Source organism: Erpetoichthys calabaricus, chromosome 15 (assembly GCF_900747795.2).
Source record: "Erpetoichthys calabaricus chromosome 15, fErpCal1.3, whole genome shotgun sequence".
Classification (NCBI taxonomy): Eukaryota; Metazoa; Chordata; class Cladistia; order Polypteriformes; family Polypteridae; genus Erpetoichthys; species Erpetoichthys calabaricus.
In genome coordinates, this window is record NC_041408.2 from 33,052,203 (window position 1) to 33,340,560 (window position 288,358).

A 288,358-nucleotide genomic window follows, 5' to 3' on the forward strand; every position below is an offset into this window, starting at 1 on the left:
TTTTTTAAGCAATTATATTCAACCATAACCTCATTTATTTAGAACTTAAAACATCCACATATCCAAAGAGCAACCCTACAAAGACCTAAGGCAGACGGTGGCATGGCTCTGCCTAACTTTCAGTTTTACTACTGGGCAGCAAACATACAAGCTATAAAAAACTGTACTCAAATAGATGAACATACACAGGCTTGGTCCACAATAGAAATAAAATCCTGCAGTACTTCTTTACATTCCCTGCTTTGTGCCCCTATAAATTCAAGTTATCGCCAATATACTAATAACCCAATTGTGCTTCACTCACTCAGAATATGGAACCAATGTAAAAAGCATTTTAAGATGGAGAATCTTTTATCTGTGGCACCTCTGCACGAGAACCACCTTTTTCAACCCCCACAAACATATGCAGTTTTTAATATCTGGAAAACATTTGGGATTAAATTGCTTACAGATCTTTATATAGACAACGTCTTTGCATCCTATGAACAATTACATTCCAAATTTAACTTTCCAGCAACACATTTCTTTCACTATCTGCAAATTAGAAACTATTAAACAGAACCTGTCAGATTTTCCTCATCTCCTACCTTCCTCCATGCTGGAAAAATATTGCTCAGTTTCGACAACTCAGACAGCATTTCTGCAATATATAAAATTATTTTACAGTCCCTCCCTTTCAAAGATCCAAGAGGTCAATGGGAAAAGGATCTCTCACTTAACATATCAGAAAAGGAGTGGAAGGTAGCAATGCAGAGAATTCACTCGAGCTCCATATGGGCAAAGCATACAATTATTCAACTCAAAAGTATATATCGAGCACATCTGTCTCGCTTAAAACTGTCCAAAATGTTTCCAGGGCAAGATCCAACCTGCAAATGCTGCAATCAAGTTCCAGCCTTACTGGGGCACATGTTTTGGGCCTGCACTAAACTAACATCATTCTGGACCAAAATTTTTAAGTGCCTTTCAGAAAGCCGTGGTGTCACAATCCCTTCTAACCCATTAACAGCTGTGTTTGGTGTTCTTCCAGATGGCCTTAAAGTGGAGAAGGACAAACAACTGTGATTGCCTTCACTACACTATTGGCACGCAGACTTATCTTGCTCAACTGGAAGAATCCTGACTCTCCTCTTTTAAGTCAGTGGGTAACTAATGTTTTATACTATTTGAAATTCGAAAAAAAAATTATCACTTAGAGGATCTTTGCAGAACTTTTTCAAAACCTGGCAGGATCTAATCAATAAAATTTTAGATTAAGCTCTTAAAGCACTGAGGAAGCAGATTCTCTTCCCATTTCTTTTACTTTTCCATTTATCTTTATCTGCTTATTAAACTCATCAATTTACTTATTTTTACAAGTTTTAAGTTTTACTCTGTTGGCCATGCTCTCTTTCTCAGGGGTGGGGGTTGATTTGTTTTCAATCCTATTTTTTGTAAAAATTGATCTATTTGTATGGAATGATTACAATAAAATCAATAAAATTAAAAAAGTAGAATGATTTTCAGGTACTGAGGTTGGATTAGATTAGATTAGATTAGATAGTTAGACTAGTTATTAATCCCATGGGGAAAATGTAAAACTTTTTAAATTTAAAAATTTTCTTAGGTCTCAAATATTGTGTGTGTTAGCTTAATTACTGACTCTAAATTAACTCCTCATGAGTGAGTGTAGGTGTACCCTGCAAATACCCCAACCCTCGAAATGACAGCAGAAATGCTAAATCCAGAACTGATTGTTTCAGCACATCGAGTTTCACCTGACAAAGGACAGCCTTGTCTGCCTTTTTACTGCATTTCAAATCGCTTGTCTGCACAGTGTTTTTACTTGTGGGGCCCCTGACCGTAAAACATAAATGGCTTATAATAAAATATATCTTTGGAAGAAAATGATCTGTTTAGCACAACCTGCTTGTTGTTGCTTATTCACCTAACATTTCCAATATATCATTGTGTTAAAATTTGAAGAATCATAACGTTCTACTTTCAGCTGTCCATCCATTCATCCATTCATTCATCCATCCAATTGTCCACCGCTTATCTGAAATCGGGTCGCGGGGGCAGCAGCCTAAGCAGGAAAGCCCAGACCTCCCTCTCCCCAGTCACCTCCTCCAGCTCCTCTGGGAGGACCCCAAGGCATTCCTGGGCCAGCTGGGAGATGTAATCCCTCCAGCATGTCCTGGGTTTGCTCCGTGGCCTTCTCCCAGTGGGACATGCCTAGAACACCCCCCCTATGGAAGCATCCAGGGGGCATCCTGACCAGATGCCCGAACCATCTCAACTGACTCCTCTCAATGCGGAGGAGCAGTGACTCTACTCCGAGTCTCTCCCAGATAACTGAACTCCTCACCCTATCTCTAAGGGAAAGTCCAGCGACCCTGTGAAGAAAACTAATTTCGGCCACTTGTATCCACAATCTTGATCTTGCTCTGTTTGGGTCTGCCTGATCTGTCCGGCAGCCTTTCCCGCCATCTGATCCAACTTACCACCAGGTGGTGATCAGTTGACAGCTCAGCCCCTCTCTTCGACCGAGTGTCCAAGACATAAGGTCGCAGATTCAATGACATGATTACAAAGTTGATCATTGAGCTGCGACCTTGGGCATCCTGGCACCAAATGCACTTATGGACACCCTTATGCTCAAACATGGTGTTCGTTATGGACAATCCATGGCCAGCACAGAAGTCCAACAACTGAATACCGCTCGAGTTTAGATCGGGGAGGCCGTTCCTCCCAATCACGCCTCTCCAGGTTTCACTATCATTGCCGATGTGAGCGTTTAAAGTCTCCTAGCGGGACGATATAGTCCCCAGGAGCTGCACTTTGCATTGCTTCCTCCAGGGACTCCAAGAAGGCTGGGTACTGTGAACTGCCGTTCAGCACATAAGCGCAAATAACAGTCAGAGTCCTTCCCCCAACTAGAATGTTCAGGAAAGCAACCGTCTCGTCCAACGGGGAGAACCGCAATGTGCAGGCCTCGAGCTGGGGGGCCAGAAACAGCCCACTCCTGCCCGATGCCTTTCACCCACAGCAACTCCAGAGTGGAACAAAGTCCAGCCTCTCTCAAGAGGAATGGTTCCAGAGCCCAGACCGTGTGTAGAGGTGAGCCTGACTATATCTAGCCGGTACCTCTCAACCTCTCGCACCAGTTCAGGCTCCTTCCCAGCCAGAGAGGTAACATTCCATGTCCCAAGAGCCAGTTTCAGTAACCGAGGGTCGGAACGCCAGGGCTCCCACCTTCGGTCACCACCCATATCACATTGCACCCGACCCCTATGGCCTCTCTTGCAGGTGGTGGGCCCACAAGAGAGTGGAACCACATTGCTCCTTCGGGCAGAGCCTGGCTGGGCTCCGTGGTCAAAGGTCTAGCCGGTACCTGGCCTGGCTCCAGGGTGGGGTGGCCATGAGTACCCTTTTCCGGGAAAGGGAAATGCCGATCCTTGATTTAAATCCATGTGGGGTCTCAGGATCTATCACTTGGAAATATATCCCATGGCCCTGTACTGACTGCACTGGGTGACACCATGTTTTAGAGAAAAAGGAATCAGGTGATCGGTCATAACATAAAATAAGCCAAAGTCAAAATGGGTGAACTAGAGTGTGCTATCAAACCCAAAATGTGATTTTAAATAGCCAGGATGTGGGCCTCTTTGGAATGCAACCTCTGCTCCTTAGATAAACTAGTCAATCAAAGGCCAAGCAAAAGCCCAGAGATGTCTTCTTGTGGGACCAGTTGCAGCATTCGGCTTGAACAGAGAGACATAAATCAACAATTGGCAACCTTGATGGTCAAAACTTTGCACTGAACTTGCTTATGTGCATCTAGAAAACCAATGGCAAGACATGTACTCCTTCCTTTAAAAGCATTACATACACACCGGATTTGTTCTTTCTATTAAACTCACCACTTCGCTGGGCCATAACCCTCATTGCAAAGGCTAGAGTGATCCCTTTTACTACGAAGAAAAAATCAGTGCTGGAATGGAATGGTAAAAGACTTGTCTGTACTGGAGTCGTAAACGGAAGCCATGTCCAACCTTGCTAAAGCATAGCAAGTGCACAAGCAAGACAGAGACCTACATAAAAGCTATGCATTCATCTTCCTAAAGATAGAAGATGACTGTTCAACCAGTTGCCCAGCAGATGTAAGCATTCTGCTAACCATATGGGGACACTTTGTAAAAACCTGAAAGAGAAACTGCAGTACTGCTCCTATCAGAAACTGTGACCAAGGTGAAGAAGAAGAACAGCTTCTGAACAAAGAACGAAATGCAAGCGTAAACTTCCTTCACACATGCCAAAGAAAGCTGACCAGAAAAGGAACAAAGCATTGCCCACACCAAACCATAAGTATACCTTCTTTGGTTCTGAGAACTATTAATTATAACTTAACAGTTAGGATAAAGCTAGCTAATACATTTTGATTTTAGTATCACAATAACTCAAAAATAATAACCTCTGTAAAGGGAAAGTTTTTAGCTGTAATAAGTTTCTTCCTAAATCCAGGAGGAAATTTCAGAGCAGTATCTCTGAACTTAAAATGCATATACACACATGCTATGATGTAGGCAATACACACTTGATAGCTAGGGAAAGATCTTATCCCTCTTGACCACATGAAGTGAAAGACCATAATTTGCAAGTTATGTGCCAAAACGTTCAACTGTTGTTTTTTTATTGTGCTTCATCTATAAATATAAATATAGGTATAGATCTATATGTATTGTAGCAGTAGAGGCTCTTATCGACCTCTTGAACCCTCAGGTACCACTCCAAACACCAGGTAAAAGTCCAAGACTTATTTATTTTATAATAATACAGTGCACAAAGCACCCTCCACTCCACACTACTCATATAATCAATAAACACAATTCTCTACAATCACAATACCAATCCTCCTCTCCCAGACACTTCGCCACCCTTCCTCCCAGCTCAGCTCAATGTCTAGGCTTTCCCAGCGTCCTTTTATATCCCCTGACCCGGAAGTGGTTCCTGTCCCATAATCCACAAGTCCTCATTCCTTCCGGGTCAGGGTAAAAGTCCTTCTCTTCAACCTGGAAGCACGTCGTTTCTCCTGTTCATGTGACCAGGACGTACTTCCAGGTTATAGGGCACATAACAGTTTGTCAGCCTCCCTACAGCGACTCCCGGTGGCCCCCATGGTATCCAGCAGGGCTGTGCATACAAACTACAAGGTCCATGAGGCCCTGCTGGAATTCGGGGAACCTCCATGCTGTCGGGAGAGCTCCACCTGGCAGCCTGGGGGTGAGGGCTGGAATAGTTAACCGGCCATCCATCACAGTATATAGATATAGATGTAGCACAATAACATAGTATATATAGTAACTAAAGACAAAAGAGATCATGAAGAACTGGGACTCCAAATGGCGAACCTCATATCATTATTCGCAAAACAACAAACATGAATTCAAAATAATCATGAGAATGTCTTCATAGATGTGAGTCCTGTGGTAGAAATGTAACATCTTATTAAAGAAAGAAACGTCCTCTAACAGGAGAAATCAGTAATCAGGCAGGAGAAATGATGTTCATTGTATCTTTTAATTACTCCTCATCAAAATGCCTTGGAAGGAGCATTCTTCAAAAGCAGTCTGTTACAGCATGGTCAGAATGAGAAACAAAGAATAGAGGTTCATTTTATTAACTACTGAATTTACATCCAGTGTCAATCAATGCATACATTTCACTCTGGTTGGTTCATTGGTTTACACCCAAATGATATAAAATTCTGTTATATTATATTTTGGTTCTTCTTGTACCTTTGAGTTGCACCATCACCCTTGAAATTTCTGTGCATATGACAACTGTCCATTCTGGTTCTTTACAGGACATCTGCTGATTTCTTCTTCATTTTTCAGTACATTTTGTTGTTCACTTAACCTTTATCTGGTTTCCTGATATTCCTGCAAAGGTTTCTGACATTTATTAACCCTTTATGATATTTCTTTAACATGAAAGCTATGTTACCCTAAAATTATTCTTCCACAGTCCAAGTATGAACTGATTCAAGGTGTCGGATCTTGCGGTTTTAAGTCTTTCTGGCAGGAAGAGGCAAGTCCAGGTAGATGGACACTGGTAGTAACGTCAGTGGTGTTACAGCCATCAATCATCCAGTCTGCAGAGGGATGAAGAGAAAAGGCATTAGGACTCAGCGCAAACCAATGGAACGGCAGGGAATTCCTATCACTAGTGCCTTTAAGTTGTCCCTTCTGCGCCATGAGTGACAATATACTGTATATAAATATGTAATGTATAATATTGTATATATTGTCAGAGGCGTGAGCATGGGGCATGTCTTCTGGGTAGGGGATTAAGTAGAAACAGAGGGAAGACTTTGAATTAAAAACAACACTAAAATGGTTTCTGTCTGCATTGGTGTGGAGGAGAACTATCCCGAAGGCCCATGATTTCACTTCTGGCTGGAGCCACCATTGTCCCTCCTCTTCTGCCTCCGCTGGCTCAAATATCACTTGACCCATGGCAAACTTATTGTTAACCTGATATTGAAGATTGCAAAGTCTGCTGAAAGAGCAACCCTTTCACATCACAAGCGACATCAATTCAGTTTTGCATGCCTTGTTTTTTTATGCACAATAACCTGGACATCGGGGAACACTACCTGGCTCCCCAACACTTCTATTTGTCTCTTACAATAATTTTAGAATACAGGTGCATCACAATAAATTAGAATATCATTGAAAAGTAAATTTATTTCAGTAATTCAATTCAAAGAGTGAAACTCATATATTATATAGATTCATTACACACAGAGTGATATATTTCAAGCATTTATGTCTTTTCATTTTGTTGATTATGGCTTATAGGTAATGATAATTCAAAATTCAGTATCTCAGAAAATTAGAATATTACATAAGACCAATAAAAAAAAAAGATTTTTAATACAGAAATGTTGGCCTATTGAAAAGTACAACTATGAGGTGTGATCAAAAAGTACAGTGAATGTTGATGCAGAGCACCATCCAAGAGCAATGCAAAACAATTCAATGCAGGCTCTGACAAGTCCATCCTAGAGCCTAGATTGTGACAAGGTTTGACTTGTTTGATCCTGTCAGGGGCGGCACGGTGGTGCAGTGGGTAGCGCTGCTGCCTCGCAGTTGGGAGACCTGGGTTCGCTTCCCGGGTCCTCCCTGCATGGAGTTTGCATGTTCTCCCCGTGTCTGCGTGGGTTTCCTCCGGGCGCTCCGGTTTCCTCCCACAGTCCAAAGACATGCAGGTTAGGTGGACTGGCGATTCTAAATTGGCCCGGGATTGGTTCCTGCCTTGTGCCCTGTGTTGGCTGGGATTGGCTCCAGCAGACCCCTGTGACCCTGTGTTCGGATTCAGCGGGTTGGAAAATGGATGGATGGATGGATCCTGTCAGTCGTTTGTGAGCCACTGTTGAGTTCAAGTGTATTTTTCAAGTTTGTCGTTAATAATGGATATCGAGCAACACATTAACATGAAATTTTGTTTCAAATTGCAAAAAGCTCAGGAAACCAATCAGATGTTAAAATCGGTTTATGGTGACACTGCACCGACATTTAAGACTGTTTACAAGTGGTTTGATTGATTTCGTAATGGATCTGACTCGGTTGAAGACAATAAAAGATCAGGACATCCTTCAACATCAATAACCGAGGAAAATGTTTAAACGGTTTCATTCTTCATCATGATTATGCTCCTTGCCACACATCCCTTCTAGTACGACGATTTCTGTCAAAGAAAACCATTACGCTGTGTCTGCATCCACCTTATTCGCCAGACCTGGCACTGTGCAACTTCTGGCTGTTCCCTAAATTGAAAATGACCATGAAAGGCAAAAATTTCAATCCATTAAGGATATCCAGGCAACCACGACAGCCCAACTAAAGACACTCTCAAAAGAAAACTTCCAGAACTGCTTCACAAAGTGGCAGGAGCGTTGGGATAAGTGCATTTGAAGTGGAGCAGAGTATTTTGAGGGTGACTAGTAGTTGTAAATCTTTTAGTGCAATAAACGTTTCTTTTTGAAAACATTCACCATATTTTTTGATCACACCTCGTATGTATGCACTCAATACTTGGTCGGTGCTCCTTTTGCATGAATTACTGCATCAGCGTGGTGTGGCATGGAGGCAATCAGCCTGTGGGACTGCTGAGGTGTTATGGAAGCCCAGAATGCTTTGATGGTGGCCTTCAGCTCGTCTGCATTGTTGTGTCTGGTGTCTCTCATCTTCCTCTTGATAATACCAACATTGAACTATAGCAGGAAACTCACTTTAGGGGGATTGATGTTAGACAGGTCAAAAAAAAAGGTATTATTGGATTGCGGACTCCTCCTGAGATCTTACTTAAAAATACTACTCTGTATCAAGATACTCTGTATCTTTCCTACCTCATCTACACTCTCAGTTGCTCAGTTTTCATGGCTTTGACTTGTGTGTAGGCATTGATGCAAACGTGGTGTACAAGAATAGACAGACTATGATAAAGAGTTGGGGTACCACCCTGGTGACCCTGTATGACTGGAATGTTGGATGTGAGTTCTCAATTGAACTGCCTCAAGATGGCGCATCTTCCAAGGTTAGGTTCTTCCTATTGGAAGAGGGGAGTCCAGATGGACAGACACCAGAAGTGACGTTATTGGCGTTATAGTCATCAATCTTTTGAGCTGCAGAGAGAGGAAGGGACACAGTGAAATTGCAGGGAAATTACAGTCATCAGAGACTTTAAACTGCCCCCTGTGTGCATGTGAGAGACGGGGATTATGGATCCACCTAGTGACAAGTCCTCTCCTCCAGCTTAGGTGTGTCTTGCTGATGGTCCATTTTTAAATTCTGTGAAGACCTCAGTGTGGTAGCAAGCTTTTGTCTTTTACATCCACCTGCCAGAGAATACTTTTTTTCACTATGCAATAAACGCCAGTTATGGTTTGATTATTAACTTCATGAAACTTGGTCCCCCTTCTCCTAGATATCTGTCATTTGTCCTCCTCATTCTCTGATCATGAGTGTTTGTCTTAAATTTCATCATCCTAATTTGCAACCCCATGCCAGCAGATGGAAATTTAATACATTGCTCTTAAATAATAAACAAGTTTGTGATTAGTTAGAGGACTTCTTGTAGATTAATACTGGCTCAGTGAAGGATTCAGGAATCCTCTAAGAAGCTACCAAGGGCTGTATGCGAAACTTTTCTGCTTCTTTTTAATCACATCTTAATCATTACAAAATTGACTTTCTTAATCGGAAAGATCTCTCCTCCACTCACTAGATAAAAACCTAAAAATTAAAATATCTACTGTTAGCTCTGTGCTAAATGCACTCAGGCAGAATTTCAGATCCATCAGCCTAAGACTTGTCAGTATGTCTCTGGGGCCAAATCTAGTAAGCCTCTGGTCCTCTGCCTTTGCTGTAATGTTTTTTTTGTTACCATCTCTTCTATCAGGACTTAATCTGGTGCAAATAACAATGATCTCAATCTTTTTGGAACAATTTTCTTTACCTCTTTTCCAAATGCTGAATGCAGCAATTTCCTCACAGAATGTAAATCCAAAAGTCAAAACTGCAGTCATCACTCTTGTACTAAAACAAGGCAAAGACCCAATTTAGTGTCAGAATTACAGGTTATTACCATTAATTAATTGTGTTGTCAAACTATTTGCGAAAGTCCTAATGCACAGATTTCAATCTGTTACCTATTAACTAATTCACCAAAATCTAGCAGGTTTTATCCACTTCCACTTTGCTTCAGATAATCTTAGAAGACTCCTTCAAATAATGGATGCAGTTCCATCCTTTCCTTTTCCTGCAGCTTTACTCTACTTGAATGGTGAAAAGGCATTCGATCGATTAAACTGGGCATTTCTTTGGCAGGTCCTGGACAAAATGGGATTTAGTGCCGAGTTTGTGGACATGATAAAAACAAGATACTTTACTCCGTCCGCTATGCTATTCACAAACGCAAAGATATTGTCTTCTTTCCTTATTATCCAGACATGGTTGTCCTCTCTCCCCACTTCTCTTTTATTTACCATTAGAGCCACTGGCTAGGGCAATTCGTACATCTAAGTTACTTACTCTTATTTTATTACATCATTAGTTCTTAAACTTTTTTTCTCACAACTCACTTTTGCCTTTTGTGTGTTTTGAGACCCACAATCAAGGGGAAAAAATCCAGGGGATTCAACCCCTTTGTGGAATTGCCTCCAATCATCACTGTCCTTATGTGTCGGTGTTCCCCCTTTGACAATTATCAACATCATCACCCTTCCCCCTTTGAGAATCGCCCATATCATCTTCTTGTGGTATGGATTCCCCCTTGGAGAATTGCCTCCAATCGCAATCCATCCCCCTTTGACAATCGATCACGTCATCGTCTGGGAGAATTGTTTTCTCCTTGCAAGCAATGTGTGGTATAGCTGGTCCGCGGCTACAACAAAATGGCCAGGTTTGAAATCCATAAAGCTGTGTCACTCTCTGTGGGTGCGATTGCACGACTGCGGGGAGTTAATGAGATAGTTGGGGTGAGTCGCACCTGCAAGTGCGGGGGCGATCGTTCTCAATTGCTTCATTGGCTTCCTGCAGCATGTGATTAAGGCACTGCACCCACAGAGACAGGTGTGTATATATATGGACCGGCACAGAGGGATGAAAGGACATAAAAGTGAGAAAATAATAGAAGGAGGTTAAAGAATGGAAAAGGCAGTCATAGGAGATGATCAAACACCAGGGGCCTCATATATAACGCCATGAGTTGAACTCACACTATAACATGGCGTAAGCACAAAAGCGGGAATGTGCGTACGCACAGAAAAATCCAGATGCAGGAATCTGTGCGTACGCAAACTTCCACGTTCTTCCACTACATAAATCCCGATCAACATGAAAAGTAACGCATGTGCACGCGCCTTCTGTCCTGCCCCAACTTCTCCCAGAATTACGCCTCTTTGAATGTGCAAATCAATATAAATAGCCCTTAAGCTCAGCCTTCTGGGAAAAGCACGGGGGAAAATATAAGAATTTCAGTGAATACCAAGTGGAGGCAAGGAAAAACTTACTATTTGTTGGTTTAAACAGTGGTATAATCAACAAAAGGAAGTTGATCGAGTGACATAGTGTCGGAGAAACTCGAAAGCTCAAGTTCACAAAGTCGCGCAGTGAATAAAAAAGAAGCTGTCACATATCAAAGTCGGCATGAAAAGGCGACTCATAGCCCACTCTCTGAGTGTCATCCATCCATCCATCCATTTTCCAACCTGCTGAATCCAAACACAGGGTCACGGGGGTCTGCTGGAGCCAATTCCAGACAACACAGGGCACAAGGCAGGAACCAATCCCGGGCAGGGTGCCAACCCACCGCAGGTCTGAGTGTCATATGAAAGCTTATTAGGGTACAGAGAAAAAAAATAGGCACACAGTGTGAAAAAAGCACGAAATGCTCAACTTTAATCTCGAAATTTCCACTTTAATCACGTAGTTTATTTTATCATTAAAGTAGAACATCATAAACTTCATCTTAAAATAGTTTATTTTACTAGTTTCTCAATCCCATCGTAACTAAAGTAGCACAATGCTTTGTTCTGTGTTTGATCTTCTATGTGCTCTATGTGTGTGAATCACTACATGCTTCCGTTCTTTCTCTTTCTCCGACAGGACACAGAATCCATTACATTCGTGATATTACAGCTCTCTGAATAATTAAAATACTGAGATGTATACGTGATATCTTTTTCATGATGATAGGAATGAAAGCATGTTATTAAACATGGGAACACGGTGGCGCAGTGATTGTTCATATCTCACGCAAGAGGCTTGCTGCGCCATGTGCGACCTTCAATGAAATAATTTATTACAGAAATACTGTCTCTTTCAAACGTACTAACCTTCAATTCCTGTCCTTACATTTCTTTCTCCAAATACCCAATCGCCACACAATCAGCTCTGTAATAGACGTTAAGCCATCTGTAAGCTTAGAACGCTGATTCTTTAAAACGTTTAAGGAACATTGAAATATCTTCGTAGTACATGTTTAATTATTCTATCCCTCTATCCTTCCAGTGTCACGTCAGCACCAGCAAGAATACAGCGCAAGGCAGGAGCAATCCGTGAACTAGCTAGTTCTGCGGTACCGTGTCCTCACATGTTTAATTATTAACGATACAGATTATTTAAATGAAGTTAAAGTTTTATCTATATACAATAATCAACATATTTTGCTGCATTTCATCTTAAAAATGATATCGTCATCATACGCGCTTTATAAAGCGGCGCAGGTTGTGCGATTTTATAACTGTAGTGCAAGTTTACAGTGGGGTAATTGTACTTATAAATACAAACAGTTCTACAAGGAGCACTTGATTGAGTGCGTTATAGTTCTTGGGATAAAACTGTTTCTGAACCGCGACTTCTGTACAGGAAAGGCTTTGAACAGTTTTGCCGTGGCTGAGGCAGCGTGCTTGATACTGTATACCGGTAATTCTCTTTCCGATCAGCTGCTGCTGTGATTCCCCACTCAGATACAGTGATATAAATACTCCGAGTGGTGCAGTGAGAGTAATATGGAAAAAGATGATCCGCTGTGGCAACCCTTAACAGGAGCAGCTGAAAGAAGAAGAAGATGCAGTGAGCGTAACAACGCTAAAGCAGTTATGGTATTTGGAATACTATGGCTATTCCCTGGACCATTATATTGCTGCATCTTAATTACAATCAGATGCATTCCACTAATAAACAATATGCAGTTAATTTCAGTGTATTTATAAAGCCGTGTCAGGAATGTGGGTCTAAGAAAGAAAGGGTGTCCACACAGGAAAAGTAGCACTGCTTTGATGCTGGGTGCCGCCAGTCTGCAAAACTGAGTGGAGAAATTCCGTACGCCAGGGTATGAGGTACTGTGGAAATGTGCATGGCTTTATGCCAAGTTTAGGTTTTATACATCGTGATTTGAGCGTGGAAACGTTCGTATGCAAGATTTTTGTGCGTACGCACCGTTTATACATGAGGCCCCTGGAAGGAGAAGGCAGCTTGAGCTGGGGCTCTATGAAGGAGCGTAGGTTGAGGTGCTCTAGGGGCTGGTTCGCCTCACTGACTAAGCGTGTAGAGTGGGGCAAGCGAGACATAAGACCTCCCAGTGGATCCGAGGAGCGACTGCGTGAGTGTGAAGGAAGATGGAAGTTGTGCCGACCTCAGACAGTCTGGCTGCGCAGTGTGGCGTCGGCAGAATGGAGTTCGTGCTGCAGAGTCTCTGCCGGCAATGCCTGTGATGGGTAAGCCAGGGAGACAGAAGGTGGTGGGCTGCGATCAAGTGATGAGAGACTGCGTTTTAACCTTTTTTAATGGATTCATTTATTGATTTTATCTCCACGTTTCACCAATTTTATGGATTTGGTTTTTTTGAACACTGCACAATGGACACTTTTGGTTTTACTGTTGTGTTGGATTTTTATTTTTTTTATTTTTTTTTTAATAAAAGCACCTGACCATTTTACAACATCCCCTGGCGTCAATGAGATTTGTCCTCATTTGTCCGCTCATCTCGGTCAAAACTATCAACGGTGTTGGTTCAGCAGACTCCCATGTGGGAAGAGGGAGTCTGTAGGGGACTGGCATCGTCACACAGTGACCCATCTCAAGACTTTCAGCAAACCGTTCTCATCCCCTTCCCATTCAGTACTGTTGTAATTCAGGACTTAGCACTACCCAAATTCAGACATCAAGTGACATGACTCATAGTTTAAGAAACATTGCATCACATAATACTGATCATATAATTTCATTTTATGCTGGTGACATCCTCCTGTATCAAGGGAATGCTCATAAGATCTCCCACATATTTTAGACCTTTTCAAATCTTTTGAAACTTTGTCATGGTATAAAATTAATTGGGTGAAATCTTCCCTTCTACCTCTTATCACCTCTGCCCGTTCTGAATCTTACTGCAAATTTGCCCCCATTATTGACCAGTTCAAGTGTTTGGGCATGAAACTGCTATCTCAAACTATTGTTTCTGTCTTTGCAGATAGTAAATTATTAATTCAGTCATAGTCAAAAATAACAATGTCTCTTCAGACATGGCTAGCCACTGTGAAGATGAATGTTGACACTAGCATCCTCACAGGTGGCGCAGTGGTAGTGCTGCTGCTTTGCCGTAAGGAGATTTTGGGTTTGCTTCCCGGGTCCTCCCTGTGTGGAGAGCGCTTTGAGTAGTGAGAAAAGCGCTATATAAATGTAAAGAATTATTATTATTATCACCTCTTCCTCCTTCGTTTTGGTCCAAGTTCATTTTCTGCTCTCCAGTTTCATTTGGAACAACAGGAGACCCAGATTGAAGCTTGCTATTTTAATCTGAGTAGGTCTGATGCGGGAGTTTCACTGCCTAATTTAGAATTTTATCACTGGGCTTGTTACATTCAGTTCGGTATTGGATAAGCCCATTAATTTCTTTAGCATGGCTTTCCCTTGAGTTGGCAATTTTACTCCACTGCAAATTAAATTTAATTGTATTTAAAAGTCAGGACTTCCAGACTTCACCTAGAGCCCATTAAAACTATACAATGATGCAATAAACACTTGGTGTAAAACTGAAAAGAAGGTAGGCAGCATCCTCAAATGGCATATGCACTCATCTGTCTCTAATAATCACAGATTACTGCCAGCTTGGAGGCAGTGTGGTATAAGTGTGTTGAGTGATCTTTTGGAGGATACCACCCTTGAATCATTCTCAAATCTTCAGTTTAGCTTTGAAATTTGTTCTTCCACTTTTTTATGCTACCTGTAGTTTTGTTCAGTGCTTAGGGTGTTTGGTGTCTCCCTCACATCTCCTTTATTCATATCACCCTTTTTTCTGTCTTGCTAGATCCTTTGCTCCCCTCATTTCTTTAATTCATGCTATGTAAGGCTTTTTATAAACCCCTACCTCTCAGGTCTCAGTGGACACAGGACCCCATATTATTCTCCTTTCATTGTTCGGGTACAGTTTTCAAAAATCTAACATTTTCATCAAGAAATCCAAACCATCAATTTATTCTGGTTACCGGTAAGTCTATAAACACGTTATGTTTTGCTCCTTTACAAGCTACAGTACATTTGATGCCCCTTATCCCCGTCATGTTTGCCCCTGTAAAGCCCCAGAGACATTTATGCACATATATTGGTTTTGTCCTTCGGCTCTGGCTTTCTGGCCTCTAATCTCTTGCTCGCTCTCCTTAATGCTATTAGTTCCTATACTTCTACTGACACATATTCTTGTACTCTTTGAGTTTTCAGACCTTATTCTGTCAGTGCACCAGGGCAAATTCTTATGTCTGGACACTTTAAGTGCTAAACTTTTTCTTGCCTGCAGGTAGAAGACCCCTAAATTAATTAAGCAAAGAACTGGCTGTCCACCTTTTACAACCTGATCATTCTGGAACTGTCTCCATCTCTGTTTAATGGAGTATCCTGTGAATTCATTCATAACTAGGAGTCTGCTGCTTCCACAGCTAAGTCTTGTATTGTATGTGGCAGAGACTTGATGTGATGTAGTCACTCCATGGATTGTGTATGGTGATGCATCTCAGTTGGCACTGCCACGATTCCTGGTGATACAGCACAAGACATGGGAGTGGGTAGGAGGGGAGGGTGAGGGATACCATGTGAGCTTATTTCACATGCTGATTGTTTTTTATTTTGACTTATTGATTTCTTTTTAACTTTGTTAAAAGCATTAAAAACAAACATCATATCATGACATAACCCCTGTGCAAAACTGAGCCTCAACTACCTTCCATCTGTGTCCTTGTGCTGGCATCTACATTTAATAATGTCCCTTTGGATTTCTGGTTGTTAAGCTAAAAATATTTAACTCCTTCTGTCTTTCCTCATAGCTCACTCCAGCAGCCTTTGAATTCGTATAGTAGCTCTTCTCCAGATTTTCTTTGGTGTTGTTAAACATATGTGTATGTGTGTATATAGCTATATATCTTACATATAATTCACCAGCCTACTCTCTCACTCACTCACTCACATCTGTCCGAAGCCGAATGCGCAGTCGCCTTCTGCGCACGTCCGAAAAACCTTACGAGACCGACATCACGGCAGGCGACGGATGTACAGCCGCGAAAATTCAAAGAGAAGGGCGACTTCGATTAAAGTTCTAGAGGCCTGAAAGGCGATTTCGACTACAGCTTGAGGTCTAATTACTAATTCATTCAATACACCTATATCAGGTTTCTGGTGCTTATACTTATTACTATTCCACTCGTGCCCGTTTCATCTTACGGGCTCTTTGTCTAGTTTATATATATTATGCAAAGCTGACTGACGAACTCATGCACTCACTCATTAACAATAACATTATATCTCATTTAGTACCTTCTTCTTCTTGCGGCTGCTCCCATTAGGGGTTGCCACAGTGGATCATCTTCTTCCATATCTTTCTGTCTTCTGCATCTTGCTCTGTTACACCCATCACCTGCATGTCCTCTCTCACCACATCCATAAACCTTCTCTTAAGCCTTCCTCTTTTTCTCTTCCCTGGCAGCTCTATCCTTAGCATCCTTCTCCCAATATACTCAGCATCTCTCCTCTGCAGATGTCCAAACCAACGCAATCTCGCCTGTCTGAGTTTGTCTCCAAACCGTCCAACCTGAGCTGACCCTCTAATGTACTCGTTCCTAATCCTATCCATCCTCGTCACAAAGCGCATCCTCACCATTCCAGTGACCTCCCTCTCATTTACACACATGTATTCTGTCTTGTTCTTACTAACCTTCGTTCCTCTCCTCTCTAGAGCAAACCTCCAACTCTCCAGGGTCTCCTCGACCTGCTCCCTTACTATTGCTACAGATCACAATGTCATCAGGAAACATCATAGTTCACGGGGACTCCTGTCTAATCTCGTCTGTCAACCTGTCCATCACCATTGCAAATAATAAAGGGCTCAGAGCTGATCCCTGATATAATCCCACTTCCACGTAGAATGCATCCGTCACTCCTACTGCAGACCTCACCATGGTCACACTTCCCTTGTACATATCCTGTACAACTCTTACATACTTTCTGCCACTCCCGACTTCCTCATACAATACCACAACTCCTCTCGAGGCACCCTGTCATATGCTTTCTCCAGGTCCACAAAGACACAATGCAACTCCTTCTAGCCTTCTCTATACTTCTCCATCAACACCCTCAGAGCAAAAATCGCATCTGTGGTGGTCTTTCTTGGCATGAAACCATACTGCTGCTCACTAATCATCACCTCACTTCTTAACCTAGCTTCCACTACTCTTTCCCATAACTTCATGCTGTGGCTCATCAACTTTATCCCCCTGTAGTTACTACAGTCCTGCACATCCCCTTTATTCTTAAAAATCAGCACCAGTACACTTTTTCTCCACTCCTCAGGCATCCTCTCACTTTCTAAGATTCCATTAAACAAACTGGTTAAGAACTCAACTGCCATCTCTCCTAAACACCTCCATGCTTCCACAGGTATGTCATCTGGACCAACGGCTTTTCCATTCTTCATCCTTTTCATAGTTGTCCTTACTTCCTCCTTGCTAATCCGTTGCACTTCCTGATTCACTATCTCCACATCATCCAACCTTTTCTCTCTCTCGTTTTCTTCATTCATCAGCCTCTCAAAGTATTCTTTCCATCTGCTCAACGCACCCTCCTCTCTTGTGAGTATATTTCCATCTTTATCTTTTATTACCCTAACCTGCTACACATCTTTCCCAGCTTGGTCCCTCTGTCTAGCCAATCAGTACAGGTCCTTTTCTCACTCCTTAGTGTCCAACCTCTCATACAACTCATACACTTTTTCTTTAGCCTTTGCCATCTCTCTCTTCACCTTGCGCCTTATCTCCTTTTACTCTTGTCTTTTTTCTGCATCTCTCTGACTATCCCACTTCTTTGTCATCCTCTTCTTCTGTATACTCTCCCGTACTTCCCCATTCCACCACCAGGTTTCCTTTTCCTCCTTCCTCTTTCCAGATGTCACGCCAAGCACACTTCTTGCTGTCACTCTTACTACTTCTGCTGCAGTTGCCCAGCTCTCTGGCAACTCTTCACTGCCACCCAGTGCCTGTCTCACCTTCTCCCTAAACTCAACCTTGCAGTCTTCCTTTTTCAGCTTCCATCATTTCCTTTGCTCTGCCCTCCCTCTCCTCCTCTTGTTCTTCTTGATCTCCAACGTCATCCTACTGACCACCGTACTGCCAACATTCAAAGTTCCTACCCTCAGTTCCACTCTCTTTGCCTTCCTCCTGTCCTTCTGCCTCCGGACACGTCGCTCCCCTTTTCTTCTCCTTCTTTGGCCAACAGTAGCCCAATTTCCACCAGCACCCTGTTGGCTAACAGTACTGCTGGCGGTCATTGTCAACCCGGGCCTCGACTGATCCTGTATGGAAATTTGTATCTTGTCCGCATATTGATCTGGCAAAATTTTACAATGGATGCCCTTCCTAATGTAACCTTCCCCATTTATCCAGGCTTGGGACTGGCACGAAGAAACACACTGGTTTGTGCATCCCCTGTGGCTGGGTTATTATTTCCCATTTAGTATAAAAGCTGAAATTTGGCAGGACAGTACATCTATGGAAGTAGGTATCCTCTAAGAAAGGACATTTCAATATGCCAATGTTTTGGAGTAACTCCCCCACACACAATAAAAAATCAAAATATACCAAAATCTCAAAAATGTCTTGACAGATTTGATTGAAATTTTCCATTTTCCAACCATTTTGACATTTTCCAACCCACTATATCCTAACACAGGGTCATGGGGGTCTGCTGGAGCCAATCCCAGCCAGCACAGGGTGCAAGGTAGGAAGAAATCCCGTGCAGGGCACCAGCCCACCGCAGGGCACACACATACCCACACACCAAGGACACACTAGGGACAATTTAGGATCACCAATGCACCTAACCTGCATGTCTTTGGACTGTGAGAGGAAACCAGAGCACCCGGAGAAAACCCACGCAGACACGGGAAGAACCCAGAAGCGAACCCAGGTCTCCTTACTGCGAGGCAGCAGCGCTACCACTGCACGATATATGTCCTAGGTTCAAACACAAGGTTTATTTGTACAAATATCTTGCAAAATGCTTCTTTGTAATAATAAATGGCAGTAAAATTATTTTCTTCTTGCTATTCCTTCTCCTTCTACTCTTCCAGGTGAGCTTTGTCCTCTTCCAACTGACTCACCCAGATGAAGTCAAGCAGCCAGGTAAGGGAAGGGAGTGCATCGTGGCAGGGATGCCAGTCCCTGCATGCCATCTATTGCAGTGTATAGAAGAAAGAAAATTAGCCAATATGTGTTTTTATTTGTTGGTAATTTTTTTATTTGTCAATATTTATTAATATTATGCTAACTTACATGCTCGGTACTGTTTGGAGAGTGTAATTTATGCAAATGAAGGATGCAGCAGAAGTGACATAGCACCACTAAACAGTAGGACATATAGAGGACTGAAGATGGGGCAGTGTTCTGGATAGGAAAAAAAGACATGGTCACTTTAATTATAATTTAATAATTCATTACATTTACATAGCACTTTTTAAGATCCTCAAAGCACTTTACACCGTATGTGAGGAGCCAATTGAACCACCACTAATGTGCAGCATCCTCTGGGATGATGTGATGGCAGGCAATTTATGGCAGTATACTCACCACACATGAGCTGTTAGGTGATGAAGGAGTGAGAGACATTGAGCCAATCAGAGACAGGGGATGATTATGGGGCCAGAATGACCAGGCTGTGGTGGGAAATTTAGCCAGGACGTCAGGATACACCCTACTCTTTATGAAGGATGCCCAGGGACCTTTAATGACCACACAGAGTCAGGACCTCGGTTTCCCATCTCATTCGAAGAACAGCGCCATTTTTGCAGCACACTGTCCTGGTCACTGCACTGGGGCATTGAGATCCACATTCAGACCACATGGTAAGTGCCCCCTGCTGGCCTCACCAACACGTCTGACAGCAGCAACCCAAGCTTTCTCCTGGTTGGTCTCCCATCCAAGTACTGGCCGGGCCAGAACAAGCTTATCTTCAGGTGGAAAACCAGTTCTGAAATGCATGTGGTATGGCTACTGATATGGTGCATTGTGAATAGAAAGAACAAGTTAAGTGAAGCTCAGGGAAGATGCCAACCTCAATGGTTAGCAAGTGCTGTTTTTTGCCTTCTTAGACGTACACCAGGTCTCATCTTGGTTATCTGTTTCATTTCGTTGACCTCTAATATCACTCATACTGCATGTAAAATGGTGGCCGAAGAAGCTGATATTCGGGCAGACTCAGATACAGTAAATCAGACAAAAACGCAAATCAAGGCTAAAACCGCATTCCAAAATTGTACAGTTAATGCCCAGCATTAGAAAGTGGTGCTTAAATTTTTAATTGGGAAATGCTCTACACTCCTTGCTTTTTAGATAAATACATCAGTGTAACACATAGGGTACCTGCACTTAAGTACAGTATATCCACTTCAAGCACTGCTTTGTATATCCATTCACATCTGTGGTCTTTAAAAGGGGATTACAAAGAATTGATGAATGAAAATGAATTAAATGAAAACTGTAAACATCTAATAATGATAATAATATACTCAGATGTCAGATTATTCCTACTGATTATCAGTTTCCATTCAAAAGGACACACTTTCCTGTAGAGTTGTCTTTCACAGTGGCCATCAAGAAAAGCCAAGTCACTAGGAAAAGCAAGAATTGATCTAATGCAAGAATGTTTTATGTGCAATTGTGTATAGCATGTTCATGAGTAAAGAACTTCAGTGAAGCAATAATATTATTATTACTTGACTGATGCCTTTATTCAAGGTGAATTACATTTTATATACAATTGATTACATTTCTTTTGTTTTTCCAGTTGGATCACAGGTAAGAAAAGCGACTTGCTTATAATCACACAGTGCCAACAACAGGATTTAAACCCACAACCTTAAGGTTTCAAGTCCAAAGCCTTAACATCTACTCCACACTTTCTGCAAATAATATTAGCCTTGGTTAAAAAGTAAATAAATACATTTAAAAATCTACAAATACTTTATACATAAAACACTTAGTTATGTAGTACTTCTGATACACCGATTAACTGACACCCATTGCCTTTCAAAATTTCCCAGGTGATGTTGGGTAACACAGCTTCCAGATACATACACAACTTAATTCTATCCGCTCTTCACTTGTACCCCACACAGCATTGGTTGTATATAATCCAACATACAGTATTCAGTACCTTTTTAATGAGATTTTTTTGCTGTCTAGTTATTGAAAAAGACAAGCCAGCTTTCATTCCCAAGATGTGCTTCCCTCGCCAACCCCCGGGCAGGCACTACACGCTAGTCACTTCGCGGATCTTCCACTCGCCTATGGGGAGGCGGATGTACAATTTAAACAGATTGTTACTTTCATAGGAATTGTTACATATGCATAATAGAACTAACTATTTTACATTACACTGAGTAATAAACCATAGTAAAAAATAGTAAAACGTAAGAAATTGAAAGAAAATTATGTTTCATGTTGCATTAGAGGAATTTGTTGTGTTATACGTTTTCATTCTGGTTGGCTTTGAAATTAACACACAAATACTTTATAAACATACACTTTTACTGTAAACCTTCAGTAAAAACTATTTTTTGAATTAATTTTTCGTCAATATCGCATTGAATTTTGATTCCGTGTTTGGACTTACATCGTGACAACACAACGTATAACTGCCCGTGAGTGAATATCGTTTCTATCTCTCTAATACATAAACCAACTTTTTCGAATGTTTGTCCCTGTGATTTGTTAATTGTCATAGCAAAAGCTATTCTAACAAGAAACTGTAAATGTTTTAATACGAATGGCAGATCAAGATCTTTCTTGTCGCCTGTTAAAATTTTACATGTCAGAATTGTTCGACCAATTTTGAATACAACTAATCTTGTCCTATTGCATAGCCCTCAGACATAAATTATGCAATAACATTACGATACACAACTTCTTTCAACAGTAATTCGGCCAGTGGAAGACTAGATGGTGTTAACGGTTGTAGATATTCTACGGGATATTGTAAGTTGATGTTTTCATCTTCCGCATAATCACCACCAACTGTTTCAGCATAGTCTATTGATACACATTTAACCAATTTTCTGTGTAACCGACCAACAAATGTCACATTAATTTGTTTGACTTTATCGTTTCTCAGTGATAGGATTGCCCATGTACTCATTTCTTCTGTTGATAACCGTTTGGGAAGAAATTCTTTAATAAGATTTGGACATAATAAGTCTTCTTTTATTGGGAACTTAAAGTGAGGAAAACGTAAAAATTTATAAGAGCTGAGAGCACAGGAACTGTGTCTGACAAAAGCATTCACACGAATGAGAGGTGAGAAGACCGTGGGCATGGGCCGTTAACTGTAAATAGTGGAGAGGAGGGTGGGACTTGATAAAATCTCTTAGCAATAGTCTCATCTCAAGATTTTCTTTTATACTAGAGAGATACTGCCATTAGAGGACTCTTTTAGGGCCCTTTGGAACTTTAAACCACACGGGGCTTTCCTCACTTCATAATGTTATCTGCTTAACCAAAAAGGCCTCTTGATTCACTCTGTCTCTTTGTGAGATCATTCCACAGCTAATAAAAAGCAAATTGAATCCAAAATGTCTAGTGTATTAGCAAGGCAATGTAACACAGGAACCAAATTTATAGGTGGACTCTAAGCAAGGTGTAGAAACATCTCGGTGATGGTCAACAGAATAGAATGCACCTGAGCCAGATTTCAAGTGTCACAGTGAAGGATCCAAATACTCATGTCACTGTGATATTACCATTGTTAATTCAAATTAAATTTTCAAAAAATTGTGATATTCTGTTTTTGCTTTGTCATTCTGGGTTAATGAGTACTGTTTGATGAGCAGAAAAAAATTAATCGAAATGATTTTAGCACAAAATTTGAAAAAAGTGAAGGGTTTGAATACTGTCTGAACCCATTGTAGCACCATACATGTAAAGATTACGCGGATCACCTCAGGAAAGAACACCTACAACCGCTGTAGAAAAAACTGTTTAAAATGTTGGCTTTCCAAAATCATTTGAAAGACTCAACAAAGTCAATTTTTTACCCTGCACGGAAGTGCTTTTCACTTTTTCCGGAAAAATACACAAAAGGGCCTATTGGAAAAATGTTTTAGTGTGGATTATGCAAAGTTACACAATGATACTTTACAGAACCAAATGTGCTGTTATGAATTTTAGTCATGGCTCATAGGAAGTTGGTGTGGCTTGTTGTTGCTTTGCTAACAGAGAGGGCAGAAGGTCCTGGGCTATTGATTTCATCAGTAGTTTTGCTGCAGTATGCTGAAGCTCTCGTCTATATTACTAAACCACAGTTTTAATTTATGCATGGATGCACTGATACGCATGCGCATTGCGCCGCGGCGCCCCAGAGTCAAACGCAGCGGCTTCCCAGAGTCAGTAGGTGGCGCCCAAACACCACAACCCACAGTCAAACGCAGCGGCCTCCCAGAGTCAGTAGTATGTATGTGCCAGCAGTCTGTGTGGCATGTTTGAATCACATAACGGTAATTCAGTAACAGAGAAACAAAAACGAGACCGCATGGATACAAACAATAAACGGAGGCACCTACCACGCGCTTCACAAACACCACAAGCGAAGAAGTCATGGCTCCAAAACGAAACACCTCAAGTAACGGAAATACAAAAACGAGCCCGTATGGATAAACAAAATGAACGAAGGCGCCTACAACGCGCCTCTGAAACAGCAGAAGCAAAGGAGTCACGGCTCCAACAACACAGAGCTCAAGGGCGCCTACAACGCATTTCTGAAACACTACATGCAAGAGAGGCACAGATCCAAAACAAATAATCCACTGTGCCACCAGTCAGTGTGTATAGGTTGGAGTATGCTTCCTAACAGTAAACGACTTCTACCTAACGACACAGCCACAGAACAACAAAGACGAGACCGCATAGGCAAAGACGTCACGGCTCCACAATGAAAGAGCTCAACTAAAAACAAACACAAGCCCGTATGGCTACGACCTGTAAACGAGCCCGTATGGATAAAAAGAATGAATGAAGGCGCCCACACAAAGAAACCGCTTTAGTACAAATATGTTTATTTAATAAAATGAAAACATTACCATGGCTACGACCTGTAAACTAAACCTGAGATACAGCGTGCACGCCAGGTTGTACAGCTGCCCGAACGCGACCGCCCACACCACCGCATATACCATGTTCGTTTAGTAATGTAGCCCTCCATGCCCGGATCCGCAGCCATGGCCACTTCAGCACGCGAATCCGCTGCCGTCAGCAAACGACTTCTCGCTGACAACACAGTCATAGAAAAACAAAAACGAGACTGCATGGCTAAAAACAGTAAATGAAGGCACCTACAACGCGCTTCTGAAACACCAGAACCAGATGAGTCACAGCTCCAAAAACAAACCGCTTTAGTACAAATATGTTTATTTAATTAAATGAACTTTCCCAGGACGCACCCACCCTCCATGATATTTCATCCCTCCAAGTATCGGAGGGAACAGAAAGTGATTGCCATTCCTGGATTTGCGATTCTTTCGAGAATTGCGGGCTTGCTGGTAGTATTAGAAGATAAAGCACAAAATAAATCATTGCAATAAATACTTGTGGAAATATGAAGAAATGAACTAGCTTGGCTAATGCCAAATGAAAAGGTGCATTATGAAACATTTAAATCATGAGCCTCGACTGCACAGCAGTTTGTAATCTCTTTACCACAAATGATATGTGGTGCTTCAGCTCCAACTGAGGACCTTCTCACAGAATATGTGATTCATCCACAGGCCTACAGTGCTCATTCAATTTGCTATTTCATTCATACAATCAAATAAAATTAATCTTGGTATAAAAAAATATGCTATCAGCATAAAAATTAAAATTTATCATTTAACCAATGAACTCCCACAGACTAATGACAGTAATGCAATATCAACAACAAACAAAAAGAGACAAAGACTATACCACTGTATTATCACGGGTTCTGTTGGACTTCCCAAGTCTGTTACTAGGTTGTTGTACTCTCGCACCTTAAGATTATCTCACATACACATACACATAAGGATCCTGAAGACAAAGTCTCAGGTGAAACCCTAACTATCAGTCACCCCGCAATATTCTACTTAGGACCCCCTCATATTCATTCATAACTATCCATAAATAGACAACGGAGCCTTAATATACTTCACAATATTCTATAGGAGTCTCTACTTAAGAACTCACTTATCGCCATCACTGACAAACATAAGGGTGTCATTGTGACTCTTCTGGTTATGCCACTTGCCAACCAAACAGTACGCACTGCTTCTTCTGCAGTTGTCTTTTCTTTCAAGGAGTGACCTCTTAGCCTTGATAAACCCTATGGGCGGGTAATGTAGCTTCTGTAGATACAGGTGTCTTAGTTTTTAATTTATTATTTCAATCATTTTAGATATAAAGACAAAGTATAACAATTTAAAAACAACATGGTATTCATTAAAGAATAACAATACTAGTAGAAGAAAGTAAAAATGTCTCCACTTTCTCAATCAGTCATTCAACAATTTTAAATGGAGAAGAGTAGTCACCCTGCTGTTTGGTATCATTGTGTGTTCCACACTGAACACGGACCAGAGAAAGCAAAGGAGAGAGTTGTCTGAGGAGAACAAAAAAAAATATATAATCAAGCATTTTAAAGGCAAAGGCTATCAGACCATCTCCAAGCAGCTTGATGTTCCAATGACAACAGCTGAAAATATTAAGAAGTTTAAGGTCCATGGGACAACCTCCCTGGACTTGGCTGCAAGAGGAAAACTGACTTCACAATGGTTAGAAGGATAGTGAGAATGGTAGACAAAAAGCCAAGGACAACTTCCAAAGAAGCTGAACTCCAAAGCCAAAGTCCATGAGTGTCTGAACACACCATCTGTCACTTTTTGAATGACAGTGAGATCAATCGAAGAAGACCCAGTAGGGCTCCTCTGTTGAAATAAAACATAAAAAAGCCAGACTGGAATTTGTTAAAATGAATATTGGTCAGCCATAATACATCTGGGAGAATGTACTTTGGACAGATGAGACAAACTGGTGCTTTTTGGCAAGTCCCATCAGCTCCATGTCCACAGACAACGAAAATGAAGCTTTCAAAGAAAAGAACACCATACCTGCTGTGAAACATGGAGGAGGTTTGGTTATGCTTTGGGGCTGTTTTCCTGTGTCTGGTACGAGGTGCCTTGTTCTCAAGACTATTCGGACATTCTGGAGTGATACAAAATGTGAAATGTCAGAAAGCTGTGTTTCAGTCGCAGGTCAAAGATCTTCCAACAGGATAAAGATCCAAAACACACAGCTAAAAGCACCCAAGAATGGCTAAGAACACAACATTGGACTATTCTGAAGTGGCCTTTGTGAAAGCCAACCTGGACACAGACAGGCAGGAGACAGGTTTGCCACACTGCAAGCGTTTATTTACAATAAAGTGCACAAATCACCACACACCAAGACACAAGGCTCACTGCCCAATACAGTCCCTTCCTGCTGCCAGTCCTTCTCCCTCTACTCCTCCTCAGGCTTTGTCCTCTTCCTCCCGAATCAGGCCTAAGAATGGTGGGGACTGGCCCCTTTTTATAGGGCACCTGGACTACTCCAGGTGCCCAATGAGCTTCTTCCAGCCACAAATTCAGGTGCGGCGGAAGTGTGGCCAAATAAGGCCACGGATTCCAACAGGGTTGAGCTCCCATGCTCATGACCCATGGCCCTGCTGGAAACCAAGGGGGCTGCCCTCTGTCGGAAATTTTCCTGAAAATAATCCAACCCCATGCTCCGGGCGTCCCGGCTGGGTAAAGGTTCTAGCTCCTTTCACACCTTCTATGAGCCCTGACTTGAATCCTATTGAACATCAATGGGAAGAACTGAAACAGACCAAAAAACCTGTGGACAGCTTCAGAAGTCTCACAGAGAGCTGCAGGAATCGCTTGTTTGCAGTGAGCGACTTTAAAGGTTGTGCAACAAAATATTAGGTGAAGGGTCTCATCATTTTTGTCCATGGCATTTTCCTTTGTATAAATATTCTGCTGAATCAAAACACTAAAGCAAAGTCTGTTTTTTGTTAACTACAGCATAAACAATGACGGGTGCCAATTACTTTTATCAGTTTCAAATTGTGGATTCCTCTTTTTTTCATGGAGGGGGCCCCACAAGTTTGTTCACATTTGCCGACAGATAATAAGCCTGCATTTGTCAGTATGAATGATCTTCTTGATAAAAACTCCCCTTGATTCCACGGGCGCATGTGCTAATGGTCTTGTACTGTTCACAGGAATGGAGGACAGACAAATGTGACTGTGCAAAAATTCAGCCACACCGCTGCCACATATAGAGTACATTTAAAAAAAATAAAGAGGCCATCACTGAGTCGCGAGGGACTCCTCACATTATTATGTGCTGTTGTTAAAGAGCTAAAATCACACAAAGAAAATTGGGTCTTTTTTTTTATAGATTTTGCAGATTTTTAAAGTTGCTTGGCCAGCTGAAGCCAGGAAGGTGGCCTTGGGGCCTGGCTGAAGTCAAGGTTGCTTCTGCTGGGCAGATAAGATTGACTTCTGGCCTGCTTTCTTTTTGGAAGCCTAACTTTATTTTGCTTTGGAGGAAAGTCTATTTTTGAAAAGCAAGGGCCTAGAAATAAAGCTATCTATACAAAAGATTTTAAATATGTACTTTATATGCACTGACAAATAATCTAATACCATAATAACATTTTTATACTACAAGTTCCTTGACGTTACCGAAACGATCACGTGATACACCCTCTACGTGTCATGTAGACAACACAAAATAAAACTTCAAAACAAATCAAAACTCAAATTAGACTCCAGAGGCAGAATCCTGATAATAAAACCTGTAAAGGGACCAAAATATGCATTTAAAATACACTGTAATCACACAATATTTAGCCACTACACCAGAATTAAGACTTTCCCTTTTTGAATATTGCACTGCCTCAGTGTGCAGAGAAGCCCTGATGAAACCCATTAAGGCAAGGGAGGCATTAGGGATGAAACATCATTTAATCGAGGAGGACAGGCACAGTTCAGCTTTAAGGCCTCTTTAGCATCTGTAACAGACACTTTCAAAGGTCCAACCACGTGCAAGATAATCATCTAAAATGCCAGCTAAAGTCTGGTTCTTGGGATGGACAAGGCTTTAGCTGAATTCAAAGCAATCTTGTCAGAGTGTGTTGTGCAGAATGTCATCTTTCGGTCTCAACTTACAGTACATATAATTCAAGTTCATTTTCTGCTGTTTAGATGCTTGCTGCCTCTTGCCACTAATTGAAAACAGCATCTCCTCACATTTAGACAACATTTTCTCCTTAAGGTCATTCCTTTGTAAGAAGAGCAACTGGAAATCACTTGCTTGCCAACTCCGCTCAGCTCAGGGCTCTCCATTGCCTGCAAGCTGCTGGGTCCGAGATGATGGGAGGCAGGACTAAATCAGAAGTGTGAGAAGGGTGATGCTCTGCCATTTCCAGGTAGTTAGAAGGCCCTGTGGAAGAGAAGGTTGCTGCTTAATGGATGAAAGCCTTGTTGTAAATTAAGCAGGATCAGCGCAGGATGGTAGTGCATGTATTGATGCTGCTCTGCACAGCTCCAGACTGGCCCAGTCACTCGTACTCAACTGTGTGGATTTCTCAAGTCAAAGTTATTTCTTAACAATCATAATATACAGTATGTTATAGTGGTGTTCTATAGTGAAGCATAATTTAAAAATTAAAAAAAAAAAATTAGCCTCTTCTTGGGGTTTACAATGGAATTCATGAAGCAGGGGTCCACACGTGAAAACAAAGGCCTTAAAACGTATTTAATTTGTCCACTGTGACGCAGCAAAGGTTTTGATTTAAGAAAATGGGCCTTCCATGTTTCAGAGGCATACTTGTGACAAGGATGGATAGGATTAGAAATAAAGACATTAGAGGGTCAGCTCAAGTTGTACAGTTGGGAGACAAAGTAAAAAGAGGTGAGATTGTGTTGGTTTGGACATGTGCAGAGGAAAGATGCTGGGTATATTGGGAGAAGGATGCTAAGGATAGAGCTTCCAGGGAAGAGAAAAAGAGGAAGGCCTAAGAGAAGGTTTATGGATGTGGTGAGAGAGGACATGCAGGTGATGGGTGTAACAGAACAAGATGCAGAGGACAGAAAGGTGTGGAAGAAGATGATCCGCTGTGGTGACCACTAATGGGAGCAGCCGAAAGAAGAAGAAGACTTGTGACAACAAGTGTAAACTGGTAGTGATGGATGGAGTTTATCACAGAATCTTGATACCATTTCCATAAGGTAAGGATGCGGTTTCTGTTTGCTTGTTCGCCTTGCAGCAGCCATCATGGGCAGAGTTCTAACAAATGTCAGTAGCTTCATGCTGCATATTAACCTTCCTTTATCTGAGCAATTCTGTTTCTTCAGGAGTTATGTTCTGCCATGGCTTGTAACAAATGATGCTTGTCATAAAAGTGTGGCAAGTGTCTAATTTAGAGGCAGACCGCTCAGTGTGCATGCGTGATTCACAACAGCCACAAGCACCGGTGGAACGTGTATTCAATTGTATTATTTTCTTATGCCATGAACTGTACACTCAGTTCATAATTTTCAATTGGCACATATGCTGCATTACATGAAGATACAGCGGTTAAATGACACTTCATTTGTATGATTATCTATATTACTAAAGGACAGTTTAATTTATGCATGGACAGCGGACACATCGCATGCGCACTGCGCCTCAGAGTCAAACCCAGCAGCTTCCCAGAGTCAGTAGGTGGCGCCCAAACAACACAACCTGTAAACTAAACTTGCTCTAATCCACTGTGCCAGCGGTCTGTATCAGCAGAGGCAAAGGAGTCACGGCTCCAAATGGAAAGAGCTCAACGATTTGTAATACAAAACCGAGCCCGTAGTTCCCAGAGTCAGTGCATGGCGCCCAAACACCACAACCTGTAAACTACACCTGCTCTAATCCACTGTGCCAGCAGTCAGCGTGTGTAAGTTGGAGTATGCTTCCTAACAGTAAACAACTTCTACCTAATGACACAGCCACAGAACAACAAAGACGAGACCGCATGAGTAAAAACAATACACAGAGGCTCCTACAACGCGCTTCAGACACACCAGAAGCAAAGACGTCACGGCTCCACAAAGAAAGAGCTCAACTAACGGAAATACAAAACGAGCCCGTATGGATAAACACAATGAACGAATGTGCCCACAATGCGCTTCTGACACAGCAGAGGCAAAGGAGTCACGGCTCCAAATGGACAATGAACGAAGGCGCCCACACAAAGAAACCGCTTTAGTACAAATATGTTTATTTAATTAAATGAAAACTTTACCATGGCTACGACCTGTGAACTAAACCTGAGGTATAGCATGCACGCCAGGTTGTACAGCCGCCCGAACGCGACCGCCCACACCACCGCATATACCACGTTCGTTTAGTAATGTAGCCCTCCATGCCCGGATACGCCGCCATGGCCACTTCAGCACGCGAATCCGCCGCCGTTAGCAAACGACTTCTCGCTGACGACACAGCCATACAAAAACAAAAAAGAGACTGCATGGATAAAAACAATAAACAAAGGCGCGTACAACGCACTTATGAAACACCAGAACCAGATGAGTCACAGCTCCAAAAAGAAACCGCTTTAGTACAAATATGTTTATTTAATTAAATGAACTTTCCCAGGACGCGCCCACCCTCCATGATATTTCATCCCTCCAAGTATCGGAGGGAACAGAAAGTGATTGCCATTCGTGGATTTGCGATTCTTTTGAGAATCGCGGGCTTGTTGGTTTTCTCCTAAACAGTGCTTACTTTTAACCGATTACATTCTGTGCTGTTATTTTACTTGGCCCACAGAGCAGGATTCCGGTGGTACATGTTATTGAAGCATACATACAAGAGTTTCATTGTACTCTGTATACATAGCAATAAAGTTGAACTAAACGTCACTTTTTATAGAAGCCTTAGACTTTAGAACGAGCTAAAAGCACCTGCAGGCACATCTTAATACTAAGTCCACAATGACAAACAACTGTCAACACTGAGCACTTTCTGTGGCAAGTCCTGAATTTGAAAAAATAGTGAAAAAACGAAAAAGGCAATTTATGCGACAATAAAACAGACTGAAATGTCACAAACTAATTATTGACTTTTGTAGTGGATGCGGAGGATAAGGTAATAAAAGGACTGAGGATGATATTGAGGGAGAACACATCATGAAAGATACTGTAGTTACTCAAGCACTTTAGTTGATGAGGTGGTGCTTAGTTGCGATTTGTGGCCATTTTAAATTATCTTTTAACTCTTATTATCACACGTGTTGAAAGACCGTGTGATTGGTGTGACATTTGTCAGTGATTATTGCCTAGTTGTCTACAGAACAGACACAGCATTTCCCATCTGGGAATCAACATTGAATATGAGAGCTTGGCTGAATCTTACAAAAAATGTTTGTTTTTTCCCTAAAATTGCATATATACGTGTATGCTGTTTTGCAAAACGTGTGCAATCTCAAGACATGCATCAATACTTGATAACAGTCTTGACTTCAAAAAATTAATGTAATTTTAAGGATTGAGGTAGTTTTAAGGCTATTGTTGCTACGTTTGGACCAGCTGCCCCATGGCTTCCACTTTAAAATGCAGGAACAGGCTAAGTATCTTTAAAAATTTGTTTTCGATCCTATTTTTGTAAAAATTGATCTACTGGTATGGAATGTTGTGTGATTTCAATAAAATCAATAAAATTAAAAAATTAATTTGTATAAAATGAAAATATTAATATATACCATGATTGTGAACAAATAACTTTGACTTGAAAAATACCAAACTTATCACCTAAGGCTTTCTGGATTTTTTTTCCTGCATCCCAAAGATATCAGTTTAATATTTTTTACTCTTGGCATAGTCTCCAGCTCCCAGTGACCAAACCCTGCAAAAAAAAAAAAAGAAACACATACTATAGGTATAGGTAAGTGAATGGGCTTAGTCATTTGTACAACATGTAATCAGAGGTCTTCATAATATGGCTTTTCAAAAAATGAAAGGTTTCTTTCTTTCTTTTTTTATTGATTTTATTGAAATCACACAACATTCCATACAAATACATCAATTTTACAAGAATAGGATTGAAACCAAATCAACCCCCACCTGTGAGAAAGAGAGCATGGCCAGCAGACTAAAACTTAAACCTAGTAAAAATAAGCAAATAGATAAATTAATAAGTGAATATAGATAAATGGAGAAGACAAAAAAAAGAAGAAAAAAAAAGAATAGGGAGAGAATCTGCTTCCTCAGTGCTTTAAAAACTTACAATAAAATGTTATTCATTAGATCCTGCCAGGTTTGGAAACATTTCTGCTCAGATCCTCTAAGTGAGAATTTTATTTTTTCCAATTTCAAATAATATAAAACATCAGTTACCCATTGACTTAAAAGGGGAGAGTTAGGATTCTTCCAGTTGAGCAAGATAAGTCTGCGTGCCAATAGTGTAGTGAAGGCAATCAGTTTGTTTGTCCTTGTCCACTTTAAGCCCATCTGGAAGAACATCAAACACACCTGTTAATGCGTTAGAAGGGATTGTGACAGCAACGCTGTCTGAAAGGCACTTAAAAATGTTTGTCCAGAATGATGTTAGTTTAGTGCAGGTCCAAAACATGTGACCCAGTGAGGCTGGAACTTGATTGCAGCATTTGCAGGTTGGATCTTGCCCTGGAAACATTTTGGACAGTTTTAAGTGAGACAGATGTGCTTGAGATATAATTTTTAGTTGAATAATTGTATGCTTTGCACATATGGAGCTTGAATGAATTCTCTGCATTGCTACCTTCCACTCCTTTTCTGATATGTTAAGTGAGAGATCCTTTCCCCATTGTCCTCTTGGATCTTTGAAAGGGAGGGACTGTAAAATGGTTTCATATATTGCAGAGATGCTGTCTAAGTCCTTGAAGCTGATGAATATATTTTTTCCAGCATAGAGGGAGGTGGGAGATGAGGGAAATTGGGCAGGTTCTGTTTAACAAAGTTTTTAATTTGAAGATAGTTTAAGAAATGTGTTGCTGGAAAGTTAAATTTAGAATTTAATTGTTCATAGGATACAAAGATGTTGTCTATGTACAGATCTCTAAGTGATTTAATCCCAAATGTTTTCCAGACATTAAAAACTGCATATGTTTGCGATGGTTGAAAAATTTGGTTCTCGTGCAGTGGTGCCACTGATAAAAGATTCTCCGTCTTAAAATGTTTCCTACATTGGTTCCAAATTCTGAGTGAGTGAAGCACTATTGGGTTATTAGTATATTGGCAATAATTTGCATTTGTTGGGGCGCAAAGCAAGGAATATAAAGATGAACTGCATGATTCTATTTGTATTGCAGACCAAGCCTGCATATGTTCATCTATTTGTGTTCCTGTCCAGGTTTTAATATGTTGTATGTTTGCTGCCCAGTAGTAAAATTGAAAGTTAGGTAGAGCCATGCCACCTTCTGCCTTTGGTCTTTGTAGAGTCACTCTTTGGATACGTGGATGTTTTGAATTCCAAATAAATGAGGTTATGGTTGAATCTAATTTCTTAAAGAACGATTTATTGATGTATATTGGAATATTTTGAAATAAAAACAGACGCTAAGGGAGGATATTCATCTTAACGTTAATTCTTCCAGCTAAAGTGAGATGAAGGGTTAACCATCTATGAAAGTCTTGCTTGATTGTTTCCATACAGACAGCAAAATTTTGTTGATAAAGAGCTTTATGTTTAATTGTGATGTTTACCCCTAGATATTTGAACTGATCTGCGATGATAAAAGGGAAGGCGTCTAATCTGATATTGTTTGCTTGAGAATTCACTGGAAAGAGCACACTTTTAATCAAATTTATTCTGAGACCAGAAATCTTTTGAAATTCTGTTAGTGCTGTTAAGCCTGGAGGCACAGTATTTTGTGGGTCTGATATATACAGTACCGTATCATCTGCATATAAAGAAATTTTCTGTTCAAGTCCTTCTCTGAAAATCCCCTTTATCTGATAAGCACTTCGAAAGTGAACTGCCAGTGGCTCAATGGCGATTGCAAAAAGTAGTGGTGACAAGGGGCATCCTTGTCTGGTACCACATTCCAGTTTAAAGTAGTCTGAATTAATGTTGTTAATACAAACTGAACCTTCTGGACTGGTATACTGTAGTTTAATCCATGCACAAATGTTCAGGCCAAACCCAAACTTCTCTAATGTAGTGAAAGGGTAGTACCATTCAATCATATGAAAGGTTTCTGAGGGCTAAGGGAGATGGCGCCTCACTGCAGGACACTGCTTGTCTGGGTAAACCACTCTTCCCAAATTCCTTATCCTGTGGTAGTCTCGCTTTAGCCAGACGTATAATACAGTAGATAGGTCTGGAGACAACCATGAGTTCATTTTGCTTAAAACTGGATGGGAACAATTATCCAGCCCACTGAGTGTCCCATTTTTAACCCAATCCAATGCCTCAGGAAGGCGATGCTCAAAGTAGGGGTGATGATTTCAAAATGCAAAGATCAGAGGTGCTCTTGTTACTCTGGTCCGACAGACAGTAAGCTTCTGGATTATGTCTACAATCAAAAACTATCCTAAAAAAGCCCTATTAGACATAATTGTGTGTCAAGTATTCAGAGAGCGTATTACACATTCTTGATATTTAACATAACATGATGCAAGGGAAAAATCTTTTCTGGAACATCAGATTATGCACTGGCATTACAAAACATCAATGGATGAATTGTAAACATGAAGGATATGTTGTTGCAGGCGCTGTGTGTGCTCTCTGTTGTTCGGTGCTACAATGAAAGTGTAGGAGTCAATGTGCACTTGAAAGAACTAGCAGCTCTATTCATGAAAATAGTACATGATGTGTCACACCTCATCAAAAGGACTGTTGTTAAGAGAGCTGATAACAAAGAGGCATAGGAGATGCAGATTTCAGTATTCAAAACACCCGAATGAACAAATCTGCCAAACGATGCCAGTAGATACACAGATCAGGAAGCAGAGCATCCACTTTCTGACAACACATCTAAACAAACAACTAAAGAAATTTAAGATTACTGTATAAATTGGAAATGCAAACACGCCGTGGCAAAATAGCCGCAGCGTTTTAACACATCATGTATTAGTAGACCACAATTCTTATCTAAACTCTACTTGCTGTTGTTATGTCATATAATGATGCAATATTTAAAATTTTTCTTTCTGCTGCTCCCATTAGGGGTTGCCAGAGCGGATCATCTTGTTCCATATCTTCCTGTACTCTACATCTTGTTCTGTTACACCGATCACCTTCATGTCCTCTCTCACCACATCCATAAACCTTCTCTTAGGCCTTCCTCTTTTTCTCTTCCCTGGCAGCTCTATCCTTAGCATCCTTCTCCCAATATACTCAGCGTCTCTCCTCTACACATGTCCAAACCAATGCAATCTCGCCTCTCTGACTTTGTCTCCCAACCATCCAACTTGAGCTGACCCTCTAATGTCCTCATTTCTAATCCTGTTCATCCTTGTCACACCCAATGCAAATCTTAGCATCTTTAACTCTGCCACCTCCAGCTCTGTCTCCTGCTTTCTGGTCAGTGCCATCGTCTCCAACTCATATAACATAGCTGGTCTCACTACCATCCTGTAGACCTTCCCTTTCACTCTTGCTGATAACTGTCTGTCACAAATTACTCCTAACATTCTTCTCCACCCATTCCACCCTGCCAACACTTTCTTTTTCACCTCTCTTCCACAATCCCCATTACTCTGTACTGTTGATCCCAAGTATTTAAACTCATCCACCTTCGCCAACTCTACTCCTTGCATCCTCACCATTCCACTGACCTCCCTCTCATTCACACACATATTCGGTCTTGTTCCACAAAAGGTTCATTGGACACAACATGGTCTTTCAAATGTGCCGCAACAGTTAATTCTAGAAACAGAAGATTAGAAATGGTCTTCAGGGTCAAGTCCAGGTTTTTTAACAACAGCCATCTTAAGGCTGGAAGAAACCAATCCAGTGTTAATAATCCTGGCCATAAAAAGGAGAAGAAAAGGCAAAGTTGCCTCAACCAGAAAAAAAGGTATGGGTTCCAAGATACAGGCTGTGGGCCTAGCAGTCATGATATGCTTATGGACCGCAGGATTGTCCAACAATGGAATTGAATCTTTTGGAGACTCTTAATAAATCGGATCAATCTTCTTATTAAAAAGACTAATTCCACACAGAAGTCAGACGAAGCAATCAAAGGAATATCAATTACAGGTTTTACAAGCTCATTAACAGTAGAAAAAATCATTCTGATGTCATAGTGACCACATTGAATACTATTTGTATACAAAGAAGCCATAGCCCTCTGTAATACCTGTTTATAGAGGGCAACATGTTCTTTGTAGCCAGTCGCATAAGCAACCGAGAATGTTATTCTACTAAGGCAAGAAATTTAACTCGGTTAACTGATTATCAGTTTTGTCTTTGGCAATGCCAAAAATCACTTAAATAAATCAGTAAGGCTCCAAACCTTAGATTTCTCTGCTGAAGTAGGTGGTCTCTGGCCATTGGACTTGTATCAAGTTAACTCAAGCACATGTGTTTTAAGAAGTAGAAAAATACAATTTACTGATAAAACACAAAGATTACAGAAATATAACTGCATATATATCGACATATAAGACGGACAAGACAAAAATGGAACATAGGACTATTTGGAGTTCTAATTTATCTTAGCACAGATAGTTTTATGATACTAAGTTTTTAAAGATGATGTCCGAAGTCATGTAGAGTTGTTGCACTGGGTTCAAGTGGAAGATTCTTCTTGCGTTGGAGTGCACGCGTTCTCCTTGTGATGTGGTTCTTTGTTCAGGTGTTCTGTGCTTCTCTCAATTAAACTTTATAACTTTATAGGGAAAAGCATTACAGTAATCTCTTGTGATTCATGGGAGTTAGGGGTGCTGGACCCTCATACATGCAAAAACCCACAAATACATTTTGGGCCCTGATTACAGTTGTCACACACACATAATTTGGGGACAGCCAGTGGGCCAAATGGAGTGGGAAAGAAAATGAGACAGAGAAATAAAACATTGTTTTAATGCCATTCTCTCTTCCTCATCAAAAAACAAGAAGAATAAAAACCTGTATCATGTCCGAAAACGCGAGAGAGGACTCCACCTCCGCTGTCCCGAGATGACCTCACTTACGGTCCTCTTCCGTTTTCCTCATCTCCAGTCTCCAAGAATGATGTCACCTCCGTCCCTTACTCCCCTCATCACCATAATTTCCTTTGTTTGTCTACTTCTGCCCAATGATAGAAATTGTGTTTGTCAACTGTTTATTTTGAACTTTTTGACCTTGGGAGCAGTCATGATGGAAAGCTCGACTCCACCACATTATACGGGGACGGTTCCCCAACCTTTAATCTGTCGTTTTGTCTTGTTTCTTCACACAGTATACTGCGGTAAATAAGATGCAAACAAGAAACAAGATAGAGTCATCACTGTGCAACCAAATCATGTGTGTAAGACTGGCCACCAAGACAGCATAGCAGCCCCAAAGTGAGTAGTTCAGCAGTTCATTAGTGAACTGTAACTTTTTACAAAATTTAACTTGTCATAATAAATTTATGAAAAAATGATTAATTACAAGCACAAAAAAAAAAAAAATCCAACAAAACACAAGCACAAAATGATAAAACACTACAAAGTTCAGTATCACAAATTCTACTGATGGTTATTGTAGTTACGAAATGAAGTCCTTGTTATGTTTAGTCCTACTGTGATGCTGATGTATGTGACGATTTGTAGTTGAGAGCACTAACAGAATAAATAATTTTCCAAGCCAGGTGAAATCACAAAAAGTAAGCAGGCAGAGCAAAAACATAAATCCAGGGAAAACTCTAGTCTGACGGGTGTGATTGTAATCCAATTGTACAATGAAGCATTGAAATGAGAAGACAGCATCAACTTCTATCCTGTGGGCTTGCTAGGGTTCATTTTTAAAAATAGTGCCCTCCATCTTTAACCCAACAGCCCTCGCTGAAACTTCCCAATGACACAATACTCTATGAGCTGCTTTGATTTTCAGTCCTTTTAAGTAGTTGGGCTACAGCACAGTCTGCAGTTTTCCCACGATAGGTCACAAAACTCACCAAGTAACTCCCACTTAATTATCAATGACAAACCCATGAATAGGCAGATCTACGAGCTGTAAACCCACGAATTGCAAGGGCCGACCTGTACCCTTTTCTGCACAATTCCCTTCTTTAACTAATGCCTGCTTCTCAGTCTTCTCAATCTGTTGGCCTAGTTAAGTGGCACAGCTTGGCTTGGTAAAGGGAGTTCAGCTTTCAGGTCCACAGAGAGAACAGATTGTCAGTTTTCAGCTCCCCAGACAAGGAGTGGCTCATCAGCTTTTTGGTTTCAGAGAGTACAAGAGGACGTTTTGGAGAGTGAAAGCAGAACCCCAATGGGAGATCCCACAAAATTCCCTTGAGGGCCCAGAAAGGTTCGTTTCTGATGAAATGCATAACCTCTCATGACTTGATTAAAGTCACTTTCAGTTACAAAACCAGGGTCTGCTCATAGGCATATTATTTTAACCATTACAGCTATCATTTGCTGAATTATAGCTCTTTGTTGTCTACTTGGCACCTTTTGGCCTGATACAATCTAGAGTGGCACCTCTGCAAAGATGACAGTATGTTACGGCCGACTCACTCTCCCTAACTGGCAGCTACACCACCAAGACCCATGGCCTGGCAAGCTGAGGACATTAGACCCGACAAGCCGTACTTCTTCCAAATAAACTTCCCCAATCGATGATCATAAATAAGCCAAAAAAAAAACAGTAGGTAAAATAATAAAGTGAGTATATATTGATAAAAATGAAATGAACAAACTCCAAACAATATATATATCATACCTCAACCAACCCTGACATAACATTCAACCCTAAAAGTGTCCGGCGGACAGTAATAATAAAAAGAAAAAGTGCAGCACAAAGTTAATATACAATACAAACCCTCCCTTGACCCCACACTGAACACGAACTCAACAAGACACACAGAAAGCACGAAAAGCATGTCAAAGTCCAGAAGATTTAACGGAAAATGGATGCTGCTTGTGGACCTGGTTCAGCTGGACAAATGGTCCTATGGAAAGTACACGGATGACAATGATGGTTTGCTTCTTTCCCCAAACAACAAAACAGTCTCACCATGCTTATCCTCGCTACGTGGTGTAATCCAGAACCCTGGGGTTTTGCGGTGTAAAGATGTTGTTGCTATCCACTGAAAGTGGCAGGTAGACAAAGGGGCAAATGATTTGGATCGGTGCTTTCTCCTGACTCTGTAGTGAATTGGCAGTCTAGTAGAATGGGCGGTTTTCTTGTCTTTTTGTTCATCTGTTTAAATAGCAAATGACCGGTTGCAGGTGATGGGATTGACAGGACCAATTTTCATGAGGGTCCACGGTTCCACAGTGTTATCCTTCCCCTTTTGTTTCCAGGGGAGCATATTTACATACACACAGACCATGTAAACAGGACAACACAACAAAAGATGGGACTCAGCACAAAATACACTTACGACGACATTAATCATGTAGCACCACTACAAGTTCAACTCTAAATTACACTTTTGTTATCAGATGAGAGGCTGGTGCTGGGACAAAGAGTTTGGACACTTACTTTGGATTGTAAGTGGGGCTTCAATGAAGCTGAATTTCTTCATCTTTGTTAAATTTGCTGTCTTAACACACCTGACATGCCACTGTATCCTAGCAGGATGGGTAATACCATAACAAGAGACATTAAACCTGACCACAAACTTTCACATTAGGCCTGTCCAAACTGTCCTCCAGGAAGATATGAATAGTGGAGAGCGAGAATATTTTCAACATTGTTCCCTGTGCTCCTGGTGTAATTTGTGGTTCATTATTCATCTTCTGAACGTGCTAATGTCCACAGGAAACTGTGCACTGAATGTAATCAATGATTATTTTATAAGACAGATTCCACACTAATCACTACCATGTGGAACAAAGATGTTATAAACAACAACAATTTACTTCTTGTACAGCCCAAAATCACACAAGAAATGTTTCAATGGGCTTTAACAGACCTTGTTTTTTGACAGCCCCACAGCCTCGACTCCCTGAGGAGACAAGAAAAAACTCCCCAAAAAAAGACCTTTGTAGGAGAAATAAATAAAACTGGGAACGGCAATTCAGAGAGAGACCCACTTCCAGGTAAGTTGGGTGTGTAAAAGGTGTCAAAAAATGGGACAAACGCAATACAGAGAACACAAAAACACTGCAGCTTAGGACAAATCTGACAAAAGATTGCTAACGGCTTTTTAATGGCGCTCACTGTGAACACTTTTGTGTAAAAACTTCTCGATTATTATTATTATTATAAATACTAATGATAGTGACTAATATTCTACTTGAAATCTCATTGCTGTTTTGTAGTTAGAAATATTATTATCCCAAGAATCAAAAATGTAAATAATAAATTGTAAAAGATGAAATGACATTCACAAAGCTAGAAATAACTGTATTGGTGTGGAGGAGTCTTATTTACACAACAGTACAAAAGTGCAAAACGTACATTTTATGATGGAATATCACTGTGTCCTATAAAACATACAATAAAATAAATGAGGCCTAAGAAGTGACTAAATCTTGTATTGCTTGTGGCAAGCAGACACTGTTTAAATCCTCTTCTTCTTCAGCATGTTTAATCTATTTGAAATGTCAAATGGGGGGCTCAGAATTTCTCTTTGCTGGCTCTTTTTTAAGATAAAAGGTGTTTACAGGTAGACGGTTCAAGTAAATTCTTTACCACAGCACGATACCTTGCAGTCTGATTCCACACTCAAATGTATAAATAAATGCTGCAATGTGCACCATTTGAAAAAGTTATTTAAGAGCTGCTCATAATGACTACCAAACTGGTGACAGTGCTGTATATCCTTTGTGTGTGCAAGAGATAAATTGTGGCTTTATATACTGTAGTACAGTGCTTTATTTTTCTATATGAAATGGTTCCCCAAATTATTGTCTTCTATACACTTGTTTCAGAATCAGTCCGTTGCAGTCTCTTCAGGAATTTTCTGTAACCCCAGGAAGAAGTTGCTCATATTGTGCATCTCCTCTTAGAACTCAAATGTTACAATAAACACACGATCATGCTCTGTAACGTTTAACATCAAGTTACCAGTATGGGTCAGATATCCTGGCAGTACCTTCTTCGCTTATCTTGGTATCAGTGGTTATTGTTATCCTTACCCAAATTCTCATTGCTTTTCTAGTATTTTTGCAAACTGTTTGCAAAGATGATCTTGGCTAATGTAAAGAACAGGTTAGATGCTAAATTGGTAACTGGGTGTGAAGTTGAACATCTTCTCTTCCATTATGCCAGAAAGCGTAAGGAAATTCAACTGAAGAAGCTGCTCCAACATCACCCTGTATGAAAAGGTAAAAACAAAAGGTCAGCTTTACAAGGAATTGAGCAAATTAGCAAGCCTTTGTTAATCTCCTTGTCAGCATCTTCATCTCCCATCAATTCATTATCAAATTGCTCATACAGTTTAGAGTTGCAGAGGATGAAGCCTTTAATGGCAGCTTCAGGCATATGGCAGGACCCAACATCTTGAAAGGATACCCACTTATTTACATTTACCTGTTTGGCTGATGCCTTTGTCCAAGGCAAATTACAACATTATGATACACTTGGCTACATTTCTTTTGGTTTTCCAACTGGAGCACAGGCAGATCAAGTGACTTGCTCAATGTCACAACACAGTGTCCGTAGCGGGATGTGAACACACAACCTCAGGATTTGAAGACAAAAGTCTTAACCACTACACCACACTTCCCACTCAGTCATATAAGGAAAATTTAATGTTACCAATTTCACTTAATACATCTTTAGAATGTGAAGACCTGGAAAATAACCCACACAATCCCTAGTGAAATAATGGTAAAGAATTGCAGATAAATATCAAAAAAAGCTAGGTGACCAGTCACATACAGTCATATGAAAAAGTTTGGGAACCCCTCTCAGCCTGCATAATAACTTACTCTCCTTTCAACAAAAAAGATAACAGTGGCATGTCTTTTTCATTTCCTAGTAATGGGGTGTTTTCCGAACAAAGATTTTTAGTGAAGAAGTATTTGGTTTTATGAAATTAAATCAAATATGAAAAACTGGCTGTGCAAAAATTTGGGTCCCCTTGTAATTTTGCTGATTTCAATGCATGTCACTGCTCAATGCTGATTACTTGCAACACCAAATTGGTTGGATTAGCTCGTTAAGCCTTGAAGTTCATAGACAGGTGTGTCCAATCATGAGATATAAAGGTATTTAAGGTGGTCAATTGCAAGTTGTGCTTCCCTTTGACTCTTCTCTGAAGAGTGACAGCATGGGATTCTCAAAGCAACTCTCAAAAGATCTGAAAACAAAGATTGTTGAGTCTCATGGCTTAGGGGAAGGCTACAAAAAGCTATCTCTGAGGTTTAAACTGTCAGTTTCAACTGTAAGGAATGTGATCAGGAAATGGAAGGCCACAGGCACAGTTGCTGTTAAACCCAGGTCTGGCAGGCCAAGAAAAATACAGGAGCAGCATATGAGCAGGATTGTGAGAATGGTTACCGACAACCCACAGATCTCCTCCAAAGACCTGCAAGAACATCTTGCTGCAGATGGTGTATCTGTACATCGTTCTACAATTCAGAGCAATTTGCACAAAGAACATCTGTAAGGCAGGGTGATGAGAAAGAAGCCCTTTTTGTACTCACGCCACAAACAGAGTCGCTTGTTGTATGTAAATGCTCATTTAGACAAGCCAGATTCATTTTGGAACAAAGTACTTTGGACTGATGAGACAAAAATTGTTATTTGGTCATAACAAAAAGTGCTTTGCAAGGCGGAAGAAGAACACCACATTCCAAGAAAAACACCTGCTACCTACTGTCAAATTAGGTGGAGGTTCCATCATGCTGTGGGGCTAGTTCAGGGACTCGGGCCCTTGTTAAAGTCGAGGGTCAGATGAATCCAACCCAATATCAACAAATTCTTCAGGATAATGTTCAAGCATCAGTCACAAAGTTGAAGTTACGCAGGGTTGGATATTCCACCAAGGCAATGACCCAAAACACAGTTCGAAATTTACAAAGACATTCATGCAGAGGGAGAAGTACAATGTTCTGGAATGGCCGTCACAGTCCCCTGACTTGAATATCATCGAAAATCTATAGGATGATTTGAAGCAGGCTGTCCATGCTCGGAAGCCATCAAATTTAACTGAATTGGAGAGATTTTGTATGGAAGAATGGTCAAAAATACCTCCATCCAGAATCCAGACACTCATCAAAGGCTATAGGAGGTGTCTAGAGGCTGTTAGATTTGAAAAGGAGGCTCAACTAATTATTGATGTCATATCTCTGTTGGGGTGCCCAAATTTATGCACCTGTATAATTTTGTTATGATGCATAGTGCATATTTTCTGTTAAGCCAATAAACTTAATGTCACTGCTGAAATACTACTGTTTCCATAAGGCATGTAATATATTAAAAGGAAGTTGCTACTTTGAAAGCTCAGCCAATGATAAACAAAAATCCAAAGAATTAAGAGGGGTTCACAAACTTTTTCATATGACTGTAGCTCTGTACAGACAGAGATAAATAGTAGTTTGTCAACTTTGATCAAAGACCAATTAATTTGGAAATAAGTATTTATACTCAGAATCAGATGATGTGCTGCTGCACAATATCACCATCTCATTTTTCAAAACAAACCTCCTACTTACTTCCTTTGCTGCTTTAATGAAGAAAAATGACACCCACTGCTCCTTAAATCAGATGGCAGCCATCTTTTTTATAAGACTTTTACCATTCATTGGTTGAGAGCAATCTACTTAAATGAACAGCTTCTTCTATTAAACATAGAAAGATCTCATATTAACATTACCTAGGGACATTCAATAACAATATATAATGGAAAGCACACCCATCTTATATGTGGTGCTGCTACACAGTCATGGGTATGGCCAATCTTGTTGCCAAATGTTAACACTATATATAGAATATATAAACTAAAACATACTTAATGGAATGCAGAATACAGCAAGCTGGCTTTGTAATTTTTAGGAGGGAATAAGAGATTTAAATAAAGGAGGCTGTGAAGGAAGAGAAGACAATAAATCACCACAGATCTTAAAAGCTGACCTCAACTGGAGGTAAAAGGTAGAAGAAGTTGTAGTAAGAGCTGGAGACTTGCATCTGACTGACTGGAATTTCTACAGCCCAGAGAATATCTCCAAGATTGCTAACACCCAAACAAGTCCAAGGGTGGAAATGAGATAATGGATTCACCAATTCCAAAGGCCTCAATATGCAAAACAGTGGTATAAAAGAGTCACTACAAAAAGGTAAAAGGGTGAACTGAAAAAGAACAGACATAAATAAATCTAAGTTTGATTAGGAGTCTTCAGCTAACCCAATGGTGGGTTTACATCAGGAGCAATCCAACTACAGAACACATTGAGGGTGCAAGCCCAGTGGTATAATTCTAAAACCATTAAGGACACTTTTCAATATCTGAAAATTTTTCATTGTAATACATAGCTAAATAAGAATGGAAAGATGTGAGGGAGGGGTTGCGCAGTGGGTAGCTCTGCTGCCTCGCAGTTGGGAGACCTGGGGACCTGGGTTCGCTTCCCGGGTCCTCCCTGCATGGAGTTTGCATGTTCTCCCCGTGTCTGCGTGGGTTTCCTCCGGGCGCTCCGGTTTCCTCCCACAGTCCAAAGACATGCAGGTTAGGTGGATTGGCGATTCTAAATTGGCCCTAGTGTGTGCTTGGTGTGTGGGTGTGTTTGTGTGTGTCCTGCGGTGGGTTGGCACCCTGCCCGGGATTGGTTCCTGCCTTGTGCTCTGTGTTGGCTGGGATTGGCTCCAGCAGACCCCCGTGACCCTGTGTTCAGATTCAGCGGGTTGGAAAATGGATGGATGGAAGATGTGAGGGGGAGATCAAGAGAAAAGAAATTATGTTACACTCTTACAGGTAGTAGGGGAGAACATTGTCCCAAACTAATACGGAAATGTCTATACCAAGATATCTACATAGATTTGTCAATGGAATGAATGGTGGGAGAAGGACATTTAACATTTATTTATGTGGCAGACTCCTTTATCTAAGGCAACTTATAACATTTATGATACAAATGGTTACATTTCTTTTGGTCTTCCAATTGGAGCACACACGGGTCAAATGACTTCTCAGAGTCACACAGTATCAGTAGCAGGAGCTGAACCCACAACCTCAGGGTTTGAAGTCCAAAGACTTAACCACTATACCACACTGCTGGCAAAGTTCATTTTAGGGGAGATGTGCAAATATGGAACAATTCATTTTATAACTAGACATGGATTCACAGTAACAAATCAAATTAAGGATGTGGGAGAGATTATTACCAAGAAAAGTCAGGATGTCATCAGTATACAAAGAGATTTTTGGGGGGCAGTCTGTACATAAATAAGGGAGATAAAAATACAACTTACAAAGGGCAACAGCTATAAACTCAAGTGAAACATTAAAAAATAAGAGAGGTACTATAAAGGACAGCCTGGCCTGGCACCCTTATAAATGTGAAATGGTTGGGAGATATTGGAATTGGCAAATATATTAGCTAAAAGGAATACATAAAGAGTCTTAGTCCTTTTAATTAATTCCTTCCCAAACCTAGAAATTGCAATACAAAGGCCTAATTCCCATGGTCAAAAGGCTTCACTGCATCTAGTGAGAAAAGGCCAGTCTACGACTGTGAAGTTGTAGTTACATCGATAATATAAGGAAAATGATGTGTGTTAACTACTCCTTGTCAGATCCAAGTAAGTGTAAATTCATTTGCGGATGACAGTTTGTAAACGCAGGGTACGATATTTTCCAGCAGCTGGTAGAGTTCAAAGAACACTTTAGGTAATCTGGCTTTAAATCCACCTACAAAGAAGCGTATTAAGCACCAGGTATTTGTGTAATTAACATTTTCATTTTGCTCATATGGATTTATTCTGGGAAAATCTGGGGTTTTCCTACATATTAAACATGGCACCCTAGTCAGGAATCGAATAAGACCTAAGCATCATAAGATGAAAGCAATATTTCTGAATCACCACATCAACTACATAGTGTGCTTACAGTACCTTAATATTCATTGCAATTAATCCAATTTCAAACATATCTTTAGTTCCAATTCTTTCTTGAATATCATTTAACACAGCCTGGCAGGCATCAGCAGGACATACCCCCTTAAAGAAAAATAAATAGGTTTGTTATAAAAAATTTACTTTTATTATGGATATTACACTTTTTCCATTTCAGACAAAGCCTGATGACAGCCATTTAAACTGCTTTGTAGAAAGAGGCTGATATGGTGAGCCAGTATAGAAAAATGGAGACAGTGTGACCCCAACATAGGGAGAGAAAGAGAGAGGTTTTAAGTCCTGGTTCTGAAGTAAGTATCCTAGTGGCCACTGACTTTCTTTCCAGACGATTCGGTCTCTGAATTTGGAACTACATACCAGTGATTTATGTCTCTAACAATAGGGAATGACTACTAAATAAGGAAATTATTTCCTTTCTACGCATTTTTACAGGACCATGGTTGAAAACAACAAAATACAATGAAATTACCTGCTTCATCAGATGAACAACATGAAAGCTTGGACAAAAACACATTATCTTGTCTCCATCGCCAGTTGCTAGTAAAAAGCAAAAAAAAAAAAAAAAAAAGTGAAATACCCATAAGATTGCAGAAATGCTGTGACTATGCTACAAAGGTTTCTGCACAAGTTTAAAATACCAGCACATCCCTGGAAAAAAACACACAGACATATTAAATATGTAACAGTCAATTGATATTACACCAAATGGTGATTGGTGATAAAACACTTTTGCACTGTAGTTTATAGGTTTATATTATTTACAATAATAGTGTTCCTTTAACATAGAAGCAGTGGATCTTCTTGTAAGGTGAGGTTATCAGAGTCAAAAGATAAGCAGTCCCTTATAATGTATATTCAGCAATTTTTAAACTTAATCTACTCCATTGGAGACAAGATTTAAACATATTACTAATTTATACTATTAACAGGATAATTTCACAAGAAGTTCTTATATGTTCAGCAATTTAGTATCATCTTAAAATATGTAAATAAAAGAGGAAATTGCACTGGCTGGTACAAATGGTGTTATCTTTAGCATTCCAATACAAGCAAATGTCTGACTAACATCAGTACAGTATTAAGTAGAACAGCTTCTTATTCAAAACTTGATAAAAAAAAACTGAATAAGCTAGGAGAAAGTAATAATTAATGGAAAAATGTAATGATGTTTGCCTAAATTACTTCACTGTGCATTTGATTTTCAAAATCTGTGTATTTATATTAATAGACCTTTTCTAACTCATTTTATTTCAGTATTACTGTATACAGTTATTATACTGGAGAATCAGTCAAAAATAGGCTATTTAATTTGCCCATAAATCTGTAAACACTGTCAGGAAATGAGAGGAATGTATGATACAGTGGGGCAAAAAAGTATTTAGTCAGCCACCAATTGTGCAAGTTCTCCCACTTAAAAAGATGAGAGAGGCCTGTAATTTTCATCATAGGTATACCTCAACTATGAGAGACAAAATGAGAAAAAAAAATCCAGAAAATCACATTGTCTGATTTTTAAAGAATTTATTTGCAAATTATGGTGAAAAATAAGTATTTGGTCACCTAGAAACAAGCAAGATTTCTGGCTCTCACAGACCTGTAACTTCTTCTGCAAGAGGCTCCTCTGTCCTCCACTCGTTACCTGTATTAATGGCACCTGTTTGAACTCGTTATCAATATAAAAGACACCTGTCCACAACCTCAAACAGTCACACTCCAAACTCCACTATGGCCAAGACCAAAGAGCTGTCAAAGGACACCAGAAACAAAATTGTAGACCTGCACCAGGCTGGGAAGACTGAATCTGCAATAGGTAAGCAGCTTGGTGTGAAGAAATCAACTGTGGGAGCAATTATTAGAAAATGGAAGACATACAAGACCACTGATAATCTCTCTCGATTAGGGGTCCACGCAAGATCTCACCACGTGGGGTCAAAATGATTACAAGAACGGTGAGCAAAAATCCCAGAACCACACGGGGGGACCTAGTGAATGACCTGCAGAGAGCTGGGACCAAAGTAACAAAGGCTACCATCAGTAACACACTACGCCGCCAGGGACTCAATTCCTGCTTAAGCCAGTACATGTGCAGGCCCGTCTGAAGTTTGCTAGAGAGCATTTGGATGATCCAGAAGAGGATTGGGAGAATGTCATATGGTCAGATGAAACCAAAATAGAACTTTTTGGTAAAAACTCTACTCGTCGTGTTTGGAGGATAAAGAATGCTGAGTTGTATCCAAAGAACACCATACTTACTGTAAAGCATGGGGGTGGAAACATCATGCTTTGGGGCTGTTTTTCTGCAAAGGGACCAGGACGACTGATCTGTGTAAAGGAAAGAAAGAATGGGGCCATGTATCGTCAGATTTTGAGTGAAAACCTGCTTCCATCAGCAAGGGCATTGAAGATGAAACGTGGCTGGGTCTTTCAGCATGACAATGATCCCAAACACACCGCCCGGGTAATGAAGGAGTGGCTTCGTAAGAAGCATTTCAAGGTCCTGGAGTGGCCTAGCCAGTCTCCAGATCTCAACCCCACAGAAAATCTTTGGAGGGAGTTGAAAGTCCGTGTTGCCCAGCGACAGCCCCAAAACATCACTGCTCTAGAGGAGATCTGCATGGAGGAATGAGCCAAAATACCAGCAATAGTGTGTGAAAACCTTGTGAAGACTTACAGAAAGCGTTTGACCTCTGTCATTGCCAACAAAGGGTATATAACAAAGTATTGAGATGAACTTTTGTTATTGACCAAATACTTTTTTTCCACCATAATTTGCAAATAAATTCTTCAAAAATCAGACAATGTGATTTTCTGGATTTTTTTTTCTCATTTTGTCTCTCATAGTTGAGGTATACCTATGATGAAAATGACAGGCCTCTCTCATCTTTTTAAGTGGGAGAACTTGCACAATTGGTGTCTGACTAAATACTTTTTTGCCCCACTGTATATTTTAAGCACATGCTTAGATTATATGTATAAAGTAGTAAAATGATGTACAAACTTGCCAGTTAAACGTGCATGTGAGGTCACTGCCTAGAAGAGGATGTTCCAAGATTTTATTTGTATTATTTGATATTTCAGAAAATGCTCAGCTGGAATGAGAATAAAGAATGAAATAGGCTGCACTTCTCTCATAACCAAATTTGCCCACATATTATAATGTTAATATACAACTGGAATTATATTCATTGGAACAAAGAAAAGTTTGCAAAGTCAGTTTTTAACAATTTAATACAATTTTAAAATTATACTACTTAGAACCTCATAACTGCCATGATATTGGGGTGTTGTGCTTTGGCAGCTGTGTTTTGTACTGTTGTGATGCTTATGGCCAGGAGTGCAAATAGGCGGCATGTAGAGTTTGCATTCCAAATGCGTAGGCATCGTCACTGGGGATCAAAGGGACAACTAGCCCCAAGTCCCGGAGTGATGCTACAAAAAAGTCTCAATAATAAAAATGAGTTGAAAGGTCCATTTCGGCTACATTTCATCTTATATGTCCCAGGCCACTTAGGCTACATTCAGAAAACAGTTAAAAGGGACTTAGTTATTACCTATGGATCATATCCAATATTTTTGTTTGATGGTTCCAATTAAACTTGCAAATCTAATATGACTATGCAATGGTATCTATCCTGAATCTACAAAATTAATAAAAACTAATCAGGCTGAAGCAATCCGATAGACAGAAATGAAAACCAGCTATATGATTATTGCTGACACACGGACTTCAAATTGTTTATATTACTGGATGTTTGAGAATTTGACAGTACAGTAATCCCTCGCTATATCGCGCTTCGCCTTTCGTGGCTTCACTCCATCGCGGATTTTATATGTAAGCATATTTAAATATATATCGCGGATTTTCTGCTGGTTCGCGGATTTCTGCGGACAATGGGTCTTTTAATTTCTGGTACATGCTTCCTCAGTTGGTTTGCCCAGTTGATTTCATACAAGGGACGCTATTGGCAGATGGCTGAGAAGCTACCCAACTTACTTTTCTCTCTCTCTTACGCTGACTTTCTCTGATCCTGACGTAGGGGGATTGAGCAGGGGGGCTGTTTGCACACCTAGACGATACGGACACTCGTCTAAAAATGCTGAAAGATTATCTTCACGTTGCTACCTTCTGTGCAGCTGCTTCCTGAAGCGACATGCTGCACCGTGCTTCACATACTTAAAAGCTCGAAGGGCACGTATTGATTTTTGATTGAAAAACAAACTCTGTCTCTCTCTCTCTCTCTCTCTTTCTCTGCTCCTGACGGAGGGGGTGTGAGATGCTGCCTTCAACAGCTTTGTGCCGCGGTGCTTCGCATACTTAAAAGCCAAACAGCCCTATTGATTTGTTTGCTTTTCTCTATCTCTCTGACATGGTCTGCTCCTGACGCGCACTCGTTTGAAAAGGAAGATATGTTTGCATTCTTTTAATTGTGAGACGGAACTGTCATCTCTGTCTTATCATGGAGCACAGTTTAAACTTTTGAAAAAGAGACAAATGTTTGTTTGCAGTGTTTGAATAACGTTCCTGTCTCTCTACAACCTCCTGTGTTTCTGCGCAAATCTGTGACCCAAGCATGACAATATAAAAATAACCATATAAACATATGGTTTCTACTTCGCGGATTTTATTTCGCGGGTGGCTCTGGAACGCAACCCCCGCGATGGAGGAGGGATTACTGTACTTAAAGGTGGTTTGAGTAGGAATGTCTGTACACAGAAACCCGAGGATACAAGAGACGAACCAGAACTGGTGGGAACAAGATGTGGAAGGGTTTAATGCAAAATAGCAGTATGACAATTTCAGAATGTTGAGGGGAACATTCAAGTATTGCATGTGACAGATTTAAGAAGGATGCAGAAATATATTTGCACCTCCACCTGCATTCCAGAATGAATTGTTGAACTGCTGCTAACACTCTGGGCAACCAATGGGCATTCATTTTAGGCTTTTGAGCGCAAAATAAACTTGCGTATTTGAGATGGACAACATAACGAACCTATATGCAGACACTGAATTTGTAACTATAAGGGACTTTAATCCAATCATCAGAGATTACATATTCCTTTAAAACTGGCTGCATTCACTTCTTCTTCCTCTCTGGGGGACTGATGGCGGAGGATCTCTTTTCTTTGGGAAGCCAACAAGCAGACAATCCACTCTCCTTTGAGGAGCTGAATGCTGACAATTTGTTATGTTAGTGAACTGAAAGCTACTGAGCATTTTGGTGGTGAGAAGCCATCCAATCTCTGCAGAGCAAAGAGCTCACAAACTTTTTTTGACCTGGAAGCTGCTCTCCATACAGCCCTGCAGGTGGACCCCTTGAACTAGCTCAAAGATCCACTATCCCAAACTAGCCAGTGACTGAACTCTGTCTGAGAAGACTGAAAAAGAAGTTGCAGAGGACACTGCAAAGAGCTTAACAACTGAGAAAGGCAGCATCACAGCACACAAAAAACAGGAGCAAGAGAAAGGGTGCACTGCAACACAAGAAAAGTCCTTCACTTGAACCTGGAATAATAAAAGTAACAACTCCACACAACAGTGGACATCATCCTTAATTACTTGGTATCATAAAACTGGTTATCTCTGCCAAGATAAATTAGGACTCTAAATAGCTAGTAAACTGCCAGTTCATTCTGTATTATAGGTTTATTTGTCTGTTTTGCATTCTATCTTCAATGTCAATATACAGTATAAGCAGTTATGTTTCTATAATCCTTGTGTTTTCAATAAATTATATTCTGTTTCTTAAAATGAGTGTGCTTCAGTATCCTTGACATAAGTCTAACAACCAGAGATCCTCCTACAGACAAATGTAAGGAAAAGTGGAAGCCTTACCAAACTTTATCAGTTTTGCCTTTGGCAAAGCCGTTAATTAATTAATTAACCAAGTAAAATTCTCTTCTTTTCTTACAATGAATATTGGCAAGAGAAGCTGGCTATTTAATTCAACATTCTAAACATTAGTTTAAGCTGATAATGAACAGATACTGTAATCATGCAGCTCCATGAATGATAAAAATATAAATTAGATTAAGGTATCTGAAATAAAGTGACTCTTATAATATAATCACAAAACCAAAGTATAATGATTACTTTTAAACATTTACACATGATTCCTATTTGCTGATCGGCAACATATGAAAATAATGCAATATCACCATCCAAAACCAGTGCACAACCTCAGAGAGTTTATTTTTTCAGACAGGGACTGGATCTGGAGAGCTTTATTAGTGAGCCAGGTGCAAAGAGTGTAATCAGTTAAGTCACAGATGGTGATAAACAACAGAGAACAATATTTTTTGGAGTTTAACCAAAAGTGTTACTGTAAGCCCATTTAACAGATGCTTTTATTTTGAATTAAATCAGCCTTAAGCAATGCAGTCAAACAGAAGTTGGTTAGCGGCTCTGAACATTGTTTTATCTTGATTTTGAATTTGTCCATTTAACAAGATGAAATACAAAAGGAATATTCAGTACAACACTGCTAATGACAGTGTTAAAACATTGCCACTCAATACAACATTTTCAATAATTCAACTGAACACATTAGTGACAGTCTTGACTCTCTGCAATAACTGCCAGTCTTACCTCCTTGCCAACGCAGCTGCTAACTCACAATCTAAGTAGAATCCCGTTTAGTGCTGCAAATTACAATCAGCAGCTGTCTCCTTGTATGTTATCTATGCTGTCTGAGTACAACCACTCAGCAATATCCTACTCTTGGGTCGTGTCTGTGCAATATGCCCCATTTGTCTGTCAATGCAGCTAGCTAATCGGCTGCTTACTTATTTTTAATAAACTTCTTAACATATACCTTGTTTTTAATCATAGTTTTTTAGATGCATGATCTTTACACTTAAATTTAACATCAGAGACCCAGTGATATAAAAGGTTAAAAAAAAAAAAAAGTGTGTATATTTTTTACACCTGGCTGAATCATGATAATAAAATAGAATCACATTAATAACAAAAAATAATTTTTCTTTGACATACCTGCAGCAGCACCAACCTGCAAAAACATGAAATGAATCATATAAAAATCTCTCCTTAACTATATGGTAACAGCTACAGGTAACAAACACTATAACAGTATAAGAAGCTTTCAGAAAATATTCCTATATTTTCCAATCCCATTTATTTTAATATATAATCATGGAATCTTGGAGACTACTCTGTCTGAACAGAATGCAAAGCAGGAAACAATTCCAGGCAAAACACAAGTAACACCACAAAGAACACATGAGCAGGGACAACAGTTCATTGTAGAGCACTCATCTAGTCATATTAAAATAAAGTACATAATTACGCATTGTGGCACAAAATGAAAGACCACAAGATTCTGAATTATGAATTATTATATTTTAAAAATTGTAGAAATTATTTTATATGCCATTGTATGTATAATTGGTGTCATATAGTTTCCTGGATTCACAGAACCTCCTATTAAATAATTTAGTTAACATTTTATAGTAATTTCAGCATATGGTAAGGGAATTGTAAATTTTAAAGATTATACCTGACTTAAACCAGTATCCAAGATAGTATATATTAATTGTATAATATGAAAATGAATCCACTTAAAATTAACTCTTAATCAGGTCTGTATCAGAGTAGGTTCAGTAGCTTCTTCTATGCTTCTATGACATCCTACTAAGGAATGTAATTCTGTCTTCTAGAAAAAAAGTAGAAGGCATTGTGACTGAACTTGACTTATATTATTGTGATATTAATGTAATGTTTCACTTATATGAAACAAAGAGAGGGTACTTAAAAGTGTTTTTAGAGACTTGTTTTATAATATTGACACAATAATTTAATGTCATTCATACAAGCAGAATTTGCTCTGTTCTTTTTTAGGTACATCAGACATATTGTAAATGAAATGCTGCTCTGACATTTTTGAGAAATTCATTTCCATTAGCATTTTAATGGCAGAAAAAAGTTTACAAAATGTTTTAATAAGCTATATTGTGCAAACACAAATTAGAATCACTTTTATTTGCCAGTATTTAATGTACAGGAATTTTGACTTGGTAGTTTCAGAGCTGCTTATAACATAACACATCATCACAAACAAATAACAAATAGCATAAGTTTTAAAAAAAAAAAAAAGTGCTATAGCAGCAGCAGTGGTTAATCATTTAATTTAACTTATATTTAGCAATGTCATAGCTTTAATGGCAAACCAACCGGAAGTAGTGTTAGGCTATTTGGGGCCCTAAACTGAAATATTTTCAAGGCCTATCCCCAAATACAAATACACAAGAAAAGGTAATAGTCTTTCTACATTGAAAAACTCAGTATTACATGACTAAAAATGAACCTCTTTGTAATATCTAATTGTATATATAGCAGTAGTTCAAGAGATTATAGTCTACTACAAGATGAGCATTTCCTGTCAAAAGCACAAATAGTCACTTGGTCAGAAGTTCTCATTTGGCTATATTAGCTATATTAGCTTCAGCAGTTGTTTTTTTAACAGATGTCAAGACCTGAGTTCTTCCAAGAAGAACTTGCAGTATGGGTACTGCCCCACTAAAAGAGCATAAACAAACACTTTTTATTTTATGTAACACCTTTCTATGGCAAACACCATCCAAAAAGAAATTAACAAGTAACAGAGGTATAGTACTGTTTGCATTTATTTTTTAAAAGTTGTAGCACAGAATGATAAAGTGTGATCAGAGGTGCGAATTAAAATGTCAAACTTGTGTTTTAGATCCCAGTTATTTAACAGCTACTGTAAATGTAACTCTTACAGGCCTAGCTAACATGAAACTTGCATAGCATAGGAAAGCACTTATGCAATAAGGCTCCAAGGATATGGATATGAATGTCATCCCAGTCACAGTCTGTGTAAGTTTTGAATTTTCCCTACATGGGTTTTCTGGATACTTCAGTTGCTAAATCCCAAAGACCCGTACAGTATATTACAGTATATTAAATAATGATATACTACTGACTACATGGCATGCCAAAAAATGCAAATCTGTTTATCTGAGCCTAAATAAATAAAAAAAAATAAATAGCAAGTAAATAACCCGCCTCTTCTGTGTTTAATGTTAGTCTCATCTGTCTTGCATCCTGTCTATGTTGATATACTGTATATGCATTTTCATATTTCTATAATCTTTGTGCTGATCAATAAATTATATTATTCTGTTTCTTAAGCAAGTGTGCTTCAGTTAACCTGATACAAGTCTAAAGGATGGAAAGCTCTCATACAAAGGAAAGTGAGGAATATAATGTGGGAACCTCACCAATTTAATTAAATACTGGCATTGTGAAAGGCAAAACTGATAATTAACTGATTGACATCAATCAATTATTTATCTCACATCCATACACCATTGTCTACATTTATTTAGTGTCCCTGCGTAGGCCTGAGTCAAAACCTTTCATTTTCCTACACTGTGCACATGACAATAGTGATCTTATAAACTTATATTGTATGTTATTTATGACAATATTGATCCTATGAACCTATATTAACTTTTGAAATTATGTTATGAGTAAGTCTGCCCAGTCCAAGGATGGTTCCTGATTGTGCTCCATAATGTTGGGTGTGGTTCCCAGTAACTAAAGCTTGGAAAAATTGTTTTCTGAAAATGGACTATTAGATACTATGAAACTTGCCCTGCTGTCAGCATAAAGTCCACATCCAGGTAGTGGAGAATCTCCGACTCTCCCAGATGATTTAAAGGGAATTCCAGAAGAAGATACACCTAAAGTAACAGGAGATAAAGTCATATTTGTGATGTAAAATAACAGTTTACAAAGTGAGAAGTCAAACATAGTCTTGAATGAGTCCTGCTTAAGAACCAAATATTTAATGAGAAAAAGTCTACCAGTATACTTTCAAAGTGCTGCAATAGCAAGTATTTACTTCATTTAGCTAATATACAAAACCATGTTAAACCAAATACACAGTATTCCAGTATCTTAAAACAGTCAAAAACACATATATAATAAAAATTAAGTTTGAAAACACAATTTAACAAACTATTGGTGAAGTACAAAGACTTAACTTACCCACAGCAATATTTCCATCTAAATCAAGTGCAATCAACCCTAAATACAGAAGGCATTTATTAATTCTTTATGTTAATGGAAATTGCGAAATGCAATAGTATACTAATAGGCACTGAAATGTAGTCAGTATGTGGAAAGAATGCACAACGGACAACTCCTGAATAAAATAGAATGTGTTGAGACAAAGCCTTTATTTTGAAAGGTTTACACCTGTCAATATACAGTCAAATGAAAAAGTTTGGGAACCCCTCTCAGCCTGCATAATAATTTACCTTCAACAAAAAAGGTAACAGTGATGTGTCTTTCATTTCCTAGGAACATCTGAGTACTGGGGTGTTTTCCGAACAAAGATTTTTAGTGAAGCAGTATTTAGTTGTATGAAATTAAATCAAATGTGAAAAAAATGGCTGTGCAAAAATGTGGGTCCCCTTGTAATTTTGCTGATTTGAATGCATGTAACTGCTCAATGCTGATTACTTACAACACCAAATTGGTTGGATTAGCTTGTCAAGCCTCGAACTTCATAGACAGGTGTGTCCAATCATGAGAAAAGGTATTTAAGGTGGTCAATTGCAAGTTGTGCTTCCCTTTGACTCTCCTCTGAAGAGTGACAGCATGGAATCCACAAAGCAACTCTCAAAAGATCTGAAAACAAAGATTATTGAGTATCATAGTTTAGGGGAAGGCTACAAAAATCTATCTCAGAGGTTTAAACTGTCAGTTTCAACTGTAAGGAATGTAATCAGGAAATGGAAGGCCACAGGCACAGTTGCTGTTAAACCCAGGCCTGGCAGGCCAAGAAAAATACAGGAGTGGCATATGTGCAGGATTGTGAGAATGTTTACAGACAACCCACAGATCACCTTCAAAGACCTGCAAGAACATTTTGCTGCAGATGGTATATCTGTACATCGTTCTACAATTCAGTGCAATTTGCACAAATAACATCTGTATGGCAGAGTGATGAGAAAGAAGCCCTTTCTGCACTCACACCACAAACACAGTCGCTTGTTGTATGCAAATGCTCATTTAGACAAGCCAGATTCATTTTGGAACAAAGTGCTTTGGACTGATGAGACAAAAATTGAGGTATTTGGTCATAACAAAAAGCGCTTTGCACGGTGGAAGAAGAACACCGCATTCCAAGAAAAACACCTGCTATCTACTGTCAAATTTGGTGGACGTTCCATCATGCTGTGGAGCTATGTGGCTAGTTCAGGGATTGGGGCCCTTGTTAAAGTCGAGGGTCGGATGAATTCAACCCAATATCAACAAATTCTTCCGGATAATGTTCAAGCATCAATCACAAAGCTGAAGTTACGGAGGGGTTGGATATTCCAACAAGAAAATGAATCGAAACGCAGTTCAAAATCTACAAAGAAATTCATGCGGAAGGAGAAGTACAATTTTCTGGAATGGCCGTCACAGTCCCCTGACTTGAATATCATCGAAAATCTATGGGATGATTTGAAGCAGGCTGTCCATGCTCAGCAGCCATCAAATTTAACAGGACAGATTTTGTATGGAAGAATGGTCAAAAATACCTCTATCCAGAATCCAGACACTCATCAAGGGCTACAGGAGGCGTCTAGAGGTTGTTATATTTGCAAAAGGAGGCTCAACTAAGTACTGATGTAACATCTCTGTCGGAGTGCCCAAATTTATTCACCTGTCTAATTTTGTTATGATGCATATTGCATATTTTCTGTTAATCCAATAAACTTAATGTCACTGCTGAAATACTACTGCTTCCATAAGGCATGTCATACAGTATATTAAAGGAAGTTGCTACTTTGAAAGCTCAGCCAATGATAAACAAAAATCCAAAGAATCAAGAGGGGTTCCCAAACTTTTTCATATGACTGTATGAAATAATACAATAAATAAATTAATGTACTGTATATGGCACATTTCATACACTGAATGCAGTTCAAGACACTAGTAATATATATATATAAATAAAATTTTGGTACCCTAACAAAATAATAAGAACTCACCCTGCTGCCCCCATTTATAACAGGGGCCAGGGACCATCACTCCTATCTGCCAATTGCTTTGACCTCAGCTAAAGAAATGGATCTAACTTTTAACCAAACCTTCTGTTGCTGTTTCCTCCATGGAGGTATGTCCAATGTTCTTAGTAAATCCTCAAAAAGCTCCATCACTCACTCAATGATACACTCAGTTGAGATGAACATCTACCTATTCTTGATTTATCCTTCTACATGGCTGAATGATCTACCAAAACCTTTCGAGGTTGCTAAAAACAAAATCCTTCCACATGTAGGCTTTGTTTTGTTCATTGCTGTTCTCCTGGGGCCTCATTTATAACTTTAATATCATTTCAGGCTCAAAATCACACAAAGGCAAAAAAAGGAAAATGTGTACGAGAAAAAAAAAAAAAAAAGATAAAACCTGGCATATGCAGTTTATCCTTTATAAATCATAATCAGCTTGTAAATGTGCATTTGTCAACACGCCTCATATCCCACATGGTTCCACCCTATAACAACCATTAATTAATTAATTAGCCATACTAATTAAACTCATACATATGCAGTCACGATGCTGCAGACCTTCATTGGCTGGTAGAACAGCCCCCTACATGATGCATCCAGTAGTGCAAGAAACAAGTTCATGTCTCTAAGTTAGTGGCCTGAAAAGAAGTGAGGGTGTCAGAAAGAAGCACAAATATATTGAATGGCAACTTGTTACTGCTGCTGTAAGTGCTATGAGCTCCAGCTGCACCATGCCTGGCAGAGTGTGCGCGCAACACGAGAAGGGAGGAGAAAAAAAAAAACAAAAAAAAAACACATCTACGCTCTCGGATTTCAATATATGAAAGGCACCTGTAATTGGAGAATTATTTTATGTGGCATTGTGTCACAGCAGCTCTGACGATTGTCAGTCTCATCTTGGCATCACAGCTGACTTGTATGTTAATAGAATGTAACTACTTACAGTTAACAAAAGCGGTTTCATCCTCGCTAGGTGCCCTTATAGCAATATGAGCGCACTGAAGTGCTCTGATTACATTAGGAGAACTGAACACTGCTGCAGATTATCCTGTCATGGTGGTAACATGTTATGTCATACAGTATGTAAATGCACTCACACAATATGAAAACTGGATGTAGCACTTTATTGGTTGGTTAAAGGCTTCCAGCACAGGGGGCATGATAGAGTGAAGCCTTGGACAAAATATTCCAGACCTGTTGGCCAGTTCTCTGAGGAGTGACAACAGGTAGTCTAAACTGAGGGAAAAAACAAAAAAATAAATAAAAAGAGTTCAAATAGCATTGGCCCTCTTCAAAGGGAACTAAAATACAGTCTGTACAGCATATTCACCTAATTTGAGCTTTGATATGTTTGTCACTTCAATGTACATTATAACAGCCCAGTGATATGAATTATTACAAATGTGAGTTATCATTTAGCTGGTTCACCTATATTTCCCAGTTTCTCCAAAATGTTGAGTACACATGGGTCAGAGATGCCATAAACATACCCCCGTCAGGTTTTCTTTCATAAATCCTAACATTTGCGTGGGACATTGTGTACACACATTTCTATCTGCTTTTGACCATACCCAAGCTTTATAAATGAGGCCCCTGTGCTGTGCAAGAGGTCTTGGATTCATTCAGAATACATCTTAAATATCTCCCGATGAGACGGAATAGTATCTACTACTGTACTTTTTTTTGTATGCCCTGACTAATTCTTTGGGTCTTCTGGCTCTGTCAAGAAGGTACTCCATCCATGAGAGTTCAAAATCATTTATCAAGAATATAACACTTTAGATCAGATAACACAGTTGCAATGTAAAGCACTGTCATTTGCGTCAAAGTTTACTGAAGAGCATATTTGCATTCAAAGATGGTGTTTGCAATGGTCAATAAATGACAATTCAGAAGATGATTTCAGATTGGGCTGGCTGCACCCTCTCCTAATTGCACCACTGCATAAATACAACGTAACTGTCATTTTCTAAATGAGCAAAGAAGTCTCGCAGTAAGAGTGCAGAGTCAGTAAGTTGTATCCTTTCAAGCACTGAATCCACTGTCTGAAAAAGTTTGTACACTTCAGTACATTTTAAATTCCAGGAACTTTTGATTTTTCCAGTACCCAGAACACAGATTAACTTAATAAAAGAGGCCTATTTTAAAATGCTGATCGGTTACAAAAACTGACAATGAAATTTCACATTATTTACCCAGAGTAATGGCACAGTTAAACACTACTTATGCAATTCCAGGTGGGGCCACTACATTTTAAAAACTAACATTTTCTGGACAACGAATGTGACATTATACATGTGGTGTACAAAGAGACTGCTTGTGCCAATACTTTGGTGTGTGCAAACAAAAGATACAGTACAAAGAATTCATGACAAAAAGCATGTTTTGTTCAAGAACTGTTTACTAACACAACAATAATTTAAAGTGCACATAAAAATACAGAAACTTTATTGTAATGATCATAAAAACAATTTTGTCATATTTTAGGTAGTAAATTATTGCAGATGAAGAGTTTATGAGGTATGCCATGGGAAGGGTGTCCACTCACACAGTATGACTCTCTATGATCTCACTATCAGGAAACACTTCATGAGAAAGGTTATCCACATCTTTGCATGACTTGAATAATACTTTTACATCACATTCAACACCTACATGATTTCAGATTTACTTTCTGTCACATATGAAGACAAAGATGATGGTTGATATAGTAGAAATAATCACTAGCCTGATTAGAGCTCTCACTAACCACACAAAAGGTGTAAAAAAATTCTTAATGGAATTACTGCAATTGCAATAAAACTGAACTCCTGCAAATTGGGACTAAAATGCAACTTAATAAAATGAGCTCCTTCCCAGTCCATCTTGGCAGTGATCTCATCAGACCTGCCTCTACTGTAAAAAATCTTGGTGTCATTTTTGATTCCTCCCTCACTTATTCTGCCCACATAAATCACATTAAGAAACTTTCTTACTTTCACCTCCGTAACATATCCCGTGTTCGCTCCTTCCTCTCCTTCTCTAATGCTGAGAAACTTGTCCATGCTTTTATCACATCCCGCATCGATTATTGTAATTCCCTACTGGCAGGTGCCCCTTCTAATCTTATATCACAGCTCCAGCTTATTCAAAACTCAGCTGCGAGAGTCCTTTCTCGAACCAGCAGCACCGAGCACATCACACCCATCCTGCTCCGTCTTCACTGGCTCCCTGTGTCCTACAGAAACGAATATAAAATCCTACTAATAACCTACAAAGCTTTAAATAACCTCGCACCAAACTACATCAGTGACCTTCTCCATCACTATGTGCCTGCGCCGCCCACTAAGGTCCTCTGATTCTGGTAATCTTGTTGTGCCCCTCACTAATCTACACTCCATGGGTGACAGGGCCTTCAGCTGTATAGCGCCCAGACTCTGGAATGACCTACCAAAATTAATCAGGTCAGCTGACTCCATGAATTCTTTTAAAAAAACAACTCAAAACTCATCTGTTCAGGAAGGCTTTTAGCTCTACTTGACTTTATTACCTTTCTCTCAGTTTACTTCTCTGTCAAGATGCTAATGTAACCTGTATGTGTGTGCTAGACCATCAATTATGTTGTCTGTTTTTTTTTTTCAGAATTTACTGTCTTAATCTTCTTTATTTATTTATCTGGTTTGTACAATGCTATATACTGTATATTCTGCCATTCTTTATTTATTCTGTAAGTGCCTTGAGCATGGGAAAGGCGCTATATAAATAAAATGTATTATTATTTATTATTATTACTGGTTCCCTTGTTCTTCTTCAGTTCAAAATGTTTACTTCCTTTCGTAAGGTTTTTAAAGTGTACTCATTCATATTCCTAATGTCAAACTTCTTCATACGGTAACAGCACCTAGCCACACACTTATTTGATTTGTCTTGTTTAAGCCAATCTTTGTAGTCATCACTTTTTAACCATTTGAAGTTAAACATGCACCTTCCTAGCTTTTAACCGTGACATGTCTAATATGCAGTGTAATTTACCTTGCTAACTATAGCTGCATTTAACCAAAATAACCAAAGTTCAGCAGCTCTAGTTTGTTTCATGGGATTCTGTCAAAAGCTTGACGCGTTGAAATGATTCCACAGACAAAATATCTTCGTTTTAAAAACTTTAGTAAAATTTTAGAGTAAAACAGTTCACACAAAAACAGAGAAAAAATTGCTATGGCAAGAAAATAAAAGTTCTGTTTAAGGCTTACAGTGCATCCGGAAAGTATTCACAGCGCATCACTTTTTCCACATTTTGTTATGTTACAGCCTTATTCCAAAATGGATTAAATTCATTTTTTTCCTCAGACTTCTACACACAACACCCCATAATGACAACGTGAAAAAAGTTTGAGGTTTTTGCAAATCTATACATATTAATAAAAGGCAAAGCCCTCACTGACTCACTGACTGACTGACTGACTCACTCATCACTAATTCTCCAACTTCCCGTGTAGGTGGAAGGCTGAAATTTGGCAGGCTCATTCCTTACAGCTTACTTACAAAAGTTAGGCAGGTTTCATTTCGAAATTCTACGCGTAATGGTCATAACTGGAACATATTTTTTGTCCATATACTGTAATGGAGGAGGCGGAGTCACGTATCGCGTCATCACGCCTCCTACGTAATCACGTGAACTAAAAACAAGGAAGAGATTTACAGCACGAGTCAAACACGGGAACGAAGGTAAATGACGTTAATTTTTGACTGTCTTTTAATACTGTGTAAGCATACATATTAACACATGTGCAATTAAATATGTGCATTTACGGGGTGATTTCTCAGGCTTAAAAGCTCGCCTTTTATCAAACGCGGGAACAAAGGTAACTGACGTTGTTCACTGTCTTTTAATACTGTGTAACCATACATATTAACACATGTGCAATTAAACGTGTGCATTTACGGGGTGATTTCTCAGGCTTAAAAGCTCGCCTTTTACTAAAAAGGTAAATGCAAAACTATTTTCAATCAGTTTATTGAAACGTTCCCGTTAAGGATTGCAATAACATATTCGCGAGATAAAAGAACGAAGTAGGGGGAAATGAAGGAAGAGCCGCAAACAGCGAAGAGCAAAAAATTCATTAAACAATTGAGAAGGGAGCGAGTGAAGCATACAAACATGTTCATAAGGGAAACAAAGCACGGTGTAAAACGTAAGTTTAAATTAAGTTTATAGAAACGCTCCCGCTGCGGATTGCAATGACATATTCGCGAGATAAAAGTTTAATGAGAAGACACGCGGTATAAACGAACCACACGCCGTGGCGCAACGTTAGGGGCAACAGTTTCAACCATTCTATGATCTGCTTCTCGCAACTGAAAGACGGCACATGGCGGATGTTAGCCGACTTGCTGACCGCAACGTTAGGGGCTTCAACTCTGGCGCTGACGATAGAGATTCGATTCACGAGAGGGGATGCAGTGAGTGTGTATGCCTGATGAGCCCAGAATTAGGGAGAAACACGTGTCGCATACTCTTTGCATTATTTGAAAGTAAACTATTAAAACCATTCTATGATCAGCTTCTGGAAACAGAAAGAGGGCACGTGACGGATGTAAGGCGACTTCCTGACCAACCACAAGCGTAACCTGGCAGGTAACCACCCATACAGTCAGATTGTGATTCAGAAAACGAATGCCATGAATGTAATTACCACGATCTACAAACTGTCAAATAAACGAAACACACGCCGTAGCGCGACAGCTGTGAAAAGCGAGGTTCAGAAAAAAACATCCTTAACAAATTGTTATTGGTATATTTTCGATCCGTTTAAAAAGGTTTTCTTTTCTTATTAAAAAATTAAAAGCAGTACTTCGCCGCAACGAACCGCGAGAATTTGGCTATATATATCTGCTTCTCGCAATTAAAAGAGGGCACGTGGCGGATTTTAGACGACTTCGTGACCAAACATAAGTGTTACCTGCCAGGTGGGGTTACCACTTTTAATACAAAAAAATAAGGGACGCATACTGCAGCGGGTGCCACATCTCAGTGCCAACAGTTTGCAGACTCTACTTAAAAGACCCGCCCTCCTCACTGGACAGTTAAAAAGACCAATCAAACTAACGATGACATCAAGTATTACCCAATCAAAAGTAGGAAAGGAGGCATCTTCATAAAATGCGTGTGGGATGATTTGCATGAGACGCTGCTTTAAAAAAAATGATAAAAAAAAAATACGGGACAAATCCCGTCCCGTATTGATTCAAAACGGGACGCGCAATTTCATTCTCAAATGCGGCACGATTCCGTATTTTAAAGGACGGGTGGCAACCCTACAGTGCCAGGTAACCACCCATACAATCAGATTGTGATTCAGACTAGGAATGCAATGAATGTAATTACCCCGATCTACATACAAAGCGAAAGTCTTGCAACATTCAAAGATGATGGTTTGGGATAAGTACACCATACAACATAAAAGAGCTTATGAAGCCTTGAACCGAAATAAGCAAGATCTCAGAGATCGTAAAAAAAAAATTGGAGGTAATGTCGTTTTACTCGCTGTAGATTTTAGTCAAACATTACCAGTTATTCCACGAGGGAGACCAGCAGATGAACTCAACGCATGTTTAAAATCCATGCTTCTCCCACGCTCGGTTATATGTCGCGTGTTCTCGGGTAGGTACACCAAAAAATGTATACATTTAAGCATGTAATGGGCAAACAAAAAATGAGGTATACCCGAAGGCGCTGCAGTAGTACTTAATGTAACTTTACTTCTTAAATGTTAATGTTTTACTGTTTAATAATTTATACGCTTCTTATATGTTGTTCAAATTCTTTTATCAAAATACCAGTGACAGTGCAATGCACGATAACATGGAGTGAATACACCATACGCATCCGCCCACGGCCGCCCTGGTGTGCGCAGATAGGAGTTGATTCTATAATAAAATAAAGATAAAAAGAGTAATACAATCATCACCCATAAAGCGGATAGTAAACGTGACGTACTATATGTGTACCAGATTTCAAGTCAATAGGTGAAACGGTTTGCGAGCTACAGGTGATTTAAAATCCTGGACAGACACACAAATTGCCACGGTAGCAAATTACTGAAGAAGATTTTACTGTTTAATAATTTATATTTATATGAAATGTGCTTCTTATATATTACTTCATATTCTCATATGATAATGATGTTAATGTTTATATTGATTTCTATGTTATTGAAACTGCATGTATGTGTGTATATGTATGTATATATATATATATATATATATATATATATATATATATATATATACACTAGCAAAATACCCGCGCTTCGCAGCGGAGAAGTAGTGTGTTAAAGAGGTTATGAAAAAAAAGGAAACATTTTAAAAATAACGTAACATGATTGTCAATGTAATTGTGTTGTCATTGTTATAAGTGTTGCTGTCTTTTATATATATATATATATATATATATATATTATATATATATATATATATATATATATATATATAATATACACACACACATAAACATTTATATACATATACATATATATACATATCTACATATACACATATCTACATATATATACACACATACATAAACACACACATAAGACTTATTGACTGAAACGGGCTTTCACGAAAAAAGTTAGGGCTTTGCTACAGGATACACCCTCCACAAGTTAAGCAAGTAAAAATAAAATATATATTTCTGTTTTATTTAAACCTTTTAAGTTCATATGCATAGCCCCATTTGGCTGTTTAATTTTTTTTTTTCTTTCTTCAGTAATATTTAATCTCCTTAAAGAAAAAGAACATATCCATTTTACTTTTTTTGTATCTCTTTAGTAATATTTTACTGTAAAAGGATAACCAGTATTTAAACCTTTTATGTTACTTTATACATTTATTTTACACAATGTTGAAAAATTAATAAGAAAGCTACATATTTTGGCAGCTGCTGCTTTCATTTTCAATGAAATGAAAAAAGCTCTCCAAGAGAAAACGTCAATGAAGAAGAAACAGTTTGCACTATCTAAAAATCAGAAACCCTCATTTATAAAAGTTTGCTGCAGATGACTTAACTGAAAATAAATGAATAGTTCCTATGTGTATAATACATCTATTATCTATTTTTTTTTTTTTTTTCATAACCTCTTTAACACACTACTTCTCCGCTGCGAAGCGCAGGTATTTTGCTATATATATATATATATATATATATATCTGTATGTGTATATATATATATATATATATATATATATATATATATATGTATGTGTGTGTGTGTGTATGTATGTGTATACAGTGGTGTGAAAAACTATTTGCCCCCTTCCTGATTTCTTATTCTTTTGCATGTTTGTCACACAAAATGTTTCTGATCATCAAACACATTTAACCATTAGTCAAATATAACACAAGTAAACACAAAATGCAGTTTTTAAATGATGGTTTTTATTATTTAGGGAGAAAAAAAATCCAAACCTACATGGCCCTGTGTGAAAAAGTAATTGCCCCCTTGTTAAAAAATAACCTAACTGTGGTGTATCACACCTGAGTTCAATTTCCGTAGCCACCCCCAGGCCTGATTACTGCCACACCTGTTTCAATCAAGAAATCACTTAAATAGGAGCTGCCTGACACAGAGAAGTAGACCAAAAGCACCTCAAAAGCTAGACATCATGCCAAGATCCAAAGAAATTCAGGAACAAATGAGAACAGAAGTAATTGAGATCTATCAGTCTGGTAAAGGTTATAAAGCCATTTCTAAAGCTTTGGGACTCCAGCGAACCACAGTGAGAGCCATTATCCATAAATGGCAAAAACATGGAACAGTGGTGAACCTTCCCAGGAGTGACCGGCCGACCAAAATTACCCCAAGAGCGCAGAGACGACTCATCCGAGAGGTCACAAAAGACCCCAGGACAACATCTAAAGAACTGCAGGCCTCACTTGCCTCAATTAAGGTCAGTGTTCACGACTCCACCATAAGAAAGAGACTGGGCAAAAACGGCCTGCATGGCAGATGTCCAAGACGCAAACCACTGTTAAGCAAAAAGAACATTAGGGCTCATCTCAATTTCGCTAAGAAACATTTCAATGATTGCCAAGACTTTTGGGAAAAAACCTTGTGGACTGATGAGACAAAAGTTGAACTTTTTGGAAGGCAAATGTCCCGTTACATCTGGCGTAAAAGGAACACAGCATTTCAGAAAAAGAACATCATACCAACAGTAAAATATGGTGGTGGTAGTGTGATGGTCTGGGGTTGTTTTGCTGCTTCAGGACCTGGAAGGCTTGCTGTGATAGATGGAACCATGAATTCTACTGTCTACCAAAAAATCCTGAAGGAGAATGTCCGGCCATCTGTTCGTCAACTCAAGCTGAAGCGATCTTGGGTGCTGCAACAGGACAATGACCCAAAACACACCAGCAAATCCACCTCTGAATGGCTGAAGAAAAACAAAATGAAGACTTTGGAGTGGCCTAGTCAAAGTCCTGACCTGAATCCAATTGAGATGCTATGGCATGACCTTAAAAAGGCGGTTCATGCTAGAAAACCCTCAAATAAAGCTGAATTACAACAATTTTGCAAAGATGAGTGGGCCAAAATTCCTGCAGAGCGCTGTAAAAGACTCATTGCAAGTTATCACAAACGCTTGATTGCAGTTATTGCTGCTAAGGGTGGCCCAACCAGTTATTAGGTTCAGGGGGCAATTACTTTTTCACACAGGGCCATGTAGGTTTGGATTTTTTTTTCTCCCTAAATAATAAAAACCACCATTTTCAAACTGCATTTTGTGTTTACTTGTGTTATATTTGACTAATGGTTAAATGTGTTTGATGATCAGAAACATTTTGTGTGACAAACATGCAAAAGAATAAGAAATCAGGAAGGGGGCAAATAGTTTTTCACACCACTGTATATATATGTTGATATGTGGATGTGTATATATATATATATATGTAGATATGTATATATATGTATATGTTTATATGTGTGTGTGTGTATATTATATATATATATATATATATATATAAAAGACAGCAACACTCATAACAATGACAACACAATTACATTGACAATCATGTTACGTTATTTTTAAAATGTTTCCTTTTCTTTTTCATAACCTCTTTAACACACTACTTCTCCGCTGTGAAGTGCGGGTATTTTGCTATTTATCTATATATATAAAGGAGAGTTGGGATCCGAGAGACTGTGTTTGTGGAGGGATGGAGAGTTAAGGCGGGTGTTGGAGTCACGTGATCATCTCCCCTCCCATTCACCTCATTTCATTCACATCATTTCGCTCCGAGCTAAGCTCCGCAGCTGGCGCGGTCTTGCTGTTCTTGATTTGCTTTTCACATGGCCAAGTATACGTTGCATGCTCAAGAGTAAGCTTAGCGCACAACTTGGTCATATTACAACCGGAGGGGCGAACTGACAACATGGTATACAAAGAGATCCTTAACAAATAATTATTGGTATAATTTCCCTCAGTTTATTATTTAAAATTTTAAAGCAGTACTTCGCCGCTGCGAAGCGCGGGTATTTTGCTATTTATATCTATATATCTATCTATCTATATATATATATATATATCTATATATATATATATATATATGTATATTTGTATATGTATATATATATATATATATATGTATATATATATATATATATATATATATATATATATATATATATATATATATATATATATATATACAGTCTTTTTCCGAAAATAAGACACTGTCTTACTTTCTTTTTTGGTCCAAAATACGCACTAGGGCTTATTTTCGGGGGAGGACAAAAATAAAAGTATATTTATATATTTTTATTTAATATTTATTTATTTTACACAGAATACAGAAATTAAAATTGATTCAATTACAGTCATGTCATCTTCTTCTGGAACATCGTCATAAATCAAGATTTACACCCCTGGAGTCTTCCACAATTCCCTTTTTGTACTCGACGGAATAGCTCTTTCGTTTTGTACTCATTTTAACTGCGGTTAAAAATTATTCACTTTATAAAAAATAAAATTACGTATGAGGAAATAATCAGACTTACAAGACTGAAATGAACAAACACTGTATCTGCACTGTCGCTCAATGTAGACTGCTGCCTTAACGAACAATTATTTATAGTGTGCGCCAACGACGCGTTCCGTCGCATTCCGCATATGCATGCCCCCCTCCACCCCCTCCCCACCTCATTCGACCATACTCTGCGATACGCGCGACGCAGTACAACACAGCAGAGCAGAGCGGACACAATATTTATGTATTCATGCTGCCTTATGTTGTATTTTTAAGATAAATTCCAAGAATTAATTTGAAACGAACTGTAGAGGTAAACAATGAATTTCTCGGAATATTTTATTTCAAACATTTCTCTGAAATACGAGTATTAGGGAAGCTAAACATACTTAATAAATCAACAGCATTTTTTAACGAATTCTTTTTTTCACATTATTTTAACTAGGGCTTATTTTCGGGGGAGGGCTTATATTACAAAAAGTTCCGAAAATCTCGATAGGGCTTATTTTCGGGGGATGTCTTAATTTCGGAAAAAGACAGTATATATATGTATATGTGGATGTGTATATGTATATATATGTATATGTAGATATGTGTATATGTAGATATGTATATATGTTTATGTATATATATGGTTACATAACCTCTTTAACACACTACTTCTCCGCTGCGAAGCGCGGGTATTTTGCTAGTTTATTATAAATAAAAAAACTGAGAAATCACATTTACATAAGTATTCACAGTCTTTGCTCAATACTTTGTCGATGCACCTTTAGCAGCAATTACAGCCTCAAGTCTTGTTGAATATGATGCCACAAGCTTGGCACACCTATCCTTGGCCAGTTTCGCCCATTCCTCTTTGCAGCACCTCTCAAGCACCATCAGGTTGGATGGGAAGCGTCGGTGCACAGCCATTTTAAGATCTCTCCAGAGATGTTCAATCGGATTCAAGTCTGGGCTCTGGCTGGGCCACTCAAGGACATTCACAGAGTTGTCCTGAAGCCACTCCTTTGATATCTTGGCTGTGTGCTTAGGGTCGTTGTCCTGCTGAAAGATGAACCGTCGCCCCAGTCTGAGGTCAAGAGCGCTGTGGAGCAGGTTTTCATCCAGGATGTCTCTGTACATTGCTGCAGTCATCTTTCCCTTTATCCTGACTAGTCTCCCAGTCCCTGCCGCTAAAAAACAACCCCACAGCATGATGCTGCCACCACCCTGCTTCACTGTAGGGATGGTATTGGCCTGGTGATGAGCGGTGCCTGGTTTCCTCCAAACGTGACGCCTGGCATTCACACCAAAGAGTTCAATCTTTGTCTCATCAGACCAGAGAATTTTCTTTCTCATGGTCTGAGAGTCCTTCAGTTGCCTTTTGGCAAACTCCAGGTGGGCTGCCATGTGCCTTTTACTAAGGAGTGGCTTCCGTCTGGCCATTCTACCATACAGGCCTGATTGATGGATTGCTGCAGAGATGGTTGTCCTTCTGGAAGGTTCTCCTCTCTCCACAGAGGACCTCTGGAGCTCTGACAGAGTGACCATCGGGTTCTTGTTCACCTCCCTGACTAAGGCCCTTCTCCCCCGATCGCTCAGTTTAGATGGCCGGCCAGCTCTAGGAAGAGTCCTGGTGGTTTCGAACTTCTTCCACTTATGGATGATGGAGGCCACTGTGCTCATTGGGAACTTCAAAGCAGCAGAACTTTTTCTGTAACCTTCCCCAGATTTGTGCCTCGAGACAATCCTGTCTCGGATGTCTACAGACAATTCCTTTGACTTCATGCTTGGTTTGTGCTCTGACATGAACTGTCAACTGTGGGACCTTATATAGACAGGTGTGTGCCTTTCCAAATCATGTCCAATCAACTGAATTTACCACAGGTGGACTCCAATTAAGCTGCAGAAATATCTCAAGGATGATCAGGGGATACAGGATGCACCTGAGCTCAAGTTTGAGCTTCATGGCAAAGGCTGTGAATACTTATGTACATGTGCTTTCTCAATTTTTTTTTATTTTTAATAAATTTTCAAAAATCTCAAGTAAAACTTTTTTCACATTGTCATTATGGGGTGTTGTGTATAGAATTCTGAGGAAAAAAATGAATTTAATCCATTTTGGAATAAGGCTGTAACATAACAAAATGTGGAAAAAGTGATGCGCTGTGAATACTTTCTGGATGCACTATATATCTTGTGTGTTCTCTCATACAGCTGAACCATTTTTAAATGGTCAGAAAACTGTATGCCTAACGCATTTTCAAGCTGTAAATGGGTCTTTCAGTTCCTGCTAGCACTGGGACCTACAACCGACTCAATTAGCACACTGTATCTTAGTTACAGTAAGAAAGTTCTATCATTCATTAACTTACAGGGGGTAAAAGGCTATACCATTGTCTATGGCTATGAAAGAAAATTATATTGTATTCAAATTAAGCAAACACTAATATAAGTTTAAGCATTAACTTTCTAAGATTGACTCTTATTTACCACTTAATGCTAACTCAACACTAATAACTATATGCACAGGCTAGCAGCTAATACCGGTCTATAAAAGTTTGCACATGCACTCACACACAGAACACAATGCAAGGCGATATTAATCTGTGAGGTTATTAACTTTGGTATTAAAGTGAGATGTAGGTATTTTGTTGGCAAAAAAAATCAGAAGTTTTTTCTCATATGTGATTATTGGAATTCACTTAATTTTCCATGACTTTTAAGAACTGCTTAAATTTATATTTTTAGAATTTCAAGGGCTTTTCAGTACTAGGTTTTGGCTTGTTAACTTTTCATGACTTTCCAAGCGTTCAGGACCCATACATAACAATTTCTGTCCCTTCTGTTAAGGCCAGTTATTCATTGGTAACCCTGCTAGGGACATAGATTAGATTCAACTTTATTGTCATTGCACACATACAATGTAATGCAGTTTAGCATTTAACCAGAAAGTGCAAGCAGTAGAGTAGTATATATTGTAAAGGTTTCTAAACTCTTTTGGGGCTCCCCCCCAATGGGATGACATGCAGAGCGTAGCAAAGTGCGATTGCCGCGTCTATGAAAGATAGCCTGTTGGTTGCCAGGGCACCACTGTGGCAGCTGCTGCAAAAACAAATCAGAAAAGATTGCGGTCATGCTATGAACACCTGCCGTCGATGGGTGATGCAAGGAACAGTATTACTTGGCCATTAACCTGGACACCACCCTGCCTGATTGCTGTGTCTGGGTATAGGATAGTGGTAGATCCTGCTACAGTAAATAACCCTGCTGTTCCTGTTTCAAGTTGAATAATGCTGGTTCTGCTAAAGTACTGAAACCCTCCCGAAATGCTTGATGATTATGACTACCAGAAACAACAGATCCTCCTCTGCATGGCTGTGAGCCCGGTGGTCAAAGGCTGCCAGTTTCGGCTGTGGCATATTGATCCACATCACCCTGTATGAGGACAGATCCAAGGCTTAGAGGACCCAATTCAAAGCTGGATCCGCAGAGACCCTTTTGAGTGCATTGTGGAGAAGCTTGGTATTGATGCAGTCCTGTCAGGGATAGACAAGAGCATTTCTGATGAAATGCTATGGAACGAAGTCCACTCGCTGCTGGATTTGACCCACAGACTAGAGGGTGCACAAGCCACCTGGAAACAACGGGGCTACCCAGGCTTGACCCCGATTTTCGATCCAGCCCGTACAGACCTTCAGGGTTGCCAGCGCCACAGGTGGAAAATGCCATAGTGTGAACACCATAGTATGAACTGAATGCAGCTGCATTCGCTGTGATCAACTGGGACATCTGGCTCGGGAGTGCCATCTCCCATCTGCGCAAACAATGGCTATTGGTCTGGCCCAGGTATGCAGCTCACATGCTTCCCCAAAGATGATAAGAGAGGTCAATTTTAAAGGTCTCTATTACGTTGGCCAGATGGGAATTCTCGGCACTGTTGGACTCTGAGAGCAACCTTCTGCATAGTCTGCCATGACTTGCTCTGGCAGACCCCTTATAAGACCACAGACAAAGTGAACTTCTGCTGCGTCCATGGGGATATTAAAACATATGAGACTATATTACTGCCTCTGAAATGTAAAGGGAAGAACTTTAAGGTGTGGACTGCCATATCAGACACCCCACCCTGGCCACTCCTAAAAGGAAAGCCCTCTTCCCATGGGTCTTAACCACCTGCAGAGTGCCTTCCCCCATAATGGATAGAGAGGGCTCGCCACAGACAATGTCATTCAAGGAAACGGCTTTGAAATTGAACCAGAGTTGTCGAGTGAGGTGGGGGATGAATCTTCAAGTAAAGACCCGGGACAGCTGGCAAACCTTTCCACGCCGTTGCACACACCAGCAGCCTCCCAAAACCAGAGACTCAATATGGACCCAGACAACAACGAAGTAGCAGTGGGAGGTGAGAGCAATGCTGAATCGGACAAGGTAGCATTGGAAGGTGAGTGTGATTCCGCATCGAACATGAAGGAAGCAGAGATTGCCATCCAGATGGAGTTTGCTCGCCTACAACGAGCCAATAACAACTTAGATTTTGCATTCAGACAAGCCCACATCACAAATTACTCTTATTATATGGAGAGAGAGGATCCTAATTTTAAAACATCACATTTTACTTAAGGATGGTTTTCTGTTTCATGTGATTTCTGATTGCATGGGTGATGGACGTATCGAGCAGTTGGTAGTACCAAGTGAGCATTGGGAGAAGGTTTTAAAAATTGCTGACAGGTCACATTTTGGGGGGGTCATCTTGGCGCAGAAAAGACGAGAGAACACATTTCAAAATGCTTTTATTGGGTGAATGTGAGCTGGGATGTGGAGCAATTTTGTAAGGCCTGCCCTGACTGTCAAATAGCTTCCAATCATAGACGCGGCAGGGCACCACTTGTAGCGATGCCTATTTTGGACGTCCCCTTTGAGAGGGTGGGATTAGGTATTGTTGGCCTGCAGCCCAGGAGTAAAAGTGGCTTCCAGTAAATGCTCGTGTTAATCATTTATGCCACAAGATACCCAGAAGTAGCTGTGCTGTGGCATGCTGACGCCTGGATTATTGCAAAAGCACTTATATGTTCACACATATGGTTATCCCTCACAAGATTCTCACTGATCAAGGGCACACCCTTTATGTCTCGTATCATGAATCAGCTATGTGAAAGTTTCAGATTTAAGCAGTTACACTTAACAGTTTTTCATTCGCAGACGAATGGCCTGACTGAACGGTTTAATAAAACCCTAAAACAGATGATTCGGTTGGTGGCCTATGACAATCCAACCTCCTGGGATACGGTAGTGCTCTTCCTTCTGTTTGCTGTCCAGAAGGCCCCGCAAGCATCCATTGGGATGAGCCATTTTGAACTATTATTTGAAAATGGACGAGGACTCGCGAGACAACCTCCGGGAGGAGGTTAATTGACTGAATTGCTTTGCTGCAAGAGCAGATTTCCAGATTGTCCTCTATTGCAGTAGAACATCAGCAGCATAAGCAGGAGGCACAAAAACTAATTATGACAAGACAAGTAAACTCTGCGCGTTTTTGAAGGGGGATCGTGTGCTGGTTTTGATCCCGTCCAATCCACATAAATTTTGTGAAGAATGGCAAGGGCTGGTAGTGATAGAAGAGCGCATGTCCCCAGTTAATTATAAAGTCAGAATTCCCGGGCAACGGAAACCCTACAAATTTTGCATATTAATCTTTTAAAAGCAGTGGCATGACCATCACAAATTCCTGGTCATGGCCATAGTGATCCCCCAGACCGAGGTTGCCATTGGGGATGATTTAAATGACACCCAGAAAGTGGAATTTCTATTGCTGATCGAGGGGAACTCGAATAACTTTTCAGCAGTGCCTGGCCTGATGACAATTGCAAAACACAAAATTGTCACTCTGCCTGGTGTTACTATACAGGTGCCCCCGTATTGCCTACCAGAGGCAACAAGGAAAGTGATACACGAGGAAGTCCAACAGATGCTCCATTTGGGCATTATTCGTCTGAGCAAAAGTTAATGGTGAAGTCCAATTGTACTCGTCTCAAAGCCGGATGGTTCGGTTTGGTTCTGTATTGAGTTTAGGTGCTTGAATAAGATTTCCAAGTTTGATGCACACCTGATGCAGCGTGTGGACGCGCTGTAGGTAGGCTTCATATATCTCCACCCTAGACCTCACAAAGGGTTATTGGCTGGTCCGCTTTGAGGACTCTAGTTGCGAGAAGACCACGTTCGCTATTTCAGATGGGTTGCTAGAATTTACAGCACCCCCTTTTGGTCTCCATGGTGCAGAGTCAGGAGAAGGTGGACAAAGAAGAGAGAGAAGAGAAAGGAAGAAGAAAAAGAGAAGAGAGGACTGGGTAGTTATTGTGCATGTGCACTGTGGGGAACGAGAAAAAATGTTTTCTCACGTATAATAAATGTGTGTTGTGTGCTGGACTTGGGCTCTGTGTCTGTTGTGTCAGGGGTTTGGGGAGCTGTATGCCCCCAGTGGTCATATATATTTGAATTTACAGATAGTAGCATATACAAGGAAGAGTATATAGATACACTATGAATACTGATCAGTAAGTAAAGATACTGTACATGATATAAATAGATACTAGGGGGTTCCCCCCTGCTCACTTCGCTCACCAGCCATTTCACATTGTGAAGAGGGGGCTGAACATACCCCAAGGAGACGTGGTCGCTCCTCCGAAACCCCCTCTTAAACGTTGATACAATGGGAAACAAAGTTTTTTTTTTTTTTACCTCTTCTTTGCTCGATCAGCTGCTGCTGCTCAGTGTGATCTGCATGTATCTCACACGGCGCTTTGAACATTTAAAAGCCTGTACAGCAGCTGTCCTACTCTTTCTCTTTTATTTCCGGCCCTGGGCATGGTTAAATCTCTTGGCACAAATTCTTGTCTCGCGGGATGTCAGTTCTTGATATTTTTAGTTTATAATTTAAAAACCAAATAAGAATCTGAAAATATAACAACATTACAATAAAGTGTGATAAACTCTGAAAAGAATGATACCAAACATAGATATGTACTTTTTAAAATAAGTCCGATATAAAATGTGACAAAAAACATGACATAAAAACGTCACCGTTGCACTTTTAGCCTTAGGATAGATTATATGTATAGTAGACATAAAATACTTTTATGCACAGAATAGATTTATATAAATGGGTGCAAATAGACTTGCAGTACACAGTCAGAAGTTATTGATATAGGTCTAAATACCGAAGTTACAAAATTTTCAGATTAAAAAAATACTTGTTTGGTCCGAACAAATGTTCATACAACATCCTGTTGTGTATTTTGTTTTAAGAAAATGTCAATTTCAGTATAACAAATGTTTTTTCGACCAAAAATGGCCACAAAGATAATCATGCAATACAAAAATGCTTAATACTTCACCTACACTTTCCACACAGAGTCTAGGGAACCCTGCAACACGGTGTCTCAAAGAAAGAGATGGTCTGTTGCAAGATTTACAGATTCAGGCAGTGTCAGCGAGGCTGAGCGAGAGCATAGGCGCAACATTATACATGTAGCAGATTTCTGAGTCAGTGCTCCACCTAGCGTCCACGTGGGTAGTAGTGTGGTGTGCAGATACTGTACTGTTCAAGTTTCAAAGCGGTTCTCAGAGATTTCTTTCAGATTAACAAAAAAGTGAGAAACGGTGACAGATTACGCTGAGAGAAAGATGGAAATAGTTGATTCCAGAATGAAGAAAAATGATGCTGCGAAAACATTCAAAATCACTTCTTCATCTAACTTCTCACCTTCTTTCTATATTTTAATACCTGTATTTCTATTAAAAAAGTTACATCCAACATCATGTTTTTATTCTGTTCATACCTCTATTTCTATAAAAAAAAAAAAAGTTATGTCTAATGTCTCATTTTCATAGTGCAGTTTTTTTTTTTTTTTTTATACAGGCATTGTCAAGCTTCTGCATGACTGACAGGAAGGCAAGTCCAGGTTTTCAAGGAAAATACAGGTACTACATTACTTTATAGAGAAGACACATACAGTCTCAAAGATTTCATTCATGTTACTTCAGCACTCAAGCACACGAGACAGGAGCCACAACATGGCCTAGCATCCTCCTTTAGCTCCTATCTTCAGATTAGAAGAACACCAATAGTTCAGAATCACCGCTGTGGCAGAGGCGGTCTGGAGAAGAGAGATCAGAAGAATGCAAGGAAGAGCAGGTCAAAGCCTTGTTGCTAAATGTTCTAAACATTGTGCAACAAGCTCGTTACGTGATAAGCCTGATCCTGCAGAGAACAACCAATTACTTTGCCCTTGGCCCTCCTTCTCCAGATGCAGCAGAGCAGCAACGGAGTTGTCCCGTGATGGGAGAAAGATAAATGGTCCATGGTTGGGGTGTAAGGCCAGGCATCTCAAACATGCGGCCCGCAACAGAAATCTGTGCGGCCCGCATGACAGATCCTAGTTAGCACTAAACTTGTACAAAATGATTACTATCGCTTGTGATTGAATCATTCAGCATCTTCTGCGTTACTTATTGACTTTTCTTACTTCCGCCTTCTGACAAAAGCGCATTTTCCAGTGCATTACGGTACCGGAAACATCATCTGCTAGTATAGTTGCAGCTGCGGCGTCAGCTCCTTGATACTCTAGGTGTGACATTGCCCCCCGCCCTCTCATGAGCCTTGACCAAAGTTAATGAGCTGCAACATTGCAACTGAAGTGCTAGGCTGCAGCAGCCTGGCAGGCTACACTATTGGCTGGGCTGCTGAGACTGGCCACTGGGCAGAACTGACCATCACGAGTAGTAATAGCTCACATATTTTCATGTTTTTTTGCTCTAGTTTTATGTAATTTTGTGCTAGTATTGTAACGAACAGTTAGCGCAGACTACAGCTGAAGATCTGAAGTGGGCGCCAGAACTTGGTGAGTTGTTTATTAACATATTTTTGTGATTTTGATTTTTGGAGGATTTGTTTTCCAACTTGAATTAATGAGCAATGAATTCAGTAAGCATTTTCGTGATTTCAGTTCACACGAACAGGACTTTGCGCTGTTTACGTCACCATACTCTTACAATGTTGAGAATGTGCCCGAGAATATCCAAATGGAATTGATTGAACTGCAATTGTATTCTATTCTGAAGGCAAAATACAATGAAGTTGGTGTGCCAGGCTTGTATGCTTACCTGCCACCCTCGTATGTGCAGATCCGTAAGTTGGCATCGAGAGTACTGTCTATGCTCGGCAGCACTTACCTTTGTAAGCAATTGTTTTCATTAATGAAAGCTACCAAAACCCCACATCGCTCAAGACTTACTGTCGAGCACCTTTCATCCCTCATAAAAGTTGCAGCTGCACAAGATTTAAAGCCTGATATTGACAAACTGGTTACTAACAAGAGATGCCAAGTGTCGGGACAAAAGAAATAGATCTCAGACTGTAAGACTCCTATGGTAGTGAGTTTGACATGCCTGGTATAAGGAATCTTTGATGATTCTGCGAGTCTTTTGCAGACACCAAGTATGCTGAAGGTCAACAATAGTTGGCTGTGGGATGCTAAGGATGTGTTGAGCAGTTTTGACCACCCATTGCAGGGCCTTCCTCTCAGCTATAGCGTAGTTGCCATACCGCACCATAATGCAGTTAGTCAATATGCTCTGAATAGTGAAACAGTAAAAGTTCAACAGAATCTGAAAAGACAGAAGGCTTTCTTTAGCCTCCAGATAAAGTACAGTTGCTGTTGCACTTTTTTAAAAATCAGACTGTGTTTATTGTCCAGGAAAGGCCCTCAGAGATGTGGACACACAGGAATTTGAAGCTGGAAACATACCGAACCTAAGCCATATGGATGGGATCGTGTCTGCTGCCTTTAGTTTTCTGGTAATCCACAATGAGCTCTTTGGTCTTCTTGGTGTTGAGGTCGAGGTTACTGTTAGCATACCATGTTGCTAGGTGCTAAACCTCCCCTCTGTAGGCTGACTCGTTGTTGTCACTGATCAGCCCTATTATCATGGTTTCGTCTGTGAACTTTATGATGGAGTTGGAGCCATATAAATGAATGCAGTCTTGGGTGGAGAGGGAGTAGAAGATTGGGCTGAGAACACAACCCTGTGGAATGGTAGTATTCAGGATCACGGTTGAGGATGTTAGTGAGAACATCCAGTGTCCAATTTACAAAGACAGGTGCTGATGCAAAAGTTGCCGAGTTTATTTAAGAAATTGGAGGGGATGATGGTGTTAAATGTGGAGCCAAAAAAAAAATAAAAAAATCAACAAATAATTTTCTGATGTAGAAGTTGTTATCCAGGTGTGTCAGGGCAGAGTGAAGGATATGGCACCCTCTGTTGACCTACTGGGATGATAGACAAACTGGTAGTGATCTAGTGTGGGAGGTAGACTGGACTTGAGGTTGGCTAAAACCAGTCTCTCAAAGCACTTGGGGATGATGGGGGTGAGTGAGGCAGCAGTCATTCAGGCTCCCTGGAGAGGATAGTTTAGGGACCAGTAAAATGGTTGTAGATTTAAGGCATACAGGGATGACAGCCTGGGCCAAAGACAGATTGAAGATGTTAAGTACATGCCTAGGTATGCTATCAGGACCAGCTAACAGCAGTATACAGTCATCCCTCACCTATCGCGGGGGTTACGTTCCAGAGCCCCCCACGATAGGTGAAAATCCGCGAAGTAGTGACCTATATTAATTTTATTATTTATACATATTTTAAGGCTTTATAAACCCTTCCCACACTCTTATAAACCTTTCTCACTCTCTTGTTAACCTTTCCCACACTCTTATAAACACTTCCTATGCTCTTAAACACTTTCTACATTCTTAAATACCGCAGACCAACACTGCACACTGCACGCAGCGATCAGACGTAGATGTGTCTGCACTCGCTTTGTGAAGGGGGGCAGCTGAACTCACGCTGAGCACTAATGGACTTTGTACTGCTTCTGCCAAAATGCCTGCTTGTCGCTCTGCGCGTTCAGAAGGAGGAGGAGTAGTGGGGGTGTGTGAGGGCTGAACTCATGTTCGCTCAAACCCCCCTCCCCGGAGGTGCAGTACGCTCCTGCCACTTCACATTGTCAAGGGGGTGGGGAGCTGAATGAACGCTAAGGAGAAGTGGACTTTGTGCTGGCTTTGTGCTGCTTGTCGCTCTGCGTGTCAGTAATTTAAAAGCCTATACAGCACCTAGTTTCCTGTCTCACTGTCTTGTCTTGCGTGAAGTTAAAATGTTTTATAATAGTGAGATGTTACTCATATCCTTAGCCCGACATCCACATATCATATATGTTAACAAAGTGTGTTTTATAAGTTTACATGTGTTTAAAGAATGTGGGATGGGTATTTTAAGGCTTAAACTATAAAAATGTTTATTTATATGGTCTTTCTATATTGCGGATTTTCTCCTGTTGCTGATGGGTCTGGAACATAACTTCCGCGATAGGCGGGCAATCACTTGTATTTAAAAACCTGCGAAGTCGTGAATCCGCGAAAAGTGAACCGCGAAGTAGCGAGGGACTACTGTACAGCTCTTTCTTTGCAAGATTAGCACTGGCATCCCATGGTGCATACACGGCAGTGATAATAATAGACACAAATTCCCAGGGTAAATAAAAATGTCTACATTTAATTATCAGATACTCCGGATCAGCAGAGCAATCACAACAACTTCTAAGGATCATTGAGTAAAACAAGTCTTATCTACAATTGCCTAGTTGGTGACTATGAAACACGCTAAACAAATAATAAGTAGTAACAGAAATGACTATACATTATTAGGCAGTATTTAACTTTAAAGCTGTATAAAAAGACAAAAAAAAATACATTAATTTCTAATTTAAACACTTTATGTCAAAGTTGCTACTGCATATATTTCTTACTGATGCCTTATAAATTTTATAATGTCTTATGCAATAGAAAAAAAAAATATATTGGAATAAAGCTGCTCTTCTCCTACATTCCTTGAAGTGTACTGTTAAAAGTCTTACCCAAGGTGTCATGACCCTTACATTCCTTCTTCTTTTCCATGAAGTCCTAAGGATTCAAATATTAATAAACTTTAAAAAAAGTGAATTTGTCATTTACTACATTCTAGAATATAAGGCGTATGACAAATACTTGTAAAAAAGACCACACAGTTCATTAAGCTTATATGGCCAAAAGCTAAGGTGTCCTAAAATGTCACCCAGACACGTTGATCTTCAACCTCCCCCAAAGCCACTTTTTAAAAACTTGTCAAGATAGCTACTTTAACTACATCGTTGGGAAATTGCTTCAACATTCCCATGATTTTCTATTTAAAATAGCATTTCCCAACTTCAGCCTTAAATGCATTTTTCATTAATTGCCATGTGATTCATGATTTACCTGTAACAAAGTTTTTAAAAGATACACATAAAGCTGTTGCTTTTGAATTAACACCTGGATTAGGTCTCCACATAGCCTTTTCTGCTAATAACTAAAAAGGTTTAATATTAGGTTGCAAGAGGCTGGGGGCCAGACCCAGCCGGGACGCCTGGAAATACCGGGAGGTGGTCTATATGTCCTCCAGGCCATGAGGGGGCAAACGCCCTGGATGATGAGGGGACTACAGGGACAGAGCAAGGAGGTTCAAACCCACTGGGACCTGTTGCCCCCGCCAGGGTGCACTCCACGTGTCATGGAGCCCAGGAGATCGACACTTCCGCCACACCTGGAAAGGTGGAGGAAGGACCTTCCAGGGACTCCCAGAGTGCTTCCAGGTGCTAGTGCAGCACTTCCGCCACACCAGGAAGTGCCGCTGGAAGGTCATCAGCAAGCACCTGGAGCACATTTGGGTGGATATAAAAGGGACCGCCTTCCTACAGTCGGGGAGCTTGAGTCGGGAGCTGGAGCAGGACGAAGCTCCAGTGACAGGAGAGAGAAAGGCAGCCTGAAGAGGACATTGGGAGAGGCCCATGTTGGGAGAGATTGGTGCGGAAGCACTGTGTGTTGTGTGGACTTTATTAGTGTAATAAACATGTGTTTTGTAAAGTGCTGGCGATTGTCTGATGGTGTTCGGACCCGCTCTCACAATTGCTATGAAAATAATAGTTTACTCAATGGTTAGCGGTCAACAGCAAGAAAGTCAAAAAAAGACCAAATAACCAAAACATTAACCAAAATGTCATTGTCAAAAAGGAAGCAAAGTCCTGTTTCCCTTGGAAGACATATTCATTAGCTAGCACCACAAAAGATTATGTTCACAATGCAAAATATTGGATTCCAAGAGTTGTGTGGCACCATTTTAAAAATGCACTGGAGAGAATTTCATGTTGTTCCACTTCTGAGTATCACATGGTAGCAACAAAACAGTATTCCAATATGGATGTAAATCCCAAAAACTAACCAAAATGGTAGAGCCCACAAGGAACAAAAACAATAAAAAATAACTTAAAAATTACAAAAGAAGTCCAAAAAAGATGCAAAAATGATAACTACAACAAAGAAATCCCAAATTCATTACAAACCCTGTCAATCCTGTGGAAGAATAATTTTAGGGTAACACAGCATTAATCTTAAATAAATTGCATAAAGGGGTTAAAACATGTCAGAAACTTGTTCAGGCATATCAGGAAACCAGATAAAGGTCAAGTGAACAACCGAGACAAAAAATGAATGCGCAAACTGTACTGAGGGACGACTAAGAGATCAGATGGACAGATGTCACATACACAGATTTCAAGAGTGACATCTTAACGAAGAGATATTGAAGAACAAGGATATAATGGAAAAATACTTTTTATTTGGGTTGACTGTGCTCAATGCTAAACACTTTATGTATTTAACCAATCAGAGTATGATACAGTATGTAAGCATTAATCAGCACTGTTATTTAAATTTGGTTTTCAAGAAGTATGAGGTTCTGCTTTCATTCTGTGATCATTCTGGCCATGTTGTAACAGACTGCTTTTGAAGAATGCTCCCTCTAAAAGCATTTTACTGAAGAGTAATAAAAAGATAAGATGAACAGCTTTTATTCTGCCTGATTACTGATTTGTTCTGTTAAGAGTAGGTTTCTTTCTTGAATTAAGATGTTGATTTCTACCACAATTCATTTTAGAGTTTGTTTCCTTTTGGACAGTTTCATCCACCTTGCATTCATAAGTGATGTACCCTTTTCACTTTTGATACACTTGGCACTTCTCTCTGTTAAACTGCATCTTCTAAGTGTAGGCCCATTGTTAAGATTATCAAGATCTTTTTGAATTGTTCTTGCTGTCTCCTCACTATTTGCTGTTCCTCTAATATAAGTGTCATCTATGAGTTTCACAAGTTTAGCAACTATCAGAATTAGAATAACTAAAAAATGGTAATGGCCTAAGTACAGGCCACTGAGGAACTCCACTGATGACATCATACCACGTGTAACATTCTTCAGCCAATTCTTCTTCATTCAATTAATCAGCACGAACTTCAGATTTGTATGTTAAGAATTAATCGTATTAAAGGTCTGCTGAATATGTAAGTCAATTTGAGTTGTATGTTTTGCTTTTGTCTACTGCTACTGATGCCTGTTGATGAAAAGTTTAACAGATGGGATTGGAAAGATTTTTCTCACATTAACAAATGTTAGCACTTAATTTAGAATATTATATTCATATCAGAAAAAAAAATTTCAGAAATCAGTTTTCATAATTTTACAGGAGACAAAAGTAAGGCTTATTAGTGTATTATTAGTATGATCCATGATTTCAGTCTTCTTGTGGATTGAAATCACATTGTCTGCTTTGCAGTCAGCAAGTATTTTTCCAATATGTATAATTTTCTGGAATATGCCTAACACGTTTATAAATTATGCCTGCATTTCTTTCAAACCTACTGGTAGAATCCCATTACACCCGAGGGTTTTAGTAGTTTTTGATTAAGAAGTACAACTCCATTCCCTGATAGTTAGGTCATTCATTCTCTTGCCACATTTTTGTAGTCCTCCACAATGATTGGATTGTTTCATAACACAGTTAAGAGACAAAAAGAGCAAGACCACCACCAAAGAAGGATTAACAACCTAATACAGGTATCCACTTTTAGACATAGGCAGACCCCTTTCTCTAATTATGTATATAATTCACAGAAACATCTAAATAATTGATTTACCAATGACAGGTACCAAAGACAGTTTTTTTTTTCTTCAAACAAATCTGACTGTTTGGGACATCTCTAGCGCCTTCAACACAATCCAACCTCTGCTCCTTAGGGACAAGCTGACAGAGATGGGAGTAGATTCATACCTAGTGACATGGATCGTGGACTATCTTAAAGACAGACCTCAGTATGTGCGTCTTGGAACTGTACGTCTGACATTGTGGTCAGCAACACAGGAGCGCCACAAGGTACTGTACTTTCTCCGGTCCTGTTCAGCCTATATACATCGGACTTCCAATACAACTCGGAGTCCTGCTACGTGCAAAAGTTCGCTGATGACACTGCTATCGTGGGCTGCATTAGGAATGGGCTGGAAGAGGAGTATAGGTACCTAATCAATGACTTTGTTAAATGGTGCGACTCAAACCACCTACAAATGAACACCAGCAAAACCAAGGAGCTGGTGGTGGATTTTAGGAGGCCCAGACCCCTCATGGACCCCGTGATCATCAAAGGTGACTGTGTACAGATGGTGCAGACCTATAAATATCTGGGAGTGCAGCTGGATGATAAATTAGACTGGACTGCCAATACTAATGCTCTGTGCAAGAAAGGACAGAGCCGACTATACTTCCTTAGAAGGCTGGCGTCCTTCAACATCTGCAATAAGATGCTGCAGATGTTCTATCAGACAGTTGTGGCGAGCGCCCTCTTCTACGCGGTGGTGTGCTGGGGAGGCAGCATTAAGAAGACGCACGCCTCATGCCTGGACAAACTGGTGAGGAAGGCAGGCTCTATTGTTGGCATGGAGCTGGACAGTTTAACATCTGTGGCAGAGCAAATGGCGCTCAGCAGGCTCCTATCAATTATGGAGAATCCACTGCATCCACTAAATAGTATCATCTCCAGACAGAAGAGCAGCTTCAGCGACAGACTGCTGTCACTGTCCTGCTCCACTGACAGATTCAGAAGATCGTTCCTCCCCCAAACTATGCGACTCTTCAGTTCCACCCGGGGGGGGGGGGGGGGGTAAACATTAACATTTAACATTATACAAAGTTATTGTCTGTTTTTCACCTGCATTATTATTATCAATCTTTAATTTAATATTATATATTGTATCATTATGCTTCTGCTGGATAATGTGAATTTCCCATTGGGATTAATTAATTAATTAATTAATTAATAGATAGAGATAGATAGATAGATAGATAGATAGATAGATAGATAGATAGATAGATAGATAGATAGATACTTTACCAAAATGCTTACAATTGTTTTTCAGTATACAATAGAAACATGTAAAAACATAATCTGAAAATGCTGAAGCGTATTTTGCAAAAGTCAACATTTGTATCACTGCCAAAACTTTTGTCCAGTACTGCACAAAGCCCTTCCAAAGAATATTTTTTGGGTTGGAGAATGTTTCTTTATAAAGTGGATCTAGACTGCATGCATAAGTTGGTGTACAAAAACATATGGAAAAAAATATTTTTTCCCCTATGTTAGAGTACCTAAGAACAGCAAGGCTATATTGGGCCTAAACCAAGTATTTAAAAAAATCATTAAGAAAATGAGCTTACCAAAATTCCTACAGCTGAACAGTAAAAGAAATGCCAGTAGGCATTTCCAAAGGGGAATGTTTTTAAGACATAAACCTTAAAGCACTTTTTCACAGAAGGCTTGAACCAATTAAAAACTACTCAGACCGAGCAGTCTTCCCTTGTCCATAAAAATTAGAAGTAATTGGTCAAAACAGTTGCATATCCAGAGGTGAGTAACATTAACGGAATGGCAGTCACTCTCCCTAGGCTTATTAAAAATGACAAGTGAAGATTATAGGGTTTAACCTATTAGTGAAGGTTAAAAAAGGGAGTCAGAGTCAAAAGCAGAGTAGGGCAACTCTCACCTGGAGTGGAGACAAAGGGCAGGAGCTTGCCTGTTAAACTTTAATGCAAGAGCCTGTAAAAGGGCATTTTTGTTTAATAAAATGCTTAAACGAACCCAGGACAGTTGTAGTGAAGTTGTGTCTGGGGTTTTAGGATCTAAGACACTCCCTACAGGCCATACAGATTATATTAACTGGAGAATCTAAACTAACCAGGCGTGAATGTGCTGTGTGAAAAAGTGGTACTCGGAATGGCACTCTTAATTTATAATGCTTAGAAAAATAAGTATAGCAAATAATAACAGCATTGATCTACACAATATCAAATATTTTGCATACACTAAAGCCAGCAATTTTGATGTCACTATTACAGGGCTTAAGAACTTTACAATAGACATATACTTAAGGCATTCAGGGATGGGACAAACAATGTGTTTTAGATGAATTATGTACATTGGACAAATTTCACCTAGGTGAATTATTTTTATATTTTAAACATACAAAAATTTTGCTTTGTTCAACAGACTGAGCAACTATAAGCCATTACCATGATTCCATTATACACTGTGACAGTGATATTACAATAGAAAGAGAAGGATGGGGGAACAATTATGATTTGGCAGCTAAATGCAGTCTTAAAATAAATACTGACAGTTTAGCAAGATTCTATTTGCCAGTTTTTCATTTTTTATTATACCTGATAGGCTGTTGCACTTTCTGATGACAGCATTCTTTTGTTATCTTCCACTTTGAATCCCTGATCCTTGGCAAAAGCTAGAGCTCCTTCTCCTACCAGCATGCTATGGTTACTTTTCTCCATAATCTGTCGAGCCACAGAAACAGGAGTACCAATGCTTCACCCATTTCCAAAAAAAAAGAAGTGGAAAAAAAAAAAAAAAAAAAAAAAAAAAAAAAAAAAGAGGAAAATCAAGCTGTTTAACTGCTCAAAGACATACTGTCATTATATTGTGTATACTGTTATTATAAAACAAATGAATAAATTAAAAAAAATACCGGTTCCACAATATTTGATTTATTTTGCATTATAAAATGATTAAAATTAGGACTGGGAACCAATTAAAAAAAAATAAATAAATGTATGCAATTAATTGTGGTTAATTGCATCAAACATTAAAACATGTAATTAAAAAAATAATACGTAAGTCATTAAGTAAATACACATTTAATCACAAAATTAAATTTACAATCAACACAAAGGAATTAAAATAAAATCAATGGCATAGTTTAAACTTAAACAATGACTTTAAATCTGAACTTTAACAAAATACTACTTTTAAATTCAGCAAGTACACCCTGAATTTGAATGCCTTCTTAAAAGGCAATTTGAAAAGAAGGCAATAAGAAAATAAGGCCAATGTATTAATTCTCAAACTGGCATACCATATGAGACACAGGCATATCAAGGTAAAAAACGATCTAAATAACTGTTGACTCTGAATGCACCGCTGAAGACTGATTTAATTGAAAGAATACACATCTCTTAAATGGGCATATATTGAAACGTTTTAAAACTCCTTAAATACTTCCCTGAATTGTTAATCACCATCAATCACTTGATAATTATATTCTATACAAGTGTTTTTCAACTGGTGCACCGTGGAAAAAAACAGTGTAGTACCCCTGGGTCTTGAACTGAGAAAGAGACACTCCTCAGGTGGTCAAGACTTATCTGAGGAGAACGAGACTACCTGGAGAAGTGGACATAAAAGCAGCTCTGTGATCACCATTTTGCAGACACAGCACTTAGGGAGCACTTTAGCTGCCAGGAGACATGTTAGGGATCTATCTGCCTGTGTGCATGTTTGCCAGCGACTCTAGCAGAGCTGAGAGGCAGTGAGCATACGAGTTGCCTCTGACCCCTGATTTAATGCTTTTTTGGGTTGGTAGAATTATGGTTTTCCTTGGGATTTTTTGAGTTACAAAAATGTGTGCCACCACAGAAAAAAGGTGGGAAAACACTGCTCTATCTATAACCTAAAAAAGATCTCCGTAGCTGCTGCCTTGCTTAAAAAACGAGACCATGCATTACTTGGATGGTTAAGTTGTGTTCTTTGCATAATTTAGGAAAGATACTGCAAACTGGAATAATAGGTAGGGATAATCATTACACTTCAGTTTCATAGAATTTTGTCATTATATTAGGGTAGTCAGCATTGTAAGCTGCCTGGCAGACTTATTTTGGTTTTACTGTATTGTCATTTAAAGATAACTTATTTGGCACTTGTGTGATATGACATTGATTTGATCTTCTTACAGGAAATAAAATAAAAAGCAGAATTTTTATCTTCGCAACTTTTCTCTATTGCACCAGAACATTCATAAACTCCCTGTCCCCACCTCCTTTCTTCCCATCTATGTAAATATGTACAAATCAAGAAAATGAACACCAGTGCTGCATACTGCCATGTTTAATTTATTTAATAAAAATTTTAACGGTAGTATATAAATACAGTACTCGATGTCTATGTAGTTCTTTAGGTACAGTACATACTTATTTGTATTATTGTTTCGAAATGTTAAAACACGAAAATGCTACCCTGAACAAAGCACTGCCTGAGGCATTTGCCCGGGATGCAACAATATATTTTTTTTTTTAACTCAAACAGGCCATGCTAATCGCAAAAATTAATGCATTAACTTTTCCAGGCCTAATTAAAATTATTATACTTATTTTGAAAATAGGTTGTCTTCATCACATGATTTTCCTTACCTAAAGGTGTATATGTTTGTAGTGATATTGTAGGCCAATCTACATAATTATATGCATTGAAATGAAAGAATCTTTTTTGAAGGAAAAAAATGAATATTATCATTCAGCTGTGCTGCAGTTGGGGTATAAACGTATGCACAAAACCTAAAACTATTACAACTGAAGAGCAAAATTTATTGGCACAATATTAACAAAGATCTATAGGTTTCTAGCATTTTACAATGGCAACAACTGTGGCAAATTTAACTATTTAAGAAATTCATTTTGGAGTTATCCACAGTTATGCGTCCTAACAAAGACACAGCCATCATTCTGAAAGTGGTAAAATTATATTCAAGGATATCTAAAACTTGTAAATCTGATGACAACTCAAAGCTCAGCATTCACAAGGTCCATGCATACTAGAGTACTGTATATCTTGACAAAGGAAACTGCCTCTTTTGATGCAGAAGGTAATATCACTGGTGGGGAAAGTACCACAGCTTTTCAGGAGACTGAAAAAATAAGGTTAGAATTATGGTTGTCATATAGTTTGTGTTTGATACAGTAGACAAGAGGATCTCAACTTCAACCAATAACAAAGAAAACTTTGATTGTTGATGGTGCTTATGTTCCAAACAACCAGCCAAACCATGTGGTCTTTTTTTCTACAGATGCTGGGTTCACTGCATGAAAGAGTAAAATCTACGGACTATGTAGTTTTAGGCTGGGTTTATACTTAACGTGAGGCATGCACCTGTGGATGCTACTGCTACGCAAGTGTTGTACTATTTATACTTGCAAGTGTACTTTACATAAATCTGGAAGATTCCACCAGGTGGCAGTGCGAGATATCATCACGGTGAGAACAGGTTTGGCTTCGCTGTGTTGTGAATTGCCTGAAACGCCCATTTAATTCCAAGAACACCTTGCCACAATATCTCTGAAAAGGATGGATATTTAATGATTAAATCCATCATCGAGGGATGCACCCATTCCAGCTAGCATTGGGCATGAGGCAGAAACAAACCCTGAAAGAGGGAATCAGCTCATCAAAGGTGAATACAAGCACTCAAATACATTAGTGTCACTTTAGCATCACCATATCCCCAAACCTGCATATCTTTGGAAGGAAACTGGAACACACCGTGGAAACCAACAAGGAAAACATGCACACTCAAGGCAGGGGACACCAGGGACGTGACTCCCTGCGAGACAGCATTGCTACCGCTCCACTACCATGTCGACCCGACATGTGTAATTATTAACAGCATTCATTATTTAAATGAAGTTAATGATTTATCTGTAAAAATGTCATATACATAGTTTAATGCATTTCAGCATGAAAGTGATATGAAGTATAAATCTAAGGATTCTAAATATGCAGTGAACTAGAATATCATAAATTTAATGTGTTCTGTGTGGTAATTGCTGCTTGCCACTGCTGTCAATGCAGGAGGAAGCCCCAGAAGCATGCAAACATTAACAGCTGGGTCGGTTTTAAGATGTACTTTATTTTACCATTGAAGTAAATGTCAAGACTAGACTAAAATGGACATTTCAAGATTTAAACTGAAATTTATATGTTAACAAGAATGGCAATCACCTCATGGAGGGTGGGTGCGTCCTGGGAAATGTCATTTAATTAAATAAACATATTTGTACTAAAGTGGTTTCTTTTTGGAGCTGTGACTCATGTGGTTGTGGTGTTTCAGAAGCGCGTTGTAGGCGCCTTGTTTCCATCAGGACGTAAATGCATGACAATATCGCGGCGAAACGGAGGCTCGCCATCATCACTTTGAAACACAATTGGCACTTCATTAACGATGGGAACATTGTATCATCTCGGATCCTGTTCTTTGTCCTTTATTAGCACTAAGGCAATTGCAGTTGGTGCCACACCGTCCACCTCTGCTTTTGTATTGGCTTCTCTTTCAACCTCATGTACCATTTTTATAGAGTTTGCTAATGGGTGATTGTTTATGACTTCAGTTACGTTTCTCATTATTAGCTCTGTGGTTGATATACTGCGGCATCTAGATGTAACACGTACATTTGGGCACATTTGCAGTGGTGATTTGGCTCAGGGTGCACTGTTCCAATCCGATGCAATATTTGTCAACACACGCGAAAGCAGTATGGGCCATTCCCAGGGGGGAAGCTGGTGCGTGATGAAATATCATGGAGGGTGGGTGCGTCCTGGGACAGTTCATTTCAACGCGCTTCTGTTATTGTTTTTCTTCATGCAGTCTCGTTTTTGTTTTTTTATGGCTGTGTAGTCGTATATGCGGTGGTGTTGCCGGTCGTGTCCGGGCAGCTATACAACCTGGCGTGCACGCTTTACCTCAGGTTTAGTTCACAGGTCGTAGGCATGGTAAAGTTTCCATTTAATTCAATAACCTCATTTGAACTAAAGCGGTTTCTTTGTGTGGGCGCCTTCGTTCATTGTTTTTATCCATGTTGTTTGGGTGCCACCTACGGACTCTGGGAAGCCGCTGCGTTTGACTCTGGGGCGCCGCGACGCACTGCGCATGTGTATCGATGCATCCGTGCATAAGTTAAAACTGTGGTTTAGTAATATAGATAACAAAAAACACCTTTTTACTGTTGCTCTAATTTTTTTCTGTATGGCTCAACCACGCTGCTGTACATTCTGGTGCTATTGTGAAGGTGCGTGGAAAAAAAAAAAAGATGGTATGTGAGACTTTTAAAATGTATCATGTCATTATGTTGGGGAATATGCGACGCTTGAATATAAAAACACCACGAATGCATTTGTATGTTGACATTTTGCTTCACCACATCGAACCTTTCATCAAACGTTGAAATGCAAATCGATCCTGTACGATCTGTAAAGTGGCTTCCTGTCACATGTAGATGTGCGCCACCACCATCTACCCAAAGCACCATGATGTTCCAACAATGATGGATGGATTAAAAGCCAGAAGTCTGTATGACCATCAGCATCAATTGACTCCGTGAAAAACCCGAACTACAAAGAGGACTATTTCATTTATGTTAGGTAGAATGCCCAGAGGGGACTGGGTGGCCTCGTAGCCTGGAACCCCTACAGATTTTATTTTTTTCTCCAGCCTTCTGGAGTTTTTTTTTTGTTTTTTCTGTCCACCCTGGCCATCGGACCTTACTCCTTTCTATGTTAACTAATGTTGTCTTATTTTAATTTCTTATTTTGTCTTTTATTTTTCTTCTCTTCATTATGTAAAGCACTTTGAGCTACTTTTTGTATGAAAATGTGCTATATAAATAAATGTTGTTGTTGTTGTTGTAAACATAGACTCTGACTCCACGTTCCGACTTAATCACACTGCGCCCCCTGACTTTTTGCTTGTATTGCAACTTGTGCATGCGTTGTGTTAATTCTGAGGATGTGCTCAAAGGATGTGTCAAATGAATGCTGGGAACGCGTGGTATAAACCGGCCCTTACTTTGAGATTTCTAACATTCACATGAGGAATAACAGAGATACCTAGGGTAGTATGACTGGAAGGAATGGCTTGCCTAATTGGAACCCACATAATGAATTGTTACTAGATCACTGAACTAGTCACAGATTGTTTATAATGAACAACATGCTTGAACACAAGGATGCCCCTAAGTGTATTGTGGCCAGAAAGTTTTTAGTGCCTATGTTATTAAGTTAAAGGAGGAGAACTTTTGTGCAATTTTAGAAGAATCTTGAGATCTGACTCAGGAGTACTGGTGTACCAGCAAGATAGAAGCTACAGCAATGGTGGAAGCAAAATGCTGTGTAGGGGTGCAGTTTGATTAAGCAGTACAGAATGACTTTTAAATAGTTTTTGGAAACCATCTGATGGCTCAGAAAAGGTTAGTGGTTTGTTACTTGTGCAATTCTCAGCAAATAAATGAGATTTTCAGTTGGGAATATTGTCAAAATATAAAAGGAGCACTTTGAGAAAATATTAGACCCTCTGAATTCACCCACCTTGACAAGGCAAATACTGCAAATGGCAGAAATATTGCCATTGAAAACCTTTGTTGTGGAACATGATTCACTGATGTAAGGAAAAATAAAACACAAATTGGACATAATTGCCCATGCACTGAAATAACCGAGTACATATAAGTTTTAAATTATGTAAGTGTACCTTACTGAAATTTTATCACACGGAGATGGGTGCTTTATATCAATATATTAAACTGAATTTCAAACACATGCAGGATCATTCTTTGTTGACACTAATGGAAAATCAGTTGCTGAAATGAAACCAGTACCTATATTATTGGAAAAATAAACCTACAGTATGAGTTTGTTCAAACAATTCTACATACAATAAATTGGTAGAAATTTAAAATAAAAAAAAAAAAAAAAAAAGGTGTTACAGAAATTTCTCTGCAAACTGTATAATTTATTTTCATACAGAGAAAAGCCAAGCAAAATGACACCTTTTATTGGCTAACTAGAAAGATTACAATATGCAAGCTTTCTAGGCAACTCAGGCCCCTTCTTCAGGCCTGAGTTGCATCGAAAGCTTGCATATTGTAATCTTTCTAGTTAGCCAATAAAAGGTGTCATTTTGCTTGGCTTTTCTCTACATTCATAATGGCTAACACGGTACAACACCCTAGTACTTTTCATACAGAAAAATAGTAAATTAAAAAGTTAAAAATAAAACCTATTTAAAGATAACTAATGTGTAATTTAAGTATTTATAAAAAAATATTGCTATATATGGGCAGAATTATAAAGATGTGAATCTGCCAACACAATAACTTAAGAATGTCATCACTTAATGAGAATGAAGGTTAGCCCAATTATTAGAATTGTAAAATGCTTACCGATTTTGAGCAAAACCATTCCTAGTAGGTCTTTTATACAGTGGTAACTAAATGTATCATAGATATATCTACTGTATATGGCTAAGCATTGTGAAGCTCCAGATGGCTTTTCATACTGAGCTCAACTTGGGTTTTATGAGTCACCTGGCAGCCAGAAAATCATGGGTGAACTTTACACTCAGGCCTTGCACCAGGAGTGTCTCTCATTACTCCCGGATTTGGGCGAGTTTGTTTGAATAATTCGAGATGACAACTTGGGTCATTAATTAATTTTTCTTTGTCTGGTCTCTTTTCTTTGACCAATTTAACATGGTTTACCTCTGTCAGGTGCACACAATTCCAGACAACATTGTTCTAAATATCAGCAGGGTGCTAGGATGGCATCTGTAAAACAGCATGCAAGTGATAGATTCATGCCATAACATGATCTCCATTTTGTGGACCAAAACGCATTCCAATGCATTTAGTACAACTAGAACTTCCATGATAGGGTCTTACTATGAACCAAGAATCTGTTTTATTCTCAAGCAGAATAAAAAATAAATACATATAGTTTCCCTTCAGGAAGTATTCAGGCTCCTTAATTTTTTTTATGTTACAACCTCCTGCTAAAATCATTTACATTTTTTTCCTCATCAGACCAGAATGACAAAGCAAAAATAGAATTTTAGGAATTTTTGCAAATACATTAAAAATAAAACAAGTGAAATATCAAAATAACACAAGTATTCAAACCCTTTGCTATAACAATTAAAATAAGCCTCAGATGAATCCCATTCTGTTGTTAATTGTTGAGAAATGTCTACACCTTCTTGGAAGTCCAACTTTGTCAATTAAATTGACTGGATATCACTAGGAATGTCACACACCTGTATATAAAAAGGTCCCTCAGATAAAACTGTATCAGAGCAAAAAGCAAGCCATGAGGCCTAAGGAACTGCCTGCAGAATGTAGAGACACGAGTACATAAATCTGGGGCAGATCTGGGATAGGCTACAAAAATGTTCGGCAGCACAATTCTTAACAACACAGTGGCCGTCATAATTCTTGAATGGAAGAAGTTTGGAACAACCACATCTCCTCCTACAGCAGAATGCCTGGTCAAACTGAGCGTCTGGGGGGCTGGGTTGGACCTCAGAACCTCAGACTGGGCCACAGGTTCGCCTTTCAACAAGACAACAACCCTAAGCACATTGTTCACAAAAAGCTATAAGTTTTGAAACTGAAGAAAAAAAACAAACACACATACACACACATAAACTATATCATTAAACCTACCAGCTCAAGGCTGCAACAGCTCCAAATCGACCTGGTCTTCCCTCCATGATAGCTGCATCGCACTGAACTTGGCCATCTCTATTTGGGTAACCACCTCTACCAACAATGTACTTCCCTGTTTCCAGATTATCTTCAACTTCTGTAACAGGAAAAGAGTAAACTAAAGTTTATTTCAAATGTCTTGGAGATAGGTGTAATGACCATATAATAATACACAGACACAGAATATGCTGGATTAATATTAAAAAAAAAAAAAAAAAAAAAGGAAACAGAACAATGCAGACAGAATCAGTGTCTCGCCATTTCCTGCGCAGCATTTTTATTTACACATGAACCAGCCTAAGATAACATGCAGAAGTAACTGGATACTGAGCGAGTCAAAGTCATAAGAAAGCAGAAAAAAACATCTCTGATGAATGGGCAGAACAAAGTTTATTTGAAAAGCAGTTGGTAATGCAAAGCCAAAAGAAGCAGAGAACAGTTAATAAAAAAAAAAAGAAAAAGTAGACATGTATCCATTCTCAAACCCCCTGAATGGGAAATAATCAAATATCTACACCTTTTAGCAAGTAATACTACATTGAAATATGATTTTGTTAGGTTATATGGTAGTTGGGCGGCACGGTGGCGCAGTGGGTAGCGCTGCTGCCTCGCAGTTGGGTGACCTGGGGACCCGGGTTCGCTTCCCGGGTCCTCCCTGCGTGGAGTTTGCATGTTCTCCCCGTGTCTGCGTGGGTTTCCTCCCACAGTCCAAAGACATGCAGGTTAGGTGGATTGGCGATTCTAAATTGGCCCTAGTGTGTGGGTGTGTTTGTGTGTGTCCTGCGGTGGGTTGGCACCCTGTCCGGGATTGGTTCCTGCCTTGTGCCCTGTGTTGGCTGGGATTGGATCCAGCAGACCCCCGTAACCCTGTGTTCAGATTCAGCGGGTTGGAAAATGGATGGATATGGTAGTTTGTTATATTTGACATGATGACAATATATTAAGAATTGTATTATCCAGATGTTCAACTTGCTGTACTGTCACCCATCTCTTAACTTGCTTGTCCAGTTTAGTATTGTAAGGAGCCACAGCCCTGCACAAGACAGCTTACCAAACACCTACTTATAACATACTAAACACTTACATGCTACCATAAATTCCACTGCAAAACATATTGATTTTAAGGCTCTGATTATGAATGTGCAAATGCTCCTATGTGCTGTAAATTGGATAAAGTATTTCTGTTTTGTTTTACTAGGGGCAAAGAGTATAAATGATTTTTTTTCTTTGATCAAAGACAATATTTTAAGAAACTATCTTGGGCTTATAAATGAGCTTGTGCAACTGAGGTTTGATCACAATTGTCAAATAAACAAAACTTGCAATTTTATACATACATGTTTGTGCTTACAAAACACATTTTGGGGGTAGTGCCTCTTCTTTATCAGTTCATTAAGTATCATGCATAATAAAAACTGGCAAGATGGTTTGATGAGAAACAATGCAGTTTAATTGCATGAAGTATTTATGTACTTGAAATAGTAACCAAAAAAAAAACCCAGCAATACAAAAAACCTAGTTTTTTTATATTTCTATAGTATTTATGAAATAAAATTAAAAAAAAATGAATTTAACTGTGGGATGTAATTCCAGTAACAAATATTTCTGACCTTGAGGATTTTAATAATAATAAAAACATCCTCACACCATCAAATACTCAAACACTGTACAAGGTATAAGAAGAAACTTTCATTAAAACAGTCAAAAGAAAACTGTATGCTCTTAGCTACCCCCATACCTAAGGCAGGAAGTCACAGATATTCGCCCACATGTTCCGTGTGCTCTTAACCTTTAGCTGTCCACGTCATGCTGTGGTACAGTGCAAAATAAGGCTAAGACAAGTGACTGACAGAAAAATTAGTGTGGATGAGCTGACAGATAGTAAGTGAATTTGCAAACTGGAATGCATCTCACAATTTTAGTGCTGCGGATATAGAACTAAATATTGTACAGCAGTGCATATCAAATTCTTTCATTAACAAAGACCTCAAAATAAAGGAAGATGTTAAAATTGTCCAAAATCCAGAAAAAAAGTATTTGTGCAATAAATAACAAAATGCAGGTTTAACCTTTCACACCACCAGTGTTGTATTTTAAATGCAGCAAACTGAAAAACTAACACAAAAAGAAAGTAATAGACACCAGCAACTTTGATACATGACCCCTCTTATGGTGACAGTTTGTGTTCAATAGTAGAATTCTGTCACTTAAAAGGTTTCCTTTGCTATGGTGCTAGGTGCTTTACCTTAATGTACTTTAATAAATAATAAAAAAAAAAAAGTACTTGTGACTGTCTGGAGCTTTAAAAATCAAATTGAAAATGACTGTACATGTTTATAAGATCCACATGGAGGAAGAAGTCGAGGAGGGAATGGAAAAAAAACAGTGCCATTATGAACAATGCTGCATATTCTCTAACACAATAACACAGAATACGTACAGCCAAGTAATTATTCAGCGTGTGTCAAAAATGCTATTGGGGCTCCTTTATACCAACAGCAATACACATGTATAATGCCTCACTGTGTCGGTAACTGCAAAGTCTGAAGTTTTCATTCTCTGGAGTCATTCTGATGTGTTCACACTATAGTATGTAGGTAAATATATTTATTTATTTAATGAGCGTATTGAATTTACAAATGTATTTAATGAAAAAGACCAATTTGTCACAGGTACAATAAAGTTCTATGTATCTCTAGGATACACACAATGTAAAAATGCCTTTACTGAATGTTTTTTTTATGATGACCAAAAAACATGTATAGGAATCTCTGTCTTGCAACTTGGGTTTGTATTTTATACTAGCAATGCCCCGTGGCTCTGCTCACGTAGAAATGAAACAGGAAAACGAGGAGAGCCCTGCCTGGCTCCCTACTCATAACATCATGCTTCCCCCTCCCCTTTGGATTTTATTTATAAACTGTTCAAAAAAATTAAAGAAACACTTTAAGACATCAGATTTCAATGGGAAAAAAAATCATGCTTGATATCTATACTGATATTTACTGGGTAATGTGTTAGGAATGAAAGGATGCCACATTGTTTGATGGAAATGAAAATTATCAACGTACAGAGGGTTAAATTCAAAAACTCCCCAAAAATCAAACTGAAAAAATGATGCGGCAGGCTAGTCCATTCTACCGAAATTTTATTGCAGCAACTCAATATCGTACACAACAGTTTGTATGGCCTCCACGCACTTGCATGCATGCCTAACAACGTCGGGGCATACTCCTAAATGAGACGACGGATGGTGTCCTGGGGATCTCCTCCCAGATCTGGACCAGGGCATCACTGAGCTCCTGGACAGTCTGAGGTGCAACCTGGCGGCGTCGGTTTGAAACATTAAGTCCCAGAGGTGTTCTATTGGATTTAGGTCAGGCAAGCATGGAGGCCAGTCAATGGTATCAATTCCTTCATCCTCCAGGAACTGCCTGCATACTCTCGGCACATGAGGCTGGGCACTGTCGTGCAGCAGGAGGAACCCAGGACCCACTGCACCAGCATAGGGTTTGACAATGGGTCCAAGGATTTCATCCCGATACCTAATGGCAGTCAAGGCACCATTGTCTAGCCTGTAGAGGTCTGTGCGTCCCTCCATGGATATGTCTTCCCAGACCATCAATGACACACTAACAAACTGGTCATGCTGAACGATGTTACAGGCAGCATAACATTCTCCACAGCTTCTCCAAACCCTTTCACATCTGTCACATGTGCTCAGGGTGAACCTGCTCTTATCTGTGAAAAGCACAGGGCATCAGTTGGTGGACCTGCCAATTCTGGTATTCTATGGCAAATGCCAATCGATCTCCACGGTGGCGAGCAGTGAGCACAGGGCCCACTGAGGATGTCGGGCTCTCAGGCCACCCTTACGAAGTCTGTTTAGGATTTTTTGGTCAGAGACATTCACACCATTGGTCTACTGGAGGTCATTTTGAAGGGCTCTGGCAGTACTCATCCTGTTCCTCCTTGCCAAAAAGAGCAGATACCAGTCCTGCTGATGGGTTAAAGACCTTCTGCAGTAACTGCCTGTCTCCTGGAATATCCTCCAAGACCTGAGACTGTGCTGGGAGACACAGCAAACCTTCTGGCAATGGCAAGGAATGAGGTGCCATCCTAAAGAAGTTGGACTACCTGTGCAACCTCTGTAGGGTCCGGGTATTGCCTCAGGCTACCAGTAGTGACACTGACCATAGCCAAATGCAAAACTAGTGAAAAAAACAGTTTAAATAAGAGTCAAGACACGCATAAAGGTTTGGGGTTTCCGGCCCCATATACTGTCAAAACTATAACTCAAAATATCATACGCTCAAACATGCGTCCAACCAAGAACGTCATCCCTTCGCAGAGGGGAACATAAATAAGGTGGGACCGGAAGCTGGTGACTGGAATGCTGGGAGGAACCGAGGCGTTTTATGGGTAGATGATGTCATCAAGTCAGGCCAGAGGAAGGGACGGAAATGCGGAAGTGGCTACGGGTGGATTAAATGGCGTCCTGAGAACGTTTAAGGCAGCGCTGCGTCTGGCTTTCTGCAGGAATAAGAGAAAGAAAAGTTAGTGCCCAGTCTCCATCCCCTGGCAGACTGTTGTACGCTGCTCATCGGGTCTTTCCGCGGCCCCCTAGACGCGCGTGCGTGATGTGACCCCCCCTTCAACCCAGATCCGTCGGGTCAGGCGGCCCGAACCGAGAGGTCGTGGACCCGGGAGAAAGCATCAGCATTGGCCTGCAGGTTACCCCGACGATAAGTGACGGTAAGCTTGTAAGGCTGAAGGTCCAAAAACCACCTAGTGACCTGGGGGTTCGTTTTCTTGTGGACAGCTATCCACTGGAGGGCGGCATGGTCCGTCACCAGGGTGAACTCCCGACCCAACAGATAGTACCTCAGGTGAGTTACCGCCCACTTGATGGCCAAGGCTTCCTGCTCCACCGCAGCATATCCCGTCTCCCGGCCCAACAGTTTCCGGCTCAGGTAAATTGCAGGGTGCTCGACACTGTCGATGCTTTGGCTCAGCACAGCGCCAAGACCTGTGTCCGAAGCATCAGTCTGAAGGACAAAAGGGAGAGAAAAGTCAGGGGTTCTCAATACTGGTGCCGTGGTCAGGGCCAACTTTAGGTCACTAAATGCTTGTTCTGTTAGGTGATCCCATACCACATGCAAAGGGGCCCTCTTCTTTGTCAAATTGATCAAGGGTGCGGCCCTCTCGGAGAAACGAGGTACAAACCGGTGGTAGTAGCTCGCTAACCCCAAGAAAGCTTGCACCTGTTTCTTGATAGTCGGACGGGGCCATTCTAGGATGGTCTTAATTTAAGAGCATTGTGGTTTTACCACTCCTCCGCCCACCATGTATCCTAAATATTTGGCCTCAGTTAATCCGAAGTAACACTTGCGCGGATTAATGAGGAGGCCGGCTTTCGCTAGCGTTAAGAGAACGGCATAAACTTGCAGGATATGTTCCTCCCAAGTGCCAGAATAGATGACTACATCATCCAGGTAGGCAGCACAATAGGACTGGTGGACTCTTAGCAGTCTGTCTACCAGATGTTGGAAGGTCGCTGGCACTCCGTGCAGCCCAAATGGGAGAACTTTATACTGCCAATGCCCACTAGGGGTGCTGAAGGCTGTCTTTTCCTTGAAAGAATACTGGCAAATCCCCTTGACGGACATCTGCCGTCATGTCAAGGGTAGTCAAATACTGAGCCGTACCCAGGTGCTCAATTAGCTCATCTACACGAGGCATGGGGTAGGCATCAAACTTGGAGATCTGGTTCAGACGTCTCAAGTCATTACAGAACCTCCATGAGCCGTCGGGCTTAGAAACGAGGACGATGGGACTGGACCAGGGGCTGTGACTTTCCTCAATTACATCCAACGCAAGCATTTTTTGGATCTCCAGCTCCACCTTGGCTCGTTTTGCTTCCGGGAGTCTATAGGGGCGTTCCCGCACTACCCTCCCCGGGTCAGTCACGATATCGTGCTCAATCAGCGAGGTGCGTCCTGGTGTCTCACTGACTACTTCCGGAATGGAGAGGATGACTGACTCTAGCTCCGGTCTTTGGGTGGCCGTCAAATCGGGTCTGAGGTTAAGGTCTACTTTTTGTGAGAAAAGGGAGAGGGAGTTCCCTGGGAGAGGATAGTCTTCCCGGTCTCTCCAGGGTTTCAGTAAGTTTACATGGTATATCCTCTCGCTCGGCCAACGATTTGGTTGTTTCACCAGATAGTCGACGAGCCCTTATCTATCTTTCACCTCGTAAGGGCCCAACCAATGAGCCAACAATTTAGAGTGGGAAGTAGGCACCAGTACCATTACACGATCCCCTGGCTGGAACTCCTGGAGGGTGGCGTTTCGTTTATAATGACGCGCCTGCGCTGCTTGAGCCTTTGACACGTGTTCTTTTAAAAGAGGCCGAACCTTCTCTAATCATTCGCGCAGTTGCGCAACGTATTCCAAAATATTGGGGGAGGGAAGTGCCTCTCCTTCCCATCCTTCTTTAAGTAAATCTAATATTCCCCGGGGTTGGCGGCCATATAACAACTCAAAGGGGGAAAACCCCGTAGAGGCTTGTGGCACCTCCCGGTAAGCAAACAGGACCAGAGGTAAAAGTTGATCCCAGTTCCTACCGTCCGCGTCGACTACCTTGCGGAACATCTCTTTGAGGGTCTGGTTAAATCGTTCCACTAACCCATCCGTCTGAGGATGATACACAGGATGTTTTTAGATGCTTAATACGGAGTAACTTGGCAACCTCCCTGAACGTATCCGAAGTAAACTGTGTACCTTGGTCCGTGAGGACTTCTTTAGGTATACCTACTTGGGAGAAAAGAGCTACCAATTCCTGTGCGACATTTTTCGTATTCGCAGAGCGCAATGGAACTGCTTCTGGGTACCGAGTCGCGTAATCTACCATGACTAATATGTATTTATAGCCACGGGTTGAAGGCAGCAGGGGCCTAACAAGATCGACTCCGATCCTTTCAAACGGGTTGTCAATAAGAGGAATCTGAACGAGAGGAGCACAGTTCCTTCGGGGAATCTGACGTAGCTGACAATCCGGACAAGATTGACAGAAACGACGGACCTCCTCATTAATTCCAGGCCAATAAAACCGGAGTTTAATCCTCTCCAGTGTTTTGTCGGCCCCGAGGTGGACGCCAAGGAGGTGGGCGTGTGCCAGTTCACAAACCTCCCGCCGGTAGGTTTGTGGCACTAGCAACAACTTCCGTACCTCGCCTTCATGATCCGCGACACGATACAACAGATCGTTTTCTAAAACAAAGTAGGATCCCGATGGTATGGGAACAAGCGGCGTGTTGCCGTCAACCGAAACAATAACATTCCGGGCAAACTTTAGAGAGTCATCATTCCACTGCTCTCGTTTAAATGAGGCTGGAGTGGCTTTAAACCGATTATCCACCCAGCACATCGGATCCAGGGGGCCGACGCTGACCTGCTGTGCCTGAACTTCCGGGCCAGGGTCCGTCATCAAAATATCTCCCCCCCTAGAGTCTACGTCATCAGTAGTTGCCGTAGTGCACGGTGTGAGAGCCGCGGGGACAGCAGCCTGCCCGTCCATAATAAGACCCAATTCGGCGGTGGGAGTGGTGATGTTCTTACCGCAGTTGTTTTCAGACCAGTCTTGCCCTAATATAACTGGAAAGGAGGGATCAGGAAGCACGGCAACTCGGAGCCGTCTCGGTTCGCCCTTCCAGGTAATAAAACAGTTATCGGACCTGTATGACTTGGTCTTTCCATGCACACATGTAACTTTCACATATCGGGATATCCACTGTCGTGGTAAGACAAAACGGCGAGCAACAATGGTAATGTTACTCCCGGAATCGAACAGTGCCACCACCGAGTGCCCATTAATCAATACCACTCCCGTGTTTGGAACAGCCAAGGGATTAGACAGAGCACAATACCTTTCTCCTTTGACCCAGGTGAAGTCCATGGGCTCCACATTTTGAGGACAGGCAGACAAGGTATGCCCGGCTTCACCACACTTGAAACAGCGGGGCAAAGCCGGGGGTCTCTCTTTTTGCTTACCTGGAGGCTCCGCATTGCGACGGAAGGGCTCAGGGGTAGCGACGCGTCCCTGTCGGGCACCACGAGCAGGCATCTCCACCGCCCCGCCTCGGTTCACCGCCAGCTGACGCTCCAAGACATCGAGGAGGCTTTTCATGTCACTGAATGGGTGTCGCGGGACCTGCTGGGCGAGATAATCTGGCATGCCGTTAATAAAGCCCTCACGGGCTACTTGCTCGAATACGTGTTGGGCCTGATTGACGTCTGGCCGTAGCCAGCGTCCCATTTTGCTCCAAAACTCGAAGCCTTGGGCTTGGCCTGGGCGATCGGGGTCATACCACCACTGCCTCCATTCACTCGCCTGCTGGTCCGACGTTATGCCGTATCGGCTTAGTATTTCAGCCTTTAGGAGGTCATACTGGGCGGCTTCCTCGACAGGTAGGCCATGATAAGCCTTCTGCGTGATCCCCTTCAGGTACGGCGCCAGTATGGACGCCCATTCCACGCGCAGCCACTGGTTACAAGAGGCAGTACTCTCGAACGTAGAGAGATATGCCCTATGTCATCTGCGTCCGTAAGAGGCACAATAGGAGGAGGGGGAGGCCGCACGGGCTCCGGTCTAGCTGCTTCGGCTGCTGTGAGTCGGGTCTGGGTAACTGCCAGCTCCTGCTCGGTGGCGGCTTGTTTCTGCTGCAGGGCATGCAGCTGGTTCGCCAGGTTGGTCAGCACGCTATTGAGGTCCTGTCCTTCACTCATTTTCGGACTTCTGTATCCTGCTGGCTACGCCACTGTAAATAAGAGTCAAGACACGCATAAAGGTTTGGGGTTTCCGGCCCCATATACTGTCAAAACTATAACTCAAAATATTATATGCTCAAACATGCGTCCAACCAAGAACATCATCCCTTCGCAGAGGGGAACATAAATAAGGTGGGACCGGAAGCTGGTGACTGGAATGCTGGGAGGAACCGAGGTGTTTTATGGGTAGATGATGTCATCAAGTCAGGCCAGAGGAAGGGATGGAAATGCGGAAGTGGCTAAGGGTGGATTAAATGGCGTCCTGAGAACGTTTAAGGCAGCGCTGCGTCTGGCTTTCTGCAGGAACAAGAGAAAGAAAGGCTAGTGCTCCGTCTCCATCCCCTGGCAGACTGTTGTACGCTGCTCATCGGGTCTTTCTGCGGCCCCCTAGGCGTGCATGCGTGACAACAGTCAGAAAAGATTAGGAGGGAAAAATGTCAGTGGCCTCCACCTGTTAAACCATTCATGTTTTGGGGGTTGTCTCATTGTTGCCCCCCTAATGCACCTGTTAATTTCAGCTGCTTTGCTGTTAATGAAAGTGATTAACAACCCCCTCTACTACTTAACTGACCAGATCAATATACCAGACGTTTCATTGACTTGATACTATACTCTGATTAAAAAGTGTTCCTTTAACAGCCCAAAATGTTCATCTTGCCACGGGTACATTTAATAATAACAAATACATCTGCGATATACGCCTTTGTAGGAATATTTTGGACTTTTTTTAAAATAAATGGAGCAATGTGACAATGAATAAAAAACAATTGTATCAGAGCATAAATAATTAAATGCCACAAAAATGCTTATATTTTGTTACTGTATTTCTTTATGTATTAATTTATTTACGATTTATTTATTTAATTGACAACCTATGCAGCATAAAATACACCTTGAAGGGTTTAGTGATTGGTTTAGCATTTCTGAGACACCCATTTTTAGTAGCTGCAGAAAAAAAAAACTGAGTGATGAGCAAAGTGCAGTAACCAGTTAAGTGTTTGGAATAACTACTGTTATGATCATACTCAAACTTGTGTGGTGTCCGTTGCGGTCACAAATTTAGATACATGGAGAAGATACTTTAAGAAGTTTTGAATTTGTCATCCGTTCTAGAATCTGCATCTGGAAGTCAGCTGTAAATGTAGAACTTGATGGCAAAACGTCTATGTAGATTCTACAGTTGTACTTTACTCTTTGTACTCCTGGTAGACAATGCAGCAACCAAAAAAACAATAGTTTCCACAGCTTACTCTGATGGGTGAAAGTAAAATTTTAAACAGCAAGGCTTATGTTGGGTGTGGTGTCATGGAAAAAATTATTAAAGAAAAATGTTACTACATACAAACATGTCATGGCACATTTACTTTTTATACATACAGTTGTGCTTGAAAGTTTGTGAACCCTTTGGAATTTTCTATTTTTTCTGCATAAATATGACCTAAAACAATCTTCAGATTTTCACTCAAGTCCTAAAAGTAGATAAAGAGAAACCAGTTAAACAAATGAGACAAAAATATTATACTTGGTCATTTATTTAAGAAAATGATCAAATATTACATATTTGTGAGTGGCAAAAGTATGTGAACCTTTGCTTTCAGTATCTGGTGTGATCCCCCTTTGCAGCAATAACTGCAACTAAATGTTTCCGGTAACTGTTGATCAGTCCTGCACGCTGGCTTGGAGGAATTTTAGCCCATTCCTCTGTACAGAACAGCTTCAACTCTGGGATGTTGGTGGGTTTCCTCACATTAACTGCTCGTTTCAGGTCCTTCCACAACATTTCGATTGGATTAAGGTCAGGAATTTGACTTGTCCATTCCAAAACATTAACTTTATTCTTCTTTAACCACTCTTTGGTAGAACGACTTGTGTGCTTAGGGTCGTTGTCTTGCTGCATGACCCACCTTCTCTTGAGATTCAGTTCATGGACAGATGTCCCGACATTTTCCTGTAGAATTCTCTGATATAATTCAGAATGCATTGTTCCATCAATGAAGGCAAGCAGTCCTGGCCCAGATGCAGCAAAACAGGCCCAAACCATGATACTACCACCACCATGTTTCACAGATGGCATAAGGTTCTTATGCTGGAATGCAGTGTTTTCCTTTCTCCAAACATAATGCTTTTCATTTAAACCAAGAAGTTCTATTTTGGTCTCCTCTGTCCACAAAACATTCTTCCAATAGTCTTCTGGTTTGTCCACATGATCTTTAGCAAACTGCAGACGAGCAGCAATGTTTTTTTTTGGAGAGCAATGGCTTTCTCCTTGCAACCCTGCCATGCACGCCATTGTTGTTCAGTGTTCTCCTGATGGTGGACTCATGAACATGAACATTAGCCAATGTGGAAGAAGCCTTCCATTGCTTAGAAGTTACCCTGGGGTCCTTTGTGACCTCGCCGACTATTACACGCCTTGCTCTTGGAGTGATCTTTGTTGGTCGACCACTTCTGGGGAGGGTAACAATGGTCTTGAATTTCCTCCATTTGTACACAATCTGTCTGACTGTGGATTGGTGGAGTCCAAACTCTTTACAGATGGTTTTGTAACCTTTTCCAGCCTGATGAGCATCAACAACTCTTTTTCTGAGGTCCTCAGAAATCTCCTTTGTTCATGCCATGATACACTTCCACAAACATGTGTTGTGAAGAGCAGACTTTGATAGATCCCTGTTCTTTAAATAACACAGGGTGCCTACTCACACCTGATTGTCATCCCATTGATTGAAAACACCTGACTCGAATTTCACCTTCAAACTAACTGCTAATCCTAGAGGTTAGCATACTTTTGCCACTCACAAATATGTAATATTCGATCACTTTCCTCAATAAATAAATGACCAAGTATAATATTTTTGTCTTATTTGTTTAACTGGTTTCTCTTTATCTACTTTTAGGACTTGAGTGAAAATCTGATGAGGTTTTAGGTCATATTTATGCAGAAATACAGAAAATTCTAAAGGGTTCACAAACTTTAAAGCACAACTGTATACACTCAGTATTATTTATTGCCACTTTGCACAATAGTTATGTATTTGTATATTTATTTTTAAAAATCTAGAGAAAAGCCAAGCAAAATGACACCTTTTATTGGCTAACTAAAAAGATTACAATATGCAAGCTTTCGTAATTACATGATGTAATTTTTTTAAAAACCTGAAATATTTATTCATAAATAAGCTATTGTGCGCACATTCCAGTGTCTGTCATTTGTATTTGAATTAATGTATAAGTAACACGCCGAGTTCTTGCTTAGAATAGAAAAAACACTTGGAACTGGGCGATTGGTTTTATTTTTGTTTCTGGTGCTTGTGAAATTAGATTAGGCAGTTCGTCGTCTACCTTTGCCTATATTGAGGATGGGTGGAAAAAAAACTCCAAGATCCAGGAAATCTATTTGCATGGTTACTTATTTAATCATCTGAAATGCTCATTAAACATGGCAGCAATACCATTTTGTGATGCAAATATGGACGTTTTTCCAATTTTATACCGACATTTTGACGCCGGGGGAATCGTACTCAATACAAATATGGAACATGCATCTTTGAAATTACGTAACATTTAAAGGCAAATATCAACATATACATTTTAAAACACTGCATCTTTAGGGGGGTATGAAACATCCTGTGTGATCGGTATGGAGATAGCAAGCAGTTAGCAATGTGAATACCTTCAGTCTTTAATATCTATCCATCCGTTGCATCCCATAAACAGGTATTCCACAGCTAGAACCCGAAGAATACAACCTAGAATTAATCACCCGCATCATCCTATCTAAAAGTAAACGGACTTCTAACAGCATCTAAAGTTGAATTGAAACGCTCCCAATTTTGAAAATATGAGTGATAAACTTAAATGGTAAAATGCTTTCCGTTAAGTCAGGTAAATTCGCTATAGTCTCCCAGAGTCTTACCCGATTACATAAAAGCCAACAAATGCGTCCTTAAGACTCGAAATGCAGCATTAGTCACCTGCTAAGGATTCCTCTACGCAGTCTGTGGCCGGTTTCTGCTGCAGAAGGTGAAGCTTCATTTTCTTCACAACCGGATATGAGAAAGCCCAGGTACCTATAGCGGCCATAATTACAAGGTTATGTAAACCTGTGGGGGTTAAGCGATGATAGAGAAACCAATAAAAAAGTTACAAATTACGATATGTAAATATATACATTTAAGAACGGTCTGAAACTTTGAAATCATATATTAACTTTAAGGATAATACAACACTATCGGTACTTTTTCAAAACGTCATTTCTCCACTCACTATACAGGGAGCTCAAATTACGACCCTTGGTTTACTTGAACTTTTAACCATGCTTTAAGCGCTGAATTTCTATTGGTGAGACACCACCAGTAAATTAATGTCTCGTCGAATAACAACGAAGCACGAGCGAACTCCTCGTGTTATTGGACGACTGTCTGTGTACGTTTGACGCGTCGTTCTGACCTGACGTTCGCTTATCACGTGCCTTACATACCGGAAGAAGCCCTTTCCTGTAGCCGGGGCGTTGAGTGATTTCCGGCTTTGCAGAAGAAAGTTGAGCAGGAGAGAAGCTGTACTCGGTTTCCTGGATTTGGAATCATGGACAGTCAGGGCAGGAAAGTGGTTGTTTGCGACAACGGAACCGGGGTAGGTGTTAAGGCTATTTTCTTCCTTGGGTTACGCCAACAAGAGGATGCGTTTTTCTGAGTGACTTTTTTGAATGGGAGAAGTGGGAGAAATGGAAAAAGGGACCGATTGCAACAGGAAGTGAAGGAGTAGACTGGGTGGGCAGACTAAGGAATGTGTGTCACTTTGTCATTACCGTTTTTGTAGAGAAAACAAATACTTTTAAAATTGTGTCCATTTCCTTACAGCAAGCCGTGTTATTTTCGCACCCGGCCGGTGCCGCCAAGAGGCCTTTCTTCTGCCTTTTTGCCCGTAGGCTACCTTGAGCCGCCGTTATATGTCCAAACTGTACATAGAATGTGGCATGTGCATCAGTCTTGTCAGAGTTAGTGACACGGTAATAAAGATAAATGCCTGTGATTTTCGAAAACAAAACTGGTCATACTCTATGCATCTATCGCTTAATGACACAATGTTTTCGACTTTGCTTTTAAACTTGAAAAATGTTATTTTAAATGTTCGTCTTGTTTTATTTGCCATATTTCAGTAAGATTGGTTTAGAATTTTCTTGTGTGTTACCTTTCTGGTTTCCGACTTTATATCTGAACCTGCTGCAATCGTTAAGGTATATCTGGGTGGTGTCTCATGCCAATTTCCTTTTATAGCTGATTAAAATGCCAAACGTGGTTGCCTGAAATTTAACCCTCACAAGACTCGACATTACCTTTAATCCTACCTCCTGTTGATTAGTGTAAATTGTATCTAAGGTTAAATGTGTTTACATATGGTGCATGACACTTGCTGATATTGGTTCAATGCCTTATAGCGTAAAGGCAGCACCTTACTTTTATTGTTTGGGCGATTCTTATTTACGTTAAGCCTTAACCAAAGATTCGGATGTGTGTGAAGTGGCAAACATTTTGAGTAATTTAAAGAAAACTTAAGTTCATTTTAGGTTCATGGCTTCAGTGGGGATAGCACAGTGTTTGGAAGAATGTTGCTTACCAAAATGGAATGCTGGTCTAGACTATTTATCCTGGTTATTTAGCGATTACGTCTTAAGAATCATTAATTGTGTGGGTGGTATAGAATTTATTAAAAGAAAAAATCATTTTTAAGTTATTTTTGTGGCTATGAAACTTTGGACCTTTCTCCAGGATTATTTTATACTGAAAATTTTACAAGCATAGTTTCTCTCCCGATACTGTGCCAGTATGGAAAAAAGGTATATTTTAGTTTAAGGAAGTCCTTCATTTTGCAACAAATAATGTGACTTTGAGTATTTATTATTAAATATTATCATTATATTATATTTTATTATATGATATTATTTGGATAGGAGTATAAATACTGTATCATGCTGGTTAAATTTACAAATGATACCAAGCTAGGTAAATTATTTGACAAATAATCTAGAGTCTGTTAAATTATTACACAATCTGTTCTTGTCAAAATTTCTCTGTTCTTATTAAAATAGTGGTCATTAGGAAAGCATAATCTAAAAAAACAACTGTAGTAATAAACTTATTTTGATATCTCTGAGTAATTAATTTTATCCAGGAAAGTGTAAAAGATTATTAGCAGATTAAAACAAAAATGTTACCATTAAAATTCAAACAGTTTCTTCTCCTAACCTAGGAAAGGTACATTTTAAAATTTGAATTCTATCTATCTATCTATCTATCTATCTATCTATCTATCTATCTATCTATCTATCTATATATATATATATATATATATATATATATCTATATCCTTGTAATGAGTTTGTAAGGTTGCAATTTAATTAAGATTGCAATAAGTAGTTTATTGTATTGATCTTGAAACTACACATCATATATTCTTCCACTGTTAAGTGGTCGAATGTTTTTGGGGTTCTGAAAAACAAAAGGCTTTGTGCAAAAAATGATATCCAACTTAAATTTCACTTGGAAGGTATTAAATGTGGCCTGTTTATCAAGGACTAGAGAGTTGATTATTTGATCAACAATATTCTAATTTTACCTAAGAACTCTATTCAGATCTGTAGGTTTCTAAAATCCCCTGCAATCATATTTTAAGGATAATTAACTGTCTTTTAACTTCTTAAAATTTCTGAAATCTAATCGTGCCCTTAAAATTATCCTGTTAATTTGAAGTTTTTAATTTAAATGAAATGAATACTCCACCCAAAATGTGATTTACCAGTAGTTTTTTTTTTATATATATTTGTTACTTACCCTTTTGTACATTGTAATGCTGGATGAGAAAAATTTTTTACTCGTGTGTTCATGCTGAATGGAGAGAAAGAAGGTCATTGCATAACATAATCATATTACTGTATTGCATATTCTGTTAAGCAGCAAACAATTATTTTTAAATGCTACTTACCCCATGTAGTCTGTAGTGGTGGCAGAGAAAAATAATCGATGCTGGGTAGTGCCAAAAGGATATGAAAAACATCCATGGGGGAAAAAAAGGGAAAAAAAATGAATCTCCCATAACTCATGTTGTGTAATCCACATGTCTGGTATACATTTGTATGGTCAAAATGTAGTTCCAGCATTGTGAGAATGATGTCTTGTGTGTTTACATTTAATGTGGCCTTCTTCAGGAAGTAAATATTAATAATCTTAGAAAACATGCACAGATTTTGTGTGTTGTGTCCATACACATGACTACTGTATATTTGGAATATGAGACATGAATTACGTGAACATATTTTTTTCTTTTTCTCTATGGATGTTTTTCACAATCTTTAGCACTGTGCAGCATGGATCATTTATTGGTGCCATTGAGTTTTAAATACTCAATATTTAAATTCTTTACAAAAGCATGAGATTAAAATTTTTTCTCAGCCCCCTCTACAGACTAAATGGAGTAAGTAACATTTAAAAAAATATCTTTTGTGTGTAGTATTCCTTTAAATATGTTCCCATTAATATCCTTAGTAAGCAACAGTTAATGTCCTATTAAAAAGACCAAGCCAGAGCTACTACAATATAAAACTTTTGCAAACACATTTTTAAAGGATGCAAAATATTGGTCTACGTATTATCAACAAAATCCCAGAAAATATAGAGTTATTTCTTTTTTTTTTTTTTCTTTTTTTCTTCTTCTAAGCAAATTCTTACGGAATCCAACTGTGGTTCATGTAGTGAACAGAAGAGTAGCTACTGCCTTTTTCAGATTCCTCTTTACGTTTTTAAAAGGGTTAATTTCTTTATTTTACTAAGCAAATGAACGATTTGACGTCTACTTCACACACAAAGAAGATTAACGTTTGATTAATTAAAAAAAAACAATTTTCGTGTATCCAATTTTGTATATTCCGAAATATACAATTTTTGTATGTGTCACCAATCACAGGGTTGAACAGCTGTTTTAGAGTTGCATGTCAATCCAACAGCACTTCTTTGGACTGTGGTAGAACTGAAATTTCAGAAAATTTGGATTTTTTAAGATGAACAAATATGCTTGCTGTGTAAATTTAGGTGTTCATCAGTTATTGTGTATAATTTGATTCAGTCTTAAAATGGTTTGTTGTTTTGTATGGCACACTTGATTTATAAACAACATAATAAAATCTTTTATGTTAAATAACGCTGCTTTGTTTGTTCTGTGCACTTCCCAAGTTAAAATACCTTATTAATAAAACAATGTGTGAAGTAAAACATTTTAGTCAGTTCTTGTGTTTTTTAGATATGCAAGATTTTATAGTTTATTTGCAAGGTAGGTAATGTTTTTGTTTACTGTGTCTGTTTATAGACTTTCAGAGACATTGTTTAAGCCAGAACCACATTTGTTTGAAGTGTAATTTTGTACCTAGTTACCATGCTACCTATAAAGGAAATGCATTAGAAAATCTCAAGACTTTATCTGTTGAGATTATAGATTTGTTGGTGGTATTTAGGAACATTGTCTGATGCATGATCCAGTTCTGCTAAGCTGTAACTGTCAGACAGATGGCGTGTCATTTTCCTCTACAGTTTTCCAGTACACAGTGATTTTGAAATGTCCATGTCCTTTGGCTACATTACACTCTGAAATACTGGATAATCATCTTGCCAACATTGTGCTTGATGGTTCATATGAGGTCCTTGTGTTAATATTTGTAGTTGTTGTTGTTTTCTGTTTTTTTTTTTTCTTTTTTTCTTAAAAACTATACATGCCTCTGTGCATAACTTCCATGTTTGTCTACTTTTGTCTTTGCAGTTTGTTCATAAGCAAGTTTTGGAGGCCTGAGTAATGCTACCATGTTCTTTCAGGAATAAAGTGGCCTTTTTCTGGCTGCCCTCCCTAGAACACCAAAGTTGTTCTCCTAGTACACAGATGTCGAACTCCAGTCCTGAAGGGCCACAGTGGTTGCAGGTTTTCATTCTAACCATCTTCTTCATTAGTGACCAGTTTTTGCTGCTAATTAACTTATTTTGCCTTAGCTTTAATTAACACTGACTCAGGCCCCTTAGATGTCTTTCTTTAATTAGCAGCCAAACAATAATGAGGCACAAAGCAAGTACCACTTGACCAGCTCACCTGTGCCCATCGCACAATATTTGGAAATAAAGGTGAAGGTCTCAGTAAGGTTGATCTGTCAGGTCACCAAAACATTTTGATGGTGTTCTTAGAAAAAACTGAAAAATCAATAGTTTTGGAAATGTCTTCTGTGGCAGAATGAGAGCAGCCACTAGCCATGGAATTAAATAACGGGTTTAAATAAAAGCAAGAATCAGTTTCTCATTAAGAGATTGGTTGGAGTAAAATTGGTTGGAGTTTGATGTTCCAATTTAGCTGGTCATCTTTTGGCTCATTTCACATCTCATTTCTGTTTGGCTGTCATTTAATGAAAAAAGAATCAATTCAGAGGATTGAATCCTTAAAAACAGGGCTATTAAAATGAAAGGAAAATAAGTTAATTAGCAGTGAAAACCTGTCGCCGATTAGGAAAAGGGTTAGAATGAAAAAACGGCCACTGTGGCCCGTCAGGCCTGGAGTTCGACACCTCTGTCCTAGCAGAAGAATATGGTAGTTCATGACAACATTAGAACTACATTTTCCATATTCTCAATGTCTTTATAGATCTCTGGATATGGCTTTTTGAAATTTTCCACACTTTCTAACAGCATCATTTGGTCTGATCATTGAGTGCATTTCACTGAATGCTCACTCATAGGGCCTGCTTACACTTCACGCTCAGAACATGTTACGTGCACGCATCATGGCTGCCATGCGTTCCCAGCGTTCATTTGACGTGTCCTTTGAGGACAATCCTGATAAATTAACGTAACACGTGTGGAAGTTGCAGTACCAGCAAAAAATCTTGTGATGGGATTCCGGTGTGTTCAAGGTGGAGCGTGATGTCACAGTCTTTGTTTACTATCAACACATGACAGCAAGCCGCTTTGCAGATTCAACAGGATCAATGCGAGTGCTTTGATGTTTGATGAATGGTTTCATGTGGTGAAGCAAATCATCAAACTTAAATGCTGACATACAAATTTATTCATGGTGCTTTTCTTAATCTATTTCTCACATAGGCAATAAAAGCGTTACGTATTCTCCATCGTAATGATGCAATACATGTAAATCATTCCATCAGAATGTATGGAAGCATATTTGAGCCACAGAGAAAAAAATTAGGGACACAGGGAAGAAAAAAGGTCTATTAAAGTGGAAATTTTGAGTTTATTCTCAGAATTTGCACTTTAATCTCGTATTTTATTTTGTCACTAAAGTAGAGCATCGTAAATGACCCCTTAAAGCCGACCCTGTTGTAAATCGCTACGTGCTTCTGGGGCTTCCTGCTGCACTGACAGCAGCGGCAGGCAGCGATTACCACATAGAATACAGTAATCCCTCACTTATCGCGGGAGATAGGTTCCAAGGCTGACCGCGATAACTGAATTTTCGCGAAGTAGGGACACTATATTTATTTAATTATTTAACGTGTATTTGGACGTTTTTAAACCCTCCCTGTATTATTTACAACCCACCATTTACTCTATTAAAAACAGGGACAACTGCTAAGCAATATGAAATCGGTAGATAAGTTTACACTTACTGTATAGCGAAGTACATGTAGCAGCTTGTAGGCGGTCATGACGTCGTCGACCTTGTTGCAAAGATTCCTAAAGCAGATTCCATCCAGATTCCACTTGCAACTCGTTTTGCACCCTGGTTAAAGGACACTGTGGCTGTAGATCTTATATGCTTTCCCTCCTTTTTAAATAAAAAGAATCGATGTCCTGCAGCAGTGTAGCTGTTCCCTTCCTTCAACATATCCAAAACTTTTACCTTTTCTGCAATCATTTGCATCTTCTGTTGGTGCTTGGACACGGCCCTTGAAGCATTAGCACATTAATGATGAATGAGTGAGATGAGACTTCCTGGTTAATGCAGCACTCCGTCGCTGAGCCAATCAGCAGCACACAGGAACTTAACTGCGTGCTCTGATTGGGTAGCTTCTCAGCCATCCGCCAATAGCATCTCTTGTATGAAATCAACTGGGCAAACCAACTGAGGAAGCAAGTAAAAAGACCCATTGTCCGCAGAAACCCACGAAGCAGCGAAAAATCCACGTTATGTATTTAAATATGCTTACATATAAAATCCGCAAAGTCGTGAATCAGCGAAAAGTGAACCGCGAAGTAGCAAGGGATTACTGTACATTAAATTTATGATATTCCAGCTCTCTTCACATTTAGAATCCTAAGATTTATACTTGATATCACTTTCATGATGAAATGTGTTAAAGCATGTATGTCACATTTTACAGATAAATTGTTAACTTTATTTAAATAATTAATATTCTTAATAGATACGTGTGGGGGCAGCACGGTGGTGGAGCGGTAACGCTGCTGCCACACAGAAGGGAGTCATTTCCCTGGTGTTCCCTGCCTGGAGTTTGCATGCTTTCCTGGTGAGTTTCCCCAGTGTGCCCTGGTTTCTTTCCAAGGACATGCAAGTTTGGGGATTTGATGATGCTAAAATGACCCTAGTGTATATGTGTGCTTGTGTTCACCTTGCGATGAGCTGATGCCCCATCCAGGGATGTAATCATTAAACATCCATCCTTTTCAGAGATATTGTGGCAAGGTGTCCTGGGAATTTAATGGATATTTCTCGCAATTCACAACACAGCAAAGCCAAATTTTTTTCACCATGCTAATATCTTGCACTGCCACCTGGTAGAATCCTCCAGATTTATATAAAGCACATGTGCATGTATAAACAGTACATTGCTTGCATAGTAACATGTTGTGTGATGTATAAAGCTGGCCTTAGAAGGATTTACAACTATGATATTCTTTTTTTTTTTTTTTTTCCCCCCGATCTTCTTGGTGACGGAGGGCCCTATTCTATTTTTTTTTTCTTTGGTTTTCACCGTTTTGTTTTTCCTTGATTTAGAGTTTTTTTTTTTTTTTTTTTACTGTAAGTAGCTACAGCAAAACAAACAATAATGATATGGCACTTTACATTACTTTTAATGAAACGGTCCACTAGCATAACTGAACCTTATTTTGCAGTTCCATCCAGCAGGTATGAGCCCAGATCCTCCATGTTGCTATATGGTGAGACTGCAGTAGGACAGTGAGTGCTCTCCAGAATTGTAATAGCTGTTACTAGTTTGATACATCCTTCTGAGATGAAGGTTAACTTCACTTTTAGGGTCTTGGATATTTGTTACAGCCTGAGCTGATATGTTCTCATCCAAAAAACTTTTTGTTGAGGTGAATATGGACCCTAGTGATTCAAACCAGGTATTCCACCTGGTGTTCCCTGTCTCCGTGGTTCCTGGCAGGCTTCTTGAAGAAGGTAGACTATACCCACTGCACTAGTGATGCAGCCTCACTAAAGTATTTATAGTGCTGCCAGGTCTCGCCCACCAAACTGATGACAGCAGGTTGAATGTACTCTATTAGGCATAACCCCTTTTAAAACTTTCTGGTATGCTTTCAGACAGTATGATGCATTGTCTGTAACCACTGCTAAAATGCCATTAAAATTCAGCTGGTTGTTGCGAATGGACTGAAGTACTGCCTGTGTAAAGGTGGAAAATTTGCAGCTCTCCATAAAGATATCTGCCAAAAAGCACAGGTCTTCAGTACTTGTAATTGTAATTATGTAAATTATTTCTTTTGATTCTTAAACCTTAAATATTTACAGTTTGAAAACATGCATCATTACAACTGTAGCTTCATCCACTGCATATCTTAAAATAATTAATTACAAAGCAAAAGCAGACTAATCTGCAAGACACTAAATCCGGAAATTAAACAAAAAAAAAAAAAAGAGAGACCCATTTTTAAGGGCTTGTTGCATCTGAAGAGAAGCCTGCTCTTCTGCCCAGGTTTGCAGAGTTTATAACGGAAGAGTCAAATGTGTACCTTGCTTGCCTCGTCACCATGAGGCAAAACATTTATTAAATCCAGAAACGTTGTCGTTAATTTTTAAAAGGGAACCCGTTAACAACCAGTGCCGTTCACTAATACATTTTTCTACAGGAAAGACTGTTAAGACTGGTTAAATATAATTTCATGTACAATTAGAACTGCTTGCATGAAACAATTACCAAGCAGCCAAATGTTTACTCACCTATCACTATGTATAGAATTGTGTGGTCTTGGCTATCGGTGGTTTCATCAACTACAACATAAATTTTATTGCAACAAATTTTTTCAAGAACGGAGTCCATATGTTGTTCAAAGAGTTTGACGAAGGCTGCTTCTGTCATTTTCTGGAAGAGTGCCTCCTTGTTTACAATGCTGCTTAAAGGATGCATCTTTGTAATTTTTTCGAGCAGCATGTCTGACTCGCATGGCCACAAAGACCTCTGCAAACTGGCACCTTGCATCTGACAATTTTATTATTTCCTCTATTGTTACCTGAAAGGGATCACTTTTTGATCTTAATCTCTCCTTGTTCTTTACATGGGTTTTAGATTTGATGTGGTCATTGCAAGTATTTTTTTTTTGTGTTCAGTCTATGGCATGCTGGCAGAACTTGTAGAAAAGTTGTTGTCCAGATTCGTAAAAGTTGCTAGGATATTGTTGTGCCCTCACTTTTGCTGTTAAGCTCATGTTTCTTTTTTTCTACGTAGTTAGGGTATCTGATACTGCTCGCTTCAACATTTCTATCTCTTGCAGTTAGCTAATTCGCATGCCTTTAACGAGAAAACATACAGGAAAAAAGAGCACAGATAGAGGCACGACTGAATTTCTACGAAGAATTGCGTTAGCTTGAAAAATAACAAGCTAAAAAATAGTATCTGAGTGATGGAACTTTGGATTCTTCAATCGTTTATTGGGAAGTTTTGTAACAGTCACCCCTTCAGTCTCTAAATTCCGCACATTTCCGTTTTTAAATCTAAAATCCGTTTTTATGTGTTAATTCCATGATTCCGTCTGTGTTTTGCAGAAATCATAGGGCCCTAGTGACGGTTGCTTCTCTGAGGTCATTGGAGATGTCTTTTATCTTGAATGGTTTTCCAAAAACCTGAATGCTTCACAGAAAACTTGCAGAGGTTCTAATTTTAAATGTAGTCTGTAGAACTTCCTGATCATCAGCATCTAATCAATTGCCCTTGATTAGCAGCAACAGACTGTAGTTGCCTTCTTAACTGACATGGATATAGTGAGTGTATACTGTTCTTTCCAGATATGACGTCTGCATGTTGGATGATAATATCGAATAAAATGATGACAAAGTAAACATGCGATTGCCAGTTGATGTTAGATTTAGGACTTGGGGAGGACGAGATTTGTGTTCTTTACTTTTTAATATGGAAAACCATTTAAAATCGTGCCAATCTACAGCCGAATGAGTTGGGGCCATTTGTACATAAATGTGAGGGCCATAGGAAAACAATAGGTTAATAGTGTTGTAGAAATTGCCAAAAGCAGCAGCATTAATAAATGTTTCATTATTATTTATTTTCCAGAGAGTCTTCTATGTTTTCTGACTCTCTGAGGGCCCTTTCAAGGTTTGTTTTGATCTGCGCTGCTCCACTTTGCTAATTCTTAGGCATTCAGCCAGCATCACCTTTCATTACACCATTGTTTTTCAGGTTTTATGGTCAAGCAACCCAGTTTTGCCATTTTAAATTCATTGCTGACCCATTAGCAGGAATTGCAAATCACCCCTTTTGGTGGAGCAAGTGCGATTGGGTGTCCCATTGGTCAAGCAAACTCACTTAGAAATGGACCAATGTATAACACAAAATCAGTTTGTGCTACTGTGTAGCAGCAGTTGAATTATGTGTACCTGTGTCACACACCACATTCACAGTGCCCAAATTGCAACAACCTGTGTACTTTGTTTCCAACATATGGCTGGACCCCAGTGGAGCCATAAGTCAACACATGATTGTAATTGAAATGGGTGTACTTTTTTTCAATCACTATATATGTGTGCATATAGCCGAATGTAGCAGGTATTTGCCCCTGCTTGGCTTTTTTGTAGCCTTAAGCAGCTCTGACTAGAATGCATAAAGTGTAAGTGGCTATGAAATTGCTGGTGTTAACCTAAAGACCACAAGTTGTTACATTTTCCAATTTTCTACCAGTTATTTGGTGGCCAGTGTAATGGAAGGATCTTTGGTTACCTGCACTAATCTGTACCAGAAAGCGGTTATATAACGTGCAATAAAGTTAACAAAAACACTTGCAAATGCTTTAAAATGTTTTGCTATATAACAAATTTTTACTTTATATATTATTTTAAGAATATTCATCTACTGCAGACGCTTCTATTTGTCATGCACTGTAATAGGGTACAGCATAAACATAAAATTTTCTAAACATTTTTGTTTAAAATCTCCCGTTCAAAGTTTCTTTTTAACCTGTACCTTGGAAGGTTTGATCTGATGGCCTGTGTGAACTTTTCAACGTTTCATCTAAAATAAAAGGTGGAAGAATCTGTTTCATTGTAAAATGGTACAACTTCATTTCCCCCAATGACAAAACAGTCTTTTCATAGTAATTTGATCTAATCTGACTGAAGTATTAGTCGGTGCACTGCAAAATTGTATTTGCAAACTTGTAACATGCTGCTTTTTTTACCTGTTGATCTATATAAGGATGTGTGTGTTATGACATGATTGTTGCATTAATGAAAGACATAAATTTAGTAATTATGTAACTTAAAGCTTATCCATGAACATTAAATACAAAATAACAATGCCATATACTTTCACTGCTGAGTTAATCCCATAACTTCTGGCTGTTACAGGTGCATCTCAGTAAATTCAGTATCTCAGAAAATTAGAATACAGTACACCCCCAAAATTTTCGGGGGTTACGTTCCTAGAGCACCCGCGAATTGTGAAAAAATGTGACTTTTGGATGTGGTTAAAAAATGCCCTTTAAATTCCTATTTTTATAGTTTAAACCCTAAATACAGTATGCCCCCAAAGCACTCTAATTTCGTTGCAAACTCAGCTTAATGCACAAATACATTACCTAAAAAATTACCTTAATACTTTACCTAAAAACAGAATGTAAAGTTAAACCCGTATACTGTACAGGTACAGTGCTAGAATGTAAAATACCAGTGTTACTGCTATACATACTGTAATTCATGCAAGCGCATTTTCTTTGGTATAAGTAAATACATAATTAATTTAATTAAAATACAGTAAAATGTACGAGTACTCACCAATGATGAATGATATTGATGATGATGATGAAGTAGCTGTGCAGTACGATGCAGAGGATTTAAAACTCCTCGGGTGGCGCCTCTTCTTCAGGCGCTTCAGAAGGAGTCGTATCTTTGGACGGGTCTTCTTCTGGTGGGGTTTCGTGCTGGCTTTTCATTATAGGTTTCAGGAACATTGTGATGGGAAGTTGCTACTTTGTCTCCTGTAGCGAACTACTGGTACAATTTCCATTTTTTTTTCACTTACCAGTGTTTATGAATAGATAGATACTGTACAACTTTATAGTAGAATCAAATGAAAAATATGCTTTTAACCTGTTTTTTTTTTCTTAAGCTTAACCAAGCATGTTTTTATTAACACCCTCCTTTGAAAGGGAGTAGAGGAATTATAGTACAGTAGTCATAAATTAGCATATGTTGTTAATGAATTGTTCAATAAAAAAAGCATTTATTATTGATAAATATTGTTTCAGAAACCAAACTGATGATTTAACAGTGGAAAATTGCCAATAATATATTGTGCATCTGTTTAAGTAACCTGTGTCTTGTAAATGTTGACTTGTAAGAGGAAGTGAGATATCTCTGGAAACCACAGGGCTATTTGTGAGAAAACCATATTTTATACATGATGCTCAACTTTTAACTTGTATTTGACAAAGAATAAAATAGATTCTGCTCATAATGAAGAGGGCACTAACATCTTTACACACTATTCTTAGCATTATGTGGTAAATCACCATAAATCTTATTTGAAAAGTATTTTGAAGATTTTTTATTATTATTATTAGGCTCATAAATATATCTAAGAAATTCTTCACATTTCATCTGATCAGTTTGTAGGCAGTTACATTGTTGATTGAAGGAGTTTTTATATGTCTGCTTTATTCGGTGTTTTATTTAATGTATTGTACTTAGTAAGAATCGTTCACATTTAGTTACTGTTTCCGCTGAATGCTCAGGTTAAGACAAGTTTCTGTCATTCCTCAACTCATTCAAGGGTGTAATTTTCTTGAGATGCATTACTCTATTGCCTTTACATGTTTCATGATATTCTTTTTCAAAATATACAGCTTTTTACTGTAAAGTGTGTGTATATGTACTGTATATATACAGTGTCTGTCTGTGTGTGTGTGTGTGTTTGTGTGTGTATATATATGTGTATATATGTGTGTGTATATAGTTAACAAAGGTGATGTAAAGTTGACTGATTCAAAGATAAAAACCTCTTAAAAATCTTGATTTTTCCATTTGCATCAAAACCTAAAGTGAATACTGCCTCAGTATACAGTGGATATTATTAAATGTCTACCTGCAAAAAAAAAAATTACTAATTAAACTGTGCTTTTTTTATCAAGAGGACTCCCTCTGCTCTTCTAATCATGCTCGATTGTTGAAAGGTGGAAAATGCCACTTTCTTCAATTGCTATCTGTGGGTTGTCAATGAACTTAAATAGGTAAAATTGGTCCCCATGGCCACTAAGTTTGAGAAATGCTTAAGGACACTGCTGTTACGCAAGCAGTGTACTGTCAATACTTACATGCTTATCTTAAGTAAATCTGGAAGATTCCACCAGGTGGCAGTGTGAGAAATCATCACAGTGAGAAAAACACTGTTCTGTTTCACTGTGTTAAGAGTTGAGAGAAGAAATATATTAAATAAAAATTCCTTGCATTCTGATGTTGTGAAGATGAGTTATTAAAAAACAAAAAACAAAAAAAAAAAAACAAAACTGCAGTAGCAGATGGTATGTGAGACCTTTATTATGACAGAGAATATGTGATGCTTGTATTGCCCATGTGAGAAATAGATGGAGGAGAAAAAAGCACCATGAGTACATTTCGCATATCAGCATTTAAGTTTGATGCTTTGCTTCATCTCATCAAGCCATTCGTCAAACATTGAAGCACGCAGATTTCCTGTTGGAGCGTCATTGCAACTTGCCTTCACATGTTGATAGTAAACAACAATGCTAACATCGCATACCAAAACTTGAACACACACCCCACCCATATTTTTGCTGGTACTACAACACACACGTGGTTCGTGTTAATTTCTGATGATATGCTCAAAAGATGTGTGAAAAAAATGCTGAGAATGTGTGGCAGCCATGATGCATGCGCGTGCATATTCTGAATGTGAAGAAAGGCTGTAATCCGTTGCGACAGTAGAATTGGTATCCCAAATTAGTTGAGGGGAAAAATAAATGCAGCAGTCGCTACATGGCGCTTTTACAGATGCTCATGTTTTAAACTTTTTGAGCTCTGATGAAATATTATTTGAAATTACAATTAGTTACATTTCTTTTGTTTTTCTAATTGAACCTCTGGTATGTTCATTGTCACACTGTGCCGGTAGTGGGATTTGAACCCACAACTTTAGGGTCTAAAGTCCTACATCCAAACCCTTATACCACAGTGCCTGCCAATAATAGAAATTAGTTTAAAAAAAATAAAAAAAAAATAAAAAAAAAGTATTCTATAAGAAAGTTACTTATTTAGTTACATAGTACTTCTTAAGCATTTGATTTGGCAATTGCTCAATAACTGACGCCCATTGTCTTATGACATTTTGTAACGTAGCTAGCATTTGAATAAAATGTGCCAAATTTTATTCTTGAATTGTACAGCTTCACTCTCAACACATGTTGGCACCATAAGGCCTCCCTACTGAAAACTCATGGTACTTGTTGCATCTGTTCTTGGAGTGCACTTTACTCATAAAGTCATTCACAGTTTCTGTTTCATACTAAAATATTTTTAACTACACCACGTTCCAGTTTTATGGGTTCTGGTGTCTCCTCTCTTATTGGACTTCTGTTTCCTTCAGCTGTAGTAAAAGTACTCCTGATTTGGTATAAAACTTAGAAACTGAACATTGGCTATTAACACTAGAATTACCAGAGCCAATGAAAAAACTTGTAAATCTGGCCCACCTTAAATCCCATCGCACCTCTCCGTCAGCGTCTTTTGTCTTCTAAACGTGTTGATTAACAAAAGCAGCAAGCAGCTTGCTATACCATCCCCACCACCACCTCAGAACGGGCAAGAAGTTCTCCCAGTTCCTGTCTTGATTGATTATCTGAGAGTGAGCTGCCCAGAATTGTAAGGGGAAATAATTTAATGTGTGTTTTTTGTGTCTACAACAATCTGTGTAAACACATCGTTAAAACAGAAATGTTGTCCATGTTTTAGTAATAAATAACAAAATGTAGACATGAACTGTATAATGTGTGAAGACTGAAGTCCAAATATCAAATTAACACTTTCACAAAAGGTGCCAATACAGTACGATAGCCTCAGTGATGTAGTGGTAATATCTGTGGTTGTAAGTTCGAGACCGGCTGCCTGGCAAACTTACCGTTTTGAGTAGTGAGCTACTCTTGTGTGTTTTTATTGTACAGTATAATATTAACAACATTTCATTTGTGTCTGTAACAGCCAGTATAAATTTTATAGTACTTGTAAAAGCGTTTTTTTTTTTTTTTTTTTCCCACTTTTCTTCTCTGTCACGATCACGATACAGCATCTCCCCTCCCCAGATCTGACAGGGTTACTTTTTTTCTGAAACTGGGAATAACTGTAGATGTGAGTGGTGTTTTGAGGCAATGGAACTGGAAATTCTCTGATCTGGAGGGGTAAAAGCTGACACACAAACACTGGTTAATCTGCCTTCTTCGTATGTCACTGCCACTTGAATATTTTTTTTAATTCAGTTTTATTGAGTGCTCCTGCTCACGCTGAATTAGTATGCACTTTATGGTTCATGACGTCAAAGCCGAACTGATAAAAAAAAAAAATAGGTATATATGATATTTGGAATAACTCATTTTATGACCGGCATAGTACATTTCGGAAAACATTGTGGCACTGATGCAACATTATTCATATTATTCATATTCAATTGCATAACATCTTGTGGTTGTAATCAGTGACTGCGGGTTTTTTTTTTTTTTTCTTCTTTTCGATCTTGCCAGTGTCCACTTTTGGGAGCACGTTACTGTTTCTTTTGTACTCCAGGACATGCAGAGGAAAGAAAAGTACAGAGAGGTCAGTTCCGCGCTAGAGGCAATCATCAGATTCAAATGTTAACCGCTCCCACACACCCAAGGGCCGTCCTTCCTACATTTACGACATGTGTACCTGTTGCAATGTGCACACTTCTCTCTGTGCTGTGGTTACTATTACACTTAAGGGGCTGGGGCAGCGGCAGTCTTGGAATAGAAGCTTGTCGATGTTGCATCCTCTTTTGCTTTATCCATCGCCTTTTCTTTGTAAGAAGTGACAACGAAGCTCGTTTGCAAGGTGAGCAAAGAACACTCTTCTTTTCTCAGCGGCCCCCATGCATGCCTTGTACAGTACATGTGTGGTGTTCGCCACCAAGTCAAGAGTGTTAATGCACACGGCAACCAGCCTCCTGCGTGCTCCTTCTCGCACTGAATAAGCTGACGCCTTCTGGTGCACGATGTCAACGCAGCACTGAAAAAAAGAGAGAGACAAATATATGTGACACTTTGGTACTATTCAGGTCATAAAATGATTTCTTCAATCAGAAAACATAGTCACACTAATGCAATATTATTTGAAACCAAACAGCGTTATTCCCAGTTTCAAATAAAAAGTAGCTCACTCCCAGATAATCAATCAAGGCATGAGCTGGGAGAACTTTGTGCATGTTCTGTGGCGGTGGGGGGGATGGTATAGCAGGCTGCGTGCTGCTTATCTTTATCGGCACAATTGTAAGACAAAAGACGCTGACGGGGTTGGCGTGAAGGGATTTAAGGTGGGCCGGATTTACAAGTTTTTTCGCTGGCTATGGTAATTTTAGTGTTAAGCAGATATCACTAGGCTTTTATTTCTCTCTCTCTCTCTCTCTCTCTCGTGATGGTGAAATTAAAGGTTATATCCCCTGTTATGCTTGTAACAGAATGTGCATGTAAATGTATTTACTGATAAAACATATGTCACAGTTGTAGCATTACCTCACAGCAAAAGGAGACTAGGTTTAGATTGTGTCTTGCCTTTTCTGTATGTAATTTTATCATTTCTATTTTGTGTATAAGTTCTGTATAGAATAATGCTAATGGAATGTTTTAGTTTTCAATATTCACTTGTTTTCACATTTTAATTTGTTTTTGAGACCTCTTTAACTAGATTATGCATCTTAATTGAAAGTGATTTAAAGCAGATGGTATTGTTATAAGGAAATTAACTAACTAGTATTTGTTTTTTTTTGTTTTTTTTTTTTTTTTTGCATTATACAGTTTGTAAAATGTGGTTATGCTGGCTCCAACTTCCCAGAGCACATATTTCCAGCCTTGGTAGGGAGGCCAATCATTAGATCTACTGCCAAAGTGGGAAACATAGAAATCAAGGTAATGGCTTTTTTTAAATGTACAACATTGTTACTTAAATATAAGTTTAAACACTTTAATTTATAAAGTGTTTTATTGCTTATATCTCACTGCCTATAAAATGGTGTAATTTCTAAAGTATCATACACCTTTAATTTGCATTAACTGCTAAAGTCTTGATAGGTGAATTATAAAAGTCTTTTCTATAAGCAGCAATTTATCAATAGTAACAGAAAAGTTACTTGTTGGCATTTTAAAATGTAACTGAAACAGTAATTTTACTAATTAATCAATGTTTGGTCTTCACAGGTCCTAATGTTTTTGTATATATTAGTAAAGTTCCTGTGCAAAGTGTAAAAGTCTAATCTGTCTCTATATTTTTATATGAAATGTTGGTAAGAGAGCTCTATTAAAGGGAGTGCTTTTTTACTTTATGCATAGTTCATGAATTTGTCTCTGGTTGAATCCATATTTGTGTGTTTTTTGTGTATCATTATATTAATTTTTTGTTTACTCCCTGCTTTTTATGTTACTTTTGTTTTGGGCAGAATAAAAATTTTTGTAATTAATCCATTACCATGTATAACCAGCGTATTCTCTAATCTTGGTAATGTATACTTAACTTTTAGGTTCCGGGTAGTCCTGAGGGACCAAACATGATTCTTGAGTAATACATGGTCAGGGGGACAACTTGCTAAATATTTGAAGTGAATAGCGACAAAATCCGCCACTGAAAAGGCTTAGCCACAGAGTTTCTTCTAAATATCCACCCCCAATTTCCCCCAAAAAATAAAAAAATAAATAAAAATATATATACAGTATATATAATTGACTATTAAGCTGAGAGAAAATAAAATATTAAATTGCTGTTCTCCATTCTAAAGCTTGGTAACACAAGGTAACTGAAGCTTAATGCCTAAATTATGACCATGAATGTGGTGACAGAAGAGAATACATTAGTGATCAAAATTAGAGAGTGAATTATATTTTTGTAATTTACAAAGTCACTGCTTATCTGAGTTGAATGTTATCTCAATATGAATAGAAGGAGACCTATTGTAATCATATTTCATCAGTGAAGACTATCCAACATCACAAAATAAACAATTTATAAACAACATAACTGCAGAAGTTTGGTAACTTAAATTAGTGAACAAGTTGTACTAGTTAACCGCTGGTTCTAATCTGCTCATGTCTTGAAATACCAGGCAATACCAGCTGATTAGTCAATATTGACAGGTATTGTGGAATATGGTGAGCTGCTCTAGGGTAACTGAAATACTGTGAGATTGTTCAGGTGAAGGCTGGTGTGATGACCCACTCAGCCATTGGTAGAGCAGTTGGTTGTTCCAGGAGCATAATTTCTTGAATACTGAAGCTGTACAAAGAATCCAAGTCCTGAAAAAAAGGCTGTTCGCCCTTGTAAGACAAATGCATAAAAATTGGGATGATATGGAGACAGTCTGTGGGGATTGGTTTAACATCACCGCAGCAATTGCTTGCCAATTTATTGCTGAACAGGTCAAGAATTTGTCTCGACATACGGGGTCTAGCCAACTAAGAGAATTGGGACTAAAGGCTCACTTTGTAGTGACCAAGCCTCTCATCCCCAAGAAGAATAAAAAAAAAACCACACTAGCCTTTACTGAGGAGTATGTTATGTGGACTAAGTAGAACTGGACCAACATTCGTTTCAGTGACGAAAGCAAATTTAATTTAGTTGGTTTTAGGTTGGAAAACATTTGGTGTCTGAAAAGTAGCATTGGATATTTGGGTCCATAATAATGTTCATTGAAGATTAAATGTTGAGCATCCTTAATTTAATATTTGAAATTTGGAGCTAAAACATTTAAAATAAGCTTGGTTAATAATTTGTAATATTTTAATGGTAGTGTAACATAGTGCTGCAGTGCTTAGGATTGATACCTCATAGGTCTAGAGTCGGTCTTGGCTACTGGGTACATGCAGTTTGGTCATTGCCTGAAAATCTATTTAGGGTTTTTCTTTTCTTTTTTCCTTCTTTCTCTTCACTGTAGGCAACATAGATTAACCAAGCATACTAGGGTAATTCGAAACCCTAAATTGGCTCTGTATTAGTAAGTGTAACTCTGTATTTATTGTGCCCCCCAATGTGTTGGCTGATTAACGTGCTGGCTTAGATCAAGAGAGTGCAGGAGTTTCATGGATTCTTTTGCCTTCGAGTCACACTGATTATCGATATGAAAAAGTTGCCAACCATTACGAACCTGTCATAGTTTAGTTATTATAATTGACACTAAGTCTGAGAATTCCTCAAAGAAAGATGTATTATATTTAGGTCTGTACACAGACAATACTAGAGACCGAGAAACTCCTTGAATAACAACGACAAGATACTCAAAAAACGCAAACATACCAAAGCCAACATCTTTACACTTTAACAGACTCAAATAAATATTGGCTAAACTGACGCCTTTCTTGACTTGGCAAACTGCATGAGTAAAGCTGTAATTTGGAGGTGCATGAAAAGCTGTCTTGTTGGTAAACACTCTTAACATTTTAATAAGGGCAATTTTAAGGTCTTGGTAGAGCAGAGCTGAACTGGTGGAGCGTTACAGCTGTTCAAAATGGTGATTCGTATTAATACTGCTTTGTGCAGATTTTATTTAAACTACCAGCAAGCCCACGATTCTCGTAAATCCAAGAATGGGAATCACTTTCTGTTCCCTCCGATACTTGGTGGGATGAAATATCATGGAGGGTGGGTGCGTCCTGGGAAAGTTCATTTAATTAAATAAACATATTTGTACTAAAGCGGTTTCTTTTTGGAGCTGTGACTCAGTTGTAGGCGCCTTCGTTTATTGTTTTTAGCCATGCAGTCTCGTTTTTGTGTTTCTATGGCTGTGTCGTCTGCGAGACGTCGTCTGCTGATGGCGGCGGATTCGCGTGCTGAAATGGCCATGGCGGCGGATCCGGGCATGGAGGGCTACATTACTAAACGAACGTGGTATATGCGGTGGTGTGGGCGGTCGCGTTCAGGCGGCTGTACAACCTGGCATGCACGCTTTACCTCAGGTTTAGTTTACAGGTCGTAGCCATGGTAAAGTTTTCATTTAATTAAATAAACATATTTGTACTAAAGAAGTTTCTTTGACTGGGCACCTTCGTTCATTCGTTTTATCCATGCTGGCTCGTTTACAGGTCGTAGCCATACAGGCTTGTGTTTGTATTTAGTTGAGCTCTTTCAATGTGGAGCCATGACGTCTTTGCCTATGCGGTCTCGTCTTTGTTGTTCTGTGGCTGTGTCGTTAGGTAGAAGTTGTTTACAGTTAGGAAGCATACTCCAACCTATACACACTGACTGGTGGCACAGTGGATTATTCGTTTTGGATCTGTGCCTCTCTTGCATGTAGTGTTTCAGAAACGCGTTGTAGGCGCCTTTGAGCTCTGTGTTGTTGGAGCCGTAGCATACTCCAACCTATACACACTGACTGGTGGCACAGTGGATTATTTGTTTTGGATCTGTGCCTCTCTTGCATGTAGTGTTTCAGAAACGAGTTGTAGGCGCCTTTGAGCTCTGTGTTGTTGGAGCCGTGACTCCTTTGCATCTGCTGTTTCAGAGGCGCGTTGTAGGCGCCTTCGTTCATTTTGTTTATCCATACGGGCTCGTTTTTGTATTTCCGTTACTTGAGGTGTTTCGTTTTGGAGCCGTGACTTCTTCGCTTGTGGTGTTTGTGAAGCGCGTGGTAGGTGCCTCCGTTTATTGTTTGTATCGCGTTTGACTGTGGGTTGTGGTGTTTGGGCGGTGTTTGGGCGCCACCTACTGACTCTGGGAAGTCATTGCGTTTGACTCTGGGGCGCCGCGGCGCACTGCGCATGCGTATCGGTGCATCCGTGCATAAATTAAAACTGTGGTTTAGTAATATAGATAGTCTGTTAATAGTTTTAATACAGTCCACATCTAGAGGTGAAATGTTAATTAAATTATTTGCATTTTTGCCACATTGTCTAGATTTTTTTTTTTACTTAGACTGAGGTTGGTTATTCTGCTATTAATGCAGTGCACATTTGAGGAAGAGCTTGCTATAGAGTTATCATTTCCTAGCAAGGCATTATGGAAAGGATTTGGATTAAAAGTAAATAGTCAAGAGAGACGAATTACCTTACAGATGTTTTTGGAGAGGACCCGGGTGCCGAATCTATTAGGATTCCGACAATCTCGCCTGAAGAAACGTGGCCTCTCCCAGAAGAGATCCCAATTGTCCACAAACGCGATGTTTTGTCCCTTGCAGAAGCCTTTCAATCTGTTGTTTAATGCCAGCAGACGACTGTAGTATTCATTCGATCTTCTAGCCAATTGGTAAGAGACCCAAAATGAAGATTCTCACAGCCAGGGTCCTCTCCTTCATGGCATTAATAAGCACTTTGAAATCCGCCTTAATCTCTGACTGTTTATATTGCACGTTGTTTACCCCAGCTTATATTACGATGGTCCCCACAGCCCATTTCATGTGCCTCTCGAAGACTGTCGGCACTCTTCGCATAACATCTCGTGCATGAGCACCGGGATAGCAAGAAACAAAAGATTTCTGTTTAGCGCAAGAAATATCAAGGTTTTATACAATAGAAACTCCAATAACAAATACATTACCTGGGGTTGCTGACACGGTGGGGGAGCAGAGAGGGCTGAACCAGTTCTGGATGGAGATGCTTGCCTGGGCTAATGGAGGTAATCTAGCCTTAAACCCCCATCTGTTAACTGAAAAAGGCAGATTCCTTCATCATCGCTCCAAAGGGGTGTGGGGGTAAATCTTGCTTGACCCTGGAAGTTGCCAAATCGCAATGAGCTGTGAAAGTTTCAGCTGTCGGGGAGGACTCTTTCAGCAGGTGAGCCTTCAGTTCCCTCGGGTGCCTCCATCTGGAAAGGAGTTGCTGAGTCTGGTTCTCAAGGGTCCAGAGTTCTTCAACAACACACTGCATATCACCATCGGCCATTGTCCACATTCACTTTCGCTTTGTGTCCTAGGAAAGAGAGAACATATACAGTCATGGCCGAAATTATCGGCACCCCTGGAATTTTCCCAGAAAATGCACCATTTCTCCCAGAAAATTATTGCAATTACAAATGTTATTGTATATACATGTTTATTTCCTTTATGTGCATTGGAACAACACAAAAAAACAGAAAAAAAGCCAAATCTGACATAATGTCACACAGAACTCCAAAAATGGGCCGGACAAAATTATTGGCACCCTTTCAAAATTGTGGGTAAATGGTTTTATTTCAAGTGTATGATGCTCATTTGTACTCACCTGTGGCAAGAAACGATATAGCAATATAGCAATCACACCTGAAGCCAGTTAAAATGGAGAAAAGTTGACTCAACCTTTCTGTTGTGTCCGAGTGTGCCACACTAAGCATGGAGAACAAAAAGAAGAGCAGAGAATTGTCTGAGGACTTGAGAACAAAAATTGTGGAAAAATATCAACAATCTCAGGGCTACAAGTCCATCTCCAGAGATCTTCGTGTTCCTTTGTCCACTGTGCGCAACATAATCAAGAAGTTCACAACACATGGCACTGTAGCTAATCTCCCTGGACGTGGACGGAAGAGAAAAATTGATAAAAGACTGCAACGAAGGATAGTCCGAATGGTAGATAAACAACCCCAATCAACTTCAAAACATATTCAAGCTGTTCTGCAGACTCAGGGTGCAACAGTGTCAGCTCGAACTATCTGTCGACATCTGAACGAAATGAAACGCTATGGCAGGAGAGCCAGGAGGACCCCACTGCTGACACAGAAACATAAAAAAGCCAGACTGGAATTTGCCAAAATGTACTTGAGGAAGCCAAAATCCTTCTGGGCGAACGTCTTGTGGACAGATGAGACCAAGGTAGAGCTTTTTGGTAAAGCTCATCATTCTACCGTTTACAGAAAACGGAATGAGGCCTACGAAGAAAAGAACACAGTACCTACAGTCAAACATGGTGGAGGTTCTAAGATGTTTTGGGGATGTTTCGCTGCCTCTGGCACTGGATGCCTTGACTGTGTGCAAGGCATCATGAAATCTGAAGACTACCAAAAGATATTGGGGCACAATGTAGGGCCCAGTGTCAGAAAGCTGGGTCTGTGTCAGAGGTCATGGGTGTTCCAGCAGGACAATGACCCCAAACATGCCTCTAAAAGCACTCAGAAATGGTTGAAGACAAAGCGCTGGAGAGTTCTGAAGTGGCCAGCAATGAGTCTGGATCTAAATCCGATTGAACACTTATGGAGAGATCTCAAAATTGCTGTTGGGAGAAGGCGCCCTTCAAATCTGAGAAACCTTGAGCAGTTTGCAAAAGAAGAGTGGTCGGAAATTCCAGTTGAGAGGTGTAACAAGCTTGTTGATGGTTATAGGAAGCACTTGATTTCAGTTATTTTTTCCAAAGGGCGTGCAACCAAATATTAAGTAGAGGGTGCCAATAATTTTGTCCAGCCCGGTTTTTGAGTTTTGTGTGAAATTATGTCAGCTTTGGCTTTTTTTCTGTTTTTTTGTGTTGTTCCAATGCACATAAAGGAGATAAACATGTATATACCAAAACATTTGTAATTGCAACAATTTTCTGGGAGAAATGGCGCATTTTCAAGGAAAATTCCAGGGGTGCTGATAATTTCGGCCATGACTGTAAATATATACATTTAATCCAGAGTTATGAAAGAAAGTAAAGGTTATTCCAGTGCTGAAAAAAGTCTTTAACCTTTTTTTATCCTCCGTGGTAAGTACTTTTTCATTTTACTGGTGTATCCTAAAGCATCCCTTCATTAACACGACAAATGTGTTTATTGTATATGTTATGACGTGTGAGTCACTGTCTTGTACCCCAGAACACAAGGCTGAGTCTCAGTACTTTAGGAAAACCAGCTTTATTCAACTTGAAACAGGAACAACAGGGTTATTTATTGCAGCGGGAGCTACAACTCTCCTATACACAGACCCAGCAAACGGGCATAGTTGGGGCTTACTGTTCCCTGCATTTATAATGTCCCCTACATCACCTGTCTGTGACAGCTGTGTATAGCACAATCTTGATCGACTTGTAGTTGTTTCCACATCACTCTGATGCTGCACTGCGAACCTGTGGTTGCCTTAGCAACAGGCAAGCAGTCCTCCACAAGCACGCTTTGGCATGCCATCCAATTGGGGGGGGGGGGGGGTTCTTAGAGTGCAGAAACCTCACAGTAGCTATGTAAGTTATATTCTATAAGGTTTCAGTCTGAACTTCATTTTACAAAATGGATGGTGTAAAATTTTGCTATCTTTGCCATAAATCTTCTTATCTAATACGCTACCGTGGCTGTCCGTTTGTCTGTCCAGGATTTTAAATCCCCTGTAGCTGGCAGACTGTTTGACCTACACATATGGTACACATATACTACGTGACTTCTATTGTCCGATTTCGGGGTGATGATTTTTATTACTCATTTTATTTTTATTTTATTGTAGAATCAACTCTCGGCAGTTGGGCGGCTGTGCAGCGCGTGCGTACGGGTGCAGTTCTCATCTCTACCACCTTCACCGTCACTTCCTCTAACTCTTCATAACTTAAATCATTCTTGAGGCAGATTGAACACTTAAGTACCAGCTTAACTGAAAAATTAAGACAAACGTACTAAGTAATTGCAACACAAAAACTGACATAATCAGTTTTAACATGACAAGATGCAGATGAAAGAAGAGAAGAAGTGGGCCACTAGAGTGGAGAAAACGAGCTGCTCAGGAAGCAGCAAGTGCATCAACCCCTGAGCAAACAAATGCTAAATGTACAGCGAAACTAAGTCAAGTGTATTCACTGCACGTTATTGTGCAGTCCGTCGTTAGTGGTTAATAATAATCTGGAAAATGTTGCAGAGGAAAGAAATTAAGAATTTTAATATCCTGACATTATATACTCAAATTTAATTTTATGCCTTGCATACAGTGCCCTCCATAATGTTTGGGTCAAAAGCACATATTTCCATGGTTTACCCCCGACCCACAGTTTAATCACATTTGAATTGTTTGATTTATAATTTTAAAGAGCCCATTACAGACTTTATTTGCTCACGTTTTAGTCTCCCCGTGTAGAAGTGACAATGACATGGTTTCGCAATTTCAGGGCACCATAATGTTTGGGACAATTGGTGACACAGGTGTTTGTGATTACTGAGGTGTGTTGCATTGCATTATTAGTGCAGCTGTAAGATACCTAGGCTTGCTTCTACATCAGACTACCATTTGAAGTCTGTAGTTGCCATTGTTCAACATGAGGATAAAAGCTGTGTCAGTGAAAGTCAAAGAAACCATTATGAGTTTGAAAACCAAGAACAAGACCATTAGAGACGTTGGTAATACCTTATGTTTACCTAAATCAACTGTCCAGAATATCATTAAGGGTATGGTATTTTCACAGGAGTGTGTTTTACAGTTAACATTTATTTAACCTGTTGATATATTATCAAAATTTAACACTAATAATTGGCATGCAGTTTCACTTGAACCTTACCAGTACATTTTCATAATCCTCTTTCAGTCTCGCTCACTCTTGATTTGACTTCCTCTTTATGAACAGAGGAGGTGCCAGACAAATTGTAGAGGAGGAAGCAGAGTATTTGAAAGGTTAGCATATTTTATGTACTGAAAATTTAAAAGCTGCTGGATGTATCAGAAAAAGCAAGTTATAATTTTTTTTTTTAACTGCCTGAATCATTAGAAGTTTAATAAGCTCAGCTTATGGGCTGAAAAAAATACAGCTTCATACAGTATTTTTGCAGATATCTGCCTGTATGAACTTTGAGAGCATGACTGCAACAGTATACTGTTTTAAAAAATAAAATAGTTATCAAATTTAGTTATAAAAATCAAATACCCTAGAATGTGTTATTAATGCGCAAGTGAGTGGGTCATTCTAATGCACTATTTGCCAATTTGGTGAAGATCAAAGAATTTGTTTTAGCAAGTTCCTGTCAGTCATGGTGGTTTTGAGTGTACAGTAATCCCTCCTCCATCGCGGGGGTTGCGTTCCAAAGCCACCCGCGAAATAAGAAAATCCGCGAAGTAGAAACCATATGTTTATATGGTTATTTTTATATTGTCATGCTCGGGTCACAGATTTGCACAGAAACACAGGAGGTTGTAGAGAGACAGGAACGTTATTCAAACACTGCAAACAAACATTTGTCTCTTTTTCAAAAGTTTAAACTGTGCTCCGTGACAAGACAGAGATGACAGTTCCATCTCACAATTAAAAGAATGCAAACATATCTTCCTCTTCAAAGGAGTGCGTGTCAGGAGCAGTGACTGTCAACAGAGAGAGAGAGAAAAGCAAACAAATCAATAGGGCTGTTTGGCTTTTAAGTATGCGAAGCACCGCGGCACAAAGCTGTTGAAGGCGGCAGCTCACACCCCCTCCGTCAGGAGCAGAGAAAGAGAGAGAGAGAGAGAGACAGAGTTTGTTTTTCAATCAAAAATCAATACGTGCCCTTCAAGCTTTTAAGTATGTAAAGCACCGTGCAGCATGTCGTTTCAGGAAGCAGCTGCACAAAAGATAGCAACGTGAAGATAATCTTTCAGCATTTTTAGACGAGCGTCTGTATCGTCTAGGTGTGCGAACAGCCCCCCTGCTCAATCCCCATACGTCAGGATCAGAGAAAGTCAGCGCAAGAGAGACAGAGAAAAGTACGTTGGGTAGCTTCTCAGCCATCTGCCAATAGCGTCCCTTGTATGAAATCAACTGGGCAAACCAACTGAGGAAGCATGTACCAGAAATTAAAAGACCCATTGTCCTCAGAAATCCGCGAACCAGCAAAAAATCCGCGATATATATTTAAATATGCTTACATATAAAATCCGCGATAGAGTGAAGCCACGAAAGGCGAAGCGCGATATAGCGAGGGATCACTGTATAACATATTAATGGTGCTTTGCTTTTAACAATTTCAACATTTTGGACAAGTGGAGAGCTAATATATGCCGATTTATAGGCACCCTGATATATCTGTCAGATCCCAATCTTGAGTAAGGAAAGAGAGAACCAATTCAGCAGCAAAATGACTGTGGCAAATCAAACAAGATCAGTTACATCAACTGCAATAAACATGTCCTATTAAATGTGCTCTTTAGTTTTTAAAAACAATGTAAAACTGGCAAAGTAAGGTGAAGTTGAAGTTGCACTGAGATGAAGAAGTTTTAAAATGCCTTTTCCTTATTGGTAGTGCACAGTCAATGCAGAAAAAATGAATTACATGAATAAAAAATGAAAACATCTGCATGAGCATTGTGAAAGCAGCTTTGTGTACTTTTAAAATTTTGGTTGAGGACAAACTGACTTTGATACAGATATTCAGACAAATTGATTAGTTTGCAAATGACAACACAGAAACTCTGCTTCTGGGGATCACAGAGGTGGCATAATGTGTCTGTACATTTATCAAAGACAAACTAAGTGGAAGTTTGTAAGTGTAATAGCCTCACCTTTATAGAACATGTGCTCTTTGAATATTAATCTACTCAGTGTTAGATAGTCCATACTATTATAAGATTTAGATTGTGAACTTAATCAGGTCTTTGCTGTAGTAGTTTTGTTCCACTGCATGAAGATAAAATGATTTGTGAAAGCATACAAAAACCTGAAACCAAATCCGCTAACTCATTCAGAATTTTAATAAGCAAATTCAGGTTTAGCTGTGTTGGTGTTACCACACTTCCATTTCTAAATTAATATTAATACTAGAGGGATAACTTTATTTATTGCTAACTACTAAGTGACATTGAGTCTGCCTTTTAAAGATGAGTATGAATTTGCTTACTGTTCAAACAAAAGTGTAGAGGACACATTGTTTTCTTACACAATCTGCTGTTTTTATGATTAGTAGAATAATGCGCTATTTCTTGATTTTTCTTCAGTGTTTGATACTATTAAATTTCACATAATGAGTGGGAAATTTAACAATATTTAAATCCATATATGCCATTATGAATTCAAAATGTTTGATTAAATTGTTACAATATTTAGTGTAGTGAAAACTTCAAGAGGTCATTCATTCAAACATCAGATACTCCTCAAGGTTGTGCTTTGATGTTCTTGCAAGCAATTTCATGTTTCATAGGTAGGAATGTTTTATTCTGAAGCTTATCTGAAAATAGATATATAATATAGTGCCTTTTTTGATTTATAATATTGCTGCCTTTGTCATGTAACATTTTCTTACAAATATTAACATTACCTCCTAGATTAATTTGGTACCCATTGTAAATGACTTGGTTTATATTTAAAAAAAAAAAAAAAAAAAAAAAGTTCTTAAAAATGCTTGTAGTAAATTGGTAAAATTTCTTTCAAGAGTAGAAATAATAATAAGATAGAAATTGATTGACCACATGGTTAATTTAATCAACACTTCTAGCTTAGAATATCTGTTTTCCAGCAGGGATTTTACAACAAGTTAGGGGTTTTTTTTCCTTTTGCTTTTAGTACTTTTCTGGAGTGAATTTCACTCAAGCTTTTTTCCCTGTCCCTTTGCTTCTCTCTTCTTCGTTCTTGACCTGTTGAAGTAGAATAACAAAAAAATGGTAAGTGAGGTTAAGTGTGTGCTGTGTCTGTTTCTTCCACCACATGCTTGGCTATAGGAAAGGTTTGCTGTGCTTGATTTCCTTCCACTGCCTCTTTACTTTGCTGCAGTTTTCTAAATCTTTTTTTTTTCTGGTTTGTTTTTTGCTTTTATTTGCTTGGTTAAAGAATTTAATTCTTCATAACTTATTTCTGTTTTAGTTAACTTACATTAAATGCAGGAGTGATCTGCAGTTTATTATAAACTTTAAAGTGACATTAAATTATTTTTATTTTACAAACTACTGGATTGCAATTAAATATTTAAAGGTGCCATTCAATTTAATTTCTGTTTTATGGTTTGTAACATTAACTTCAAATCACATATACCTTGCGTATTTTGACCCATAACTACAGAAGGTAGTAGAGGGATATATGGTATGTGTAAGGGAAAAGTAAAATAAGAGACAGAAAAAAATGGACTTGACTATATTAGTTACCAAAGACGACCCCCGTTCAGTTTTCTTTAAACCAGTGATTTATACACAGTATTTACATGCATTATGGTATGCTTTCCATAATTATTTACACCTTCTGTTTGTCTTGTGCATTTTTCCTTTTTGCTCGTTATGCAACATTAGGAACATAATATGCAAGATGCTTTCTGCATGCCAACTGATGGTGCTTTGACTTAAGTTAGTGCAGCATTCAAATTTAAAGCATGGTATTTTACTCATAATTATAATTACACACAAAATCTTGCATATACAGTATTGCTTTGAGGTTGGGCTAGAAGTAGATTTCAACTATAGAACTGTTATAGAATTGAAATAATTGAGAATGCATGGTGGTCATGTCAGCATGAAGTTTTTGATTTTTTTTTCTTAATTTATTAATTATATAGGGATTGTTACTTCCCCACTTTGAAATCCTACTGTTTGTAGAATAAAAGGATCCTTGAAATATTTGTTGTTGCACATTTCTGTTTTACGTCAAGTTTATTATCAACTGTGTCAGGTTGTCTTTATTATTGCAATCTCTAAGCATTAATGGTAAAAGCATTATACTGCTGGTGTTCAAGATTTTAATTTTTTATTCTTGAATTATTTGTTGTTAGCAAATGTCTATTCGTTTTTTTTTAACCTGTACACTTTTTGTTCTAGAGTAATTCTTTTGCAAGAAAAAGAGTTTGCACTATGCTGTTTTAAAGGATCTTTTAAGTGTATCGAATGTGTTTCAAAATTACTTTTAAAACATTTTTTTATGAATTATTGTTAAGTTTAATTTGTTAGACATACATTTTGTAGTATTTGGACATCAAAGTATATAAGAAACAATGAATAGAGTGCTACAAAATCCCTCTGACTGACTTGAATTTTATTTTAACAATTAATCATTAAAAGATTGACAATTATGTTTTGATTTGTTGCAGCTGTTTGGACCACTTATAGCATGGTGTTTTACACTGATTCACTGTTTCCCATTTACTCCAGCTTTTAACTTTTGAAGTTTGTTTCTTTCATCTTACAATATTGTGAAGTTTAAACATGAAGAAAATGTTCTGCTTTTAAATTAGTTTCCAATACCTCTTTAGGATCTGATGGTGGGAGATGAAGCCAGTGAGTTACGCTCAATGCTGGAAGTGAATTATCCTATGGAAAATGGTATTGTCAGAAACTGGGATGACATGAAGCACTTGTGGGATTATACCTTTGGTCCCGAAAAACTCAACATTGACTCCAGAAATTGTAAAATCCTGCTTACAGAGCCGCCAATGAACCCTACAAAAAACAGGGAAAAGATCATTGAGGTAAGCATAAAACAAATAACCTAACTTCGAGTGATACAAGGTCACACAATGAAGTACAGCAGGTATAAAGCACATGAGGCTGGGCGAAACTCAATTTCATTTTTAATTAATAAGCCTCTAATGTTTGAGAATACTGATTAACATACAGTGCAATCAAAGGTATCCTCACTTAAGCAACACTGGTGTATATATAGCCATTTATGCTTTTTAGAAGGCGAGGGGAAAATATCCACCAAAAAAGAAAGTACACGCAATCTTCTTCCTAATATGTGAGATGTGACAGAAAAGACCAAGTGTGATCCTCATGGATAATAAAAAGGTAGCAAAAGTCAAATACAGACACAGCAAGCTATTTTATAATAACCATAATGTATTCTTGCCAGGTTTAGAAAAAAATCTTGATAATTTTTCCAATTTGAAAAACACAATCACATTCATGTTGAACTATGAAAGATAATTGGAAGAAGCCTAAACTAAGACAAGTCTTCATGCAAGCAATATAGTGTAGAAAATTAAAATAGAATTTCTCTTAAGTAATGTTCCATCTGGTTTTACCCCAAATATTGCTGGCTGAATGTTCTAAAAGTTTTTTACTTCTGTCTAGACAAGAACAGGCCATTCAGCCCAACAAAGCTCTCCTGTTCTATCATTTTAATTCTTCAAGTTTAGTTTTAAAAGTCCTAATGTCTGCCACACTACTACAACTATGTGCCTGTGTTCTTGATGAAGTCATTCTAAAATTACAGTCTTGATCCACTGTACTAGTTACCTTTCCCTTTATAATCTTGAACATTCGAGTCATAATTTAATATATAATTATATATAATTTTGAACATTTCATCACCTCCTTTAATCTTTCCTCATAATTCATACCCTGTAGCCTTGGAATCAGTCTAGTTGCTCTTCTCTGGACTTTTTCCATTGCTGCTATGCCCGTTTCATATCCTGGAGACCAAAACTGCACACAGTACTCCAGATGAGGCCTCACCAATGCATTATAAATCCGAGCATAACCTCCTTGGACTTGGACTTTACACCTTGTGCTATAAAAACCTAACATTCTGTTAGCCTTCTTAATGATTTCTGAACACTGTCTGGCAGGTAATAGTGTGGACTCCTAAATCCATCTCATAAGGTGTACTTTCGATTTTCAGACCTCCCATGGTGTACTGTATTCAAAAATAGCATTTTTACTTCTTGCATGTAATACTTTACTTTTGCTTACATTAAATTTCATCTTCAACAAATCTACCCAAGCTTGCATGCTGTCCAATTCCTTCTAGAATGATTCAGTGGATACTAGATTATCTGCCAATACACTTGGCTTGGTATCATCTGCAAACTTAACCAGCTTGTTGCTTCTATTCCTATCCAAATCACAATTAAAAATAGTAGTGACTCAAGTACTGACCCTGGAACACCACTTGTAACATCATCCAATTCTAATAGGGCTCCTTGAATCTTAAGCCTCTGCTTCCTTTGAGACAATTTTGCATCCATCTACAAACACTGCTTTTAGTTTGATGGTTCTCTTTGATCATGTCATTTTTTTGCTTCCTCATAGAATTTCAGCATGTTGGTAAAACATAACTTCCTTCTTCGGAGTCCATGATGACTTTTAAGTAAAACACCTGTTCTTGTCAAGTGTTGTTCAGTCTTTCTTTTAATTTACCTGTGATGCCCATTAGGCTTACTGGCATATAGAAGCTTGGAATCGCACAGTCACCCTTTTTATATAATGGGATAATATTTTCCAGTCCTTCAGAATTTCCCCAGTATGCAGTGACTTCCTAGAAATAATGCGTCAGTTATTTATGTATGCACTTTTGCTAACCTCCTTAACTCTTTTAGGGCTAATTTTTTTTTTGTTTCTTTTCTCCCAGGGCTGAATATTTTTCCAAAAACTAACATTTTTTAAAAAAGAACACAAAGCAATTGTTTAACATATCAAATCAACAAAAAATATTTACTTTTGACAAATGTTACTGTCTTGCATGTTGTATGAGCCTGCATACTCTATGATTTCACATACATATCACATACATTTTACACAGCAAAGTCTGATCTCGCTCAAAGCAGCCAATTTCAGTCATTGCCACATTGCACTCCTTACAATATGTGTTGCTTTGGTGCCTATTTTTCAATTGTCTGTTGCTGCATTTTCTCACATATATTGTTAGTGTGTACTGTAGAGAGACAAGTCACCCATTTGCCATCGTGCCATGCCACTGCCACCAAGTTTTCTGCCTGCATGAAAACCGTATTGTCACCTCTTCATCTTCTGAAACTTTATGTATGGCATTATAGCCTGGCTCACCCCATGGGATTTGCTTCTGTTTATTACAGAAGTGAATAAAACTTTGCAGCAGCACGTACCTAAGCCACCAGGGGACAAAACACGTTTGGACCAATGCTCCCTGAAGTTATATCACCAGTTCTGTCCCATCTCTATTTGTAATGCCACAGCATGCTTCATCTCGTCTTTCGTTGTGGATTTCCACTTTGAAAAACGAGAATGCGATGCAAACGCAGCCCGCGATTCAAAAAAAATCTCTGCCTACCTGTTTGTCTCGTCTGACAGTAGCTGAAAAGCAGCATCAGGAGAGAGCAGCCTGAAGTACAGCAGCTGGTGATCTGTCGTGTCCAACAGCAAGCCATGCCGTCTTGTAAACTCCGGTAGCCAGATCGGCTCTCAACGGATCCCATGCGAACCTTGCCGTAGATGCATCGGCTGCGCGAAGGCACTCAACTGGCAGCAGATCCGCTGGCGCGGCATCGGCTGGTGTCTGATCAGCTGATGCCTGCTTCTCACTCTCTTGCTCGATCTCCTGATCACTGCCAATAAAATCCGATTCTGAAAAATCAAGAGTCCGACTCCGCAATAATGCGCAAAACATTGTCTGCCGAGTGTTTTCTTTTCTGCACTTGCTTCGCTGCCTTTTCACATGTCGGTACCATCTTGCCTTTGTTTACATTTCGCAACTCACGCACACGCAAGGTTTAGTTGCCGAGTCAACGAGTCTAGCATTCCTCCAAGCACAGAGGGAATGCCTGTGACGTGACAGTGAGATTTGTCACCATTAACAGCTGATTGTCGCCCCCTATCCCTGGATGTCGACTTTTGTCGACATTAGCCTTCAACCCCTCTTGTCGACAAAAGTCGACATCCGCCCTAAAAGAGTTAAGAACTCAAGGATAAACACAGTATTGTCTGGTCCTGGTAATTTGTTTGATTCAGTTATTTCCTCACAATTATAGTATATATTCGTTTGCTACACACAATCGTGTTCTAAAGTGACATGTGTATATGTATGTATATACAGGTCAAATTCCGTTACAATGAAATTTTCATTACAATGAAGTATTTTTATGGTCCTGACAGTTTCCCCATATGACAGTCTATAGAAATCTCGTTACTGTGACATACTGTACATTCGGCAGATACTTTCATTCAGGCATTTCAAGGTCTTTTGGGCACTTCATTGTAATGAATCATCCACAGAGCAGTTAGTTCCGTGGTCACAGCTCAGTTGTGCACAAAGATCCCCGAATAGAAACATTATAAATTTTTTCTCTTTCTTCGAACTTTCCTCAAAGTGTTTTTTGATGTCTTTGTGTTCTGTGGTTTTCAGTGAAACCTTTTGCTTATTGCTCGTCAACATTTGAAAAACATCCATTGGAATTTAACTCATTGTCACCCTCTTATAGAAATGGAAGACACAGAAAAACGGCAACAATTCACATTAGAAAAAAAAAGTTTAAAATTTTGCGGCTCTTGATTTCGGCAAAAAGAAAAAAGACGTTTCCAGTGAATTTTGAAATTTCACCAGCGACGGGGCCTCGGCACAAACGTATGCGAACTGCTGCATTTGAAGATGTTGAAAAAGCAATTTTTATGTGGTTCCACTTATTCAAGAAAAAGCAAAGTCACTGTTGTGAGGTTTCTTTTGGGACCTCCCCAAAAGGGACGACACACCGAAGAGCTTCCTGAAGCACGATCACCATGTCTGAGGAAGACTGTTTATCCGTTGCCGGGGCAACAGCAGGCTTACACTGCTGCAGTGGCTTGCCGCCAAAGCAACTCTGAAAAGATCTTGATGGGTGATGCAAGGAACATTATAAATACAGGGAGCAGTATTACTTGGCCACTAACCTGCTCATGACACTGCCTGATTGCAGTGTCGGTGTATAGGAGAGTGGTAGATCCTGCTACAATAAATAACCATGCTGTCCCTGTTTCAAGCTGAAAAAAAGCCTGTTTTGCTAAAGTACTGAGTCTTAGCCTTGTGTTTTGGGGAGGAAGACAGGGACTTCTAGCATGACTGCAATCTTTTCAGATTTGCTTCCACTGCAGCTCTGGGAGCCTGTGGTTGCTCCGCCCTGGCAATGGACAAACAATCTTCTGCAGATGCAGCAATTGCACTTAGGGACGCACTTTGGCATGACCTTCCCTTTGTGGTGGGGTGGGGGGAGGGTTAGGGGGTCCCAAAAGAGTCCAGTAACCTCACAATGTGAAGAAGAAGAAAAGGAAGATTCTGCTTATGATTGATAACTGTACTGCCCACAGCATGCTTCCACATTTAGATAATGTTTGTGTTGAATTCCTCCTACCCAATTGCACAGCAGTGCTTCAGCCATTGAATTTGGGCATTATTCACACCCTGAAAGTGTATTATCACAAGGAAATGCTGAGAAAAATTCTCACCAGCATAACTTGTAGACCGGAGAAGATGAAAATTAACGTGAAAGAAGCTATTGAAATGATTACAAACGCCTGGACGCAAGTTAAAAGAGCACTATAGCGACAAATACAGAATCTCATTACAATGAAATACTTTTTTACGTCCATTGCACTTCGTTGTTACAAAATTTGACCTGTATGTTAAAAATAAAATACAAAGTTGACTGACTTACTGAGTTGCTCATCAACAAAAATGTTATTTCCTCTTTAGTTGAAAAGCTGAAATTTGGCAGGTGATGCATCAAGGGCACTCGGTATCCAATAAAAAAGGGTGTTTCGATACATCCTGTACAACTAAGATATGAAATACCACAAAAGTGCTTTGTCTAATTTAACTGAAATTTGGAGACATACTAGAAAGAAAGAAATTAGTTAGCCCGTTTTTTTAACTTTTGCATTTGTCAATATTTGCTGATGGTAATGTTGTAGTAGTGTGTGTGTGTGTGTGTGTGTGTAAGTACGAAAGGCTAAACTCGTAGATAATGAGTTTAGCAAGTTGCGTCCTTGGATGCACACAGTACTTATTCAGTCAGCTTCTTTTTTTTAATCCTCACGATGCCGCATTAAATGTATACAAATTTGATAGGAGTTAGTATTGGTTCACCCCCATGGATTTTCAAGCAGAAATAGGCATATACTTCAGACAACATGGTGGATGATGAAGGTCCTTAGTGGTACATGCAATATTGCAGAAAACTGGTTGTTATGCTCCAGTTTGCAAAGCAGAATACCCAGTAAAGTGCCGGTATAGCCTACTGGCCCACTTCAAGCCACACGTACAATAAAAGCCAGAAGTGACAACACGGCTTGGTCAGTTTAAATGCTTCGACAGTAAAGGTGTCTCCTGCAGACAGAACATAGATGAGGTAGACATTGTACTTAGGACATTGTTTTCTTTTCTGTACAGTGTATATTGCATTCCATTCACTGCTTATGCCACATAAATATGCAGCCAGCAAACGTCAATGCTGTGTGTAATAAGTTAAGGTAAACCACGGTTTACTGCAAATGCTTTTGATCTAAACCCCCCAAACCTTTGAAACAGTACAAGATTACTGATACAAGCATTACATTCAAGTCACATTGAAGCTACCATTTTTGCAAGATGTGCTTACTGGTGCAATTATATGCATTTCCAAAATTCCCATTATTTCTGCTAATTACTTTTTCCAGTTTGAAAGAATTCAGTTTCCTGTAAAGCCATGGTCAGTTGCTAGGAAAAGTAAAAATTAATATAGGGCAGGAATGGCCAGTTATACCTAGCATATTCCAGATTAAGGCACTCCAGTGAACTAATATTATCATTCTCTGGTTTTTAATAAATAATTTGCCCAGTCTTGTGCTTTATAATGGTCCTAAATGGTACGAGTTCTCATGTGATGAAAGCCTGAAATATGCTAATTTTTAAAGCCAAAACTGTTGGATATTGACTCGTGTCTTGTGATTACACACACATTGCAAAACAACATTTCATTTTATGAAGGATAAAAAGCAGTAAGCAACCATTGTTGTAAGATTTAATCATTTTAGAAGGAGACCATCTGTGTGCCACACTTTGCGAAGTTTATTTCCCGAGTGGCAGTGTGGCAGCCTTCAAGTTGAGAGGAGTAAATTCACCCCAAAGTTATCGGCAAGCACTGTTATTAACAGTGATAGTTGATGCCGAGATGAAAATTGCTGTCTCAGTCTTGTAGACAACTAGACAATACTTGCTATGTTCTTTCATTATACATAAGCTTTTTTTTCTTTACTTCACAAAGATGCACCTGCTACCACTGGACTGTGAAAGGACACGTGTGCTTCAGTGACGGAGAAAATGAAGTAGGCATGTAGTTCTAAATTAAGTCTGCATGTTCTCTCTATGTATTTATGGATTATTCCATTTATTACTCCACCATCTCCAAGATCATGGATTTAAAGAAAAAAAAAACATTAACTGGTTTGTGGCGTTTCGTCTGCTATATTGCACACTCGGCTCTTTTCAGTTTTTTTGTGTGTGTGTATGCAGAAGGCATGTCACAAATAATTTGGTTCGGCTCTTTTGAAAATCGTAAGGTTTTCATTATAAATAGAACGCTGTAGAATCCATTTAGTTCAGATATATTATGTGTATTATGTTGTCATAACTCCATTCAAGAATGCCACAACAAGCACATAAATAAGCAAGAAATGTATGCTTACCTTAAAAAAAAAAAAAAAAAAAAAGCTAAAGAATCTAACAGTGGATAAAATTATTTTTAGTTTCCTTACATTATCACAACAGTGCCTCATAACTGTGTTCTTAACTCGAAGACTTCGCTACTTTAAAACAAATGTATTTCATAAGTTTTCGGGCTTTTTCATTCACTTTAGAACCTAGTACTCTAAAACCTCATTGTAAACTGCAAGAAAAACCATATTTTTAATTTAATTAAAAAAGCTTCACTTTAGAGAGGTTTCGTGTGACATGATTGTGAAGAAAATGCTTCAATTTAAAAAATACAGAACTTATCCTTTAATATAAGTAAGCTCACAATTATTAAATGTCTGTCTAAATAAAATGTAATTTACATGCTGAATATGTCTGCTTAAAAATCAAACCAGGGTCTTACAAATAATCTACACTGTTGCACAGTGGGTAGCATTGCTGATTACCACTGTAGTCCTCACGGTTTAAATAGAGAGAGGGGTCACCTTGTTTATGCTTCTCAGCATGTCTGGGGAACTCTTCTCCGCACACTTCACTTTCCCCCCACTACATTTACATTACATTTACATTTACATCATTTAGCAGACGCTCTTATCCAGAGCGACTTACAACAGTGTTTGTTAGTTTTTTCGCATACCCCTTGGGGTCAGAGCGCAGGGTCAGCCATTGTACAGTGCCCCCTGGAGCAATTACAGGTTAAGGGCCTTTGCTCAAGGGCCCAGCAGAGTAGGATCTCTTTTGGCAGTGACGGGGATTCGAACCGGCAACCTTCGGGACACCAGCGCAGATCCTTAGCCTCAGAGCCACCACTCCGCCACTACCCAAAAAAAGCACACATTAGGTGAATTGGCAATTCCAAATTAATTCCATTTCAGTTTGCTGTTCGATGTGCTGATGTCCTGTGTATTGTTGCTTCTTGCTTTGCATTTAATTGCTTTTCTCTGTGTGACAACATTCAGATTTTACTTTGTTGTTAGATTTTTGATCAAAATTGTGAGGGCTTTTCCATTTTCATTTGAGCCTTTATAGCTTTTGGTACACCAACAGCAAAACATCAAAGGAACTTTTATCACAGCCAGGAGTGCAACTTTTTTCTGCCAAAGTCCTTACCTTCAATTTTATTTTAGTTGCAGGCTTGCTTGCACTATTGCAAGTTGAATGTTCTTCTTCTTCTTTCGGCTGCTCCTGTTAGGGGTTGCCACAGTGGACCATCTTCTTCCATATCTTTCTGTCCTCTGCATCTTGTTCTGTCACACCCATCACCTGCATGTCCTCTCTCACCACATCCATAAACCTTCACTAGGCCTTCTTCTTTTCCTCTTCCCTGGCAGCTCTATCCTTAGCATCCTTCTCCCAATATACTCCGTATCTCTCCTCTGCACATGTCCAAACCAGTGCAATCTCGCCTCTCTGACTTTGTCTCCCAACCGTCCAACCTGAGCTGATCCTCGAATGTACTGATTTCTATATCCTATCCATCCTTGTCACACCCAGTGCAAATCTTAGCATTCTTAACTCTGCTACCTCCAGCTCTTTCTCCTGCTTTCTGGTCAGTGCCATCGTCTCCAACCCATATAACATAGCTGGTCTCACTACCATCCTCTAGACCTTCCTTTTCACTCTTGCTGATACCAGTCTGTCACAAATTACTTCTGACACTCTTCTCCACCCATTCCACCCTGCCTGCACTCTTTTTCACCTCTCCTCCACAATCCCCAGTACTCTGTACTATTGATCCCAAGTATTTTAACTCATCGACCTTTGACAAATTTACTCCATGCATCCTCACCATTCCACTGACCTCCCTCTCATTTATACACATGTATTCTGTCTTGTTCCTACTGACCTTCATTCCAAGTTGAATGTTACAATTTAAATATAATGTATTATAAAAAAATCTTACTTGTAGGTAAAATTCTGACATTCAAATATAAAAGAACAGTTGTTTGCTTCACCTCCTACTAATGTTGGCATTGTGTCACACCAGACACACTATGCTTGTATATTGCTATTTTTACAGATCTGTTTTTACACATCACCTTCCATAATCAGCCTTCTTTTTCTCAAGCATTCCCCTTCACCTTTTAGGACAGATTTTCTTTGTCACTGCATTGCTCTTTCATTTAGAGTTCCATTACGAACTCTTCTCTGACATGATGAAAGTGTAGTTCTTTTGCTGTTACTGTACCAAATCTTTTTTGAACCGGAAAAACCTGTAGTTACTGCTGTTGTATGATCGAACTGTTATGCCTCCATCACATCTAGCAAAATGTGATTTCTTTTATCAGTAATAAGGAAAATTACTTCCATATTTCTGATTTTGTTTTTAACAGCCTTAAAATCACCATTGTAAAGTCATTTCAGTGACAGTAATGCTCATTTAGCTCCCTCTCCTAATGTGGTTTTTCACCTGCAGCCTGAATTGGCTGCTGACTTGACATTAAAACTAGTAATGATAGAACTGAATTAATTATTACCAAAAAATACCTAAAAAAGATGAGTAATTGTTGGAATACCTATATATTATATACAAACCACAGGCTTAATCTTAAATAAGCATTAAAGAATTCTCTAACAAAAATCTTCCTTAAATTTTTCCTTTGACCAGTGTCTATTTACTATTGGGCTTTACTGCTCCAGTCACTTTTAAAAATACATTTTTTATTGATTTTATTGAAATCACACACCATTCCACACAAATACATCAATTTTACAAGAATAGGATTGAAAACAAATCAATCCCCATCCATGAGAAAGAGAGCATGGCCAGCAGACTAAAACTTAAACATAGTAAAAATAAGCAAATAGATAAATTAATAAGTGAATATAGATAAATGGAGAAGACAAAAAAAAAAAAAAAAGAATAGGGAGAGAATCTGCTTCCTCAGTGCTTTAAAAGCTTATTCTAAAATGTTATTGATTAAATCCTGCCAGGTTTGGAAAGATTTCTGCACAGATCCTCTAAGTGAGAATTTTATTTTTTCTAATTTCAAATCTATAACATCAATTACCCATTGACTTGAAAGGGGAGAATTAGGATTCTTCCAGTTGAGCAAGATAAGTCTATGTGCCAATAGTGTAGTGAATGCAATCAGTTTGTTTGACCTTCTCCACTTTAAGCCCATCTGGAAGTACACCAAACACAGCTGTTAGTGGATTTGGAGGGATTGTGACACCAGGACTGTCTGAAATTCATTTAAAAATCTTGGTCCAAAATGATGTTAGTTTGGTGCAGGCCCAAAACTAGCAGCGTTCGCAGGTTGGATCTTACCCTGGAAACATTTTGGACAATTTTAAGTGAGACAGATGTGCTCAATATATAATTTTTAGTTGAATAATTGTATGCTTTGCACATATGGAGCTCAAGTGAATTCCCTGCATTGCTACCTTCCACTCCTTTTCTGATATGTTAAGTGAAGAGATCTTTTTCCCAATGTCCTCTTGGATCTTTGAAAGGGAGAGACTGTAAAATGGTTTTTTATATTGCAGAGATGCTGTCTAAGTCCTTGAAACTGATGAATATATTTTCCAGCATAGAGGGATGTGGGAGATGAGGGATGATTGGGCAGGTTCTGTTTAACAAAGTTTCTAATTTGAAGATAGTTTAAGAAATGTGTTGCTGGAAAGTTAAATTTAGAATGTAATTGTTCATAGGATGCAAAGATGTTGTCTATGTACAGATCTCTAAGTGATTTAATCCCAAATATTTTCCAGACATTAAAAACTGCATATGGTTGCGAAAAAGGTGGTTCTCGTGCAGTGGTGCCACCGATTAAAAGATACTCTATCTTAAAATGTTTCCTACATTGGTTCCATATTCTGAGTGAGTGAAGCACTATTGGGTTATTAGTATATTGGCAATAATTTGCATTTGTTGGGGCACAAAGCAAGGAATATAAAGATGAACTGCATGATTCTATTTGTATTGCAGACCAAGCCTGCATATGTTCATCTATTTGTGTTCCTGTCCAGGTTTTAATATGTTGTATGTTTGCTGCCCAGTAGTAAAATTGAAAGTTAGGTAGAGCCATGCCACCTTCTGCCTTTGGCCTTTGTAGGGTCGCTCTTTGGATACGTGGATGTTTTGAATTCCACATAAATGTAGTTAAGGTTGATTGTAATTCCTTAAAGAACGATTTATTGATATATTATAAAAAATTTTTGTATCCTCTGGAGAGTTGCCTGTGTGGGAGCCTCTATTTAAAAAAAATGCTTTAAGCTTATATGGGAGCAGTAGTTAATATTTTCCTGCAGTTGCAGTGAACAAACCCAGAAAGATGTGTATCCTGCTGTTTTCAAAAACATTTTTTTTTAAATACAGTCCATAGAGAACAATAACTGGATAGGCAACATACATTTTCAATAGGTAACTATTGTCCAGAATTTTAACAAAAATCTCCATCCTTGACTCTTTCTATTAAGCTAATAGAAGAGAGAAATTGTCAATTGTCTGTCTTCAGAGTCTGCTACTTTGTACTAAAGTATTTTGTATTTGCTTACTGAAGGAGCAACTGATTCCACTATTTTCAGCTCGCTGTTCAGTATGGGCTGTCCAGATATTTTTAACATCATTTAGCTAATTACTATGTTCCTTCATTCTGCTGTGCATTGTTCATCCTAACCAGTTTTTGTTATAACCGTTTACTTAGGTGAGTTACCTCACCTTTCACACCTTGATTTTTGTATCAGGTCAGTTTGCCACACCCACCATATAAAGAAACAGCTCAGCATTCTGGTTGGCAACTCCCCCAGGCAGACACATGGTCCAGTCCCACCCTCTGGAAATGAACCTCTATTTGCTGCACCCAAGTGTTATGTGGGCGTTCCCTTAGCCAGGTCCAGCCACTCTGGTCTTCAACAATGAGAATCCTGCAACCCGGATCACTCTCACGGAATCACGCCACATGGCCATAATGCCATAACTGATGCTCATGGAGTCCTGAATGAGGCGCATTACCTGCATTGTAAGGGAGCTAGTGCTCATTTGACACAAAGTCAAACCAGAGGTACCCAAGGATTCTCCAAAGAGACACAGTACCGAAGGAGTCCAGTCTTCGTCTCGGACGCTATCCAGTGACCCATGTCTTGTAACCATATAGCAAGACAGGAAGCATCAGGACTCTAAAGACTTGGACCTTTGTCCCCTTTCCAGCAACCTCATGACCCCCCCAACTTCATAGGAAGAGTCACCAGAGACATGAATGTCACTTCTGAAGTAAGTAAACCTCTCGATACTCTCTCCGCAGACAGACACACTGCTGATGGCTGTGCCTAAGAGGCCATTAAAGGCCTGGATCTTTGTGTTAATCCAGGGCATTCGCCAGCCCATACACTCAGACTTCTCATTCAGTCTCTCAAGAGCCCTGATCAGAGCCTCCATTGCTGATTATGCTGTGATCTTTATGGAGTCAAAGTCCACATCAGTGAATCTTTCTTTGCAAATAGATGCTCCACAGCCGCTGGACCCCACAACCTTGCCCAACACCCAGTCCATGCAAGCACTGAACAAAGTAGGAGTAAGAACACACTGATGAACCCCAGAGTCAATTGGGGAAAAACAGAGGTTCTTCCTCCACTCTGCACAGCACTCACAGTACCAGTGTACAGGCTGGCCATGATATCCAGCAACCTTAAGGGGGTCCCACGAAGTCTTAAGATGTCCCACAGGGCAGCTTGATCAACTGAGTCAAACGCTTTACAAAAACCGACAAAGGCTTCAAAGAAACTCTGCTGATATTCATGTTTGCACTCCATGAGATCCCTCAGTCCCAGGATACAGTTGAAGGTGGACTTCTTAGGCAAAAAAACAGATTGTTGTGGTCGCTTGTAGGTAAGTAAATGATCTCAGATCTGATTGAGGATGACCCTAGCAAGGACCTTACCTGGCACAGAGAGCAGTGTTATCCCCCGTAGTTGCTGCAATTCAGGCGATCATCCTTCCCTTTCCAAAGAGAGACCACAAGTCCCATTTTCCAGTCAGTTGGGATGATGCCAGTGTCCCAAGTGAGAGCAAAGATTGCTTGCAATGCCTGGAGAAGTTCATTCCGGATACCACGGATCCCTGCAGCTTTCCCTACCCTGAGGTGGTTCACCACCTGTGCAATCTCAGTGAGATTGCATGGTTCACAGCTAATTGTAGGATCAACCTCAAGAACTGTGAACCTAGAGATACCCAACGTCCTAGCCTGAAGATCATCTTTAAACAGGTGCTCAAAGTAGCCAGCCTAGTGGGTCACAACTGTAATGTCATCCATAAGGACCATATTCTTGTATTCATTTTTTCTCTTTCCTACATATTCACCCTCAAATTAATTGTCACCATTTTAAGATTGGAGAGATTGTGTATATGACAAAAGGGTAGATAAGTCCCTAGTTTTTTTGTTTTTTTTTTTGTTTAGAAGGGATAAGACTTGGGTCCTGGCTTCAATTCCAGTATCGCTTCAGGCCTTGCTGGACTTTTGCCTACCACTGCATACACAGGTGTGTAGGCCTGGACCTCGCTGCACTTGAAACATCCGGGGCTAGCCTCAGGTAGGGAACCCAGTTTCTCATTTTTGGGTGAGGTTACTGGTTCCTTAATTCTTCTCACAAAGTTTATGCAAACCACACTTAGTTTGCTTCCTCACTCAAGACTAATTTGTCTTGGATGACCTCACCAGGTACAACTGCCCCAGATAACATAGCCCCCAGAATCATTGGAACACTCAAACCCTTCCACCAAGATAAGGTGTCAATTATTTTATTGTGAAGCCTGAACCTCGATATGTATTGTCTTGTGGGATAAGGATATTGTCTCATGCCTAGTTTTTATTATTTCTCACTTCACTAGAAAAGTTTAATATCCATCTGAAAACGTGGTCTTGCTTAGAATGTCTGAATAAATGCTTCAAAACAAAAGAGGTAGTAAAATGAAATGCTGGATAAACTCGATAGAGAGTAAACTAATTTAAATCATCAGCCATGTTAAAAAAATCTGCAAGTATAGACACATTTGAGATAATATTAAAGACCAGATTAGAAGCTTCATAATTTTATTCCTAAAGCATTATTTGTAGTCTGATTAGTTGCCCATTTCTAATAGCAAAGAGTTTGGCAGCAGTAGTGATTTTTCTTATAGTTTAAGTTATTCAAGGTAACCCACATTTATCTATCCAGATAAATTTTTAGAAAAGCACAGAGTGCATGATGTACAAAAAAACAAAATGAACAGAAAGAATTGTAGAAATGAAGAGGCCCAAGTGAGCAACATGGGGTTATTCTCCAGTGGGCTGTCAGGAGGAGTCATAAGGGTCTGTTGCATTGTGGTTTGGGTGGCAGTCAAAGGCAGGTGACTTGGCAAACTGATTCCCAGCTGCTAAAACTGACCCTACGGACAAAGAATGTGACCTATTTGGCAGGCAAGGAACCCAAGCTAGTTTGGGAGGTGAAAGGGTACAGACTAGATATAGTCAGGCTCAACTCACCGCACAGCAAGGGCTCTAGAACCAAACCCAGAGAGCTGCCAGGCTATTTTTTTCCACTCTGGACTTGCCCAGAGCAATATTCTCATGAAATATTCATAAAGGAAATGTACTGTATGTTTGGTGTTACGTATTAGACATTCATAAATCAAAACATTGCAAACTTCAAGTGTGCATGTGTACAACTTTTAATGTATGTTTTCTAAGCTTTTTCTTTTGTATTAACATACAGTGGAACCTCGGTTTGTGAGTAACTTGGTTTACGAGTGTTTTGCAAGACGAGCAAAAATTTTTAAGAAATTTTGATTTGATAAACGAGCGAGGTCTTGCAGTACGAGTAGTATGTATACTCTTTGTCTGCTGAGCTTCATGTGATCACAACTGAGCTGATGGTTCTTCTCTCTCTCGCTGCGGGATTGTGGGCAATCGTCTCCTAATCTCCGTCTGAGTCGGCATGCCTCACTCATAGTAAACATCCGTACGAGCGTATACTGTTTACTACAGCATTAGCATTGTGACTGTGTGTGTGCGCGTGCTTGTGTGTGTATGTGTGTGCCCGCTCATGCGCATGTGTGTGTATGTGAGTGTGTGCTGTGACGTGCGAGTCCCCGTCTTGCACACTAAAACACAAAGTTGAGTCTCAGTACTTTAGCAACACCAGCTTTATTCAGCTTGAAACAGACACAGCACTCAGGCAGGGCCCTGCGCATTTATAATGTTCCTTGTATCACCCATCGATGGCAAGCGCTTATAGCATGTCCGTGATCTTTTCGGATTCGCTTTTATGGCGAACTGCTATAGCACTGGGAGACTGCGATTGCTTTGGGACACTCTTCCCCGTGTCGTCCCGTTGGGTGCAATCCCACAAGAGTTTAGAAACTCACTCACACCAGCCATGATTCGTTTCAAAGGTAAAGTCCAGGTTAATTTTGTTTTATGTATTTTTACTTTATATTTTGTATTAATCATGTTTTATATGAATAGTTTTGGGTTGTGGAACAAATCATCCGAGTTTCCATTATTTCTTATGGGGAAATTCACTTTGATATACAAGTGCTTTGGACTACGAGCACGTTTCCAGAACGAATTATGCTCACAAACCTAGGTTCCACTGTATTTGCACTGCAGTAGCATTATCACACGAAAGTAAGAACCTTGCTATACTCTGTACACATGGTAATAATGACCATTTTAACAAATATAAAGTACATTGCAAAAACTTTTAAATGTAAATTTTGTTTTGTTTACTGAATTAACATCAAACTTGCTCCAGCAATTGCTGTCCTTTTATTTCCTGCTTCAATGCCTTAATGATCCATTACCTATGAGTCCTGATTGGACCCGTGAAGAAGTTCCATTTCATCCATTTTCTTAACAGATTTGTCCAGGTTAAGGTTGTGGAGCATCTCTCTCTGTCTCTCTCTCTCCACCATGCTAGAGGGCTGATGTTGAAAGCAATACACGCTGTACTGCTGTATAATTTCTGAATCGGTATCACACGAGAAAGTTTATGTAAACATTTTATTTTCAGTCAGCTTGTTTCAGTATGGGACCTGAAAAGACAAGTGTATTGGGCATTCCATTTCTGGGACCAAGAACTGTAGAAGAATTAAGATTGGACACCACAGCAGTAAAACATTCAAGTGGGTTTCATTTAATGCCTTCAGAGAGCACAGCACATTATAGGAAGCAATCCAAGGCTGCAGAATTAAGGCACTAGTATTTATATAGTGCGGAACTCAGGGATATTATTCGTTTGACTGATGAAAGCTTTTTATTGCTTAGTATACTGATCAAAGTGCTTAACAAACCTTAGGGAGAAATACAGAAATTATGAAAGATTCCAATTTTCCTTGCATCATTATCTCACAATACATTAATACTACTTGTAGTCACTCTTTTTATAGTCTATAAATATCATAGAAATGATTTCACCTTCCACAATAATCTTTGGCAATTCAAACAAAAGTTTGTGTTTTATAAAAAAAAAAAAAAAAGTCACATGTATGTATGGAAAATGTTTGCAGTATATAGATAAAGGTAAGGGGCATCATACTGCTATGGTAAAAAGACCAGTGTTTGACTATTGGCTTAGTATTAATCTCCCTCAGTTTTTGCAACTTTTTTCATTTTTTCACATGTCACATTTACCAGCTGAGCGCTAATCTTCTAGCACAGTCATACTTGTGCATTTTTCTTATAGCCAGTAGCATGCTGCCTGATAGAACCAGCGATGTGCGAAGGTTAAACTGCTGCAGTGAATTCAGTGGCAATCTGTGTCCCCATTTTTTTTGTATAGTACATAAAACACCAAACGTTCGATATAGATGAGCTTCTCAGAAAAACAGGTATGTTCCTTATTCCACCTACATTCTATACATTGTAATTCTGGCTGAATGCTCATTAGTTTTCAACTCTCGCATGTGAAGTCCGTGCCCCTCATACTAAAGACAAAATCAAACCGGTTTGATTTTATCCTAGGCAATCACAGACTAGTTGGTCTTGTTTGTTGGGTGTGTCTCATTAGACGGTCACAGCAGTAGGGCTGCACGATAACAGAAAAAATGATTATCACGATTATTTTGCTCAAAATTTTTATCACGATTAATAATGACGATTATTCCTTTGGTAAATGAAGTCTGTGACCAAAGCAGTGTAGCCTCGGCCAGTTATTCACAGATGCTGCCCTAATCATATTAGCTGCATTGTCCGTTGTGATGCACACAAGTCTTTCTTCCACCAAGCCCCAAGCGGACATCGCTTCTTTGAGGCCCACTGCAATAAACTCCGCTGTATGGTCTTGTGGGAAAAACGAAGTTTGCAAAAGCTTGCTTTTCATCTCAAACTCGCTGTCAATAAAATGAACTGTCAAGCTCAAATACGGTTCCGCAGTTCTGCTTGACCATAAGTCGGTCGTGGCAGCAAAATATTCAAGGCTGAGCCTGAGAATTTCTCTTTCTATTTCTTTTCGGCATTTCGCATACAGCGAGGGCAGCGCAACATTGGAAAAATGGTTGCGTGAGGGAATGCTATATCTTTTTATCAAGTGTTGCGATCATTTTGTTAAACCCCTCACTGCTCACGGTGGTTATTGGACACATATCCTGTTATTTCCCGGTGTCTTTGCGAGCTAGGCAGATATGGTATTGCGTTGAACAATGTCCCTGATATTGTTGTCTGTGTTGTGGATGGCTGGTAATTTTTTGTTGTTGCTGTTTGTGCCTTCAGTCGTTGAAATTCTTGATAGTGTACTTTGTGGTGGCTTTTAAGGTGGTTGATGAGGTTTGTTGTGTTACCGTGGGACGTTTGGACGGAACAGGAGCAAAGTTTGTACAAGACTCGTACCTGATTAACATCACATTCCTCGAAATCAAAATAGTTCCAGAAATCTGAGTATGACCCCTTTTTAGGAACTAACGATTGCACTTCTGCACGTTGCTCCGCCATCATATGTTTATTCTGACTGACTGTTATTGCTGCTATTGACTTCTACTGCTTCAGAAAGCGCTTGCAATCTATACGCAGTAACGTCATAGTGACGCAGTCCAATCCGTAAACTCAGCCCATAAAAAACAGTTTGGTCTTTATACTGTAAAATCGCGACGATATTTATTAACTGATCGTGGGTCGTAAATATCGTTATCATGAGAAAAAAAAGATTAATCGTGCAGCCCTACACAGCAGTGTGATTCTGACTGCCTCAGACTGACTACGTGAAGGCTACTACTGAAAATCCATGTGGCTTAGTCTTTACCAGATCCAACTAGATATGAGGTTGAACGTGTACAAGGATGTGACTTGAGCTGGGTTTATCCATCCCAGAATTTATTTCTGCCAGCATTCCAGTGTTTTAACAATTAATTGAATATGTAGATTCTGAAAACTGATTCATACAGTTTCCACTTATTTAGAGAACTTTGCATTCATCAATGGTAATCATGTACGCGCTCACATGCATGGAACAGTACCTACGTTAGTATAATTTTTATTGAGCTGCTACATTTATTGGCTACAATAAATTTGCCAACATCTGTCATTTAATAAATAAAATATAGTACATGAATCATCAAGTTCTACTTTTATTTGCAGTACTTAAGTCACAAAGAAAAAAAAGTATCCTATTTGTCAGAATTGGTCACATGCTTATGTTTTTAACTTCCTCAAAACTTTAGATAATACAGAGAAAATTTTGAAAAGTGAACTTTATATAAATATTTTTGATTATTAGAATTTATTGTCACATACAAATTACCATTTTAAACTTGCCTTAAAGATGATCATGCTGTACAACTTAGTATTTTTTCATAAGAATAAATTTTACATCCTACATTTGTATAGTATTTATAAATCATTGTATTTTTTCATAATAATCCCTAATCTAAGTTGCTTGCGGCAGCAATTTTGTGTAGGCTGTGTTTGTTTTATTAATTTATGTAATTTTGTTTTTTTAGGTAATGTTCGAAACATATCAGTTTTCTGGAGTGTATATAGCAATTCAAGCTGTGCTAACATTGTATGCGCAAGGTGAGTTATTCATAGAAATCCTCTTTTAATATAATTAAGTATGTGGTGTATAAAACTATTGTATAAAAATCATTTTTAATCTCTGCTTTCACTTTTATTCAGTGCTTTCAAAATTAGGAGAGCATAAATTAAGGTTTATTTCAAAATTTATTTATACAAAATCTGGTATAAAGTATGTACCATGTATTTAAACCTGAGAGTGACAAAATAGTAGAATGATTAGAGTGTCTGTTAATGGTCAGAAAGTAAGAAAAGATGTCAAAGTAGGTTTATAATTTGAACTAGCTGTTTGTAAACACATTCCTGGGGTTAAATGGGAATTGTCATGTATATTGATTTGGACACCCAGATTTAATTTCACAATGACATTAAAAAATGCTTTGGATAACTTGGCATTTGTTCATTGTGCATACTCAAGAGAAAAATCAGTACATAACAAACATTCTCTTCTTCGAATTGCACAAATTGGGTTGGTTGCAAGTTTTTTGCTTTAAGTCTGAGCTACAGGCTGATTGTGAGATGCTTTTTTCTTTTGTTTATTCTATCTAACAAAACATAGGATATATAATATAAAAAATAGGCACAGTCGGCGGTTTTGTGGATGTGCAAGGTTCTCTATCATTTGTCTTTCCTCGGCGGTTTCACTTTTTTAAAAAAACATATATGTAATATTACACACGCATACATGAACACACAGTGGCATGCAAAAGTTTGGACACGCATGCTTAAAATGTCTATTATTTTATCTGCCTTTCTACCAGTCCAACGAGCAGTTTGTTCAGAAGGTTTTTTTGGCCTTCTAGCCCTCAACTTGACTTCTGGCGTTGCTATTCGCTACCATTTCTTAATGTTATGAACTGAGGGAACAGCTACCGGAAAAGGCTTTCCTGTCTTCTTATAGCATTCTTCTGCTTTGTGAGCATCAATTATTCTTTTTTTCCAGAATGTCAGGCAGCTGTTTAGAAGAACACATGGCTTCTGATTGTTGAAATAACATTTGGGGAGTCAAAGAATTTGCATAGCTTTGCAATTTACATCACCTAGGGGTTACTACAGATTGCTGTGAACAAGCCATAGCCCTAACAAGCTAACTAAGGTCAGAGACCTTTGTAAAAGTTATCTAAGACATCAGTAATATTGGAGTGTCCAAACTTTTGTATGATGCTCCCTTTTTTTTTCACTGTATAATTGTACAAAACAAAACAATACAGTAATCTTGCATAAAATGCTGGAAAGAAATGTGTCATCTTTATGACTTTTGGTGATCAGTTCATCTTCTTCTCACTTAACTGTATATACTGTGTTTGTGTTTGTGTGTGTGTGTGTGTGTGTGTGTGTGTGTGTGTGTGTGTGTGTGTGTGTTATAGCCTGTACAGAGCATCTCACATCTTAAAATCATAAACACAACTATGTTATAAAAACGATCCCAGGTTCAAGTAACCCTACCTGCCTTCCTTTCTTCTTTTACTTCAACTCCAAACTCTGCCATCCTTGGCTGAGGAGGACATGCTTCTTTTAAAGTGGTATCCAGAAGTATTTCTGTTCCATCACCAGTATATCCTGGAAGCACTTCCAGGTCAGTCAGATTGAGGACTGGTAAGATGCCTCCAAAGAGCTACCTCCAGGAGTCCCAGCCAGGGCAGCATGGTCCAGTTTCATTTTTCTGCAGCCCTATGGGAATCTAGATTGGAGAAGCACCAGCAGTGGGTTGGCATCCAGGAAGTAAGTCCAAGAAGAATAGTACCACCCACCACGTCACCTATCCATCCAGGAGTTCCTTCACTAAATGTACATATGTGTGTTTATACGTATATACTCTGTGTATATGTGTTTGCGCCCATCCTATTACTCATGTAGCAGATCAGGTCAGCCAGTAATGGAGCTTGGTAACTTAATTGGCATCAGCAGAAATGACGCTAGGTAGGCAATGACATTTTGAGTGGCGAAGCTCATTAAAATGTGCAGGATTCAGCACACAGAAGTGGAGTGATCCCCAAAGTGGAGATAAGCATATTTGTTCTAAGGAAATAAATAATACATACTGTACACAATGCCAGAGTGAAAAGATTTATTTCTAAGCCTAACTAGGATCTAGTTCACTATAGACAGCAAACTTTCAGTGTTTTAACTTTTTTCTTTACACATCTGCAGTTACATTTCTAAAAAGCAGTTATGCCACAGATAATGAATGTAGATGCTTAGTGTATACAGTATGTGTCTTTATCTTTGAATGAATGCATGACAACATAGTTTTAGTGGCTGCAGTCTGTTAGGACAACCCAAGTAGGTTTTGTAAACAAACTGAATGGGCTATGTAAATATTAAAAAATTTGACAAAACTCTTTGGTTCATTGGAGAGTGTTTAGACTCTGTGAACCATTAGAGCGTATTTCTCTTCCAATAAAGAAAGAACCTATTGCTATTAAGACTGGCTATATTAAAGACTGTCTAATTATGCAGACATTAGGTTTTGAATACACATTTTTAAAATAATTGAATATGAAAATACTTCCACATGAAAATTTGTACTTATTTTACCTTCTTATGCACCATTATAGTTAGTATTTTTGAATATTTTGCTCATACTGCATCTCATGATAATGTAGTTTTTATGACTTATGCACTAATTCTTCATTAACTCTTCATTTGCATTTTCTGCGTGTGGAAAGTGACATGATCAAAGAGAAATATGAAACCTGGACACTTCTCATGCCTGTAATGCCAATATGAAGCACATAAATACTCATTCATGATTACTCAATACACTAAATGCACTATTTACTTTAGTCCCTGTCACCCTGCCCTCTCCTATAGCCCTTGGCTGCACCATGTGCCTTTCTTGTGAAAGATAGATCAAGTGTGCAGAGCAGCCTGGTTTGATATATTTTTACAGCAGGATTCTGGTCGAGTGCTGTGGCTAGGGAGCAGTGGTCAAAGGATAACATGAAGGATTAAACTAAATGGATTGTTTCCCCCCTTTACAGATTCAACACATGTAACTTTAATACTTACAATATTTTTCATTACGTTTTTGTTTTAGGAATTGTGTCAAACCTGCAGTCTCCAAGAAACGCATGTTGAGTGATGTAGCGAAATGAAATCCTGAAAAAAATGCCCTTTAAAATTGTAATTTTGAAAGTCATTATTATAATACAATGAAAAATTGAAAATGTCAGTTATTTCCCATTATACTTAACAAGAAAGAAAAACAGTTTTTGTTTTCTACAATGAATGCTTAACGGTTTTAATACAACAACATCAGCAATCACAGGTACAGGGGTGAAACAGAGCAGGATCAGGAGCAGCACAGTACTTTTAGATGGCTAGAGAAGTGTTTCAAATCTGTTGTTGGTACACAAATTAGCCAAAAAGCAGAGCATGCAGTAGATGATGATAGGGCAGGGCAATATGGCCAAAAATATTTATCACGATATATATTTGAACATTTGCGATAACGATATAACTGATGAAATGATTGATGCGAGACAAAATACTTTACAACTTCACAACTTTATTAGTGCAAAAAAAAAACCTTCAATTTATTTTCACTTAAACAAGCAGCTGTTTTTATGTGCATTAAAGCTATATACAAATTTAACAGTGCAAATGCAAATTCCTTGCTGACAGTTTAACCAAAAGGCATTTCCAGTGGAAATGGGCTGACATATCCTGAGCATAACCATGTATAATATCCACAAAACTTAAAAAGAGTTGCTTTGCAACATAAAACTGCAGTGTGCCAAATAAATAAGTCAAATAATAAAATTTCACAAACTCTTGAGTAAAAACAAAACAAACAAACAAAAAACATGGATAAATTATTGCTACTGCTCATGGAAGTTTTCTACTGTACATTTCAAGTTTTAAGATTCTTTGTCAGAAACACTAACATGTTCACAGATGTGGGCTTAAGGGAGGACCTTTGACAAGTTACAACGTTTCCACCTGTGCTGAACAACCTTTCAGATGCAGAGCTAGTTCCTGGAATGCAGAGGTATTTCCTAGGTAATCTGCTAATGTGGGGAAAGTTTTTACTGTGTGAACTTTCCACCACAAAAGAGGATCACACTCACTGTCTGCTGGTGGACTATTCACATAACTGCTCAGTTCAGATAGTAACCTTTCTGCAGTTACGTCTGTCTTGCCACTAACTGGTCCCTTCAAAAAGCTCCTGAGACTCTTCTTTGGCTTTTTAACAGCTCGCTGACTTGTTTGGTCTCCACAAGATGTAGGAAGTGTTTCTGAAAAACCTGTGGCTGTGCTACCCTGGTGTGACACAAGATGCTCTAGTTCACTCATGACTTGAACTTTGATGGCTTCACTCTCACTCTCACTGAAATATTCTGTATGAAAACGTGGATCAAGGAGAGAAGCCATGTTAACAAGCCTCTCTGTGACACTGTCTTTGTAGCTTTTGTTCATGTAGTCAAGTATTGCTGTTTTGATGTCTTTGGTCAGCTGAGTGTCACTCTCTTTTACTTTTAACATGTCATTGTTAAACATCTGAAGAACAGGCTTAACACATGAAATGGTCACATACTCTTCAGCAGAAAAAGCATCTGTAAACTCTAGAAGTGGACTCAATGCAGTGCTGACCGAGTCAAGCACCTCAATGTCTTGCCATGTCAACATGTATATGTATATGTATATATTATATAATACAGTAATCTCTCGCTATATCGCGCTTCGCCTTTCGCGGCTTCACTCCATCGCGGATTTTATATGTAAGCATATTTAAATATATATCGCGGATTTTTTGCTGCTTCGCGGATTTCTGCGGACAATGGGTCTTTTAATTTCTGGTACATGCTTCCTCAGTTGGTTTGCCCAGTTGATTTCATACAAGGGACGCTATTGGCAGATGGCTGAGAAGCTACCCAACTTACTTCTCTCTCTCTCTTGCGCTGACTTTCTCTGATCCTGACGTAGGGGGATTGAGCAGGGGGGCTGTTTGCACACCTAGACGATACGGACGCTTGTCTAAAATGCTGAAAGATTATCTTCACGTTGCTACCTTCTGTGCAGCTGCTTCCTGAAGCGACATGCTGCACGGTGCTTAGCATACTTAAAAGCTCGAAGGGCACGTATTGATTTTTGATTGAAAAACAAACTCTGTCTCTCTCAATCTCTCTCTCTCTTTCTCTGCTCCTGACGGAGGGGGTGTGAGCTGCTGCCTTCAACAGCTTTGTGCCGCACAGTTTAAACTTTTGAAAAAGAGACAAATGTTTGTTTGCAGTGTTTGAATAACGTTCCTGTCTCTCTACAACCTCCTGTGTTTCTGTGCAAATCTGTGACCCAAGCATGACAATATAAAAATAACCATATAAACATATGGTTTCTACTTCGCGGATTTTCTTATTTCACGGGTGGCTCTGGAACGCAACCCCCGCGATGGAGGAGGGATTACTGTATATCTTGCAGCACAACTGCCCACATCCAGCCTGCCTGTTCATTTTTAAAGACTAGGGGGCTTCGCTCGCCAACCCCCGTATTTGGTTTTCCGTATACACACTTTTAAGATTGTTTTTTCTTTGAATTGTTGCTATTTCATTAGTTTCACTTTTATTTCAGAACTTCTGTAAAAACAATATTTGTAATCTTGCGAGTCCCAATATGCTGAATCTTTTTAATGAGGCCAGGATAGGTTTCTCTGTTTAGAATTTCAGCACAGACAAAACTATCTACATCATCAGCATTTAATTATTTATTTTATTTTTTTTACAAAGTAACAAAGTAAGTAGAGTTCTGCATTGGACTCCTGTCTGTAAAGTTGTGCTATTTTCCTCTAACAGTTCCAAACGTACATGGGTTTACCAAGGTGATACCCCAACTTTTGTCTAGGTTTTTGTACAAGGGCTAGACAGAACGTTTTTGACTCCTGGGGTAAATTTGTGTTTTTAAATAAGCAGACCGATAAATATATATATATATATATATATTAACAAAGTAACCAATAAATGCATGTGCGGTAAACTCCGTTTTTGAAATTCTCAAGATTCTTTATTTGTCACATGCATAGTTATACAGGACAACATGCAGTGAAATGTATCCTGATCCGCTTATCAAAAACTGTGCAAAGTTAGAAGAATATCAGTTAGATTAACAAAAAGTCATAGATGGAAAGATAACAGTATAGTAGAACATAATAAATAAGTAAAATTACATGAATAAAGTAGAATTAAGTGTTAAGGTGCAATAGTGTAGTAATTATTGTGCAAAACCAAAGTTAGACTGGTGCATAGTTAAATGAGGCAGTTTGTTTGTTTGTGCTACTGCGATCTTTACTTTTTATATTTTCTAATTTTCCTACTTTCATATCCTTTAACTTTCTCCACGTGTATAGCGCCGCTTTTTTTTTTTTTTTTTTTGAGCCTTTCTAATTTCCCTGGTTTCATAATCTCTAACCTGCTCTGCATGTGTTTAGCGCCAACGTTTGTAAACATCTCTATGACGTTCTACTTTGTCATTTTACTCACTGTCATTTATTTAAGAGCCGGATTGGACATGCTTTTTTTTCAGTTCCTCTTGTTCCGGGCTGATAATTACTTTCCTTATTTTCTGAATTTGCACCTCGATTATTCTTTTTTGCTCTTTTTTCTGTCCAACGCATTTGAGTCTCTTTTCTCAGCGCTTTTCTTTCTTCTTCGTTTAATTGTCGATGTTTCATTTCTACCCTATTAATTTCATTTCTACCGTATTGACCTTATACACTTTATATGCACTGAGCCCTGGAAACTTGTTTCAAGGCACTTGTTTTGTAGCTTCCAGTCTTGTCCACGTAGTGTATTGTGAGGCTCATGTAGGGGTCTGATGTTCGGCTTGACCTCATGTCCGTGGTGGACGCAAAAAACTCCACCGAAGATAATGTATTTGACACCTCAGTACGGACCTCTTCATATAAAGCAGGCAAGGCGACTTTATAGAAGTATTTCTTGGTGGGCAGCTTGTAGCGTGGATCGAACTTTTTAAGCATCTTTGTGAAACCTTCTCTTTCCACACTCTGAATGGGCATCATATCCCTGGCTAAACAATGCGTCACTGCATTAGTTAGTTCCCCCCAGCGTTTGCTACTTTTGTCATAAGGCGTGCAGCTATTTAAAGCTACGCCGATTATTTGTTGAGTCAGCTTCTTTGGTCTCACCACCACGCTAGTTGAAGCGGACGCCTCTTCACGTGCTTTAACAGCTTTGTTGTACTCCAACAAGTGCTTCTGCTTCAAATGATGAAATAGGTTTGTGGTGTTTCCTCCCTTCGCCACGACGGCCCGCTTGCATGTTCTACAAAAAATTGTGCTTTGTTGGGTATCTGACGGGCGAAAACCAAACCAGTTCCACACCACTGAAGCTGCACCATTTTTACAAACCAATTCTGGTTCCTCTGTTTCATTCAACGATCCGCTTTCGCCCTTCTCATTCTCCGTCGCCGCCATGCTTTTTCCGCCATGTGCGTATGAAAACAAAGGCACTGCGCATGCGCGTTTTACCCATATTCTATCACGATATTTCATTTTCTTATCATTGCCTAACATTGTACTGGTATTACCATGAAAGGTATAATATGGCCCAGCCCTAGATGATGATACAAACTAACAATTAAAAATTTTAAAAACTGATCATAGAAGTAGTGTGCAGGACACATACAAAATACGAAAGCTTTCTAGTATAGCATATTTGGAATAACACAATGCCAAAATTAGTGCAAGGTAAAATAAAGAACCTTTCTCTTACAATTGAATGTTAGCATTTGCCTGCAAATAATTCTTTCATATAGATTGTAATTTTATTGAAATAGTAATATTTAATCTGATAACCCTAGTCTATATAGGGTTTGTCAACAAATGATTCATACCTCAAAAATACGTTTACCAGTGACGCATTAAGTCGACACCTGATGTAAGTATACAATCATTATCAGCAGAGTTGACGTTACATGTATGCATTAGGTTTAATCAGTTTATTGGTACTGATGCTTCAGCATGTGCGGTGTCATAGAACAACTTCCTGTCATGATATTGAGATTAACTTCTCTTTAATAAATATTCCATCAAATCAAATGACCAAAATGTAATAATCTTAATACATTTAGAATGCTGCAATATTGCAAAGTTTTTAACAGGGTATGGTGGTGTTACCAGGTTGTGGTTGAGGGGCCATCAGCATTGTGAAGTCTGGTGTCTGCCATCCCACTGTGAGGTTATTTTAAAAAGAGTAATGTAGCAAATGTTGAAAAACTCTTATCTAAAATTGCTGTGCTTAACATACAGTTTGTCAGTGGTTGTAGCTGCTGGTGACTAAGGCAGGATCAAGCACAAGTCAAACACATACCGATAGAAATCTTAGTCCTAATGTTCGTTTTAAAAGGTTTAGTGAAAATTCAAGGCAAACAGTCCACACAAGAATAAAGAAAAGGTTGTTACACACACAGAATAAAAAGCAAAAAAAAGGGAAAAATTGTTTCTTCTCCAAGCTTAACTTTACTTGTCTAACTTCATTTGTTTCGTAAACTTAAAAGTATTTTACTTCGCCTTCAGTATGCTCAAAACATACGGCACTGCAAGTTCAATAAAGCATGTTGCGTTATTTACAATTGGGCATGTTAAATCATGGTTTAAAACTGTGTGCCCTCCTTTCCTTATACACGGCAGGGCAGGTCACGAACTGAGTCTAATCTATAATCAGTGAGACAAGAAATATAATTTACCAATTCAATTCAGCTTGTGGAGGTTATAAGAACCTCCCATAGACTATGCACTAATATGTAAATTATATAGACCTACCTGCATTGCAGACTGCAGTCTTGCAGTTGCAAAAACGATTAATCAAAAAAACAAAACACAACTTGAGTCTGCATCCCTAAATGAGGCAACTGTTGAGTGTTTTCTTTGCAGTGGCATGAAGATCTGACTGGGATTGTTAGATCAGAACTGAATAGCAACCGAATAACTAGTGATTGGTTTGCTGTTTGGCTGTAAAACTGAGAGAAAAATCTGCTGTTATCCTATTCATTCTTCCTTATGACTGTTGGTGATTGAAACATCTACATTTATATTCCTTCAAATAATCATACACAAATTGTTACTATATACAGGTGCTGGTCATAAAATTAGAATATCATGACAAAGTTGATTTATTTCAGTAATTCCATTCAAAAAGTGAAACTTGTATATTAGATTCATTCATTACACACAGACTGATGTATTTCAAATGTTTATTTCTTTTAATGTTTAAAGTTTCACTTTTTGAATGGAATTACTGAAATCAACTTTGTCATGATATTCTAATTTTATGACCAGCACCTGTAAAATATATATATATATATAATAATATAATATAATATCTCTATATACACACAGTCATATGAAAAAGTTTGGGAACCCCTCTCAGCCTGCATAATAATTTACTTACAACAAAAAAAATAACAGTGGTATGTCTTTCATTTCCTAGGAACATCTGAGTACTGCAGTGTTTTCCAAACAAAGATTTTTAGTGAAGAAGTATTTAGTTGTATGAAATTAAATCAAATGTGAAAAACTGGCTGTGCAAAAAATTTGGGTACCCTTGTAATTTTGCTGATTTGAATGCATGTAACTGATTACTTGCAACACCAAATTGGTTGGATTAGCTCGTTAAGCCTTGAACTTCATAGACAGGTGTTGTCCAATCATGAGAAAAGGAATTTAAGGTGGTCAATTGCAAGTTGTGCTTCCCTTTGACTCTCCTCTGAAGAGGTGACAGCATGGGATCCTCAAAGCAACTCTCAAAAGATCTGAAAACAAAGATTGTTCAGTATCATGGTTTAGGGGAAGGCTACAAAAAGCTATCTGAGGTTTAAGCTGTCAGTTTCAACTGTAAGGAATGTACCCTAAGTTCTTGTCTATAAGCCGCGGCTTATCTAAGGAAAAAAGTTGTGAAAATGAAAAAGTAGAATATCGGCTTATACATAAGTCCGGCTTATACAGTAATCCCTCCTCCATCGTGGGGGTTGCGTTCCAGAGCCACCTGAGAAATAAGAAAATCCGCGAAGTAGAAACCATATGTTAATATGGTTATTTTTATATTGTCATGCTTGGGTCACAGATTTGCGCAGAAACACAGGAGGTTGTAGAGAGACAGGAACGTTATTCAAACACTGCAAACAAACATTTGTCTCTTTTTCAAAAGTTTAAACTGTGCTCCATGACAAGACAGAGATGACAGTTCTGTCTCACAATTAAAAGAGTGCAAACATATCTTCCTCTTCAAAGGTGTGTGTGTCAGGACCACAGAATGTCACATAGATAGAGAAAACAATCTCTAGCAAACAATTCAATGGTGCTGTTTGGCTTTTAGGTATGCGAAGCACCACGGCACAAAGCTGTTGAAGGCGGCATCTCACACCCCCTCCGTCAGGAGCAGGAAGAGAGAGACAGAGACAAGAGTTTGTTTTTCAGTCAAAAATCAATACGTGCCCTTCGAGCTTTTAAGTATGCGAAGCACTGTGCAGCATGTCTTTTCAGGAATCAGCTTTACAAAAGATAGCAACGTGAAGATAATCTTTCAGCATTTTTAGACGAGCGTCCGTATCGTCTAGGTGTACGAACAGCCCCCCTGCTCAATCCCCATACGTCAGGATCACAGATAGTCAGCGCAAGAGTGAGAGAAAAGTAAGCAATCTAGCTTCTCAGCCATCTGCCAATAGCGTCCCTTGTATGAAATCAACTGGGCAAACCAACTGAGGAAGCATGTACCAGAAATTAAAAGACCCATTGTCCGCAGAAATCCGCGAACCAGCAAAAAATCCGCGATATATATTTAAATATGCTTACATATAAAATCACAATTTAAATGACTGCTACGCGCGCGTGTTGACTCGGCGACGCCCAGAGCAGAAAGAACGCGCTCTGGCCGCTCCAACCGCGCCATGCGGGGAGTGAGAGAGACGCCAATATCTCACACTCTCTCCCCCCTTAAAGAAATTAAATGGGTGCGAGTGAGACCACTGACCTCCCTCCCTTCTATTAGTTATAGGTTATAGTACGTTCAGCTTATCCATGAGTCCGGCTTATCTATGATACGATTTTATTTTAAAAATTCGTATGATTTTTGGTCTCCGGCTTATACATGAGTCCGGCTTATAGACAAGAACCTAGGGTAATCAGGAAATGGAAGGCCATAGGCACAGTTGCTGTTAAACCTAGGTCTGGCAGGCCAAGAAAAACACAGGAGTGGCATATGCGCAGGATTGTGAGAATGGTTACAGACAACCCACAGATCATCTCCGAAGACTTGCAAGAACATCTTGCTGCAGATGGTGTATCTGTACATTATTCTACAATTCAGTGCAATTTGCACAAAGAACATTTGTTTAGCAGGGTGATGAGAAAGAAGCCCTTTCTGCACTCAGACCACAAACTGTCGATTGTTGTATGCAAATGCTCATTTAGACAAGCCAGATTCATTTTAGAACAATGTGCTTTGGACTGATGAGACAAAAATGGAGTTATTTGGTCATAACAAAAAGCGCTTTGCATGGTGGAAGAACAACACCACATTCCAAGAAAAACACTGGCTACCTACTGTCAAATTTGGTGGAGGTTCCATAATGCTGTGTGGCTAGTTCAGGGACTGGGGCCCTTGTTAAAGTCGAGGGTCGAATGAATTCCACCCAATCTCAACAAATTCTTCTGGATAATGTTCAAGCATCAGTCACAAAGCTGAAGTTACACAGCGGTTATATATTACAAGAAGACAATGACCCAAAACACAGTTCGAAATGTACAAAGGCATTCATGCAGAGGGAGTAGGCCTGACTTGAGTATCATCGAAAATCTATGGGATGATTTGAAGCAGGCTGTCCTTGCTCGGCAGCTATCACATTTAACTGAACTGGAGAGATTTTGTATGGAAGAATAGTCAAAAATAATTACATCCAGAATCCAGACACTCATCAAAGGCTATAGGATGCGTCTAGAGGCTGTTATATTTGCAAAAGGAGGCTCAAATAAGAATTAAGAGGGGTTCAGAAACTTTTTCATATGACTGTGTATATACAGTATATCTATGTATGTATGTGTGTATGTGTGTGTGTGTGTGTACAGTGCATCCAGAAAGTATTCACAGCGCATCACTTTTTACACATTTTGTTATGTTACAGCCTTATTCTAAAATGGATTAAATTCATTTTTTTCCTCAGAATTCTGCACACAACACCCCATAATGACAAAGTGAAAAAAGTTTACTTGAGGTTTTTACAAATTTATTAAAAATAAAAAAACTGAGAAATCACATGTACATAAGTATTCACAGCCTTTGCTCAATAATTTGTCGATGTACCTTTGGCAGCAATTACAGCCTCAAGTCTTTTTGAATATGATGCCACAAGCTTGGCATACCTATCCTTGGCCAATTTCGCCCATTCCTCTTTGCAGCACCTCTCAAGCTCCATCAGGTTGGATGGGAAGCGTCGGTGCACAGCCATTTTAAGATCTCTCCAGAGATGTTCAATCGGATTCAAGTCTGGGCTCTGGCTGGGCCACTCAAGGACATTCACAGAGTTGTCCTGAAGCCACTCCTTTGATATCTTGGCTGTGTGCTTAGGGTCGTTGTCCTGCTGAAAGATGAACCGTCGCCCCAGTCTGAGGTCAAGAGCGCTCTGGAGCAGGTTTTCATCCAGGATGTCTTTGTACATTGCTGCAGTGATCTTTCCCTTTATCCTGACTAGTCTCCCAGTTCCTGCTGCTGAAAAACATCCCCACAGCATGATGCTGCCACCACCATGCTTCACTGTAGGGATGGTATTGGCCTGGTGATGAGCAGTTCCTGGTTTCCTCCAAACATGACGCCTGGCATTCACACCAAAGAGTTCAATCTTTGTCTCATCAGACCAGAGAATTTTCTTTCTCATGGTCTGAGAGTCCTTCAGGTGCCTTGTGGCAAAATTCCAGGCTAGCTGCCATGTGCCTTTTACTAAGGAGTGGCTTCCGTCTGGCCACTCTACCATACAGGCCTGATTGATAGATTGCTGCAGAGATGGTTGTCCTTCTGGAAGGTTCTCCTCTCTCCACAGAGGACCTCTGGAGCTCTGACAGAGTGACCGTCAGGTTCTTGGTCACCTCTCTGACTAAGGCCCTTCTCCCCCGATCGCTCAGTTTAGATGGCCGGTCAGCTCTAAAAAGAGTCCTGGTGGTTTCGAACTTCTTCCACTTACGGATGATGGATGCCACTGTGCTCATTGGGACCTTCAAAGCAGCAGAAATTTTTTCTGTAACCTTCCCCAGATATGTGCCTCGAGACAATCCTGTCTCGGAGGTCTACAGACAATTCCTTTTGACTTCATGCTTGGTTTGTGCTCTGACATGAACTGCCAACTGTGGGACCTTATATAGACAGGTGTGTGTCTTTCCAAATCATGTCCAGTCAACTGAATTTACCACAGGTGGACTCCAATGAAGCTGCAGAAACATCTCAAGGATGATTAGGGGAAACAGGATGCACCTGAGCTCAATTTCGAGCTTCACGGCAAAGGCTGTGAATACTTATGTACATGTGCTTTCTCAATTTTTTTATTTTTAATAAATTTGCAAAAATCTCAAGTAAACTTTTTTCACGTTGTCATTATGGGGTGTTGTGTGTAGAATTCTGAGGAAAAAAATGAATTTAATCCATTTTGGAATAAGGCTGTAACATATCAAAATGTGGAAAAAGTGATGCGCTGTTTATATATGTATGTATGTGTGTGTGTGTGTGTGTGTGTGTGTGTGTGTGTGTATGTATATATATATATATATATATATATATATATATATATATATATATAGTAGAAGGGTACAGCCCGGACACAGACAGGCAGACACATTGCAGTCCATCACCACACGTTTATTTACCCTATTATTATACACAAGTCACTAAGTGCACCGCCACCAACAAACCCCAACAGTCTCCCCAAAGTCCTGGCTTCTCCTCCAAGCCGTCTCTTCACTACACACACACTCGGGGCCTCTCCTTGCCGCCTCCTCTGACCTCGTCCACCTCCTCACCCGACTCCAGCCTTGATTGCAGGGCGGCGGCTCCTTAAATAGGCGGCTGATTGAGGGCCGCACCCGGCCACCTGCCACATGACTCCCCCGCTAGCTGAGACCTCCTGGGACCAGCGAACCATTCCGGGAGGACGGGAACCCCTCGGCGGCAAGCCAACACACTGTAGCCTAGGGCCCGATCCTGCAAATCCAAAAGAAAAACAAGGGCAGAGGCGTTGCCCTGACGCAGCCCCTCGGCTCGTCCTCAGCTGGGCCAACGCTCTCGGCCCCGATCGGCGCCCTGATGCTCCCTTTCTCGGCTTCCCAGCCCGAGCAGTCCGTGCTCCCCGCCACGGAATCACCAGTGGGATCACGCTCTGTTTCCACCTCTCCAGCTGCGGGATTCTCCTCTGCCTCTGCAGAGGACGGCCCTTTGCGGGACACGCGTACCCAGCAGCATGTCCTCGCTTATCGGAGGAACTGGCTTCCCCAAGCCGCTTCCTCCGTTTACTTTGGGACGCCGCAACGGTTCGGATCTGCCCATTGTAAGAGGGCAGACCCAGCCTCGCTGGCGTCCGGAGCTTAACGGGGTCGGTCTCCCTTACCTTCCCCGCTGTGCCTCTCCGTCCAGGAGCTCCTGCAGTGCGTCGATCCTCCTGCCTCTGTGGCTCTCGCTCGCACGCCACTGCCATCCCTCCTGACACCTGCGTCTCCGCCCAGAGGGCACATCGCTCGGCCGGCAGCGATAGCACGCGCTGGATCTCATGCTGCAACTCCTGCAGTATCGCTGCCAAAGAGGAAGAGACAGTCGGCGGTGTGCTTACCTTCCGGGCGGCGTCACTCGCCGACTGCTCTCCGTGGGCTCTTCCCTGCAGCCCACTCGGGTTTCTTCGCGACACGAGACGGACATTCCCAGCTCCCGCCTCTGACCAATCGTTGGCGGGAGGACAGGACACGCTGCCCGATCCCATGCCTGATATGAGGAGGGACCTTCGGTCTGCGGCCTCCTTGCCCTCATTCCACACTCGAGGGCGAGGTTCTGGGCAGCTCCGTGGCTGCAGCATCTCCTTCCAGGCAGCTCTCCTAGCTGCCGCCACGCTCCCAAGCTGCCCCTGAAACACAAAGTCTGAAAGCAGACCGCTCATGGTCTGCGACTCCACATTTCTCTGCGGGGTTTGGTGCACGCCGCCCCTGCGGCACGTGGGTGAGTTCGCCTGCTGTGCCGGGCCTTCCACAGACAATTCAATATATGCAGGTCCGCACCTTGTGCCAGGTGCAGCATCCTGCCGACTGCGCCACTGTAGAAGGGTACAGCCCGGACACAGACAGGCAGACACGTTGCAGTCCATCACCACACGTTTATTTACCCTATTATTATACACAAGTCACTAAGTGCACCGCCACCAACAAACCCCAACAGTCTCCCCAAAGTCCTGGCTTCTCCTCCAAGCCATCTCTTCACTACACACACACTCAGGGCCTCTCCTTGTCACCTCCTCTGACCTCGTCCACCTCCTCACCCGACTCCAGCCTTGATTGCAGGGCGGCGGCTCCTTAAATAGGCGGCTGATTGAGGGCCGCACCCGGCCACCTGCCACAATATATATATATATGTATATATATATATATGTATATGTATATATAATATATGTATATATAATATATATATATATATGTATATATAATATGTGTACTCTTTGCATTTATTTGACAGTAAACTATTTCAACCATTCTATGATCTGCTCCTCACAAACTGAGGGCACCGTGGCAGATTGCTGGCCAACCACAAGCGTTACCTGGTAGGTAACCACCCATACAATCAGATTGTGACACAGACTACGAATGCCGTGAATGTAATTACCCCGATCTACATGCTGTCAAATAAGCGAACCACACGCCGTGGCGCAACGTTGGGGGCATCGCCTCTGTCGCTGACGTCCGAGGTTCGATTCCCAAAAGGGAGTGCAGTGGAGTGTGTACACCTGATGAGCCCAGAATGAGGGCGAAACACGTGTCGTGTACTCTTTGCATTTATTTGACAGTAAACTATTTCAACCATACATATATATATATATATATATATATATATATATATATATATATATATATATATATATATATATATATATATATATATATATATACAATGGCCACTAGACAAACATCTTCTTAAATGAGTGGGTTTAAGATACTAGTACTGTTTTATGCAGTTAAACATTCCAGAATTTCTTCAGGCTTGTAGATTGGAAACATAATTTTTTTTTTCTCCAAATATTGTCATTTTTGCAAGACAAGGCAAATATTTTACTTTTTTGCTTTTATACAGAGACAGGCTAAATATTTATTTTAAACTAGACAATTGCCATCAAATATATTGGCTTTAAAAAAGACGAAATATTTACAACTCTGTCATACCTTTTTCTACCTGAAAACTATTTAATGCACAAACTATGTATCTGGCTTAAGACTGTTACAAATAATTTGTATCCTCAGGTTTACTCACAGGTGTGGTGGTTGACTCTGGGGATGGTGTAACACACATCTGTCCAGTATATGAAGGATTTTCATTGCCTCATCTTACAAGGAGATTAGATATTGCAGGCAGAGACATAACTCGCTACCTCATCAAGGTAAAAGCACCATTCTTCAAAAAGAAACATTTTTTGTTATTTAACCTTTTTCTGTGGTATGTATGTAAACATAAGATAATTGCTATACTAAAACATATCAGTTGTAAGTATCTCTTGATATTAAAACTAATGTATCATAGAAGCCTGCAATAATGAACCTTGGGTATCTTCATTTTTTTTGGCTTAATAAATTATTAATTTAATGTAATTCCTTCTCTATGAAGATTTCATCTGTTTACTGTGCTTAATTTGAAAGTAGACATGTTCAGAGCTTTTGGATTGTTATGAATTCCTAAAAGGCTCTTTAAATAAATTGATTTACATATACTCAATATATTGTGGCAGACTAAATTGTTTTTTTGCAATAATTTAAATAGACTAGCTTAGAAGTTTTACTTTATTACTCATGAGTTTACTTATTTTCTACTACTGTAGCTTGTATCTACATTAAATTTTTTGTAACCATGCACGGAGCATTTATTCAGGATGCCACTGCATTGTTTTTCATATGTTCGGTGAGTTCAGCATGAAATGTTAATTTATTTTTGATCCTAAAATGAAAAGCCAGTGAGTGTCAAATGTAAATGTAGAATTCTTGGAAAAAATAATCTTTTTTAAGGCAGTAACATCTCTCATCTCAGGAGAATGTTGTCTAATTATTGTGAATAATATTCTGCAAACCATGTTTTATGAAAGGTAGAATAGAAATGAGATAAAATTTTATATTAACTCTAACTTTTTATTTTTGCTTTAGTTGCTTTTGTTGAGAGGTTATGCCTTTAATCATTCTGCTGACTTCGAGACTGTTCGCATGATGAAAGAAAAACTGTGCTATGTGGGTTACAATGTTGAGCAGGAGCAGAAATTAGCTATTGAGACCACTGTGCTAGTAGAATCCTACACGGTGAGTGTCATGTTTTTTGTTTTACTAATGGTTAAATGTAAGGACAAATTTTTTTTTGTAAAGTTTTAGTGAATTTAGATGGAAAATGTTTTTAATTTAAAAACAAAATCCTGATGTACCAATTTATTTAATGTATTTAATGTTTTTTTTTCTAAAATACATTTTGTGTGCCTTAGTAAATCTAAAAAAGCAAATATATTCAGAATCAGATTTTCTAACACTACCCTATAGAAAATAATTTGTATAAATTGTCAGACACAAAGTTCAAAATTCCAAACTTAAAACTGTCTTTGTAGTGTTTAATCATAGCATTTCGCTAAGAACGGAACTGCTCCCTACTCCCTCTACAAGCACTCTTTCAATAAATGGACAGTACAAGACTGAAATCACAATATAATTCACTGCTACACCGTCACCTTCCAAAGTTTGTGACCATGATAAAGCAAAAAACAAAGGCATAGCGATTCAAGATAGTGTTAAATAAACAGAACAGGTACTCTAGCACCCCCACTTGGAGTCAGACCTGGGACTGATGTTTGCTGGAAAGTGTGTGTTAATCTGCAAGAATTTGTCGAGTCATATGACCTCACAACAACCATAAAGAAGAAGAAATCAAAATAAGTTGCATTTTTTGCACAATTGAAGTTCCACTACCTTTAAAATAAGAATTTCTGTCTAACATCTTGAGAAACCCTTTGCACAGATGTTAAGAATGCATTTTTTCTATGGAAATTGTCTCTGCTTTGTACATTTTTTTTTACACGAAAACAACAAATTTCTTAGCCCCCCCCCCCCCCCCCCAGAAATATTTATGTAAAAGAGGAAGCATAATATGTAAATGGTAAAACTGTAATTCACTGCAATATATTATAATATCAGTTTACCTGAAACTTGGATTTAAAAAAAAAAAAAAAATTTAATACTGCAAGAAGGTGCATATGGAGCTGGTTGTTAATTGTAATTCGGGAACTTGGATCCATCAGGGATGAAGCTGCCATACCACAGTATTAGATTTTTCTCTGATTAGAGCATTTTGTGTACCAGGCTTCATTTGTTGTTTAACCCATTTTAAGGGGTCCTCTCCATAATCTCTGTTCAATTCCGTGGAAGAAATGCCAAATTTAATGAATTATTCCATTATTTCTTTAACTAAAACTTTAATAGCGATTCTAACTTTGAACGTTCCAGAGTTCAAGCACTAAATTTGAGAGAAATGTGATCTGGAGTTTGCACAGTTTGAACATAGAAGCATCGTCCATACAATGAAGAAAATGCAGCAAAAAGATAGCGCTTACACAGTGAGCATAAACATCATCGGTTGTGTACAGTCTTAGTGTTAGTTCACCAGCTGTTGTTGACATTCAGGCATGATTCCCAATACCCCCTGCCCTACTTCCAAGTACTGTTTACAATATATTGATGTATTGATATTTTGAATACAGCACTAGTATCCAGAGAATAAGTGTTTGCCCAGCAGGTATCTCTGATACCTCAGTCATCATAATAAGATGATTATGGATCATTCAGTGTTTGTCCAGGTGTCTACTTCATTCATTGTTAATTGTCACTATTATAGTAAAACTAAAGGAGAATTAGTTGGAAAATGACAAAAGTTAAGAACTTAAGGCTGTTCCAAAATGCAAAATTTACAAATTTCTCATGAGCCTAAATCTCAGGTGATTGATCTTTTATCTTTTCTAGTTACAGAATAAGTGAAAGGAAAAAAAAAGTTTATTAAAAAATTTGATTAATTAGAAGGTAACTGACTCACTGAGTGTGAAACTGGTTAACACAAAAACCTATAGCTACATGGGGTCTTTCGGGAACAGAATCGTAAACCACTGCTTTCTGTAATAAAGTGTGCAGTTTGTTTCGGTTCGTAGTGTTTGTCATGCTTTTGTGATTTCTTATTTTAATTGTGATACCCTAGGTTAATGGAAATTTGCAACAGTTGTTAAAGAATATATCAGTTTTTAGTCTGAATATGATTTTATTTATTTTTTTAGCTCCCTGATGGTAGAGTTATCAAGGTTGGTGGAGAACGGTTTGAAGCTCCTGAAGCATTATTTCAACCTCATCTTATCAATGTGGAAGGTGTTGGTGTAGCTGAGTTACTGTTTAATACAATTCAAGCTGCTGATATTGATACCAGGTTTGTTTTTTTTCCCCACAAATTGACAAGTAACTGGAAATTCAGTATCTGTTCTTTTTATGTTTGTGAAGGAATTTTAGACTCAGTTGTTCCATCTGTAAACATTAATATCCCAGGACTGAAATATAGAAATCTTATTTTTAATTTAGAAAAATAGCAATCAATGTATAGTTGTGGTTTAAAAAAAAAAAAAGTTTGTGATCTCCTTGAAATTTTATGGATTCTTGCATAATTAGCACCTTAAATGTAATTTAATTTTATCAAAATTAAAATTGAATATTTAAAAGGTATGACATTGTATTTTTTGAATGCCACTATTTTAATCAGTCTTTATGTTCCAAGTCAGTGATGGGAAAAGTAGGCAAACCTTTAAGTTTAGTAACAGTTAGAATCTCCTTTAATAGCAATACCCTCAATAAAATGTTTACTGTTGTAGCTGATTAGACTCATGTTGAGAATAGGAAGTTTTGCTATATCTTTAAATATGAATAACAGCTGGCTACTTTTGGACTTCCTTATAAGACAAGCTCCAATAACATAGTGGTCATTTTTCAGCCTATGTTCCACTAGTGTAAAAAAAAAAAAAATCCAACGTCTTATGACATACAACAATAAACCACCAAGTAATAACTTTAGAATGATGGATCTTGGACTTCATTGTTACCTCTTACTCCAGTCTGCCCAGATACTGAGTCAAACATCACTCCACACCATGCGGTAAACCACCATATTTAACAGAATTTAGGATATGCTCTAGTACAGTTTGTTTACTCATCCCCTACATTTTTAGGAAATTAGGAGATGAAAATGTGCTAGATGAAAAAGGAGCTGAGCCGTAAGGCAAAGCTCTCAATTTACCAGTCGATCTATGTTCCTACCCTCACCTATGGTCATGAGCTATGGGTAGTGACCGAAAGAACGAGATTGCGAATACAAGCGGCTGAAATGAGTTTCCTCCGCAGGGTGTCTGGGCTCCCCCTTTAAGATAGGGTGAGAAGCTCAGTCATCCGGGAGGGGCACAGAGTAGAGCCGCTGCTCCTCTGCATCGAGAGGAGTCAGATGAGGTGGCTCGTGCATCTGATCAGGATGCCTCCCTGGTGAGGTGTTCCGGGCACGTCCAACTGGGAGGAGGCCCCGGGGAAGACCCAGGAAACGTTGGAGGGACTATGTCTCCCGGCTGGCCTGGGAACGCCTCGGGGATTCTCCCGGAAGAGCTAGAAGTGGCCAGGGAGAGGGAAGTCTGGGTATCTCTGCTCAAGCTGCTGCCCCCGCGACTCGAACTCGGATAAGCGGAAGAGGATGGATGGATAGAAAATGTGGTAGTGGTGCAAATTTCACTTGTGATGCATGTTTTCCCTTGCTGCAAATTTAACTTTGCTGTACTCACTTTGGTCGCCACTAATAATGAGAAGAATATTTGTGCAAGGCGGCACGGTGGCACAGTGGGTAGCGCTGCTGCCTCGCAGTTGGGAGACCTGGGGACCTGGGTTCGCTTCCCGGGTCCTCCCTGCGTGGAGTTTGCATGTTCTCCCCGTGTCTGCATGGGTTTCCTCTGGGCGCTCCGGTTTCCTCCCACAGTCCAAAGACATGCTGGTTAGGTGGATTGGCGATTCTAAATTGGCCCTAGTGTGTGCTTGGTGTGTTTGTGTGTGTCCTGTGGTGGGTTGGCACCCTGCCCGGGATTGGTTCCTGCCTTATGCCCTGTTTTGGCTGGGATTGGCTCCAGCAGACCCCCGTGGCCCTGTGTTCAGATTCAGTGGGTTGGGTAATGGATGGATGTATATTTGTGCAAAGTAGTTTATCTTAAGAAGAATTAAAGCAGAAGTGACCTGTTTTAGTTCTGATTCCTGGTGGGTTACAAAGACTGGGTTTGAATTCTTACCTTCTGTCTATGTGGCTTTGCGTATTCTTCCAGTGTATAGGTTTCCTCTGTGTTATGTGATATCAGGTCTTTAGGATACAGAAGGATATGTTGCATTAAACTAGCATCTATAATTAAAAGTGAGGGTTTGGACTAATTTGCACTGAAAAAGACAGTTGCCTCACCCTTGCTTGCTTCCTCTCTTGTACACAGTGGTAGTAGGATCACCTTTTGTGTGTTCAAATGGATTAAGTGACTTCAAGTAAATGGATGGGGAATAAATCTAAAATATAAATTTGAAAGTAATCAATAAATGTTTAAATTGTTATATGGCAATTTTTCTAGTGAGCAGGCTAGAACTACAACATTACAGGTTACAGTACAGCACATAATGGCATATAATCTCATGTTACAGAGATGTAGATGCTGAAAAGGCTTTTGAAGTCCTTTCAGTCTTTCAAGTGTATCTGTATCTTGAATGTATTTTTGGCTTTGGCTGATCTGTAATTGAAATTTCATAACCTCCTGTTCACGTTATCTTACAGCTATGCAGTATGTCTGATTGGAAACTCTAAATTTTCGTGATGTGAATTTATTTGACAAGTGTAGTGGATCAGTGTCTAGACTGTGGGTTGTTGTTGCTCCCATTGCTGCCCAGACACATTCTGGCTTCCTGTGACATATTCCGGAGAATGTTTTGAAAATGTATGAATCTATCCAAAATGTCTGTACAAAAGATTACATTACTTAATTTTTAAGACAAAAAAGTCATGTTGTCATGTTGAGAATATGTGGGTGTCGATTGTAATTGTTAAATCTTGTTAAATAAACTTTTCTTAAGTAGTAATGCCCCATCAAGTATTACTCCACAGAGCTGTTAGAGGATTAGAGATTATTTTGGTACCAATACTTGTAAATTGTACATATACTTTTTTCAGTAGAGCCTAAGTAGAGATCATTCCCAGACCTATGACCCTATATCTCTTACAGCAAGGGTCTTGACCTGTGTGCATTGAGTTGTTGAGCAAATTTTTGTGCAAGGCATAACAATGTTTTTAAAGCTGCTGAGTATTAAAACATGTAATTACAGTAATCCCTCCTCCATCGCGGGGGTTGCGTTCCAGAGCCACCCGCGAAATAAGAAAATCCGCGAAGTAGAAACCATATGTTTATATGGTTATTTTTATATTGTCATGCTTGGGTCACAGATTTGCGCAGAAACACAGGAGGTTGTAGAGAGACAGGAACATTATTCAAACACTGCAAACAAACATTTGTCTCTTTTTCAAAAGTTTACACTGTGCTCCATGACAAGACAGAGATGACAGTTCCGTCTCACAATTAAAAGAATGCAAACATATCTTCCTCTTCAAAGGAGTGCATGTCAGGAGCACAGGCTGTCAGAGAGATAGAGAAAAAAGCAAACAAATCAATAGGGCTGTTTGGCTTTTAAGTATGCGAAGCACCGCGGCACAAAGCTGTTGAAGGCGGCAGCTCACAACCCCTCCGTCAGGAGCAGACAAAGAGAGAGAGACAGAGTTTGTTTTTCAATCAAAAATCAATACGTGCCCTTCGAGCTTTTAAGTATGCGAAGCACCGTGCAGCATGTCGTTTCAGGAAGCAGCTGCACAAAAGATAGCAACGTGAAGATAATCTTTCAGCATTTTTAGACGAGCGTCCGTATCGTCTAGGTGTGCGAACAGCCCCCCTGCTCAATCCCCCTACGTCAGGATCAGAGAAAGTCAGTGCAAGAGAAAGAGAAAAGTAAGCTGGGTAGCTTCTCAGCCATCTGCCAATAGCGTCCCTTGTATGAAATCAACTGGGCAAACCAACTGAGGAAGCATGTACCAGAAATTAAAAGACCCATTGTCCGCAGAAACCTGCGAAGCAGCGAAAAATCCGCGATATATATTTAAATATGCTTACATATAAAATCCGCGATGGAGTGAAGCCGCGAAGCGCGATATAGCGAGGGATTACTGTACCCCGAATGGTATAAAACAGCAGTCAGTTTTCCTGTCAGCTGAACAGAGATGGCCCTTGCTTCCTCTAATTCAAATTGTAAATGCATTTCCCCAATTTAGAAATTTAGGAATACCCACATAGCCACCTAGGTCTTGGCATGTATGGCAACTCCAGAGCAAGAGAATGACCACTTGTGATTAAGAAGTTTGGTTCTAAAGCTAGTTCTGTTAATATGGACAAGCTGAGGTGTTGTTGGTGTTTTTAAATTCTTAACATGCACTCTGACTCATTTCCCACCAGCAGAGTAATATTTCTTGTTCCAAGAGTGTTTTTTATCACTAAGGACTTGCGTGTCAGATTTGTCACCTGGCCTCCAATACACAGTGTGGGTCAACCGAATACCAGGTCCATACAGGCAGAACCTGCTCCTAAGGAAGTGATTCCGGGTATTTTTGTGATAGTATAAGTAAATGTTTGATTAGATTTACTGTGAAATGTATACCTTTTTTTTACTGGCTCTTCTTAAGCCCATCCTGAATGCATAAAGCACCTAGTCTCATCCACTAATATCTTGAATAAGGATGTTTATTTTTCTTACTTCAGCTTTACATTTAGAAATGCTCTAAAAACCCACTCAATTCAATTCAGAGTCACAAGGTGACGGGAACCTACCACTGCAACATTAGAGGCAAGACAGAAGCCGACCATGAATAGTTAATCACAGAAGACACTCTTACACACATGCGAGTACAGAGTTTCCAGCTAACCTCTCACACACCACCTTGTCCCCCTTTGCTTTTAATAATAGTTATTTTATGTTTGGCTAGTGCCTTTATCTAAGGTGACTTACTTACAGGGCAAGGTTTTGTTACAACTGTTTACAGATCTTTTGCATTTGAAGCTCTGGCAAGTTTATTAACTTCAACAGGGTCACACAGTAAAGCTCAATTGCCACAATTTTGTATTGGGTATATTGCCTTAATTTCATTTTTGCTTTTCCTCAGTTATTTCAAAACCATCATTTTACAAGTAACTTAAAGCACAAAAGAATTCATTAGACTGTTGGTGATACTAGAATACTCAATGTAATACATAAATAAAAAAAAAAAATAACAAAAGCTAATTAATAGTCCGTAAGTAGCATTTTTGAAAAATATTTTACGTGAAGTTTGAACATTCCGTCTCTGAGTTTGTTTCTCAGCTTTTCTCTCTCGTCCTAAAGACTTGCAGAACACCTTGATTGGTGGTTCATTATTAACCCTATATGAATCAGTGTTGGTTTATGTGCGAGTTTGCCTTGCTATATGGTAACAACCTTTTCAGTGATATTTATTATCTTGATATTTATGATCTTGAGACCTGGCTGCCTTCAGCTCTGATTTGTTTTGAGTAGATCCAGTAAATTAATGGGATAGTTACTAAAATCCAGTATTTTACAAAATTAAAAAATAATTCATTTTCATTGCATCTTTCACAGTTTTGTATGTATCCTTAAAATTTAAATCTTCTAAAATAATCAGTTTTATGTGCATATCATTTTTGTTTCTATGAATCTTACTTGAATCTATTCATTTTCTTTTGTCTTCTCTTTTCATAGGGCTGAATTCTACAAACACATAGTTCTATCTGGAGGATCCACAATGTATCCAGGTCTACCATCACGGCTTGAACGGGAACTGAAACAGCTTTACCTTGAACGTGTGCTAAAGGGAGATGTGGAAAAACTTTCGGTAAGCTGTTGATTTTTAGCTAATGAATGCACACTGTTGGGGCTTACTAATAACAAAAAAAAATGTCTTGTTTTTATATTTGAAGTGTTGTTTTGTTTTTTGTTTTATTACATGCACATTTTTCTCATTTGTTCCAAAAAATTATCAGTTGAATCTCAGAAAATGATGTACAGAAGCAACGCTTTGACTATACCCTCAAATGCACGATGGTGTTTGCCACCAGAGTTGCAGGACACAGCAAGCAGTGCTCCCTCCTCAGACACGTGGCCTTCCCTCCACTGTTTCTAAAGCAGTCCAAGGCTGCATATATGTAACTTCCACATCTGTCTTGTCTGTGTAGTGAAGCTCAGGCATAGTATGTGATTTATAACCAAACTTCAGAATACACACAAATTACTTGTCAAACATCATCCATTTTATGAAAGATACATTTATCTTTATTTCCAGTTAGATTATTCTGCTTCTTGCATTGGATAAATCGATTGTGAGTAGATTGTCACAGTTGCCATTCGTGATTGCTTCATTGCTAAGCTGAAACATATAAAGTATGACTTTGAATCTGTAAGAGGCAAATCCATGTCTTGTCTTTTAAATTGTCTTTTAAAGTCAAAGAATATTTCTTTCATGTTACCAACTGTTAAATTCCCCAATCATATTATGTATTATGCAAGTACAAAACATTTGTGTAACAAAGTATTTTAAATTATATTGACCTTGAAGTCATTGTATGAAGCAGATTAAGTTGATTAAAGAATATTATGTTAAATACTTTGTGATATTCTTGAAGCTGAGATGATGGCCTTAGAACATCATTGTCTGACTATGATTAACTTAGAAATTAGAAGTTTCAAATAAGAAGATAAATTTGGTTAATTTGATTAGTGAACGAGAAAGTGCTAACTGTAACAAGAAATATGATGGGCAATTTTTTTTTTTTTTTTTTTGTTCTTTATTTCGTCTTATACGATTTCTTGTATTAGAAATTTGTTAGTTTTCGCATACCCCTTGGGGTTAGAGAACAGGGTCAGCCATTGTACAGCGCCCCTGGAGCAATTACAGGTTAAGGGTCTTGCTCAAGGGCCCAACAGAGTAGGATCTCTTTTGGCAGTGATGGGGATTCGAACTGGCAACCTTCAGGATACCAGCGCAGATCCTTAGCCTCAGAGCCACCACTCCACCCCAATATGGAAAGATACTCCTTTCTGTGATGGAACAAGGATTGCCAGAAAATTATTTGACAGTAGGCAAAAAAATCCACTTCCAAAAATGTTTGAATCTGTTTTGTTTTGTGTAATTCTAGATTTTTTACAGAGTGGAGATGCAGAACACTGGATAGCAAATGTAGTCTAAAGTGCTTGCTGCAGTTTGATCTGATTACAGGCTGATTTGAATGCAGTAAACTTTGATCCATAATGAGAACTTTTAAAAGTAGATATCAAGTAGCCTGACAGAAGTTGTTTCAGGTGCTGAATTAAATAGTGTGGAAGGAATAAATTACAAAAAAAATATTAAACAGTAGCAAAAATACATGATTGGTGCCTTAGTAACTTCTAGCAATAGAAATCCTTCATTCAGAAAGAGGCTTCTTAAAGGGATGAGCTCCAGTGTTGATGAATGAGGCTTATCAGAATGCACCACCTGTCACACTTTATTGTGTATGCAGTATGCCAACCATTTGTTCCATTCCTATTGTTAAAAGACCGCATTGTTGCAGTGAAGCTCTGATAGTTAAACACTGGGAAATATTGCCTGGTACGATGAACTGGAGTTCTTGCTCATGGTAAGACCTGATTATGATGAATATTCCTAGTCAATGAAATAAATAAGTCATGCTTTAATGTCAGAAGTGCTGACTTGCGATGTTGAGAGTAAAATAGTGTAAGTTTTTGTGGTACATATTGTGCCTATTTATATGATTATAGCAGTTTTTGAATACCAAAAGATGTCCCTTTCAGTGCAGCATTTTATCAGACTAGGAATCCAGTTCAGCATCTGTGGGATAAGATGGGTGAACTATTTAAAGTATAAATACTTCAACTGTTAATTTACAAAAAAATGTTCGTAACTTGATGTAGATGTGGTCTGCACTTGGGACCTTTTTCATTCAGGCTGTTCTAAGGGAAAATGCAAGATATGTTACTATTAGACAGTTGTGCATGAAAATTGACAACTGAATGCATTTTTGGCATAATTATTTATATTGCGTGATGATAATTATTTTGCAACACGTGAACAAAATGGAGGGGGCTTCATAAAATGTACAAGGTTTTGTTTCATTTTGCATGCACAGTAATGAAAACTACCATCAGATGGCAGCAGAGAGTTCTTGCTGCTTATTTGTGTCAACCTCATTCATCTATTCAGCTTTCCTTTTGTTTAGCTAAAAGTCCACATCAGATATTTCATCACCACTTGTGGTTCTTTAAATACTAGCTGTTTGTGTGGTGTTGGTTTTTAAATATTTAACCAAAGACGACTTTGATGGAACAATATTTTTATCCAGGTTGGTAAAACTATAAAGGCCATTCATGTAGTACTAGGGTGTTGTACTGTGTTAGCCATTATGAATGTAGAGAAAAGTCAAGCAAAATAACACCTTTTTATTGGCTAACTAAAAAGATTACTCACATCTTGCCTGAGTTGCCTCGAAAGCTTGCATATTGTAATCTTTCTTAATGTAAGGCCATTCATGAGAGTATATTTTATAAGTGTAATATGTATGCTAAGAGGCTAGATCAAATGAGAAAAGCCAAATGCTCTTATACATATTGGAAAGTTTTTGAGAATCGGGAAGCATGCAACTGATGTAAAGGTTTTCAAGTTGAAAAACATCCTCTTGTTAAATCAACCTTTCTTTTTATAGCCACAACAGTTTCCCTTTTCCATCCATGCTATTCTTTTTTAAGCACTGCATGACACCTGTTTTCAAAATTTTTGCACATGAATGTTGATGCATAAAGGATAATTTGTTTTGCTTGTTAGTTCAGACTTTCCTGGTGCATAAACAACATCATATCCATGTAGGTTGGTGTAGTATAGCTTATCTGGGGTGGGTATGTGTGTGTTTTTTATAGTCCTCCACCTCAGAACTGAGCTTGGGCCTAAGCCTCAACCACCAAACATTTGTTCCCTACACCTTGCATGTTATAAAATGTTTATCTTTATTTCAGTAAGTTGTAATTGTTGCCATCTCAGTATATGGAACAGTACTAGATACACACGTCTTTCTTAAGTGGGTCAGGTGAGCAGACTTTTCACTTCCTCTCTGACGTCCATGGTAATTTTTGCTGCATTCCCCATCTGTTTAAAGCTTAACTAGAGATTGAAGAGAAAAAAAACGCACTTGTCAAAGCCAGTTTATAGAATGCCACATTTCCCAGTGATGAAGATCATTTAAAAAGTTATGACAGAAGTCCCAATGACTAGATCAATTCATGCACTAATCTGACTATGAATAGTAACGAATCAATATTCCTTTTTTGGGTAGGACAGGAACAGAAGGTTCTCATAAACTGCTTATTGGACTGTAGTGCCAGTAAGAACTTGTACCTTTTTCATTTTATAATTGTATATGAGTAATATTTAAGATTTTATGTTTTAAATAATGGGCTTAGTAGGACTTCAGATTAGCAGTGTTAAATGGGATTCTGGGAAGGAGCGGTCAGTGATCAATTTATAGTTCATTACATTCCTATTCAACAAAATACATAATTTTTAGCTGAATATGTTAACTGTTAGAAGTTTGATGTTTAATGTATGTTCTGTTGTTTGAACATCTGTTGTCATCACGCAAGAAAATGTGTGCCCCTTCCCAAGTAACCAGTTGCAAAAAAGTAGCCAATAATATTTTAATTTTAATAATACACTATAGAGGCAGAAGAAAATATCTATTATAATCATCAGTGCAATTCTTTGGGGGTAAAATAGACCTGGAGTCCACAACAATATTGTTCAGAATGTTTTTTTTTTTGTTTCTGATGTAAAAGCAGATAATTATACTTTTCACACAAAATTATAAAAAATAGTAATCATCTCTTTCTAATATACCCATGAGCAAGGACTAAATACAACATGCAGACTTTTTACATTTTTTTAAAATCTTTTTGAATTGTATTTTCCCTGCACACCACCACAGTATTCATTAAATTCATGGAATGATGTGGCTTTGTACTAGGTGTGGTTTTAAACAGTATCCCAGCAGCCATATTAATTTCAGGCAAGAACATATATGTATATCTACTCATTCAGTCTGTAAGCAGACACAAAAGAATTAGATTGTACTCTTGCTGTTCAAATGGCATACTTTTACTGGATGATTTTTACAGAAATTTCTGGAAACTTAATTTATCTGACTTTTTTTTGTTTTTTCACCGAATTCAAATATAATTTAACCATAGAGGCAGAGTAGCTGAATAGCTTGCTTGCTTAAGGTAGACTTTGCAGAATTTCCTTTTCTGTGTATATTCTGTTTTCAGTGTGCTAACCTAGAACTGTTATAACATTTTAAGGAGTATTCTTTGCAAACAGCTCCTGTTACTTCACTTCTACAATGTAATGCTAGGTTTCCATAAAAATATGACTATTTTCATAATAAAGTGACCTCTGCTTGAAATCCTAGTAATCTTAAACATAAGAGAATTGTAGCACCTCGTATAAGACTTTCTGATCCACAGTTTTACAAGTAAAACTGGTTTTGTTATTAAAAAATGATTGTGTTACTTTTTTGTTTCTTTATGCATTATGATCTTTATTTGTGCTGTTGTGAATGCTCTAATATTTTTTTCTTTCTTTAATCACACCATTTAGAAATTTAAGATTCGCATTGAAGATCCCCCACGTCGTAAACACATGGTATTCCTGGGAGGTGCAGTGCTGGCAGACATCATGAAAGACAAAGACAACTTTTGGTTGACCCGGCAAGAATACCAAGAAAAAGGCATGCGTGTACTAGAGAAACTTGGAGTAACTGTTAGATAAGCTTGGACATTTTACCATGTCAACATGGTTTTACTCTTCTTCCTTATCCAGATTATTTTCAAGTCATTCATCCATCAAAATTTGGATAGGCCTATCTGTGCCCATTTTGGTAGGGGCTTCAGTAAGTGTTACTGCCTCCAAAAGTGGTTTGTTTGGCCGTTGTCATTTAAATTATATATAAAGATTTGTTTTTTTCATTCTTATATCTTACATCCACACTATTGCTTCTTTTGCTTTTTTCTTTTGTAGAATAAATTTTAGCAGCCAGCACTCATCTACAAAGCAATATCTTTTTGAATTTACGTTCCTTAAGTGAAAAGAGCAATTTATCATTTTTACTGTATTATTGCAGTAATTTGATATCATCTTAACAGTATTTGTTCTTGAACAAGACTTACTGGAATTTAAAGAGTACTGCATATGGGGAAAATGATAGCCTGCCATTCATGGGCAGGGTGGGATTTATCTTCACGTGCTGTAATTCTTTTTTTGTGTTTTTATTTCCTAATTGTGCAGGTGCTTTCTAAATTACAGAAAAGCACTATTTAGTCATGTAATGTACAATCACCATTGGACACTTAAATTTAGCATACAGTGTTCTTTTTAACAGGGATGTGTTCTCTGTATTAAAAAAAAATAAATAAAAATAATTGGGATATTTAGAATTGCCTGAGGTGTGTGGCATTAAGAAATGAGGCACAGAAATGTTGTAAAAGCTGGTATTGAAGGTTCTATTGATCTCTTGTGTATGTTGGAGGCACTTCAAATTAAATTTTGCATAAACGTTTATCCAGTGCCAAGTGCAGTTATTGTAACTGGATTTGCTTTTTTTCCATAGCAAAACTGCCTAATGTTTAAATAAAGAAAACTGATTTATAAATAAGTTGGCAACATGTTTTTCTGCATATTTATTTATTGCAAATCTAAAGAGAATCATCTCTTATGATTTTTTGTATGTACTCTATTGTGTGAATGTATGAATATTTATCATAATGAAATAGCTGGTAACAAGTTTGAATTTGTTAGCTATGCCTATAACTTATAACAATTCTTAAGATAATTATTTTAAAAAGTTAATTTTATTTGTTGTGGTTGATATTAATCTGGAGGATGTGGGCAGAAGATGTTAATCTCACACACCTCCTTATGATGAGGAATGGAAGCCGGACTGCCTACTGAAACAGCACACTGCAAAGAACGTGACCAGGCTATGACTTGAACACAGAACTCTGATCTGTGTGACCCCACCATTTCTAATTTAAAAACAGGATTTATTAATTTATTAATTTTGCTGATCAGAATGAGAATTGCTTTTACTTGCCACTACAAATTGGACCAAAATTTGACTTGGTAGGTTTGGAGCACTTGTAATAGAATACAACATCACATATAAAAAGCATAAACAACTAACATTTTTAACAGTTGCAGAATAGTGCAATTATAAGGGAGATGTGCAAATAAAAATGTGTGTTTGAATAGTGCGCATGTAAATGCACACATTTATATGTACTATACCGTACATACACACGAATAAGTGAGGCAGACAGGCTAAAATGGCCTATGGCTCTGGGAAAGAAACTGTAGATCTCTGTAAGTTTTAGTTTTAATTGAATTTAATTTAATTGAGTTTACCAGCAGGGAGGTGATTGGAATAAGTGGTGACCTGGCTGAGACGAGTACAAGGTGATCCTTTTGATACATTTTGTGACACGAGATGTGTACAGATCTGCAACAGATGGGTGAGCATGGCCAATTATTTTCTCAGCAGTCTTCATAACCTGCTGTAATTTATTTTTGGAGTGGACTGTTGGTGAGCCAAACCAGACCACAATGGAGAATGAGATCACACTTACAATTCTGCAAAACTGTAGTTTGCATAGACCATGCATCTGCTGCTGAGCCGCCTTAGTGATGGAAGTGATGTTAATGTCCCAGTTGTGAGTGCTTGTGATAGTTGTGCCCAAACATCTGAAGGATTCCACCATATTGACTGTAGAGGTATTAGTTGCTAGAAGGAGAGGTTGTATCTGCTGTGTGCAAAAGTCAATGACCATTTCCACTGCCTTGATGCTATTGATTATCAGGTTATTTGTAGTGCGGCAAGACACAAAATGAGTTACCTGCTTTCTATTTGTTGTTTCATTTCCATTAGCAGATAATGGTGGTATCATCAACAAACTTAAAAGACTTTTACTGAAGGGTCAGTGGACATACAGTCACCAGTGTACAGGGAATAGAGTGGGGTGGGAAGTACACAGCCTTGAGACATGGCTGTCAGAGTTAACCAGTGAGATGGAGTTCATGACTGACAACTTTAGGGCTCCAGTGAGAATGAAACGAGACAGCATCACCACAGGCATGGCGGTTTTAGTCTGCCTGTACGTAAAATGAACGCTACTGTAAATCAGTAACAGAAAATCAGTGTGCTCTGCAGATGTTGTGCTACTCTGTGTTTCTCTAAGACCATTCGATTTGTCATGAGGATTCACAAATATTGCTTACCATGGTATATATTCATCCTAAAGCTAACCTACCTATTGCAACAGAGACGATTATTAATGTGGTACAAAGTTTGCAGTCACTCTCCCCGGATGCGCAACATATTGTTCTTGGAGACTTTAATAACGGAGTTTGCATGTTCTCCCCGTGTCTGCGTGGGTTTCCTCCGGGCGCTCCGGTTTCCTCCCACAGTCCAAAGACATGCAGGTTAGGTGGATTGGCGATTCTAAATTGGCCCTAGTGTGTGCTTGGTGTGTGGGTGTGTTTGTGTTTGTCCTGCGGTGGGTTGGCACCCTGCCCAGGATTGGTTCCTGCCTTGTGCCCTGTGTTGGCTGGGATTGGCTCCAGCAGACCCCCGTGACCCTGTGTTCGGATTCAGCGGGTTGGAAAATGGATGGATGGATGGGACTTTAATAACTGTAATCTCTGGACATCTTTAACAAATGTCTATCATTATGTAACCTGCCTAACAAGGAACAATAATACTCGGGATCTTTGTTACCAGACAATTATGGGAGCCTACAAATTGATAGCCAAACCACCGCTAGATGCCTCTCATCACCATTCGGTTTACCTTCTCCTCAGTTACAAAAACGTCCACAAATAGGCATTTAAGCTCTGGAGTGTAGATTCTATTCAAAGTCTGTAAGGATGCTTTCGGAGCACAAACTGGGATATTTTTATAGACTCGAGCGCTCATTTAGATGAGTTTTCTGATGTTATGTGCAGCTACTGTATGTTACATTTTGTGAAGAAATGCTTATCTCAACTTAAAGTATTAAGGTCTATCCTAACAACAAACCCTGGATCATCAAATCTATAAAATCACTATTATAGAAAAAAGGTGTTCTTACGCACAGAAATATGCTAATATTGTGTCCTAATACTAACGAGCCACGTGCTGCCCAAAGGGAATTAAGGATAAAATGGAACAGAAACTGCTGACTCAAAATTTAACCTTGGTGGGGTCAGACATTAAAGCCTTAGCTGGCCGTCATCATTCAAAAAATAATGTCACCATTTATGGTTTTAACACCAGCCTTGATTTAGCTAATGAGTTTAATGAATACTGCTTGAGATTTGAGCAAACTGAGCAAACTCCATGCTTGAAGCAGATCGTTTCAAATAAGGGAGAGAGATTCTTTTTCAAAAGGATTTAGAGAACATGTTTAGAAAATTAAAAACAAATGAAAGTCCTGGACTAGACCATCTTAGTGGAAGGCTCTTGAAATATTTTACAGAGCTGCTCATCTCCATTTTTACTTTTTTTAAGGTTACCATGAGAACAGCAGAAGATTCCAAAATTGTGGAAACAGGCTAAAGAAATTCCAGTAGTTAAAAACAAAAACCCAGAACCTTAAATGACTTCAGACCAGTGACTGTAACATCTCTGGTTATAAAATCACTAGAAAAATTTAGAAAGAGGAAGCCATCACTGAAAATACGAGGTGTATTAGATCCATTTCAGTTTGCATACCAGTCTAATAAAGGGACAGGGGATGCCATTGTAACTTTTGCTTCATTTGTTATATAATTACTTGGAGGGCATCAAGGCTTATGTGGGGGCTTCTAGTTGTAGACTTTTTGTTAGCTTTTAATACTATTCAGATCCATCTTCTTGAAGAGAGAATTATAAAAGATTTTAAATAGAACTTAATTTTGGTACGGTGGTTAATTAAATTTTTTAACAGACAGAACTCAAAGACTGAAAGTAAATGGTTGTGTGTCTGACATGGCGTCTTCATCCACAAGATCCCTTAATGGATGAGTTCTTTCCCCTCTTTTGTCCATCCTCTACACTAATAGTTGTCGTAGTAAATTTGTAAGTGGGTACATCTTAAAATTTGCAAATTAATCAGTAATTGTAAGGTTGCTGAATGTGATTGAAACCACTCATGGTCCAGTGGTAGATGATTTTGTTAACTGATGTGATGAATCTTTTCTACATACTGTATTAAAGTTACCAAACCTAAGGAACTAATAATTGATTTTAGAAGAAACCCTCACTCACCTACAAGAAGTAATCATCAAAGACCAGGCAGTGGAGACTGATGGCAGTTATAAATATTTGGAGGCAATCTAGACTCAAAACTAACTTTTAATGGAAATGCAGAAGCCATATGCAAAAAAGGGACAGAAAAGCAACTATTGTTTAAAGAAGCTGAGTCTCGCTGAAAGTAGACACATAATATAAAGTATACAGTACATCTGGAGGCAACCATGAGTGAATTTTGCTTAAAATTGGCTGGAGCAATTAGAAGGCTCACGGAGTGTCACATTTCTAAACCAATCCAACACCTTGTGAAGGTAGAGCTCATAGTAGGGGTGGTAATTTTGATCTACAAACATCAAAGGTGCTTCTGTTTATAATAAACTGTCTACAGTCGAAACATCACCTCAAAAACTCTATTAGACATAGAAGTGTGTGTCACGTGTGCAGAGAGCACTTTGCACATTTTAAAAGTAAACATAACCTGATGCAAGGGTAAAACCTTTCTTTAGCATCAGTTTATACATTGGCATTCGATGACATCAATGCACAAATGGTAAATGTGAACAATATGTTATCACTGGTGCTGTGTCTTCTCTCTGTTTTTCAGCATTATGACGATAGTGTAGGAGTCAATGTAAGGCTGAAAGAATTGGTAGCAAAATATACATTTAAATGATGTGTCACACTCATCAACAGAGAACTGATAACAAAGAGCCACAGGAGATGCAGATTTCAGTACTCAAAACACCTGAATCAACAAATCGGCCTAACAGTAGATGCACAGGTGAGGCTACACAACATCCACCTTCTGACTGCAAGTCTAAACAAATAACAAAAGCAATTTAAACATTACTGCCTAATTGGAAATGCAAGCACATCATGACAAAATAGCCACAGTGTTTAAACACATTGTATATCCATAGACTACAGAGAAAAGCAGTAATAGACTGTTGTCCAGGGGCCTCATGTATAAATGGTGTGTATGCACAAAAATGTTGCGTACTCCCGTTTCCATGCTCACATCGCAATATATAAAAACTAAACTTGCCATAAAGCCACGCACATTTTCACGCCAGCTCAATCCCTGGTGTACGCAAGTTCCCCGCTCAGTTTTGCAAACTGGTGGCACCCAGCGTCAAAGCAATGCTTTTGTTCCAGTGTGGTTTCGCTTTCTTTTTTAGATCTATATCCCTGATGTGGCTTTATCAAATACACTGAAATTAACCGCATATTGTTTATTAGTTTAAGGCATCTGATTGTAATTAACCTGTAACAATATAATGGTCCACGTAATTGCCAAACTATTCCAAATACCATATATGTTTATTACATTATACAGATAAAATTTTAACATCATTTAAAAAATTTATATTGTTAATAATGTAATATGTGAGGACAGCTTGCACCCCATTCAGGGATTGTTCCTGCCTCGCGCTGTATGCTTACTATGACTGGCGCAACCCCGGATGGATAAATGAATCGAATAATTAAACATGTACATGGAACCTCGGTTCACGACCATAATTCGTTCCAAAACTCTGGTCGTAAACCGATTTGGTCGTGAACTGAAGCAATTAATCCATTCCAGATCGTACAAACTGTATGTAAATATTTTTTTTTTTAATTTTTAAGCTCAAACATAGTTAATTTAATCATAGAATGCACAGCGTAATAGTAAACTAAATGTAAAAACATTGAATAACACTGAGAAAACCTTGAACAACAGAGAAAACTAACACTACAATAGTTAGCGCTATAGTGCTAGGAACCGCTCTCTAAAAACACTTTTTTTTAATGAGTTTTAAGCACAGGGGAAAAAATGAACGTTTGAAAAATCCGTAATTTAATAAACCACCAAGAAAAGTAACATTGCAACAATGCAGGCTACGAACCGATCACTGTAAACAGAACTGAAAACAAAAACAAGCCTTCTCTACCTTATGTGTCCCTCCCTCGAGTGTGTGGTCCTGAACCGAGGCAAAAGTTTGGCGAACTTTTTGGTCGTAAACCGATTTGTACGTGTACCGAGACATTCGTGAACTGAGGTTCCACTGTACTACGAAGATATTTCAATGTTCCTTAAAAGTTTTGAAGAATCGGCGTTCTAAGCTTACAGATGGCTTAACGTCTATTACAGAGCTGATTGTGTGGCGATTGGGTACTTGGAGAAAGAAAAGGAAGGACAGGAATTGGGAGTTAGTACGTTTGAAAGAGACAGTACTGTTGCAATAAATTATTTCATCAAACGTCGTGTACGGGGTAGCAAGCATCTTGCGGGAGGCAGGAACAATCTCTGGACAGGGCGCCAGCTCATTGCTAATACTGAGCTACCGTGTCCCCATGTTTAATAACATGCTTTAATTCCTATCATCATGAAAATGATATCAAGTATACATCTCAGTATTTAAATTATTCAGAGAGCTGTAATATCACAAATGTAATGGATTCTGTGTCCTGTTGGAGAAAGAGAAAGCCAGTTTAAGAAGCGCGTAGTGATTCACACACACAGAGCACATAGAAGAACAAATACAAAACAAAGCATTTAACGTGCTACTTTAGTTATAATGGTATTTGAGAAACTAGTAAATTAGGCGATTTTAAGATGAAGTTTATGATGTTTAATGACAAAATAAACTACGTGATTAAAATTGACATTTTGAGCTTTTTTCCCACTGTGTGCCTATTTTTTTTCTTTTCTCTGTACCCTAATAAGCTTTCATATGACACTCAAACGGTGGGCTACGAATCGCTTTTTCATGACAACTTTGATATATGACCACTTCTTTTTATGTTGGGCACTGTGTGACTTTGTGAACTTGAACTTTCGAGTTTCTCCAACACTCTATATCACTCAATCAACTTCCTTTTGTTGTTTATACCACTGTTTAAACCAACACATAATACGTTTTTCCTTGCCTCCACTTGGTATTCGCTGAAATTCTTCTATTTTCCCCCGTGCTTTTGCCATTGTCTTTTCACAGAATGTTGAGCTTAAGGGCTATTTATATTGATTTGCATATGCAAAGAGATGTAATTCTGGGAGGAGACGGGGTGGAACGGCAGGCACGTGCACATGCATTACTTTTCACACTGACTGGGATTTATGTAGTGAAAGAAAGTGGAAGTTGACGAACACACAGATTTATGCATTTGGATTTTTTTGTGCATACACACATTTACGCTTTTGTCTGTTTGCCATGTTTTAGTGTGAATTCTATGCACGGCATTATGCATGAGGCCCCATATGAAAAGAAAACATCATACCTGCTGTCATAGATGAGATCCATCTTTGGCTGGTGCAAAACTTCATCAGCCACAGAGCTCTCCTGCTGCCTGACTGGAATTGCAGTCCCTGCATCAGCACTGGTTTTTGGTTCTCCCCCTCCATACAAAGCCTCACCTAGATATGCCATGTAGCCTATAATTAAAGTGAATTTTTTAAGTTAATTTTGTAAAAATAGGTTCAGTAATTTTTACGTAATTAGTGGACAAACAGACATACAAATCTCAAAAAGTCAGTGTTTTGTAGTCTTAGCATCTCTACTAATTTCTTGAGCTGCCATTCATTTTGGAGTTTGGTGAGCAGCGTTGGTGATATCAAATATCAAAGTACATAATGTTGTGCCACATGTTTTTTTTCATCCTGGAATTCATTTTTGTGTTTCATTTATTTAACCCTTGGCAAAGTTTATTTAACAAGGCTGTGTCAAAAATGAGTGTATGCAAATATCGATGTCATCCTCGAAGCACCTGGGGTTAAACTGAAGTAACCTGCATTTGATGTCAAAGAGCCTGTTTAACCTCGCAGGTGTGCAGTTACAGTAGTTGGCATATCGTTCAGGACTGTTGTGCTGAGCTTTGACATCCTTAAGATAAAACTATTGAGCTTGAAAATGTGGGACAAGATGGCCTGGAGGTTAGTGCCGCTACCTCCCACCCCTAGGACACTTATTTTGCATTTCAACTCAGTCACTCTCTGTGTGGAGTTTGCACGCTGTCTTGTCTATGAGTTTTATTTCAGGTATTCTGGTCTTCTTGCTCCATAATCCCAAATGCTGCTATATTGGTAAATCAAATGAATCCAAAATATAAGGCCAATGAATTGGATGATACCCATGGTCAAAAAGACAAAAGTTATCATCTTATAATTAATGTTGACAAACCAAGAAATAATAATCTGTAACATTATGTGCTATGTGACCATTATGTCTGATGTCAACTTCTGATTTCATTTTAAATGGTGAAGTTTTGTAAGGAACCTCAGGTTTAATTCTATAAAATAATGTTACTGAATTTGTTGATTCCATTCTTTGTTAAACTTAAGTTTCTTGCTCTACTTTTTGTGGGCAGTCAGTCATCAAGCTATTCCAGAAATAATGATGGAGTAATGGAAAATCTGGTGAAGCATGCACACCTCTGGTAAAATAATTTAGGAGCAGCAGAACTGTGGAAGAGGAATGAGAGGCGGGCGTTCTTCTGGAAAGTGTCTGCCCCTCATTTTGCTGAAGCAATACTTTCTGTATACTCTTTTATTGCAGCACACTGTACTGTTCCTGATGTGGAGTGATTTTCTTTAGGGAATAAAAATCATGGCTGAGTAGGTTTTCATCTCTCTCAGATTTCTAGTGTGTGTGAAAGTCACAATACATACATACACACCGACTTAGCACAGTACTAACTTTATACTAATACTCGTAGAGCCTCATTTTGTTCTCAGAACAGTCTCAGTTGTCTGTGGCATGGATTCCACACGATGTTAGAAACATTCCTTTGAGAATCTGGTCCATGCTGACATAATTGAATCATGCGGTTTCTACACATTTGTCAGCTGCACATTCATGCTTCAAATTTCCCATTTTACCACATCCCAAAGGTGTTCTTTTGGATTCGCATTTACATTTACACAGTATTTGCTTAGCAGATGCTTTTATCCAAAGCAATTTTCAAAAGAGGTCAATGTAATCAAATAACCATCAGTCTAGGGGACTGTTTAGGAAACAAATATCACAAAACAAGGGTACAAATGTGATCACCACATGTGAAGAGCTCAGAACAAAATACAAGCTAATTATAATTCCTAGGTTACAAAAACCTAATGGCTAACACCAGTTAGACACAAATGAATCAAATAAGAGAGTCTTCAGATACTTTTGAAATACATTAATGAAATCAGCAGTTCAGATGGCAGTGAGCAGTTCATTCCACCAGCCACGAGCAACACATGAAATGAACCTGGATTGAGATTTGATACCATGTAGAGGTGGCATTACCAGACACCATTTAACAGCAGATCTGAGTGGTTGAGACAGAGCATAGGATTTGAGAAGTGTCTCCACACACACACATATATATATATAATTAACAAATCACAGGGACAAACATTTGAAAAAGTCGGTTTATTTACTAGAGACAAAGAAACAATATTCAGTCACGGGAAGTGATATGTTGTGTTGTCATGTTGTAACTCCAAACACTGAATTAAAATTCAATGTGATATTAACAAAAAGTTCATTCAAAAAATTGTTTTTACTGAAGTTTTACAGTAAAAGTGTAAGTTTAAGAAGTATTTGCATGTTAATTTCAAAGCCAAACAGAATGAAAACATATAATGCAACGAACACTTCTAATGCAACATGAACATCTTACGTTTTACTATTTTTTAATATGGTTAATTATTTGCTGTAATGTGAAATAGTTAGTTCTATTATGCATATGTAACAATTCCCAAAAAAATAATCTGTTTAAATTGTACATCTGCTTCCCCATACGCAAGTGACAGATCTGCAAAGTGGCCAGCACGTAGCACCCGCCCAGGGGTTGGCGAGCGAAATGAGCAGGGGGCAGAGCCCCCTAGTATATATATATATATATATATATATATACAGGGGAGGGCAAGCAGATTTACATTTGTAAGTATGGAAAAAGACATGCAGATTATGATTATTACAATAGCTTTTTTAACTCAAAAGCACATCACACTGTTAAGATACAGGTCGTGTGTAACAAATAAATTATAATACAAGAATAAACTTGTATTACTCACAACTGTAAACCACCCCATATACTATATATATATATGTGTGTGATACAGTATCTGCCAAGCAATACAAAGAGTACATGACATGTGTTTCGTCCTTATTGGGACTCCATCAGACATACACACTTTTGCATTCTCTTACGGGGATCAAACCCTGGACATCAGTGCCTGAAGTGAAGCCTCTGACATTGTGCCATGGCAGCTGGTTTGTACAGTACAGTATTACATTCCTAGTTCTGAATTGCAGTTTGATTATTTAGGTGGTTACCTACCAGGTAACGCTTGTAGTTGGTCAGCCAGTCAGCAAACATCTGTGTCATATACTCTTTGTATTATTTGACAGATACTGTATCACACATCTATGAGCTGCTTTTCACAACTGAGAGGATGTGACATTATTTGCTGACAGGCCAACCAACCACAAGCGCTCCCTGGTAGGTAACTGCCTAAATCAGGGGTGGGCAAAGTCACTCCTGGAGGGCCGCAGTGGCTGAAGGTTTTTGTTCCAACCCAGTTGTTTAATAAGAAGCACTTATTGCACTAGAAACACTTCTGCTTCATTTTAGTTATCTCCCTCATTAAGATTTTGAACCCTTATTGCTTATTTAAGTCTAAAACAGCTGCATTCTCGGTTTTTAATTGTTCCTTAATAGCAATAAGATGCAAATGACAAAAGAAACCAGCAGTTATCCATTTTGCTTGTTACCCTTTACACCTGTGTGTATTTATGGTGCACTATTTGGTTTAATTAAATATTTGGAAGGAAAGAGAAGAGAAAAAAGTGAAGGACTGAGAATTACCCATCCGTTTTATACTTCAGAGTATTTGGATGATATCCTTAGAATGGAAAAAAAATCTAGGATAGGAGAATGACTTGACATAGCAGAATTAAAGCACTAACAAGCCATGAAATGTAATTATTGGCAAGGATTGTTTTCTAATTAAGCAACTGGGTTGGAACAAAAACGTGCGGCCACTGGGGCCCTCCAGGAATGAATTTGCCCACCCCTGGCCTAAATGATTAGATTGTGATTCAGAACCAGGAATGTAATATATATATATATATATATATATATATATATATATATATATATATATATATATATATATATATATATATATATACAGTAATCCCTCGCTATATCGCGCTTTGCCTTTCGCGGCTTCACTTCATTGCGGATTTTATATGTAAGCATATTTAAATATATATCGCGGATTTTTTGCTGCTTCACGGGTTTCTGCGGACAATGGGTCTTTTAATTTCTGGTACATGCTTCCTCAGTTGGTTTGCCCAGTTGATTTCATACAAGGGACGCTATTGGCAGATGGCTGAGAAGCTACCCAGCTTACTTTTCTCTGTCTCTCTTGCGCTGACTTTCTCTGATCCTGACGTAGGGGGTGTGAGCAGGGGACCTATTTGCACACCTAGACGATACGGACACTCGTCTAAAAATGCTGAAAGATTATCTTCACGTTGCTATCTTTTGTGCAGCTGCTTCCTGAAACGACATGCTGCACGGTGCTTCGCATACTTAAAAGCTCGAAGGGCACGTATTGATTTTTGATTGAAAAACAAACTCTGTCTCTCTCTCTCTCTTCCTGCTCCTGACGGAGGGGGTGTGAGCTGCCGCCTTCAACAGCTTTGTGCCGCGGTGCTTCACATACTTAAAAGCAGCCCTATTGATTTGTTTGCTTTTCTCTCTATCTCTGTGACAGCCTGTGCTCCTGACACGCACTCCTTTGAAGAGGAAGATATGTTTGCATTCTTTTAATTGTGAGACGGAACTGTCATCTCTGTCTTGTCATGGAGCACAGTTTAAACTTTTGAAAAAGAGACAAATGTTTGTTTGCAGTGTTTGAATAACGTTCCTGTCTCTCTACAACCTCCTGTGTTTCTGCGCAAATCTGTGACCCAAGCATGACAATATAAAAATAACTATATAAACATATGGTTTCTACTTCGCAGATTTTCTTATTTCGCGGGTGGCTCTGGAACGCAACCCCCGCGATGGAGGAGGGATTACTGTATATATATATATATATATATATATATATATATATGAGGGGGAACCCAAAAATAACCGGAAATATTTTTAAAACATGTTTAATTTAATTTTCTGTACAAACTACAATTAGTCTCCTTCAAAGTACTCTCCAATGGCGGAAATACACTTATCTAACCGTTTGTTCCATTGTTGGAAACATTTTTTAAGTTCGTCTGAAGTAATGCCCATTAATGCTCTGGTCGTTTCTTGTTTTACCTCTTTGACGTCAGCAAAACGCCTTCCTTTCAAGTCTTTTTTCATCCGAGGGAACAAAAAGAAATCACACGGAGCTAAATCCGGTGAGTAGGGTGGGTGGTTCAGGGTTGTCATACCGTTTCTTGCCAAAAATTGGCGAATGCTGAGAGCAGTGTGAGATGGAGTGTTGTCATGATGAAAGAACCAATCGCCCGACTTCCACAAATCAGGGCGTTTCCTTCTCACACTGTTGCGCAACCTACTTTTACAAAAAAATTCACTGAACACAAGCACAACCTTCCAGACTGATGGCACTTGGCAGACTGACTTGTGAGGAGTGTAACTAGATCACCCTAGCGGCCCAACCACGTACTACAAGTACCAACCTAACAACAACAAAATTCCGGTTATTTTTGGGTCCCCCCTCAGATATATATATATATATATATATATATATATACATGTTGCCCCATTGACTACTCAGTAGGTAAGTATCAAGGATTTGAACTTAAATCATGCTGCTACAGGGAGCTAATGTCGCAATCTAAAAAGAGGAGTTGCATGTGCCCACCTCTGCTGGTTGGACACCAAATGTAGCATTGCATTTTGAATCATCTTCAAAGTCTTGATGACACATGTTTGTTCTCCTGCCAGCAGAGAATTGCAGTAGTCCAGACATGACAAGGCCAAAGCGTGGACCAAGAGTTGTGCTGCATATTATGTCAGATATGGTCTGATCTTGGAAGTACTTCATGGATTGAATCTGCAAGACCGAGATACCAGATAGACGGAGTGGTGACTCTGAGGTTAGGGATCTGCACTGGCAATCGGAAGGTTGCCGGTTCAAATCCCGTAAATGCCAATAGGGACTCTGCTCTGTTGGACCCTTAAGCAAGACCCTTAACCTGCAATTGCTGAGTGCTTTGAGTAGTGAGAAAAGCACTATATAAATGCAAAGAATTATTATTATTATTACCATAGTAACATATTCCCTGAAGGACAGCTGATTATCGATCACCACCTCAAAGTTGCATACTGACTTGGTGGATGTTAGTGATAAAGAGCCAAGCTGAACAGAGATAGGGTGCTGAACAGATAGACGAGCTGAAGGTCCACCTTTGCTAGGTTAAGGTAGAGAAGATGCTTCTTTGTCCAGGCTGCAATATCAGTGAGGAATGCAGAAGTTCTAGCTGATACCATATGGTCCTCTAAACGAAACAAAAGGTATAACTGCAAATCATTGGCATAGCACTAACAAAAAAAACGTAAGACCGGATTTTCGGGCCTAGTGAGAAGGTGTATAGACTGTGAAGGCCACTGAAGAATACTGAACTTATTGTCATGTTCACTAAACCAGTTTGAGATGATATTTGCTTTGAGACATGGTGCATTATCATGTTGGAAGTAATCATAAGAAGATGGGTAAATTAAGCCCTTATAAACTCTCACACACTCTTATAAACATTTCCTGCACAGTTATACAGCATAAACCCTTTATATTCTCTTAGATATTAGGTAAGATTCGTTGAAATTATGTATGTAAACACACTGTTTATATACTACGCATAAACATACAGTATGTATTGAATATCACTGAGTTTTATTTAATATGTAATACAGTTTTAAACACATTGTAATAATACATATTTTAACAATAGACAGGCCACCAGCAATAAATAAGTACAATGCAAGAAAAAATGTATAAAATGTGTGTACAGTTACACTAAACATACGTACATGTACTAAGTACGTAAAAAATTAGTTATTGGTACTCACCAACAATGACACGACGACTTGTCCGATAACGATGAGATAAATGTTACTGCACAACAAAGGAATCTTCAGGCGACTGTGTAGCACCACCATCGTCATCTGGAGTTTCTTCTTCCACTGAAGGCATACTAGGTGGTGTTTTGTGGGTAAGGAACATCGTGATGGGCAGTTGCTGGCGCTGCTTTTTCATTTGTGTAAGGAGGTTTTTATACACTTCCGTGGTGTCGTCAAGAGCATTTCTAAATTGCAAAGAATGAATCATTTGCGGGTCCCATTCTTCAACCGATGTCTGGAGATCTTTTGCTATTTGTAGAATGGTTGCGAGACGCTTGACAGTTAGGCCGGCGTCTTCTTCCTGTGCTGGGTCCTGTTATTCCTTATTTTCCTCGCTCGCTGACTTGGTCATCTCGGCCAGCAGCTCATTGACGTCATCAAAAGTCATGTCGTGGAATCCTTCTCCTCCTAGCAGTTTTGCCATCCTAACTGCCTTGTCAACCGCCGAGTGATGAATTTCTTCTGCAGAAAAGCCCTTATAGTCATCCATGACTTCTGGCCACAATTTCTTCCAACAGGCATTAACCATCTCTTTCTTCATATCATTTAGGGGCCTTCTGCACGGTCACCAGACACAATGTGATCATGTACTTATGCCAGTACTCCTTCAGGGAAAATTCGTTGTCCGTGTCCATTGCCTCGACCATGTGTTGCAGGGTGTTCCTGGTGTACAATGCCTTGAAAGCCCGGATAACTCCTTGATCCACTGGCTGAATCAGTGAAGTCGTATTCAGCAGCAAGAACTCTATTTTTACGCCTTGGTAGGATAGATCCAAGGGATGACCTCCAGCATTGTCCAGAAGTAAAAGGACTTTGAAATCCAGCCCTTTATCTGCCAGATAGATCTTTACTTCCGGGATGAAACATTGGTGAAACCAATCCGACGTCAGGAGTTTCGTAACCCAGGCCTTCGGGTTGTACATCCAGTACACAGGCAGCAGGTTTTTATTCTTGTTTTTCAGGGCCCAGGGGTTTTTGGACTTATAAATGAGCCCAGGCTTTATCATTAAGCCAGCAGCATTGCCAGACATAACCAGCGTGATGCGATCTTTGTGAGCCTTAAACCCCGGGGCTTTTGCCTTTTTCTTCGTGATAAAAGTACGAGACGGCATCCGCTTCCAAAATAGGGCCGTCTCATCCATATTAAACACTTGTTCAGGCCGATATCCGCTTTTCTCAAAGATCGCCTTGAACGTGTCGGCGACATATTTCTCGGCTGTGGCTTTGTCTGCGGAGGCAGCCTCTCCATGCAGGTTTACGCTGGCCAAGTTGAACCTTTTCTTGAATTTTTCAAACCAGCCCTTGCTGGCAGTAAATTCACTTTTCTTGCTGGGGGATTCAACACAGGTTCCAGGTTGAGGGACGTCGTCTAGAGCATCCCCGGCATCCGCAAACCTATCATGAAGTTGCTTGGCTTTCTCTCGGATGATATTGGTGTCCACAGGGATGTTCTTCTTCCTGCACTCTTCAATCCAAATCCCTAAAGCAGATTTCATCCGGACTACCGCCTTATTACATCCACTTACAACTCGTTTCGCGCCCTGGTTAAAGGACACTGCAGCCGTAGATCTTATATTCTTTTTCTCCTTTTTAATATAACGAACCGTGGACTCATTGATGCCGTAATGGCATCCTACAGCTGCGTAGCTGTTCCCTTCCTTCAACATATCCAAAGCTTTTACTTTTTCAGCAATCGTTAGCATCTTCCGTTGGCGCTTGGGCACGGCCCCTGAAGTAGTAGCAGGAGCAGATCGTTTTGGAGGCATAACGAAGGGCTTGACTACGTACAAAGATACAGTAAACACAAAAGAGCACAAAAGTTAACTCTTTACACAGCGAAACACATTGACGCTGAATAAGCAAGACGAGATGCTGGCTAACATAAAGTGGAATCGAATGCTGCTCTCCGTTGCTGAGCCAATCAGCACCCAGGAACTTAACCCCGTGCTCTGATTGAGTAGCTTCTCAGCCATCCGCCAATAGTGTCCCTTGTATGAAATCAACTGGGCAAACCAACTGAGGAAGCATGTACCAGAAGTAAAAAGACCCATTGTCTGCAGAAACCTGTGAAGCAGCGAAAAATCCACGTTATATATTTAGATATGCTTACATATAAAATCCGCGATAGAGTGAAGCCGTGAAAGTCGAAGCATGATATAGCGAGGGATTACTGTACACTCCAAAGACATCTTTGAATCACTTATTGTGTGTTATTTTGTGTGTCTGTGTTCATGTGTCATGTTCACAGGATTTGTTTCTCATCCTGGTTGAGTTCCTTTCTTATTTTTGTGATATTCTGTCAAGTTTGCTGCCCCTTGTCATCTCAACTAAGGTAAGCTATTTATGGAGCAGATGGGGCGCTGTCAGATTTGTCACAATGTGATTGCTGTCTTCTCCTACTTTTGATATTCCATCTATTTTCCTGACATTAGCTCATCTTCCCAAATTTAAACTCAATGTCCTGTTGTGCGATGGACCTTCAGGTACATGAGATAGTATGAAAGGTGCCCTCATAGACCTAACACCCTTAGGCCATCCCAATGTCTCCAATATACATAGAAGCAGAGGCCCATCATACTTCATATTCAAGAACTTACTGAAGAGCACAACCAGCAAGCTACTGTGGTCATTAACTGAATGCCAGTCTTCATTTTCGTATGTTAAAACATTGCTTTCTGAACATTGATATCTGCTAGCCAGATGCATAACAGACATTTGGAGTTTATTTCAGAGTATTTATTTCAAAGTAACAAATGGCCACCTTCCTTGCTTTCTCCATAAAACTCTCCCCTTAACCTGCTTTTGCCTAAATGAAATAATGTAATGTCTTCAGCTTTTCCTTACAGGTCGCAATACACAAATTGGCCTTTTGTGCAGTTCTTGTGACCTTTAAAAGGGGTCTACTGTAGCAGAAGAGAAAGGCTGTCGCTTAAAATGTGCCAGTGACACAATACCTTCCACCAATTGGAGGCATTATGACTCAGTGTAATACTGACAGCCAAGGAGATGGTCACTGCTTCGGGATAACTCGAATTGTTGGAAGATATAGAAGGTGTTCTTGTGTAGATTGGTATCAGGAGGAAGGTCTAATTACATATCTATGACTGGGGTTTGGGCTCCAGTGTCACAAGGATACAGGTGTCCCCGGGGGTTGTGTTCCAGCAGAATGGTCCCAATGAGTTATCTGGGACTTGATTCCGGAAGTCACTTTTGGCTTTAGTTTGAAAGCAGCCTCCAACCAGGCAGGTGAGCTTGGAGTTGGGAAGATTATTGGGATGAAGGGAGGCCAGAAGAAGGAGAGATGACATGAGGTGTGAGCCAGAGAAGGAAGATAAGACAAGGGCAAGGCTGCCTTGCTGTTTGTCCATGTTGTATTTACTGCTGTCCAACATCTGTCTGATCTGTTGATTTCTGCTCTAGCACAAGTATTCTCAGTTGTATTTGAAACTACCTTTTATTTAAACTGCCTTTTAAGTAAATCACCATCCTTCCCAGCAGGTGGGAACTGATGTTGATCTAATATTGTCACATGGCACTCCCAGACTAATAATGGACTAATTCAGAGATGCCACTCAACCCACCTTGTGTGTCTTTGGGTTGATGGGGGAGCCCCACACATACAGCAGATTCACAAAGTATTCTGACCTCTTCACTTTTTTACACATTTTGTTATGTTGCATCCTTGTGCTAAAATCATTTAAAATTAATATTTGCCCCTTACCAAGTAACAATCAATACTGCAGAGTGTCAAAGTGGAAACAGAATTTTAGAAATTATGCAAATTTATCAAAATTAAAAACTGAAATGTCAGATTGATACAAGGAATCAGACCTTTACTCTGTGTTTAGTTGGAGACCTTTTGGCAGTGATTACAACCTGGAGTCTTCTTGGATCTGACATGACACGCTTTGCACACCTGGATTTGGGGATTTCCTACCATTCTTCTCTGCAGATTCTCTCAGACTCAGTTTGGAGGAGACAATCGGTTCACAGCTATTATCAGGGCTTTCAAGAGATGTTTATGTTCTGGTTGGGCGACTCAAGGACATTCCTAGAGTGTCCTTAAGCCACTCTTGTGTCATCTTTGCTTTGTCCATAAGGTCAATGTCCTGTTGGAAGGCGAGTCTTCAGTCCCAGATCCATAGCGCTCTGGAGCAGGTTTTCATTAAGGATATCTCTTGGAGTTTGCTCCGTCCAGCTTTCCCTCAACCCAGACTAGTCTCCCAGTTTCTGCCACTGACAAACAATCCTACAGAATGTTGCTGCCACCACCATACTTCACTGTTGGAATGATATTGTGCCGGTGATGAGCGGTGTCTAGTTTCCTCCAAACACAATACTAATCTTAGTTTCATAAGACCAGAGGATCTTGTTTCTCAAAGTCTGTGAGCCCCTTAAGTTTCTTTTTGCAAACTTCCAAGTGGGGACTTTCATGCGTCTTTTCCTGGGGAGATCAGTGGAGTAGATGGTTGTAGCAATGGTTGTCCTTCTAGAAGATTCTCTCATCTCCACACAGGTTCTCTGGAGCTTATCCTGAGTAACCATTGGGTTATCAGTCACCTCTTTTCCAAAGCCTTTTTCCTGTGATTACTTATTTTGGCCAGGTTGCTGGCTATAGGAAGTGTTGTGGTTGTTTCCAGTGTCTTCAGTTTAAGAATTATTAAAGCCACTGTGACTTTGGGAATATTTAATCCTGCAGGAATTTGAAAGCCTTCCCAGATCTGTACCTCGACACAATCCACTTTCTAAGTTCTGCAGGCAATTCCTTTAACTTCATTGCTTGGTTTTTGCTCTGATACACATTGTCAACTGTGGGGTCTTCTATAGACAGATATGTGCCATTCCAAATTATGTGTAATCAGTCAAACTGACCACAGATGACCTCCAAATAAGCTGTAGATACATCTCAGTGAAAGTCAATAGAATGGCGTGCACCTGAGTTCAGGTCTCATAAAAATGTGTCTGAATACTGGTGTTACTGTCCTATTTCAGTTTTTTGTGTTTAATAAATTTGTGGGGGGGGGGGGGGGATTTCAAAAATTTTACCACAAGATTGCAATATAACAAAATGTGAAAAAAGTGACTTTTTACCTCCTGGGGCTTCAGGTAGTCCACTATAGATTCAATTTTCTTCGGATCCACCCAGACCCCGTCTGCTGATACCACATGGCCAAGGAAGGTAATCTGGTTATGTAGAAATCTACACTTCTTGATGCTGAGCGAGAGATGAGCCTTGTTTAGTTGCTGGAAGAGAGTGTCGAGGTCCTGTAGATGTTGTGGGACAGATGGGAAAAATAAGATGATGTCATCAATGTACACAAAACTGGTCTTCCCAATGAGCCCCCAGAGGACCTGCTGCAAAAGCCGTTGAGACGATGCCCCTTCATTTTTCAATGCAAAGGGCATCACGCAAAACTGGAAGAACCCTTCCAGGGTGATGACAGTGGTCCTCTCAATGCTATTCTTCTCCATCCTCACCTGCCAATACCTGGACTTCAGGTCCAGGGAGCTGAATGCTGCCACCCAAACAAAGCCTCTAAGATGTTATGGACGAGTGGCATGAAGTAGGCATCATGAGGGGTTTTATCGTTCAGCTCTCAGTACTCCACACAGAATTGGTAGGTGGAAGGCTCAATCACCTCATCCGCCAACATCTGGTCAACCCACTCCTTGATTGTGTCTCTTTTCAGAGGTGACACTCTATAAGCTCTGTGTCACACAGGGACTTGGTTGACTGTCTGGATGTGATGAGTCTGACCCAGTTTGTCCATCCACACCAAGTGCCACCTCCTAATCATTGGCTGAATGAGCTCTGACTGTTCAAGAATTATCTTCTTTACAAGGATGGATTCATCAACCACTTGCATGAGGTAATAATGCAAGTTAGGCCAAACCAGATTGCTCTGAGCCTTCCTCCTGAACTGTAGGACATCACCACCCAGCAACTTTTACTCCAGTTGTGACAGGTGGATGGTACGCCCTACCACCATTAGTGAGTCCGTTCCAGGTAACGTTGACTGTGATTGTCTTAGAACATTAGAACACTCTTGACAAGAACAGGCCATTCAGCCCAACAAAGCTCACCAGTCCTATCCACTTATTTCTTCCAAAAAAACATCAAGTCGAGTTTTGAAAGTCCTTAACATCTTACTGTCTACCACACTACTTGGTAGCTTATTCCAAGTCTATTGTTCTTTGTGTAAAGAAAAACTTCCAAATGTTTGTGCGAAATTTACCCTTAACAAGTTTCCAACTGCGTCCCCGTGTTCTTGATGAACTCATTTTAAAATAACAGTCTCGATCCACTGCACTAATTCCTTTCATAATTTTAAACACTTCAATCAGGTCACCTCTTAATCTTCTTTTGCTTAAACTGTAAAAGCTCAGCTCTTTTAATCTTTCCTCATAATTCATCCCCTGTAGCCCTGGAATCAGCCTAGTCGCTGTTCTCTGGACCTTTTCTAGTGCTGCTATGTCCTTTTTGTAGCCTGGAGACCAAAACTGCACACAGGACTCCAGATGAGGCCTCACCAGTGTATTATAAAGGTTGAGCAGAACCTCCTTGGACTTGTACTCCACACATCATGCTTTATAACCTAACATTCTGTTTGCCTTCTTAATGGCTTCTGAACACTGTCGGGAAGTCGATAGCTTAGAGTCCACTATGACTCCTAAATCCTTCTCATAAGGTGTACTCTCGATTTTCTGACCGCCCATTGTGTATTGTCTTCCTGGGCATACACTACTGTCTCCCAGTGTGTTTTATGCAAGCAGAACCTCAGAGGAACTTTGTCCTTTTCCCCATGTGCCTTTCCATCAGCAAGAAAGAATTTTACTTTTGCACCTTCCCTAAGTGGCTCATGAGACACTTTAAGCTTTTCCCACAAGCTGCATTTGATTGGGGTATGAGTGCTGCCTGTATTCACATCTACCTCACCTCTGACACCCCTCTCTTGTACGGGCACCAGTAAGGGGGTGACATCAGCACAGGGTTCCACTGAGGCTTTCCTTAGTGGTTCGGGACAGGGGACATCCCAAGGCTGGCACCCTTACAAGACCCACTAACCCCAATGGCCGCCCAGTCCTTCTCCACTCAGGACACACAACTTCACCAACTCATCTACTGATTTCACAACCCCCCTCACAGTGGCTGTCACCCAAGGGTCACATGCATTGAGAACATGTCACAATATCTCTTCCTCACACTTAAAGAACAATGTCTGTAATTCTAAGACAAAGTCCCTAAGACTCTGCAATGGATTTTGCGCAAAGGTCCAGAGCTTCTCTTCTAACAGCGCTTGGTATTCATCTGAGAGAAATGCATTCAGAAAGGCAGTGTGAAACAGTTGTTACAGTTGTGCCATTCTGCAAACCATCAAGCATGAGCCGGACCCCAGAGTGCCATGCTCAGGAATCCCTGCAGCTCAGCACCGCTCAGTGGATGCAATTCAATGAACAGGTAAAGCTCCACTACAAAGTCAATGATACTTGTGGATGCACTCTGAGGGGCGAGTCTGGGGAACACCATCTGCAGCACCACATCCAACAAGTACAACTGTCCCTAGTCATTCCCCACCCAATTACAGGAGTCATATATATATTGTAAGAACACTAGGGGTCGCTGTTGCCCCTTAAACCCAACAGAAAGAAGCTGAGGACAAAGGGTGAAAGCACCAAGACGTATTTTAATGGTTCTTCTTTTAAGAAGTGCATCCAAAGTACTCCAGCCACAATAAACAGGCAATACACAATAATAATCCCAATTAATGCTATACAAAATCTCTCCTCCACACCTCCCAACAAGCTCTGTCACACTCCTCCTGACTGTGGCTTGTTTGCTGTGTTCCCAACAGTCCTTGACACCGGAAGTGCTTCTGTCCTTCCACCCACGTGTCTTTGCTAGCATTTCCGGGTCAGATGGAGAATTGGCTTTTTCTTCAGCCCGGAAGTACTTTGGGGCTCCCGTCCCCGTGACTTAGGAGTATGGATGAGGCATAGCTCCTCTGGTCCTCTCACAGCTCCTCCTGGCGGCACCCATGGTACCCAACAGGGCTGAGAAACTACACTCCAAGTCCCAGGATGCCCTGCATTGTTACACTCCAGGGGAGCTGCCATCTAGTGTTTTGGGGGAGGCAGTGTCCTGGAAAAGCTGCCTTCCCCCATCCTTCCATTTCTATATTATACAATATAATAAAACACTAAGGTCTGTATGTGTCTTTGGAGCAATTTTCTTGGTTAGCATGACTTTTCTGTGATTGATCACTTTTCGCTTTGGTGACGAAATCGAAAGAGAAAGTGCAAATGTGAGACACACAAGGATTAGAAAAGCCATAAGAAGCCCGCTGACAGAGTTGCCTTTGAGGACAAGGAGCATAAAACCAGACAGGAGATGAGAAAGGTACCTCGAAAATAATGGCAGAGTTGGAGAAACAGGCTTCACGGGAACACACAAAAGATAAATATACCTCGAGCATTTTTCAACAAGAGCAGGATGCTTCCCAATGTCCTGGCTAATTTGTCCACCTCAAACTGATCATTCTGTCCTCCTAATCATCCCCTAATCCTTTGTGACTATCTATCGGCCTCTCACCTTCACCACCTAATATCTAATGTAATATCTAATGTGTGGTGAGCGTACGGGTGCCAGAATGGCTGCTGTCACATCATCCAGGTGGTTGCTACACATTAGTGGTGGTTGAAGTGGCTTCCCTATTGTCTATGTCAAGCTCTTTGAGTAGGTTAGAAAAGCACTAATTGTGCAACCTGTATAAAACCTTTACTGATTATGCATTGTTTCTCCAGTGTTACATACAGGAATGAGAAATAAAGATTTTGCTGTCTAAGGTTGTTGAGTGATGATGTCTATGTTGGCCAGATTGGGCACAAAGAATAAATGGGGCCCCAACTTCTTGCATGGCGCACTCATGCTCAACCAATGTATGCATTTTGGAACTAGGAAGGTAAAGGAGCATTTGGAAAAAAATGCAGCCCAACATAAGGAGAAGGGGAGAGCATCAAAGTCCAGGGCCCTCATGTATAACACCGTGCATAGAACTCACACTATAACATGGCGTAAGCACAAAAGTGGAAATGTTTGTATGCACAAAAAAATCCAAATGCATAAATCTGTGCAAACGCCAACTTCTACGTTCTTCCGCTACATAAATCCCGGTCAGCGTGAAAAGTAATGCATGTGCCTGCTGTCCCGCCCCAACTCCTCCCAGAATTACGCCTCTTTGAATCTGCAAATCAATATAAATAGCCCTTAAGCTCAGCCTTCTGTGAAAAGACAATGGCAAAAGCACAAGGGAAAAATAGAAGAATTTCAGTGAATACCAAGTGGAGGCAAGGAAAAACGTACTATTTGTTGGTTTAAATAGTGGTATAATCAACAAAATGAAGTTGATCGAGTGATGTAGCGTGTTGGAGAAACTTGAAAGCTCAAGTTCACAAAGTCACACGAAATAAAAAAGAAGTTGTCAGATATCAAAGTCGCCATCAAAAGGCGAGTTGTAACCCACTGTCTGAGTGTCATATGAAAGCTTATTAGGGTACAGAGGAAACAAAATAGGCACACAGTGGGAAAAAAGCATGAAATGTTAACTTTAATCTCGAAATTTCCACTTTAATCACGTGGTTTATTTTGTCATTAAAGTAGAACTTCATGTTAAAATCGTTTAATTTACTAGTTTCTCAAATCCCATCATAACTAAAGTAGCACGTTGAATGCTTTGTATTGTATGTGTTCTTCTATGTGCTCTATGTGTGTAAATCACTACGTGCTTCCGGGCTTTCTCTTCCTCTGACAGGAAACAAAATCCATTACATTCGTAATATTACAGCTCTCTGAATAATTAAAATACTGAGATGTATATGTGATATAATTTTCATGATGATAGAAGTTAAAGCATGTTATTAAACATGGGAACACGGTGGCGGAGTGATTGTTCATGTCTCACGCAAGATGCTTGCTGCGTCGTGCGCGACCTACGATGAAATACTTTATTGCAGCAGTACTGTCTCTTTCAAACGTACTAACCTCCAATTCCTGTCCTTCCTTTTCTTTCTCCAAATAACCAATCGCCACACAATCAGCTCTGTAATAGATGTTAAGCTATCTGTAAGCTTAGAACGGCGATTCTTCAAAACTTTTAAAGAACATTGAAATATCTTCGTAGTACATGTTTAATTATTCTATCCATCTATCATCCCAGTGTCGCGCCGGTCCCACTAAGCATACAGTGAGAGGCAGGAACAATCCGTGAACAGAGTGCCAGCTCCTCACTAGCACTGCGGCACTGTGTCCTCACATGTTTAATTATTAACAATATAGATTATTTAAATGAAGTTAAAGTTTTATCTGTATAATATAATAAATATATTTTGCTGCATTTCATCTTAATAATGATATCGTCATCATATGTAAATACGCACTTTATAAAGTGGCTCAGGTTGTACAATATTATAACTGTATCACAAGTTTACAGTGAGGTGATTGTACTTATAAGTACAAACAGTTCTACAAGGAGCACTTGATGGACTGATTGATTGCGTTTATAGAACCGCGAGGTCCCTACAGGAAAGGCTCTGAAGTGTCTGACGTATGGGAGCAGTTCAATAGACAGCATGACTGAGGCAGCGTGTGCTAGATGTGTATACTGATAATTCTTTTTCCAATCACTGTAGATCTGTGATTCACACTCAGATACAGTGATATAAATACTTGGAGTGGCGCAGTGACAGTAATATGGAAAAGATGATCCTCTGTGGCAACCCCTAACAGTGAGAGTAACAACGCTAAAGCATCTATGGTATTTGGAATACTTTGGCTATTCCCTGGACCATTATAATGTTACAGGTTAATTACAATCAGATGACTTAAACTAATAAACAATATGCAGTTAGTTTCAGTGTATATGATAAAGCCGCGTCAGGGATGTGTATCTAAAAAAGAAAGGGAAACCACACAGGAACAGTAGCACTGCTTTGACGCTGGGTGCCGCCAGTTTGCAAAACCGAGCAGAGAACTTGCGTACACCAGAGTTGGAGCTACCGTGAAAATGTGTGTGGCTTTATGCCAAGTTTAGGTTTTATACATCGCGATTTGAACGTGGAAACGTTCATACACAACTTTTTTGTGCATACGCATCGTTTATACATGAGGCCCCATGCCTGCAAATAGGAGGCAGCGGTGCAAACCAGTCAGTCGCCCTTCTGTCAAATAAAGCTGCTTTGCTGCCATTTTCCTTCATGTTATAACTTGAAGTTGTCCTCTTTTTGATGTTTTTTGCCTTTTGCTTCATTCATGCATCTTCTGAATCTGCTTTTTCCATTACACGGCCATGTGCAGTCACAGCCAATACCGGCCTGCGCCAACAACGAGGTCAGTACAGCTTTTCAGTCATTGCCCCTGTCTGTGGCTTCTTTACTTCAAATATAAAATGACCTTCCAGCATTAACTTTGTACAGATGGCTTTTACTGGGCACAATATGCTATTTAAATGCATTGCTGGATCTTTTTAAATAAACAAAAAATCTTTTGTGAAGGACTTTAAAACTGAATCAGCTTTGTCTCATTCAGAAGCTGGCAATGTCTTCCTTGTTGTGCTATTACATTGATCCCCCAAGGAGTAGAGCAGCTCAGCGGAGCGGAAGGAAGGAAAATCTTTTTGCGCACAAACACAGAAGAGCCTTGGTACATTTTGCAGATGGACAAAGGACAAGTAAATATAAACACTTGGGAAATGCGAGTGACGGTCGACAAAGTGTTGAAAACAAGACCAGGGCTCAGGATGAACAGGGGGTCTCGCAACAAGAGCAGATGAAATTGGAAGTAAAATAGGCCAGGCTGAAGTGAACTTGCGTGGCTTGTTCTGTGCCGGTGCTGTCATACTGAAGAGTGTTTGCTGCCCTGATGCACAGAGTACTGCGTCACTGCATGCCTTGGTTGTGCCCTCCATTGACCCCTCTGTGACGGACTGGCAACCTCTCTACAGCACATTCTTGTGTGCAGCAGACCTGGATTGGCTCCCCTGCGACCCTGAATTGGAGTTGGAGAGTCTGAAAATGTCATGCAATGACGTGACACTCTCAAATACATGCAACACCCATCTGAAAGTCTCCATGCCAAGTTTAAGGTTCTGTGTTTTCACTTGATCATCCATCCATTTCTATTCTGATGTTTCCAGGGCAGAATCATTCCAGATTGCGCTGGGCACAACTGGGAACAGTTCCCAACAGGGTCACTTACTCACATGCATACAATGGGCAAATTCTGATTGACCGAGTGAGTTAACCTCTACCAACCTCTCCTGGACATAGGAGGAAAAATCAAATTGAAATAACAAAGACCAGGAGAAATATCAAGATTAAAAGACATGACTTTGGAGCTGTAAGACCAGCTGGAATTTAAAGCTCTGATTCCTATAGCAGTCTGAAATACCTGAAAAATGTATTTCCCTAAAAAAAATATAAAGAAATGAAGAGCATTATATATTGTTCCATCTCAGGTACATGAAGAATTTCTACATAACGTAACCTTCTCATACTTGCTTGGTCCATTTCAGGGGCACAGTGGGCTAAAGCCTGTCCAGGTGGCCCTGTGATGAAGAGATGACCAGTCACGCCAGTCAGCCTAACCTGCACATGTGTGAGTATATGGAAGGAAAACCCACATAGCCAAGAGCACAACATCCAGCTAGTGAGTGGGCGCAGAATTGAAACGCAAATGAAGTAGCAGTGCTTTCCTCTGCATTAGTGCGTCATCTCAAGAAGATTAGGATATTCTATTAAAGAATCTGTGACATATAATCAAAAGAAACAGCATGGAGCAGTAGCCATCTCACAAATTCAGTATCCTGGGGGCAAATACAACACTTGGTTGTTGCTCTTTTTGTAGTCTGTGTGCTCCCCTGGCGTCTGTCTGGCTTTCCTCCCAAATCCCAAATGTCAGACTATTTGGTGATCCCAACTTGTCCAGGTGTCGATGTGTGTTTGAATGCGCCTTGCCATGTAGTGGCACCCTGTTCATGATTGGCTCCAAGCAATGCTGCTGGTATATAGTGTCTACAGAAAGTATTTATTCCCTTGGAAGTTATCACATTTTCTCGTTTTTATACAACATTAAATCATAATGGATTGAATTGGTGCAGCATGGTGTAAATTAGTTACCAATATAAAACACAGAAGATTGCATAGGAATTCACCTTTTCAAGTCAGTGTTTAGTAGACGCACCTTTTCCAGCCATGACAGCCTTGAGTTTGCGTGCTCAGGTCTCTCTCTGTCAGCTTTGTGCAACTCTACACTCTCACGCTCAGTCAGGGGTCACTTCAACTTCAACTTTATTGTCATGTGTACTGAGTACAATGAAAATCTTATTCTATGAGTCCTCCAGCAATAAATAAGAATACACAGCATAAGCAAAAACACTCCAGTGCAAAAGAAATGCAAAAACAAGCAGAAGAAAGAGTGTACGTGCAAATAAATACATGGTTCAAAGGAAGCTCTGCAGGTATATGGTCTTCAGATGGCCTTCTGTCCTCCAGACACAAGGTGGCCCTACAGTGCTGAGGGGATGGGCAGTGGGTGGGTTTTATTTACAAGCCTGCTGGCATAAGGTAGAATATTGTCTCTTAGCCTTATTGTTCTAGCTGCTGTACTCTTATAATATCTCCCTGATGGTGGCTGTATGAACAGTTCATGTTGTGGGTTGGTTGTGTCCTTAATAATATTATGGGCCCTCCTGAGCATTCTGGTGTTACAGATATCCTCTAGTTCTGTTCCAAAGCTATTCTGGGCCAGTTTTACCAGTGTAGAGCTGGTAAAGCAGCTGGGCAACAGTTCTTGTCTGCACAGTCTCTCCAACCTCATTCTCTGTAGCTTGTAACTCCTTCAGAGTTCTCATAGGACTCTTTGGTGGTCTCCCTCACTAGTCTACTTCTTGTACAATCACTCAGTGGTCTACTCTTGGCAGATGTACAACTGTGTCATTCTCTTTCTATTTTGAAATGATTGACTCTGTGCCTTTCATTCCCACTTTCATGGAGCTGCTCTCTGAGTGCTCTTTTGTCTTCATTGTGTAGGTCAGACCGCCATACTGACTCACCACAAGTCGGACCTTCCATATAAGGCACATTTTATGTGACAATCAACTGAAACTTCAGACAGGTGATCTCCATTGAACTAATCATGCAGTTTCTAAAACCAAATGGCTGCACCACTGATTATTTAGGGGGGTCATATTAAAGGGGGTGAATCCTTACACCTTCAGCTATTGTATGTTTCACATTTGTAATTAGTTGACACCACTTTGCAGAGATCTATTTTCACTTTGACATAAAAGAGAGTCTAAAAAGCCAAATTAAATCTACTGCGGTTTAATGTTGTAAACCAATAAAATGAGATATCTTCCAAGGGGGTGATTCCAAGGATAAAAAGCAACTGGTTCAACTGCTATTAATCTTCTAAATAATATTTTTAATAAACATCCACAGGCTTAAATCATGGAATGAACATGGAATGGAAATAATAATAATAATTACTATTATTATTGTTATTATTATACATTTTATTATTATAGGGCCTTTCCCACGCTCAAGGTGCTTAGCATTTGCATCAATCATCAGTCAAGCCTAAATGTCTAATATGTAATCACGTCTGGCCCTGTGAGACTAATTTATCTAAGCTTCTGTTTTCATACTTTTCATTTGTGCCTAAATCAGAATCAGAATCAGAATCAGCTTTATTGGCCAAGAATATGAACACATACAAGGAATTGGACTCCGGTTTTACCTAGTATTGTCCCCGATGCTGTGAGATTGACTTAAGTGTTCATGAGAGTGATGGCCTGAGGAAAGAAACTGTTCACATGTCTGGTAGTTTTGGCGTACAGTACTCTGTAGCGCCTACCAGAGGGAAGAAGTTGAAAAAGGTTGTAACCAGGGTGTGATGGGTCTGCAATGATGTTTTCTGCCCATTTCCTGACTCGAGATCTGTATAAGTCTTGAATGGAGGGCAGATCAACACCAATGATAAACAACCTCATGCAGGAGCCAAGAACATTTCTTAACTCACTGAACATTAACTGTTCTGACAATTGAAGGTGGACTTCAGAGCCCTAATGTGTATCCTAATGTTCTGGCTGTGCAAATGTAGGACCAGCACCTCACATCAAAAGTTCACTGGCAGGGAGAGAGATATCTACTGACCCACAACTGCAGCGTTAGGCATAACAAAGGCTTTCCCAGGGTCAGTTTCGGGAAAGGGACTGTGACCTCAAGTGGCTGCCGGAGTGCCCCAAACCCAAGACACAGTTAAACATCTGATGTTTTTTAGAATAAAAAATAAAAGGTATGTATTCCTCTAATGCACTTTCCACAATCACTTCTCCAAACATAAGCCACAATTATACAGAACTCAAACAATAAACTAACAATTCTTTCTCCTTACTAACTCCCAACTCTGACACAATGATATGAGGCAGTGGGCTCCTTTGAAGCTGGACTTGGGAATGCTTCTGGTGTCATGCCATGTCTTCCTGGATGTACTTCTGGGCCATACAAAAAGTAAGAAGGTCCTCCCCTACCAGCACCCAGGGACCATGACAGGGTTGCCCTACTGGACTCCAATTCCCAAGCACACCTTTGGGTGTCTCAATTGGGCTGCCACAAGAGGACCTCTGCCACCCAGTGGGGAACCAATCCCTATCCTCGATTCTCCTCAGTCAGTCTCTCTTAAGACATTCTGGCCAGGTAAAAATTCATTTCGATGTCCCAACGGCCAAACTGTGTGTGTCATTGCACTGGCCTCCCATCCTGGTAATAAACCATCTTCCATCCCAGTCAGGTACCCCTTCTCCTCCTAGAAGACCTAATAGGACTTGAGCTAAGGGCCGCTCTCCAACTCTGGTGTTCACAGTGCAGGTTACAGTTAGACCAAGTGGCATCAGTAGTGATAGCTTTAGGGCCCGCCATAATTAAGAAATTGCAATGGTATGAGTGATGACTATAAAATGGAACTGACAGCAAGAAGACTCATAGTCCCTAGAAATATGACTTGACACTTTTCACAATTCAAAAATGAGCACACAATATGATGGAAGGTAATCTTGATGTGCCTGAAGAGGCACGCTGGACCAGACCTAAGTCACAGCAAAGCTCTCAAGTTCCATTAGTTTCTGTAAACTGCCATATCAGGTCTCCCCATTGACGTTCTCTTGAGTTTAAGTCTGGGCTTTGGCTGGGCCACTTGAAGACAGTCAGATTGTCCTGAAGCCTTGTCTTGGTTGTATGCTTCATGTCACTGTCATGCTGCAAGGTGAACCATCAACCCACTCTGAGGCTGCCTGTACTCTGGAGATTGTGACCAGTCTCCCTGTTCTTTACACTGAGAAGCATCCCCCATAGCATGACACTGCGGCCACCATGCTTCACTATAAGGATGAAATTAGGCAGACATAGGGCTTTGAGTTCTGCCCACATAGTTCAATTTTTGTCACATCAAACCAGATCATTTTTTCTTAGTTTCCTCAGAGTCCATTAAATGGCAGTTGGCAACTTTAAGCAAGAGTTATCTACTCTACCATAAATAACTGACCGATGAAGTTGTGATGAGATGTTCGTTCTTATAACAGGATCTCCTAACTCATTACAGGACTTCTAAAGCTCTGTTAGAGTGACTTTTGGTCCACCCTGTGACTCAGTTTGGCTGGACAGTCAACTCTAGGAAGAGTCCTGGTGGTTCCAAACTTCTTCCATTTCACAATTATTGAAGCCATTGTGCAACTGGAACCCCCCCCCCCCCCAATTTTAAAATTGGGTTTATCCCCTTACCCTGATCTTTGCCTCACCACAATTTGATAACAGAGGTCTACAGAGAATTCCTTGAACATCACGACTTGATTTTTGTCCTGACATGCCATGTGAATTGTGGGACCATACATATACAGGGGTATAATAAGAGTATAAGTTTAATATGTCACTGTGCTCTGTGCAAATATATTTTATAAATCTGCCTTTTCTTACTGCACAGTTGACACAGAGCCAGATTTAGCACAGGGGCTCATCATATAGAACTGCTAGGCAAGCATTACAATATAAGACAAGACAGATAGAGACAAATGTCAGACTGAGGACTATTGTATTCTATTTTTTGTCTTTCAAAGTCACCATGAAACTGTATCCTCTTTGTCTTGTTTGGAATTGCATGATTAACCTAAGTGGGGGCTGCACATGAAGAAGAGTATAAAGCCTTGGAACTTTGCCCGGCACACCTTTGAAGCCAACGGACGGAGGGGAGATAACGTCATCCAATCCTGAAAATCCTTCCACTGCAATGGTGAAAATGGCAGATTCTACACATCGGCCCCCACTGCCGAACTGTTTTTGCTATTGGCTTCCTTCGTCTGTTATGCAGCGTAAGCTGACATTAAAGAAAGCTAAGTTATTTCTCCTATGTGATTTCTTACCGCCATATCACTAAGGGAGGGGTATCACCTTTTTATATTATATCTATATAGTTTCGGGTTATGTAACATACCGCAATTACAAAAGAACTCATTCCCAGGGAGACAGTGCCCCCTGCTGGACACAAGGGGTGAATCTTTCTAAATAATGTCCAATCAATTCAATTCACCACAGCTGGACCCCAATCAAGTTCAAAACAAATCTCAAGTAAAATGAAAACAAACAGGATGCACACAGCAAAGAGTCTGAATTCTAATATAAATTCAGTTTTTCATTTTTAATAAACCTTTCTGAAAACATGTTTTCACTTTGTCATTATGAGATATATGCAATGGGCTGGCGCCCTGCCTGGGGTTTGTTTCCTGCCTTGCGCCATGTTATGGCTGGGATTGGTTCCAGCAGACCCCGGTGACCCTCTAGTTCGGATATAGCGGGTTGGATAATGGATGGTGTGATGGATGGCCGGCTAAATATTCCGGCCCACACTTACAGGCCGCCAGGTGGAGCCCTCCCAACAGCATGGAGGTTCTCCGAATTCCAGCAGGGCCTCATGGACCTTGTAGTTTGTATACACAGCCCTGCTGGATACCATGGGGACCACCGGGAGCCATTGTAGGGAGGCTTTCCGACTGCTACGTGCCTTATAACCCGGAAGTGTGTCATGATCACATGACCAGAAGGAACGACTTGCTTCCGGGTTGAAGAAAAGGACTTTTACTCTAACCCGGAAGTAGTGAGGACTTTTGGATTGTTGGACAGGAACCACTTCCGGGTCAGGGGGTATAAAAGGACTGTGGGAAAACCCAGACACTGAGCTGATCTGGGAGGAAGGGTGGCTAAGTGTCTGGGAGAGGAGGAGAGTGTATTATTGTTGTATAGTAGGAGAATTGGTATTTATATGAGTAGTGTGGAGTGGAGAGTGCTTAGTGCACGTTTTAATAATAAAAAGAAGAATAATTATACATCTACCTGGTGTTTGGCGTGGTACCTGAGGGTTCAAGGGAGCTCTAGCGCCCCCTACTGTTACAATGGATGGATGGATTATGAGATATTAAGCACAGATTGATGGGAAAAAATCCAAAATTATCCATTTAAATTTAAATCTGCTACACAATAAGGTATGGAGAAAGTAAAGACGTCTGAATACTTCCTGAATCCACGGTACATCAAAAGAGAAGAGAAATCCAAATGTAAGTAAAACAGAAGCATAATAAAGAGTTGGTCTCAGTAGCCACTTTTCTACCCCCACCTTTTACCTCCAGAACAGCCTTGAGACTTTGGGGGACTGAAGAGGTAAAAAGACTGCCCTGTGATTTTTAGTGCATGCTGACTCTACTGCATTACGAAGTTCCTTCAGATTTGTTAGTGTTAGAGGGGCAGTAGGGCAAGTTATACCCCAAAACTTCCATCCATCCATTATCCAACCCGCTATATCCTAACTACAGGGTCACAGGAATCTGCTGGAGCCAATCAAAGCCAACACGGGGCACAAGGCAGGAAACAAACCTCGGGCAGGGTGCCAGCCCACCGCAGGGCACACACACACACCAAGGACAATTTAGGATCACCAATGCACCTAACCTGCATGTCTTTGGACTGTGGGAGGAAACCGGAGTACCTGAAGGAAACCCATGCAGACACGGGGAGAACATGCAAACTCCACGCAGGGAGGACCCGGGAACTGAACCCAGGTCTCCTAACTGCGAGGCAGCAGCGCTACCCACTGCGCCACCATGCTGCCCACCCCAAAACTTACCCCTCCTAACAATTCAAACTTCGACTACGCCACTCCAATTATGTCAGGTATGGGGAATTCAATGATATTCCTCACTAATTCACCCCCACTGCTCAGGTACTTTTTATTTCAGAGTTGTGGTTGTGTGATAACTTCAAGACACTAATGTGACCACTCTTCAGTTTTACTAGTAACTAGGGGGCTTTGCCCCCTGCTTGTTTTGCTCACCCACCCCTAATGCCACTTCGTGTCTCTGCCGCTCACGTTGTGAAGAGGGTGGCTGAACACTCCCCAAGGAGACACGATTGCTCCTCCGACACCCCTCTTAAATGGTGATACAATGGGAAACACAAACAGCTTTTTATTTACCTCCTTTATGCTCAATTTGCTGCTGCTGCTGACTTGCTGCTGCTTCCATGCCGCATGATCTGCATCTCGTGCGGCGCACTTCTGTCATATCACCTATGTCCATATATTCGATCTCTTTTCATTTTTACCTTTTCGTCAACATCACATTGAATTTTGATTCCATGTTTGGAATTACATTGTGACAACGCAATGTATAACTGCCCATGAGTGAACATCATTTCCTTCTCTCTACAAGAAATGTGTCTGACATAACCACGCAGGACTTTTCCAAATATCTTTGCATAAGCTCTCTGGAACCGGGGTTGGTTACAGTGCTTGCATGAAGACTCGTCTCGCAGGACATTAAAGTGTCTCTGAGACAATTATGTCTCGTCTCCTTTCAAGATTTTTTTTATAATAGAGAGAAATAATCAACAATATAAATATAAAACCAGTAATTAAAACATTCAAAACCTGCCCAAATCCCAATCAATATTATAGAACAAAAATGTCAGAGTCGCTTAAACGTCACTGGGTGTCATGTCAATTGCTTCCTCAAAGAAAAAAAACCCACAGAAAAGGAGAACAAAAGATTTTCCTTAGTGCGTCACCTTAAGCGATCCCCGTCCTAACACCATACATGCACTCGCAGTCCACAAATCCACAGCCCGGTGTCTTCATGTACGCCCTCCTTCAGCACGCCATCTACAAAAAAACGCCCACTGGGCAGATCTCCACATGTAGCATTCCACTACTATATATCAATCTATCCATCCATCCATTTTCCAACCCGCTGAATCCGAACACAGGGTCACGGGGGTCTGCTGGAGCCAATCCCAGCCAACACAGGGCACAAGGCAGGGAACCAATCCCGGGCAGGGTGCCAACCCACCGCAGGACACACACAAACACACCCACACACCAAGCACACACTAGGGCCAATTTAGAATCGCCAATTTACCTAACCTGCATGTCTTTGGACTGTGGGAGGAAACCGGAGCGCCCGGAGGAAACCCACGCAGACACGGGGAGAACATGCAAACTCCACGCAGGGGGGACCCGGGAAGCGAACCCAGGTCCCCAGATCTCCCAACTGCGAGGCAGCAGCGCTACCCACTGCGCCACCGTGCCGCCCTATATCAATCTATTAGATCACAAAAAATGGGGCTACTCATGCTCTGTCTGGGCTATGCATTCCCACCACGTACCCAGACCCCGTCACTTGTGCCTTGTGGGGTTAAGTTGCATGGGACACTATTCCTCCATCACCTTGGACAGTTGCGATACACCACTCTTCGCAGGCTCCCCCTCTCATTCCCCTGCATTCCTTTATGATGCACCTCCGGACTGGAGAAGGGATCCTGTAGCCACCAGCCAAAACGATCATCATTGTGCTCTCGTCAATCTTTGCAGTGTGTGTGTGTGTGTGTGTGTTTTTTTTCCCCCACTGTCTCTGTTTCCGCACCGTGCGTCTCTTCTCTTCTCTTCACTCCCAACCTGTACATCATTGACCTAAAATCCACATCATTTAGCTTCCACAGGTGAATCCAACAGTCATTCAACACTTAAATGTCCAGGTGTAGAAAATTAGCATGAAAAAAAAGAAACAAACTCCAACCAATAACATCGCCACACAATGCCAATAATCAAAATAAATAAAAATACTCCACTCTATATAATACATATATTCAAAAAAAAAAGTGCAACAAAAGAAAGAAGAGTGCTCAAATCCAACAATGCTAATTCTACCCTGTAACATTAGCCGTTGCTAATCTCCTGTTCCAAAGTTGCTCCATTGGCTTGAGATCTGAGGTATGTGCAGGCCCTTGGAGTAAACTGACGTCAGTGTCCTGACATGATATGCATCGAGTGATGTGGCACATTTTCCTCCTGGAGGTCTACATTTATAAAAAGAGAAGACAGTAGCCATGAAGGGATGCACACGTCATCATGTTTGTCAGCAACAATTGCTATGTATGCTATGGTATGCTTCAGATGACACTTCGTTGGTCTTAAGAACTCTAAAGTTTTCGCAGTGCTATTACAACAGCCAACCAGTCTGTACCATTGACACAAGGGAGGATTCAAGCTTGAAGTTGTTTAGCTAAATTCCGAGCCTACAAGTAGCATAAATCCAGATTTCTTAGACCTGGTGAATTATTTCCCTTGTTCCTTCACTCATTCATTTTTGGTGATCATATGCATTGTAGTCTCATCTTCCTTTTTTTGGCTGACAGGAGTGCAACTCAGTGTGGTCTTCTACTGCTGAAGCCCGTCTGCTTCAACGTCCAATGTGTTGTACATTCAGAAATGCTATTGTACTCAGCATTGTAATCTTGTAAAGAGCTGCTGTTTGAGTATTTGTTGCCTTTTTTCCGTACTGTTCATGTTCACCTGACTGCTCTTATTAGTTGGTGTGTTCATTCACCCAATTGCTGCTCACTAAGTCATTGGTTTTGGTCTATTTTCTCATTTTCTGTAAACTGTAGAGGTTGTAGAGCTTGATATTGGTATCCCATGTCTGGCGCCATCAATCATTTCACAGTGAAGGCCTCTTAGATCCCATGTCTCACTCATTCTAATATTTGATCTGCTTAGATTCCACAGTGTGGCGTGTGAAAATGTAGCCCTGCACACGGTAAGAAGCTTTGTCCTTGTTTTAACCACAGCAAATGTAATAAGGAGAAGCTAGCAGGAAGTCCCTTTGCACATTTTGTTTGATTTTCATAGTTCTGTTATTGATGTGCATTCTAGAGAGATGACATGACATGACATTCTTTAATAATAATAATAATACATTTTATTTATATAGCGCCTTTCCCATGCTCAAGGCACTTACAGAATATAATAAAGAATGGCAGCATATACAGTATATAGCATTGTACAAACCAGATAAATAAATAAAGAAGATTAAGACAGTGAATTCTGGAAAAAAAAACAGACAACATAATTGATGGTCTCGCACACACACACACACACACACAGGTTACATGAGCATCTTGACAGAGAAGTAAACTGAGAGAAGGGTAATGAAGTCAAGTAGAGCTAAAAGCCTTCCTGAACAGATGAGTTTTGAGTTGTTTTTTAAAAGAATTCATGGAGTCAGCTGACCTGATTAATTTCGGTAGGTCATTCCAGAGTCTGGGCACTATACAGCTGAAGGCCCTGTCACCCATGGAGTGTAGATTAGTGTGGGGTACAACAAGATTGCCAGAATCAGAGGACCTTAGTGGGCGGGCAGGCACATAGTGATGGAGTAGGTCACTGATGTAGTTTGGCGCGAGGTTATTTAAGGCTTTGTAAGTTATTAGTAGGATTTTATATTCGATTCTGTAGGACACAGGGAGCCAGTGAAGACGGAGCAGGATGGGTGTGATGTGCTCGCTGCTGCTGGTTCGAGTAAGGACTCTTGCAACTGAGTTTTGAATAAGCTGGAGCTGTGATATAAGATTAGAAGGGGCGCCTGCCAGTAGGGAATTACAATAATCGATGCGGGATGTGATAAAAGCATGGACAAGTTTCTCAGCATTAGAGAAGGAGAGGAAGGAGCGAACACGGGATATGTTACGGAGGTGAAAGTAAGAAAGTTTCTTAATGTGATTTATGTGGGCGGAATAAGAGAGGAATGAATCAAAAATGACACCAAGATTTTTTACAGTAGAGGAAGGTCTGATGAGATCACTGCCAAAGGGAGTGGGAAGGAGCTCATTTTATTAAGTTGCATTTTAGTCCCAATTTGCAGGAGTTCAGTTTTATTGCAATTTAATTTTAAAGAGTTCTGCTCCATCCATGTTTTAATTTCACTAAGGCAGGTTGTGAGCTGAGAAAGCTCTGATGAAGTTCCACTTTTAACACTGAAGTTGAGTTGAGTATCATCTGCATAAAAATGATAACTCAGTCCATAGCTACGGATAATATGGCCAAGGGGAAGCATATAAATACAGAAAAGCAGAGGACCGAGGACAGAGCCCTGAGGGACTCCTTGTGTGACTGGCGCTGAGTTGGATCTGCTGTTGCCAAGACTAACAAACTCTTGCCTATCAGTCAGATAGGACTTGAACCACTGGAGGGCAGTGCTAGAGATACCCAGCATGTTCTCCATTCTGGACAGTAGGATGTCATGTCTGACCTGAGTGTCAAATGCTGCACTGAGGTCTAACAGAATTAATATGCTGGTTTGTCCAGAGTCTGCTGCCATAAGCAAATCATTGGTTACCCATAGCAGAGCAGTTTCACAGCTGTGCCGTGCCCTGAAACCAGACTGAAAGGGTTCCATCAAATTATTAGAGGTTAGGTAATTGGTGAGTTGGGAAGCTACAACACGCTCAAGAACTTTTGACAGGAAAGGTAAGTGGGAAATAGGCCGGAGATTGTTAAGATTGTCAGCATCAAGACAAGACTTTTTTAACATTGGGGTTACAGAAGCGATTTTATAAGTGAGCGGCACAGAGCCAGTGTCAAGGGATGAGTTTATTATTGTTGTAACAGTTGGGATTATGGCATGAAGGCAGGATTTAAGTAGTGTGGTGGGGATGGGGTCCAGTACACAAGTAGTCGGCCTCATCTTACAAAGGAGGTTATTAACAAACGCAGATGTGACTGGTGAGAACTTAGAGAAGGAGCTGGATGGAGTGCGAAAATGGGGAGAGATATAAACAGATGATGTATTTATGTTAGTTGAATTATTTAGATCTTTAATTTTGTTACGGAAAAAGTGGAGGAATTCCTCACAGACTTCAGTAGAAGAGGTAGTTGGGCCAGATGCGGGTTCAAGTAGTTTATTAACTACAGAGAACAGAACCCTTGGGTTATCATGGCTACTTTCTATTATTCTGCCGTAATGGGTGTTCTTGGCAGAAATTAGTGCTTCTCTGTAAGCTCTTTGGTGGTCAGATAAAGCCTGGATGTGCACGGTGAGGCCAGTCTTACGTGACATTCTCTCAAGGCGTCGGCCAGCTGCTTTCATAGATCGCAATTCTGAGTTATACCAAGGAGCTGAGCGTTTAAAGGAAACCTCTTTATGTTTTAAAGGAGCTGTTTTATCTAATGCTGAGTGAAGGGCCGAGTTATAGTGGTCAATAAGACTATCTAGTGTTGATGGAATAGGTGAAGACAGTAAAAGATCAGAAATGGATCCAGAAAGGATAGAGGGACAGATATTTTTAAGGTTTCTGTAAGAAATTTGTTGTTTACAGGTAAGAGGAGGGAAAGGCAGTGAAACAGTGAAAAATACTGCTTTATGGTCAGAGAGTCCCAAATCAGTGCTGTAAATGTTGGCAGCAGATAGTCCAGAAGAAAGATCAGATCCAATATATGACCGCCAGAGTGGGTTGGAAAATCAACATGTTGTGTCAAGTCAAAGCAGTCCAGTAAGGATAGGAATTCATTCCTCAGTTTAGATGTGGGGGTGTCAATATGGATGTTGAAATCACCAAGAAGGATAATTCTCTGAGAGTAAGAGCTTAGGTGGGTCAAAAGTTCAATCAGATCGGATAAAAAGGATGCATTGTATTTTGGGGGACGATAAAGAACAATGAGTGAGACAGGACCTGATTTCGTTATTAGTTTAAGAGCCAGGCACTCAAAAGACAATGGGCAGTCAATTGGGATTCGTTTAATGTTTAAGTCAGCTCTGACAATTACTGCAAGCCCGCCGCCTTGTCTTGAGCTGCGAGGCTCTGTGTGGAAAGTGAAACCAATTGGAGTCGACTCTGTGAGAGTCGCAAATTCGTTTGGTTTTTGCCAAGTCTCCGTTAGACACAGAATATTAATTTTGCTGTCAGTGATGAGTTCTGATAGTGCCAATGCTTTGCCATTAAGAGTCCTCGAGTTAAACAGAACAATATTAGTTAATGAGGCTTCTTCTGAAGTGTATCTTTGAAATGATACACTTCAGTTCTCAAGCTGAATGTCCATACACATTTCTTAAGGTAGTTGTAGAACGAGATCTCATAGTGAGCGCTCCTGTGAAACACACAGTTCAGCTGGTCTTCCCTCTGTATGCACAGAGACCTTGTCACCAATATTTTAGCTTATAATTCTACATGGAGATTGCTTTGCTTGCTTACTTGCTTATGGTGGCTTGTCAACAAATCGACAATGACGCAGTGCAAATGGTCGAACAAGGCAATACTACTGCCACACATTTTCAGGAAATGGGGACACTGAAAAGTCAGGTAGATCAGTAGATCTTGTGAATTTGTTGGTGATGCTCCACAGAAAGCCAAGTTGTAATAGTTTCAAAATACAGTCAGTCCATAAGTATTTGGACAGTGGCACAATTTTCATAATTTCATCTCTGTACGCCACCACATTGAATCTGAAATAAAGCAATCCTTATGTGATTAAAGTGTAGACTTTCAGTTTTAATTTAAGGGGTTTACCAAAAATATCATATGAGCCATTTAGAAATGACAGCCATTTTTCTACTTGCCCCTCCACCATTTCCAGGGGCTCAAAAGTACTTGGACATTTGACTGACAATCTGTTCCACAGCTATGTTTGAGCAGGTCCCTCACTATTTCATTAACTTTTAAGCAGGTAAAAGGTCTGGAATTAATTCCAAGTGTCAAATTGGCTTTTGGAAGCCGTCACTGTGACCTCTCAATATGAGTCAGTCAAATGTCCAAATACTTTTGAACTCCTAGAAATTTGGGGGCTATTATATCTACTCTCTATATATAAAATCCTAAGCCTAAAAGTGCAACGATTTTGTGCAATGATTTTATGTGACGTTTTTATGTCACATTTTAAATTGGACTTACAGTATTTTAAACCCTACATATATATGTTTGGTATCATTATTTTCAGAATTTGTCAAACTTTAATGTGATGTTGTTAGATTTTCAGATTCTTATTCCATTTTTAAATTATAAACTAAAATATCAAGAAAGTCATGGGGCAGTCTACTTGGTCACAACTGGGGATTTGTACCATATCTTTAAATATAATCGCTTTCTCTAACGGAGTGGCTCAGATGTGTGATAGATGGGGGCCCAGCGCTCGTCCCCGGGTTTGGTGAGCAAAGTGAGCAGTGGGCGGAGCCTCCTAGTTTTCTATAATTATCTGTTTTTCATCACTGAGACCTGGATTGTAAATGGTGACTCTTCATGTTTTACTGACTTGGTACCATCAGGTCATTCATTTTTAAACTCTCTTCGGCTGACTCGTCGTGGTGGGGGCGTTGCCACTGTTTTTAAAAGTATGTTCTTGTGTCGGAGCCTTACAAAGGGTCCGTTTAGTAGCTTCGAACTGCAACATTTCGAAGTGTGCAGCTCTCCTTCTTTGTTGTTTGCTGTGGTTTATAGACCTCCTGTGATTAATGATATCTTCATTTCTGAATTCTCTGATCTCCTGGCTGATATCACCCTCTCCCATGACAAAGTACTTATTGTTGGTGATTTTAACATTCACGTTTGTTGTCAATCGAAACCTTTGGTTAATGACTTTTTATCACTATTGGAATCATTTGATTTTATCCAGCATATTAATATGCCAACTCACTCTCTCGGTCATACCCTTGATCTCGTTCTTACACGTGATATTTCAGTTAATGATGTTGATTTATGCGATGTTTCTTTTACTGATCACTTTTCTATAATGATGGTTTTGAAATTACTGTAGATGTCCCTACTACTAATTGTGCTTCACGCTGCTCTCGATTTTTAGATTCTTCTATTATATCCGATTTTAAAACCATATTCTCTAGTCTTGATGTACATGTCCAATATGATTGTATCGATGATTCTGTCTTAGAATTTAATTCTTCTTGTAAAACGGTATTAGACTCAATTGCTCCACTCAAGGTACACTGTAATAAGGGAAGACCTGATCCCTGGCTAAATGAAACTACGCGATTGCTGTGCTGCGCCTGTCAAACTGCAGTTGCAAACTGCGTTGGAAAAAAGATGGACTGATTGTTTCTAAACAGATTTTTAGGAGTTCTCTATTCAACTTCCAGGTTGCAGTTAAGAAAGCTAAACATGATTTCTTCGCTGATTTAGTTTCCTGTCATTCTAAGAATCCTAGGGTCTTATTAAATTCAATTAATGCGGCCATTCACCCTCATTCTCTGATGGGATTAAATAGTACTGTTCTTTCATGTCTGCAGTGGGCTGGCACCCTGCCCAGGGTTTGTTTCCTGCCTTCCGCCCTGTGTTGGCTGGGATTGGCTCCAGCAGACCCCCGTGACCCTGTAGTTAGTATATAGCGGGTTGGATAATGGATGGATGGATGGATGTTCTTTCATGTGAGCAGTTTCTTTCATTCTTGGTCAGTACAATTGATAAAATTCGCTGTGGTATTGTTCCAACTGACTATGAAATTCCTACTGTTAATCATGGTATTGTATTTGAATCTTTTGATCTTGTCACACTTTCACAGCTAAAAAGAACTATTGACAGCCTTAAACCTACTCTCAGTCCTCTTGATATTGTACCACCACGCCTCTTAGTGGAAGCCTTTGATGTTTTGGGTCCATCTTTACTAGCCATTATCAATGGTTCTATTAGGGGGGGTTGTGTCCTCATTTTTTAAACATGCTGTGGTGCGTCCCTGTCTAAAAAAGGCAGAATTAGATCCTGGAGTTTTAACCAATTTTCGTCCGATTTCCCAATTGCCATTTCTGGCTAAAATATTAGAAAGAATTATTTATAATCAATTGGTTGGTCACCTTAACTCCAATAATTTATTTGAGATCTATCAATCTGGCTTTAGGTGTTATCATGGTGTTGAGACGGCCCTCCTTAAAGTATTCAATGACATCTCTATTATTACTGACTCAGGTGGAGCTGCGGTCCTTGTCCTCCTTGACCTGTCTGCTGCCTTTGACATTATTGACCATGAGATATTGCTGTTGCGGCTTGAACATCTTGTTAGGCTTAAAGGGGCTGCTCTTAACTGGTTCAGGTCATATCTAATTGGTAGACACTTTTCAGTGACTTTAAATTCCTGTTTTTCGTCTACTGCTCCTCTTAAATGTGGTGTTCCTCAGGGATCTATTTTGGGTCCTATTTTATTCTCTGTATACCTTCACCCTATTATATCTATTTTCAGGAAATTTAACATTTCTTTTCACTGCTATGCTGATGATACACAGGTTTATATTCCCGTCTGTAACTCTGCAATGAATCCACTGCACAACTGTCTTTCTGAACTAAGATCCTGGATGGCTAATAATTTTCTTGATCTAAATCAAAATAAAATGGAGGTGCTTATAGTGGGTCCATCAGCTAAAGCCCAAATTGGTCTTGGACTTCTCAGCTCTTTCTCTGTCTTTTGCAAACCTTAAGCCCGCAATCTTGGTGTTATCTTTGACAGTAGCCTCTCTTTTGAGAAGCAAGTTAATTCTGTAGTCAAGAGTTGCTTTTTCCAGCTACGTCTATTAGGTAAGATCAAGCCTTTTTTATCTTCTAGGGATCTTGAGCAAGATACTCATACTTTTATCTTTTCTCACCTTGATTACTGCAACTCGCTGTATTCTGAGATTAGCAAATCCCTGATACGCAGATTATAGTTGGTCCAGAATGCTGCCGCTCGCTTTCTGGTTGGGGCAAGAAAGTCTGATTCTGTTTCTCCAATATTAGCTTCTTTACACTGGCTACCTGTCAGTTTTCGAATTGATTTTAAAATCTTGTTGCTAGTTTTAAAATCTTTACATGGGCTTGCTCCTGCCTATTTATCTGAACTGTGTGTTTTACACCAGCCATCCAGAGTGCTTAGATCTTTTGGTCAGTTGTCTCTTGTTGTCCCTCGTACCAAGTGTAAAACTGAGGGGGACAGGGCTTTTGCAGCTGCTGCTCCTCGCCTGTGGAACTCTTTACCTCATTACATAAAGGAGTCGTCTACAATTGAACTGTTTAAAACAAGATTAAAGACTCATTTCTATTCACTTGCATTCCATGACCTTCAGCAATACTGATGGTTTCCTCATTGTGATTATGTAATATTACTTCTATTTATTATATATTTTATTTATGATCATATTTTTTATTTCTATTTATGTTATTCATGTTAATTGTATGTTTTTCTTTAATTCTTTTATTGTAAAGCACTTTGGCCACAGCATTCGGATGTTGTTTTAAATGTGCTATATAAATATAGTCGACATTGACATTGACATCTGCTCTCTATTTGGTATTATTGTATGTTAATAAATACCACATTGCTTTTATAATTTATATACTTTGTATCTTGAGTGATTGAAGTAAATATTAGGGCACCTAGTGTGGGAAAATTGCCACTTTCTTGCCTGCAGGATTATCAAAGCTGAGAGGTTGCTCCTCGATATTTAGAACTTAATGATCTTCTTCATATTATTTTGTTGCAAATGTGCATTCTTGTGTAATTGCTATCTTGTTCACACTTTTGGAACCGATAGGACTAAAGTAAAAAAAACATGTGAAATCCTCTGCTAAGAGGCATACAGTATAGGTGAGTTTGAGAGGATATGCTGCTCAGAAAATGACCTGTGCACAATTCTTCAAAAGCTGAGGTAATTAAGAACAACATAACACACTCAAAGAACCTGAGTGACATGTGAAGGACAAGACGGCTGCTGCAGTATCAGCTTTCTCCATGGCAGGCAATGTGAAGAGAGGCATGTGAAAGGCATCAATGAGTTCACCACTTTGAGCAGACATAAAGAAATGATTTCATCTTTAACAAATTTGTCTGGAGAGAAGGTCTTTTCTTCAAAGCCCTTTGTTCTGGGCTGAACTAGATATGATGCCTTGTCTTTTTTATGTAGACTGTAGCTGAGCTCAGTAGGCCTTGTTGCATCTCTGCACAAGCTCACACACACTAAAGGGAAGAAAACAACATTGTGAAGTGACTCTGAGCTGAATAACAACAAAAAAACTCAATGGAATGCCCATTGGAAACTGAACTCTCAGGCCTCAGCACTAAAGCTGCCGATGGATTAAAACAAGCTCTTTCTGTGAATTCTTGCAAAACTCGTTTTCCATCTTGTCTGGATCCAGGAAGCAGCTTGCGATTACACGGTCTGATTGCAAAGGACATCATGAGAAGTGAGCCTTCTAAGTCTGACTTGTGGCTCACATCCAATTGTGAATTCTGCTGGGGGGCTGTAAAGCAACAGCTGGAGCATCTGCACGAAGATGAAAACTCGGAACAAATGGACCGGCTGCTTTTTTGTTGTCTGTGGTGGGTTTAAATGAACTCCAGATCAGATGATATGCATATGAGTGAGTGCGTGCTTATACTGACGGTCTGACTGTAGGCACACAAACACAATATTGTTTGCAGTCTGAAGGCAACTACCAAGCCTCTCAAAAAGCACTTCCCAGCATTCACTTCTGACAACTTGGTCTTCAGTAAATGTGTTTGACATTAAAACTCAGTTCCATTAAATGTGGGCCTTGGATTCTCAGATGTGCATCTTCTCTCCTCTGTTGTACATATATTTTATGGACATGATGTTAAGATACCACTAAGGAGTACAGCAGACAATGTTGTCTTCTTGGCCTCATGAAATGGTGATCTTAAATTTCACACTGAAACAGTCTGCAGATAAATGTAATGTCGCTGGGATGAGAACTGATGCCTCCCAATCAGAGCAGATGGTCCTCTCCCAGGCTACAGTGCTTTCATGCTTTGTTCGCTGCAGGAAAGGAATAAGCAGCTGCCCCAGGTGGAGGATTTCAAGTACCTCAGGGTCTCATTCACAGGTGACAGCAGAGGTGGCTGTGAAGGTGACCAATGAATCGGTCTGTGGGTCACTAGCTCTGGGAAGTGCCTGAAAGAATGAGATTGTGAGCCAAGCGGTTGAAGTGAAGTTGCTGAGTTCAACCTCCAAAATGGGGTGAGGACCTTGGAGCAGAACCTCTTATTCTCAGGAATTTGAGGTGCCAGTTAAGGTGTTTTGAGCACATAATCAGTGTGCCTTTCTGGATGCATCTCTTAGGAGGTGTACAAAACACAGCTCACTGGGCAAAGACCTGAAGGGAGAGACCTGGGACACACTGCAGGGATTCTATCTGTCAACTGTCTTGCAAGTGCCTTGGAATTTTCCTAAAGGGCTGGAGAAAAATGATGAGGATTGGAAGGTCCGCTCAGCCAAGCTCAGTCTGTTGTTAATGTGACCTCACAAGGAAACAGAAAAAGAAAATCATGATTATCATTATGGTGATGATGATGATGGTGGTCTTTTCTGTGTACTCTCACACATTCAAAATGTGAAGTTTAGAATTACATAATTGTTGTTGAGATAGAAGAGAGCCATCTGATGAACCTGTTCATGAATGCTACAATCCCAGGGGAATCTGTGAGTGGATGTCGTCTGGGCTGCACATTACAAATTGATCCTGCCATTGTTTTAAGATGAGTACACCATCCCATAAAGGAGCCCTGTATGCGGTGTCATGCACACAAGCTGCAGGAGTGTGCTGGGGACTCTGCTTAAGAAAACACACTGGGCACAGGTGATGCTGAAGCACGTGTACTAACCTTTCTGCGTCTTGAAGCCCGAGAGTGAAGGAGGAGCCAACAGAGGAATAATGACCGTACCCCCAGAAGGATGTGGGGTCCCCTTCAAGTATCATCCTTATATAAGCATTGCGATGGTCGGAAGTCAACATTTATCATTGGACCTGTGACAGCTGGAGCCACAATAGCCTGCAGAAGCCTTTGATTTTGGAATAGCATAGAAGAACATGACACTCATGTTAGTATTATAAAAAGCAGCTGCATAGTAAAATTCAGCTTTTTGAGTATTTTATAGTCTGTAAGGAGGTCCAGACACCATCATTGGAAAGGCGCTATATAAATCAAATATATTATTATTATTGTGTGTTTTTTGTAAACTATGAAGTGACAGAGCAACTAAAAACCCTTTGAGGTGGCCACTGAACACACATTTGACTATACAGTAGGTGAGAATACAATTGACTCCATTTAAAAAGGTTCTGAATTGACAGATAATACCAATTTCTTCTTCTTCTTTCAGCTGCTCCAGTTAGGGGTGGCTACAGTGCATCATCTTCTTCCATATCTTCCTGTCCTCTGCATCTTGTCCTGTTACGCCCATCACCTGCATGTCCTATCTCACCACCTCCATAAACCTTCTCTTAGGCCTTCCTCTTTTTCTCTTGCCTGGCCGCTCTATCCTTAACATCCTTCTCCCAATATTCCCAGCATCTGTCCTCTGCACATGTCCAAACCAACGCAATCTCACCTCTCTGACTTTGTCTCCCAACCATCCAATCTGAGTTGACCCTCTAATGTACTCATTTCTAATCCTGTCCATCCTTGTCACACCCAATGCAAACCTTAACATCTTTAACTCTGTTACCTCCAGCTCTGTCTCCTGCTTTCTGGTCAGTGACACCATCTCCAACACATATACAGTGCATCCGGAAAGTATTCACAGCGCATCATTTTTTCCACATTTTGTTATGTTACAGAATTATTCCAGGGATGTTCAATCGGATTCAAGTCTGGGCTCTGGCTGGGCCACTCAAGGACATTCACAGAGTTGTCCTGAAGCCACTCCGTTGATATCTTGGCTGTGTGCTTAGGGTCGTTGTCCTGCTGAAAGATGAACCGTCGCCCCAGTCTGAGGTCAAGAGCGCTCTGGAGCAGATTTTCATCCAGGATGTCTCTGTACATTGCTGCAGTCATCTTTCCCTTTATCCTGACTAGTCTCCCAGTTCCTGACGCTGAAAAACATCCCCACAGCATGATGTTGCCACCACCATGCTTCACTGTAGGGATGGTGCCAGGTTTCCTCCAAACGTGACGCCTGGCACTCACGCCAAAGAGTTCAATCTTTGTCTCATCAGACGAGAGGATTTTCTTTCTCATGGTCTGAGAGTCCTTCAGGTGCCTTTTGGCAAACTCCAGGCGGGCTGCCATGTGCCTTTTACTAAGGAGTGGCTTCTGTCTGGCCACTCTACCATACAGGCCTGATTGATGGATTGCTGCAGAGATGGTTGTACTTCTGGAAGGTTCTCCTCTCTCCACAGAGGACCTCTGGAGCTCTGACAGAGTGACCATCGGGTTCTTGGTCACCTCTCTGACTAAGGCCCTTCTCCCCCGATCGCTCAGTTTAGATGGCCGGTCAGCTCTAGGAAGAGTCCTGGTGGTTTCGAACTTCTTCCACTTACGGATGATGGAGGCCACTGTGCTCATTGGGTCCTTCAAAGCAGCAGAAATTTTTCTGTAACCTTCCCCAGATTTGTGCCTCGAGACAATCCTGTCTCGGATGTCTACAGACAATTCCTTTGACTTCATGCTTGGTTTGTGCTCTGACATGAACTGTCAACTGTGGGACCTTATATAGACAGGTGTGTGCCTTTCCAAATCATGTCCAGTGAACTGAATTTACCACATGTGGACTCCAATTAAGCTGCAGAAACATCTCAAGGATGATCAGGGGAAACAGGGTGCACCTGAGCTCAATTTTGAGCTTCATGGCAAAGGCTGTGAATACTTATGTACATGTGCTTTCTCAGTTTTTTTATTTTTAATAAATTTGCAAAAATCTCAAGTAAACTTTTTTCATGTTGTCATTATGGGGTGTTGTGTGTAGAATTCTGAGGAAAAAAATGAATTTAATCCATTTTGGAATAAGGCTGTAACATAACATAATGTGGAAAAAGTGATGCGCTGTGAATACTTTCCGGATGCACTGTAGCATAGCTGGTCTCACTATCGTCCTGTAGATCTTCCCTTTCACTCTTGCTGATACCCGTCTGTCACAAATTACTCCTGACGCTCTTCTCCACCCATTCCACCCTGCCTGCACTCTCTTTTTCACCTCTCTTCCACAGTCCCCATTACTCTGTACTGTTGATCCCAAGTATTTAAACTCATCCACCTTCGCCAACTCTACTCCCTGCATTCTCACCATTACACTGAGCTCCCTCTCATTTACACACATGTATTCTGTCTTGTTTCTAATGACCTTCATTCCTTTCATCTCTAGAGCATATCTCCACCTCTCCAGGGTCTCCTCAACCTGCTCCTTACTCTCGCTACAGATCACAATGTTATCAGCAAACATCATAGTCCACGGGGACTCCTGTCTAATCTCGTCTGTCAACCTGTCCAATAATACCAATCATAATACCAACTTAAAGCTTATAAATAAATCTACACTACTGTAACCATTAACATCAACATGGAGAAGACCAGCTCACTCATTCAAGTTGCAATGATTAGTATATGATTTAGCATGATAAACCATGTTTTATGCACTTGGTGTGGTAGAAGAGGGCTGCACTAAAGTGCACTGACAATATCAGTCTTAAAGTACTGAATATCATCTAAAAACACTCTTAAATACAGACATGGACTCCACCATGAAAAAGACAAAGAACCCACAGCTGTCTATGAAATAACTTGAAACTGACAAAAGTAATTGGCACCCATCATTGTTTATGAAGTATTTAACAAAAATCAGACTTTGCTTTAGAGTTTTGATTCAACAGAATATTTCAAATAATAACACAAATGAAAATGGCATGGGCAAAAATGATGGGACCCTTAACCTAATATTTTGTTGCACAACCTTGAGAGGCCATCACTTCAAACAAACGATTCCTGCAGTTCTTAGTGAGACTTTTGCACCTGTCCACAGATTGTTTGGCTCACTCATCCTGGGCAAACTGCTCCAGCTGTGTCAGGTTTGAAGGGGGTTAGGGTTAGGGTTCTCCAGACTGCATGTTTCAGTTCTTTTCTTAGATCAGGCCTATTTAAATGGTGGCCTGCAGCCCACATGTGGCCCAGAAGCAAACACAAAGTGGCCCAGCCCATGGTCCTGCCATGGCTTCAGACTGCAGTTAAAATGGTCTCAAATGCAACCAAAAATAGGCTTTGGCGATTTTCATTTCAATTTAATTCGTCAGTTTGGAGTTAAATCATTGAAACTTTAAACTAATTATATTGTAACAGTGGATTGGCACACCGGGGTGGTGGTCCCCCTCTTTAAGAAGGGGGATCGGAGGGTGTGTTCCAACTACAGAGGGATCACACTCCTCAGCCTCCCTGGAAAAGTCTATTCAGGGGTCCTGGAGAGGAGGGTCCGTCGGATAGTCGAGCCTCGGATTCAGGAGGAACAGTGTGGTTTTCGTCCTGGTCGCAGAACAGTGGACCAGCTCTATACCCTTAGCAGGATCCTGGAGGGTGCATGGGAGTTTGCCCAACCAGTCTACATGTGTTTTGTGAACTTGGAAAAGGCATTCGACCGTGTCCCTCGGGGAATCCTGTGGGGGGTACTCCGAGAGTATGGGGTACCGGCCCCCCTGATAAGGGCTGTTCGGTCCCTGTACGATCGGTGACAGAGCTTGGTCCGCATTGCCGGCAGTAAGTTGAACCCGTTTCCAGTGAGAGTTGGACTCCGCCAAGGCTGCCCTTTGTCACCGATTCTGTTCATAACTTTTATGGACAGAATTTCTAGGTGCAGCCATGGCGTTGAGGGGGTCCGGTTTGGTGGGCTCAGGATTGGGTCACTACTTTTTGCAGATGATGTTGTCCTGTTTGCTTCATCAGGCCGTGATCTTCAGCTCTCTCTGGATCGGTTCGCAGCCGAGTGTGAAGCGGCTGGGATGAGAATCAGCACCTCCAAATCCGAGACCATGGTCCTCAGCCGGAAAAGGGTGGAGTGCCCTCTCAGGGTTGGGAGCGAGATCCTGCACCAAGTGGAGGAGTTCAAGTATCTCGGGGTCTTGTTCACGAGTGAGGGAAGAATGGAGCGTGAGATCGACAGGCGGATCAGTGCGGCATCCGCAGTAATGCGGGCACTGCATCGGTCTGTCATGGTGAAAAAGCAGCTGAGCCGCAAGGCGAAGCTCTCAATTTACCAGTCGATCTATGTTCCTACCCTCATCTATGGTCATGAGCTATGGGTAGTGACCGAAAGAACGAGATCGCGAATACAAGCGGCTGAAATGAGTTTCCTCCGCAGGGTGTCTGGGCTTTCCCTTAAAGATAGGGTGAGAAGCTCAGTCATCCGGGAGGGGCTCAGAGTAGAGCCGCTGCTCCTCCGCATCGAGAGGAGTCAGATGAGGTGGCTCGGGCATCTGATCAGGATGCCTCCTGGACGCCTCCCTGGTGAAGTGTTCCGGGCACGTCTAACCGGGAGGAGGCCCCGGGGAAGACCCAGGACACGCTGGAGGGACTACGTCTCTCGACTGGCCTGTGAACGCCTTGGGATTCTCCCGGAAGAGCTAGAAGAAATGGCCGGGGAGAGGGAAGTCTGGGCATCTCTACTCAAGCTGCTGCCCCCGCGACCTGACCTCGGATAAGCGGGAGACAATGGATGGATGGATGGATATTGTAACAGATGCAAAAGGCCACTTTTTTATTGTTAAGAGGATGTGCCGTTAACACATGTGTCGGTATGGGCTCCCCCTTGCATATCCCTGAGCAAGTTTATGACCCGCATTGGGTGCGAGAGATTTGCATCGAAAATGACGTCAGACTTGGAGATGCACGTGGGAAAATATTTCTAAGTACACGCTGCTGCTGATGGGACGGTTGTGTGTTCCAAATGGTGAATTTCAATGTGCCAGAATAATGAATGGAGGTCTGAATATGACGTAACCGATCATTAAAACAAATGTTAGCCATGCAAAACATGCCCATCATATAGGTCCCCTGTTATGAAAATATCTGTGCCCTGATATTCAGTTGTCCCTTTTGATTTGGCGTGGCACACTAAGGTGTGATTGTCACCAATCTCCTTATGTTTGCGTATGTTTGCATGCAGTTTTTCTTTTGATTTAATGCATACTCCATGGAGCATGCTGGCCTGTCTGTCAGCAAAAATGTACAAGCAGACGCCTGCCCACTGTTTCGTTACGCACAGCAATGTCTGCATTTTAGGTTGAAGGTGTAGGCCTATTAGTCATTTTACCAGGGTGCTCTGTGATTGATAGCGGACAGTAAACTTTGTTAAAATTCAGTCGTTTTGGCGTGCGCACTATATGTTCTGTTACCAATAAATTCGTCAATGGGAGCTCATCAACAAAGAAACCTGGAAAATAAGAATTAGTAAAAAATAATCCATATTACTAACCGAGAATGTTAAACCGGATGGCATGGACCCAGGTACACGGCGGTGGACGCAGGAGACGTACTGCGCAGGCGCCGATAGCTCACCTAACGGAAATATGAAATAAAGCAACGAGCACAGACAATACAGAACCCTAACCATCCACAGTACACCATAGTCAAACCCGACATACCCCGAGATGGTACATAAGCCCCAGAGCGCCTACAACGTGTGTCCAACACACTGCAGGCAGACCCCCGAGATGGTACAGAAGCCCCATAGATAAAATACGAAATAAAGCAATGAGCACAGGCAATACGGAACCCTAACCGTCCACACTACACAGCATAGTCAAACACGACATAGTACGGAAGGTGCGTGCGCCTACAACGCGGGTTTAACACACCGCAGGCACACCCCCCAGAGATCCGGACTCCACAGCATATGTGAATCATCACATTACAGTAATACAATAATATGAATACTCACAGACAAACGCAAGAGGCCTCGGGGTCCCGCCCCACAGTCAAATCTCACAGAGTACGGAGTCCCGAGACGTCCATAAACCACAGCATAGTCAAACCCACCACGCCTCACGGCTCAAAAGCAAAGGAGCTCAACTAACATAAATAAGAAATGAAGCAACGTGCCCATAGGTGACGACACAGACACACAATAAAGAGGATTCAGCCCCCCGCCCCAGAGTGAAACGTGAAAAAAGCAGATAAGAGATTATGAAAGCAGTGGAATTCCAAAGTCTCCAACAAACGATGGCGCGATACACATGCAGAGAAAGGTACAGAAAATGAAAGCAGTAAAATCCAAAAGTATTGTAGCGTCCCAGCCAGGTTGAGGGCTGTTTGGTTTTAAGTGACTGTTAGGGCTAATGGAGGGAGGGCGGAGTACAGCATGGAAGACTGATGGCGGGGTATTGATTGATGCGGTAAGGGGGGGCGTTGGAGAGGGTGCTAGAAAGTTGTGTTTGGGGTTAGGAAGTCTGCGATTGTTCAAGTAAGACTTTTGTGACACTTTATCATGTTGTTCGCTACAGTATCAAAGAAAAGATAGAAAAGATCACATTACCACAAACAAAAGGTGATTAATCATCAGAGCCAGGTGTAATTGAAAAAACTAGCAGGACAAATCAGGGTCAGAAATAAAAGGCAAAGAGTAAACAACAAAGTCTTTTCGTATTTGCATCATTCAATGCACAAAACGGCGATTTACACAATAATGGACCATACGCTATGAGAATCTGTGGTCCCGGAACAGTTAAATCTCAAAGAATACACAATTCGGTCAGGTGTATATTGATGATCACGGAGAAGCGATGCAAATTTTAACAGGCAAAAAAGAAAGGTTATGTATATATTCCGCAAATAACATTACACACCAGAGGAGATCGTGATATGCCATTCGTATTAAAATGTTTACAGTTTACCGTCAGAATAGCATTTGCTATGACAATCGATAAATGACTGGGACAAACATTACAAAAAGTCAGAGTATTTATTAGAGAAACAGAAACAATATTCACTTACGGGCATTGTCACAATGTGTCTCCAAACAAAATTGTTGTTAATGAAGCTTTAAAGTAAAAGTGCAAATAATGAAATTGAAACAATTCCAAAGAAAAAAAAATGTACATTGTATATCAGATTAACCAAACACGGGGGTTGGCGAGCGAAGCGAGCAGGGGGCGAAGCCCCTAGTAATAGTAATAATTATAATTGATAATTCATTACTTGACATCCAAGAACTCTGTACAAAGACAAATCATTAAAATAAATGTACCAGTCCACTTTCACACCATACGCGGTGCCTTGCTCTTAATTTATTCAGGTAGTTTTTTTCTGGGGATCGGGGAAACAATTTCAACAGGAAAGGCTTTATTGTGGAACTCAAATTTAACCTCCGTCATATGAGTGATTAAAACTGTGTGAATGAAATAGTTTACGTTCTATGAGAAAAGAAATCCCTTGTCTGTCATGACCACCCATTTAAATTGGGAGAAGATCACATATTTCAAAAGGGAAATACGTTATTGCTAATAGTGTGCACTTTTTTGATCTTATGAACTTTGAGATGTGCCTGGATCAGATGTGGGCAAAATGTTTTATTTTTTTAATTTCAGAAGTGGAAAAAGTATTGCTACTACCTCAGATTCTCTTCAGTTATAGCTTTTTTGTTGTTGTTTTTTTTTATACATTTTTGACGTGCCTGTGTCAGATGTGACCAAATGTAAAAGTAGAACAATGAATAAACATTACTTGTTTTTAAATACATGCATTTATGTTGATTTAAAATTTGGCCCAATTAAAATTGCAATTGAATAGCCCTCCTTAGATGTTCGATAGGATTCAAATCAAGACTCATAGAAGGCCACTTCAGAATATTCCAATGTTTTGTTCTTAGCCATTCTTGGGAGCTTTTAGTTGTGTGTTTTGGTTTATTATCGTGTTGGAGGATCAATGACCTGAGACTGAGACAGAACTCTTTGACACTGGGCAGTCCGTTTCACTCCAGAATGTCTTGACAGTCTTGAGATTTCATTGTTCCCTGCACAGACTTAAGGCACCTTGTCAAAGATGCAGCAAAGCAGCCCCAAAACATAACCGAGACTCCTCCATGTTTCACTTTCACAAGTTATGGTTTCCTTTTCTTTGAAAGATTAATTTTTTCATCTGTGGACTTAGAGCTGAAGTGACTTTCCAAAAAGCTCCAGTTTTAACCTCATCTGTCCAAAGAACAGAAGCATCGAGGCTTGTCAATATGCATTTTAGCAAATTTGAGTCTGACTTTTTTATGTTTTTGAGTAGAGTCCTCTTAGGTCTTCTTCCATTGAGCCCACTGTCACTCAAAAATGGAAGGATGATGTGATCACACTGATGGACCTTGACCTTGGTGTTCACCTTGTATCTCTTTGGAAGTGGTCCTTGGCTTTTTGTCTACCATTCTCACAATGTTTCTGCCCATTCTTGGGGACGATTTTCCTCTTGTGGTTGCATCCTCAGAGGTTGGCTACAGTCCCATGGACCTCAAACCTCTAATTAATATTGGCAACTGTTGTCACAGGAACATCAAGCTGCTTGGAGATGGTCTTCCAGCCTTTGTCTTTCACATGTTTGTCTATCATTTTCTTTCTGATTTCCTCAGACGACTCTCTCCTTTGCTTTCTCTGGTCCATGTTCAGTTTGTGACACACGATGAAAACTTTTCTCCATTTAAATCATCTGAATGACTGATTGCACAACTGAAGACTTACGTGATACTAATTCAAGATAACTGCTAGTTTGAAAAGTCACTCTAATCCAGTTATTTAGGATCTTTTCTAGGGGTACCAACAAATGTGTCCAGGCAATTTTGGAAACTATTTGTAGAATAAGCGATACTTGATCTCTTTTCACGCTTGCTTTGCTTTACTTGATGTCATATCAAAGGCATACAGGTATACCGGGGGCAACAGCTTTTCATTGAATCACTTTGTCAGGAGGTATACAGCACTAAGGCAAATCTACTGAAAACCTATTGCATTTACATTACATATAAATGAAGACTTCCATTTATTGACAGCCTCCAAAGTACCCCAAATTCCTCAAGGTACAGATTTATAAAACATTATTATTATATTTAATGGTTCTGGTTCATGCTGACTCAATGAGCATATTTTTGGCTACACATCCATTCTTTGGAATTCCTGTTCCAATGACATTGCAATGTTTTCTGATGAAGGAATTGCTGCAGTTATCTGACTGTTATATGACACCATTGACCAGTTTATTCTATTACAGGATTGTAACTTACATTGGGTTCTCAAACACAGTTTTGATCGATTTCAGTATTTACAAATATGGGATGGCAGTTAGTTCTCAAGTTGAAGGCGGTGTCTCTCAGGGCTCAGTGCTTGGTCACTGTTCACGCTGTCCCTGGGAGATAATGATAGGAAAAATGATGTCCGCTTTAACTCGTATACAGGTGATGCTCAGCTATATTTTTCCTTCAGACAAAACGACAATTCTCCTAGTGTGTCCTTAATCCAGTGCTCATCAACATCCATCACAACAGTTCTGTCTTCAGTTCAAAAAATAACTTCTATGAGGCTTTAGTTTCCTGTTTATGATGTGCGCTGGTTGTTCTGGGAGAATTGATTTAAGAATATTTTAGCTTTTTATCCAGGATATGGCTAGATAACAGACATGTGGATTATGTTGACACGAGCAATGTGGGATTTTTCAGATCATTTGCCTTTGTAGAGCATTGGTTGCCATTGGGTTCTTTTTTTGTTTCCATTCTGCATGGAAACATGAGATAAAAATCTTGCTGCAAAGTACATGGGATAAATAACATACAAAACAAAAATATCTTTGGGAGTAGTATTTCATTAAACGTGACATCCGAGAGTATGGACTTGCATGCGGGCTGCGTGTATAAGTGAGCCTGCCCCTTTAGGAATATTACCCAGATTGGTGAGTCGATGCCAACAAGAATGAAAGACAGGAAGAAGCTATGTCTTGTGCTGTGTTTGCTTGGTGGCAGAGACTGTGTGAATGAGTAATTTGTAATGGCCAACTCACTCTCCCAAACTGGCAGCTACACCACCAAGACTCGTGGCCTGGCAAGCTGAGAACTTTAGACCTGACAAGCCATACTTCATCCAAATAAACTTCTCCTAATCGATGATCAAAAATAAGCCAACAAATAAACAGTATGTAAAATAATAAAGTGAGTATATATTGATAAAGAAAGAAGTGAACAAACTCCAAACAATATATATATCATATTCCAACCACCCCCAACATAACATTCAACCCTAAAAGTGTCCGGCGGAAAGTAATAATAAAAAGAAAAAGTGCAGCACAAAGTTAATATTCAATACAAACCCTCCCTTGACCCCACACTGAACACGAACTCAATAAGACACACAGAAAGCAGAAAACGCACATAAAAGTCCAGAAGATTTAACGGAAAATGGATAATGTTTGTGAACCTGGTTCAGCTGGAAAAATAGTCCTACGGAAAGTACACGGATGAAAATGATGGCTTGCTCCTCTTCCCAAATAACAAGAAACAGTCTCACCGTGCTTATCCTCGGCACATGGCGTAATCCAGAACCCCAGGGTTTTGTGGTGCAAAGCTGTTGTTTTTGGGTATTGAGAGTGGCAGGTAGAAGGTGTGAATGATTTGAAGCGGTGCTTTCTCCTGTCTCTGTAGCAGAATGGCGGTCTAGTAGAATGAGATGTGTTTTATTTTTCTGTCCTTCCAATTAAATAGCAAATGATGACATGCAAGTGATGGAATTTGACAGGACCAGTTATCATGAGGGGCCACGGTTCCACAGTGTTATCCTTCCCCACATTGTTTCCAGGGGAGCATATTTACATACACACAGACCATGTAAACAGGACAACACTATGAAAGACAGGACTCAGCACAAAATACATTTATGATAACATTAATCATGTAGCACTGCTACAAAGTGAATAACAGAGAAAGGCTCCAAACATTTATTGGTTCAAGAAAGGTGAACATCTGCAATTGAATCTGTCTGAACAGCAGTTTTGACCGTAAAGAGGGATGCCTGTGTGCATAATTAATCAGTAGTACGTTTGTTGTTTGTTAAAAATATACACTTGGTACCTACCAAAACTGCCAGTATTTTTTAATATACTGTGACATGGATTTCTTGACCATACCAAACCCACTCCTATGAGAAACATGTAGTAAGTTCAAAGTATCATTTTCAGCCATTATGAGAAGCAGTTATAGAGCTGCCAAGATTATCAAGGCCACATGCAAACCTGCTCCAAATGGTTTGTTTGTTAGTGTTTGAGAATTGTGAATAATGTGTTAAGACAGGGAGGTAAAAGCGGAAGTTGTCATTAAGAATTTCATAGATTTCCAGAATGTGGACAGATTATCCAAAATGACTGTATGACAGACTTCACATTCAGCAACACATTTATTCTAAGGAGATTTAACGAGACTGCGACACAACTGTGAGCTACGCTCTCCAGCTTTGACCCAATCATGATCACAAGTCACGGATGAAAACCAAGAAAGACAATCTGTTCATTTGATTCTCTGCTTCCTGAATGAAGTGTGCATTTTGATAAGAGAGTTAAAAAAACAACTCCATGTGGTGTCTAAATCTGGAATTCATTTCAATATTTCAATAATATCATCAGTGTTTAAGCTTGTTACAAAGAAATCTTGACATTTCTTTTAAAATTAAGCACATTTTCTATATTAATCACTTATGTCATTGCAAAAATGCCGACAGCAGAATATTTATGCAGATTATTTCTAATGGTCAGCTTGGATGCTGTTGAAATGTGTAACATAAGGCCAGCTCCATGCATGCTGGGGGTTGTTGAGAGTATCGGAGGCTGATTAAAGGCTGCCCTCATTTAGATCCCAGTAACCACCATTTTGGAACGCTTGAGCACAGCAGAATCACACAGAAATAATCTGAGTGTTGATTCACTGTTAGCAGAAGGGAGTTTGTAGAAGCAAGTCAAAGTAATAGGAGTATTATCTGGATAAAGGAGCTTAGATACTTAAAATATGCATCCATCCTTCCATTTTCAAATGCATGTATCTGGAACAAGGACACAAGGAAGCTGTAGTCCATTGCAGCAAACACTGGGCACAAGGCAGGAACAATTGCCAGACAGGGTGCCAGTCCATCAAAAGGTGAACACACTCACAGACACATCAGGGCCCATTAGCATGACCAATCCACCTCACCGGTATGTCTTTGGACTGTGGGAGGAAACCGAAGCACTCGGAGGAAGACAACGCAGGCACAGAGATAACATGGAAACTCCACCCACACCGCAAATGGGATGTGAACCCAAGTGTCCATGTAGACAGGAAATAGCATCTCATCAGCTTTTAATATTGAGAGCAATGTGATCAGCTTTCACATTAATATGAATTACTTAACACTAATGAATCTGCAATGCTTCCTTAGAGCTTTTCAAATAAAATCATAACAAACGAAACTGCTTAAACTTGCTTGTTCTTATTGCCAGTTTTGAATTAACAAAAGAAAAACATTATCACGACTGTGACAAGAACATTTAGCCCAACAAAACTTGCCAATCCTGCTCACATAATTCCTCTAAAATAACCGTTGGGTCTTGAAGGTTCCTGAAGTCTTACTGTCTACAACACTACTTGGTCTTTTATTCCATGTGTCTATTTTTTTTCATTGAGAAGGAAATCTTTCAAACGTTTGTGCGAAATTCACCTTTCATCGGAGTGAAATCAGATATGACAAATGTTACACTCATATATTATACACAGGGAGATTCACCTGAAAGAGGCCCCAAAAATTCTGTAATAACTCTCGCTAGGACGAAGCAATCAGAATGAAACAATGTGCAAACAATGTTCATCAGTATATGGAGCTTCGAACAAGCCGAGATGCCCCTGTGTCGGAGCGATGAGGTAGGCGCCGGAAAGCCATTGCGATGTTTAGATAGATAGATAGATAGATACTTTATTAATCCCAAGGGGAAATTCAAATACTCCAGCGGCAGCATACTGATACAAAAAACAATATTAAATTAAAGATTGATAACAATGCAGGTAAAAACAGACAATAACTTTGTATAATGTTAATGTTTACCCCCCCGGGTGGAATTGAAGAGTCGCATAGTTTGTCTATACTAAACAGTCTGTCGCTGAAGCTGCTCTTCTGTCTAGAGATGACACTGTTTAGTGGATGCAGTGGATTCTCCATAATTGATAGGAGCCTGCTGAGCGCCATTCGCTCTGCCACAGATGTTAAACTGTCCAGCTCCATGCCAACAATAGAGCCTGCCTTCCTCACCAGTTTGTCCAGGCGTGAGACGTCCTTCTTCTTAATGCTGCCTCCCCAGCAAACCACCGTGTAGAAGAGGGCGCTCGCCACAACCGTCTGATAGAACATCTGCAGCATCTTATTACAGATGTTAAAGGACACCAGCCTTCTAAGGAAGTATAACCGGCTCTGTCCTTTCTTACACAGAGCATCAGTATTGGCAGTCCTTTCTAATTTATCATCAAGCTGCACTCCCAGGTATTTATAGGTCTGCCCCATCTTCACACAGTCATCTCTGATGATCATGGGGTTCATGAGGGGTCTGGGCCTCCTAAAATCCACCACCAGCTCCTTGGTTTTGCTGGTGTTCAGGTGTAAGTGGTTTGAGTCGCACCATTTAACAAAGTCCTTGATGAGGTTCCTATACTCCTCCTCCTGCCCACTCCTGATGCAGCCCACGATAGCAGTGTTATCAGCAAACTTTTGCACGTGGCAGGACTCTGAGTTGTATTGGAAGTCCGTTGTATATAGGCTGAACAGGACCGGAGAAAGTACAATCCCCTGTGGTGCTCCTGTGATGCTGACCACAATGTCAGACCTGCAGTTCCCAAGATGCACATACTGCGGTCTGTCTTTAAGATAGTCCACGCTAGAAGGCGCTAGAGAAGTCTAGAAACATAATTCTTACAGCACCACTGCCTCTGCCCAAGTGGAAGAGGGATCGGTGTAGCATGTAGATGCTGGCATCCTCCGCTCCCACCTTCTCCTGATATGCAAACTGCAGAGGGTCAAGGGCGTGTTGAACCTGTGGCCTCAGCTGGTGAAGCAGCAGCCTCTCCATGGTCTTCATCACATGTGATGTCAGAGCAACAGGCCGAAAGTCATTCAGCTCACTAGGACGTGATACCTTTGGGACTGGGGTGATGCAAGATGTTTTCCAAAGCCTCGGGACTCTCCCCTGTTCCAGGCTCAGGTTAAAGATGCACTGTAGAGGACCCCCCAGCTCTGATGCACAGACCTTCAGCAGTCGTGGCGATACTCCATCTGGACCCGCTGCTTTGCTGGCACGAAGTCTCCTCAGCTCTCTGCTCACCTGCGCTGTTGTAATTGTGGGTGGGGATGTCTCTTCTATGCTGGTATCAGCAGAGGGATGTGTGGAGGGTGCAGTACTCCGAGGTGAGAGTGAGAGTGGGTTAGGGTGGTCAAACCTGTTAAAGAAGTTGTTCATTTGGTTTGCTCTCTTCACGTCTCTCTCGATGGTGGCACCCCGCTTTGAGCTGCAGCCAGTGATGATCTTCATCCCATCCCACACTTCCCACACTTCTGCTCCAGCTTTCTCCTGTACTGCTCCTTCGCCGCGCTGAGCTGGACTCTAAGTTCCTTCTGCACACGCTTGAGCTCATGCTGATCACCGCCTTTAAAAGCCCTTTTCTTCTGGTTCAAAAGGCCCTTGATGTCACTTGTAATCCATGGCTTGATGTTAGCATAGCAGTGTACTGTTCTTACTGGAACTACAATGTCCACACAGAAGTTGATGTAGTCAGTAGTGCAGTCAACAACCTCCTCAATGTTCTCACTATGTGATCCCTGCAGGATATCCCAGTCTGTAGTTCCAAAGCATTCTCTCAGAGCCTTCTCTGCCTCAGGGGACCACTTCCTGAATGATCATGTGGTTGCAGGTAGGACCCTCACTCTTGGTTTGTAGTGAGGCTGAAGCAGAACCAGGTTATGATCTGCTTTCCCAAGCGCAGGCAGTGGGGTGGCGCTGTATGCGTCTTTAACGTTTGCATACAGTAAATCAATAGTCTTATTTCCCCGGGTGTTACAGTCCACATACTGGAAGAAGGCAGGTAATGTTTTGTCCAGCGTCACATGGTTAAAGTCTCCAGCGATTAGCACAAGTGCCTCAGGGTGCTGCGTTTGTAACTTAGCAACAGCAGAATGGATGATGTCACTCGCTGTCTCCATGTCCGCCCGAGGAGGGATGTTTAACCATCATTTGCAACTTCTGGGTGTCTACCGCCCATACCCCTTCACTCAGTCCCTCGACTTCTCATCAGGATGGTGGTGTACAGTATTGAGCAGCGCGTCTTCATGGTGCGAATCTATTGGGTCACCAATTTGTTTAAGCGATGTCACAAGCAACTGGATGATCATGAGTTAATGGAATGCTACTTCCAGCAAGATGGAGCAACATGTCACACATCGGCAAGGAGCATGGCAGAAATTGAGTTCTTCTTCGCCAATAGGGTAATTTCAAAGGGGCTTTGGCCACCACGGTCGCTGGATCTGACACCACCAGACTTCTTCCTTTGGGATATGTCTATTGGAAAAAGCCTCACACTGTGGAAGATTTGAAGGAAAACATCCAATGTGAAATTGCTGCTATTCCTCCCGAGATGCTTGCCAATACGTTCAGGAAACATGGAGCCCCGCATCAAAATGTGTCTGGCAGAAAATGGAAACCAATTCCAGCATCACATGTAATATAATCGATTACACATACGTCAAGGTATAGAGCATATTTTTTTGGTTCAGATTGCTTCATCCTAACGGGAGTTACAACAGAATATTTGGGGCCTCTTTTGAGTGAATCTCCCGGTATAATAAATAATATATTCGTGAATAACAGTACATACATTTAAACTGATCAATTGATTCAATTGTGTGTTTTTGATATTTACAGGGTATTGATATAAGAGGTGAATAGAGCATTAGTGCTTTGCTAAAGTGTCAGTAAAACGTGTTTAGATTTTAATTTCATTTTAATATTAAGTCTAGAAAAAAGAAAAAATGCGAAGTAGAATTAAAATAAGAGCTGAGAACTAATTATACTAAGTATATTCAAACAGCTCAGGATTAGGGTTAGGGTTAGGCTTAGGGAGCAAGGGGTGCTACATTCTCAGACTTCCTCTACCTTTGATGATCGCCAATAAAAACCTAAAACAACCCCCCAACTATGGCTGTCCCAGCCTTAAGCCCCATCAATTATCTTCTCAGCCTACTTTATTTTAAGGTCACAACTAATTACGCCTCGAGGGATACCTGACTGAGACCCAAAATCCAAACCAAATCCATGAAAGAGAACTGCAAATAAATACAAATAAACAGGACATGACCATATATCAACTAAAAACTCTAACCAGAAATAATCTCACAGAAATAAACCCAAACTTCTACGCAAGAAAAATGAAGCTCCCCCATGTCTGACAATAAAGACGTTGGCTTATGCTTGTGCTCAGAAAAAGCACAGTACTTAACATTTAGCAGGATGTGCTTGCAGGCGTGTACTACCCTCTGCTGTCGTGGACACTCTTCAAACACAGATACCATGATAACACTTTGCACTTAATCCCACCTTATAGATCTAACCACACATGCTGGTGCTCCAGGCAATCTGTTTTCATATTTTTCCTCGCACAAATCATCGGGTTGTCACTCAGGTGGGACCCACAACATCACAAACTGCAGTTCTCTTTCTAACATCTTTGCTATCTTACTGTCACTTAGGGCCGCTGTACCTTCATGTGTGATTAATTAGTTAAAGCAGAGTTTAGCTACAGGTTGATAATGTCTGTTCTTTACAACAGCAGTCTGCAACCACTGGGCCGCGGACCGGTATTGGGATGCAGAGAAAGAATTTTATTGACTATCGGTGTCTGCAGCGTGTTTTATTTTGAAAAATGACCAGATCATCTCTGCAGAACAGTGGCAATATTCTGCTGTTCACGTACCTTGACAGCTACTGTAGTTAAGTAAGTTGGAGGGGCGGCAGTGGCAGTATTAAGTAAGTTTTGGATGTGCGTACAGATTGACTTGTTTGTGGTATACAATAGACTGCTGATAACTTTCATTAACTGTGACCACTCGTAATTCAACATGGTGAAGAAATCATCAGTAACTGAGTCTCATTGAAGTGCAATGAGCAAAGGTAATTGAATATACATTGGTGGCATAGTAGACAGTTTTCATGGATCCAAACCGCTGGTGTTTGATGGCAGTGTCACACAGAACTGATGTGTGTTTGAACAGGAATATGGTATTTTCATAGCAGCCGCACATTCAGGCAAAGATGCATGTACACAAGCATTTAAACCTCTTAATATGACAGGCTATGTTGAACTGTTGATATAATGTTTAATTCTTGAATATGTTTAAAGAAAATGTTTAAGCAGACGTGTTCATGTATTTTGAAATAAGGAACAAAGCTAAACAGGAAGGATGTAGAACAGTGACTATGTTATGTTGTTTACGTACCTTGACAACCACTGTAGTTAAGTAAGTAGGAGGGCCGGCAGTATTAAGTAATATTTGGATGTGAGTATGGATTGATTTGCTTGTAGTGTACAATAAACTATTGATATCTTTCAATAACTGTGACCACTTATCATTCAACAATCTCCCCATCACTTCTGTCTGTATCTTTTTCCCATACTTGTCTCTGTCACTGTTTTGATAAAGCCCATAAGCTAACCCTACTTAAAATGAGTAAAGAACAAACTTCTCTGGAGATCTCCTTTGAAAAAGTGGAAAGACCCAATGATGAGACAGAAAAAGACTGTAAGCCTGTGTAAGTGCCACATGGGATGAACGGGCATCCTGACCAGGAAAAGTGATGGTTCTTTTCCTGGATGGGAGGTTCTTAGAGGACGGACAGACATCCCAGCCAAGGAAGAGAAGGGTGCCAGACCTGAAAATATTTTCTCAGGGGGATGGATGGATATGCTGACTAGGAAAAAAAGAATCCTTACCCGGTCGGGAAGCCCCAGGCAGAAACACAGGTGTCCCGACTGAACATACTTCTAAGACCTTCCCTGGCCAGGATGAAAGGGAATGACAGGGGAGAACTGTTTCTGGGGAGTGTTTATTCCCCCCAGTCTCTAGATGACAGCGACCCTCAATACCAGTGGCCATTCAGGAACTAGCAGGGAATGCCGAGATTTTTAGTTTGGCAGTGCTGGGATCAGTGGATGCCACAAGAGGGCGCTGCAGGGAGATATACTCTGTGCTATGTAAGACAACAGCCCTGTCCCCAGAAGTACTGCCAGGTCCTCAATAAAAGGGGCCACACTTCCTTGTCCAGTTGAGTCAGAGCTGGGAAGAAGGAAGGCAACACTCGACTGGAGAAGAACAGTGTGGTGGAGAGGGGAGAGCTGAATTGGAGGAGAGATATCATTGTTTTTGTGCTTTATACTGAGGTATTGTGTAACAAGTCAAGTCAAGTCGGGGAGCATGCACTGGTACAGTGCATTGCCGCACCCACTACACAACCCCCCAGGCAGAGTCCAATCCCACCCTCCGGAAATGACCCTCTATCTGCCGTAGCCAGGTGTTACTGGAGTGACCCCTTGGCCTGGTCCAGCCTCTCAGGTCCCCAACAATGAGGATTTTATGAGCTGGATCACCCTCAGGGAAACACGCCACATGGTCGTAGTGCCGTAATACAATACAATACAATACAATACAGTTTATTTTTGTATAGCCCAAAATCACACAGGAAGTGCCGCAATGGGCTTTAACAGGCCCTGCCTCTTGACAGCCCCCCAGCCTTGACTCTCTAAGAAGACAAGGAAAAACTCCCAAAAAAACCTTGTAGGGAAAAAATGGAAGAAACCTTGGGAAAGGCAGTTCAAAGAGAGACCCTTTTCCAGGTAGGTTGGGTGTGCAGTGGGTGTCAAAAGAAGGGGGTCAATACAATACAGTACAATACACAGAAAAAATCCTCAATACAGTATAAAATAAAAATTTTTTAGAAGTAAAAAAAATAAAAATTTTAGAAGTACGGAGCAGAATTTAACAGTAGATGATATCACATAATAAGATTTGGATATTTTTAGAGTCCTGGAGACCTCATCCATCAAGCTGCCTCCCCCATTTGGCCATTCCACGGCTGAAACAGTGTTGGGCCAGCGCCAATCCGATGAAAGGACCCCTCTTTCTCATGATTACTGCGATCCTCCATCAGGGATGACTTTTCCTTAGGCAGGCAAAACAACTTGGCAGGTGGGCCGTGGTACCAAGTGCCACATTTGAGAAGAGAAACAGAATAGGTGAGGGTTAGTATTCATTTCTAACTATCATGTTACTTATGCTTTAGTGCTAATGACTAACAACAGAGATGCAGTCTGTACAGTTAATCAGCAGCTCTAGTCAGGATATGCTAAACTGAAGTAGTGAGTCTTCAGCCGGGATTTAAAAGCTGAGATCGAAGGGGCATCTCTTATAGTAGCAGGCAGACCATTCCACAGTTTAGGGGCCCTGTAACTAAAAGCTCGACCTCCCATTGTTATTTTATTAATCCTTGGAACCATAAGCAGACCGGCATCTTGTGATCTTAATGTGCGCTCTGGCTTGTAAGTCATGATAAGTTCAAACAAGTAAGCCGGACCTCGACCATTTAATGCTTTATATGTTAAAAGAAGGATTTTGAAATCTGCCCTAAACTTAACTGGGAGCCAGTGTAAGGGTTTAAGAACTGGAGTTATGTGTTCGTATTTTATTGTTCTTGTAATAATTCTTGCAGCCACATTTTGGATTAACTGGAAGCTGTATAGAGAACAGTTTGAACATCCAGTGAAAACCGCATTGCAGTAGTCAATCCTACTAGAAATAAATGCATGAATTAATTTCTCAGAATCCTGTTTATTTAGAAAGCGCCTTAATTTCCTAACATTTTTAAGATGGAAGAAACATGTTTTGGACAACTTTGTAATATGCGCTTTAAATGACATGCTAGAGTCAAAGTTAACTCCTAGATTGCGGGCTGATTCAGTAAAATTAATGGTGATTCCAACGGAGTTAAATGATGACAAAATATTGTTATGCTCAGCTTCATTCCCTCCAACAATTAACATCTCTGTTTTATCTGTGTTTAAAGACAAGTAGTTCTCATTCATCCACTCCTTTAATTCGCTAACACAACTAATTAAAGACAACATCGGAGAAACTTCATTTGATTTAAATGAAAATGAAAGGTATAACTGGGTGTCATCTGCATACAAGTGAAAATTAACATGATGTTTCCTAATGAGATATCCCAGTAGAAGCATGTAAAGTGAAAACAGTAAAGGTCCCAGTACTGAGCCCTGCGGGACACCATATTGAACTTCTCTGTATAATGATGGATTCCTGTCAGCACAATTCTGTACATATTGGAATCGATTTGATAAATAAGAACTAGACCAAGCGAGCACGGTGCCTGTAAGCCCAACATCATTTCCTAGCCTATGCAGTAAAATAGAATGGTCGATGGTGTCAAATGCTGCACTTAAGTCCAACAACATAATTACGGTGGAGTTTCCTTCATCAGAAGATATCAGAATGTCATTTACAACCCGCGTTAGTGCCGTTTCTGTACTATGACCAGTGCGAAAACCAGACTGGAACTTCTCAAATAAAATGTAATGCATAAGGTGTGTCTGAAGCTGACTGGCGACTACTTTTTCTAGTATTTTAGAGAGAAACGGTAGATTTAAAATAGGCCTATAATTATTTAGTACATGTGGGTCAAGGTCTGACTTTTTAAGTAATAGTTTAATGACTGACACTTTTAGTGTATCAGGTACTGTGCCATGCAATAATGAACTACTGATAATGTTTAGAATAGGCGCTGCAAGAACATCCATTGCACTTTTTTACTAGTTTTGTTGGCACTGGAACTAGGGAACAAGTAGTGGGCTTCATTTTAGAAATTAAAGTTAAGACTTTATGCTCAGTTACAGGATTAAAATTACTAAAGTGTTGAATGCAATGCGAGACAGGGTCTGCTAAGCTAGTATTTGGATTGTAATGTGATGCTGAGATCTGGGATCTTATATTTTTAATTTTCTCATTGAAGAAGTTCACAAAGTCTGTACTGCTAATATCTGTTGGTATTTTGCACTGTTGATCTGAATTTCCATTTGTTAATTTAGCCACTGTTCTAAACAGTACCCAAGGATTTTTATTATTGCTATCTATTAATGTAGAATAGTATTCTGAGCGAGCTTTAAAGAGGGCTTTTTTATATTTATTAACACTCTCTGTCCATGCAATTTGAAAGACATGTAGCTTTGTTGTTCTCCATCTGCGCTCCAGTTTTCGACACTCTAATTTAAGAGCTTGAGTGTTTTCATTAAACCAGGGAGAGTTTCTATGTGCTTTGATCACTTTTGTTTTAAGGGGAGCCACTGTGTCCAGAGCATCTCTCAAGGTCACATTATAATGTGATGTTAGCTGATGTAACTGACGCTCCCTCACAATGCAGGTAATGTGCCTCATTTGGGACTTCATGAACAACTGCTCATTCAACACAAAGTCACATCAGTGGTACCCAAGGATTTTCTGGAGAGACACAGTACCAAAGCAGTCCAGTCTTCGTCTCAGGTCACTGGATAGCGTCCATGTCTCGCAACCATATAGCAAGACAGGAAGCACCAGGACTCTAAAGATATTAGACCTTCGTCCTTTTGCATAGATATTGGGAGCGCCACACTTTCCTTTCCAGCAACCTCATGGCCCCCCCCATGCTCTCCCAATCCGTCTATTGAGTTTATGGAAGAGTCACCAGAGACATGAATGTCCTACTGCCAAGGTAAGTAAACCTCTCGACAAGGTCGACACTCTTTCCGCAAACAGACACACTGCTAATGGCTGTGCCCAAGAGGTCATTAAAGGCCTGGATCTTGGTTTTTATCCAGGACACTCACAAGCCCAAACACTCAGACTCCTCACTCAGCCTCTCGAGCGCCCCGATCAGAGCCTCCATTGACTCCGTGAAGATCACAGCATCGTCAGCAAAGCCAAGATCCATGAATCTTTCTTTACTAACAGATGCCCCACAGCCGCTGGACCCCATGACCTTGCCCAACACCCAGTCCATACAAGCATTGAACAGAGTAGGAACAAGAACACACCCAGTTTTCCCAGTTGATTCTGGGGTTCGTCATTGTGTAACAAAACACCCTTTATTTGAAGCCGGGACTGTCTTTGTGTATTCGTGTTTGGGGCTCACTAGCACCCCCTAGTCTTCACAATTGGCAGCAAAGAGAAAGCTACATGTCAAAGAAAATGCAAAGAGTTCAGTTTAAATTATGGGTTTATTGCGACAGGTGATTCACATGCTCCCAGCCCTCGTATGTGGCAACCGGCTGTCCAAGGAGGCCATGAAGCCTTCAAAACTGCTTTGCCACTTAGGGACCAAGCACCCTGCATTAAAAGATAAGCCACTTATCTTTTAATGCATGCCCAATGGCGGTCTGTGGCAAATTGTCTTACATGAAACCAGTCTGTGGTGCAAAAAAGGTTGGAGCCTGCTGCTTTACAATAATAATGTGCAGATAATGCAGCCGTGCCCTATGTGTACCTTCAGCGCTTTTCCTCTGTATCCATGTGTGTCTATCCTGTAACCTAAATATTGTTAGTTTACGTCAGGCTTATTGAGCGGCGCTTACAGAATTCCTTCCCAAATCCATTCATTTTCAAAGAGGTGACTTTTGATCTTTGAACAGCTTTCATGAGCCTCCTCCAGAGTTTTGATTAACTTGCACTGCGAATCTAAGGGCTGTCAGATAAGTAGAGAAGGAAATTATATAAAATATACAAGTTAAAGTAAATGCTGTCAAGACAAAATTGAAACAGAAAAATAATTTATAGTTGAAACCGCACAGAATGTTTTTCTGCTTTAAGATGTACAAGTTTGAAAACTCGCCAAAGCTTTTCAATTAGAGATTTTGAAATTTCAAAACTTTGTACAGCACAATCTGTTCAAGATATCTAAAAGAAAATTGAACTGTTTCAGCAAATTTCCTTGAAGAATAAATGTACAACATTTCAACAAAGTCAGTCCTCTGGGGCTCAAGTTGTTTCATGTGGAAAGGCAGACAGACGGACGGACAGACAGGGCTTTTGCAAAATGTGCTTTGTGTATTTATGCAAATGCACCAAAAAGAGAACGGGCGCTCCAGCTCCCCAAACACCTGACTACAAACGGACACAAGTCTCAAGCACAATGAGCTTTTATTGTGGGAAACTCTTATAACAAGCATTTCCCACACCACAAACAGAATACAACTGCGATATAGCACACAGCAAGACAGCACTCTGCAATTCATTGTCTTCTTCTCTCTGTCCCTCTCTCTGCCTCCACTTCTCCACGCAAGCATTGTCCTTCTTCCTCCCAACTCTGACTCCTTCAGTTGAGGCAGCTGGCTTCTATTATGCCGCACCAGGGAGTAATTCTGGTGTCCGGAAGCATTTCCAGGTCCCATGATTCCTTGTGGGAATACGGGGCACTGCTGTAACCTAGGGGGCACTATCATCTGATGATCCACTAGTGCACGCTATCACTCCCAGTCCTTCCATCACACTGGCTATGGTAAATGTCAAAGACAGACAATAAAATTATTAAATAATATTTGCTATCTCTTGCCCTATGTGTGCCTTCAGTGCCTTTCCTCTGTATCCGGGGGTCTTAACTTCTCTTTAACAGCACTCCCTTTCTTAAGTGTGTTCCCTAAAAGCCTACTTCTCAGACTTGGTTATTTTTTAAGGCATCTTTCTCAGCTCCTTTCTTATTTTATACTTGGGATCTTTGAAGAATGCTCTCTCAGGATGCCTCCTATGCCTTTACTCCTCCTTGTGCATCATACACTTACACTTCTTCTTTCATCGATTCACCAAAGCCAAACTGGCCAATCAGATTGTTCAGAGGAACTGGACACACAGACCTTAGTGTTTTATTATATTGTAGATTTTATAAGGAAAAAGAAGAAGAAGATCAGCTCTGAACTTAACATAAAGTCAGCCAAATGATGTGAACAGCATTACTTTTGTCAATTTTGCTTTACACAAATTAGTTATCTATCTTTAAAATATCCTGCTTATGAAAGAAATACTCTACCAGAAATTATATTTTTAATATGTTACTTACTCCATGAAGTTTTCAGTGATAGCCAAGAACAATTTTGTTCTCAATTCATGTTCAGAATGGAGATGACAAATTTTCTGATAGAGTAGGTGTCTATGGTGACCCACGCTGGACAACAGGAAACAGTATCAAAAATGTTAATGAAGAAATATCGCATTAGTGAAGTCATCCAGTCCCATATGCTCATAACATCCCAAATTCTTTATTAAAATATTGTTAAATAAATCATTTGCGGGAAAATGGTCTTGTGAATTAAAAATGCAATGCACTCAGATGTGAACGGAGCATTTGAACTGCACCCGCCTCTCTTTGGTACATTTATTTTCATATCCACGACTAGAGTACCTCAGGATTATTTAGTGGCAGCGAGCAGATGAATTGACCTTCTACTTGTTGAAGCATCTTGGATATGCACAAGTGTGAGGCGCATTCTCTTCCTGATAATGTTTTCACATGTATTTCTTTAACTTTTAATCTTTAGTTGGACTCATCCTTCAGTGCAGCATTTCTCAACTTTTAAGTATTTGTGACCCGAGGTTTCATAACAGTTTTAATCGCGCACCCCCCCCCCCAAGGTTTTTTTGAAAGGAGCCCAGTAATACTTATTTGTTCTTTTTAATTAATGTTATACAGTATCATAGATGCATATTTTTCGTACTTAACTTTTATCGACATTTATCTAATTCTATATTTATTTTTCTAGTATCAGACTGTAGTTTAAGTTAATTTGTTTTGGTTTCAATAGATGTATTTTTCATATTTTTGATTCTTGTTTTCTTTTTTTTCACATCTTCGCGCCCCCCTAGGGGAGCCCGCCACACAGATTGAGAACCACTGCTTCAGTGCACTTTACAGTGTTGACATCACATGATGCACACCATGAATGAATCAGCTGTTACTGGGCCAATGAATGAGTAGGGAGGTGGGTTTACATTTGAGATGCTCATTCATGTCTAAGTGTGTTCCATTTTCATTCATGGAGTGTTTTCCAGAAGTAGGTTTAGTAACAATACGTGTGTTTCTCTTTAAGAAAGGGGACCGGAGGGTGTGTTACAACTACAGAGGAATCACACTCCTCAGCCTCCCTGGAAAAGTCTATTCGGGGGTCCTGGAGAGGAGGGTTCGTCAGATAGTCGAGCCTCGTTTGACCGTGTCCCTCGGGGAATCCTGTGGGGGGTGCTGCGAGAGTATGGGGTACCGGACCCCCTGATAAGGGCTGTTCGGTCCCTGTACAACCGGTGTCAGAGCTTGGTCCGCATTGCCGGCAGTAAGTCGAACCCGTTTCCAGTGAGAGTTGGACTCCGCCAGGGCTGCCCTTTGTCACTGATTCTGTTCATAACTTTTATGGACAGAATTTCTAGGCACAGCCAGGGTGTTGAGGGGGTCCGGTTTGGTGGACTCAGGATTGGGTCACTGCTTTTTGCAGATGATGTTGTCCTGTTTGCTTCATCAGGCCGTGATCTTCAGCTCTCTCTGGATCAGTTCACAGCTGAGTGTGAAGCGGCTGGGATGGGAATCAGCACCTCCAAATCCGAGACCATGGTCCTCAGCCGGAAAAGGGTGGAGTGCCCTCTCAGGGTTGGTAGCGAGATCCTGCCCCAAGTGGAGGAGTTCAAGTATCTCAGGGTCTTGTTCACGAGTGAGGGAAGAATGGAGCGTGAGATCGACAGGCGGATCGGTGCAGCGTCCGCAGTGATGCAGGCTCTGCATCGGTCTGTCGTGGTGAAAAAGGAGCTGAGTCATAAGGCAAAGCTCTCAATTTACCAGTCGATCTATGTTCCTACCCTCACCTATGGTCATGAGCTATGGGTAGTGACTGAAAGTACGAGATCGCAAATACAAGCGGCTGAAATGAGTTTCCTCCACAGGGTGTCTGGGCTTTCCTTTAAAGATAGGGTAAGAAGCTCAGTCATCCGGGAGGAGCTCAGAGTAGAGCCGCTGCTCCTCCGAATCAAGAGGAGTCAGATGAGGTGGCTCGGGCATCTGATCAGGATGCCTCCTGGACGCCTCCCTGGTGAGGTGTTCCAGGCACATCTAATTGGGAGGAGGCCCCGGGGAAGACCCAGGACACACTGGAGGGACTATGTCTCTCGGCTGGCCTGGGAATGCCTTGGGATTCTCCTGGAAGAGCTAGAAGAAGTGGCTGGAGAGAGGGAAGTCTGGGCATCTCTGCTCAAGCTGCTGCCCCCGCGACCCGACCTCGGATAAGCGGAAGAGGAGGGATGGATGGATGGACGTGTGTTTGGGATACAGCACAGGTAACTTGTGATTTTTTTACATTGACGTTTTTGTATTGTTTGCTGTTGTCAAGTCTTGGTCACTATAGGTGCTTATTGTATCAGAAACTTTGCTATCTGCATTCTGTATGAAGACATACAACCATCACTACAAACTACATGAGGTAAGTATGGAGCCCTGTAGGTGTCAAGCAAAAAAAAATAATCATTTTGAATGAATTATTACCTCTTTTGAAAGAATTACATAACTCGCTAGAACAGATATTTATTTTTTTCACTGACTTTTATTTCAGAAGTATGGAGCCCTGTTCCATATTTATTTATTCGAACAGATTATTATTATTTTTCCCCCTTGCAGTCTTGCAGGTCTTATTATGGAGCCCCGTATTGCTTTCCTGGCATACAGCATAGAGAATCGTAAGTGAATTGTAAGCAGTGCCGGTGTTAGGTTGTTTTGGTCCCCAGTCCGAGCTTACTACTTACAGATGACTTCTGGTGGACTGTGCATTCTTTGAGGGATCCAACAAGTAAATCAATGGAATGATCATTCACTCCCCCCTGCCGTCCATACAATGTAGACATTTGTTTATGAGTAATGCTATGGAAGAACAACTGAGCAATGAGATCACATAAAACTGCCTGCCCTGGTAACATTTATCTACAATGACTAGCGTTAAATGTCTGTCATCTTAACACTTTGAAATAGGGAAGGAGACCTCAGTCACTATGATATCACATTTGTTAACATTGACTGCACTTACAACATGGCACTTTGCATCAGTAAACATCATCTCATGGTGCTCTGTAGGTAGAAGACATGAAATCTGGGCCTCTGCTGTATAAGATGAAGTTTATCTTTAATATCTATTAAAAAAAAGTTTGACAGTACTGAGATGAATGTTGATTTGACTTGCCTTCACTATCATAGCATAAATGGTCTTAATGGAGATAATGGTCAACAATAAACTCCTGGGAAGATGAAATAAAGTGAGTACAGAACCAACACGTCGAGTGCACGGGGGCACGCACTGCATCAGTAGTGGGCACCAACTTGGCAGCACTGCCCTCTTCAGCCCAGCACATTAACCGCATGGTCACACTGCCTTTAGTTTTGCATTATTAGAGACGCTGTGTTATGACTGGAACAAAGTTAATTTTTGAGGTCTTTGGTTTCCCTCTGAAAAGCAGCCGCATGTGTGACTAAGTCTGTCTGTATAAAGAGCACTGGTGGGACTGAGCGGCATTATATTCACATTTGTTTCAAATTTCATCAGAGTAAACAAAAGGGGCCAGCAGACAATCTGGGGCCTGGTTAAATTAGACCTGAATAAATCTGTTATGCTGAAGTGGATGTCTTTTTCAAGTTATAATTAAATCAAAATGAACTCTGTTTCTTCAGATTTGGTTGCATAAACATCTCATTTAATAATTTCACTGGTTCTTGTTGACATGGCAAAATACAAGAGTTTAATATGTACAAAGAGTTTGGCATGACAGACATGTTAAGAAATGACATCATTTTATTTGAGGGCTAGATGGGAGTCTGTGGCTATGTGCTGTTCAAGCTTATCATGCGCATACACAGCCTCAGCTTCCTTTATCATTCAAAGTCTGCGATTTGCGTCTGGTTTACATTAAAAAGAAAAGGCACATGTAGAAGGCCCCGCACGCTGAAACCCACACCCTGCACCTCTGAACGCCTATGACAGAAGATGGCGGACGCTGGATTTTCAGAAAGCAGTGTGGCCCAGTCATACGCTTATGAGCTGGCCTTGGAGTCACCAGGCTGTGGCTTGGGTTCAAAGTGTAATGATGGCTCACGCTATGACCCTGAGCAAACTATGCCACCTGCCTACAGAAACATTTACAAAAGTGTAGTATCACCTTAAGGCGCGCCTTCTAAAAGTAATGCTTTATATGATTTAAGGAAAGCAATTGTGATAAGAGAAGTGCAATTTGTTCATTATTGTCACTCAGCTTTGTATAAAGTGGCTGTTCATTGAAAAATTTGCATTGCATTTAAGCACTTATGGTTTTACTTTATATGTTATTTCCTTACTTGGCTGAGAGGCCATTTTAATGGAAGGATGTGGGTGGACGGGCATCTCAGCCAGGTTGGCTAGCGCTACCTGTTCTGGTTGGGAGGCCGATGGACAAGGGAGACTCTACTTTCCAGGCCCAGTACACTGGGTGGGTCAACATACCTTTGGCATGCATCCTGTTTGGAAACCTGCCTGGCTGCATGGGAGTTGTAGTTTTGGTGGGCAGCCCTGTAGGGGTCCTCGGTGTCCCTAGGGGCAGCTGCTGAAGGCAGGTTATCTTATCATGGGGAAGTGTTGTCTGTGATGGCACCTTAAGTACTCCCAGGTCCGGTTTAAAGGAAGCTCCTCCACTTCACCCGGGAAGTCAGAGTCAGGAGAGGAGCAGGACGACACTCGCCAGGGAGGAGTGAAGAAGGGAAGAGTCGTACTGTTGGAGTTGTAGAGTGTGTGCATAATAAGGTCTGTTTATTGGCACCTGGAACTGTCAGGCCCGGTCTTAAGTATTATGGGGCCCTAGGCGAAAGGGGGGGCCCCCCTGGAAGCTCTGTGAAATGCGTGAAAATTAGACCAAGGAGTCGATCCGGGGCCCTAGGCGGTCGCCTACTTCGCCTATGCCTAAGGCCGGGCCTGATTGGGACAAATAATGCTGTAGTATATTTAAGTATATATGACAATTGCTCACTCGGACAATTTGTTTCGGGGGCCCCCAAGAAGGCGGGGGCCCTAAGCTATAGCTTGTGTAGCTTATACGTAAATCCTGCACTGGGAACTGTACCTGCGTTGTTGCGTCTGTGGTTTGGGGAGCTGCAACGCTTTTGTAGTGGTTCACTATATCTACATGAAGTCATGGAAATGTTCACCAAACTCAGAGAAGTGAAACAGGAGCTGAACGAGTGTTGACTGGATTATAATGGTGCAATGGTCTTTTAAGTGTTTCTGATAGCTAGAAAAATGTCTGCCAACATTGCAGCAGCCTGGGCTAGGAAGAGGCAGTGCTAACCACTGCATCACCATGCCTCCCTGAGATAAACTCAATATTAGAACAGTAACATGTCTAACAGACAGTGGCAACAGGAGCTTTTTCCAGAATTCTGCTGGCTCTGTATAGTACTTTTTCACAAACTATAATCTGGCCATCCTGTTTTTGTGGCTAACTAGTGGTTTGAACCTTGCAGTGTGGCCTCTGTGTTTCTGTTCATGAAGTCTTCTGCAGATGGTCATCTCTGACACGTCCACATCTGCCCCCTGAAGACTTTCTGGTCTGTCAGACAGGCGTTTGAGGCTTTTTCTTTGCCATATGGAGGATTCTTCTGTCATCAACAGTGGTGGTCTTCCTTAGCCTACCAGCCCCTTTGTAACTGCTGAGCTCACCAGTGTGTTCTTCTTCTTAATGACATTCCAGGCAGATGATTTAGGTCATAAGGTTTTAGTGATGTCTTTAGTAGTTTTATTCTTGTTGTTCAGCTTCATACTATGGTCTACAGACATACAGACTATGGTCTGTGTCTATTGGGATGTAAGACATCTTGATGGAAGGGTGTGGGGTTTTCAAAAATGGCGTATGGAGAGTTGGTTGAAAAGGGTTAGAAAATAAAGAGTATTTGAAACGTTATTCTGAGTGTGTCTCTACTTCAGCCTAAAGAACACTACACAGATGATTTAGGTCATAAGGTTTTAGCGATGTCTCTAATAGTTTTATGGGTGGAGTGATGGCTCTGAGGATAGGGATCTGCACTGGTAATCATAAGGTTGATGGTTCAAATCCTATAAATGCCAAAAGTGACTCTACTTCATTGGGCCCTTGAGCAAGGCACTTAACCTGCAATTGCCCGGTCCTGGGTATGACGTTAATCTGCATCCAGCCCTACATGTAGGCCCTCCAACCTGCAGGGGAAAACCTGGGGGTTGGTGGCAGAATTGACACTCCGGTCACCATAAAAACCTCACACTGGTTCCATTCCAGCTGAACTTGTGTGGTGCTGAGGTGTCACCTGTTGCATGGCTGCACTCAAGTCCTGAGTTGGTTTGTCATGTGGTGGGTGCAGCAATGCACTGTATCAGCGTCTGCTCCTTACCTGTCTAATAGTTTTATTCTTGTTTTTCAGCCTCATAATGGCCTCTCTGACTTTCATCGGCACAGCTTTTGTCCTCATGTTGAAGTACTAGGGTGTTGTACCGTGTTAGCCATTATGAATGTAGAGAAAAGCCAAGCAAAATGACACCTTTTATTGGCTAACTAGAAAGATTACAATATGCAAGCTTTCGAGGCAACTCAGGCCCCTTCTTCAGGCAAGATGTAATCTTGATGTGATTACATCTTGCCTGAAGAAGGGGCCTGAGTTGCCTCGAAAGCTTGCATATTGTAATCTTTCTAGTTAGCCAATAAAAGGTGTCATTTTGCTTGGCTTTTCTCCTCATGTTGAACAATGGCATCTACGAATTCCAAAGGGTAGAAGCAAGCCGAGATGTCATAAAAAGCAAAGAAACCCATCTGAGGAATCACAAACACCTGAAACACCAAACATTATGGTGATCTGAAAGCTGCGTAGAAACAGTGTTGCTATTTTTACATGGTGTGACCAAAATGCATAGAAATACCCATCAAAGAAAGCCTGCAATTTGCACCTTAATCATGTCGGAATTGCTTGATTTGAAATTTCAAACTGTGGAGCAGAGGGGGGTAAATCAAGGAAAAATGTGCCTTTGTCCCAAACATATATCTATATAAAACTGAAAACAAAGGAACACTTTGAAAACACATCAGATCTCAATGGGAAAAAAATCCTGCTGGCTCTCTCTACTGATATGGACTGGGTAATGTGTGAGGAACGAAAGGATGCCACATCGTTTGATGGAAAAGAAAATTATCAACTTACATAGGGCTGAATTCAAAGACACCCCGAAAATCAAAGTGAAAAAATGATGTAGCAGGTTAGTCCATTTTGCCAAAATTTCATTGCAGCAACTCCAAATTGTACTCAGTAGTTTGTATGGCCCCCACGTGCTTGTGTGCATGCCTGACAACGTTGGGCACACTCCTAATAAGACAACTGATGGTGTCCTTGGGGATCTCCTCCAAGATCTGGACCAGGGCATCACTGAGCTCCTGGACAGTCTGAGGTGCAACCTGGAGGTGTCAAATGGACCAAAACATAATGTCCCAGAGGTGTTCTATTGAATTTAGTTCAGGTGAGTAGAGCATGGAGGCCAGTCAATGGTATCAATTCCTTCATCCTCCAGGAACTGCCTGCGTACTCTCGCCACATGAGTTCGGGAACTGTCGTACTCCAGGAGGAACCCGGTACCCACTGCACCAGCATAGGGTCTGAATATGGGTCCAAGGATTTCATCCCGATACTTAATGGCAGTAAAGGTGCCGTTGTCTACCTTGTAGAGGTCTGTGCGTCCCTCCGTAAATATGCCTACCCAGACCATCACTGACCCACCACCAAACTGGTCATACTGAACGATGTTAGAGGCAGCATAACGTTCTCCACATCTTCTCCAGACCCTTTCATGTCTGTCACATATGGTCAGGGAGAACCTGCTCTCATCTGTGAAAAGCAAAGGGCGCCAGGGTTGGACCTGCCTATTCTGGTATTCTATGACAAATGCCAATTGTGCGCCACATTTCCGGACAGTGAGCACAGGGCCCACTAGAGGACGTTGGGCTCTCAGGCCACCCTCATGAAATCCGTTTCTGATTGTTTGATCAGAGACATTCACACCAGTGGTGTGCTGGAAATCATTTTGTAGAGCTCTGGCAGTGCTCATCCTGTTCCTCCTTGCCCAAAGGAGCAGATACTGGTCCTGCTGATGAGTTAAGGACCTTCTACGGCCCTGTCCAGCACTCCTAGAGTAACTGCCTGTCTCCTGGAATCTCCTCCATGCCCTTGAGACTGTGCTGTGAGACACAGCAAACCTTCTGGCAATGGCACGTATTGATGTGCCATCCTGGAGAAGTTGGACCACCTGTACAACCTCTGTATGGTCTGGGCATCACCTCATGCTGCCAGTAGTGACACTGACCATAGCCAAATGCAAAACTAGTAAATTAAAAAACAGTCAGAAAAGATGAGGAGGGAAAAATGTCAGTGGCCTCCACCTGTTAAACTATTCCTATTTCTGGGGTCGTCTCATTGTTGCCCCTCTAGTACACCCGTTGTTAATGTCATTAACACCAAAGCAGCTGAAACTTATTAACAACACCCTCTGCTACTTAACTGACCAGATCAATAGCCCAGAAGTGTCATTGACTTGATGCTATACTCTGATTAAAAAGTGTGCCTTTAATTTTTTGAGCAGTTTATATATATGTATACAGCTGAGATAGGACAAACGTCAAAAAAAAATCTCAACACGTACAGGAACATCGCAACGCCGTCAGAAGAAAGGACGCACTATCCTTGATATATGCACATACTAAATCGACAGGACACACATTCAACTGGGACAACGTAAAAGTAAAATTTAAGGCCAGTACAAAAAGCGCCAGAGAGTTGGCCGAGTCTTGGCTATCAGATGAAAACGCCATCAACAGACACTTGGACATAAACCCAGCATATGCCAATTTAAGAAGGACATATAAACAATGATTAAACTATACAACCCCCCCCCCCCCTTGATCATACTGACTTAGTCACCGCCACCCACCCCCCCATTCCCCCCCCCCATACTGAATGTGTTGCTATATATTGCCTTTGATTCTTGTAAGTCTAAGCATTATCCTCTGATGAAGACCCCTGATAGGGGTTGAAAGCTCAGGAATAAAACTATTTTATGATACGTGATTAGTTTTTTCTCCCTTCGTGGATCTCCAACTGCAAATATGCAAACCGTATCACAGACCTTCTCTTCCATATATGTATATATATATATATATATACACAGTGCATCCGGAAAGTATTCACAGCGCATCACTTTTTCCACATTTTGTTATGTTTACAGCCTTATTCCAAAATGGATTAAATTCATTTTTTTCCTCAGAATTCTACACACAACACCCCATAATGACAACGTGAATAAAGTTTACTTGAGATTTTTGCAAATTTATTAAAAAGAAAAAAATTGAGAAAGCACATGTACATAAGTATTCACAGCCTTTGTCATGAAGCTCAAAATTGAGCTCAAGTGCATCCTGTTTCCCCTCATCATCCTTGAGATGTTTCTGCAGCTTAATTGGAGTCCACCTGTGATAAATTCAGTTGACAGGACATGATTTGGAAAGACACACACCTGTCTATATAAGGTCCCACAGTTGACAGTTCATGTCAGAGCACAAACCAAGCATGAAGTCAAAGGAATTGTCTGTAGACCTCCGAGACAGGATTGTCTCGAGGCACAAATCTGGGGAAGGTTACAGAAACATTTCTGCTGCTTTGAAGGTCCCAATGAGCACAGTGGCCTCCATCATCCGTAAGTGGAAGAAGTTCGAAACCACCAGGACTCTTCCTAGAGCTGGCCGGCCATCTAAACTGAACGATCGGGGGAGAAGGGCCTTTAGTCAGGGAGGTGACCAAGAACTCGATGGTCACTCTGTCAGAGCTCCAGAGGTCCTCTGTGGATTGAGGAGAACCTTCCAGAAGGACAACCATCTCTGCAGCAATCCACCAATCAGGCCTGTATGGTAGAGTGGCCAGACGAAAGGCACTCCTTAGTAAAAGGCACATGGCAGCCCGCCTGGAGTTTGCCAAAAGGCACCTGAAGGACTCTCAGACCATGAGAGAGAAAATTCTCTGGTCTGATGAGACAAAGATTGAACTCTTTGGTGTGAATGCCAGGCGTCACGTTTGGAGGAAACCAGGTACCGCTCATCACCGGGCCAATACCATCCCTACAGTGAAGCATGGTGGTGGCAGCATCATACTGTGGGGATGTTTTTCAGTGACAGGAACTGGGAGCCTAGTCAGGATAAAGAGAAAGATGGCTGCAGCAATGTACAGCGACATCCTGGATGAAAACCTGCTCTAGAGTGCTCTTGACCTCAGACTGGGGAGACGGTTCATCTTTCAGAAGGACAACGACCCTAAGTACACAGCCAAGATATCAAAGGAGTGGCTTCAGGCCAACTCTGTGAATGTCCTTGAGTGGCTTAGCCAGAGCCCAGACTTGAATCCGATTGAACATCCCTGGAGAGATCTTAAAATGGCTGTGCACTGACGCTTCCCATCCAACCTGATGGAGCTTGAGAGGTGCTGCAAAGAGGAATGGGCGAAACTGTCCAAGGATAGGTGTGCCAAGCTTGTGGCATCATATTCAAAAAGACTTGAGGCTGTAATTGCTGCCAAAGGTGCATCGACAAAGTATTGAGCAAAGGCTGTGAATACTTATGTACATGGGATTTCTCAGTTTTTTTATTTTTAATAAATTTGCAAAAACCTCAAGTAAACTTTTTTCACGTTGTCATTATGGGGTGTTGTGTGTAGAATTCTGAGGAAAAAAATGAATTTAATCCATTTTGGAATAAGGCTGTAACATAACAAAATGTGGAAAAAGTGATGCGCTGTGAATACTTTCCGGATGCACTGTATATATATATACAATCAGATTGTGACACAGACTACGAATGCCGTGAATGTAATTACCCCGATCTACATGCTGTCAAATAAACGAACCACACGCCGTGGCGCAACGTTAGTGGCATCGCCTCTGACGCTGACGTCTATGGCAAGCCAAATTAACATTTAGAGATATTTCAAAATGAATTTTATGATATCTGGAAATGCATTTTAGATGTCTCAAATTGAATTATAGATATCTAAAAATACATCTATTTTAAGATATCTAAAAAGAATTGTATGATATCTCAAACAGATTTCAAGATATCTTGAAGTGATATGCTATACATTTTCAGATATCTGAAATGCATTTCAAGATATCTTAAATGCAATTTGAGATATCTTGAAATATGTTCATGTGCATTTTGAGATATCTCAAATACATTTCAAGATATCTTAAAATACATCTGCAGGCATTTTGAGATATCTGAAATACATTTTCAGATATCTTAAAATAGCTTTCTGCACATTTCAAGATATCTCAATTACATTTTCAGATATCTTAAAATAACTTCCTGTGTATTTCAAGATATCTCAAATACATTTTCAGATATCTTAAAATAACTTCCTGTGTATTTCAAGATATCTCAAATACATTTTCAGATATCTTAAAATCACTTCCTGTAAAAGTTCTTATACTTTCAGTGGAACTTCCTGCCTATTTTAAGATATCTCGAAATGCACAGGAAGTTATTTTAAGATATCTTGAAATGTATTTTAGATATCTTGAAATGTGCAGGAAGTCATTTTAAGATATCTTGAAATGTATTTTAGATATTTTGAAATGTGCAGGAAGTCATTTTAAGATATCTGAAAATGCATTTCAGATATCTCAAAATGAATTTGGGATATCTTAAAATGAGAAGGAAGTTATTTTAAGATATCTCGAAATATAATTTAGATATCTTAAAAAGCATTTATGATATCTTGAAATTCATTGTTGTTTCAGATATCTGAAATACATTTTTAGATATCTAAAATTAATTTCATGATATCTTAAAATGGGTCTCTGCTCTATTTCAGATATATAACAATGTATTTCAAGATATCTAAAATTGTATTTCAAGATATCTAAAATGCATTTTAAGATATCTTTAAAAGGACACTCAATTATTTCAAGATATCTCAATAGCACTTTCAGATATCTACAATACAATTTAAGATATCTCAAATACATTTCCAGATATCTCAAAACAGCTTCCTGTCCATTTTCAGATATCTCAAATACATTTTCAGATATCTCAACATCACTTCCTGCTCATTTCAAGATATCTCAAATACATTTTAAGATATCTTATAATAACAAGAAGTCCCATTGAAATAATAGGCAGTTTTACAGGAATTGATTTTGAGATATCTTGAAATGCATTTAAGATATCTTAAAATGCACGAAAGGTCAATTTAAGATATCTGAAAATTCATTTGAGATATCTTGAAATACAGACACAGTTATTTTGAGATATCTGAAACTGTATTTGAGATATCTTGAAATGCATTTGAGATATCCCGAAATGTATTGCAGATATCTTAAAATGTAAAGGAAAGTATTTTAAGATATCTCAAAGCGAGTTTCAGATATCTTAAAAGGTAAATTACATTTTAAGATATCCGAAATTCATTTTGAGATATCTCTAAATGTTAATTTGGCTTGCCATAGACGTCCGAGGTTCGATTCCCGAGAGGGAGTGCAGTGAGTGTGTACGCCTGATGAGCCCAGAATGAGGGCGAAACACGTGTCGTGTACTCTTTGCATTTATTTGACAGTAAACTATTTCAACCATTCTATGATCTGCTCCTCACAAACTGAGGGCACCGTGGCGGATGTTAGCAGATTGCTGGCCAACCACAAGCGTTACCTGGTAGGTAACCACCCATACAATCAGATTGTGACACAGACTACGAATGCCGTGAATATATATATATGGAAGAGAAGGTCTGTGATACGGTTTGCATATTTGCAGTTGGAGATCCACAAAGGGAGAAAAAACGAATCACGTATCATAAAATAGTTTTATTCCTGAGTTTTCAGCTTTGTCAAAAAGACTTTTCCAACTACTTAAACATTTAACGGACGACTCAGATTATTCCGTCAACAGCGCGGAGTCGGCATTACAGCGCTTGAATGACGTATCCATCGCCGAGGACGAGATCATGGTCTCGTTTGATGTTATATCGCTATACACCATGATCCCGATCCAACTGGCCACAGAAACATTATTAATGGAACTGGATAGTGACCCCACCATAGAGACAAGAACCAAACTGTCCAGCAAAGACTTAATGCACCTAATATCACTTTGCCAAAAAACGCACTTTCATTTCAACAGCAAGTATTACACACAGAAAGAAGGCATGCCGATGGGATCACCGTTATCGGGACTCCTAGCTGAACTGGTAATGCAACGATTTGAAAACATAGCTCTATCCCAGATTACACCCAAAATTTGGATACGCTATGTAGACGACACATTCGTCATATTAAGAAAGAACCAGCTGAATGAGTTTTTCAATCATATTAACACAATATTCCCTGCAATCCAGTTCACAATGGAAAAAGAAAATAATCGACACATCAATTTCCTGGACATTTACATCAAAAGAAATAGTGACGCCACCCTGACCACAAGTGTTTACCGCAAACAATGCCACGCAGACAAGATTCTACACTTCGCCAGCAATCACCCGGTATCTCATAAACGGAGCTGCGTGAAAACCCTATTTAAACGAGTCCACACGCATTGTAATACCAAGGAAACAAAAATTAATGAGAGACGCTGTCTGTTTCAACTTTTCACCTCGAACGGATACTCAAAATCATTCATTAATCGGAGTCTACACAACAGACGCCAAAGGAATCAGCATACAATCGACGTAAATCAGAACCCCCACCCCACCTGGCATTCACTCCCGTATCACCATAATGTGTCAGAAGGCACGGCACGCACCCTGACCAAGTGGGGCATCAAAATAGCACATAAACCCAACAACAATCTGCACATGGTCCTGTTTAATGCTAAAAACAAGAAATCGACAGCCGAAACACGAAACGCAGTTTATAGTATTCCATGCAATTCTTTCTCAGCTGTATACATAGGACAAATGTCAAAAAAAATTTCAACACGTGTACAGGAACATCGCAACGCCGTCAGAAGAAAGGACGCACTATCCTTGATATATGCACATACTAAATCGACAGGACACACATTCAACTGGGACAACGTAAAAGTAAAATTTAAGGCCAGTACAAAAAGCGCCAGAGAGTTGGCCGAGTCTTGGCTATCAGATGAAAACGCCATCAACAGACACCTGGACATAAACCCAGCATATGCCAACTTAAGAGGGACATATAAACAATGATTAAACTATACAACCCCCCCCCCCCCCCCACCTTGATCATACTGACTTAGTCACCGCCACCCACCCCCCCCATTCCCCCCCCCCCATACTGAATGTGTTGCTATATATTGCCTTTGATTCTTGTAAGTCTAAGCATTATCCTCTGATGAAGACCCCTGACAGGGGTTGAAAGCTCAGGAATAAAACTATTTTATGATACGTGATTCGTTTTTTCTCCCTTTGTGGATCTCCAACTGCATATATATATATATATATATATATATATATATATATATATATACACAGTATATATATACATATATATACATACACAGTGGTGGAGAAAAAGTAAGTTTACAGTTGTTTATATGGAAAAAGACATGCAGGTTATGATTATTACAATAGCTTTATTATCTTCATTAACTCAGAAGAATGACACAATGGCACAGTACACTTAGGCTCAAACTCATAACTGCTGGCCTCACGTAATCACAACTGTAGACCTACTGTTGCCCGCCCTGTAGATGTGTGTGCAGACACTAGATAGATAGTCTAACCTTGTGCCTTACATCTGAGCTTAACTGTGCAGCAGTGCACTCTTAGTCACACATCAGGTCTACATTACATCCCAAAATCTCTCACTCCAAAGCAAAAGACGCACTACATAAAATTGTGGAAATGTTCATCCAGGAACTTCACCAAACTCTGTGAAATGAAACAGGAACTGAACTAGTTTTGTCTGGATTATAATGGTGTAATGGTCTTTTAACTGTCCATGACAGCTAGGAAAATGTCTGCGAACGGTGCTGGACTGATTATTGTGACCTAAGCTGTGAGGCAGCAGTGCTAACCACTGCACCACTGTGTCTTCTTGAGATAAAATGAATAGAATTAAATACCAAAACAGTAACACAGGGTGGCACGGTGGCACAGAGGTAGCGCTGCTGCCTTGCAGTTAGGAAACCCGAGTTCGCTTCCCGGGTCCTCCCTGCATGGAGTTTGCATGTTCTCCCCGTATCTGCGTGGGTTTCCTTCCACCGTCCAAAGACATGCAGGTTAGGTGCATTGGCGATCCGAAATTGTGCTTGGTGTGTGTCCTACGGTGGGCTGGCACCCTGCCCGAGATTTGTTTCCCGCCTTGCGCCCTGTGTTGACTGGGATCGGCTCCAGCAGACCCCTGTGACCCTGTAGTTAGGACATAGCGGGTTGGATGGAAAACAGTAACATTTCTTGCAGACAGCAGTAAGCATGAATTCACAAATGGCTGCTCCCCACAGATTTGATCTTATGTATCTGCGTCTCACAAGTCAAACAGTCCAGTTGTTTTTTTTCCCCTGATGCTTTTGCTCACTCGCTGCCACTGCTACCAAATAAGCACAACAATAAAACATGTGGATTCTTCACTCCTTACTGCTTGCATCAACAGCATAGCGCTCTGGGTAATATTTTTAAACTGGGGTAACACACAGGTCACATACAAGTCCATAGAAAAAGACATTACCTTTAAGTCACAGACACATTTTCAGTTGCCTTCTACGTGGTGGGTGCTTTGTGTTTCAATGTATTCACAACTTTTCCACTAAATGTAGCCCATTACTAGCATCAGCGTTATATACTTGAAGAGCTGTCCCTACCCACTCTGGCTGCTACAGCTCTGTGATATCATGCTAGCCTTGCCAGCCAGATGGTGAATTTCCAGGAAAACATTTGGCAAACAAGGTTTCCGTCGATTGTAGCATATTTGCCACGAAAAACACTTTGGCGATCAACACTACTGGCAAGAAATCACTCAGGGCCCTGAACTTCTCCTTTTCACATCTTCACATGGAGAAGCTGGCTATGAACTTTGGGGTCTCTGAGTCAGTCAGCAGCAGCTTATCCATTTGAGCTAACAGGAACCACTTTTGCAAAACTGAGCAAGTGGACATCTGAGTCTGCCGCAAATGAAAAGGTCCGTTAGACAGCAGCACTCTCAGCCTTGCTGCCCCTCACTACAGTACCAAACACACAGCAGCAGGAGTGGCACCATCCAGCTTACCAGTCAAAATATATAAATGCAGCACTGTAATAACTTTGGATAATAATTCCGCTGAGACTCTGTAATGAAGTCTGCATAAAACATGCAATGGCGCACGTGTAAACTGAAGTACCAGCCTACTAGGGTGCTCTCTCTGTGCAGCTTCTTTACACAGCATCATCGGTAACTGTCGTTGGTATTGTTTGTTCTGTAGAACGCAAAGTTATTGTCCATGATTGCTTACTGATTTCACACATACTTTTGTTAGATGAATAGTTTTTTAGAAATGAATAAATACAATTTGCCAAGTATATCAAAGCAATATCTTTAAAATCTAAAATGCAAATTATAAACAGGGTAGAAGAACGAGAAAAGAAATGCCTCTTAGCAGAATTCATAGGGTTAGCCATGAAATGAGGGGGTGTGGATGAAGCAGCGTGTTGAGTCACATTGAAGGATCAGGGAGTCAGCAGTGGCATCGTAGAGTGGCCAAGAAAGGAGACAGCAGGTGGCATAGATACCCACACAATACCCACACAAACCAGCAGTCTCCACTCCCCCATGCATTATTATTAAACTTATCCATATTCCGTATATGTTAAATTCATCCATTTTCCAACCCGCTGAATCCGAACACAGGGTCACGGGGGTCTGCTGGAGCCAATCCCAGCCAACACAGGGCACAAGGCAGGGAACCAATCCTGGGCAGGGTGCCAACCCACCGCAGGTATATGTTAAATCTCCCACCAGTAATGACGTTTCTTATAACAAATAAAAATCGCTAAATACGTCTAACTTTGTTTACTGAGATGCTACTGTACATGCAATAAAGAAGCAGGTGGATGGGGTGGGAAGTGAAGAGGGGAAAATGAATACATGGAGTTTTATTGGTACCTTAGGAAGGTGGGAATGGGAGGTGATTTTGCTGTGTCCTTCTTCCAGATTGTCCAGGATGGAGTAGTCAATATGCAGGCTGTAAGATGAATGTGCAACAACCCTGGATCTATATCCTGTCCCGTTTTTAACTCAATTCCCAGCATGCCAATCAGAATCCTTCACACATCGCATGGGTCATCATGTCTTCTGGGTTTCCTCCTGTGTGTGGGTGCCAAGTGGTGTGGTAGGCTGCTCCTGACAACATAATCGCTTAGTTCCTTGTTCCTGGGCATTCCACAGAGCCTACCCAATAGGTCTTTCTCTAAATCTGTTTCTTCCTGCAAGATGCACTATGGAGAATGTTCTGCATAGATTCTTGTCAGGAATGACTGCCCTAGGAGGCAAACCCCAGTCCTTGAGGCTGTTAGTAAAGCTGCTGGAAGACACATTCTCACAAATGATTTCCGCAGTTGTGACAGGAATTGTTCAAACATGTTTCATAGAGTCCTTGGTTGTGATTTGTTTTTTTGATAGACTTTGGCTTCCACGGGCCTAGTTAAGTCCCTACAAAGTTGATGACATTGGGGTAGAACCAAGGAATATCCTAGTTGAAAGTGCAGGACCAGACACTCTAGTCCCAGCCAAGCCTCTCCTAGATGTTTAGTTACTTACGCCTCCTACTTCTTCTGGGGCATGGCCCACCAAGACGAACCCTCCAGGCACCTCGGTCCTGTGATCCAATTTAAGACTTGATACTGCTTGCTGGTTTCTGGAGCAATCTGCTTCTATAGAGTCATTCGAGGACTTCATTCTCCACTGGCAACCATTTGGTGTTCTGCTACAGGTCTTTGGCAGCTGTTCATGAATATCTGTGTTTTCTTCATGGTTGTCCCTATTGTCCTTCATGTTTCATTTTGTATTGTAGAAATGACTTAATGATGATTTTAATGACTTTAATGATGACTTAACTGACTTAATCCTGACCTTAATTTTAACAGTAGTTCTTTAGAGTTCCGGTTATAAAAAAGTTGTCCTTGCTTTTTCAGTTGTTGACTTTACATCTGCGTTGATTCCATCCTACTTGTTGATGACACTTCCAAGGTAAGTTAAGACTTCTACTTCTTCCCATCCTTCTCCTTCAAGGGTGACAGGGTCCATGCTGGTTGCAGTTGCCTTCAGGATCTTAGGTATTTTCTTTATTCATTTGAAGACCAACACCCTTTGAGGTGTTCGTGATGTTGTGTGTCTTCTTCTGCATCTGCTGGTGGGTGTGGGACAGTAGGGCGAAGTCATCAGCAAAGTCTAGATCCTTGAGTTGTGTAATGGGAGTCCATTGGATTCCGGTCCTTTACTAGGCTGTGAACATAAACCTTCATTATCCAGTCAGCAGTAGAGAAACAGTAAGATAAAGCACCTCTGATGAACTTCAGTCTTCACTCGGAAGGCATCTGTAAGCTGACCTCCATGGACTGCTCTGCATGCAGTCCTTTCATATGAGCTCTTGATGATGCTGAGAAGCTTGGTTGGCATGCCATAATTCTGGAGAAGTTTCCAGAAGGTTTCCCTGTCCACACAGTCAAAGGCTTTCTTATGGTCAATGAAGTTGACATACAGAAAACAGTTACAATCCATAGACCATGCAACAATGATAGGCAGTGTTGCAATCTGATTTTTGCAGGATCTGGCTTGTGCGTTGTGTAGTTGCTTATCGATCTGGTTCTTCATTCTGTTCAGAAAGATCCTACTGAACACCTTCCTTGGCACAGACAAGGGAGTTATCCCTCTGTAGTCTTCATGGTTGCTGGGGTCACCTTTTTTTGAGGATTTTGATAAGACACCCTTCTTTCCAATCCACTGGTACGCTATCTTCCTCACAGATTTTCTCAAACAGTGGGTACAGCATCCTTATGGTATGTTCTATATCTGCGGGAATGTAATATGGTCCTGCTGCCTTGCAATTCCTCAGCAGTTCAATCGCTGTCCGAATTTCTTGTCTGTTGGGTTTGCAGGGCAGATCTTGTAGTGCTGATGCTAAGTCAATGGGTTTAATGGCCTTGGTCTATTTAGTAGTTCTGTAAAATATTACCTTCATTTATTCTGTTTTTTTCTCCCATGATTGGTTTCCCTTCTTTGCTTTTCACTGGTCTATCACTCTTGTTGAACTTTCCCGACAGCTTCTTTGTAGTATCATACAGATCTTTCATGTGCTGTCTGCTACCTCGTCTATGTCTTCTGCCAGTTCTTCCATGTATTGTTGTCTGTCAGCTCTGATATGTTTCTTAACAGTTTGGTTTGTTTTTGTGTTTCATTCTTTTCCCTTTGCTTTCTCTGCTCTGCTCCACTCTAAGACTAGATGTATCCTTCTTAAAGGTTTAGTTCCACTGAATTTGCATCACCTCAGGCAGCCTGGCAGCAAACTTAAAAGACAGGCTTTCTGGACTGTACAGGCACAAAAATGGGACTCACATATTTAAATATGAAAAGCTCAAAATGGCCACAGAATAGAAAGGAAACTGTAACATGTCTGTTCTAAACTCAAAACCAAACAAACTTCCTTTATATTTAATGATTTGTTTTAAAAGATTTCAAAAATGAAAGGCAAAACCTAAAGCAATCTAATCCCAGAGTGTCAAAACAGAAGACAGGACATTTAAGGCAAAGCAGGGGTCAAATCCAGTAAATTAAAAAAAGCACTAAACCATTAACAGGAATTGAAAACACAAAAACAATTGTGCTAGCAAAGGAGAGAATGAAGACAGAACTGAGTGTCATTATGAACAATGCTGCACATCCTCTTGCTGACGCACTAACACTGAGGACTTTCCGCCAACAAATCATTCAGCAGAAGTGTGTCAAGAAATGTCATTGGGGCTCATTTTTACCAACAGTAATACGTCTGTATAAGGCCTAACTGGGACAGCCAAGTCTGAAATTTTCTTTCTTCTTAATTTTCTTGCTTTATAGCTATTCTGGTGTGAGTTCAGACCAAAGTATGTGTGTATATTTATTTATTTACTTATCTACCTATTTATTTTGTAAAGTAAGTCAGATAGATAGATAGATAGATAGATAGATAGATAGATAGATAGATAGATAGATAGATAGATAGATAGATAGATAGATAGATAGATAGGACGGATGGACGATCTATCTATCCCATCAATTGAATCTAGAAATTGTAGCCTTTGTAGTGGTGCACGGTCAATTACGAAAGTAAACCTTCAGTCTAATGGGTGCTACAAGAGTGATTTGATGGCTCATTTTATCTCCAATGCATTCTCTGGACAACAATTTTACGACTCATACACATAATGGTGTTTTACTTATAATCGAAAACCTGAGGTAACAAAGCTCAACTCATACTTGGCTGGCATCTTTTTGCAGGATAAAATTCTTGGTAAAGTCCAGGTTTCACAGAAGAAGGAACATCTTTTGAAGTTGTAAAAGTTTTTTCTCAAGCACCTGTCTGGACAATATTGTGATTTTTACAGCCTTCTGTTAAATCTGTTAAAGGGGTAGCCTGATCGGAGAAATTGGGAATGCTTTATATAGAATAACCTGCCAACCCAAAGAAAACACATTACCTACTTCTTTGCTTCTGGATGAAAATACATAAGTACCTCGCCAATCTTCATTTGAGGTTTGATAAGCCTCTTACCCATGGAATAACAATACAGTTGTTGGTAAAAATGACATCTTCGAGGTATGCATCCAGATACTCAAAATGAGGGTAGAATATTCAATCCATCACATGTTAAACATGTCATGGGGCCCCATAAACCCCAAATAGGAGCCCTACAAATTCAAGCAAATCATCCAGGGTGGAGAATGCAGTTTTCTCACAGCTAGATACCTCAAGAGGCACCTACGTATAACAGATCTAAAGCAGAGATGTGTGTCGCTTGACCAGCTTTTCTAATATCTCATCTACACTGGGCATCGGGTAGGAATCAAATTTAGAAACGTTTTCAAACATCTAAAATCTATACACAACTGTATGGTTCAGCTGGGTTTCGAGACCAATGCAAATGGATTACACCATATACACTTCCTTTCTAGCTTCAGAAATTCTATATGGGTGCATTTGTACTTTAACAACAGAAAAGACATCCCTGTTCTTTTGTATTAGAGAAATCAATTCACTTTTATGTGTGTCAGTTCTATCATCCCCAATGAAAACGTCAGAGGCATCAAAACTGTGACTGCTGTAACAAGCATCTCCTCTTGGGTCATGCCATTCTTTTAAAAGATTAACATGTAGGATCTGAACCAGCTTGCAATGTTCAGGTATCCTGCCTTTGTAATTTACAGGGTTCATTTGCTCCTCAACTATTCCTGGACCTTCTCATTTCGCTAAAAACTTAAGGGGATTAGTCAGAACACAAACAAGAATGTGATCGCCATTTGCAGAATTCACAGAGTTTACATTTTCTGTCATCGAGAGTTTTTTTGTTCGTGTTGCAAATGCCTTTTCACAAGTGAGAACAATTTAGGATTTTTTTTCTTGCAAAGAAATGACCCCATCTGCTAATTTAAACTTGCAATCATTTGTGTGACCATCCAGCCATTCATCTCTTAAAATGTCTAACAGATTGCAGAGCTCTCTGCCAAAAAGCAATTCAAACGAACTTCTACTTATAGATGCCTGTGGTGATTCTCTCTGCATACATTAGCAATGGTAACACAGTGTCCGAAGATGTCATGTTGGCTACAATGGGGGGTGGTGCCTGCGGGGTATGCTGGAAATTGTAGTCCTGTTGGAGAACCCTGCTGGGTGGCATCCAAGGGGAGCTGTAAGGGAGTACTGTGCCAATTTGGAGGGTCTTCCACCTGACCTGAAAGTGCTTTCACAGTGCAATATTTGTCATGATTTGGTATGATTTTTGGGTCCTCAAAGGCTGCTGATGTTTTTTCCATTGTTAGGTCCACTGCCAGTTTTGCTTGGACTGTGGCCTCTGAGGTCAGGACCCACGTGTGATCATAGCACAGGAAGTGCTCCCAGGTCCAGCACCTCACCTCCATAGGGAGTGGGAGTCAGGAGAAGGTGGACAACGTTTGCTGGGAAGTGTGAAAGGAGTGTAGAAGAGCAACACAACTTCGGTTCTGTTTGACTTGTGCTGAATATTTGCAGAGAAGCCTGTAAAAGGTATTTGTGAACTTGAAGCAGTTGTTATTGTAATTATAATATGTGCTACTGACCTAGAGCAGCAGCAAAGAGAGAGAAAAAAAATAAATAAATGAAGAAATGATCTGGGGAGTGAAGGACCAACTCTACTTCCCTACTAGACCACCACAAGCACAGAAGCACACCAGCGAAAGAAAATGTTGAGTTAAACGTGAATTGTTATCACGCAGTAAATAAGAGAGTATAGAAAAACAAACAATACTGCACTGCAGTACTTCCACCCCTCCACACGAATCACCAAACACTCAACAAAATACACTACTAATACACAAATGTGAGAAAAGAATTAATGAACACCAGAGCCCTTTAAATACCAACTGTTACGCACCATCATTTACAGTACAGTCCGTTATTGCGAAGGATGTGCCGAGCCGTTCCTGGGAAACGTAATCACACACAGTCCCTTATGCTGGCCCGTCAGGTTCTCTCCCAAATAACTTCACCACATCCACAAGAAAAGGAAAATGATTCTTACTGAAATGAACCCGGGTTCACCTGACTGTTTCCGGCGAGTATTGTAGCTTTCCCTCTTGCTTTCTTTGGTGGCTGATTTCTTCGTCTGGTCTGGCGCTCTCTTACCTTCTTTCTGCCTTTCTCCCGCCACAGCTTTAAGTATCCTCCCCTTACAGTTTATTTGGCCCTCCAAGCCATGTGCTCTCTTCCCCATGAACCATTGGCTGGCATTACAAATCCAGCCATTCCACCATTATCAGGACCAGGGGAAGGCACAAACTGCCAACACCTCCACACACATACACATGACAACCATTATAATTTGAACCCACGGCTGTGTTGGTGAAGTTGTGTATGGGGTGCTGCTGTGCCCCCTAGTGGTCAAACTATATCATTCAATTCAAGGCCATTAGGGGATGGAGCCAATCCCAGTATCACTTTTCACCAGGCAGGAAACAACTCTGAACAGGGCAACAGTCCGTCACTAATTTACACCAACTGAAATAAGCAGGAAACTGGAGTACCTGGAGGAAAAGACAAGCAGCAAAAAAACATGCAAACTCCACACAGACAACACAAAGGCGTGGGGTTTGAGCACAGAATTTTGGCATCTGTGATGAAGTAGTGATAATTACTGTATTATGGTGTCACCTAGGTTTGAGTGCATTGAGACTCTTACCTGCACGTCTACCATAGGCAAGCGACAACAAAAGGAACGAACAGCAAGACCATATCGTTAATGTATCATCATACAACAGATAAACAGTAACACACATTGGCTGTGCCCAGGTACATTTAAATGGCTACTAAATGGGATAAAACTGTCCCAAAATCAGAGTGCCAATAGTTCTGAAATGGCATTTGCCAGAACAGATGCCAGCTCACCACAGAGAATTATAAGGCAAGCAGAGAGGGCAGCATTACTAAACACAATTTGTGAAAGTCTGGTGTAGTTGAAGTTTGCGCACATTAGTTAAAGCATATAGGCCGTCTTCTCTCACAGGTCCTGCTTTTTTTTGTGTGTTTCAGAGGTTGCTACCACCTTTCTTTTCTACTGTTAGCCTCTCTAAGGCAGTGTGTGCCAGTAATAGTCGGAGGTTACTTCACTCCACTCTTTAGTGCTTAGAGGTGCCGAGTACATCAGTCACCATTGACTCCACTGTGCACCTGTTGAACACAGATGAAGAAACATGGGCTCTCCTCTGACATCTTAGGATGAAAAGGCATTAGTGAGCCTCCTTGACGGTATATGACGTGTTGTGCCCACTTCAGGTTGTCAGTGATAGTCACACCAAGACAGTTAAGCTGCAGAATCTCCACAGCATCATCCCTCACAATGTAGATGGCCGTGTGGTTTGCCTTCTGCTTCCTCAAGACTATGACCAGAATTTTTGGTTTGTTGATATTATGGGTAAGATTGTTGTGCTGGGTATGGTGAATGAACTGGACTGTACTAAAGGAGAGTGCATTTAATTTGACATATTGAACATTGCTCACGTTTTAATTTGGCTGCTCTTCAGTGTTGCCTTGCTGGACAGTTTCTTGTATATTTGTAATGTTGTAGTAATTTCCCTCGTGTGTATAAAAGGTGATTTTTAGAGAAAGCTGAGCTACTCAAGCACACACGCTAGGTTACAAAAGCATCAACCAGCTTGGACCTCAGAGAAGAGTTTGTCGTTTTCTTGAGCCCTTAATAAGAGGTAATGCCGCAAGGGACAGAATGCTAGATGCATAAGCCCCAAGTGATAAAGGGACCAGGAGCCATCAGGGATGAGGAAATAGACAAACATTATATATATATATATATATATATATATATTTATATATATATATATATATATATATTTATATATATATATATATATATATATATATATATATATGTATACGAGGAGACAATGAGCTATTTAGGGTGCTGACTTTCAGAACCATCATGAATTAGGTGCACATACAACAGTGAAGATGCAGACAGCAATCCAAAGACTAAATGCCTGCTCTCCTGTCAACATATTTGCTCCATTCTATCATCAGGTGCAGAAGCCCAAGTTCCTTTCTCAGCTAGACCAATCAGGGGCGAGGAGACGTCTTTAATAGCAGTGACCTGGGGGAAATATGAAGGGAAGGAAGCTATATCCAGCATGGATACAGCAGGGGCGCTAGTTCCCTTGTTGGAATGAGTTCTCTTGTAATTGCAGCATGTTACATAACCCGAAACTATATAGATATATTAAAAGGTGATACCTATCCCTTAGTGATACAGCGGTAAGAAATCACATAGGAGAAATAACTTAGCTTTCTTTAATGACGGTTTACGCGGCATAATAGACGAGGAAGCCATGACAAGACCTTTGGGTAGTGGGAGCCCGATGTATAGAGTCTGCCATTTTTGTCGCTGCGCTGGAAGGATTTTCAGGATCGGATGACGTTATCTCCCATCCATCCGTCGGCTTCAAAGGTGTGCCGGGTTAATGTTCCAAGGATTTATATTCTTTCTCCATGTGCAGGCAGAGTGGTGACTCTGAGGCTAGGGATCTGCACTGCCAATTGGAAGGTTGCAGGTTCGAATCTCATAAAATGCCAAAAGGGACTCTGCTCTGTTGGGCCCCTTAGCAAGGCCCTTAACCTGCACTTGCTCCGTTCTGGGAATGACGTTAATCTGCATCCAGCCCTGCATGTAGGCCCTCCAACCTGCAAGGAAAAACCTGGGGGTTGGTGGAAGAATTGGCACACCAGCCACCATAAAAAACCTCACACTGTTCTACTAGTGTGGAGCTGAGATGTCACCCGTTGCATGTCTGCACTCGGGTCCTAATCTGGATCCTGAGTTGGTTTGTTGTGTGGTGGGTGCGGCAATGTCCTGTATCAGCCTCCTAACCTCTCTCTCTCTCTCTCTCTGTCTGTGCAGGCCCGCACTTAGGTAAATCACGTCATTCCAAAACAAGGAAAAGAAGATCCAATGTCATGCTGACTCTGACACACAGAAATAGTGCACTTTGCCCATTTTGCAGTTGTCTTTAATAATAATATATTTTATTTATACATGGCGCCTATCAGAGAACTCAAGGACACCAAACAAACAATACATAAATAAATAAATAAAAGACAATTATAAACAACTTAAAACATCAGAAACTGTGGTGGGTTGGCACCCTGCCCGGGATTGGTTCCTGCCTTGTGCCCTGTGTTGGCTGGGATTGGCTCCAGCAGACCCCCGTGACCCTGTGTTCGGATTCAGCGGGTTGGAAAATGGATGGATGGATGGATGGAAAACATCAGAAAATCTAAAAATTAAAACCAAACAAAACCACTGTAATCAGAAGGAAAAATTAAAAGCCATTTTAAACAGATGTGTTTTAAGTTTACATTTGAAGGATGAATATGATTCGATATTTCGGAGATCCGCAGGTAATGAATTCCAGAGCTTGGGAGCAGAACGGCTGAAAGCTCTGCTCCCCATGGTGGTTAGACGGGCGGGAGGGAGGGTCAGATGGGTGGAGGAAGAGGATCTAAGGTTAAGGGATGGAATGGCAACATGAAGAAGGTCAGACAGATATGGAGGGGCGAGGTTATGGATGACCTTAAATGTTAATAGCAGAATCTTAAAATCAGTACGAAACTTGATCGGGAGCCAATGAAGCTGCAGCAAGACCGGAGTAATATGGTGAATAGATGGGGTTTGAGTGATGATACGTGCTGCAGAATTCTGGACTAACTGAAGGTTATGAAGAGATTTATTAGGGAGACCAAAGAGGAGTGAATTGCAGTAGTCCAGCCGAGAAGTGACAAGACTATGAACAAGAATGGCAGTGGTATGAGGAGTGAGGGAGGGGTGAATGCGATTAATATTACGTAGGTGGAAGTAAGCAGACCGGGTGATGTTATTAATGTGACATTGGAAAGATAGAGTACTGTCGAGGATGATACCCAGACTCTTGACCTGAGATGATGGGGAAACAACAGAGTTATCAATAATAAGAGAAAGATTATTGGTTTTGGATAATGATGATTTTGAACCAATGAGGAGAACCTCAGTTTTGTCACTGTTTAATTTAAGAAAATTCGAAGAAAACCAGGATTTAATTTCAGAAATGCAGTCAATAAGCAAGGGTGGTGGAAAAGAGGAGGTGGGTTTACAAGCAAGGTAGAGCTGGTTGTCATCAGCATAACAGTGAAAATTAATGTTATATTTGTGAAAAATATTGCCAAGGGGAAGAAGGTAAATAATACAAAGAAGAGGCCCCAGGACAGAGCCCTGGGGCACACCAGAAGTAACAGCGGTGGGTTGGGGTGTGAAGGTTTTAAGCTGTATGAACTGAGTGCAGCCTGAGAGGTAGGATCTAAACCAATCAAGTGGAGTGTGAGTAATGCCAATCAAAGATAATCTATTAAGGAGAGTGGTATGACAAATAGTATCAAAGGCCGCACTGAGATCAACGAGGATGAGAATAGTGATTAGACCAGAGTCAGCAGCCATAAGGAGGTCATTGGTAATTTTAACAAGTGGAGTTTCTGTACTATGAAGAGGGCGAAAACCAGACTGGAACTTTTCATATAGATTATTGTGAGATAAGTGGGTGTGAAGTTGGATAGCTACTATTTTTTCAAGAATTTTGGAGATAAAGGGCAAGTTAGAAATGGGGCAAAAATTATTGAAATTAGTAGGATCAGCGCCAGGTTTTTTTAGTATTGGGGTTATAGCAGCAGTTTTAAAAGATGAGGGAATAATACCAGTAGTAAGAAAAGAGTGAATGATGGCAGAAATGAGAGGGACTAGAGAGGGGAGGCAGGCTTTAACCAGAACTGTAGACAGGGGGTCCAGCTGACAAGTAGATGACTTGGATTTGCAGATGAGATCTGAGATTTCAGAGGAAGTGGGAAGCTGGAAAGAAGAGAAAGAGTGAATAGGAGAATGTAGTTCAGAAGGAATAGAGAGAGGATCTGGACCAAGGTGCTGACGTATCCTTTGGATTTTCTCATTGAAAAAAACATAAGAGAATTAAGTTGAGTAAAGGTGAGATGGTAAAGAGTCTGGAGGTTGTGTAACATTATTAAGTAAAGAAAACAAAGACTTGGTGTTACCTGTATTACAAGTAATTAACTGAGTGTACTAATTAGATTTGGTTTGAGCTATACAATCTATACTATAGAGTAGATGATTTTCATACATCTCTTTGTGGACAAAGAGTCCGGATTTTTTAAACAACCTTTCAAGTTGCCTGCCCTTAGCTTTCAGAAGCCGACGTTCAGGCATAAACCAGGGGGCAGAAAAAGAAAAAGAAACAGATCTGGTTTTTAGCGGAGCAAGAGAATTAAAAATACCATTAAGACAAGTGTTATAATATGAGACCAGTTCTATGGGAGTGGATAAATTATAAAAGTCCATTTGGGAATCAATTCTAGAAGACAGCAAATTCAAGTTAATTTTCTTAATGTTGCGAAAGGCTATGAGATGTGGAAGCTTAGTAACAGAAAAGGTAAGTTTTGCATTGAATGAAAGGAGAAAATGGTCGGTTATAGTGAGTTCATCTGCTGTAAGATCAAAAGGAACAACACCAGAGCAGCCGATCAGGTCCAAGATACGTCCTTTACAATGGGTAGGAACATCAGTGTGCTGCTGGTATCCAAAACTCTCCAGGCAAGATAAAAAGTCTCTAGTGAGAGGGATATTGATATTGTCCAGATGTATATTAAAATCCCCAGCAGAATTATATTTGGAGTAATTATAGATAAATGGGTAAGGAATGGTAGCAAGATCGTTCAAAAAATTGTTGTTTGACTTAAGGAGGACGGTAGACAGTTGCAGTGATGGTAACAACTGGCCCAGACAGTTGACACACAGTTGATTCAAAAGAGCTAACAGCAGGAGCAGGTAACAGCAGGACTTTCCACTTCTTGCGATAAATTATCACGACATCTCCTTCACGGCCAGAGACAAGGGGTTGACAAGTGTAAACAAACCCCGTGTGGGGTGCATTCATTAAGTTGTGAAAAGTCTTGAGGTTGCTGCCAAGTCTCAGTTAAACAGAGAAAGTCAAACTTATGGTCAATAAGGAGATCCTGAATGAGATGTCCCTTGCTCGTGAGTGAGCGGATGTTCAGTAGACCAAAGCTGACAATGTTGCTACCGCATTTGACAGTGGTGTTAGTTGACCGAGCTAAGCTGGCCAACACGCTATGGTCAGTGTTCCTATCTATGTTATGTGGAGGGTGCCGAAAATCAGACCAAAAGGAGTTAATTCCTTTTGAGGCATCCGTTTGGAATCTCCGGCGGGACCCACGGTGGATGTATCTCCGATGAGGGAGAAGTATGACGTCTGAGTCGAAATACAGCACCGACAGCAGAGGCACAGACTGGAGAAGACGCAATCGAAGAAGCTCAGAAGCTGGGTACTGGAGGAGGCCAGTCGCAGGTTGGATAACGAGCGACGGAAGATTCCAAACAAACATTAACCAGGCGAATATCCTACCAGTCCACATTGTAGGCGAGGAGGCCACAGGCAGCTCAGGCATGCAGAGAACAAACCGGTAAGTTTCAAACGAAACGGGGGTTAGGCTGAAGCTAAATGCATACACAGCATATACAGCCACGCAGAGATGTCAGCAAAATGGCAAAAATATCATCAAAATCACTAGTCATAGCAAAATCAATAGTCTAGTTACTGGCGAGCAACGGCGACCAGTCCCGCCAGCGTTCACTCAAACCGGAAGTCTTTAACTTTAACTT

At 40.1% G+C, this 288,358-nt stretch overlaps 2 protein-coding genes across 2 annotated transcripts; one reads left to right on the forward strand and one right to left on the reverse strand.

Annotated features, from left to right (window-relative positions):
* Positions 1–40,615: 40,615 nt before the first annotated feature.
* On the reverse strand, positions 40,616–108,306 carry zgc:153169 (uncharacterized protein LOC767799 homolog). The gene is made up of 10 exons (XM_028820640.2): positions 107,960–108,306; positions 95,121–95,259; positions 87,012–87,168; positions 81,312–81,357; positions 56,340–56,378; positions 55,944–56,032; positions 53,301–53,316; positions 46,776–46,843; positions 46,286–46,390; positions 40,616–41,547 (listed from the first exon to the last, which is right to left on the reverse strand). Exons 1-10 carry the CDS (start codon positions 108,066–108,068, stop codon positions 41,452–41,454), a joined length of 864 nt encoding a protein of 287 aa, XP_028676473.1. The 5' UTR covers positions 108,069–108,306; the 3' UTR covers positions 40,616–41,451.
* Positions 108,307–108,452: 146 nt separating this feature from the next.
* Positions 108,453–188,946, forward strand: LOC114666148 (actin-related protein 2-B). Its single transcript, XM_028820893.2, has 9 exons — positions 108,453–108,617; positions 125,492–125,602; positions 138,723–138,938; positions 157,779–157,851; positions 174,338–174,474; positions 175,229–175,378; positions 177,385–177,530; positions 182,954–183,086; positions 187,893–188,946. Exons 1-9 carry the CDS (start codon positions 108,570–108,572, stop codon positions 188,061–188,063), a joined length of 1,185 nt encoding a protein of 394 aa, XP_028676726.2. The 5' UTR covers positions 108,453–108,569; the 3' UTR covers positions 188,064–188,946.
* The last annotated feature ends 99,412 nt before the right edge of the window (positions 188,947–288,358 follow it).

Bases quoted from the DNA above. Each gene is read 5' to 3' on its own strand.
- zgc:153169 (XM_028820640.2), bottom strand. From the start codon at position 108,068: ATGGCCGCTATAGGTACCTGGGCTTTCTCATATCCGGTTGTGAAGAAA. The intron at 87,169-95,120 runs GTAGGTTTAATG...AAATGGGTGAAG, and splicing joins GCTGTTGCAGCCTTGAGCTG to CATTGGTACTCCTGTTTCTG. The intron at 81,358-87,011 runs GTATAATAAAAA...TTGAATCCTTAG, and splicing joins AAAGTGCAACAGCCTATCAG to GACTTCATGGAAAAGAAGAA.
- LOC114666148 (XM_028820893.2), top strand. From the start codon at position 108,570: ATGGACAGTCAGGGCAGGAAAGTGGTTGTTTGCGACAACGGAACCGGG. The intron at 108,618-125,491 runs GTAGGTGTTAAG...TGCATTATACAG, and splicing joins TTTGCGACAACGGAACCGGG to TTTGTAAAATGTGGTTATGC. The intron at 183,087-187,892 runs GTAAGCTGTTGA...CACACCATTTAG, and splicing joins GAGATGTGGAAAAACTTTCG to AAATTTAAGATTCGCATTGA.